The following is a 257,122-nucleotide window of genomic DNA, read 5'->3' on the forward strand; positions in this document are numbered from 1 at the left end:
ATAAGATGGCTCCCCTACAAAAACATTCAGGACAGACTGAATATTTGAAGAGAAATATTTTTTATGATTTTCTCGACCAACTAAAGCCCTCAACTATTGACAAGTACCAAGGAGAGAAATTTGTTCATGGTAAAACCCTAGGAGAAGGGTTGACTGATAAAGCATACCACTTGGCAGATGCTAGGGTACCAATGACTGGGATAGATATATTAAGAGCAGATGCTAGGGTACCAATCCCCATTCTCAATTGTCTAGCAATATCACTTGGGTAAATTAGTAGCGTCGAATGTGTTCATGGATATCGACCCGCTCAAGGTTCTTGAAAATAGATATGACCCTGTCTCGAGGGTTATAAGGGGAAATGAAGGAGAGATACTATTGATAATTAGGAGAGAGGAATTCCAGGAGATCTTTGACTTGTATGAACCATCTGCTAACCTGGTACAAGTAGATTTAAATGAATTGAAGGAAGAGTATTATATAATGAAAGGTTTCATTAGAACTCTCTTTCTTCCAATTCATTTGGCAAAAGCAAGACAAACAACGTACTACATTGGCCCTAGTTCAAATGAGCCTTTTCCCATCAATAGTTTTGCTCCTTATTTTCAGGCTACCTTTTTCTCTCTATGTCAAGTCTTGGGTTTCAATCCAATTATAGTTATGCCACCTGACTTCATGTATAAGGCTATGAAAATTCAACATCCAGATTATACAATGATTTTTTACTTCGCCCCATACCTTGAAGAGAAGATTCATGAGGGGTTGCAGGATGTTAAGAATGAAGTGTCTAGCACTCATTTCTACTGGTACTCCTTGCTCATGCACATGTTCTTGTATCGGAATGTAGATTACTTTGAAGACACTATGAACCTCAGAAGAACAATTGATGATAATGAAATTCCAGTGCAGCTTTGGAGCATGGATATGTCTTGGGACAAACAAGAGGCTAGCTTTGTAAGGTTTGATAACAACTTCGCTTCTAGGTTAAGGCAAAGATTGATAGTGAATCCACCAAGGATCCCCATGCAGTTGCATGATTTTTTAAGGCCTAAGAAGAGGTTGCCACTTCTAAAGATTGAGCATAATTGGGGGGATTTCATCCCTTATCTTGTTAGCACTGTTATTAGAATTTATGGTTTCTCTAGTGAACCACATGTATTGCCTTTTAATGTTCCTTTGAGAATGGGTTTTGTTGAAGTAATGTGGCAGATAGGGTGCATCCATGATAAGGAATTAAAGGGAAGAGGCAAAGGAATAATTTTCCCTGATTATATTGTCATTCCATATTTTGTGATTTAAAAGGAGGATATGAGCATTTCGACAAGTTCTTTGCACCATATCATTTAAGGGTTAGCACAACTAGACATAGTGACCCGGAGGGGTTTTATAACATATTCAAGGCAAGAATAAAAGGAGTCCTATTGCCTCATGAGCACAATTTCCTTGAGGATATAATAAGAAATGAGTTTGATGTCATGACTCAAGATTGGAGGCAAGAGAAATGGATAGATTTTAGGAAGCTATGGGCTATAGTTCAGAAAATGGATCCAAGCTATTATCCAACAAAATATTTCACTCCATTTTGTACTAAAGTTGATTTTTTTACGAATAATTTTGAAGAATTGATTCTTGCATCAAAGGAGAAGAGGGTCAAACTTGAAGAGATCCATGGCCGATGAGTTGAAAGAAGAAATGTACAACATCCAACGCCCATCACACTAGAGGAATCGATCTTGATTCATCAAATGTGGATGCAACAGCCAAGCCCATGACCTCCTCTACCTCAAAGAACATATGGCTTAGTAGAAGAGAGACCTGTTTATGAGCCCTCTCAAAAGAGGGTAAGAGAAGAAACAAGTGGTGAAGAAGAGAGTAGAAGTGATAGTGAAGAATTGGTGAGGAGAAAAGCTAAAAAGATAATGAAGCGAAAGCCTCCCCCAAAGGTACAAGTTAAGTATTTTAAAGGAGTCAAGATCATTGATCTTGAAGATTCAGATAGAAGTCCTTCAACACCACATGTGCCCTATTCACCTTCAAGGCAGTTTGAAGAACAAGTAGAGGAAGAAACTTTTATAGTAACGAGTGCAGAGATGCAAATTGGTATTCCTCTTGTGCCTCCTAGTTTGGATCTGGACCTCACCCCTTTGGATATTCAAGGTAGAGCTTTCAGGGATGCAAGGAAGGAGGCATGTGATAAATTTCTTGAGGATGATGCTTTTTTGAGAATCCTGGCTTTTCTACAATTAGTATGGAAAATGAAAATAGAAGAATTTAAGAAGAAAAGTGTTGAGAGAAAAGCTCAAAGGCTAGATAGGTCTAAACATGAAAATCAGGAAGAAGTTAAGAATGAGATGATGGAAGAGTTCAAGAAAACTACTGCAGATGAGGGCAGGATGATTGTAAATCAGGCTAGAGTCCTAATTTTACCAGAATGGGATATAGCAGATGCAGTGGCCTTTGATGCAATTAGGAAATCAAAGGACCAAAAATTAGGTTCAGAGGAAGAAGCAATGTTGGTATTAAAAGGATCAAACTTTGTAGATGATTATTGAACCTTGGCAATATGGGCATTAGAGGAAGGACCTATAAAGACTAACATTAGTGACATAAATCCTAACTTAAGGGGAGGCCTTATTATAAAAAGAGAATTGAACACATCAAGTGTGGAAGTTACAAAGTTGAATGTTGATGTCGCCAAATTGTCTCATGAGACTTCAAAGAGGGAAGCCTTGGAAAAAGCAGAGCTGATGAGAAAGTTTGACAAGATTTTCCATATTTATAATGCAATTCAATAGAGATGTGTAGAGTTGAAAACCAAAGTGAAACTTCTTGAGCAAGGACATGTAAGAGTATCCTCTTCTGCATTTACAGGGACATCAACGCCATCAACATCCAGATCTTCACCTGTTACCCATGAAGAAGAAGCAGTTCAAACTGGCAGCAATGTTGATATCCCCAATATATCATTGGTACCATATGATGATGATGAGCTTGAATCCACTAGATCTGCTGATCCAACTAAAGCCCGGCTCTTGGAGAAGATTATTGAATTAGAAAATAAGCTAAAGGAATCAGGAGATAAGTCAGTTTGGCAACAAAAGGAGATAGTTAGCTCAGTGCTAACTCATTTAAATGAAAAATTTGATAGTAGACTTAATAGTATTCATTCTTTATTATTTGATGTTGTTCAAAAATTTGATAAAGATAAGGAGATGGTGGTTCCCTTGTTCACAAAGTGGTTGCAAAGGGGAAATGAGCTTAGAATAATGTTTATGGCTTCCAAATATCATGTTGAGAGGCCACCTACAATCCAGCCAACTTATTTGTTGGTAAAATCAATGCAAGAGGCCCAAATTTTGCCAGAGAATATAGAAAGAAAGATAAGGGAGCTGATGAGAAATTTTAGTGAGCTGAGTGAAACACTTCTATCAGATTTTGAAGATGAAAATGGGGCAGTTAAGCCTTTACAATTTTGGAAAGAGGAGGTAGGGAGAGTCATCGGCACCCAATTAGAGTTAATTTGTGAAGGGTTGAACATTGACATGCTGGAGGATAGCATGGACAAAATAATTGTCATAGGGTCATTTTTTGAATCTTTTGAAAGAGAGACAAATCAAGTAGTCGTTAAATACACTCCATACAGAGCAAAATTTGATGAAGTCATGAGTTATGAATGGCCATCTGATGAAGAATACAACGGATGGAGTAAGACATATTTGAATGATGAATAAAGATTGTAAACAGTTTAATATAACTATTTTTGTCTTCTAGTGGTGGATAACTTTTTGAACCGGAACAACAACAAGGGTGGTAAAGTGCATCAAGAATATTAGATAAGCGGTTGCAAATTTTGATATTGATTATAACTTTCTTGAAATGGAATATTTTTGTAACAAACTTCAAGTATGTTTAATCATTTTGATGACATGTGTCTCTTGTCCTAAAGCTTGTTTGCTCCCTTGTTTTCTATAAAAGAGAAATCAGGGCCAAGAGAAAGGGTTCCAAAATCTCTGAATAGGGTCTCTTGTGTAGGTCTGGTCTGCAGGATTAGGTTCCAGTTTTGAGAAGTCGTGAGTAAATAGCATAGAATTGTAATGTCATTTTGTAAAGAAAAATAGAAGATAGTCACCAGTTTCAAATTTCAAATGGGTTATCCTCTAAATGAAATATATTCGGTTATTTGATAGAAGATAGCTTTTGAAATTAACACAGATATAATTTCAAATCCTTATTGTCTTGTGTATGATTTTATTTTCTTTTGGGTAAATGGAATCAAGGGTTTCATTTGTTTGTTGCATTATTATGATGTATGTAGCCTTTCATTTCATGTTTTAATCTAAGGGGTTAATTAAAATGCTTGAATGAGATCACAAAGGGATAAAGCTTGTACTGGGATTTGATAAGTAGTTTGGGTAAGAAATTGCAAATAAATGATATTGTAATGCAGTATCGTTTAACTTATAATCAGCTATTAGATAAATTTATGTCAAATCTCAGTGATATTTCAGAAACTCAAAGCCCAATAGAGTAAGGCACTGGTGTGTGCTAGCATTTGTCATTAGGTTATCATTTTCTTGTCTATTTCACTTATGGTTTGTCATAAATCATTAAAATCAAGGCATATTTCCAAGTTTTTAATGTATGTTTGAGGTGTCCTACTATCTCATGCTCCAAATAAGGTTAAAGATCACTGAATAATTCACCATTCTTGATAATTCTCCTTGTTGTTGAGCCCGTATATGAGATTATCTACTTTGTTTTTAGCATAATTTGTGAATGTGGCGCAAAGATCAAAAATTTGGTAAGGGATCACCCTCCCGGGTATTGCAAAGCCCAAAGTACAGAAGGATTTGCAAATCCTTGTCGCAGTTGGTCCAAGTCTGAAGGATATTGATAGTTGGAAGTGGCTTTCCATAGGTATTTTGAGGAATCAACTTGATTTCTGCATTGTAGCAGTGTAAACCCCATTTTTTGGAACCAACAAAATCATTGAGAGTTTGAATATGTTCCTTAGAGTTGCCAAGTACTTGATTGATTGCATCCAAAGGCTGAATGTTGAGAGCAACATTGAAACTTCAGTGTGAACATTTAAGTGTGTATCCCATCGGGTGTGCCAAAAACTGTTGTCACAAAAGTTGAACCCGCTTGATGAACAACCTTGATCATCAACCTTGTGCAAAGTGGAAACAACCTCCCAAGTGTGGGACTTGCAGAAGTGAGGTTAAGTCTCTAGAGAAGGTCGGCTTCCTTTCCAATTTGAGTGCAAGTGTTGCACTAACCCAACACTAAAATATCTATTCTATAGGTTTTGAGAGGGAAAAGGGAGAAAGAAGGGATTCTTGAAAGAGGGGAAATAAGGCTTGCACCTAGACAGAAACTTGATGCTCTCTGCATATGACTGCACAAGACATCAATAAAAATATATCAGGTATGCACAACTTTCTATCCAAATCAGCTTCCTAAGAATAATTGAAGGTTGGAATTTTGTAAGATGATAAGAGGAACTAAAATTAATTCACAGTCAACATCCACAAAGGGATCAACATGGTGAGATAAACTAAAGAAACAGAAAGAGATGCATTCAAATAAAGAGGTAGAACACATTACAAAGATTATCTAAACCAAAAAGAGGCAAGAAAGATAATTTTATTAATGCAAAGGAAAGACAACATTTACAGTTACCAAAAAACATGAAATTTTGTAAGAGAAATGAAAAAATGACCCTCAAGCAGGGCTACAAAATTGCCTTTAAAGCTCGAGCATAACTCAAATCGAGTTGGAGTTAAGAAACCCTAACCCTAGCTAGGGTTAGGTCACAAAAAAATTTAGAGAAGAGGAAGATCAGATCAAGGACAATCTGATGGCATGCTAAATTCAACTCTAAGAACGTCCTCTGCCTTTGGAAAAGAAAAATCCCTATAGAAAATAGGAAATCTCTGCAGTTGAATGCACTCGAATGGTGTCTGTAGGAACAAAAGTATTCATACTACATTGAATAGGCATTGGGAGACATCTAAAACTGGCTACATCCTAAAAATCAGGGGAAATCAACATTGGGATGGCTTCTAAAAGGGCCTTCAGACCCATCAGTGCTCTGTCTGCAATAAGGAGACATACATGGCGTCCAAAACCGGCCTTAGGGTCATATCTCGAGTAATGGTTGAGATCCCTGGTGGTTGGATGAAATCTAATCCAAAATTGAGTGCCGACTAGGTTGAAAAGGGTCCTCGACCATCGGGTCGACAACTACCCTGCACAGAGGTTTGAATTCCCAACGGCCCCTACAAGTTTAAAAATTGGTCATCAATTAGAGAGATTCACACAAAGATGGATGCGTGAGATCTCTCCACATAGCACCCCAAAGGGAAAAATTAAGCTTTGAAACATGGTTGTCTGATTGGGCCACTAAGTGAAAATCCATGGTTGCATGCATGCCCATGGGGGGTCGGGCTTGCTTTATGTATCATTGCTTGTATATTGGATGCGGGGTATTGGGGAGCATTTATCTCCTATGATTTTCTTACCCCACACGACCTCACTGCTTCCTCAAAATCCCTTTTGGGATGGCGAGGAAGCCTTTGTTTACTTTGCCTTTGTTACCCTGCATGACATTTTAGTGTGCTTGTAAACTACTACGGGATAGCAGGGAAGCCATCTACATTACTTGTTTCTTACCCCATGACACCCTTTGTCCAACCATGCTCACCTCACGATATAGCAGGGTGCATCACCCGCACTATGTGTCTCTTACCCCATGTGGCCTAATTGCTTCCTCAGAATCCCTTGTGAGATGGAAGGGAAGCCCTTTGCGTTACTAGCTTGCTTACCCATGCAAGGTGGCGGGGAACACTATATTCTCTTTTTTTCTTACCCCGCAAGGTCCCTGAGCATCCTCACTTTATCATGCAGGGAAGACCAAATTGCTTACTATCCTTACCTCGCATGGTCATCTTTGCCTCTATCCTTTGCATGCAGGGCAACCTAATCCCTGGACGGATCCATTATCCCGCTATCCCGCAACAATTATTGCTTATCTTTAAAACCTTGCGAGGTAAGAGGCATAACAAGACAAAAAACATCAAAACGTATCAAGTCCAACAACCCAAAAGATTTGTGAGAACTAGAGTAAAACTGAACATGATTTTATTTATGATAAATGAAGTGTTTGCAAAAATTGAACTCAATATTACAATCATTGCCCCTCAATGAGTCATTTATTTTTTAGGTTTTGAGACCCTTTTCACCCATATGATCATATCTTTGGTGCCATAACATTATCTTCTCTACAGGGAGTTTCATCTCCAAATCATTGACAACCTTGGGTACCTAGAAAGTATGATCAAAAGTATAGGCAAAATTCCTCTTAACAACTCAATTTGGTGGTGAGGATGAAGAAAATAGAGCCCTTTTATTGGACTTTGTAGAAGCACTATTTCACTATATAGTGCATGCATCCATCTTATACAAGGTGCATATCTGAACACCCTTAGTAAGCACCATTGAGCCTCTAGTTATCATGCATCCACCTTGCGAGAAAACAACCTACCCACCCACATCACTCAACTTACTTACAAAGGTGTCAAACTCGGGATTTTCATAACACCATTGATCCCCTTCACTCTACCATCATGGAATCTAATCTTGAATCTTCCAAGGCCAACAACCTTCAGATGAGAGTTATCACTAAGATACACCTTCCTACCATCATATTCTTCACACTTTGAAAACCAAACCCTATTTGAGGTCATGTGAAAAAATGCACCTAAATCAATAACCACACATCTTTCAATGCATGTGTTGCCAATGCTATGAAAAATGCAGGAAACTTAAGCCGAAAGGAATTGGTCAGTTAGATAAATGATATGAAGGAATACTTTTAATACGAAGAAATAGAATATTCAAAAAGAGTGAGATTTGAAAAAACTAAGTTGAAAGATCATGTTTCCTTATGGTGGAAATAAGTCTGTTTACATAGGAATAGGAGAGGAAAGGATAAAATCAAAAAATGGGATAGGATGGTGACAAAATTGATGAATCATTTCATACTTTTTGATTATGAGCTTGAATTGTTGAAGAGACAACAAAACTAGAGATAATGAGAGAAATTTGTGAAAGAGTACATTGAAGAACCAAATGGTTGTCAAACTTTCAAAAAGAGAGAAAATATCACCATAATCTATTCCCTCAACCTAGGAATACTCCTTCATGAACAACCATGCTTTATGCTTCTCAACACTGTCATTAAGACCCATTTTTTTCTTTAATGCCCATTTTCATCCCATGAGCTTATGTCCTTCAAGCAAAGGTACTAGATCCCAAGTATTGATCTTCCTAAAAGATCTCATATCATCATTCATGGATTCCATCCAAGAATCTACATCACTCATATCCATAGCCTCTCTAATAGTCCTATGATTATCAGTGTTAGCAATCAAAACATAAATATAACTAGAATCTAATCACCAATAACCAAACCTTTCTAGTGAATAACACTATATTTCATCTTTCTACCCATCACGAGCAAACCTCCTCAAAGTGTGAAGTTGAATCTCTTCATCTTCTTTTAAAATTTTATTACTACTAGAGCTCTCCTCATCATCAAGTCCACTAGGAGCCCACGGTAAATATTTCTCAAGGGTAGAAGGAATCTAAACTACCTCTTTATTTTGTTTCTCCTCTTTCTCTAGTCGTAGCTCAATAGTAAAAGGTTTCATCTCTTAAAAAATCACTTCTACTATAGAGAACCTTTTTTTTCACTAAATCCTAAAGCTTGTACCCTTTTACATTGACACCATAGCCAATAAAGACACACTCAACAACCTTTTTCTCTAACTTAGATCTTAGAACATGAGCATAAGCTTCACAACCAAATACCCTAAGATGTCTCATCAAGGGACCCTTTCTTGACCACACCTCCATCGATGTCTTATCAACAAGTGATGATGTAGGAGATCTATCTACCAGATAGCAAAAAATGGCTACAACTTTAACACGAATGTTTGTTTGAGGCCAACATGACTAAGCATACTCCTAGCCCTCTCCATCAACATCCTATTCATCCTCTCCACAACTCCATTCAGTTGCGGAGTGTATGGAGTTGTCTTGTTCCTCTAAATCCAAAGGTCCTCATAGAAATTCTCAAAGTTTGTTGAGAAAAAATCACCACCACTGTCAGTCCTCAAACACTCAATCCTTTTACTAGTTTGATTCTCAACAAGATCCTTAAACTCCTTAAACTGACTAAAGACTTCAATTTACTTTTGAGAAAACAAAAAAATTTACTTCTACCATAGTCATCAATAAATGATATTAAATACACAAAATTTAAAACCAAAGGAACATTAAGAAGACAAAAAACATCAAAATGTATCAAGTCCAACAACCCAGGATATTTGTGAGAATTGGAGTAAAACTAAACATGATTTTGTTTATGATAAATGCAATGTTTGTAGAATTTGAACTCAATATTACAATCATCAAGCCCCTCAATTAGGCATTTAAGGTTTTGAGACCCTTTTCACCAATATGACCAAGTCTATGGTGACATAACATTATCTTCTTTATAGGGAGTTTCATCTCCTAATCATTAGAACCCTTAGATATCAAGAAAACATGATGAAAAATAGAAGAAAAATTCCTCTTCACAACTCAATGTGATGGTGAGGATGAAGAATATAGAGCCCTATTCTTGGACTACACAAAAGCACTATGGCACTATACAGTGCATGTATCCAGCTTATACAAGGTGAATATTTGAACACCCTAAGTAAGCAACATAGAGCCCCTAGTTATTGTGAATCCACCTTGAAAGAAAACAACCTATGCACCCGCATCACTCAACTTACTTACAAAGGTGCCAAACTTGGGATTTGCATAGCACCATTGATCCCCTTCACTCTACCATCATGGAATCTAATGTTGAATCTTCCAAGGCTAACAACCGTCAAATGTGAGTTATCACTAAGATACACCTTCCTACCATCATATTCTGCATACTTTCAAAACCAACCCCTATGTGAGTGTTGGATATTGTTGAGAAGTTTGCTGGAACATTGTTTGGTCATTGATGTCAACATATTCCTCTATGTATTCCAGTGTTGCAGTCAAATTAAATGAGGTGGTTTGGCCAGTGTGTTTTAGTTGAGTTGTTGTGGTTCAAAGGGTTTTGAGATAAGTCTCTAGTTGATTCAGAAGAAGTTTTAGTGGTTCGCATGATGATTTGTTCGAGTTATGAGGTCCGGTATTGAGGCTTGTTATTCAGTTGTTTGTGTTGTTTAGTGGTCTGGTATGATGATGATGAAGATTCTATTAAGTGGTGATGTTGTGGATGTTGTTGTGGTAATTCATGATGCTTGTGGATGTTTCTAAACCGTTTTCTATTTATGTTGGTGGTTCACATTGATCGTTGTGTGTGTTAATGATGTTTTTATTGGTTCAATGGTGTTCTTCTTGTTACGTGACATTCATGTTGATTGTGGCGTGTTACAAATGTTCAAGGCATAATTATTGGAGGTGTTTCGTATTAGAGGAGTTGATCAGGGTCCATACTATGTCTTAGCTGACATTGTTTTGGTCCACATGTGTATTGGAGATCGAATTGAGCTGACTTGGTATTACACATTTTATTTGTGTGTTATGCATTTTTAGGCCAACATGTAGAAGATCTATTTTGATGTTGCGGATATATAAGAGTGATTGATATGGCCATTTATGGTATGGATGAGGATCGTGGTTGTGTGGAAAAGTATTATATGCAATTTCCTATGTGTGAGTGGAAGATTGGTGCTCTAGATTGTAGCAAAATAACATATCGAATCAGAGTGTGTTGTAGAGTATACTAATTGATATATGAGCTTAACCGAAACTATTCCCAGGAATTTGTAGATGTTATTTATTAGTTCAACCATCTTAGTTGTCTATTGTAGTAGATTTGTAAGGCAGTGAGCCTTCCTTAGGGTTGTAGGCCTTATTGTAATATGAGCAGTGAGCTCTAGGCATTGTCCCTGAATGCATGTGCATTCCCCATTGTAATATTTCCATACTTCTAATAGAGTAAATTAATATTGTGGGTCTCAATCCCATCGTGGTTTTTCCCTTAACCGGGTTTCCGCATAAAAATCTTGGTGTTGTGGTGTTATGAGTACTTGTTTTATGTTTATGCATCTAATCTTTCTTCATATGTGCTATGTGGTTAAGTGATTAGTTTAATAAAGTTAAAGATAGTCGAACACTAATTCACCCCCCCTCTCAGTGTTCCTTGATTCCAACAATTGGTATCAGAGCCTAGTTCCTCGGAAGGAGTCTAATAGCTTGAGGGAGGTCCAGGAAGGTATGCTAATGGAGTCCGGTAGTTTGAAACATCAGCTTATTGTTGTTCTTGATGATCTTGATCAGTCTAAAACTCAAGTTTGGGAATTGAAACAGAATCTGAGGGATGTTAAGAATTTTATTCAGTCTTTGAAGGATCAGTTGAACAAGTCTAGGGAAAAGAGAAATGAACTCTTTGATTAGCTAAACTAGAAAGAAAGTCAAAGCTTGGATGATGAAGCTTTGAAGGAGAAGACAAAAGAATGTGAGAAGCTTGTTGAAGACAATGTTGTCCTAAGGCATGAGATTAAATCTATAGTAATGAGATTGACAAAGGAGATTGAGGCTAGAAAGAAGAATGAAGAGAACCTTACTCAATCCTTGAATGATAAATCTGATGAATGCTACAAACTTAATTGTGAGAATGATTAGTTGAAGCTTGAATTGTTACAATCCAAGAACAATGAACAAGAGCTTGAAAGGCAAGATATTATTCTTAGGGATGAGCTTGCTACTGCGAATGAGTAGAAGGAGAAGTTCAAGATTAGCTCAGCTAAACTTGATGAGATGCTTGAAAGCTCGAAGGATGCAGATGACAAGCGAGGTCTTGGATTTGAGAAAGGTGAAAGCTTCGGATCTGGTAAAAGTAATCCTAAATCATCACAACAGAAGAATAATTCAATAAAACCATCGGTAAGGCAACCTAATGCTTATAAGTTTAATGGTAACTATTTTGTTTGCAATAAATTTGGTCATTCGGCTAGTCAATGCAGAAATAGAGTGAATCATAATGGTCCATCTGTCTTTGGTCAATGTTTCAAATGCAAAGTATGGTCATAAGGCAATTGAATGCAGAAGTGTGATGAACAATTTTTAGAATAGAATAAATGTCAGATGCTATGCATGTGGTAGAATTGGGCATGTTTCTAATTAGTGCGGATCAAGAGGAAATCAGATGAACTTCAGGCCTAAGCAAGTAAGTGTTGTTTGCTATGCTTGCAACAAATATGGTCATAGTGCTAAGTACTGCAAAAGCAAAAATATGAATAGGAGAGGTCTGGTAGACAAGAACAAGAATGTGAAGAAAGATGAGAAGGGAAAAGTGAAATTCGAAGAGATCAGAGAGAAAATGAAGAAGACATGGTTAAAGAAGAGTGATAATGATGCAGGGAGTGAATCCGCATCTTATTCTAGTGTTGGAACTACATTCGGTAACTAATCTAAGGCATTCGACCTTGGGGGAAGTTTTCATTAAAATCTTATAAACCCCCTGTTTGAGATCTATGTCTGATTCTGACAAGTTGCAGAAGTTGTATTTGATGATTGATAGTCTATTGGAAGGATTTTTGAAAGTGTATGAGTAGATTTGAGGGCCCGCAGAAGATTTTTGTGTGATGCATGGTTTCTGGAAGGTTTAGGGCAAAATGTATTTAATGATTCAGAAAGTTAAGTGTGTGGAAGATATAAAGGTACTTTTCTCAATTTGCTTTCTAAAGAGATACATCTAAGAAAGTCTTGCAAGAGATTTCAAAGCAATCAAGATTGTGAAGGCAATTCGGTGGAGGAACCCTAATCCAGCATATACAATATTTATCTGAAAAGGTTGCGAATTAGATATTTTTTAGTAAGATTTTTAGCTGAGCTAGAAATTTCTAGAGAGGTATGGAAGGAAGTAGAACACTATGCGCATAATATTGGATTTCTATTAAGGCGATCTGGGAGGCAAGGAAAAGAGATATACTAGCTGCAGAAGATGTCAAGGAAGGCAAATGAAAGATAGAGCATGTTGAGGTAGTAAATATTGAGGTGGCTCGTGTTGCTGAGGATGTGTTGGTTTCAGGTGGTTATGAGTCTGAGGCAGTGGATACTATTGAGGATACTTAGATCCTGTGGATTAGTCTAGAGATGGAATTCCTATGAGTCTAAGGTAGATGCGGAATAAGATGATGGAGCAGAGGAGATTGAAGCTATGGTACCTATTTCGTTAGCAAGTGGCACTGCAGAGACAGTGAGAGAGCTCTTGGAGAAGGTCCGGTCCGACAAGAATCTTTGAGTTGAAGAATCATCAGTTTGGTAAGTACTCTTGTTTATGGTGAAAATGGATACAATAATAACAATATTGAAAGGCTAAATGAATTCAACCACAAAACCCTAGCCTAACAATCAACAAAGATCCACCATAACATATGAAGATTACCTAAGACAATGCAAATCAAATGAAATCACAAAGATTATACCATCACATGTCCAATAGGGTTTTGATCTCCATTCTTCCTATCTCCATTGATCTTGCTTGATATATTTGCTCTCAGATTTTAATATGCACAAGAGCTCAACAAAGAACGGAATGTGGTTGCAAGTAGGATCGTAGTGTAGTCGAGTCCTCCAAATTGTCGATTAGGCTGAGTGATTAGGGTTTGATAATGAAGAAGGCATCTCCTTAAATAGAAGACACAATATGAAATGGAGGGATAAGATTGAGAGGTGTAAAAAGAAGGTCGGCTAGGATTAGAGGGTAGGTAAAAGAAATACCAAAATAATGAAAGGGGTAGGTAGTGTATGAATTAAGAGATGAATGGCATGTGTCATGGGTAGAAAAAGCTAATGAATTAATTAAATAAATAAAGATTTATTTAATAAATAGAAGAAGTAGGATAATTAAATAAATAAAAATATTTATTTAATTTAGGAAAAGGATAATTTAAATAAATAAATGTATTTATTTAAATGAGAAATAAGGCTAGAAGAGGATAAATGAATTAATTAAATAAATAAAGATTTATTTAATTAATAGAACAATTAGGCTTAGATAATTAAATAAATAAAATATTTATTTAATTAGACATGACAATTTTAGGTGTCTACATTTTGCCCCTCTTAGAGACAATGCGGCTTGTCGCGTTGTTTCAAAGAAGATAAGATGAACTGATACAGAGTTGCCCCAGAATGGGAATGATATGCCCCCTCGAGAGATTGGATGAAAATGTCTGAATAGATTGCAGACAATCTCTCGATAAGAAAGACAAGATAGAATGGATTGACCGGACAAAGTGACAAAGTCACAGGATAATGAAGACTGACTCAGGAAACGAGGGCTAGGGTAGTCTATAAGATAGACCACGAGGGAAATATATCCTCATTGTCATCTACACATCCACGAGAGCAGAGTGCAGAGCAAAAATAGAGCAGCAGCAGTCAGCAGCGATGGCTTTGGTTCATAGATTTGACCACGTTCGCCGATTCCAGAGGCCAGTAGAGGTAGGAGAGCCAGTGAGTACCACAAAACCTCCTCGTACTTTGATGCATTTATTGTTGTCATTAATGCATACTAGGTAATGTAATAAATGCACATTTATGTCAGGAAAGCACGTTTGCATTTGAAAAGTATGAATTTGCATCTTCTAGGTCAAATCGGCAGTTCTGTGATGAACATACGCTGTCGATTGGATAAGCTGCTGAGAGGATACACTCAAGCAGGTCCTCTAGGAAGACTAGGATAGATCAAGGCACTTTGTGATGAACAGTGAGTACCAAGATAAAGTACTTTGTGATGAACAGGGAGTACTAAAATATGAGCAGCACTTTGTGATGAACAGGGAGTGCAAATGTGAGTAACACTTTGTGATGAACAGGGAGTGTCACACACGTAGTACTTTGTGATGAACAGTGAGTACCACTAGGATAAATAGCAACACTTTGTGATGAACAGTGAGTGTCACTAGGGTAAATAGCCATATGCATTTAGATAGCGAGTAGCATTTTGTGATAAACAGTGAATGCCACTATAACTGACATGATTGAGTTGCTTGATTGCAGGAGTATTTGTCGATGCTAGAGTCAGGCGAGAGATTATCGTCGACACAGAGATTGCGACCTGAGTTGACACTTGAGGACCAAGTCGCGATTGAGGCTAAAGCCGCGATTGAGGCTATGGGATTGAGATACATTCTGTATGTGCCTGAGTTTCGGGCAAACATGGGATTGCTGACTGCACTAGCTAAGAGATGGCACTCAGAGACTTGTACGTTTCATCTGTCGATGGGTGAGATGACAATCACCCTGGAGGATGTATATAGGATTCTGCGGAAACTGATTGATGGGGAGCTGATTCTGTACGATCGAGACGGAGACAGGGATGCCCTTAGATGAGTGTTCTAGGATCCAAGATTGGAGATGAGGGTAGGACACGTGGCATGGGATACCATGACATGGATAGGATTAGCAGTACCAATAGTGTTGGTAGGAGTGATCAGTGAGTTCCTCTGTATCAATTTTGTACCATTTTGTATAATGATGTAGACACCTACGGGTGATTGTAGCCATATGATTTTGACATCATTGTATCATGACACTTTATATATATATATGAGACGATTCATCTTTGCGGAAGCTATATGCATGTGTACCTATGTGATGAGATGTTCTTATGTGATGCTTATGATATGGATGCAAATATGTATATGATGCAATGTAATATTTTATTTTATTTTGTTCATTTATGTTTTATATGTGTATGCATGATGCAAATGTGAATGTATGTAATGTAGATGAATATGATAATGCAGATGTAAATTGTGCTAACAGGTGTTGTGTGCAGGATGTGATGCATTTGTGATATCTATATGTATGTATGAGATGCTTATATGTGGTAATGTAGGTGCAGCTACATGAAATGCAAATATTTTTGGTGTGTCATTATACTCAGTCATGTGATAGTAGGCTACGCGGACTCGAGAAGGACGATGGAAGTCAATCAAGAAAGGGGGATGGAAGACAGAAGATATGAAAGTGAAAGAGCTTCTTGTGCATTATCATAATTGAGCTTTATTATGGCAAGTAGGTTATGACAATTGAGGCATATGTTTGACCCAGAAAGTCATTGTACCTGTTTGCATGGAGATAAGACAGTGACAAACAAGGAATGCCCCAGTTCACACTAGACGCACAGTGTCCTCATATCCTTGGACAAGTCATAGCATTACTAAGAGACAATCCATAGACAGCAAATACAAATAGGTGACAATACCCCATCCTCGCCTTTCTAGTCAAAGACATCCTGGAGATAGAATCTCTAGTCAAAGACATCCCAGAAAAGCTAAAAGACATGTCACCAAAAAAGATGAAATCAAAAGAAAACCAAGACTCGACACCAACATCCACTATAGTCCTCAAGTTTAGTGTCTCTTGTCACCTGTATAAGTCTTATTTGATTGTGGTCACAATGTTCACTTTCATAGAAAGGATAGATAGCACTGAACCATAATGTTGTCTGAGTCTGTTGAAATATTTGATTTGTTGAAGCCCATTGTTGCTGTTGTCTCATCTGAAACTAACTGAATCCACAAAATTGATACTTTATTGCAGAGAAGATGAAACTTTATTGCGGATCTGTGATGCAGATGTTGCTTTATTGCGGATTGTACGCGAATAGACTGAAGAAAGCTGGAAGAAACTTTACTCCTCAAAACATGTGATGTTCTCAGTTCCACACCCATCACTAGACGTTGGATTTGCCTTAGCCATAGATAGGATCTGATTTGTTATGGATGGAAAGGGATGTGAAAAGGGAGGTTTATTGTGAATGGCTAACCAATCTTAGGTAGATCAATAACAAGCCATGATGGGACTGGGTAAGTTTATTATGGATGAATAGATTGTGAGTGTGTGCAAAGTGAAAGGATGAAAGTGAATCCTGAAGGAGGGAGGAGCAATGTCTCTACGCATGGCGCTGGTGACCCAATTTTCACCATGGTACTTGCCCAGGGCGCCACCGAATTGGTTTTCACCGTTGGACGGAATTATTTCTCTTTACTTTTTTCAATTTTTCAATGTTTTCTGTGTCACAAGGCGCTTGTTCGCCAGGTTTTCACCAAGTAACGATTTTTTTTGTTTTATAATTTTTTTTATATTTTTGAATTTTTTTGATTTTTTTGTATTTTTGAATTAGGATACTCTGAAGAGCTATGTGTAGAACCTATGAAGGTGCATGTTGTTTATAGGATCCTCCAAAGGTTCACCTTCTGTAGTTGAGAGCTGATATGCCCCAGATCCATATGTTGTTGTAATGATGTAAGGACCAAGCCAATTTGGTTCGAACTTGCCCTTCTTCTCTCTGTCTTGCTGATTCTTGGGGTTTTCTCAGAGAACCAAGTCACCTACCTCAAATGTGCGAGGCTTGACTTTGTGATTGTAGTTGCATTGTTTCTTGACTGAATGATGTGTAGCTTGAGTGTCTGTCTTCCTTGATAAAGGAACTGAGATAGGATTACTAGTGTGTGGACTACACAGGCCCGTATGCGTGTCACCTGAAGAAGTTTGGGCATCCCTGATAGCAAAGTCCTTCGAGGAAGCTCCATTAAAGGTCCATGATGTATCGCTAGAAGGGGATGGATGTGTGGAACAAGTGGAAGAGTTATGAAGGCTTATGATTGTGAAAAGAAGTGAAAGTAGGATAGCATGATGGAGACTTAGGATCAACAAGTATGCTTTTTGACTTAAAATTGTAGAACTTTTGCCCCCAGTTATTTTGGTGTTAGGGGAGATCAACTCTTGCTCTTTTTGCTTCATATGAGTTTTATCCTTGACTTTGATTTTTGTAGAGTCCAATAGCTTTTGATTTTGATTTGGACTAAAGCACTTTTCTTTATTTTTGACTTTTAAATTTTTCTTTTCAAAGCTTGATTTTTGATCCCTAATGAGTAAGGGCTTTTGTGATTCTTGTTGATCCAAGTCTGGGAGTGGAGTGGAAATGGAATGAGTGGATGAAATGGTAAAGCTATGTGAGTTCTCAAGAGGGCTAGCGATACGCTCATTAGATTCTTCACTGAAACCACTCTTAGGACTATTGATATCAAGAGATGCTTGCACCACTAGAGGAGATTTGCATTCAAACTTAGTAGCCAGAACACTAGGTGGTTCACACCCAATTCCTTGCAAATTGTTTATAGATTGTTCCTGTAGACTGAATACCTTAGGAGATAGTGGGAGTTGGTCAACATGAAATATATACTCACCACATCCCAGGTCTTTAATCTTGAACTTTTCTTTTAGCTCTGCTTGTTTGGATGTAGAAGCTTTTAAGGATTCAGGATCCACGTATGTCGATGAAGGAACAGCTTCGCGATTGACTGGGATTGTTATTTCTGATTGAGGTTGCAGATTGTTGCAATATATGAATGGATTTGGATCTGCTTTGATGGTCACTTCAACTCCATTGTGTGGAAACTTGATACATCGATGATATGTAGATGGGACTGCACTCATCTCATGAATCCATGGACGTCCCAAGAGTATGTTGTATGTGAGATCTAGATCAAGGATTTGACAAACCACATCCTTTGTAACTGGCCCAACTCTGAGAGGTAAGGTGACTATGCCCTTGGATGAACGCTCTTCATCATCATATGCCTTGATGGTGATTTTGTTTGTAGAATTCACAGCTTTATCAGAATATCCCAATTGTTTAATAGTGTTCAATGTACAAATGTTTAGACCTGCTCCTCCATCTATCAGGACTCGTTTTATTTGATGTTTGTGTATGAAGGCTTCAATGTGTAATGGTGCATTATGTGGCTGACATACGGAGGCGTCATCGGCTTCTGTGAATGTAAGGGAATGTGGAATGGAAAGGTATCCCACCATGGCTTGAAACTGGTCCACGTTCAGATCAATAGGAACAGCAGTATCTCTCAAGATTTTATCAAGAATGGCTTTATGTGCGGGAGATATGCGTAATAGTTTAAGGATTGAAATGAGCGCGGGTGTCTTCCCTAACTGTTCTACAAGGTCATACTCAGGTTTGGTTGATGAAGAGACAGTGTTTTTAGCTGGAGAACCTTGCAAAGTGATTTTACCTCGACGAGTTGTGACATGACATTCAAAGGTAGGTTCGAAAGAAGATCCAACACCTTTTAGGACAATCCTGGGTCTCTGAGTAGAATTCTCAGATGCTTTGTCCTTGATGATAATAGTAGAGACGTAATTGTCCATCGAGATATTATTGATAGTTAAATCATAGTTGTAAGGTGCTCTAGTATAGTTGGCTTGGTCATATGTGGCTTTAGCTTTTCCCTTGTCATGTTTTGGGAATGGTTCCTTAAACATCTCATGTTCTTGATTAGACGAATGTCCCTCAATCTCAATGTCACCTCTATCAATGAGATCCTATATGATGTTCTTCAGTCGATGACAATTTCATGTCTTATGACCCTTGCTCTTATGAAATTCACAATACTCATCATCATTCCACCAATTCGGCTTAACCTTTGGTTCATATGGAGGAAAATCTGGAACTGTGATTACCTTGTTTGCCACAAGCTTCTTGAAGACTGATTCAAGTGGTTCTCCCAATGGGGTGTACTTTCTTCGTGGTCTAGAAGTTGTTTGAGTATTCACTTGATTGTTTGTAGAACTTGATCCTGAAAAGACAAATTTGGGTCGCACTGTATTGGCATCAACAACACCATCATTGACTGTGTTCTTGTTTTTATTCCAAAATCTTGGCTTGTCTTTCCCTTTAAAGTCATCTTTGTTTTCCTTGAATATCTTGATGACTCCTTGTTCAATTAGGACCTTTTCTATTGCTAAGCCTTTTTCAATAACATCCCTGAAGGTAGACAAACAAGCTTTCCTTAAGTCATAGCCAATGTCTTTGTTAACATTTTGTGTGAACATCTCTACCATTTGTTTTTGTGGAATTTCACAAGAGCATCTGCTGGCTAGATTTCTCCATCTTTGTAAGAATGACGCAAAAGATTCTCCTTCCTTTTGCTTAGTATTGCATAGAGTAGTGACTGAGATATCTGTTTCTATATTGTAGGAGAAATGCTGAATGAATGCCTCTGCTAGATCACCCCATGACTTAATACTGGGAGGTAATTGAGAAAACCATTCCATAGCTTGATCTCCTAAGCTCTGCGGGAACAACCTCATCAAATATGTTTCTTCTGCCGCTACCTCAATGCAAGCTGTGAAAAATTGTCTTATGTGTGCCTTGGGGTCTCCTTTTCCTCTATACTTGTCAAATTTTGGTGTCACAAAGTGTGCAGGAAATGGAGGCATTGGGATGCTCTTATCAAATGGATAAGGACATATATCTCTCATAGTGTATGTTGGTTTTGGTGTACTCATATCCTCCATTTTCTTTTGTAAATCTCTTATTTGTTGCTCCAAATTACTCTTGGGAGGAGATCTATTTCTTGTAACATACCCCGTGTTTGAAACACCTATTTGAGGAGGAGCTTGTTGCATGTATGGATGATACTGATCGTAGACATGTCCATATGGAGGTCTATATTGATGCGGCATATATGGAGCACTTGGTATAGCTTCATGTTGAGGAACCCCATATCTATTTTGTGTATGTATACCATATTCTATAGGCATGTCATGTTCTATTGCGTTGCCCCCAAATTTGACATGAGGTTTCCTTGTGTCCAAATTTTGAGTATGCCTTTGAATGTCCACTTGTTTTGATTGATCCATAGCTTGAGCATGTGATTGAGCATATCTATCTGCATAAGACTTCCATAATGGTCTTCGAAGGTAAGTATCATATGTTTGACCGTGTGTATGTGGGATTTCTGGTTTTTGAAGCAAAGCTGATGGTGATTCAGGTACCATATGTGGTCCTCTATTTCCTCCACTATTAGGCCTCCTTTGATCCATATTGGAGTGAGGTTGTTGCAAAGGTCTATGTTCCATTATTTGAGACATGTCAAAATCATGAGGTATCTTGGCTCCACTTTGTGCCATCATTTCTAAGAAGTATTGTCTATCCCTCCTCATTATTTCCTCAACCAATCGATTGAAATGGGGATTCATAATGGATTCTTCCACATCTGTTGAATGTACTGAAAAGTTGTCCAAATTGTCATTGTGTGTAACATTGTTGTTTGTAGTGCCCATGTTCTCCACATTTGGAATGTTTCTATAGACATCCATGTCCGGCAATGTAGTGTGATCAGTATTGAAAAATAAATCATTGTCATACTCATAAGAACTCATGTTTGCAGACTCTTGAACCTCTTTAGTTTCTCTCCTAGATTTTTGAAGACGGGTTTCAACCATGAACTAGGTATTGACCAAGATGTGAGAGACTAGATGAAAAATGGAAAGAGTATGGAAGACCAAGAGTTGGATGGAATGTAAATGAGTTTGAAGTGTACTTGCAATGTCCAAAGTGTAAGACCAAGTACGTATGTAGTAGAGTAGGTGTGACTTCCAAAGAGAGGATAGTTTCTCTTGATGAGGTAAGTTGACCTTGACTCTAAGTAAAACCAAATGAGACCCAAAGGTAAGAAACCTTGATGAGGGACCACTTAGCAAAGTGTTGTTGTATGTAGTGTGTTGACAAAGTATGATGAGGACAAGCAAGTGACCTTTTGACTCAAATTTAGACAAATGTGAATGTAATATAAGGTGTAAAGCAATGATGGATTTTGTGAGACCCAAAGACAAGTTGAATGCAAGATGAAAACCTGGAGAAACAACCTAGGAAGCTCAAGAATTCCGAAACTGATTGCTCTTGTTTGCTTGACTGTAAAATTTTTCCAATTTGTGAAGTTGTGACCAAATCTGAATGTTTGACTGTTTTTCGTGACAAGAGGACACAATGTTGATGAGGACTCAATGTTTGCAAGTGTTTAGACTCTCCAAGAAAAGTGTGTTGTTTGATGTAAAAATGTTTTGCATACACTTGAAAACACAAAAGACACAATGTTTTGCTGTTTGGTTTTGAATGTTTTGAATGTTTAAAATAAGTCAAGCACAATTCTTATGGCTGGCCAAGACAATAGTTGTTGATCCCACATGGGGTTTTACCCCCGAAGCTACGCTATTCAGAGCGGATACTTAGATGCTTGACCTCACTGGCTCCACCCTCGGCACTCACTTCTCGGGTCAGCCAAACATCAGTCCCCATGAAAACTCCCCATGGCGAACTTTGTATCTCTACTAAGAACCGTATGTGTGTGGGCCGCTACCAGAGGTTCGACCTCCTGCCCCAACAACTAGAAGGATTTGGGCTTCTAAAACAAAAAGGTGCTAGTAAGGGCATCCGCTCGTGTGGCCATACATGCGGCACTTTCAGCTCTGTAAATACAGAAGGCTCCCAGTCGGTAGAGGTTACGCCCTACAAATGATCAAATAAATTTGATCAAACAGGTTTATGGGGAGACATAGTGTCCGTATGAACTAATCAGCACACGTTATTCATAGTTTTCACCATGAATACATTTATTTATAGTGGTTTGGAAGAAGATGGCTTTTCTTTTGCTACCACTTGGGTCGTTCTCTTCTCACTAGTAGTCCTAATGACCACACGGGAAGACAGGCCCTCTAAAGAATTAAACAAAAAGAGCCTATTGCTCAAGACACAAAAGACAATGATTCAATTTTAGTGCACCAATGGAAGTGTTTGCTAGTCTATGACAATAAGGCACACAATAAAAATCCAAAAACCCTTGCCAAGGATCTGCAACAAAGATTTATTAGTAGTTTGGATTGTTTGAAATAATCACCCCTTCCTGCAAGCACACAAGTTAGGTAAATTTTAGATCCAAAAGACTTTGTGAAATAGGGGCCTTCAATAATGCGTTTTGTTGACCAATTCAAAGATCTGATTCATCATAAAAAAAGACCACCTGTAAAATTTCAAGAGATTTTTAGAAATTTAAGAAAATCCAAAAAATTTGCTAATTTGCTCCAAAAATTAATTTTTTATGAAAAATCATAAAAAATTCATATAAAATGCAAAATCGATCCAAAAAATCTGAAATTTTTACTGGAGAGTTTTGATGGTCTTCCAAACTTGCACAAAAAATTTTCTACAACAAATCCAAGCAGTTTGTGAGATATGAGTAAAATAATGCAAAACCCTAATTTTCAAAGATCTGATTTTTGAGGAATGATTTTGCATCAAATTTAAAATAAAAAAGAACAGATCCTGTGTATAATTCTGAGAGATTTCCAAAAATGTAAGAAAATCCGAAAAATTCGCTAATTTTCTCTCAAAATTAGTTTTTTATGAAAAATCATAAAAAATTCATACAAAATGCAAAATAGATCCAAAAAATCTGAAATTTTTACTAAATCTTTATGATATGTTTCCTGACCTGCACAAAAAATGTTATGTCAAAATTCAAAACGGTTTGTGAGATCTGATCAAAATAAGAAAAAACCCTAATTTTTAAAGATCCGATTTTTAGGGAAATATTTTGCATCAAAATTAAAATCACAAAGAACAGATCCTATGTATAATTATGAGAGATTTCCAAAAATATAAGAAAATCCAAAAAATTCTCTCATTTGCTCTCAAAATTAATTTTTTATGAAAAATCATAAAAAATTCATAGAAAATGAAAATGTGCTCCAAAAATTCTGAATTTTGGCTTGAGAGCTCCTGATACTTTCTTCAACCTGCAAAAAAAAATTGGTGCAAAATTTCCTAGCCGTTTGTGAGATATGATCGAATCTCTCCAAGATCTTGATTTTGTGTCCAAAACCCTAGCTGCACAAGGTTATTCTCCAAATTGTTTTACAAAATAGCAATATAGGATTAGAAAAATCTACAAAAAAAACATAAATCTAAGAAAAATCCATGTCCCATGGGGCGTGCCAAAATGTTCATGGTGAAAATGGATAACAATAATAACAATATTGAAAGGCTAAATGAATTCAACCACAAAATCCTAGCCTAACAATCAACAAAGATCCACCATAACATATGAAGATTACCTAAGACAATGTAAATCAAATGAAATCACAAAGATTATACCATCACATGTCCAATAGGGTTTTGATCTCCATTCTTCCTATCTCCATTGATCTTGCTTGATATATTTGCTCTCAGATTTTAATATGCACAAGAGCTCAACAAAGAACGGAATGTGGTTGCAAGTAGGATCGTAGTGTAGTCGAGTCCTCCAAATTGTCGATTAGGCTGAGTGATTAGAGTTTGATAATGAAGAAGGCATCTCCTTAAATAGAAGACACAATATGAAATGGAGGGATAAGATTGAGAGGTGTAAAAAGGAGGTCGGCTAGGATTAGAGGGTAGGTAAAAGAAATACCAAAATAATGAAAGGGGTAGGTAGTGTATGAATTAAGAGATGAATGACATGTGTCATGGGTAGAAAAAGCTAATGAATTAATTAAATAAATAAAGATTTATTTAATAAATAGAAGAAGTAGGATAATTAAATAAATAAAAATATTTATTTAATTTAGGAAAAGGATAATTTAAATAAATAAATGTATTTATTTAAATGAGAAATAAGGCTAGAAGAGGATAAATGAATTAATTAAATAAATAAAGATTTATTTAATTAATAGAAGAATTAGGCTTAGATAATTAAATAAATAAAATATTTATTTAATTAGACATGACAATTTTAGGTGTCTACAACTCTTTTTGAGTATTTTGTGAAGACTGTAGAGATTTAGATTAGGAATGTAATTAGTTGCAAATGGATTCAGTAAGTTGGTGAGTATGATTGCTAGTGACATAAATTTATGGGATACACTATCTGAAGGAGGAATTGTTTTCAAAGCATGTTTATCATCTGAGGATATAGAGAAGCTGGTTATGTAGTTTGGAAAGTAGTTAGCAGATCTATTTTGGAGTGTTTAAAGAATTTGGGAGAGCATTTTGAGTTCTTTTACAAATGTATTCAAGTTTGTGTAAGTTCGTGGAGTCAGTTTATTCATAGTCATTCTGTGTGATAGGAGGAATAGTCAGTGTTGTGGTTCAGATGTTCAGATTTTTTATTTTGTCAAAGGGAGATAGAGAGCTATGTTGAATATTGTTGAGCTCCATGCATTGTCTAAGGGTGAGAAAATCATGATTTGTATATGTGTTTTTTGCATTGATGTCAAAGGGGGAGAGAGCCATGTGAAAAACTACTATATCTTGTGTTGATCTAAGGGGGGATTGTTGAGAATTATGGGAGATTGTTGGTTGCTTTTAACATGCATATTTTGCCATCAATGCTAAAGGGGGAGATTGTTGGATATTGTTAAGTAGTTTACTGGAACATTGTTTTGTCATTAATGTCAACATATTCCTCTGTGTATTCCAGCATTGCAGTCAGGTTAAATGAGTTGGTTTGACCAGTGTATTTCAATTGAGTTGTCGCAGTTTAAAGGGATTTGAGATAAGTATCTCTAGTTGATTCAGTAGAAGTTTCAATGGTTCACATGATGATTTGTTTGAGTTATGAGGTTCGGTATTGAGGCTTGTTATTCAGTTGTTTGTGTTTTTTTATGGTCTGGTATAATGATGATGAAGATTCTATTAAGTGGTGATGTGGCAGATGTTTTTGCGATAATTTATGATGCTTGTGGATGTTTCTAGATCGTGTTCTATTTGTGTTGGTGGTCTGCATTGATCATTGTGTGTGTTAATGATGTTTTTCTTGGTCTGGTGGTGTTCTTCGTGTTACGCAATATTCATGTTGATTGTGGTGTGTAGCGGATGTTCGAGGCATAATTCTTAGAGGTGTTTCGTATTAGAGGAGTTAATTTGGGTCCAGACTATGTCTTAATTGACATTGTTTTGGTTTGCATGTGTATTGGAGATTGGATTGAGCCGACTTGGTATTACACCTTTCATTTGTGTGTTATGTGTTTTTGGGCCGACATGTAGAAGATCTAATTTGATTTTGTGGATATATAAGAGCAATTGATATGGTCATTTATGGATGGATGAGGATAGTGGTTGTGTGGAAAAGTATTACATGCAATTTCCTATGTGCGAGTAGAAGATTGGTACTTCGGATTGCAGCAGAACAACATATCAGAGAAGAGTGTGTTTCAGAGTGTGTAGTTTGATATATGAGCTTAACCGGAACTATTCCTAGGCATTTTTAGATGCTATTTAATAGTTCAACTATCTCAGTTATCTATTGTAGTAGATATGTAAGGAAGTGAACCTTCCTTAGGGTTTTAGCCCTTATTGTAATTTGAGCAGTGAGCTCTAGGTAGTGTGCTTGAATGCATGTACATTCCCCATTATAATATTTCTATACTTCTAATAGAGTATTAATATTGTGGGTCTCAATCCCACCATGGTTTTTCCCTTAATTGGGTTTCCACGTAAAAATCTTGGTGTTGTGGTGTTATGAGTACTTGCTTTATGTTTATGCATCTTTCCTTTCTTCGTATGTGCTATGTGGTTAAGTGATCAGTTTAATAAAGTCAAAGGTTGTGGAACACTTATTCACCCCCCCTCTCGGTGTTCCTTGATTCCAATAGTGAGGTCATGTAAAAAAATGCACGTAAATCTATAACAACACATCTTACAATGGATGTGTTGCCAAGGTTGTGACAAATGCAGGAAACTTAAACCTCGAGGAAATGGTCAGTTAGATAAATAATATGAAGGAATACTTTTAATATGAAGAAATAGAAGATTCAAAAAGAGTGAGATTTACAAAAACTAAGTTGAAAGGTCATGTTCAGTTATGGTGGAAATAAGTCTAGTTACATATGAATAGGAGAGGAAAGGAAAAAATCACAAAATGGGATAGGATGGTGACAAAATTGATGAATCATTTCATACATTCTGATTAGGATCTTGAATTGTTGAAGAGACTACAAAACTAGAGATAAAGGGAGAAATTTGTGAAAGAGTACAATGAAGAAAAATGGATGTCAGATTTTCAAAAAGAGAGAAAATATCACCATAATATATTCCCTCAACTTGGGAATTCTTAACACTTCCAATAGGACCCAACTTTTTCTTTAATTCCCATTTTCATCCCATGAGCTTATGTCCTTCAGACCAAGGTACTAGATTGCAAGTATTGATCTTCTTAAAAAATGTCATATCATCATTCATGGCTTCCATCCAATAATCTTCACCACTCATACCCATAGCCTCTCTAATAGTCTTATGCTTATCAGTGTTAGAAATCAAAACAAAAATACAACTAGAATCTAACAATGAATAACCAAACCATTTTAGTTAATAACCATATCTTTCAACTTTTTGCCTATCATGAGTAGACCACGCCAAAGTGTGAAGTTGATGCTCTTCATCTTCTTGTAAAATTTCATAGCTGATAGAGCTCTCCTCATCATTAGGTCCACTAGGATCCCACAGTTCTTCTTTCTCAATGGTAGAAGGAATATAAACTACCTCTTTATTTTTTTTCTACTCTTTCTTTGGTTGTAGGTCAATAATGGAAAGTTTCATCTCTCAAAAATTAATACTTCTACTATAGCGAACCTTTTTTGTCACTAGATCCTAAAGCTTGTACCCTTTTACATTGACACCATAGCTAATAAAGATACACTTAACAACATCGTTCTCCAACTTAGATCTCAGAATATGAGCATAAGCTTCACAACCAAATACCCTAAGATGTCTTACCAAGGGACTATTTCTTGACCACACCTCCATAGATATCTTATCAACAAGTGTTGATGTAGGAGCTCTATCTACTAGATAATAGAAAATGGCTACAACTTTCGCCCAAAATGTTTCTTTGAGGCTAACATGAGTAAGCATACTCTTGGCCCTCTCCATCAACATCCTATTTGTACTCTCCACAAATCCATTCAGTTGAGGGTTGTATGGAGTTTTCTTGTGTCTCACAATCCTAAGGTCCTTATACAACTTGTCAAATTTTGTTGAGAAAAACTCACCACCACTGTCAGTCCTCAAACACTTAATCTTTTTACTAGTTTGATCCTCAACAAGATACTTAAAATCCTTAAATTGACTAAAGACTTCATATTTACTTTTGAAAAAATACACAAATTTACTTCTACCATAGTCATCAATAAATGATACGAAATACACAAATTTTAAAATCAAAGGAACATTAACAACACAAAAACATCAAAATGTGTCAAGTCCAACAACCTAGAAGATTTGTGAGAACTAGAGTAAAAGTGAACACGGTTTTGTTTATAATAAATGTAATGTTTGCAAAAATTGAATTCACGATTACAATCATCAAGCCCCTCAATGAGGCATTTATTTTTTAGGTTTTGAGACCTTTTTCACCAATATGACCAAGTCTTTGGTGCCATAACATTGTCTTTTCTATAGGCATTAGCACCCTTGGGTACCTAGAAAGCATGATCAGAAGTAGAAGAAAAATTCCTCTTCACAACTTAATTAGATGGTGATGATGAAGAATTTAGAGCCCTCTCCTTGGAATCCACAAAAGCATTATTGCACTATACAGTGCATCCATATAGCTTATACAAGGTGCATATCCGAACACCCTTAGTAAGCACCATAGAGCCTATAGTTATCTTGCATCCACCTTGCGAGATAAAAACCTACACATGCAATCACTCAACTTACTCACAAAGGTGCTAAACTTGGGATTTGCATAACACCATTGATCCCCTTCACTATAACATCATGAAATCTAATCTTGAATCTTCCAAGGCCAACAACCTTTAAATGTGAGTTATCATTGAGATACACCTTCCTACCATCCTATTCTTCATACTTTGAAAATCAATTGCTATGTGAGTTCATGTATAAAAATACACCTGAATCTATAACCACACATCTTTCAATGCATGTGTTGGCAAGGCTATGAAAAATGCAAGAAACTTAAACCCCGAGGAATTGGCTTGTTAGATAAATGATATGAAGGAATACTTTTAATATGAAGAAATAGAAGATTAAAAAAGAGTGAGATTTGTAAAAACTAAGTTGAAAGGTCACGTTTCCTTATGGTAGAAAGAAATATAGTTACATTGGAATAGGACAGGAAAGGAGAAAATCACAAAATGGGATAGGATGGTGACAAAATTGATGAATCATTCCATACTTTTTGATCTTATGAGCTTGAATTGTTGAAAAGACTACAAAATTAGAGATAAAAGGAATTTTTTTTGAAAGAGTACATTGAAGAGCCAAATGGATGTCAAATTTTCAAAAAGAGAGAAAATATCACCATAATCTATTCCCTCGACTTGGGAAGACCCCTTCACAAACAATCGTGCTTTATGTTTCTCAACACTGTCATTAGGACCCAACTTTTTCTTTAATGCCCATTTTCATCCCATGATCTTATGTCCTTAAGGAAAAGGTACTAGATCTCAAGTATTGATCTTCTTAAAAGATTTCATATCATCATTCATGCCTTCCATCCAAGAATCTAAATCACTCATTCCCATATCCTCTCTAATAGTCTTATGCTTATCAATGTTAGCAATCAAAACAAAAATACAACTAGAATCTAACAATGAAAAACCAACCCTTTCTAGTGAATAACCATATCTTTTGGTTTTCTGCCTATCACAAGTAGACCTCTTGAAAGTGTGAAGTGGAAGTTCTTCATCTTCTTCTAAAGTTTCATAGATGCTAGAGCTCTCCTCATCATAAGGTCCACTAGGAGCCTGCAATTCCTCTTTCTCAAGGGTAGAAGGAATCTAAGCTATCTCTTTATTTTGTTTCTCCTCTTTCTCTAGTTGTAGCTCAATAGTGGAAGGTTTCATCTCTCTAAAAATAACACTCCTACTATAGAGAACCTTTTTTTGTCACTAGATCTTAAAGCTTGTACCCTTTTACATTAACACCATATCTAGTAAAGATACATTTAACAACCTTATTATCCAACTTAGATCTCAGAACATGATCATAAAATTCACAACCAAATATGCTGAAATGTCTTATCGAGGGCTTCCTTCTTGACCACACCTCCATAGATGTCCTATCAACAAGTGATGATGTCGGTGATCTATCTACCAGATAACAGGTAATGGCTACAACTTTAGCCCAAAATGTTTGTTTGAGTCCAACACAACTAAGCATACTCCTAGCCCTCTCCACCAATATCCTATCCATTCTCTCCACAACTCCATTCAGTTGAGGGGTGTACGTAGTTGTCTTGTGCCTCTCAATCCCAAGGTCCCTGTATAACTTGTCAAATTTTGTTGAGAAAAACTCTCCATCACTGTCAGACCTTGAACACTCAATCTTTTTACCAGTTTGATTCTCAACAAGATCCTTAAACTCCTTAAACTGACTAATGACTTCATATTTACTTTTAAGAAAATAAACAAATTTCCTTCTATCATAGTCATCAATAAATGATATGAAATACATAGATTTTAAAATCAAAGGAACATTAATAAGACTAAAAACATCAAAATGTATGAAGTCCAACAACCTAGAAGATTTGTGAGAACTTGAGTATAATTGAACATGATTTTGTTTATGATAAATGTAGTGTTTGCAAAAATTGAACTCAAGATTGTAATCATCAAGCCCCTAAATGAGGCATTTATTTTTTAGATTTTGAAACCGTTTTCACTAATATTACCAAGTCTTTTTTACCATAAAATTGTCTTCTCTACATGGAGTTTCATCTCCAAATCATTTGCACCCTTAGGTACCCAGAAAGCATGATAAAAAATAGAAGCAAAATTCCTCTTCACAACTCAATTTGATGGCGAGGATGAAGAATGTAGATCCCTTTTCTTGGACTCCACAAAAGAAACATATCTGAACACTCTTAGTAAACACCATAGAGCCTCTAGTTATCTTGCATCTACCTCGTGAGAAAACAACCCACACACCCACATCACTCAACTTACTTACAAAGGTACCAAAATTAGGATTTGCATAACACCATTGAACCCCTTCACTCTACTATCATGGAATCTAATCTTGAATCTTCCAAGGCCAATAACCTTCAAATGTGAGTTATCACTGAGATACACCTTCCTACCATCATATTCTTCATACTTTGAAAGTCAGCCCCTATGTGAGGTCATGTGAAAAATGCACCTGAATCTATAACCACACATCTTTTAATGCATGTGTTTCCCTTAGCTTTTTGATTTATTGTATCCCAAGATTATTTACTTATAGTCTAAGGTTTTGTTCTAGATTTTGCAATGCATAGATCTCGATCTACGAACATATCCTCCATCATCAACTTCCACAGTTCAAAGTTACTGTCATTAAACTTCTTGATAACAACTTTTGTGGATGTGCTTGTGTCTTCTTCTTGCAACAAGATTTTTTAAATACTGTGCAAAAGCTCCCACCAAATTAATGCTAGTATAAAAAATCCCTACACAACAACAAGATCAAAACTGGCTAGGCAATTATACCAACTAAAAGGAAGCTAAGGTTCGAAAAAAGCTTCCTAACACTAATCTAGTGGGGGAGATAGTCTAATTTTTTTGTACAATATTTAACTATTATAGAATAAGAAACACATGAACATGCATAAAGATATACAATAATGAACACAAGATATACCATGGGGAAAACACTTTCAGGAGGAAAACCTCACACTCCAAAAGCACAATAGTTTGTATTTGAGTAAATAAATGGTTATAATACAATATCAAGACTTAACATCTTCAACAAGAGCATGCAACTAACAACTCACAATCTAGATTAATTCTAGCAACATAATACTTCATCTGTAATACACAACATAACCAATACTCTTTAAGGCTTGTCACGACTCGATTTAGGCCCTAGTTAGATATGCCAGATACTGATATTGTTGACTTTTTGCACGTGATCAATTGATTAGCTTTTAACAATGTTGAATGGTATTTTGTTGTTAAATGACATTAATGGTGGTTAGTTATTTTATGATGATGTTTTAATGCTATTTATGATGTTGTACTATTATTATTAATATTGTTACTTAATAATGATGAATAATGTTTAATAATGTTAATGTTTTTTATTAGATTTTTATGTAACACAAATTTTATTATCGTGATCTCACAATTTTTTTTTTCGTTGAGTTGGAGTAAGTTGCAGTTTAACCGTTGAAGGCAGACATATGACCGAGGAGGATTTTTCTAGCCCGCCGATAGCAACCTAAGGATTGGAACCCTGTGCAAAATACCAAATTAGATAATAATTAGTAAATATAATTGAGAATTTAAAATAAATCTATTGAAGAATTTAATAATTAAAATGTAATAAGAGATTATTCAATAATTAAATAAATAAATTAAGAGAGATAAATTTAATAAATAAAAATAATCAATTATTTTGAAAGATAGAATGATAAAATTGATATGCACAAAATAGATAAAATAAAATGATTAATTGAATTTAAGATTTGCAAATTACATGCGAGAGTTATAAATTAAGAAAAGTAATTCTTGCATAGGTGAATAATAAAAATGAAGAAATTATACACATGCAAAGGGGATAGTAAAACAAATATTTCAAATTTGAATATATAATTAGAACATGAAAATAGATTAATCATGCGTAATAATAATTTTTTGAAAACTAAACCTTTAATATGTATGCAAATTAGTGAGTTTTCCTAATTATCCAAAAATTAAAATTTATAAACTCATGCAATCAAATTGTAATTTTTAGAACTCAATTTTTCTCAATTTTAAAATAAAAGAATATCATGCAATTTAAAATTATAATTTGTAATTTTTTTTATTTTAGAGCTCCATATTGAATTAGTCTTCATGCATCATCTTGGAACTTAGCCTTGATATCTCTAAATATAGGGCTTGATTTTCATATTGAACCACCAAAAAAATTCTTTAGAGCTTCTTCTTTCCCGTGATTTCTTTAGTTTGCAAGATAATTGTAGGGAATCATCTGTGTTGGAGAGGCTTGACCTTCTACCTTCTCTTTGCCTATCTTCATCAAGAAAGCGATTATCTAGTAACTATTTTGATTTCTGAAAGGAAATTTTTCTTTTCTTGTTTGTCCTTCTATAGATTTAAAAAAAAAAAAAAAAACCATTATAGTTATTGATTGGAAAAGTTTGTTAAAAAACCATTATAGTTATTGATTGGAAAAGTTTTTTATTTTCTCCTCTTACTAGATAGATAAGATGCTTGATCTCTGTTTTAGCCTGCCAGTCTACTTCTTCCCATCTACCCTACATGCCTTAGTTGCACTACAACAAAGAATGGCCAAATTTTGGGAGGGACGATATTGTTTTACCACACACCTTACTTCAATTTCTCTTCCCATGTCTTGTCTCTTTTTGGTTTGCATCTGCAGGATAGGCGTTGAATTGGCCAAGAAAGGGGTGATGTGTTGAGAGGGGAGGGGCAATGATGTTGTCTACCACGTCTCCTCTCCCAGCCAACTTCTTCACTCCCAAAGCCTCCCTTTTAAACCTGCAAACCATACCAAATTTGAAACAAGGAAGGGGCAAGATTTAAGAAATGGGGGGGGGGTCATTCTATTTTGCTTGGATACATACTAAAAATGGATGCTTTGTTTGTCATAGGTAGCCTTGTGTTGTTCCCAGTAGTATTAAGTTAATATTCTTGAATACAATTTTTAAATTTATCATTTGGTGTACTGGTAGAAGAATTTTTTTGGAATTTGTGGGTTGGGAGTTCAAATCCCACTATGTGCAAATTTAATTTGACCTTTTGAATTGTCATTTTTTGTTTTTTTTTCCTCAGTAATAATTATTTATTTTATCAAGAAACCGGGTTTTGACCTGGCCCAAACCAGGTGGGACTACAACCAGGGAGCCACCATCCCACAACCACAAAAACCCATTAACAAGTCATTGTGTGCAATGTTGATTAACTTCCTCCAGTTCCTTATCAGCCTAATACTATCATCCTTGGCTCTCCTATCCCATTTCCTTTTAACCTCAATCCACCCTTCATCTCTTGCATTTTCCAATAACTTCGAATTGGAGACTCCCACAACCTCTTTCCCTTTTTCCTCCAAGCTTTGTGAACTAATATTGTGCGCATCAACAACCATCTTTGAACCAGATTTATCCATCTGTCTTACTATATTACCACTATCAATCCCCACACCACCTAAACCCCCAAATTTAGCTTGCATTGTTGAACCTGAGTCACCCTTAGACTCTAACGTCCTATTCTCATCTCCAAATTTCGCATCGCTCAGAGCCTGAGAAACCTGAGAGGAGATCAGGTTTACCTCCTCCTTTTCCACCGTGTAGAAATTGGGGGTGACCTCTTTCCACCATGAAGCAAGTTTCTTTATTGTACGCCTATCACATGAATCAATAGAATGACCAGTCCTAAAACACCTTCTACATCTAAAAGGGATTCCTTCATAGTCCACAAGTTGTAACTAGCTACCTTATGAGGTTGAGATAGAAATCTTGAAGGGAGATCCTTGGAGGAGTCCACTTCAACCAGTGCGTATGCAAAAGTAGTATGCATCAAATTAAGGGAACCTTCATCAGTCATCAAAAACCTACCTAAAGAGTTCCCAATGGCTTCAAAAAAGGAGTCAAACCAATACTACAATGAGAGATTTGGGAGCCTAATCCAAATGGGGGTGCAGTCAAAAGTCTCTGAATCAGGATTGAAAGTCGGATGCCAAGGTTTCAACATCAATGGATGAATGTCCTCCCAACACCATTGACAACATCCCAAAACTTTGTTCCTATCTGCTTCATTTTGAAAAACAACCACAAAGAAACCTCGAGTATGAGGGTAAATCTGCACACAATCCTCCACAATGGGTTCCCAATGTTCAAAGATCCATTTATGGAGATTGCCAAGACTTGGCCAGTATCCTCTAAAATGACCAATAAGACCTAGACCAGCAAAACCCTCTCATTGTGCTCAACCTCCTTCTCAATATCGCTTGTCAAAGAGACCATAACTGGCTTGGTCGATGCCACCAAAGTCGAAGAAGAGGGTTCCAAACAATCCCCACCAAGTAGCCTTGAAACATCACTATGCGTTAAGAGTTGTTTATTTTGATCTAGAAAGCCCCCATGAATCACCCTCGCTCGCCCTTTATACTTTTCCTGAGGCCAAGAGCACTGTCGGGCCCCCAAAACACCTTGAGCAATGCCTTCAACAAAACTGACAAAGCCCCTCCGTCTTTTATCTGCCATTACACCATCCTTCCAGGAATGCTTCGACGCACCAATGCTATGAGAACAACCATTGCCCCCTTTCACTACAGCCGCCCAGTTGGCATACCTACGGCCAGAAGGAAGACCGGCATAGAAATGCCCTCGCTCAGGAACCCTAACACCATTACAGAAAGACCACAGTAATTTCTTGACTTTTTTTTTTTTTAAGAATTTAGGTTTAAGACTATTTTGTGAAATGATTTTTAAATGAGTATTGTGAATAATAAATTACTAATAAAAATAAATAAACATTTGATTAGGGGGAATATGTATTAGATAGAGATTAATTTTAATTTTAATGTAGTAACATTCTAATTTGAAGATTGATTAAGAAATTTGATTTTATATGGAAAGGAAGAGAACAAAATTAGTAAAATTATAATTTAAAGATTGATTAAAGGAAATGATTTTGGAAAGGGAATTAAGAAAATGTAAAATATATAATAAATATTATTTCTGATATTAATCCGTGGAGGGTTAATTATTTTTCCGTCTATGAGGGATGCTTTTATGGAATAGGGTGCTTGTTTATGAGCTAACCAGGGAAGGGTGATTTTTTTCAACTCCCCAATAGGGTAATGATGGCCATCATATTTATTTAGTTTTCTCCCCGTCATAGCACATGTAGTTAGTTAAACCAGGATGGGTTGTTAGTTCTACATGAATTGCACATATTCCTTTACTGCCAGTTGGTACCTACTTGCTAGGATACTCCGCCATGAGGGATGCGAGCTTATCAAGAGCACCGAGAAGCTTATGCTTTGTTTGGTTGGGTGGATAAAATGCTTGGGTCATATGTTTGTCATCCGGTTTGCAAGATAAATATTATGTAATTATTAAAGATGTATATTTTATCTTATTGTAAAAGACCAGAATGGTCATATGTAAAAGTTATGTAAAAAGACCTACAAGGTCACATGATGTAATGCGACAGGAATTCGCCATGTAATGTAACTAACAAAAGGAAGAAGAGAAAATCTACTAACATACTAACCCACTAACATGCACAATTTACTTTCCTTAGATTAGTTTTCTTTTCCGCATGCATACATGGTCATATTTAATTTTCAATTAATTGGTTTAATTATGTGTTTGCATGTTAATTTAACTCGTAATAATTTCATGCACAAGATTTACTTTTACACATGCATGCACTTAACTCGATATCGTAAATAATTGTGGGTTTTGCATGTTATTTAATCTTCATGCACACTTTACTTTTTTGCATGCATATCTAGTTTCGCATGTCAGTCATGGGATGCATGAATGTTTAGTTCACTTATCTATTAATTGCATGTCAGTTATCATAATTTTGCATGTGCACTAATGACTTATTTAATTTAATTATGAACATGAGTTAATACAGTGGTTTAACTAGGGTTAGGAAAAGCGAAGGCTACCTTATATAGAGAAATACAACCCAAGAGGTAGGTTCTAGATGAGGATAAAAGATGGGATCATGCAAAATATTTGGCACTATTTTTTAGCCATAATAAGCATGCGAATGACATGTGTACATCTCCAAATGACTCCCCATTCAAACCTCCTAAGTTGGGCACCCAAAATTTACTATCTTGATCTATGACAGGTGCTCTTATGCATCTTACAATTATCATAAAAAATTGTCAAAACTTATTGTCAGAAACTTGAGTTGTTGTGTTATGTTGTCATTGATATCAACCAATATTGTATTGTCATTAATGTCATTATGTGTTATAGATGGTCAGGAAGTGAGTGTTTTGGTATTGTTGAGTTGTCTGGCAAAGACATTGAGGTGCTTCTGCAATGATGGTATAGTGGAAGCTTCAATATGTAGGAAATAATATTTATGTGTTTTGGTATTGTTGAGTGGTCTAATGAAGATGTTAAGGTGTTTTCAAAAGGATGGTATAATGGAAGCTTCAATATGCAAGAAATAGTTTTATGCAGGAAATAATTTCTAATGTCACTATGGAAGAATGCCTTGCATTCCTCTGGTATGTGAAGATTATGTGTTACGGTTCTGGATATAATGTTTATGTTATGTGTATATTGCACTATTAGGTTTGTAGGTCCTCTATTGCTCAGATGGTAGAATTGGTTGTTGTTGTTTCTGATAATGAGGTTGTCTATCAAAATTGGTTTGAAAAATTCTTGGTGGCTTGTAGATATGTGGATTTTAATGTTGTGGTTTGGAGAACATGTTTATGTGGTTTGTGCAGTGTTCTAGTTCAGTTTTTGGGCGATGATTTGATTGGCAAGGGGAGTTATGATGATCTGAGTTTTGTGTTGTCAATTGGTCTGGTTTCCAATTGATTGCGGTGATATATCCTACTTGGATCATATTCTTTTGGTTTAGGTTTGTTTTAGGAAATGATTTTGATTAATGTTTTGGGTCTCCCCATGGCATGAGTAGACTCGTGTTATGTAACTTGCATTGGAGATTTGTTTTTGGGTTGAATCCTTAATGTGCTTTACTATTTATCTACACATTTTATTTGATGTCGACCTTGGAGGATGTGTTAGCATGTGCAGATCATTGAAATTATTTGGAAAGTATGTGTTGTGATGTTTTTGGGTCCTCTCGATCTCTTGGAGTAGACTGAAATGAATTTTTTAGGTCGAGTGAATGAATTTATGTAATATTGTTTATTCTATATGTGGTCAACCCAATTAAGGGTTTCAATGATTAATATTGCATATAAAGAAGTGCAAATGTGTGAATGATTGTATGGGAGGAGTGTGAATTGACAATAAATTGATGTCAATGGTTTGTAAGTAGATTTGATGTTAGAGTTGTGCAAAAATCTGTTGTGAAGAGTTTTGATGATGATATCCTCTATATGACAATGCTTTGAGATAGTATTTAAAGTCAAATGTGTCTGCCATGATATTGGTCACTTGACATAGTGGTTCAAGACAATTTCATGATCTGGAGATCTTGTTATTTTTAATTCGGCTATTCCTTTCTCTGTTGGAAGATAGTGAGCCTCTTGGCAGTTTTTTGTATCTTGCCTTGAGACAATGTGTTTCAATTTTGCATGTCATTTGTATCTTATCCTAAGGTTGTGCACCTTAGTTTTGCAAGTCTTCTTAGGACCAGTGGGTTATGGAGGAAACATTATAATAAATTATATTCATACTGTGTGAGTGTGATTCTCATTGTGGTTTTTCCCTGCTTGGGTTTTCCATGTAAATATAGCGTTCTTGTGTTTGTTGTGCTTTGTGCTTTCATGATTTATTATTGTTGTGATTATATGGTTGATGTTTAAAGTTTGAAGATCAAGAATTGAGTATTTTTTAGGTCTAGATTGATTCACATCTCTCTCAGTCTTATGGCATGTTCAACAATTGATATTAGAGGGAGGTTCCTCTTGAGAAGCTTAATTGCTTGAAGAAGATCCAAGATGGCAGAGAAATACACCTTCAAGGCTCAAAAATTTTATGGCACAAATTATGTTTGTTGGAGAGAGAGCATGAAATATCACTTAGCAACTATGCTGATTGAAATATGGGAAAGCATTAAGAAGGGTTATTCATCTCCTTAGAATGGTCCTACAACTCCAAATGAAATCAAAGCATATGAGAATGACACAAATGCTACAATTGCAATTGTCACTTATTTGAATAACGCAATATTTAGAAAAGTTATAGGCGCGAAGTCAACTAAAGAAATTTGGGAGAAGTTGAAGGGTGCATTTGAAGGTGATAAAAAGACAAAGCAAGCCAAGATTATAAATAAAGCACAAGTTTGAGAATGTAAGAAAGTTTGACAATAAAAACATTGAAGGCTATATTCATTTAGTGAATGAAATTATAAATTCTCTTAGAGGTATTGGTGGAATGCTAGAGGAAAGTGAAGTTGTAAGATATGGCAACATTGCTCAAAAGCTATAAACCTAAGAAGTATGTGATTGAGGAAAGTCATGACATGAATAAGTATATTGTGGATAAACTTTGATGGTTCACTCTCTGCCTTTGAGATTCTTGAATTGGATGACATCAAAAAGGAAAGGAAGGAAGAAACATTCAAATATACCAAGAAACTTGAAGAAGAACCAAAAGAAAATGAAGATATGTGTGAGATTGAAGCAAACTTTGTGAGAAGATTGAAGATAGGAATTGATAATTACAAAGGTAAGTTAGTGGAAGAATTTATCATTATGCTTATAGATGTGTGTATAAAGTGTTATCAAAGGAGTGGAAGTATTAGAAAAGTTAGAAATGTCAAAAGGAATGGAAATGGTCTGAAACAAGGTTTGACTTGTTACAACTGTAGTAAAATTGGACACATTGCTGAATTCTGCAAAAGAAGGAATGAGATGTATATTGGTCTGGTAAAGAAAATTGATGCTAACAAAGAAAAGGAGAAGATAAATATGACATGTGTGAAGAAATTAGAAGAAAAGGTGGAATAAAAGTGTGAGGATTGGTTCACACCCTTTGGTGGTGTTGATTTTTCTTCTAGTAACTAGATAATATGCACTGTCTAAGGGGGAGAGTGAAATGAAGATCTTAAGACCCTCCCTTGCGATTTGGATGTTGAGTTGTTTTCAGTATGGTAGAGGTTTTTTTGAGTGTTTTTAGATGGTGTAGTGTAAAAGATGTATATTACTAAAAAATAATAGAGATTGTTTGCAATTTCAATATAGATTCTAGAGTATACCTCATCATCAGCGAGGATCTACAAGTCTACAAAGGAGTGATCATGCAAATAGATGGAGAAGTTGTTGAAATTTTCAAAAGAAATGGTTTGGATATTGGAGCTCTTGGAAGCTATTGTGCTGGAGTAAGCCTAAAAAGCAGTATGACAGAGGGAGAAGTAGGATATTGAAGGAATTCAACAAAGAAAGAAGTTATAAAAGATAATATTGTAGGAATTCACTTTGTAAGATTCAAGAAGAAACATGAAATATGATATGACAAAAATGCAGAAAGAGTATAAGTAGTGGTGCATTTGTCTAGGGGGAGCTTTCAAGGCTCCGCTCTTGCTTCCTGGATTGATGTTGTTGCTTCTCTTAGGGGGGTAGATAAGGCTGAGGCTTTTTGAAAATAGTTATAGAAAAATGATATCCCTATTAGGGGGAGTATTGCAATCACTTGAAATATTTGTGGCTATAGTCTGTTGTGGTCTACTCATTGGGAGAAATATTTTCAATTGAAGAGCTATTCAAATTTGCATCCATTGTCTTTAGTGTCAAACAAGGAGAGATATACGAGTAGAGTTATGCTACCTTTGTTAATGGTGGTACATAAGTGTTGCCATTTATGACAAAGGGGGAGAATGTTCGAAACTTGAGTTGTTGTGCTATGTTGTCATTGATGTCACTATGTGCTATAGATAGTCAAGAAGCGAGTGTTCTGGTATTGTTGAGTTGTCTAGTGAAGACGTTGAGGTGGTTCTAGAAGGATGGTATAGTGAAAGATTCAATATGTAGAAAATAGTATTTATGTGTTTTGATATTGTTGAGTGGTTTGGTGAAGATGTTGAGATGTTTCTGAAAGGACGGTATAGTGGAAGCTTCAATATGCAGGAAACAATGTTTATGCAGGAAAGAGTTTTTAATCTCCTTGTGGAAGAATGCTTTGTATTCCTTTGGTATGTGAAGATTATGTGTTATGGTTCTAGATATAATGTCTATGTTATAGATGTATATTGAACTATTAGGTCTATAGGTCCTCTATTACTTAAATAGTAGAATTGGTTGTTGTTTCTAACTATGAGGTTGTTTATATGAATTGGTTTGAAAATTTCTTAGTGGCTTTTAGATATGTGGAATTTAGTGTTGTGGTTTGGAGGACATGTTTATGTGATTTGTGCAGTGTTGATGCCTAAAATTGCTTCCAGGCACATAGCCTTATGGGAAACTCAGTGTTGGGGGACCTATACGTTCACACTGAGTGACCTCTAGGATTTTAGAAGTCAGCTCTTCATTTACTATGAGGGGAAAAGGGGAAGAAAGAACATAAAACAAAACTATTCTAAGGCAATACACCATATTTAAACCTTTGTCAAACAAATTGTACAAAGAACCTCATACTCATGTGATTCTAAGGCCCATTCAACAATCTACATGCCTTATGAACAATCACGAATATATTAGAATACCTCAAAATGACATAGAGCTCATCATGCCTAAATTTACACTATAATGAAAGAGTATACAACATGATTGATACAACAAAGTTCAAGCATACATCACCAAAGTCAAGACTGCATCCAAGATCACACAAAAAACCATTAATGAACACTTAACAAAATAGCTTAAAAGGCCGGAGGCACAGTTCAATTATCTTGATTCAAAAAACAATAACAACATTCACGACAAGAAAATACGAAGTCTTTTCTATATCTTGCTAACCATCCAGAAGTCCTTCATATTACAAGCATTTTGAATTAAATAGAGGAGAGGCAAAATGCCCACTACTACGAAACAAAAAAAAGAAACACCCAACACCTTCGTGCCAACTTGCCAATCCCTAGTCTGCAAGGTCATCAAATCCTTTGAAAGCGATAACCGCTTTCGACTTGTAGCTCTCCATCCGTTATTAATATCAAAACCACCATCGCAACTGCCCTTAGAACCATCAGGAACATCGCCCTAAAAATGGTTAGCAAATCTTAGCATACTGGTCGCACTTTATAGGTGGCATTCCTCTTTCCGTTATATAGACACGTGGAGTCTCCCACTTCTACTTTGAAATGACATGCGACAATAGAATGAGGAGTCTTCTTCATGAACAAAACTGTAACCTCAAATGCCCTGTAGAGAAGACACGTGTTTTCCAAATGGCTTCCTTTTGAACTGCAGACAAATGTCGCAAGGAGCAAAGGGGAACACCACGTGGCATTCAGGCGGGGCTTTGCGGTGAAACAAAAAGAAGGCCATCCAAATTGCATGCCATGCCAACATGTGGCAAACACACATTAACTTGTGACTATGGCCCTTTTACTTATTAATAAAATATAGGGGCCATGGAGTTCAAAACAAAAGGGCCCTTTATGAACAAAGTGGGTTCTGAATTCACATGTAGTGTTCTAGTTCATTTTGTAGGTGATGCTTTGATTGGCAATTGGATTTATGATATTCTGAGTTTTGTGTTGTCAGCTAGTTTGGTTTTTGGTTAACTGTGGTGATGTATCCTACTTGGATTATACTATTTGGTCTAGGTTCATTTTGGAGAATGATTTTGATTAATGTTTTGGGTCTCACCATGATGTGTGTAGATCCGCATTGGATATTTATTTTTGGGTCAATAGGTTAATGTGATTTAATGTTTATCTATAGGTTTTTTTTATGTTGACCTTGGAGGAGGTGTTAGCATGTGTAGTTCATTGGAATCATTCAGAAAGGATGTGTTGTGATGTTTTTGGGTACTCTCTATCTTTTGGAGTGGATCAAAGTGGCTGAATTTATGTAATATTGTTAATTCTATTTGTGGTCAACCTAGTTAAGGGTTTTAACGATTAATCTTGTATATAAAGAAGTGTCGATGTGTGAATGATTGTATGTGAAGAGTGTGAATTGATAGGCAACATATGTTAATGGTTTGCAAGTAGATTTGATGTTGGAGTTGTGCAAAAATCAATTATGAAGAGCTTTGATGATGATATCCTCTGTATGACAATGTTTTAAGATAGTATTTGAAGTTAAATGTGTTTGCCATGATATTGGTCGCTTGACATAGTGGTTTAAGGACAATTTCATGATCATGAGATCTTATTCTTTTCAATTCAGCTATTCCTTTTTCCATCGAAAGATAATGAGCCTCTTGGTAGCTTTCTGTATCTTTCCTTGTTAACATGTTTTAGTTTGCGAGTTATTTGTATCTTGCCCTAAGGTTGTGCACCTTAGTTTGGCAAGTCTTCTAAGGACCAATGGGTTTTGGAGGCAACATTGTAATAAATTATATTCATATTGTGAGTGTGATTCTCACCATGGTTTTTTCCTTCTTGGGGTTTCCGCGAAAATCTAGTGTTCTTGTGTTTGTTGTGCTTTGTGCTTTCATGATTTATTTATGCTGCGATTTTATGGTTGAGGTTTAAAGTTTGAAGATCAAGAATTAAGTATTTTTGAGGTTTGGATTGATCAAACCCCCCTCCCCCCTCTCCCTCGCCTCCCCTCCCCCAACCTCAATCTTGTGGTGTGTCCAACAATAGTTATATTAGAATCCATCATAACTAACTAGTATTAGGTGATTATCTTACAACTTGTCATAACCCAACTCGAGCATCCAACTTCTCAATGCAAAGGTATCTTCTATCATTTGTTCATTTTATCATATAATTGGTCATAGGATATCATATGCGTGTCATAGAATTTTGTCATAAAAATCTCATAAAATGACACTTCTCAACATATCGTCAAAGTGGGATGCCTACCTCCACACGTGCAATAAATGTGTCATATAGTCATCACTAAGTAGGGTGCCTCAAAATCTGCGAGTCTTGCTATATGACTAGACATTTGTAGATAATTAATTAATAAATAAATTCAATAATCAATGTTCGGATTTTCCCAGGTCAAGACACTTAATCCCAACAAAAAATACATGCAACTCATTTATAGTTAGTTTATCCAAATATTTAGTTTCTTCCACAACAGATACCTTTGCATGAAATCTTGGGAGAATGGATCTAAGGACCTTTTTCATAGTCATGATCTCTTTCATTTCTTCACCAAGTCCTTTGATAGAGTTGACAACTTCATCAACTTGGAGTAGGAATGTAGCAATATTCTCCTTTTCTTTCATTTTAGACTCAAATTGACTTGGGTAGGTTTGAAGCTTTGCTTGTTTGACCTTGTCCTCTCCTTCATAGATGTTATGAAACTTAACCAACACTTCCTTCGCTATCCTAGAATGCATAATCTTCACAAACTTAGAATTAGATAAACACATAAAATAACATCCCTTGCCTTGGCATTATTCTCACAAGCCTTCTTTTTGCCTTGGTCTCATAGAGGACTATTAGGTATTTCATTACCATCCACAACTAATTGCCAAACATCAAACTTTAGGGCAATCAAATATATTTCCACCCCCACTCCAAAAGGCATGATTTATGAAATGCATAGAGGATATGATCAAATAATTTATAAATAAATATTACATAAAAATATTCACAAAATGTCAATATTTATCCTGGGAAAACCTTTCGAAGCAAAAACCTAGCCTCTAGATCTTAAACCAATTCCATTCTTAACAATTTATTAACAATACTGACATAACTAAAATAAAAAAGTAGGCTTAATGCTTCATAGGATAATGAGAAAAATAATTCTAAAATGATTTTGGTAGCATAACAATACTCACAAAATAACCCATACATACTAGATCCCAAGCATCTAATATATATGACAAGCAAACTACGAAACCATTGAATGGTAATTAGGAAGACTCAAATCCCAAGTCAAAATATAACACCCCATTCCAAGATGGGTCTCAAAGTTATTTTTTGGATATTCTCTTATATTTGTCATAATTATTTAGATAGTGTCATAACCCCCTCTCAACTTAGGCACTCTATTTTGGCTCTATTATCTCCATTCAAAGATGCCTTATAGCATGTCATTTTAGCATACCCTAAATTGGCCAATAAATCAAGTCAATAGTGTAAGCTCTCTCTTACATGCTATTACACGCGTCATATATTTTTTTACACATCTTACATAACAATAGTTTCTCTTGCACACATTATACCAATACTTACGCATGATATAATGGCCAAGTCATATTAACACAATCTTTTTAATGGGGACCTACAAATAAATTTAATGCATACATAATAAACAAACCATTGTAATTACATGTTGTATGACACACCTATTTCAACAATACTCACACTTTATATATTAGAATGGGTGATTAAAAATGTAGATCTAGATAGAAAATAGGCATTAGGCATAGAAGAAACCAAACAAAGGACAAAACGATTGAGAATGGAAAGTAAATGTGTAAAATAACCATTTGAGAGTTTACATGATATTTGTGTGAACTCAAATATGGCGAATTCACAATATTATAAAATGGTGGATGCAAATATTGAGTAATTAGGACTAAGGTCCAAAGCATGGGTAGCAATTTTCATGACAAATATGACCCCAACAATAGCATAGATTTTAAAGGTAATGCAAATGTGGCATATAAGTGAAACATTTATCATAAAATATAGGTGATCAACAATCATTCATGTGCAAATTATCATGGCAAAGACATCTATTATAAATGATTCATGTAAATAATGAGAGGGAATTTAAAATCACCAAATCAATGTTTGGTAAAATCACGATGAGTTGGCCCTTCTTACATTTGATAATATTTACCAAAGATCGAGGCATCAATTTGAATAACTGGCCACTAAAATAATCGCTAGTTAACAATTTCACTAACTGTTGTTAGTCGACCTCACATACTTTATATTGATTTGTGCACTTGGTTATTGTGTTCAAAGATGTTCTTTTATTCATTCAAAACCACTTAGAACATTGAGGATCATTTAGGATTTTATTTGCATGAAGACTTCAATTTACAAAAGGAATACAAAGAATTTAGTCTAGATGATTAGTGTAGCTAGAGCACATCATCCTAGGCCCACCACATGTTTTCTTATCTTCAAATCTTCTAAGTTCAAATCTGCAAAGTTGGCCCATCCAAGAGTTTAATTGAGGAGAATTTGATCCTTAAATCTAATTAATTTCCAAAGGTATTTGTAAACACAACTAACCATTACAAGCCTATATATATTAGAGATCGAGACAAAATAATTTACAAACAACAAGAATTAGTAAGGTCAAACTTGTGAACTGTAGGGTTATTTCCATGTAGAAAATCTCATGTGCATTTGTAGAGATTAGTTTTACAAATGTAGATGCAACAAACAATAAATTTTTGATTAAGAGATATTGATTTAGATTATATAAAAAAATACAAAATATTGACAAACCACCAATATTTCTTTATCATCAAAATCTAATTAAATATTATTTTCAATACAATTTAATTTTTACTAGTATCCACATTTATAACAATAATCAACTTGAAGCCTAAATGGGTGGTGTAGTTGGCTAGGAGCTTTGGGTTTTTCCATATAGGTCTTGAGGTCAATTTTCTTAGCCTACACGTGACTTCACTTTTATTTTCTCCTTCCTTTTTATTTGCCTTCAATTTTGCCTCCAAATCGTATTTTTGCCTTCAATTTTACCTCAAAATCTTATTTGCAAGAAATTAATGATTGGCTAGAATATTGGCTAATTAATTATTATATTCAATTATTTAACATAAATCTACAATATTATAGTTGCTACTACAACTTTAAAAAAATTCCCCGTGTATCATTTCAACTGTGTTTCGATAATTTGAAAACAATACTTTCGAAGTACATATATTTCCCAATGAAGTGCCCAAGTAAATTCGAACCGGGATTCTTTCTTTCATCTTTCAAAAAGATCTAAAATTCCCTCTCTGCTCTTTTATGGGAGCTCTGCTCTTTAGCTTTTGAGAGCAGGCCGTCGCTTCATTGGCGTATTGAACAGATTTAACCATTTATTGTATCCTCAATTTGGGATAAAATACAGGTGTTCCATACCTGCATATAGTAAGCTTGACATTCACTCAGTGTCAATGCTATAAAATATTCGATAAGGAGAAGCTGTTTTTAGGGGAAAAAATTGGTTAGTTTGGCTGGAACATTGGCTAACGAGTGTGATTAGGTTACAGGCATCGTTGAAGGCATAAGGGATGGCATCTGTTTTGCAAAATGCAGGGGATGAAACAACCTGCTTTCGAATTACTCATTCTAATCTTAAGCATCATTTTAACGAGATGCGCTTTTCCCTTCACGTGGGTATCGACAACTCTATGTTTTAATACTATGTGGTATTACCTGTTATTTGTTTGATTTCTGTGATACTTGTCTGGTTTAAACATAATGCAAACATATCTGTTAAGAGTCTGGCACAGGAGAAAGTGGGTTTGGGCAGGTATTTATTTGGTGGGCAATCAGTTAAGGGCAAAATACTCAATTTCATGGGATATCCACTTATATATGTGATATAACGTATTAGTCCAAAATGTTGATCATGGATGTAGAGCTAAAAGATCTTGAGATGTTGAAGTTTCTCTTTCAATTTCTTTTTAATAGCATTGTCATTAATTGCATTGAGAGATTCATTGTTCGTACCACATGGTTTCTGTTTATCAGCAGAATTACATTCCACGATAACTGTTCTCCTGCAAAGGGTGGAAATAAAACACCTCTAAGGAACCCCAGGTGGCATCTTGTTGTGGGGCCAACCGTAGAATACTAAAGCGTTTGTGGCCAACAGATTCAACTAACAGTTACCTTCACTCACATGGCTACTGAATAGTAACTCTAAAAAAACAAGCCTATGCATAGTATGTTATTGGCTTTTTTATTCTCCCCTGTTTGATCAGCGGGCAAGTTTCTGTCTGTCCATAGAGCAAAGGTTTAATTTTGAGTGCCTCAGGAAAATCCTCATCATTCAGGAAGAATTTTAGTATCAGCATTAGTGCTGGACATCATGCATTCAGCTGGATCCATAATGGGTACTGCATGTAGTAGGGATATGAGAACAGAGTCCTGTAGCGCAGATCACTGGAGAACAGGATACATTGCACCTATCATGCCTATTAGACTGGCTGCTAAATTGTATTTTAATTATATAGCTTTTTTTCAAAAAGTATAAACTTTTGATTATTGATGGCTTGGACAGTTTGACTCTATTCTTTTAAAAAAAATTATTCATTTTTTTTCAGTATTTTATTTTCGTGGGATTTTCACTAAGTGAATAATTTTAATACTAAAGTTCTACGTTTAGCAGTCTAGAACCAAGTTTTATGTTTTTTTCTTATGTACAGTCTAGCTTCCTATCCTTCGTGGCAAATGAGGTCTCTCTCCAACAATTCAGCACTACTTTTGACATCTACCTCAGCTTACGAAATTGGGATCTGATTAGTATGAAATATTAACTGCAAGAAAATACCTCCACAGCCTTCGGATCCTCCCACTTCTCTGACATTCTGATATTTTTTTTTCGCCTCTTGTTTTGTGGTGTTGAATCACTTGTTTGGCCCTTGAAATTGCTGTCTTCGTACATTGACATAAAACTTTTCTCATACTTTTTATCAATGATACCATGAATCAGGTCTAGCTTGGGTTCTTTAACAGCTAAGAGATATTTAGCATATGCGCACACATAGCAGAAATGGAAGTATATAGCCGACTAAGGAATATAATAGCCATGAGTTGCCAACATAAGATAAGAGGTATTTCAAAATTTATAGTAAGTATGCAATTGTCTAGCAGCATGATCTATTAAGTCTACTTGATGCTAATATCCATGTAAACTGAACAAATTACCGCTATGGTATCTCTTGCATCGTAGAAAAATGTTACTTCCTTACTTACGTCTAGATCTATTAATTACTGAAATTTGTAAATCAAGGTGGGTTCTAAACTAGAGTGACAGTCAAAATTTCATAACTATCTAGTTTAAAAACTCGTTCTCATTTTTGAAACTTATATGAAATTCTTCTACTTGAAGCAACCAAACTGCACAGCAAGCGAAAGTTCTCAAATATGACATGTGACCACTTTCGTTATGTTTGCAAATCTATTTGTGAAGATTGCTTCTTCATATTGTCCTTTTCTATGTTGTCTATTATATCATAAATCAAATCGTCAATTTAAGGTACGTGGATTTTTTTTTAAATTTAAACATTTAAAAGCTTAATGAGTGATCATATATTAGCTGTGTTTAAATATATTACAAACGTTGCTAGGTGGATAGGACCATAAAACTAAGGCTTGAGTCGGCTTTCACTGAGATTGTTAAAGTTCCACTTGTATTCTTATAGTTGAGAACAATTATTCAAAAGGCCCAACATTTGCAATTTAAGTTTCTCAATTTACAATGAATTTTGATATAGTTTAACATTTCATCATAGAAAGGTACGTTACTTGGCCATCCCAAAATTTATTGTGTGATTGGTTGGTTTTGTGCTTAAATTGGATTTACCAGAGGTATTCTTCATTCTAACCATAATTATGTGATGTAGGAACATCCTTGGCCAACAACAATTCTGTATCAACCAAATTTATTTGGTTATGTTCTTGGTTTTGTACTATTTTTTAGGTTTCTATATGTGCGTTTGGAGATAGAGTTTGTGCTCACTTCCGTGTCATTCTTTAGTTCCTGAGATGATATTGCATTAGTGCAAGGGGATTTGGCTTTGGCAATCTTGCCACACTTTTCACAAAAGGCTCTTGCAAGATCTCCCCATGGTAGATTGAGTTGTGCAATTGTGACATGAGATTGATTTCTCATCTGCTATTTTCGAGGACTTCTTTATACATGCTTTTATTGTTACACTATTTGTTCTCTCAAACATTGAGCTTCTATTAGAGAAAACGCTTATTCAAGATGAAGGCATCCTTGATGGCGCTTAGTTTTGTATGTAAATTCGAATCCTTAGCTTTAAACCAAGTCACTAGACCATTTCATAGCTCAAGATCTGGGCCTTAATAGGCACCATTGTCCCCAATGTGCCCCAAAGAATCCATGCCCATATTGTTCCATGTAGAGCTAGTAATTTATAATTTGAATGTTGTGCCAAATTGGGAGCAGATTGTCCCAATTCTGATGCATATAAATAAGCTTTTCCTCAACTTCGTTATGATTGTGTTTCATCGCTCCTAGAATTGTTCTATCTAATGACAAAATTATATCAAAACTTTATTATCAACTGTATTTGGCCATTGCACCTTGTATGGATTCTCTCTTTGAAATTCCACAAAAAATATATTGTTTGATTATGTGTTTGTGCTACTTGGTTTGACAATCCTTAATTGGGTTCTTAAAACTTGCCTTGCATTAGATGGTATTAGAGTGAGGTGTGTTTTATGTCATGTGAAGATTTTTTGAGGATCCATGGAAGCTTGATCTATGTGTGGCGTCACCTATAGTTGCACTCACAAAATTCTTGACTTGTAGATGACAATGCCACTATTGAAGAGTTGCATGTTGTGGCTGAGCTGGAATCATTAATGTGGCTGGAAAACTAGAAGAAATGACTAAATTGTTGAGAGTAATACAATGAATGTTTGATGCAATGGAAGCATATCATTGTAGAGGGTTTGTCTAGTAGGAGGACACTCATGATTTGGAGGATGAGGAAAGAGGTGAAGAAGAGAAACACGAGTGAGTGAAAGCATTGGATGTTGATGCAAGAGAGGAGAGACCATTGCAAGATATATCAAAGATCAGAAAGGTGCATATATTGAGGTACCGTGCTTTTTTGGATTGTTGAATTAGGAAGAACTAATTAATTAGATTGTTGAGATGGATGAGTTCTTCAAATTTGAAGACATCTTAGATCCACAAAGGGTGAGAATTGCCCAAACTATGTTGAAAGAGCATACCACATTGAGATGGAAGGAGTCATAGTTATAGAAAGCAAAGAGTGGCAAAGAAAATATTATCCATTGTGAGACGTCTTAAAAATCAGAAAGGCACATAGATGAAGGTGCCGTGCTTTTTTGGATTGTTGAATTAGGAAGAATTAATTTATTGGATCGCCAAGATGGATTTCTTTGAATTTGAAGACATATTAGATTCACAAAGGGTGAGAATTGCCCAAACTAATTTGAAACGTAGTTCCTACTAGGGGATTACCAATTGGACCTTCTTAAGAAGTTTCAAAATTTGCAGTAGTGTGAAGTAGCATGCTGAAGAATTTTACAAGTTAACCATGAAATTTGGACATAATGTTTGAACTAGGAAAAATGTGGTGCGATATGTAAATGGTCTCAAGTTTACCATTGAAGAGGAGATGCATATGTTGCGGCTTTGTCCACTCAAAGAAGCTTACCAATATGCTTTGAAGGTCGAGGAAAAACTCAAGTGGAAGGAGCAAAAGAATGGTAGAGGAAAAGGTGGAATTGGTAGATCTAGAGTTGAGAAATTTTAGCAAGGTTGAGGAGGAAAGGAAGGAAGTTCCCCAAGCGAATCATAAATAGGCATGATAGCACGGGCTCAAGGAAGAGACAAGGAGGAACTAAAAGTCATGGAAGGGGATTCCGTGGTACTTGTTTTCAATGTGGATGAGGAAATTGAGCTAGTGAATGATATCAAACAAAGTTTGTTGGCAGCAAGAGGAAGGAGATTGCTGCACATGTTGAAGCTAAGGAGTCTATGGATTGATAGAGTGGAAGAGCCTATGCACAAAGAGTGGTCATGATGAGGAGAGTAGGATATTAAAGCCAAGGTAGTTGAGGAGCTATTTTGCACAATTACAAGTTAAGAGGAAAATATTGCAATGTGATAGTTAATAGTGGTGACAATCTTGTGTTAGTTGAGATGGTGGAGAATTTGGGGCTAAAGAGAAAGGTTCACCCCTACACCTATAAGGAATCTTGATTGTAGGTAGGACACGCTTTATGGTCGGTGAGTTTTAACATTGGTACATATAGAGGTGTAAGTGTGCAACATCATGCCCATAGATTTTTGTCATGTCCCCTTTGGGAGGCCTTGGTGATTTAATAGAAAGGTAGTGCAAGACGGTTAGGGTGAACACTTATAGTCTTGTAAAAATGGCAAGCGATATATGTTGAATCCTTTGAAGAATCCAAAGAAAAAATTTGAGATAGAACCTTGATTGATGATGAGCCCAGAGCAATTTAGAGTGATAAGGAGAGTAGGGAAGTGGAGGTTGTAGTTGTTGAGTGTTTTGTAGGCAAAGATGCGGTACCTCAAAAGGTGTTGTGTCAAGTATATGTAGTCAAATTGGAAAAGACAATGCAAACAAAGTTTTCTTGGAAGTCAAGGAGACGTGTAGAAGGCTTTAGGAGTGATTGATTGATGGAGGTTAGTGCAAATGCAAGACTTGCAAAGGATGCCATCAAAAAGATAATGGTGCAAAAATTTAGGTGCTTGAAACTTGTCCAGCATAGGAACAAGGAAAGGAAAGGAGAAAAATTCTTAGTGCAATTAAGTAAGAAGGAAAAGTGTGAAAGGAAAAGGGCATCCCAAAAGGACCTTTGAGAATCAATGTGAACCTTCAGTATCCTTTTTTATTTTGATTAAATGTTTAATGTTATGATACAAGAACACGCTACTATGCCTTTAAAGCGGAAATAGACATAATCAATTTCCCATCTCATTAACCCTTAGAGATAATTCAGCTCACAGATCTATGTAATTTTCAGCAGCATAACGGCATATAAATTAATACTTTAAAGAATGAAGGAAAGAAGAATTAGACAGGAGAAGAAACACTAATATACATGGGAAAAACCTTTTCAGATAAAAAACCCCATCTTACAATACACTTGCAAGCTTATAGCCTTAGCACGGAGACTACATCTTGCTCTTCTCTGGAGGAAATCTGACAACATAACAGTGGGTTTGTAATAATCATCCTGCCCTTCTACAATAAATAATACAACAAATATTCAATAATAAATGAGCTAGGTGTGAAAGAAAGCAACTCCATCTTCAACAAAGCAAAAAAGCTGAATAAAGCACATCATCAATGCCTCTAACTTCATCCTGCATATCCAAACAAAGCTATCCTCTTTCTTAGGTGTAAATCTTCAAGGAAAGCATTTCAATCCTTAACTTAGCCTCCAAGAAAAGCTAAAAGCAAAAAAATGCTCTCTTTTCTTTTCCCATTCAGGAATAAAAATTGCACAAGTCTCTCTTCTAAACCTAGGAGATTGTCAAATTTGTTTTTTATCTTAACGTGAAATCTTTGACTTCAATCCCCTAAAAATAGGAACTCCAAAGTGGCCAAAATAATTAATTAAACTAATTATCAATGTTAGGACTCAAAGGTTGAGACACCTTAATCCCAACATTCTCCCACTTGTTGAAGGTCCGTCAAGAGTCTTATGCAAACCACAGAATACTGCCATATTTCCACTGTACTCACGAGCTTTATAGAAGTATCAATATAACTTCAAACTTGTTACCAAAACACAATTCTGAAGTCTAAAAATTCTCCAGGAACAAGATCAAACACAAATGTTCAAAAAACCCGTCAAAACAACATCCATAGCTGATTGCTCACATCCAACTGAAGAAACCCACATGAATGTAAAAAGCAGCCATAACAAATGCTAAACCATCCAATCACCCATACCTCTAAGGTATTAACAACATCAGTAAACCCATGCCAATGAAAAAATAATCCAACCCATAAACCACAAACAAGCTCCATGTGCAAACCTGTCAATGAAGAACATCCACATCTAGGAACTCACACTGCATGGGTAATTCAAATTTGAAAATAACCAAGGCATATCGAGTCTACCGATAGCATCACATAGAAGGTGTTAACCAATATCATGTAGTACCAAGAAACATCCACAATGATATGCTAAGCCTGCAAACAAAACTTCTGCAAAAACATCTCTCTCAACAAGTCCCCAAAGCTCTCCCAAGTTCTGCACACCCAACAATGGAAAGAGATAATAAGAACCTCCATGTAATCACCAAAAGAACAAGTGACAACACATGACCACAAATTAGTGATCACCATAGCTCCAACCAAACCTCAAGACCAATGTCGTGTGAATCCAAACATCCAGGAGGGTAACCAAGACAAAGAGAAAAACACTGCAATCAACCCCTGTAGAATGTCCTTCTAAATACACCTCTAAATAGAAATTGTGTCAAGTATGATCTTCACAACACCCCAAAAGAAAAAGCCATAACAACACCCAACCCGTTCAATCACCAAGATCAAACATAAATATGTATCATGTAACTAACATGGATGAAAGCCTCTCACACCAAGAAGATCAAACTCAAATTAACCATTTTCATATCAGGTGATCAGCCCAATACAACATCTCCTATGGTCCTCATAATCAACTCATAGTAACAAATATGCACAAGGAGATAACCATGTCATAACATCTCTCAAACTGTCAAGACCCATATCTATGAAAGATAAAGCACAAAAAGATAACTCATATGAAAGTAGAAATGGGCAATAACTCTCAAATGATAAACCGTTGAGGAGATCAAGAGTGGGGAATTAAAATGCTCCTCCAAGATAACCAAGTCACCATGACTCACTCAAAAAACAATCTCCTCTCGAGTCTAAACAAGGTGAAAGATCCTTAATCTTCCTATTCAAACCACCGATTGTCTCAACAAATGTCTCTTAGACAAGAGAACATCAGCCTCACCTAAGTCTCCAAGTATCCACGAGCATCTATAACTGATCAATCCATGCCAAACTCCAAAATGCAACATAGCATCATCGTGAGGCAATCAAGCAAGTGATCAAAGTACTCAATACTAAGAGAACTGTACTCAATACCAAGAGAACCACACTAAATCAACTGTCATTGTTCCAACTACACATCTGCAAAACAAAATTAGGAACATAACCATGACATCATGATCTAACCATCTCCTCCTAGGAGATCACATGCAATAAATGCAAACATCCCGTTCTCGAGAAAACTTGTATCATGTCAAAACTCAAATCTAGAATCAAGAGTGTACCATGATGCAATATCTCCAAGTATCCATGAGCATCTATAACTGATCAATCCATGCCAAACTCCAAAATGCAACATAGCATCATCGTGAGGCAATCAAGCAAGTGATCAAAGTACTCAATACTAAGAGAACCTTACTCAATACCAAGAGAACCACACTAAATTAACTTTCATTGTTCCAACTACACATCTGCAAAACAAAATTAGGAACATAACCATGACATCATGATCTAACCATCTCCTCCTAGGAGATCACATGCAATAAATGCAAACATCCCGGTCTCGAGAAAACTTGTATCATGTCAAAACTCAAATCTAGAATCAAGAGTGTACCATGATGCAATATCAATCACACTTCTAAACCAAGAAACACTTGTCAAAACCAACAAGTTAAAAAAACCTTGACACCTCAACCAAAAACTCCAAGAGTCCTCTATGGCTAACCAAAATGTCAACATCTCCAAACAATGCACTTGCAAATGTGAAAGAACCTGTCTGCAGCAACAGGATCTAAGAGCTCCTCAAAACATCTTCAAACACTAAAGAAGATCATCCATCACCAAGTAATGAATTCACAATCATTGCCAAAGCTCCCACTGAACTGTGATACCGAGCTCTCCAAGCATCATGATAAAACCTTCTAATTTGAAGATCATCCAGGTCTACACACATACAATCGAAATGTTAATAACACCAAAGTAAGACCAAGATCTCCAAGCCAAGAAGATAAACCATCATTGTCAATGTAATGCCCCCCTTTTGGGATTGCCCTAAATGCCCTTACTATTATCAATTCTATTGGCTTCCTCTCTTTATTATTTTGAAATCAGTTATGAAGTTCGATGCTCCCTCAAATGGATCGATTGATCTCCTTGGTTCATATTATATGCTTTATATGCTTTATGTCTCCTTCACTTTATATGCTTTATGGAGAAAAAGGGTCACACCCTTTGGTTATGAAAATATACATCTGTTTGGCAACAACTGCTGCCCTTTCACTTCTTATTCTCACTTCTCAAATTTGTCTTTACTGCTTTTCAAAATTGTATATATCCCATTTAAGATCTGCATATCTTCTTCTTGTAGATTCGCATATCATATTTTCTTCTTTCCTTCTCAAATCTTATTTCAGATCCCTCCATATACTTCTACTCTAAATCTGCTCTAGATCTCCTCTAATTCCCTTCCTTCCCTCCATGCCATTTGATCCTTCTTCCCCTTTATATCTTCCAATGTGAGGGAGAGGTCACACCTCTTCATCATGTTTGCCTTTTGACAAGAGTCACAAGCTCTCACAATTAGCACCCTTTGAAAGAGTACAACCGTTCATAATTTCTACCCTTTTGAAAGAGTCACTTCCCTATTTACTCCCCATTTTTCCCTTAATCTTTTCTTGATTCACATGCTGCATTCTTTCTTCCGTTCTCCATATCACCCCTTTCAAATGAAGTTTTCTTGATCTGATCTTCAGAAGCTAGTTCAGATTGGACAGGCTGTCCCATAGGCTATTCTTGGCTTCGTGGACGTTAAAATTTGTTCTTTCCTCTTTCTTTCTTCTCATGTTTGAGGGACACAACTTTTTATTTCATGCCTTTTGACCATTCATTAAACATAACCACATTTTAATTATTTTAATTTTATTCTTTAATATTTTAATTTTAATTTTATTTTAAGTTTGTTATATTTTAATTTTATTATTAGCATTTTCTATTAAATCCTATTTCAAAATGGGGACATTACAGTCCGCCCCACCCAAGATTGCTTGTCCTCAAGCAATGATCATGGAGTGTTCCAAATGATTCCCAATATGAAATGGATTTGGAAACACACATGGAATAAACTTGCTGAAAGCACATCAAGTATGAACCAAACATGGACCATACATATAAAAGCACAAAGCATACACATAAATATATGCAAACATAGAGCATACACATAAAACACAAAAAGTTAGATTCCTTCTCTTTGACTAGAATGCATCCATAGATTTACCCTAGTACTCCAACGCATTAGTATTTAGAGGAGGAAGCATGATAGGTCCGCCCGAAGCCATCCCAACACTAAGCCCAAGAACGGACAGTCACCTGCTCGGCCCTAGTGGTAGGCACATTGGACATCCACTCGGGGTGATCTACCTAGTGGGGTGCTTGTATCCACCTTCCCTATTCATGCATCATCCCTTTAACTCAATAGTCAATCATCATAGAGTTGGGAGAGGAGATTGCAATAGGGGGCCCAACCCCTCCTTATTGCTCCTATGAGCTTGGAAGGGGGCCTAACCTCGCCTTGTTGGTCATAAGCCACTTAGATCTAGAAAGAGGGCCTAATCCCATCTTGCTGCTCATAAGCCATTTAGATCCAGGATGTGGCCTAACCCCATCTTGCTGCTTGTAAGCCATCTAGAGCCAGAAAGTGGGTCTAGCCCCATCTTACCGCTCATAAGCCATCTAGAGCCAGAAAGTGGGCCTAACCCCATCTTGCCGCTCATACGCCATTTAGTGCCAGAAAGTGGGCTTAATCCCATCTTGCCACTCATATGCCTTTTAGAGCCAAAAAGTGGGCCTAACCCCATCTTGCCGCTCATGAGCCATTTAGAGCCAGAAAGTGGGCCTAACCCCATCTTGCCGCTATAAGCCATTTAGAGCCAGAATGTGGGCCTAATCCTATCTTGCGTCTCATAAGCCATCTAGAGCCAAAAAGTGGGCCTAACCCCATCTTGCTGCACATAAGCCATTTAGTCATTTAGAGCCAGAAAGTGGGCCTGACATCATCTTGCTGCTCATAAGCCAATTAGAGCCAAAAAGTGAGCATAACCCCACCTTTTTGCTCCCATGAAGGTCCTTAATTCGTTGACCATTTCTTTGCTCGTTGTGTTGTTGGTGGATGCAAGTCTCTTCCTTTCTCTTTCCAAGGCCCTTTGATCCCTTTGGCTAAGTTGCATCAACTATCCTCTGCCCCTCAGGCTGGCGGTAACGGTGCTCTGATACTGATTGTAATGTACCCCTTTTGGGATTGCCCTAAATCTTGCCCTTACTATTATCAAGTCTGCTGGCTTCCTTTCTTTATTATTTTGAAATCAGCTATGAAGTTCGATACTCCCTCAAAAGGATTGATTGATCTTATTCTTGGTTCCACCCTTCTTCGAATGATGTCTCCTTCACTTTATACCCTTCATGGAGAAAAAGTGTCACACCCTTTGGTTATGAAAAGATACATCTGTTTGGCAACAACTCCTGCTCTTTCACTTCTTATTCTCACTTCTCAAATTTGTCTTTATTTCTTTTCAAATCCACATATATCCCATTTAAGATCTGCATATCTTCTTCTTCTAGATCTGCATTTTTATTTTTTTCTTTCCTTCTGAAATCTTATTTCAGATCCCTACATATACATCTTCTTTGAATCTGCTCTAGATCTCCTCTAATTCCCTTCCTTTCCTCCATGCCATTTGATCCTTCCCCTTTATATTTTCCAATGTGAGGGAGAGGTCACAACTCTTCATCATGCCTGCTTTTTGGCAAGAGTCACAACCTTTCATAATTGAAGTTCACTTCTCCCTTTTATATCTCATGTTTGAGGGAGTCGCAACTTTTCATTTCAAGCCTTTTTACCATTCATTAAACTTAACTAAATTTTTTATTATTTTAATTTTATTCTTTTGAATTTTAATTTCAATTTTATTTTTATTTTGTTATATTTTATTTTTATTATTAAATCCTATTTCAAAATGGGGACATTACAGTCAAAAGCTCCCACTGAAAAGTATAACCAATGAAATGAAACCAAGCTAACATGACATTGTGATAAACATGCTCTAAGTCCCAAGAACTGACCATCCAAATACTCAAAACACCACCCATCCTCTAATCTCAAAGCAGCATACCAATGCATAATTGACCACAAACAAGGTCAACTGAAAAATCCGCATTAATATTGAATCAATCTTGTGGATATTGAGAGTCCACATCTGGGTTATCTCACTGCATCCAAATGGGTGATCAACCCACACAACTTCATAACTCGAAGATCAAAAACCAATGAAGCATGCAAACTCAACATCACATCAGTAACATGCAACATTGAAATATCAAAGAGGATAACACATAGATTTCAAGACTCAAACACTAGATCACCATCAGACCCGATCTGCCATACAAATCCACAGTTGAGCACGATAGTCAAAGAATAAAAAGTATTCCTTCAAATTTGAAATTGTCTCCATCCAAAAAATTCTAAGAATCGGAACATAACAATTTTCCACAGATCTACAAACCACAAATTTTTGTTAACATGCAAAACCATCTCTCTCAAAATTTGAATCCACCAAGAATACCCAAATCTACACAAACCCACAACTTTTAGTAGAACAGGAAAATTGCAAAATCTTCAAAGGAAAGTCCAGAAACCTTTTTAAAATATAAAGTACAAATCAACTTCACAACCCATATATAAACATCTCCTCATTGAGAAAGCATCAAACCTCCTCACAACATGCGAAAAATCATAAATGCAAACTTGCAACTATCTTGCATCTAGAAGTACTACAAAGGAAACATAATCTGAAAGATAGCTTACTTGCAGATCTGCAAAACCACGAGTTTTGATTAACCGTGTAAAACTTGTGCAACCACCATGTTCATGAACACTCATGCAAACCCATGTCCACTTATCATTTGGAAGACCCACAAGTCTGAAAAACACCAAAATAGTTAAACTAGAACAATGGAATAGCATAGGTAAGCATAACCATAGCTTTTGAACTGAAAATCTATAAAACCCTTAGATCCATCCAACATGAAGTTGATACATACAAGTATAACCAACCAAAAAAGGAAGAAGAGGTCCAGGATTTTCAAGCCCATTTATAGGCCAACTCCATAATTACCATCATGTATATGCATATGAATGAGCTAGACTATTCTAGAAGCTTTCAGATGATCTAATGATCAACTTCATAGCCTACATGCATTCTGTTGGAACCCTGTTGGTTCTAACTCTCCTGAAATGCTATTGCTGTTGTGTTTTTGGATTTTCAAGGTTTTTGAACAAATTTAAAGCATAAAATAACACATGTGCCAAGCAAGAATTGCACATAAAACCAAATAGAAACAAAATTGAGAGCAACTGCAACTATATTATGAATAAGATACCTGCTACAATAAATCCTATTGCTAATTGCATACCGGTGGGTCCTTAGCTTATTTTAAATGAAGAAATTTGGTGTTTGCCAGCCAAAACTGGGAAACTGACCAAAAAGGCCGTACAAGTCCAGGAAATGATTTCTCTGAGCCAAAAAGTAGGTAGAATAGCTTGAAAGGACTAGGCGTTGGGAATTGTGCATTCAAATTGCACTTTGGGTAGGCGTTCCAACCTTCCAGGCAAAACACCTCTTTTCAGGAGCCCCACGTGCCAACCAAATTGGTACGACCAGCAATGAATCCTATACGGCTGGTTATTGAACTGAAAGAATGCTGCTAATGAGGCTTCTAAACTGTATTGCCTCCTTCCTTATTCCAAATCTGCAAATAACTAACACAAATAACCTCTGATGAAGCACCTGAAAACTTCTGTGTGAAGCCTTCTCAGTTTGCAATTATTTAGTTGATCTTTCACAGCCTCAGAATCACAGATTCATGAAGAATGAACGTTCTTCAATAGCAAACCCTCTGAAACCCTCATCTCAGACAATCCACAGAAAAAATAACAAGCAATGTCAAATAATCAATAATAATGAGTTTGAATTGCTAATTCTCCTTATAACTCCAAAAAGCACGACTTCCCAAAAGCCATGCCCAAATCATAATTAAATACATTTAAATGTATTTAATTCATCTCCATAGTTATATTCACCTTGGGCGCACAATTCATTTAAGTGACTTTTTCAAAAGTTACTTTATAAAATTTAAGTGACTTGTAATTTAATAAAGTCACTTTATAATATTTAAGTAGCATTAAATTTAATAAAGTCACTTTATAATATTTAAGTAGCATTAAATTTAATACAGTCATTTTATAATATTTAAGTAGCATTAAATTTAATAAAGTCACTTTATGACTTTATAATATAAGCACATAAGTTAAATAAATAACTTAACCACTAAAATATTAATATCTCCTTCATTATTTAGTCTTTTGACGTGCCGTCTGAAGCTGGAGTCAATACTGAACAACCCCCATGTGTCCAGGTGCCTTGACTAAAAATAGCACAATTGCTAGATTGACTTTCTATAAATAGAAAGTCCCTCAACTGAGCCCATACACTGACTGCAAGGCCCTGGAACTGAAACCAAGACTGAACTGAAGAAGTGAAACTGCCACTGAGACTCTCTATTCCGAATGTTAGCCAACGAGAGTCCAAATAATAGGCTAATCCCTCGAATTTTGATGCTCACGAAAACGGGGACATTACAAACTCAGGGCTAATAAAACAATGCCTCCCAATTCCAGGAACTTAAACCAGGCACTTAACATAAGCACATCACACCATAGTCATGACAACCCAAGTTTCTACATGTTACCAAGGAGTCAAAAATAGACACCCAACATGAATACTTTGTTGCACATAGCCACCATGCATCAGGATTATTATATGCTGTCAAACAAGAGCTCCAAATCAATATCATATTAAATGAAAGCACATGATCAACTCCATGAAACTCCATCTTTTCCTTCCTTCAAATGCCTGTTGTAACTTGAAAACAAGATCAACTGGAAGAATTCCACTCAAACAAGGATTAATAATCAGCCAATTTATTAACAATAGATTCCCTCAAGCTTGCTTGGCTAAGAAATCTTGATTCTTAACATAAGAAATACCCAAAACCTTAAACACCATGAAAACTTCACGTGCAATATGTGCAAGAAAAAAGCAAGTACTTGCAAATCATGGAGCTGATTCTTTGATACCAATTGAAAGGAAAAGGGCATCCTAAAAAGACCTTTGAGAATCAGTATGAATCTTTAGTATCCTTTTTTCTTTTGATTAAATGTTTAATGTCATGATACAAGAACATACTACTATGCCTTTAAAGCAGAAATAGACATAGTTAATTTCCCATTTCATTAATGCTTAGAGGAAAGATAATTCAGCTCATAGATCTATGTAAATTTCAGCAGTATAACGACATATAAATTAATAATTTAAAGCATGAAAGAAAGAAGAAAGAGATAGAAGAGAATAAATACCAATATACGTGGGGAAAACCTTTTCAGGTAAAAACCCCACTCTCCAAAGCATCAAACCAATGCATTAATATGCAACAAATAAGTTACAATACACTTGCAAGCTCATAGCCTTAACATGGAGACTAATCTTACTTTTCACTGGAGAAAATCTGACAACATAACAGTAGCTCTGTAATAATCACCCTGTCCTTCCTCTACAGTAAATAATACAACAAATATTCAATAATATATAAGCTAGGTGCCAAAGAAAGCAACTCCATCTTCAACAATGCAAAAAAGCTAAATAAAGCACATCATCAATGGCTCTAACTTCATCCTGCATATCCAAACAAAGCTATCTTCTTTCTTGGGTGTAAATCTTCAAAGAATGCATTTCAATCGTTGACTTAGCCTCCAAGAAAAGATAAAAGCAAAAAATGCTTTCTATGCTTTTTTCATTTAGGAGTAAAAACTTCACAAGTCTCTCTTCTAAACATAGGAGATTGTCAAATTTGTTTTTATCTTTAACATGAAATCTTTGACTTCAATCCCCTAAAAATAGAAACTCCAAAGTGGCCATAATAATTAATTAAATTAATTATCAATGTTAGGACTCGAAGGTTGAGACACCTTAATCCTAACAAAGTGGACAACACAACAATAGTTGTTAGGTGCTGCTCAAAATAATAGCCAGCTAGCTTGACTAATAGTTTGAGCATTGCTAGGAAGATTATTTGGTGGAGAGCATGTTAAATGTTTATTTTTTAGCTTAATTATTTGGATTCTATTTTATTATGCAAGTATCCTATTGTTAAGATAGTATTATTTCCTACATATATCAATGGTGGGAGGTTTGGAAGAAGCACACCTTGAAAGGTCAAGGCACAAGTGAAGGAGTGGAGGTAGTCCAAGTTTGGTGATTGGTTAAGCAAAGATGCTGAAGAAGTTGTGACATCCACAAGTCTAGGGGATATTGTGAGGGAGAGGTTGCTTATTGGTTTAAGGTTTGAACTTGGAAACATAGTTGCCGACAAGAGGTTGATTGGTGGGAAGCAACAAGTGTCATTGAGGAAGGTGTATTGAAGGGGAAGCATGTGTGGTTTGCAATAGTAGCAACAGGTGATGTTCTTAAGTAGTTCCAATAGGGAATTCAATAGGAATAGATGATTAGAGGAGTAGCAATTATGAACGTAAGGATGAAGATCCATATAGCTATAGTCTATAGAGATGGTACGATGTTGTAGGTGGTTTGGAGGAAGGAGGTAGTGGTTGAGAGTAAAGGTAGTCGGTTTCCCTATTTGGAGGAATTATGCATTTGTTTCAAAGAAGGTTGAAGATGGTGTATTGAAGGGGAAGCATGTGTGGTTTGCAATAGCAGCAATAGGTACTGTTCTTAAGGAGTTCCAATAGGGAATTCAAGAGGAATAGATGATTAGAGAAGTAGCAATTATGAAGGTAAGGATGAAGATCCATGTAGCTATAGTGATGATACGGTGTTGTAGGTGGTTTGGAGGAAGGAGGTAGTGGTTGAGAGTAAAGGTAGTTGATTTTCCTATTTGGAGGAATTATGGATTTGTTTCAAAGAAGGAAGAAGATGGTGTTTACGGGATGACAAAACTTTAGGAGGTGGACAGGATCATGAATATCTCAGTTCACAAGAAATATGGATAGGTGCAAATTGGCTAAGACTTGGCAGAGAAGGATAGAATAAGCCCCAACTTGGTGCCTTATAGTTGGAAGAAGTAAAGGAGGGAGCATACTCATTTCCATAGAACTTGTACAAATGTTGAGGTTGAAGAATCAAGCGAAAGAGTGGTTCTACTTTTCAACCATTATTTGCAAGCATGGTGTTCGATGTAGGAGCATAATTGGCCAACAAAAATCCTATATCAACCAAAAATATTTAGTGTTATTTTCTTGGTTTTACTCTTTATATAGGTTTTTGTCTCTAAGTTTGGGGATAAAGTGTGCACTCTTTGTTTCCTCTCCTTTAAGTTCTATGACGATACTGGATTAGCGGAGAGGGATTTGGCTGTGAAAATCTTGTTGTACTTATCACAAAAGGTTCTTGCAAGTTCTCTTGATGATAGACCGAGTTGTGTGGTAGCAACATGAGTTTTCATTAGTGGTTTTTATGACTTCTCTATTCATGGTTGTAATGTAACAACTTAGTTCTCTCAATTGTCAAGCTCCTACTAGAATGAAGCATAATTCAGGAAGAGGACGTCCTCGATGGCATCCAGTTTTTTATGCAAATTTAAATCCTTAGCCTTAGGGACCATTTCACAGCTGCAGCCTGGGTCTTAGTTGGTGCCATCTATTCCTAGCGTGTCCCAAAGGAATCGAAGCCCATATTGATTTGTATAGAGGAGATAATTTAGAATTCAAAATATCTGCCAAATTGCAAGAGGGTCTTCCCAATCCTTGAAAATTGTAATGAGTTTGTTAGAACTTGTATGTGTATAAATATGCATCCCCTTAATCTCATGTCATCATCCCACATCTCTTCTAGAATTGTTATATCATTTAGCAAAATTATATCATAACACTATGATCAGTTGTATATGGCCTTTGTGCCTTGTTGTATGGTTTTTGTTTTTGAAATTCAACAAAACTCCGTGTTCCATTCTGTTTCTGTGCATTTATTTTTTTGTGTTGTGGATTTGTGCCGAGCTGCTTGGTTTGACAATCCTTAATTGGGTTCTTGGACTTTACCCTGCATTATTATGTTATGTAAGGCCTCATTTTTTCCTACCTTATTTAGGTTTCTGATGAATAAATTTGAGAAACATAGGAATTTGCTCAATAGTAAATCTCAAGTTTACCCATAAAGGAGTAATGCCTTAAAAAATGTTATAAGCCAATGTCTCACTCACAAAAATGCTTTAGTCACAAAGAAAAATAAATCCCACAAAACAATACGGAACTGTTAATGATAGTTATTGTATTTATAAGGTATGGTCACATCAATATGGGATTTGAATTATTAAGTCCTGTGTATCCTTCCCACCCCAGCTGAAGTGACAGGCAGGTTTATTGAAATGTTTGAAAGGCACAAGAGGCTACTGAAGCTCAGTTGCATTGGTCAGGCAAACAATTTAGACGAGACCTTTCTTTTGTGACAATTTGCTTTGGTTGTCTCCTGCATTTCTTCTTTGGATAAAGATTAAAATTTAAATTATAAGAGATTATTTGTCTTATTTCTGAGTAATATAGTGTAACATTGAATAAAGAAGATAATCCTTTCAAGCATTGATAAAGTATTGTGGAGAAGATTCATGGCTTTATTCTCTATCCTCTTCTAAAAATTTCTTCAAGTTGGATATTAAGCTGTGTATTTATCAAGGATGCAATCAGTCTTAGATTTGCTGAGTATTCAGAGACCTTTCTTGAGGCTTGTGGATACCTATCAATGGATTTGCCACACTGTTTATTGAAGAAAATTAAATGAGTGCTAGAAGCTCAGTTCCAAGGTTTTGATTTGATTATATAGGGTAATTCGGAAAGCATATGCAAAGTCCAAAAAATCTTGTAAATCATGGTAACCACTATATTAGCTTCTCTCTCGGGAAGTGGTTGGAAACTTGGAACACTAAGATGTTGCTGCATCAAGATGTATGCTTTGTGGCAGATTAGAGTTCACGATGCCATGCTTTTTGGTGCTGTCCCAAAAGTCAGGTTGCCTGGTAGTGGGCTTACGCGCTTTATGAGTCTTTTTCCTGATTTCCTTGTTAGCTGTATGGAATCTCACACGGGATTTTCACTTTTGGAATGCTGAATTTGCAACAAATTGCTTTACCTTTTTGCTTTACATATTTATTTATTCTCAGATATAATTCTATGACAGTGTCATCTCTCATGTAGCATGGATTCAGATTTTCGGTTTAGAATGTTGTGTTTAGATAGATACACTCTCTTACACAGAGACACTTGCATCATTGTTATTTATGTTCATAAATGTGTGTGTAATCCGTTTTGAAGTTGTATTCAAGTACATTTTTTTATGCAGTCTACAGTTGGGGCCACAAAAGAGAGGCTTTGGAAGAATTGTGGCACAGCAGTTGACTCTATGCTTCTTCAGCTCTTTGATGATAATGACAAGAAGATTGCTGACATGAGTGAAGACTCAAGACCTCTTGGGTTTTACTCTCCATATGATGGGTGAGTTTATTGGTCGCTTTTACTGATTCTCATTTCAAGCTTTGACCGCTCATCTCTTATGGCATGGAAAGTAATGCTTACTAGTCCGTTGATAGCTTGAAATATGCAAATATAGAATAAGGCTATAAGCTTGATAGTTCTAATATGCAAATATAGAATAATCCTGGGTAAATTATGACGTGCATTTACTTTTCATCCACTGAGAACTGTTTTGCATAATATTGTGGAATTAGTGTTAAAAACAAAGCAAAGGTTATCTATACTTGAGCTGTTAGGGGTGGTTTGAATATGATATAAGAGGAAATGGTAACGTAGACAATCTCAAAGTATTATTTGTATTCTTAAATTTTCTTTCACAAAATATAGCTGTTGATTGGATAACTGCAGTTCCACTTGCCTTAAAGGCCATGTCAAGCATGTCATAAATGTATATGCAATGTGACAATGGGTTCTTGTAATGTGTTTGTCTTCCAATAATGACCTCATATTTGGTTTTATCTCACCAAGAATTGACTCGTGATGTTTCATTTTTGTGGTATGTATAACTCATCTAGCAGTTTTGTGGATTACCTTTTGGATGCTTGTTTTTGCATATCTCAGGAGTAGCTTGTGAATCTGAATTGATGGGGCACAATGCTCACAGAGGGATGAGCCCCTGTGTGATCTGAAAAAGACCAAGTGAGCTTATAGGCAAGCACAATCACAAGTTGCATTACTATAGTTTTTAGTTTCATCTTTTATTTCTGCATTAACCTACTTATAATATACATTTTTGACAGTCATAGACTCTGACTCTTGACCCAAACTACTCAGCAGCTGGTGTGTCTTTAGATCCAGGATATTGAAAGGTTGAACCAATTATTTTAGGCCCTGGTCTAGCCAGCCACATGCCATATTTCTGCTCAGTGACCCCATTAAAGCTACAAGTACAAATAAACTTATTACCACTAGAACTTACTAGTTACTATTAAAACTTGGTCATTTTGTTTCCCTAAATTCAAACGTCACAAAAACTTTACTTTCACTATTATGGTGATGCGTGACATAGGATGCTATGCATGTTGTGGATAATTTATTCTTTTGATTATGATATGTAATTTATAAGGCATTCAAGTTTAGCCGTGATTGTGAATATTTTTGTTATTATGATATTTGTTGGATCCAAGTGAAGCCCACTTCAGTGATAAACGTGTGATATTTTATAGAAGCAGTTTGAATGCTTCTATAGATAGGTAACCTTGTATATTTCTGATTGGTTTTGTTTGTGCCATTGTTTCTTTCTTATACTCCGTAAATTAATGAGCAAAATTATAGTTTATTAGCTGTCGTGGAGTGGGACAAGATGCCCATGAAAATAAATTAGTGATCTTGAAAGATACCAGCAACTTACTTTGTTGCTAGACCAAACTCACTTTCAATCTTTATAATAAAAGAGAAGGCAATGAAACATGATTATAAATATATTCATGTTTTTGCTTCTCTCTTTGATTTTGAATCTGTTAACCTCTAGTTTTAGGTTTATGCAATAAACCTAATTATTAAATTCTTAATTTTTCTCTATGGTTTTATCCTTAGAATCTAGACATGTTACTTCCTCATCTATACATGACAATGGTGACCTAATGTATTGTAAATATCTCACATCTATACAATCTTCTTATATATCAATATCAATACCAATATCAATTTATATTTTTATATAAGCCTTCATTTTCCATGTTTAGATTTGATATTATGCCACCATTTGTGGGCCTAACTTTCAAAATAACACCATACCAAACATCTTGGAATCAATGCATTATTTTTATAACTTTTCCACCAAGATCTTGCATCTTTGACTTTAACTATTGAAAAATTTGGAATTGTAGAATTGTTATGAGAAATAATCGTTGTTTCTTTGGCTTGATTTGTTGATTTTGACAATATAGGTTACATCTTTTTGATTGTGATATTGAGTTTCTATTAAGGGCCTTTAACCCTTTAGCAGTAACCAGGTATATCAGCTATGAAAGATTACAAAGTCCTTTGCAAACCCATGGAAGGGTGACAGACCTGATCAAGAGGTACCAAAAAATGAGACAAACACCCTGCAAACTCTAACAACTAAGAACAAAAACATATTAAAAGAGCAGCATATGTAACAATGAACCCTGAAGAGGGTATCACAAACTGTATCAAATGCCATGAAAAGCAGCATATGAACAAAATATCAAACCACCATCAGATACCAGCAGCAGCAAGAAAGTGCTAGGTTACAATCACAGTATCCTTATAAACATTACCAATTTTCATAGTAATACTGGGGTGTTGGATTCCACTGAAAATCACGCATTACAAAAATCATAAAATATAATAATTAGACTTCAAAATGAAAACCTATCACCACTGATAGATAGAGAATGTGTCAAAACTTATGATTAGACTTGTTGCACATATATGTTTGCTTAGAGGAAAACTAAAGGATTTAAAACTCCTGTTTTTGTAATAGGTTATGCACAAAATGCAGCATGATTGCAAACTAGTGAAAAACAGTGGTGTTTGAACCAATGACTTCCACTTTCATGGACTTGCATCTACACCTTGGTACCAGGTGCTGCTCCTAACCATTTTTAGGCTCAAGCTACGCTTTGAAATCTCTTTGTAAAATTTGCTTACGAAAAACAAATCCCACTCTCCTACATAATTGAATTCACGATCTCCATTTTTATAACCTTAATGAATGGATTTTAACCACTCATGAAAATTTCAAAACTGAGTTGCTATGAATGGATCTGCAATTGAAAAATGAGGCGATTTCTAGGCACAACTTTAAATCAGTGGGAAAGGAAATTAAAAAGCATGTAACTACTGACATTAGTGCATTTCTCATGCCCGACGTTGATATGTGTATTGAACTTGTTTTTTAATCTATGATGTGTATTTAACTCTTTTTTTCATCTATATAGCTATATATTATCTAAATTTAGTAACATGCATGTATTTAAAAAACATTTTACAATTTTATGTCCTTTTTAATGTTTGGAAAGTTTGCTGAGTTTTGTTAAGTGTAGAGTCTGAGCCAAATTTTGGGTCTGTGGAGTCTGAGTTTTTGAACTAGGCTTGCAACTTTTTTAGATAAACATTCAAGCGCCTTCATTATTGCTAATCATTTTGCATGTTTTTTCTGATTCTGAGATCCATTGGTAAGATAAATAAAGGTTAGCAATTTGTCTTGATTACTCCATCCATCTTATTATTTTGGTGCATTGTGGCTTACAGCCTACCTCAATATCAGGGATGAAAAATGCTTTACTTAGTGAGGGGAACTCTTTTTTCGTCCTTGCTTTTTCTTCTTTCTTTCTTCTTTTATCCTCTAATAATCTAATTCTAAAATGAAAAGTTCAAAGTTTAAAAGTTTAAACTTAGGTTGAAGTCCGTGCTTTAATTACTGGTTTAAACTTAGGTTCTAAAAGTCTTTTTACTATTAAATATACTTAAACATATCTGAACCAAATAGTGAAAGGGGCATGTGTCTAAGCACACAACCTTATGGAGTGTGGTTAACAGTATTATAATTGGTGCAGCTTTACTTTTCTTTATTGAGTGTCTTCTAGTATTACTCTTACTGTAGATTTACTTGGCTTTCTCCTTGGTTGATCTTCTTTTCAGGTATCGCATACATATTCTAGATCTAGATCCATCCTCTGTGACAGCTGGAGGCTGGTTGGAAGACACTTCGCTTGTGGAAAAGTTCTCCATTTCTGAAGATGCTTATGATAAACTTGATGGTACGTAGTGTATTGTTACATATATTGTATGTATGCTTCTAACTTTGAAATAGCAGATGTTTTCTTCAAATGATTTAAGACTTATTACAGTCTCAATGTTTTCTGTGACTTGTGAACAAACGTAGCAAGATTCCTGTCTTCATGGAGAAGTCCTAAGATACATGGAAAAAATAAAAATATGATATTTATTGCTGTAAGAGTTATTGTAAACTTTTGACTGAAGGTAGATTCGTTATGAATACAACATTTTAATTGAGTGGCTACAAAAGGCCTAAAAAAGTCACATAAAGATAAACTGCTGGCAATAAAATTGAGAAGTTTTTTTATAAATAACTGTAAATTGGGGCTGTGTGAAGTTGCTTTTACAAGAGCTCGCTTTGGGCTTTCCCCTGTGATTAGATGTATCACCCAGAATAAAATTATATGCATTCTGTAAGCAAAAATGTCAGGGTTTTGTTGAGGAATAAGTAGTTTGTGAGTTATTACTTAGAAGGTCTGTCATAGTAGTAGGGTATTCTCTTCCTAGATTAGACCATAAGAAATTTATAGGCAGTACAAATGCATCCTTCATCTGAGCAAGTAGAACCACAAGGGAAGATTTTTATCCATTTCACCCAATGAGTTGGTTCCCTTTAATGGGCCAAGATTCTTTCTTAGAAGTGGCTGTCATGCTTTGTGCATCCTCTTTTCTTGTGGTTGCTATGACCATGGCATTTTTTACAATCTGTTGATTTACATGTGGTACATCTCTATGATGAGATTTCATCTCATGTCAATATCTCTTATCCCCCTAACATCTGCCTTTGGAAGATGATTTATTTTGTTGTGCATTGTCAAACCATTGGAGCTCCATATCTAACATTAGGTAAGGCTCTAGTTCACAACAAGTTCATCATTTGGTCCTAATAAATATTGAAAACCGGAAATCTTGTTTTTAAAAAATATTTGTCTCTTTTTTTTGCTTCCACAAAAGCCCTAAAGGCTCATATAGAAGATGTGTTTTATAAATAATATATTTTCTTTCGGATCATATTTCACATTCAAGGTTTCATATCAGTGTTGATCGATCCATTTTTTTTGCATTACTTGGCAGATACCGTTAGGAAGTTCAAGGAAAGATTGATTTCTCAAAATCCTTCTATGTCTCGACCCAAGGTATGTTGATCTCAAGATCTAATATAGGTACATTGATAGGGATGTTTGATCTTTATTTAAAATGACATTAAATATAAGAGATTGATTTTTACCATTCAGTACCAAAGGTGCCATCATATGTTTCTTCTTTTAGATTAAATATAAAAATAAAATTAGAGCATTACTTGGCATGGATTGAACAAAAGTAAAGGAAAATTATTAAGCTGTTTGATGTAAATAGTAAACCTTAGATCAACTTCGTATTTGTTTGATCTTTATCAACTTTTTTGTTTTGACATTAAATACAACTAGAGATCACTACAAGTAATTGTTGTGGCCTTGACTGTGGGCTCAAGAGTAATGAAAGTACAAGTGGCAATATTGATGAAGCCAAACGACATGTATCTTTTTATATTTAAATAACATTACAACATTTGTAAAGTGAATATATCAATTGCATGTCATTCTATATAGACAATAGTTTTTTGAAATGGTGCTTTAGTTGAAAAGCTTTTTTGATAGTTTAAATGAAGGGTTCCCATCTTTTTTAGAGGAATTAAAGAATACGTTGTTTTGCATAAGAGGACAAAACTTCATTCAATAGCATAAGTCATAGTTTGCAGAGTTGGACTCAAAGAGTACTCAGCAAGCCAAAAATTTTGTGACTTGGCAAAAAAGCTCAGCAAAATTCGGCAACTCAAAAATGTGTTTAAATTTCTTTAAAACACACTTTTTTGCAAATTTTAATTTGTAATGGCCCATTCCCAAATTGAGATTAGTTTCCATAACCAGTATTGCATTACTCGCTGAGATCATTCAAATTCGAGAAGTCTCCTATGGAGACGAATTCAAAAAATAAAATTCAAACTTGTAATAGCAACACTAAGGTGGTTGACCATAAAAGTGATTAAATACAAGGAGAATGAACAATCAGAGTTTCAAGAACCTATCTTTGACTACGGCAAACAAAAATTTAGAAGTCTCCGGAAAGCCTTGGCATGGCATCAATATTCTTAGAATCATTTACAAGTCAGATGCCAGCAGCAAATACGCTAGGTGAGTATATTGAGAGTAAAGCCAAAAATCACCGCCCACAAAAGGAATTAGCAAAGCATATCAATTTTATTTTATATTCAATTATGCCGAGCCAGAGATTATGTGTGAGCGATTATCACCAACGGTTCAATTGAGGACAAATTATAATGCCACTTGGTACAGCTAAATAATGAGGATATGGTTCGATATTTATATGCAGCCGTGATACATTACAAAGGTTGGGATTAAGTACTGCGTTATGGGAGAAGTTGGTTCATTCATCCATGGGTAGGAAATGGTACGACCAAGGAGGAAGACTTTGTTGATCATGGAGTATCACAGTGCGACCAACCAGATAAACATTAATGGTTGATAAGGAGCAACAATTATGACAATGATGGATAGATATGATATAATTACAAGAAGATTGATTAATGTTAATGATGATCGCAGGGACTTGGTTAAGCATATCTAATCGATAAATAGACTAATCCATGCTACACAGCATTAAGATTATCAAACCAGAACTAATCGATATCATTATGAAGAGACACGATTATCTTCAGCATGGGGATTAATCGATATTCATGGGATAATGAAAAGGATGCGATCAAGCATCAAATGTTCATTATGTGTAAACTGATTTGAATTGTGAATGTAGCAATTAGTAATATTCATGAAGTAGTGCGATTAGTACTATGCAAAAGAGTTGGTAATAAGACATGACTTCTGAAAGCAACTCATCATTCCATCTACAAGATATAAGAGGGCATTCAAAATCTTTCAAATAGGATCATCGATTTTGGAAACTTCTTGAAACTCATCCATTTATTAGATCTGCCCTTGCAATATTATTCTTATTCTCTATTACATAGTTTAATTGCAAAGATTAGATAGTGTAAGTGTGAGGAATTGAAGTAAACATTCTGATATTCTAAGGTATCGTTAAAGGGGATATTACATAATTACTAAATGTATCAAATGAGTCTAGAAAACCATAGGAAAGTGTTTTCTATTAGTTGTATTCTTGAATACAAATTAATTACAAAATCGCATCATTATTTGGAGCTAGATACAATAGCTAATAAATAACTATTATGAGTTAATGATTTGTCTTTGAAAATCATCATCATAAATTGCTGGGATATGTATTGTTAGTATTCACATAATGTGAAGCTATTTGTGATTATTTGTTGAGGTTTGTTTGTTTGTTGAGTTGTTAACACAACTCATCAAATTAGATAATTTGTTTTAGGAGTTCCTTCTTTAAAGGAGATGTAACTCTTATATATTTTTAATATCTCGAATGGTTTGGGGTGTGGAATAATATAACAAGTTTTATTATAATTGTTTTTCTCTTTGCACTCTACTATGGTATCAGTGTTAAATCGATTTTGTGCCTATTCCTTAGCGATATGAGTTGATCTTTTATCATTGGAGTGGCAAGCTTAGTGGAGCAATAGCCATGTTGTGTAGGCTTTGGTTTCTTTGAATGGATTGACACATGGTTTTTTCAGCTAGGAAGATCTAATTTAGGCATTGTTTTTGGCTTCTTGAGCATGCGACGTGGATTTGGTAGCACATAGCGATTGGGGTGCATCGTTGTGATCAATGTTTGAAGTTTTGTCAAATCATTTTGGCCTCCTTTCATGGGTTTTGGCCATTATTTCCAATTTGGTCAATGAACTTTTTGCAGATCAATGGTTCGTGAATGGTGAGTAGAATCTTCTTGCACGGATGATCCAAGACTTTATCGTTGGCTTCTTATCGTTGCAAATCTGTGGAGTTTCTGTGTTATTATTGGCAAAACCAATTCTTATTGGCAACAATGGCAACACAATTTTGCTTGCATGCTTTCGCCAGTGGCTCTTGAGCATTTATGTTTTCGTTGAGCATATAGTACATACATGCCAATCGCAAGAGAGCATCTCTCACCTTTGATCCAGTCCTGGATTATTTGGTTGTCGCCTCACTATATTCATCAGCTGAGGGCAGATTGGCTTTCATTTTTGTTTGATCTTTGTCTACACAATCTTGAGTGGCTGGTGATTCTCTTTATTACAATCTTTAGAGTGGGGGCAGATTTGTTAGAATGCTCCCTTTCGTCGCAGCTCTAAGCACCCATGCTCTATGATTTATGAGCAGAAAGTCTGACGAGGAGATGTACGTGTCATTGTCATGAGTATCGTAGATAGCCCAAAGTTTGTGTGTTTTCTTCTCAAGCAAGTGTTTTTCCAAATTGTTGTGTTATTGTAGGTATTTGATTTTGTCTTTAATGGAATTGAGTGTCAATGCTAGTTTTTTAGATTAAACTTAAGTTTGAGTAGTGGTACATTATTATTGTAGAAGTTTAGTATTTTGATCATTTTCACGTGTCATTAAAAGTCTTATTGTCAAGGTGCATTATCGGTAGAATCCGACACCTTTGATTTTCATTTAGTTAAAAGGGTAGCTATGGATAAATTAAGTTTCATTGAAAAATATGAAGGTAGAGACTTTCATACTTGGGATATATAGATGCAGTTACACTTGATAGAAAAAGATCTTTGGGATGTTGTCAAACCAAACTCAGTCATACCAACTAATGCAAATGAACTTGTGATTTGGAATATCAAAAATTAGAAAGCTTTGGGAACTACTGGTCTCAGCTTATCAAAAGTATATTTACACCATGTGGATTTTGCGAAGTCGGCAAAAGAAATATGGGTGTCATCAAACAAGCTCTTTGGATCTGAAGCAAAAAGTGCCAAGACAACATTGAAGCAAAGATTGTATGGATTGAAGATGGATAAAGGTGCAAAAATGGCAGATCATATAAGTAAGTTTCACTCTCTCCTAAATCAGCTAGCTAGGATTAATGAGAAAGTAAAAGATGATGATGCCAAAGCAATACTTCTGAATAGTTTGCCTAAAAATATGTTTGGAATGGTGTTCACATTAAGCAAGGTAACCATTAGTCTTGAAGGAGTAATATCTACTCTACTTGATCATAATGAAGACTCAGAAATTGAAGAGGTCTTATTTGTACATAAGAAAGCAAGAAAAGGAAAGTACAAATCTAAGAATATTCCTTCCAAAGGAAAAATCAAATGTTTCTATTGTAATAAAATAGGGCATGTAATGTTGAATTGCAAGAAGAGGGCACAAGATCTACTAGATGGTAAACTAGATCATTGTGCTTCCTTGGCTGAACCGGTGATGAAGAGTTGTCATGTCCTAGTGATGAGGACTATGTGCTTTAAATAATTCAATCTTGGAGGTAGGAGGCAACGGAGGAAGGAGGACACTTAGTGTCCTCTTGTCAGCCACCGACGATGGGGCCGCTTATCAACTCTGGTGGCATTTCAGTTTCTATTGTAATGTGTGGTTATGTTTCTAATAATTGGAAATTTCACATAATGGGGGGGAATATAACATCAATATTCCATCTCTAGTTGCAATGAAATGTAATGTCCCCTTTCTAGCACATGCTGTATGATGTTGTCATTAGCCTATTTCTCCATGGTCCCGTAGGCTAACCAAGACATTTAAGGGATCTTGATGGTATTTGGCCTAGGCAGTTTCAGTTGTAGGCGTTTCTGAGGTGTTTTGATGTGTTTTGAGTTGGGCCAAGGTTGGATCATCAGTGACAGTATCATGTCAATCGAAAATGTTCAATATCAATTGGAGAATTTATTATCATTAATATGATTTATTTATGCATTGATACAGTTAGATTATGAAGTTAAATATAAATATTTATCTTTATTAATGTGGGACTATAGTTAAGTGGGAAATATTTAAAAAAAAAGGTCCCCTTATTTAATAACCCATTGAAGACATTAAATGTAAATGGGGAGTTATGTTATTTATCCCACATTGGCGAGTTGAGTGAGTGAGCTCTTATGTGGGCATTATAAAAGACTTCCAAGAGCTCATTTTCAGATATGCTTGGGTTTATTATTTTTTCTCTTGGAGAATTTGAGAGCTTCATGCTTTTAGTTTCGTGCCCTAGGACGGAAACCCTTGGGTCTTGTTGGATTGGACGAAAATCTAGTTCATCATTAGAGTGGATTCATTTCAGAATTTACCATTGCTCGTAATTGTTCATTCAATATAAGTTTGGCTGGGGTTTAAAGTGGTGCTTGCATTCAGGTAACAAACATACCTCAAAGGATCATATTTCTGGTTTGATACTTTGAACTTCATAGCAGATTTGGGATTAGTTGTATGAAGGAACCTGAAGATATACTTGCTGTCATAGTCATACCCAGCCACCTAGCTCTTGCTGGCCCAGACACATCAGATTGAAGCTTAATATTATTCCTTAAATGATGGCCATGTATGGATGCTGCTGTTCACTATAGAGACCTGCAGATTGAAGGAGTTTTAAAGGTTCGAGTACATACTTACAGCCCAGACATTGTGGGGATGTTGAGGGTCTTCTTTTTAAGTGCTGCCACTCATTGCTAAGTTATTCATTCTGTATTACCAGAGACTTATAAGTTGCCATCTGAACATGTTTAGACTTTACAGGGCTGAGTAATACTGATTCGGAGGGCAACAAGGGGGTGTATCTGCTGTTCAAAGAGTTTTTTGGCCTGATTCGGAGGGCAACAAGGGGGTGTATCTGCTGTTCAAAGAGTTTTTTGGCCTAATTCTCCACAGACAGACCTGTACATGATGAGAATATCGATTGAAGCTGAATAGATTATACATGGACAGTGCCTGGTGAGCTTATAGCTGTTGTGCGTTATGCACACCCGCCCTGCTTCACAGGGAACCCCCGTCTTTTTTAAAGTCTGCCTGATAGAAAGAGAGAAGGCCTGTGAGGTCGCAGGGGCAAAAGAGACAAAATCTTCAGAGGCCTGAATTCACTCTGTAAACCAAGTGAAGCAAAAAAAGATAGAAATTGTGCGTTTTGCTTCAAGGGCCTGATTTTTGAAGGGCAAACGAAAAGAAAAACCTAGCTTGCGCAAAAGCATCCGAGATCCCAAGTTTCAGGTCGAGCAAAACAAAATCGCTCATCTTCCTATGAAATTCCGAAATTTACTGTGGCAAAGGTGTCCAAATAAGATTTGACATTTGCCTTGGATTTAAAGAAATGAAAAATCGCACCTTTCCAGTTGAATGCCCGAGTTTTGACGGGCATGAGAGAAGCCAAAAGCAAATCGTGCAAAACAACTAATCCGCCCGAATTTCACTCGCGGGAAAGGCAAACCGAAACCCAAGTTCGCACATTTGAACAGAGAGGGCCGAGTTTATCACAAAATAAAAGAAAAATCGCCCGAGTTTGTAAATAAAATGTCAAGAATGCATTTACCTCCTCATTTGCTTCTTTATATACCCTTTTCATTGCTTTTTCAAAAACTTTTTTTTTTTTCAAAAAAGTGCTTATTGTTTTATTTGTTAATTTTCCAAAAAATTGCTTTTTGTTTTTTTGCCACTTTTCCAAAAAACATTTTTGGCTTTTAGTTGCTTTTTTCAAAAAATCTTTTTTTTTTGCCTTCTTTTTTCCTCCAAGTGACTTTTATCAATTTAACTTTATATTTAAAACCCTGAAAAAATTTCTTTACAAAACAATCAGTTATTAAGTTGCTGAAGCTTAGACAACTTAATTTAATTATTTCCTGCACAACTGCCAAATTTACGGAAAATAATAAAATAGCTCAAAATGTGAATTCTGACCCACCATTAATATTCTGAGTGCATATGAAATCGATCTATGTGCAAGTTGATGTTCTTCCAAGATGACACACTTCTCCAAGAAGTGTGGATTGCTCCCAGAATGTTGAATCTGCACACAAATGGTACCATTGTATTCCTCTTGGCTCTTAGAACAGAACTCTTTGCTATTGTAAGAATACTTTCCCAATAATGTTGGTGTTCTCGATGAAAGTTGGGGGTTTCCAAAGATGTTGGAATGAACCAAAAGAGGTTCATTACAAGGTAAATATAGAAAAAAACATCAAATATTTACAGCAAAATAATACAATTTTCCAATTAGATCATATATCATCTTTTTCGACTCAACATTAAATACATTGTGAGGCACATAAAACTATAATTTAATCCATTACTAGCATAAATTCGTTTGACAAGCACACAACCAAATAAAAAAATGATTAAATGCAATTAATTGCAAGAGTGAACAATCTATGAAAAATGTGCAAACACATTATATAGGTTTCCTCATAACTCAGGAATGTAGAATCAACCAATTCAGATTTAGGCTCATAGGGTTACACAAGATGCATCGGATAGCTTGAATTGAGCAAGATGGGGATCAGAACACAACTCTTTTACCCAAATCAATTGTTTCCAAGTTATCACTGTTGGGGAAACTTGCACCCGGACACTCAAGCAAAACATTAGGTGTACCTATCCAACACATGATAGTTGAAGCACATTATATAGCAACCAATGAGATAATATCATAACATATGTCTAATTAGAAATCTTCTATCCACTAGCATGACTCAGATATAAAGATGCGCACTAAAATAATCATAGTGCTGAACTCAATGAACTTATGCGTAATGACATATCATAGTGGAAGTAGTGAAAGTTCAAACTGAAAACACTATAGAGTCCATATAAAAATCCATGTGTAAATCCAGATATAAAATCCATAGTTGAAAAACTCGGACTCGCCACGGACTCGGCAAACCAAAAATTTGGACTTAGACTCGGACTCGTGAAAGACTCGTGAAAGACTCGGCAAGGACTCGGCCAAAAAAAAACATAAAGAAATTAATGCATTTAGAGAACATAAGAGCCATAATTGAAACATTACACGTGTCACATACTCATAGTTTCAAACTTTCAACTCTAAAATGTATAATACCAAGATTTCTTCAATGCTAATTATGCTTTTATATGGAGCATAATCAGACTCAGAGGTTAAATTTTCCCTACTTCCATCGGCGCAATTTCCCCCTATATTTTTCGACGGGGGTTTGGGGGCGTCGGGTGTTATTTTTCTTTTATTTTTCACCCCCTCAATTATGCCAAATGAAGGCAAATTTTTTTTTTAAAAACTCAATTTTAAAGCTTGCATGACATTTTTTCTGAGTCGCGCGAGTCCATTTGAAAGACTCGCGAGTCTATGCAAAAGACTCGTGCGAGTCCTTGTAAAAGACTCGTGAGTCTTTTAGATGGACTCGCTAGGACTCGCCTCACGATTCCTTGGCGAGTCGACTCGTGGCTCCCATGGACTCACGAGTCTGTGGCGAGTCCATGAGTTATAAAACTATGATAAAATCCATACACTTCAATGGCAATCTTCATGAACATCACCAGAAAGTACGATAATTAGTAGCGAAACACAAAATGAGTCCAAGCATATGTATATCATACAGTTGAATCCAAAATACATGATCCGTACACCTCGATGGCAATACAAATATAATATTGTTGGCAAGTATGATATAGTATCAAATACAAAACACAATGAGCAACAAAATGAGGTGCAAAAGCTTGGGCCTTATAAAAGGAGGGATTCAAACAGAGCCAAAAGAAGAGGGTTGAGAGAATGGCTCTTGATATATACCGTTTGGATGATCAATGAACACTAACATTGATTATCCCATCCCAATTATGAGGTGCCTCTAGATTCATTCAGAATGAAATATCTGCTGTTCCACATTATAATTTGAAGTTCAATTACACTTTTTGCCTTGTCGTTCTTTTACATTTAAACTTTTCCTTGAGTGAAGTACATAGGCTCCAACAATAACCTCCTTGTGGCATGGTAATTCTTGTAAATTTTATCTAAGCTTCTCATCCGGGCATGGCCAATGCGAAGATAATTGACTCTCAACTGTAGATAATACCCCTAAGTTGACTCTTGCATTGACTAATACATCTGTGGGACTATTAGTCTGTTAGAAGAAATGATTGAAGGAGAGATGCTGATACTTTCCACAGAATATGGTTCTATGCCAGGGGCCCTGCCATTAATCTTTGTATTGATGATAATTTACAAATTCTCTTCTATAACCAACTTGTCTATCCCTTGGGGCAGGAGAAGCTCTAGGTCAATCCACAATTACCAAAGCTTCTGTCTCATTGTTACTTCCCCTATGAGGGAAAAAGCATAGGCAAGCCACCTTGAGATCAGAGAACAAAGCCCGTTCCATCCAGACCAGGATTGCCTTGGGAGGCCCAATCAAAATCGATCTGCAGCCTCCCTTAATTGAGTGCAGACTAGCTTACATGGGATTGGTCCTCACAAGGAATTCTTCTCCCACAAAAAGGAGAATTTTAAAGTTGTATTTAGCTATATGTAAATGAGGAAGTTAAATTAAATGCAATCTCTAATGTTTTGTGTTTGATAAATCTTCTTTTGTTGGTAAGGGTGACTCTGCAAATGAATTTTGTGATTGGGTAAAGCTGAAATTGCTTTTGATTCATGTTTTATAAATTTAAAAAAAGTTATGGCGACTTATATATTATCACTTTAATGAAAATCGTTTCTCTATGGTTGGTAACATTGTATTTGTAATTTTTTATGTTCATTATTAGTTTCTTCTATATTCTGTACTTGTGTATTTAATAATGTTTAACTCATGTTCTTTAGACGAATCACTGTTCTTATGATTGCAGATTACAGATGACTACATGGAAGATCTTGCTGTAAATATCAAAGTAAGTGATATTGGTTTTTGTTGGAAAAATTATTCTCTTTCTTATGTTTAATGGAGTACCTTTGGCTCTTTCTCATATTCTTAGATTGTATAATGTGCCTCTATCAGGCAGCCTCAAACTGTCAAAAATAGTGCCTTTGATATTGTAATGGGGGTAGGGATGAGCATCTTTTTTTATGAATTTTTACTTTTCCAACTGGTGTTAATTACAGGTTGTGGCAGGATTAGAATTTTCTTGCCTTTTTTTTGATTCTCTAGTTATGATGCTTGATGAAAATTTGAAACATATTTCTCTTTGAACGAACCATTTATGCACATAACTTTACTCATTCCAAATTTTAGAGATTCATGGGCAGCAAATCTTGGATGTCTAGTTGATAGTAAAGAACAAAAATACATGCTATAATGGACAAAAGATCTTCAAGATATTTAGAGCATTTAAGATCTGTCATGCATTGATTTTCACTCATAATGAGACACCTAGTATATGTTAAGGATTAATTATCATGACAGTTTGTGGGATATAAATTATTTGTAGGTAGTTTTGAAATAGGCTGTAGTGCTTTGATGCCTTGAGACAAGTACTTATAATTTCTATATTAGTACCAACACAATCTTTGTATTATAGTTAGCATTTTACATTAATTTCCATTCCCTTCATGTCATTTCCAAATTCTAACTCCTTAAGAGGTCCCTATTGAGTTATATGAGGCAAGAATTGACTAAGAGAGGGCCATTATTATAATGGGCACTTTTTTTTCATTGTGTACAGACACAATTAAAATTGGTTAATCCAGTCTTAGTTTTGTCTTTGTTTTTCCATTGAATAATTTTTATTTGAAATGCCTGCCATACTTTGCCTCTGCACACATCATGTGGAGTGAAAATGAGTTTGTAGTTAGATTTATGTGGTTTATTTTCCAAATGTTCACCAAGACAAATAAATAATAATCAATCCTGCTTGGAAATGATACATATATTCCAGAATGGGGATGATACATAAATTCAAGAATTGGTTGGGGTGATAATAAATTCAAGAATGTAACTGATGAGAGTAGCAAGATTGCTGACAAGATAAAATGTACATAGGGGGATCTTATAAAAATCATAATTGGCGTGCAATGGTTTACTTGGTACTTATGTCATTTGGCACTTGTGTTAGCTTCAAACTACTATAATTAGGTTTTCATTATAAAAAAGCCAAAAAAGAAGCCTCCAAACAAGGACTGGAAACATCCATGAGAAAGGATGGCCAAAAAAAGCAAAATTCTGTGAAGTCTCATTCATTCATTATTAGAGTGAGAAAATTGTTTTCGGATGTGGTTGAACATTGGACTTAGTGCATACGAAGACACACAACACATAATAGAAAAGTTTGGGTGCCAAGAGTAGATGCAATCATGCGAGTATATTTTTTTTAGTCTAGAGGTATTAGAAGCTCAGATCTGCATATATTTTTGGGTAGGGGTAATAGGGTGTCCCATATATAGGAAATGGGTCTTGACAATATTAGATATTACAAAACAGACATAAATAGTATTTTCAAATATTAATCACTTTAAGTGTTTTTTTGGTTGGTTAATTGTTTAAAACGGACCCTTGGCTTGAATTGGGCAATAATAGAGCTCAGCTGATGGGACCACAAATGAGGGTCACTATTCCCTATCTGAAGCAAATTAATAGTCCTAACCTCGTGCATGCAACAATCCAATAAGTGCATGAAGCTTATGATCACCATAGCCTAGTAGGGGTTTGAACTTTGGTGGCTCTTGAAACGATGCCACACCTTTGTCAACGATCTTGTCAATGATGCCACACCTTGGCAACAATCTTGTATCTTGGCTAAGCAAGAAACAAGCTTCAGTATCCCTATCTACTGCAGAGGCAGAGTATATTGCTGTAGCAGCATGTTGTACCCAAGTATTGTGGATGAAACAAACCTTACAAGATATTAAGGTTGAGTTTGATCATCCTATCTCCATTTATTGTGACAATACGAGCGCCATCAGCATATCAAAAAACCCAGTTATGCATTCCAGGACAAAGTACATTCCAATCAAAGTTCATTTTCTAAGAGAGCAGGTTCTTGAGCAACAAGTGAGGTTGGAATATGTCCCAACCAAGGAGCAGTTAGCAGATATTTTTACAAAGCCTCTTCCAAAAGAAACTTTTGAATACCTAAGAGGGAAATTGGGAGTAGTATCACTCTCATCTTCTCATTAAATGCTTCTTGTGAAACATACATTCAGGAGAAGCAGATCACAAAGAGCAAAAGACCCCTTGCCATTGATGTCAAAGGGGGAGAAATTGGAGTGAGGGGGAGCAACCTACATTGAAAAGTTGCCATCAATGACAAAGGGGGAGATTGATGGAAATGTTGTCATTGATGTCAAAAGAATTAGATGTCTTTGATGTCAAAGATGTAAGAAGACAATTAGTCTTGTCAAAGGTGATGATTAAGGAATTGGATAGCTGTGATTTATATGGATTGGATAGCTGTGATTTAGATGAAGAAGACATCTACATGAAACCATTAACGATCAGAATTGAAGGCATCTCCATGATCAGACTAGTGATCAGTATTGAAGATGAACTCCATATACAAGATGAGGGTATACAGTGATCAATGCAGCGATCTGTTTACAAAGACAATGAACCACTAAGCAACAAACTGATATATAATGTTGTGCATGCACAGCAAGATATGACTACAGCAATAAATGGCTACAGAATACATATATGTTTATATACAGCAGCATATAGATATATGACTAAAGTAAATACACATACAACATATGGATGACTATCTGAAATTCATCTGCAGCATACAGGTGTATACATGTACACAGATACACAGAGAGTATATTATGCAGGTGCAGAAATTGAAGGAGTTTGGACGTGTAGCAAGTAATATGTAGAGATCAAGGATTAGTAATTAACAAACTGTTTGATAATACGTATCAAAGTGAAATATATACCATACATGTTGGTCAATTTTCTCAGTAATACACAATAAAATTAATAAGACAAAAAGCTATAAAGGCCAATCACGTTGAAGACATAGAAATTGTGGACTTTACAAGCAACGATTATCATTTAAGGCATTTATTAATATGTTACAAAAAGCATCGATTTGTTTATAAGAAGCAATTATATGCTAAGATGGTGATTTGTTTAAAAAGAAGTAATTATCAAAAGACAGCGTTTCTTTAAGTGACAGACAAAGACAAAAAGTCAGAGAATAAGACAGAACAGAACAAGACAAAAGACACATAAGACAAAGATGCAAATAAGACAAATGTCTTGGAAAAGGATATGGTTCATTAAAGGAAATACGAGTATTTTTGTTAAAGAATGTTTTCCCAGAAAGATGCGATTAAGAAGACTCGCCAAATGGTAACCTACGATTATTATACATGAAAAGGTGCAAAGTCTATCACACGAAAGAAAGTGATTAATATTCTTAAAGACAACGGTCTTCACATGAGGGCAAATTGTTTTACTAAGACAAATTCTTTGTCTCATATGCAATGTTGTCTTATTCAAAAAGGTAAACCTTTTTGTCTTATTCAAGGTCAAAAGGCAGCGCTTGAGATAAGAAAGGTTTGTCAATTAATTAATATAATATGTCTTTTAAGACAAGTCAGCAAAAAGGTATGATTTATTTTGAAGAGTTATATTTACGAAAGGAGGCGTCTCAAAGGAGGTATGAAGATATAATTTGTAAGAAAAAGAATATATCTATTGTGAAGCATCGTCTCTCTTATATGAGTCATATTCTTTCAAAGAAGATTTAAATACAATAAGAATATGAGAGTGTAGAATGCTGGGTGTAAATATTGAAAAGATTTGAATAGAAGAGTTTGAGCAGATTATGCAGATTTAAAATTTGTAAGAATTCCTTGGCCAGTCATAGAGAGGAATGAATGCAGTTCTGACAGCTATCCAGAGGAAATTATTAGCAGATGTTGATACGGAGACATTAAAAGAATACGATCAGAAGAATCTGGTGTGTATAACTCTGATTGAAGATCATAAGAAGAAATACGATTGTAACTGAATATATAGAAAGCAGATTTATGTTGAGAAGAATATTAGAGTGATCTTTAGATAGATTCTATGTAAATTTGGAAGCGAAAGAAATACAGAGAATATGTTAGTTAAGAATAAAACAGTAGACTGAGTGTTTCATTTGTGAATAACTACTATTGAGAATTTTTGAATGTGTAAGAATAGTCTTTGTGAAAAGAAAATTTTATGTAACTTATATATTGCAGTTTGTTGAGGAAATTATGATTAAGATTTAATCAGTTTATTTTGGTGAGTGAATAGGGTAAAGGGTGAGCTTTATCCTTGTGAGTGGCAGTTCACTAAACTAGTGAAGGGGTTGGACCCTGTTGTAGGTTGAAGCCTATGAATTGGAGTTAGGGAGTTAGAGCTTCTTGTAGGTTGGAGCCTACGAAAAACAGTGAGAGGAGTTGGAGCTCCTTGTGGGAGGTTGCCCACAAAAAGAGGTTGTGTACCTCTAAACATTTTGTAAAAAGAAATAATTAAGTTATAATATACTTATTCACCCCCCCTCTCAGTATATTTGAGTACTCTTCACTCCCTGTCCAACGAATAATATAGGCTAGCTAGGTATCCCATTAGGTTCTGCACAAACTTTCATATCTCTTTTAGGTCTTGTAATGGATGAGAGGTGAAAATAAAGTGCTTCACTATTTCAACTTCTTATAGAGAGAAAAGAGGACATATCTTGCCACCTCATTTAATAGGTTTGTAAAAATTAGGGAAGTGTTTTCTATCTAATAAAAATACAAGAAGTATACAATATTGCATCATTATATGAATACAACAGCCAGCTGATAATTATGATATGCATTAAGAATTTTCGATGATATTGTTATGATAACTATAACAATACCACATCCTCCTCAGCTCCAATCTTGTTTGAAATCACTCAAGCAAACTTGCAAATGCTGTTTGAGGAAATTGTATGGGTGAATATGCATAAAAGGACCAAAAATCCTTGGATTTTCAGTATATTTTATGCTTTTTTGAATTTTTCCTTTCGTTTTTGGCTATGTATATTTGCAAAGCATGTTTGGTGAGTACTTGCTGAAATAAAAATCAGCGTGCTTTATTGAAAGAATAACAAGCCTTTTATAGACAATTATAAGGTGGTTGTCCAAATTGGGAGTAACCGTTCACAAAAGTCAAATTGACTCTAAAACAAACTCTAAAAATATAAACTCCTACTTACTTCCAATTCTATCACAAAGTGTCTAAAATTATAACAACTAAATGACCATTAATAAACACACAGCTAAAAATAACAATTAATAATTCTAATACCCTCCCTTAATGGTCGTTCTATCAACTACCTAATTGATGACAAAATTTGCATATCAAAAAGCATAGAAGGCTGACTCCTTCTCTCAGAACGCTCTGCAATATGAGCCTGCTATTGCTCCCGAGACCCTCCCTAGTTGGACTTTTGATCAACTGACCTCTTTCTGTTGAACTTCTGGATATGTCCAGGTCCACCACAATAGTAACATGTGATTTTCTTCTTGAACCCCTCCTCAAGTGTGCGTTGTCCTTCCTACTGAGTGGACTCGCCTTTACCTTTGTCCTTGGCAGTAAACGCATTTTCGAAACTAGCCATATCAATGTTGCTACCAAATTGTTGTTTCCACCCGACTTGTTGCAATAGCTTATTGCACAACTCATCAAACTTCAAGTCAACATTAGTGGAAGTAATGTTGAGCATCTCAATAAAGTGTTCGTAGGATTTGGGCAAGCTCTTCAGTGTGATCACGATCATATCCTCTTCCTCCATCTTGCGACCAATAGCCTCCAATTGGTCATAAACTTCCTTGATCTTCTTAAGATGTTCTTGTAGTGGCAACTTCCCATCCATCATAACTGAGAACATGTTCTTCAAAAAGAACGCTCGACTCTTTTCGAATGTCTCAAGAAGATTCTTCAAGTGATCCCAAATCTCATTAGCTTTCTTGCCTAGTGGCACTTCTGGAAGCATCTCATTGGTGACTGATAACTTCAGCAACATAACTGCTTCTCGGTTACGCTCATGAAACTTTGTGTGGTCGTTGCCCACCATTGCAGGACGAGATTCTTTACCTAGAACAATCTGGTCAAGCCACTGGTACTCAAATTTAGAAAGCATCCGCTGCTTCTAGGTATTGTAGTTCTTGCCGTTGAAGCGCTATTTACCTTCCAACAAGATGATAGTCAACGACGGCGCCCCTCTCGTTTTCTTATGCACAAAAAAGAGGTCAAACTCCAACTTCAAAAAAAATCTGATTTTTCTATCAAAAATCAGTCAAAAACCTTCAGCAAGTGGCTAGCAAAAACCTCGAGATGCTAAAAAATAGGTTCAAAACCCTGACACAAAACCTAATGTGCGGATTTCTAAAAACCCAATTTAAAAAAAAAAAAAACATAATTTTTGTTGAAACCCTAGTTTGTGATCTGCAGAAAATACTACACAAAATCATGATTTGGTGGAAAACCTAGGCGTCTTTAAAATAGTTTGTCGCCTACAAAAGGTTGCAAAAACAATAGAGACGTGGCTAAAAAAAAATCGCATGCAGAAAAAAATGAAAAACACTACCGGCCAGAAAATTGTGGGCTTAGAAACGTTGTCGCGCGCACATAGAGGCACGGGCCGAACATACAAGCATAGAGGCGGTGCGAAAAACGTCGTCCAAAGAACATGCGCGGGTAACAAAAAAATCACGACCGAAAACCCTTCAAAAACACCCGCGAAAAACAAAAGATTGTGCACATAGACCACTCAAAAACACAAAAACTTAGATGCACATGATTTGCCTGCAAAAAATCTAGAACTGTGATTTATAGAGGGAAAAAACCCTCGAAAAATTTTAGACAAAAAAACCTTCAAACTTTTCCACCAGAAAAAAAAAAATAAGAATTCTGGAAATAAATTCTAGGTAGCTAGGGCATGAAGATTTTTAAAGGCTCATCACCAGCTCTGATACCATGAAATAAAAATCAGCATACTTTATTGAAAGAATAACAAGCCTTTTATAGGCAATTACAAGGTGGTTGTCCAAATTGGGACTAATCGTTCACAAAAGTCAAATTGACTCTAAAACAAACTCTAAAAATAGAAACTTCCAGTTACTCCCTGTTCCATCACGAAGTCTCTAAAAATATAGTAACTAACTAAATGATAAAAACAGCTAAAAATAACAATTGAATATTCTAAAACTTGGTGTGAATCTACACTGTGGACTTGCCAAAACTCGTCTATGTTGAGTGGCACCTTTGAGCATGAGTAGATTGTTTATTTGAAACCCTCATGAGTATTAGCCAAGCCTGCATTTATTTCGACTTTTAAAACTATGGGTGGTTTGTCGTTGACTAGAAATTGCTTTTTAGGACCTCATGATAATAATATATTCTATACAAACATAGTGCTTACCCTCTTAAGTTTTGGGTGCCTGGGATCAGCTTTACAGGCCTTTATACAATCCTCAATGACAGTTTGAAAAATAAAAATTTGATGAATACATAGCTTTGGGAAAGATTTGCGATTTAAGAAAAAAAATCATCAATGTTTTGATCAATGATGAGGTCATCTCTATTGTACGCGACCTACAAGTTTAGCCTCTAAAACATTGGCCTTCCAATATTTCACAGACAACTTTATCACCCTCTGCCCATGGTACGAACCCCCACAAATAATTCCATTTTTAACCACCCTTCCCCCTTCTCCTACACCCTTCAACTCCATGATTTCAACCTCTAAGGGTAAATATGTTGGCTGAATTTTGTGCTACGTGTGTAGGCGTCTTTGGCCCACTGTAGTTGCAAAATAATTATATTAGTTATTTGTAGTAAGTTTAGTGAGTTCTCAGATGTAAACTGTTGGAAGTTTCCGATGATTGGTAGTTGTCAGCAACTGTCAGTCACTTTATATAATCCTAATGTAAACGAGAACAAGGGATTGCATGTATGTGATTTCCTTGAGCAAAATGTATGAATGAAATATATTGATAAATCATCATGTATTACTCTTACGCATTCTTAGAGTTTTTGACATCTATTATACTGCTTACTCTGTGATATTTAAGCAAGTAGAATTAGGCAGTACATTTTTGTCGTTGCCTATAAGAATCCTAGTAGAATATGAATTAAGGATGAGGATGATGGTAATATAACGGGGCAACCAATGGAAGAATCGGTAAAATAAAATGAAGGGAAGATGATATCATGCAAGATCTTGTAAACTTGTGGGAGATCTCCATCAAGGAGCATGTTCGGAGGGAAGCCGTGAGGAGATAGATTCCTCAGGATGTGATTTGGAACAACTTACAAGTAAATGACAAAGTAGACCATCTTTTGAACTAATTACCAAGACTCCTTGCATGACACTTTATCATTCTAGAAGACCTCTGTGTAGAGAAAGAACAAGGACACCATCACCAACAAATACTACAATGATATGAGTAAAGGAATCGAATGGAAGAAGAAGAACATTATACCGATCACACTTACAAGAATTTGTGCCCTTATGTTGATTAAGGATGTGAAAAGGTTTCAAAGTAGTCATGAATCACTAGAGGGAAAAGTTAGAAGATACCTAAGGATAAATGGACAAAGGAAACAATAGAGAAGGTTGAAGGGAATGGTTAAAAGAATTGAAGGGTTTTTGATTGAAAACCCAAGCAAACCAAGGAGTAAAAGCTGAAAAGTAAGATTAAGTGTAGTTGGGAAGAGAAAAAGACATTCATGACTGAAGAATATGCAAAGGCAGAGTGAGAGGAAATAGCAAGGCATCTATTGCTTCCCAACGAAATGTACATGGATCTCATTGACCAAGCCAAAATCCATCCATACCATTAACATCGAATTAAGAGGAGTGGGGAGGAGAGCTTGTAGACAAATTGACAGAAACATATGAGCGCAATATACGTTGTATTGAAGAACTATTATTTATAGAAGAGCCAAGAATTGGAGGACCCGAGCCTAAAACCCAAGGATGAAGGGAGCATAGAAAAGATCTTGAGGGAAACTTGAGTGTGAGGAATGCTAAAGAAGGATGAGTAGAGGATTCCTATGTGGCAAATAATGCAAAAGATGCACCAGAATATATATATCAAAATTCTTTAGCCAAGTTCTAGTCGCAAAGGGCACACTAAGGAGGAAGAATGGTGATTCCCCTAGTAAGTCCAAATGTTGAGAGGCAAAAACTTCCAAAGTTTATAGGAAATGGATTGGAGGATCTTGTATGACATTGCAAGATGTGTGAAGCAATATGGAGAGTTTATAGTTAGGATGATAGAGCCTATTGGCTAAGAGCATTTTGAACAACCCTAAGAGGTATAGCAATAGATTGGTAGACAGAGTTAGAAGCAACTTTCAAAGCCACAGGGAACTTATGAAAAAAACGTTGAAGAAGAATTTAAACTCTCATGGGACAACATTGAAATCGTAGTCGAAATTTACAATACGAAGCAGGGGAAGCACGAAAATGTAAGAGTTTAGAATTGTAGGGTGAAGGAACTTCTAGTAAAATTGGAAAATCAATTGGCCAATGGTCTAAAATGGAGGTGGTTTATTGAAGGGTTGCTTCACTAAGGAAGAAGATGAAAGTAGAACCATTCTCCTCTTATGCCGATGCCTATAATTGGGCTATGGATGCAAAAAGCGAGGATAAAACATCCTCTCAAGAGAAGCAGAAGAGAGAAGAAGATGACAATGGTAGTGATAATGAATCCAAAATTGTCTAGGCCCTTAGGAAGGATATGCTGAGGATGATGAAAGAGCTAAAAGTGGAAAAACAAGGTGCTAAAGAAAATAAGGAATTATGGTGCATTAAATGAAATCGAAAGCCATATTAAAACAAATTGCCTTAAGAAATTGTTAATAGACATCTGTCAAGTCTTGGGACATTCTATTAAGGAATTCCCATATAATCTAAAAACAAGAAGCACACAAGGATAAGAATCTACCCCACCAAATACATTGCCAAAGCAACATAACAACAATAATGCATCACTTGGTAAGTACAGCAATAGATGAGGGAACAATAATTGGTTTAAAAATAATAGTGGGGCAAGAAGTAGAATTTAGAATGGTGCCGAAGGAAGACCCATGATACATTGTTGCAAATGCAATGAATGGGGACATTTTGCTAGGGAATTCCAAAATGATTAGAACAAGCTTGGAACACTATGAAAGTGGTGTGGGCTAGGCCATCATGAAGACACAATTTGTTTAAAACAGAAAGGAAGCATTAATGTAGAAGGACAAGATGAGGCAGTACTAGCCATAACCTAAGCGCAAACAAAGAAGGCCACATATCCAAACCCTCACATAGGGAAGGAAAGGATTCAAGAAGTAAAAGCTGAAGTGGAGCAAGCCATGGCAAAGGAACAAAGAAGTTACATTGAAACAACTACCTCTACATGGTCAAAATCTGAAAAAAATATTAAGGTAGGTGTTACAAACTACTGTACCTATGAGAATGATAGATCTCCTCCAGAGTATGCCACATTAGTATAGGAGGGGATGACCAAAATCAGAAACAAGAATGTACAAGTATAAACATAATAGAACCAACACCACACAAAGAGAAAGTCATTGATTCAATGCTATTGGCAATAAACATGGGGAAAAAACTAGCCGTTGTACATATGTAGATCTTGGGGAAAACCTTGACAAATACAATTGTCATCGGAGGATCAAAAGTAAATGTATTGCTAAAAGAAAATGGAAATTCTTGGAGAAACCAATCCTCTAGCCATTGAACTTCCAATTAGTAGGAGCAGATCAACACAAAATTAAACCATTAGGACTACTAATGGCACAAAAGGTAATGTTCGGTTTTCAACAATTCTTGCTAAATTTTGTGGTACCTCAAGGTAAATTACTTAGACAAATTGTTTGTAAAGTAGGATTAAAGACTAACACAAATAAAATAAGGGTAAATGTATAGATGGAAGCACCAAAGAATGTTAGAGGAGTTAATTGATTCTTGGGCCTTGTTTGCTATTATCGACGATTTATAAGCTTTTCTCAAATAGCCTACTTGTTAGATATACTAACAAGGAAGGGCCAAATATTTACATGGATAGAGGATCAAGAGAATACTTTTGATGAACTAAAGGTACACCTAATCAATTCTCCCATCCTAACATACCTAGATTGGAGTAAGGAACAACATTAGCACAAGTGGGACCGCAAGGGTTAGATCGTTGGGTTTGTTTCGTCAATTGACTATTATCAAGTTTAGAATGTAACTATAGCACAATAGAAAGGGAAACGTTAGAAGTGGTTTACTCCATATAGAAGTTTCAACATTATCTCTTAGCCCTTCACATTCTCTGTGGATCATCGGGCACTAATGTACTTAGTTTATAAACCAATCATTCAAGAATGAATAAGAAGATGGTTACTATTACTACAAGAATTCACATTTACAATCATCATACGACCAGGGAAGAGTCATGTTATAGCAAACCAATTGTCAAGAATAAAGTTGGGTGAACCATTAGAAGGTGTAAATGAAGATTTCTCGGATGCTCACTTGTTTCAGTTAGAAACACTGCCTCCTTGGTATGAGCACATTGGACAATACTTGTCTACATCAACATTTTTGAAGGAGATGCTCCCTGGGGATTGGAGAAAGTTAGCCCTTAAAAGAAAAACATTTGAACTCATCAACAAATTGCTATACAAAATGGGATTTGATTATGTTATGAGATGATGTTGGTGGTAAGAAGAAATCAAAGGTGTACTAGAAGCACATGAAGGACTAGTAGGAGGCCAGATGGGATCATATGTCACAACTAGAAAAGTTCTTGTGGTTGGTCTATGGTGGCCGACACTACATAGACGCACGAGAATGGGTAGCTGGGATGTGACACTTGTTAGAGGGTAGGGAAATCATTGAAAATAGAGTATATGCCACTCTCGCCATCACAATCATAGGAGCTATTCGAGAGGTAGGGATTGGATTTTATTGCCCCCCATATGGTTACCTAATTGCATAGGTGTAGATACATTGTAGTGGTCACTAAGTACCTAATCAAATGGGCAGATGCTAGAGAACTACTAGATAGTACAACACTCAATAGTGTGAGACTCTTTTATGAACAAATTGTCACTAGGTATAGTATCCCCATCCAGATCAGTAGTGATAGAGGAGGCTACTTTGTGAATCATGTCATTTGATTGATGATGATTTGAGTTTCGGATATTGCACACCCTTTTGAGTCTGTACTATCCATGAAAAAATGGGAAAACTGAATCGACAAATAAGGTACTCATCTCTATTATCCACAAATCCTATGGTATTGTTAGGAACAAATTGGAAGGAGAAGCTACTGGCCATGCTACGGGCTTATAGAACAACATATAAAGTAATGATAGGACACACGTCGTTTCAATTGTTGTATGGCCAAGAGGTGATTGTGCTTGCTCAACACATGGTATTGTGTCTAAGAATTGTACTCGTGAATTGACTAGGTGATATTGAAAGCCTAAAAGAAAGACTTTCAATTTAATAATCTTGATGAAAGAAGAGTATTGGCACAATGGGTGACAAAGGTGATGCAAAGATGTGAAAAGGTTTGACATGAAAAACATCTTCAAAGAATGAATTTCTGATGACTCAGTTAGTTTTGGTTGTAACGAAATCAAGCTTGGTAGGGTCAAGTTAAGGTGGTTAGGACCCTTCAAAATAAAGGAAGTATCGAAAAATGGATCTATAATACTAGAACACTTAGATGGTACTATGATGATCGAAAGTATTAACGGGTTTAAACTAAAGCCATGTGTACAATCAATATGCTAGGTTGGACAACTGCTAATGAAGTAGTAATGGAGGAAACAACTTTCATCAAGTGGCTAGTTGGGGTTGCCATAGCCTAGACACATTCACATATGAAAAATTGTCTGTTTGGCCCACCAGCCAAATGGATAAAGTTGTATGGAAAATGGAGATTACATTCTCCACACCTTGGAGAAAGAACATGATATGTCAGTTATGAACTTATACAGACAACGCATGCCGAGATCACCACGTGGACAAGATAGAGACAAAGTGTTGTCACCCAGCGACAAAATACTTGGATCTAGAAGATGAACAAGGCTTGAGTCTATGACACCTAATGATGGTGGAATGCTATTCAATAGTAGAGCAATCATGATATGATGATGTTGTAAGAGAATATGCATGTAAGCACCAACTAATGCCACCACCAATAGTAAAACCATGAACAACTAGACTCTGGTAGACTATACTTTTCCTTGTAGCTAGCCCAGTTGTACAAGGGGATGAAATCAGATGCCACCAATGGAGGAAGATTTATCAATGTTTACCAAACATGAATGAAGGTATGGAAATAAGTGTTATGGTTGACAAGATTTTTGAGTTTGAAGACATTGGAAGTTGTTGTGTAAGTGAATGCTATAAATGATCATATGGTTCTTGTATGTTAAGGCATGAAATGGAAATAAAACCAAAAGTAGTAAATCTAAAAGGCGATAAAAGGACATCAGAGTATAAAGATAAATTAGAATGGAAGAAGCAAAAATGTTATACTAAAAAATTAAATCTAACAAGTGGAAATTATGAAGGGTTTGCTTATAAAGTACGACATCATTATTCCATCATATGACGTAATCATCCCATTGTACAAAATCTTCATTCCTTCGTATTACATCATCTTCCCATCCTACAACCTTTGAGGAGACTCTTCGTATGCATTGTACGATTGACAAAGACTTACTCTCACATTGTATGGAGCTTCCCTTTTGGTGGTTCACTTCTTTGCATTCTATGACAATTCCCTTCAGGCGATTCATTCCTACTTTGGATTGTATGACCATTCCTTGAGTGCACAATGCGGTGGATCATTTTAGGCGATTCATCCCTTCTTTGTATTATATACTTTCAATCATCTTGAAACATATGACCACTAGTGGGTTACAGTAGACAACTTTCACAATGTACAACACCTTTCTTTTTTGGCTTCATTGTAGGACATCTTTTTGGAGTAAAAGTAGCCCAATTATTTTTTGCATCGTATGATCTCTCTGTTGCCACTCCTCCATTGTATGGCTATATGATCAGCAAAACTTTAGATTATATGGCAAGAGTATGTGCATCAAACAATAAGGTATTACATTTTTTTTGTTATTGGGGCATGGCATTCTTCTGTGACTGGGGTATGACAGGTTATAACTACTTGTGTTGCATGGTAGGTGAAGGTTGCACAACTAAGTAAAGAGCATGTATGACCAATTTGTTACTATAACAATTTTGTGAAAATAAATTGGGCCATGTGGGTTAAAATGGGCATGGAAAAAATCCAACAAGCACCTATAGAAGAAATGGAAGGAAAGAAAGGGAAGAGAGGAATGGTTATAGGCCCATGATTTCGATAGGAAAGAATGGAAAAAGGGAAGAAGCAGCCATCAACAACAGAAGAAGAAAATATATTTGATTCTCTCTCTTGGGAAATCTTGACCGCCATTGAATGTCGAATGTGGTGACTTAATAATCCATGTGATCATCCATTAAAGCTTGTATTGTAGCAGGCTCAGGTAGATAAAGTTGTCCAAATTCCATTTTTCAGCTATCATGAATTTGAATTATATTTAAAACTCATGGCCATCAACTATAATTTTAAATTGGTGATAGAATATATGAATTGCTTCATAATCATTTCCTTTCAGCTGATAGACTTTTAGAAAGTTCTTGGCATACCATGTTCAATAGTAGCTGTATCAAAACTTGCTGTAAAAATAACACCGCAACAAAAGTAAGCATCCATTTGCAGGCTATGCAAAATCAATTTGATGCAGTAGTAGAATGATATTATTTGGCATTCAAGAAATAGAGGGCTGCGAAAGCATCTGTTGGTGAATGCTAAATGGCAATGCATAATGGATTTGATTAAATGCCGGTTGATAGGTGCTAGCCATGCGTTGGATTTTGGTCTAGATGGTTGACCATATGATTGGCCTTAGTGAAGGAAAAATGTATAACTGGGCGATGCTTTTGTTATAACATATACAAGAGTTTTTGTAACTTGAAGCATAAGGCTTTGTATATGACACAACATGGCTTTGCATTATGTTTTGATGCCATTTTCGCCCAAGTTCCTGCGCAAAAAATGGGCAAGTTTCAACTAGCTTCTGAGCATGACTCCCCCTGGTCTACCATCTTTAGACGGACTACATTTCATATATAGGGTTTGTTAGGGGAGGAAATCAAGCATGCATGTAAGAAATGAAAGCATATGGATACATTGGGTGAAGCAACAAATAGTAATGAGGAAGAGTATGAGCTGATTCCCTTGACAGCATCTACTTCTAGCACCACAGTCGGGAACACTCCTTCAGCCGAAGCTATTTCTATAGTCATTGGAGCCATAGTGGAGGCTCATTCTTTAGTTGCACAAGATATTTCCATTGTGGAGACCATATCTGTAGTTAGTGATGTTCTTGTTGCATCACTTCCAATTGACTTGCTAGTTTATTTGTCAGTCGAGGTCTCTGAGCAGTTAGATGGATGGCTGAAGTTACTAGAGATTCCTATTGATATGCAGGAATATCCTCCATTAAATCCTCAATGGGAAATAGAATAACCTATGGTGGTCCAACCCACTAGTGAGAATATTCTCACCTAGGAAACTATTTATAACAATGAGAATTTGCAGGAAGGTAATCCTTCATTGGTATAGCGCAATCTTCGAAGATATAGGAGAAACCCATAGAATTACTTGCAGATTTGCCTGCTTAGGATGACAATTCCAATAGTCTTGAGGAAATCACTATCCAAATTACAAAGCTTGATCTAAAGGCCCCCTTGGATACCATTCAGTGGTATGTCCAGGATTTGGAACCATGGGTTGTGGTTATGGAGGAGGTGGCTGATATTGCTAAATGATTAGATAACTCTCCTTCGTCTTTGGTCTTGCAAGAGGCCTGGCACATATTGAAGTTCATGGAGGAAGTGTTGGAATTTTTCATTGATGTCAAAGGTGAGTTGAACTTCTTGTCATTGATGTCTAAAGAGTGAACAAAGAATATGTTACGTTATCAAGATATATGAAGAAGGAAACAATTAAGGTAGTCTCATTCATATGCCAATCAAGAAGAATCTATGAATAATGAAGAATATGTATTTGCATGATGAGGCTTTGCGCAAGTCAACTAAAAAAATTCCTCAGTGTGAATATGATCAAAAATTAAGTCAGTGCTTTGTTTATTAAAGACAAACACAGATCTCTTGATAACATAAAGAATGAAAGGTGAGAGATTGTTAGTGATAGAAGTGTGAATAAAGCCAGTCAACCAAGGTAGCTGATCTCCATGCAAGAGAAGAGATTTGTTTTGTGACAACGATTATATTTGATCAGGCAGCCATGAACTTGAATCAAACAAGATTTGAAATCATTTGACTATTCTTGCAAAGCATTTAAACAAAGCTAGAGGTCTTATACAAAGGAGCATAAATAGGTGAACATCAAACTCGTAATAGCTGGTGTTTATGGTGTATATATTAATAAACAAGGAATGTGATACTACCATTGATATTGCTTTTTGGAAGTTTGAGACAACAAAATACTATTGTACTGTTTTTGATGTTTTTGATGTCTCCAAGCACAAAGATTTCATCAAAAACACAACAATGTCAAAAAAACATACCATGTTAGAGATATCCAAGACATGATGATGGGAAGGTGGCAAAAACATAACAACGTCAAAAGAACATACCATGTCAGAGATATCCAAGACATTGCAAGAGGAAGATTAGATGTCAAATACAAGTCAACAATACAAGAAGAATACAAGGGAGCAATATTAATGACTAGATGAGTCGACTTGCCATTATAAGAACACAAGTCAGCAATAATACATGATTCGATGAAGTCGACACTGCATCTCAATACAAAGCCAAAAGACCAATAGGAGAACAACATCAAGAAGTCGACTTGCCAAGGATGTTGTATATTGACTTGCCAAAGATGGTTACAGACTTAGATTTCATCATCACAACGATTAAAGAAATCAGTTGACAAGACCTTGCAAGAGAATGGTTGACACTAGAATAGTAATAAACATATTGTTAACTCCCTCACAAGCGGTTGTCACATATAGATGGCTTCCTCACAAGCGTTGACATTGGTGCCTCTAAAAGAGAGTTGACTTGTGAATATTAGTCAATGGTTAAGTTGTTTACTAAAGTCATGCCTACGTGTTAAATTTAATAAACTTTTTGTACAACGGTATGATTGTGAAAAGCTAATTAAACAAATAGAATGAAGAGGTGCAAATGGTATAGTAATTGAATCTCTTTGTGAAGGCATGTCTTTAAGATATATCTCTTGGGAGATATAAAATTATTTGTGATGTGAGAATTCAAAAGTGTGTTAAGGGTGAGTGAAATAAAATATATTTCAGAAGAATAGGAACTGTGTAGAATATGGAGTGAGAACAATGTGTGAGTAATGAAAAGAATAAATATTGAAAAAAAGTGAGTAGAGGTACTGAATGTAAGATGTATGGTGTCTATTTCAAAGCATAGTTGAACTACTCACCAAAACAAAAAACTCGCCAAGGCTCGAAAAAAAAGCTCGGAAAAAACTCGGTTAGTACTTGGCAATAAACTCGGGAACTTAAAAAATTGCTTAAATTTAATTAGAAATGCATTTTTTCTGCAAAATTCAATGAGAAGATGCATCCAATGAGTCAATAAATGAGAACACAAAAGAAACAAGCCGAGTCTAGATATATTTAAATGCAAAGTGGGTACAAAATTGCATCCTCATGAGGAATGCTGATGGCTAGAAGCAAAATAGTAAATAGTTTTTGTAAAACTAAAAGTAAATACATCATTAAAATTACATCTTCCTCTTCCCAGCCCTAGTATAAACTGCAGGAGAGGTAGAACTAGAGGGTTTAGTCCTAGAAGTCTGCTGTGGGCGTGGGGTGACTCGTGAGTGTGACTGTGCCTCCTCGCTCGGTATGTCTGGCTTAGGCTGTGGCTCGTCCTCCATCTTGGATGAAGCTATGTCTCTACCTACTCCTGGCACTGGCAATTACTCCTCATCCTCTTCATCCTCCTCATCCTCTTCATCCTCTTCATCCTCCTCATCCTCTTCATCCTCCTCATCCTGCTCAATGTCATCCAGTGTGAAACCAAATCCACCCCGCTCCTCCATAACTTGCCTCTCCAAATCAGTGATGTCATCCTTTGTAAACAATGGAGGCTGCTGCTGTGATGTCCAATCACTGTAAGGATCTATATCATCCAAGTCAAGTGGACCAGCTGGTGCTTCCTCTTAACTTATGCGCAATCAAAGATTATATTGCACAAAGACAAGGTCATTGAGGCGTTTTTGCGCTAACTTGCTCCTCTTCTTTGTGTGGATGGCTTCAAACAAGCTCCAATTGCACTCACAATTGGATGAACTACAAGGCTGACATAAGATTCAGAGGGCAAATTTTTTGAGATTTGGGGAATTTCCACCCCAACTTTGCCACCAAGCATCTGCAAAATAAAATATTGAAAAGTTAGAAAGCAAAGAAAAAAGCAAAAACATAATTTATCAATTCAAATGGCAAATTTTATATCTGGGGTTTGAGTGGTTCTTCCTCTTATGGCCAACTCTGAAGAGAATAGCTTACCCCTTGCTTCCTCATAATTTTGGAGTTCGGCCACAATGAGGTCTCTCACCTCAACCTCGGGTATCATCCTTTAAATGCATGTAGTGAGGCCCTCCATGACCTCTCCATTAGGATTTGAGTAAGAACCCCCGAACTTAAAACGAGGGTTGAGGAAGTACCCTGCTGCATGAATGGGTTGGTGGAGCTGATTGTTCCGCCTCTTATCAATAATTTTCCAAATGGGATCAAATTTGAGTCTATCCCCCTTGTAGTAATTTTTGATAGACTCCTTGGCCCTATCCATGGCCTCATAAATATACCCCATTGGGGTTTTATCCCCATCTACGAAGCGGAAAACTCTAACCAAGGGCTCTGACACCTACAATTGAAAAATACAAATTACAAAAAGATTAATTAATGAAGTTACAAATTAATAATGAGAGACTTGTGTAGACACCTAAAATTGTCCAGTCTAATTAAATAAATATATTTTATTTATTTAATTATTTTAGCCTAATTCTTCTATTAATTAAATAAATCTTTATTTATTTAATTAATTCATTTATCCTCTTCTAGCCTTATTTCTCATTTAAATAAATACTTTTATTTTTTTAAATTATCCTTTTCTTAAATTAAATAAATATCTTATTTATTTAATTAATCCCACTTCCTCTATTAATTAAATAAATCTTTATTTATTTAATTAATTCATTAGCCTTTTCTGCCCATGACACATGTCATTCATTTCTTAATTCCTACACTACCTACCCTTTCATTATTTTATTATTTTCTTTACCTACCTTCTAATCATAGCCGACCTCTTTTACACCTCTCAATCTTATCCCTCCATTTCTTATGGTGTCTTCTATATAAGGAGATGCTTCCTTCATTATCAGACCTTGACTAATCAATTTATGCAATTGACTACACTACGCTTTTCATATGAGATCCTACTTGCAACCACATTTCCGTTCTTTGTTGAGCACTTGTGCACATAAAATCTGAGAGCAAATATATCAAACAAGATCAATGGAGATAGGAAGAATGGAGATTCAAACCCTATTGGACATGTGATGGTATAATCTTTGTGATTTCATTTGATTTGCATTGTCTTAGGTAATCTTCATATGTTATGGTGGATCTTTGTTGTTGTTAGGCTAGGGTTTTGTGGTTGAATTCATTTAGTCTTTCAATATTGTTGTTATCTATTTTCACCATATACATTTTGGCACGCCCGGTGGGACTCTTGTCCCTTTTGCATTTAACATCCTTGTTGCAGATTTTGTGTTTTGAAGTTGCAGATCTAACATTTTCGACAGTATTTTGGTATTTTCGCGTCTGCGTACTTTCGGATCGCGTTTTTGGTTTTTAGCCGCGTCTGCGACATCTTGGATCGCGTCCACACCCTCAACAGTTTTATTTTTTTTGTAGATTCCGAAAATCGCGTCTGTGTTTGCTAGTCGCGTCTGTGGGGTTTTCAGGCGCATCTGCGTCTGGAAGCCACGTCTGCATTCCGGAGCCGCGTCTGCGTTCAGAAGCCGCGTTTGTGTTTATGATATCTGCGTCTGTGCGCATTGATTTTGTTTTTTGGGGTTTTCATTGATTCAGGTTTTAGTCATTCGGTTTTTTTATATCTGGTTTATTTTGAGCTAACATTTTCAGATCTAGCTAACGAAATTGGTGCAGCTTGTCTTGAAAGCAAAATCGTTTAGTCGAAGGCCCCTATTTTCACAAAGTCTTTTGGATCTAAAATTTACCTAACTTGTGTGCTTGCAGGAAGGGGTGATCATTTGAAACAATCCAAACTACTAACAGATCTTTATTGTGTGCCTTGTTTTCATAGACTAGCAAACACTTCAATTGGTGCACTAAAATTGAATCATTGTCTTTTGTGTCTTGAGCAATAGGCTCTTTTTGTTTAATCTTTAGAGGGTCTATCTCCCCATGTGGTCATTAGGACTACTAGTGAGGAGAGAACGACCTAAGTGGTAGCAAAAGAAAAACCATCTTCTTCCAAACCACTATAAATAATTGTATTTATGGTGAAAACTATGAATAACGTGTGCTGATTAGTTCATACCGACACTATGTCTCCCCATAAACCCGTTTGATCAAATTTATTTGATCATTTGTAGGGTGTAACCCCTACCGGCTGGGAGCCTTCTATATTTACAGAGCTGAAAGTGTCGCATGTATGGCCACACGAGCGGATGCCCTTACTAGCACCTTTTTGTTTTAGAAGCCAAAATCCTTTTAGTTGTTGAGGCAGGAGGTCGGACCTCTGGTAGCGGCCCACACACATACAGTTCTTAGTAGAGATACAAAGTTCGCCACAAGGAGTTTTTGTGGGGACTGATGTTTGGCTGCCCCGAGAAGTGAGTGCCGAGGGTGGAGCTAGTGGGGTCAAGCATCTAAGTATCTACTCTGAATAGCGTAGCCTCAGGGGAAACTCCATGTGGGATCAACAACTATTGTCTTGGCCAGCCATAAGAATTGTGCTTGACTTATTTTGAACAATCAAACATTCAAGACCAAACATCAAAACATTGTGTCTTTTGTGTCTTCAAGTGTATGCAAAACAATTTTACATCAGACATCACACTTTCTTTGAGTCATTTTTTTGAGTCTAAAACTTGCAAACATTGAGTCCTCATCAACACTGTGTCCTCTTGTCACGAAAAAAAACAGTCAAACATTCAGATTTGGTCACAACAAAGCAACTTCACAGATTGGGAAAAATTGCACAAATTTTACAGAAACGCGTCTGTGTCTGACATAATAGCGTTTGTGTCGTATAACCGCATCTGTGAAGGGCAGAAACGCGTCTGTGTCTGACATAATAGCGTTTGTGTCGTATAACCACGTCTGTGAAGGGCAGAAATGCGTCTGTGTTCTCAGAATCAACATTGCACTTACAAAATCTCAGACTCGCGTCTGTGTAAAACAGAACCACGCCCGTGTCAGGAAATCGCGTCTGTGCAGTATACAGGCACGTCTGTGTTCAGAATTGAAAAACTTTTACAGTCCAGCAAACAAACACAGTCAGTTTCAGAATTCTTGAGCTTCCTAGGTTATCTCTTTAGGTTTTCCTCTAGCATTCAACCTGTCTTTGGGTCTCACAAATTCCATCATTGCTTTACACCTTAAATTACATTCACATTTGTCTAAACTTGAGTCAAAAGGTCACTTGCTTGTCCTCATCTTACTTTGTCAACACACTACATACAACAACATTTTGCTAAGTGGTCCCTCATCAAGGTCTATCACCTTTGGGTCTCATTTGGTCTTACTTAGAGTCAAGGTCAACTTACCTCATCAAGAGAAACTATCCTCTCTTTGGAAGTCACACCTACTCTACTACATACATACTTGGTCTTACATTTTGGACATTGCAAGTAAACTTTAGATTCATTTACATTCCATCCAACTCTTGGTCTTCCATACTCTTTCCATTTTCATCAAGTCTCACAAATCTTGGTCAATACCTAGTTCATGGTTGAAACCCGTTCCCAAAAATCTAGGAGAGAAACTAAAGAGGCTCAAGAGTCCGCAAACATGAGTTCCTATGAGTATGACAATGATATCTTTTTCAATTCTGATCATACTACATTACCTGACATGGATGCCTATAGAAACATTCCAAATGTTGAGCACATGGACACTACAAACAACAATGATACACACAATGACAATATGGACAACTTTTCTGTACATTCAGTAGAAGTGGAAGACACCATTATGAATCCTCATTTTAATCGATTGGTTGAAGAAATAATGAGGAGGGATAGACAATACTTCCTACACGTGAAGGCACAAAGTGGAGCCAAGATACCTCATGATTTTGACATGTCTCAAATAATGGAAAATCGACCTTTGCAACAAACTCACTCCAACATGGATCAAAGGAGGCCTAATAGTGGAGGCAATAGAGGACCACATATGGTGCCTGAATCACCATCATCTTTGTTTCAAAAACCAGAGGTCCCATACACACATAGTCAAGCATATGATACTCACCTTTGCAGACTATTATGGAAGTCTTATGCAGAAAAATATGCTCAATCACATATCAATGCTAAGGATCAACCACCAAAGCAATTGGATATCCAAAGGCATGCTCAAAATTTGGACACAAGGAAACCCCGCGTCAAATTTGGGGGCAACACACTAGAACAAACTCATGACATTCCTATAGAGTATGGTATACATGGACAAAGCAGATATTCCATTCCTCACCATGACTCTATACCAGGTGGTCCATATACGCAACATCATTATAGACCTCCTCCATATGAACATGTGTATGATCAATATCATCCATATATGCAACATGCTCCTCCACCCGGTGGTTCAGGCATGGGATATGGTCTTAAGAAGTCGGTCTCCATCGAAGAATAATTTGGAACAACAAATCAAGGACTTACAAAAGAAAATGGAGGACATAAATACACCGAAGCCAACTTACACAATGAGAGACATATGTCCCTATCCATTTGACAAAAGCATTCCAATGCCTCCCTTTCCTACACACTTTGTGACACCTAAGTTTGATAAGTATAGAGGAAAAGGGGATCCTAAGGCACACATAAGACAGTTTTTCACAGCTTGCATTGAGGTAGCAGCAGAAGAGACATATTTGATTAGATTATTCCCACAAAGCTTAGGTGATCAAGCTATGGAATGGTTCTCCCAACTTCCACCTAGTGTTAAGTCATGGGGTGACTTAGCAGAGGCATTTATCCAACATTTCTCATACAACATAGAGATAGACATATCAGTCACCACTTTGTGCAACACCAAGCAAAAAGAGGGAGAGTCTTTTGCATCATTTTTACAAAGATGGAGGAATCTAGCCAGCAGATGCTCTTGTGAAATTCCACAAAAACAAATGGTAGAGATGTTCACCTAGAATGTTAACAAAGACATTGGCTATGATCTAAGGAAAGCTTGTTTGTCCACCTTCAAGGACGTTATTGAAAAAAGCTTAGCGACAGAAAAGGTCCTAATTGAACAAGGAGTCATTAAGATATTCAAGGAAAACAAAGATGACTTTAAAGGAAAAGATAAGCCAAGATTTTGGAATAAAAACAAGAACATAGTCAATGATGGTGTTGTTGATGCCAATACAGTGCGACCCAAAATAGTTTTTTCGGGATCAAGCTCTACAAACAATCAAGTGAATACTCAAACAACTTCTAGATCATGAAGGAAGTATACCCCATTGGGAGAACCACTTGAGTCAGTTTTCAAGAAGCTAGTGGCAAACAAAGTAATAACAATTCCAGATTTTCCTCCATATGAGCCAAAGGTTAAACCAAATTGGTGGAATGATGATGAGTATTGTGAATTCCATAAGAGCAAGGGTCATAAAACAGGAAATTGTCATCGACTGAAGAACATCATACAAGATCTCATTGATAGAGGTGACATTGAGATTGAAGGACACTCATCCAATTAAGAACATGAAATGTTTAAGGAACCATTCCCAAAGCATGACAAGGGAAAAGCTGTAGCCACAGATGACCAGACCAACTATACCAGAGCATCCTATAACTATGATTCAACTATCAATCACATCTCGATGGACAATTATGTCTCTACCATTATCATCAAGGACAAAACGCCTGAAAATTCTACCCAAAGACCCAAGATTGTCCTAAAAGGCATTGGATCTTCTTCCGAACGTACCTGTGAATGTAATGTTACAATTCGTCGAGGTAAATTCACTTTGCAAGGTGCTCCAGCTAAAAACACTGCTTCCTCATCAACCAAGCCTGAGTACGATCTTGTAGAAGAGTTAGTGAAGACACCCGCGCTTATCTCCATCCTTGAGCTCTTACGCATATCTCCCGCACATAAAGCCATTCTTGACAAAATCTTGAGAGACACTGCCGTTCCTACTGATTTGAACGTGGACCAGTTTCAAGCCATGGTGGGATACCTTTCCATTCCACACTCTCTTACATTCACAGAAGTCGATGACGCCTCCGTAAGTCAGCCACATAATGCACCATTACACATTGAAGCCTTCATACACAAACATAGAATCAAACGAGTCCTAATAGATGGAGGAGCATGTCTAAACATTTGTACATTGAGCACTATTAAACAATTGGGATATTCCGACAAAGCTGTGAATTCTACGAACAAAATTACCATCAAAGCATATGATGATGAAGAGTGTTCATCCAAGGGCACAATCACCTTACCTTTCAGAGTTGGGCTAGTTACAAAGGATGTGGTTTGTCAAGTACTAGATCTTGATCTCACATACAACATATTGCTAGGACGTCCTTGGATTCATGAAATGAGGGTAGTCCCATCTACATATCACCAATACATCAAGTTACCTCACAATGGAGTTGAAATAACAATTAATGGAGATCCTAATCCATTCATATATTGCAATAACTTGAGACCAAAAACTGAGACCATCATTCCCAGTAATCGCGAAGCTGTTCCTTCTTCTGCATACATTGATCCTGAGTCATTAAAACCTTCGACATCAAAACAAGGTGAACTTAAGGGCAAATTCCAGGACAAGGGCATGGGTGAATACACTTTGAATCAGACCATGTACTTACAACAAGTCATGAGTTCACCAAAAGAATATGGAAGACCACATCCTAATAAGCAGGTGTCTATCATTATACTCAAATGGGACCCTACTATCTTTCAAAAATGGGGTGAACTAGAAGAGGAAGACTTATACAAAATGCGTTACAAAGACCTTGAAAATGATACACAAGATCACATCAGTATACCATGCGAGAAGTATGGCAAAGGGTTCAAGATTCTACAAAAATTTGGGTATGATGGCAGAAGCCTATTGGGTTAAGAAAGGAAGGCATCATTGAACCTTTACAACTTGAATTGACATTCAAAAAGGAATGCTCGAAGGGACTTGGTTTTGTAACTTCCAAGGTCCACACTCAAAGGACAGAAGAAGCATTACAAATCAAAGTTGCCGAAATTCAAAAAGAGAATCGCTATTCCACAGACTCCAATGAATGGGAATGGGGTTCAGACAAATCCTCTAGTGACTATGAGCTCATCGAGACATTCAGAGAACCAAGTGAACCAACAAAAGAAGAGGAATTTAATAGGAAATTCAAAGTTGGTCAAGAAACAACCCCAGAGGATCCCATACAGTCTTTGCCCCTAGGTCTTGGGTTGAAATCACATAGAATGAGAACACCTGTCCCGGAATGCGCTACTAGTGATGATAATTTGGATTCATTCACGATTGAGACTGATGAGGAGAGTGCCAATGATGACCTCGATAACTACCTCGACATACCTGAATATAACTACATCTTCACTCTTAACCCCGCTAACTTTGAAGACATCAAAGGCCTTCCCCTTGTTCACCACCAACTTATTGACTCGGACCATGAAGGACCTGCACAGTTTGAAACATTCCAAAATGATGAAGCCCTTATTGACTATCTTGGCATATGAGAGGATATTCCCCCTGGGGACCATAAAGCGGGATACGCTATAGAACTCAACAGCGTGGCATATTTTGGTGAGGGTGTCGGACCTTCCAGTCGCAAAAATATAAAAATAAAAACAAACCAAGGGTCTTATGGCGAAAACCACACCGTGGCGCTGTTTGACCCCAAAAAAGTAAAAAGAAAGGACGTATCTGAGGGCGAAAACCTCTCTGAGGCACCCGAAGATGGAAGGCTCGACATTCTCCCAGCATCATATGAGGAAAAGTCATCCATGTTGGTAGAGGAGACTATCAAAACAAATATTGGCACCAAAGAAGTTCCACACAACATATTCCTAGCTCAATCTTTGACAGAATCAGAAAGGTCAAAATTCATAAGTTTCTTCACGGAACGACAAATCAACTTTGCATGGTCATACGCTGATATGCCTGGATTGGATCCGGATTTGGTAATGCACCATTTGACAGTTAAATCGGGGGCAAAACCAGTGAAACAGAAATTAAGAAAGATGCATCCACAAGTGGCATTACTCGTCAAAGCAAAACTTGAGAAATTATTGGATGTCGGATTCATATGCCCAATTGATTATCCTGAATGGATCTCCAACTTAGTGCCTGTCAGTAAACCAGATCGTAGCATCAGAATATGTACAGATTTCAGAGACATCAACAAAGCTTGTCCTAAGGATGATTTTCTGTTACGAAATATTGACTTGATTGTCGATCTCACAGCAGGTCATGCGATGTTATCCTTGATGGATGGATTCTCTGGTTACAATCAAATAAAAATTGCATCCGAAGACCAGTACAAAACAGGATTCACTTGTCCTTGGGGAACTTTCTGTTGGAATGTCATGCCCTTTGGGCTAAAAAATGCAGGCGCTACATATCAAAGAGCCATGACTAGTATCTTTCATGATCTCATGCATGTAACTGTGGAAGATTATGTTGACAACCTCTTGGGTAAATCAATAGACAGAGATACACATTTGGACATACTTTCAATCGTCTTTGATCGGTTGGAAAAATATAAGGTAAGATTAAACCCCAAGAAATGTGTCTTTGGAGTAACCTCCGGGAAGCTCCTGGGATTCATTGTATCAAAAAGAGGAATTGAAGCTGATCCAGCAAAAGTCAAGGCCATCCTAGAGATGCAACCACCACGAAACATCAGTCAACTTCAATCTTTGCAAGGGAGACTTCAATCCATACGAAGATTCATAGCACAACTTGCAGACAAATGTAATCCCTTTCAGCACTTGCTACATAAAAACATCAAATTCAAATGGGATGATAACTGTCAACAAGCTTTCCAGATACTCAAAGATTATCTTCTGAATCCGCCAGTTTTGATACCACCAGTTCCAGATCAGCCTTTATTACTATACATATCAGCTACTTCAACAGCACTGGGGGCACTCTTAGTAGCACAACAAGTTGCTGAGGGCAAAGAAAAGGCAGTATACTATATCACTCGCACATTGGTGGGATATGAGCTAAATTACACACCAATTGAGCGTGCATGTCTCGCCGTGGTCTTTGCTTCGCAGAAATTGCGACATTACATGCTAACTCATAAGACTAAGTTGGTTGCAAGGATCAATCCATTGAAATACCTTCTCAATAAAGCAACGCTTACTGGGCGACTAGCTAAATGGGTAATGATCCTGAGTGAATTTGACATCGAGTATGTGGACAGAATAGCAATGAAAGAACAAGCTATCGCAGATCAGTTAGCAGATGCCTCCATGATAGATGATGTTCCTTTAATTTCAGAATTTCCAGATGAATCCATTTTAACAGTGTCACATGGGAAGCCATGGCAACTATACTTTGACGGCTCATACACACAGCATGGGGCAGGAGCTGGCATCCTCTTCATAACTCCTCAAGGGGATTCTATACCAAAACCATATCGATTATCATTTCCTTGCACTAATAATATAGCAGAATATGAGGCATTAACAATTGGATTACGGATTGCAGTTCAGTGGAAGATCCAGGAATTTTGGGGACTCTCAACTTGTAATTCGTCAAGCAACTGATGATTACCAAACAAAGGATGAGAAATTAATGCCTTACAAAAGAATGGTGGATGACCTTAAACAACATTTCACAAAGATAGACTTTGAGCAGATACCAAGAGAGCACAATCGAGCCGCAGATGCCATGGCTACAATTGCTTCACTGATCGATCTACCTCCGAATGAGACCCGCTATGAGTTCTTGGTGGATAACCTTTTGGTTCCTTCATATGAAATCACTCCTACTGAGATAATATGTGTCATCGGTCTTGAGTCCTAGTTATATGGTTCCATTTTCACATACCTTTGTGATAATACCTTTCCTCCTGACCTATCCAATAACCAACGTCGCACTTTCATTCGCCAATCTTCTTGATACGTCATTTTAGCCGATGTCCTATACCGTTGAGGTCTAGATGGCACTCTTCTTAGATGTTTGGAAAGCGACGAAGCTCAGATTGCGTTACGTGAAGTACATGAAGGGATATGTGGTCCACATTCTAGTGGTCCTACCTTAGCCAAGAAACTTATCAGGACTGGATATTACTGGCCCAATATGGAAAAAGACTCATATCAGTTTGTCAGGAAATGTAAGCAATGTCAACTTCATGGAGACCTCATCCATGCGCTAGCACAAGAACTTCAACCAATTGCGACTCCTTGGCCCTTTTGTTAGTGGGGACTCGATCTCATAGGCAAGATTCACACTCCATCCTCTAACGGTCATAAATTCATTATCACTGCCATAGATTATTTCACAAAATGGATCGAAGCCGCGCCTCTCATGCAAGTCACTGGAAAACAAATTGCTACATTCATTCTCAACTATATCATTTGTCGATTCGGTATTCCTGTTTCCATTATCATTGATAATGGGCATCCCTTTAAAAATTAGGATGTTTGTGAACTCTGTGACCGTTTCCATATTTCCCATCGTTTCTCCACACCATATTACCCCCAAGGTAACGGTCAAGCTAAAGCATCTAATAAAACAATCCTTAAAATCTTAAAAAGACAGTCGACGATGCTGGCCGTAATTGGCACATCCAACTTAACCCCGCACTTTGGGTCTATCGCACAAGTGTCCGCACACCTACAGGAGCTACACCCTCTTCACTTGTTTACGGCACTGAAGCTATCTTGCCTATTGAGGTCGAGCTACCCTCTTTATGAGTCTCTTTGCAAAACATTATCAGTGATGAAGACTATAGGGTCTCTCGCTTACAAGAACTTGAACTATTGGATGAACGAAGACAAACTGCTTTTAATCATCTCAAGGTTTATCAACAACGAATGAGTCGCAGCTACAATCACAAAGTCAAGCCTCGCACATTTGAGGTAGGTGATTTGGTTCTCAGAGAAAACCCAAAAAATCAGCAAGATAGAGAGAGGAAGGGCAAGTTTGAACCAAACTGGCTTGGTCCTTACATCATTACAGCAGTATATGGATCTGGGGCATATCAGCTCTCAACCACAGAGGGTGAACATTTAGAGGATCCTATCAACAACATGCACCTTCGCAAGTTTTACACATAGCTCTTCGGAATATCCTAATTCAAAAATACAAAAAAATCATAAAACATAAAAAATCGTTACTTGGTGAAAACTTGGCAAACAGGTCCCTTGTGACACAAAAAAAAAAAAATCAAAAAAGTAAAGAAAAACATTTCGTCCAACGGTGAAAACCCCTTTGGTGGCGCCTTGGGCAAGTACCATGGTGAAAACCGGGTCACCGACGCCATGCGTAGAGACATTGCTCCTCCCTCCTTCAGGATTCCATTTCATCCTTTCACTTTGCACACACTCACAACCTATTCATCCACAATAAACTTTAACATTCCCATCATGGCTTGTTATTGATCTACCCAAGATTGGTTAGCCATCCATAATAACCTCCCTTTTCATCTTTCTCCATTCATGATAAATCAGGTCCTATCTGTGGCTAAGGCAAATCCTATGTTTAGTAATGGGTGTGGAACTGAGAACATTGCACGTTCTGAGGAGTACTATTTCTTTTACTTTTCTTCAGTCTATCCACGCACAATCCGCAATAAAGCAACATCTTGCATTGCCGATCCGCAATAAAGTTCCATCTTCTCCGCAATAAAGTATCAGTTTCATGGATTCAGTCAGTTTTAGATGAGACACAACAACAATAATGGGCTTCGACAAATCAAATCTCTCAACAGACTCAGACAACATATGGTTCAGTGCGATCTATCCTTTTTGTGAAAGTAAACATTGTGACCACAATCAAATAAGACTTATACAAGTGACAAGAGACACTAAACTTGAGGACTATAGTGGATGTTGGTGTCGAGTCTTGGTTTTCTTTTGATTTCATCTTTTGGTGACATGTCTTTTATCTTTTCCAAGATGTCTCTGACTAGAGATTCTATCTCCAAGCTGTCTTTGACTAGAAAGGCGAGGATGGGGTATTGTCACCTATTTTTCTTTGTTGTCTGTGGATTGTCTCTTAGTAATGCTATGACTTGTCCAAGGATATGAGGACACTGAGAGTCTAGTATGAACTGGGGCATTCCTTGTTTGTGATTGTCTTATCTCCATACAAACAGGTACAATGACTTTCTGGGTCGAACATATGCCTTGATTGTCATAACCTACTTGCCATAATAAAGCTCAATGATGATAACGCACAAGAAGCTCTTTCACTTTCATATCTTCTATCTTCCATCCCCCTTTCTGGATTGACCTCCATCGTCCTTCTTGAGTCCGTGTAGCCCATTATCACTTGACTGAGTATAATGACACACCAAAAACATTTGCATTTCATGTAGTTGCACCTACATTGCCACATATTAGGCATTTCAAACATACATATAGATATCACAATTGCATCACATCCTGCACACAACACATGCTAGCACACTTTATATTCTCATCATGTAAATAATCATTTGCATTATCATATTCATTAACATTTTATACATTCACATTTGCATATGCATAACATATTAAAAACATAAAAGAACAAAAATATTGCATTTCATCATGTATATATTTGCATCCATGTCGGAACCATCACATAAAAACATACATCATGAAACATCTCATCACATAGGTACGCATGCATATAGCTGTCGCAAAGATGAATCATCTCATATATATATATAAAGTGTCATGATACAATGATGTCAAAATCATATGGCTACAAAATCACTCGAAGGTGTCTACATCATAATACAAAATGGTACAACACACTGATACATAGGGAGCCCTCTACGGTTATGATGAACTCCCTCCCTCGGAGCCGCCTGGCCTCGACGGAGTCTGAGCCCTAGAAGGACCCGCCCTAGGATCATCCCTCTTGTCCCCTCTATCTGGTGGTGGTGGAGGACCCATAACCCCACCGCTGGACGCCTGTCTCCTTTGGCTCCCCCCCGTAGCTGTCGCTGTCCGCGATGGTCTGCGGAAGCTCCTCACCCACTGCTCTGGTGGCACTACCCTGTAATATAGGTCTCGCCAGTAACCTATCTCCTCCCCTGCCTGTAGAACATAGGCATATCCAGCCCCTGTATCCTCTGCCGCCTGCCTCCTAGCCCTCAGCGTTGTCTCAGCCTCAGTATAGCACTGGATGAGCCCAGCCATTTCCCTCTCCAGGTCCTGAATCTCATCTGCCTGTCCCTGGTAGATCTCCCTCAGCTCAAGGAGCTCATCCTCCTCCTCGGCTCCCTGTGCCTTTGCCTGTGGCTCCCCCTGTACTAGTGCCTGTGCCTGTACCTGTACTTGCCTCTGCCCCTGTCCTTGCACCTGTCTAGGACCCTGTGCTGCTGGCACCTGTAGTGGCAATCCATCGCGACCCCTCACCACCCGAGCCTGTCTCTTCTCCCCACCATCTCTCCGTGGAGCCACCCTCCTCTCTCCAACTGCACCCCGCCTCCTCCGTCGGCCTCTACCTCCACCATCTCCATCATCATCTCCATTCCCCCCACCATCTCCATCTATCACCTCCCCTAGGTCTATCAGTCGTGGAAAGGGATGCTCAACCCAATATGCCGTGTACTCTGCATCCATGCTTGCATCCTCAATCTCTGGCCACATATCCCATGGCATCAACACCATCTCTACTAGCTGCGTCACGGCCTGATCATACAACAATAATGGCCCAAAGTGTGCCTGATCTCTGACTGTCCGAGCATACATCTTGGAACCCCGTGGCATCCGCTGAATACTGCCAAACTGCCTGCATACCCTGTCAATCAGCTGTCTCTCCAATACATAGGGCCTCCGCCCAATCAGATATCTGCTTCGGAAAGAATAAGGTAGATCCACTACGTCCTCCCACTGCTCGCACCCAAGGTACAACCTCCATATCAGAGTGTCGATCTCATCCAGGACTCGACGCCAGTGCTCCAACCTACCAATCTGTGGCTGTGAGGTAATCATATCATACAGATGAACAAAACTGCGTCCATGACCCCTGCCCCTGAAGTGTATCGGTCGGGTATTGGCAGATGCTCATAGGCCCATACCTGCAACAATGTCACTCTGCAGCCCAATCCTACGGATCCATGATACACAAACTGATGTAGCTCATAATACAAGTGTGCCAGCACACATGGTCCCCAGGCATATCTGGTGTGCTGTGTAACCAGTGTCTCCAAGGTGCTCCCCCAACCCACAGCCAACCCTCGTGTCACCCTGTTTGGACACAAGAACCCACTGATCACTCCTCCTAGCACTGCTGGTAGTGCCAGTCCTGTCGTTGTCATCGTGTCCCATGCCACATGTCCAGCTCTCATCTCTAGTCCGGGATCCTGAAACACTCGTCTCAGGGCCTCCCTATCTCCCTCTCGATCATAAGGAATTAGCTCCCCATCGATCGGTACCCACAGAATCTTGTAAACATCCTCTAAGGTGACTGTCATCTCACCCATCGGCAAATGGAAAGTGCACGTCTCTGAGTGCCATCTCTCAGCTAGCGCAGTCAACAACCCCATGTTCGCCCGAAACTCAGGCACATACATAATATATCGCAAACCCATACCCTCAATGGCAATCCTGTCCTCAAATGTCAACTCTGGTCGCAACCTCTGAGTCGACGGGAATCTCTCTCGCGACTCCAACATAGGCAGATACTCCTGCAGTCAAGCAAATCAATCATGTCAGTCATAGTGGCATTCACTGTTCATCACAAAATGCTACTTTCTATCTAAGTGCATATGGTACTCTATCCTAGTAACACTCACTGTTCATCACAAAGTGTTGCTTCTATTCTAGTGACACTCCCTGTTCATCACAAAGTGTTATTGATTATCCTAGTGGTACTCCCTGTTCATCACAAAGTACTACGTGTTTTACACTCCCTGTTCATCACAAAGTGCTACTCACATTTGCACTCACTGTTCATCACAAAGTGCTGCTCATATTTTAGTACTCCCTGTTCATCACAAAGTATTATGTCTTGGTACTCACTGTTCATCACAAAGTGCCTTGATCTATCCTATCCTAGGACCTTTGCTTGAGTGAATCCTCTTGAGTAGTTTCCTAATTGGCAACGTATGTTCTATCACAAAATTGTCAATCCTAGCCCTATTTGCTATCCTAGTCTTCCCTAGAGGACCTGCTTGAGTGTATCCTCTCAGTAGCTTATCCAATCGAAAGCGTATGTTCATCATAGAACTGCCGATTTGACTTTGAAGACATAAATGCGCCTTCATGACATAAACGCGCTTAAAGACTGCATAAACGCGCCTTCATGACATAAATGCGCTTAAAGACTGCATAAACACGCCTAAAATACACAGACGTGCCTATGCTCTGCACAGACGCGCTTGTTCTGCACAAACGTGCCCACATTTCACAAACGTGCCTGAACAACGCAGACGCGCTCGCATCTGACACAGACGCTTTTCCCAGCATAGACGCGCCTGGCACAAACACAGACGCGCCTAGCTAGCATAGACGCGCCTGGCACCAGCACAGACTCACCTCGACGTTTTGACATTTTTTGGACATTATTCTAACATGCATTAAATGCGCTACCTAGCATGCATTAATGACAACATTTATTACAACAAAGTACAAGGAGGTTTTGTGGTATTTACCGACTCTCCTGCATCTGCTGGCCTTTGATATCGACGAACGCGATCGAATCTGTGAACCAATGCCATCGCTGCTGACTGCTGCTGCTCTATCTCGCTTTGCACTCTGATCTCTTGGATGTGTGGATGACAATGAGGATGTATTTCCCTCGTAGTCTATCTTATAGGCTGCCCTAGCCCTAGTCCTAGCCCTCGTCTCCCGAGTCAGTCTTTTTTATCCCGTGACTTTGTCACTCTATTCTATCCGGTCAGTCCACTCTAGCCTTTCTTTCTTATCGAGAGATTGTCTGCGACCTTTCTAGCCTTTCTAGACATTTTCATCCAATCTCTCGAGGGGGCATATCATTTCCATCTTGGGGCAACTTTGTATCAGTTCATATTTCTTCTTTGAAACAACGCGACAAGCTACATTGTCTCAAAGAGGGGCAAAATGTAGACACCTAAAATTGTCCAGTCTAATTAAATAAATATATTTTATTTATTTAACTATTTTAGCCTAATTCTTCTATTAATTAAATAAATCTTTATTTATTTAATTAATTCATTTATCCTCTTCTAGCCTTATTTCTCATTTAAATAAATACTTTTATTTATTTAAATTATCCTTTCCTAAATTAAATAAATATCTTATTTATTTAATTAATCCCACTTCCTCTATTAATTAAATAAATCTTTATTTATTTAATTAATTTATTAACCTTTTCTACCCATGACACATGTCATTCATCTCTTAATTCCTACACTACCTACCCTTTCATTATTTTATTATTTTCTTTACCTACCCTCTAATCATAGCCGACCTTTTTTACACCTCTCAATCTTATCCCTCCATTTCTTATGGTGTCTTCTATATAAGGAGATGCTTCCTTCATTATCAGACCCTGACTAATCAATTTATGCACTTGACTACACTACGCTTTTCATATGAGATCCTACTTGCAACCACATTTCCGTTCTTTGTTGAGCTCTTGTGCACATAAAATCTGAGAGCAAATATATCAAGCAAGATCAATGGAGATAGGAAGAATGGAGATTCAAACGCTATTGGACATGTGATGGTATAATCTTTGTGATTTCATTTGATTTGCATTGTCTTAGGTAATCTTCATATGTTATGGTGGATCTTTGTTGTTGTTAGGCTAGGGTTTTGTGGTTGAATTCATTTAGTCTTTCAATATTGTTGTTATCCATTTTCACCATATACAACTTGAATCAAGAATAATTTAAAAATTCAACTTTTGAAGTTACCTTCACAATCTCTGCAGCCTTTTGTGCAAAATGGTTGTCAAAGACTATGCATGCAACACCCTCTCTTTCAGCCTTCTTTGAATAAGGTGAGTCTAGCCGTGCTTGACTCACAAACATTTGTTTCAAAGGAGTCAATGCAGCAAGAATGCTTTGCAACGTCAAGATAATCGTTGCAAACCTTGTGACACCGACTCTCACCAAATCTCTGCTTTGGGTGTGCTCTCTCATCAAATGTAGAACCTATTGTGAGGTATTCACACATCGCCCCATTGCAAATGAGGACCCCCACTTTTGTCGTGCTTTCTAGGTAGTGTTGAGTCTTAGCTATTAGCCTTTGCATTAGAGAGGTATCAACGCTTAAATGGCTAGGAGTTAGGTGGATTGTTTTGCATAAGTGTGAAGTAAGTAGGTTTCCAAAGTCTAGATATGATGAGTTCAATCATGAGTGAGAAAGATTTGTTATTTAAGGGTCTCTTCAAATGCTACTCTTGGGGAGCAAGTTTCACTTCACGAACACTCCTTATGTAACTAAAATTCATGTCAAACTTCAACAGTTGCAACTTTGGAGCGAGCTTCATGTTGGAGAGATATGGGGCGAACTTCCTACTCAAGCCTTCATAAGTGGATTTGAAGAGGTGAAGTGATAACATTTACCTTCAAGGGAACAATCCGAAGTGGACTTCACAAGCTTAGTGAAGCAAGTCAACTTCATGACTTCATGTTTTGAAGCGAGCTTCATGAACTAACAAATCAGAGTGAACCTCATGCTTGAAGGATTTGGAGCGAACTTCTTCATGATAAAGATGGAAGAATTGAGAAATCTGTGAGCACTTACTTAATGTTGGAGAAATCAAGAATCAACTTCATGACTTTGTGTTTTGGAGCGAATCTCCTACTTCATGAGTTGCTGTTTTGGAGCGAACTTCAGGTTTGACAGATTTGGAGTGAATTTCATGACTCCATGGAGTTGCAAGGTGATTGAAACAAACTTCATGCTCGAGACTACATAGGTGAATATCAATTTCATGACTTTAAGTTTCCAAGCGAACTTCAAGTTTGAGGCTTTTGAAGCAAACTTCATGAGTTATTGTTTTGGAGCGAAATGTGAACTTCAGGTTTGAGGCTTTTGAAGTGAACTTCATGAGTTGGAGTCTTGGAGCGGACTTCATGACTTTGTAGTTTGAAGCGAACTTCATGAGTTGACCTTTGGGAGCAAAATTCCCTACTTCATGAGTTGCAAGCTTGAAGCGAAATTCCTACTTCATGCTAATAAGACATTAGAGCGAAATTCCTACTTCGGGAGTTGATGGTTAGGAGTGAAGTTCACAACTTCATGACTTTGCCTTTAGGAGCGAACTTCATGGCTTCATGTAGAGGAGAGAACTTGAACTTCATTTCATGACTTCATGTAGAGGAGCGAACTTGAACTTCATGATTTCATGTATTGGAGCGAAGTTGAACTTCATAAATTGAACTTTCGGAGCGAAATTCATGATTGGGCCAATTTACATCTTCAAGTCTTCATGAGTAAAGTTAGGAATAAAGGGATGAAGCAAATTAGACAACATGAACTTCATGAGTTGCAAATTGCAAGTATACTTCATGACTTGGCAAAGTGAAGCGAACTTCATGAATTGCTACCTTGGAGTGAGCTGGAACTTCATGGGTTGATGGTTAGGAGCGAAGCTCACAACTTCATGAGTTGCTGTTTTGGAGCGAACTTCAGGTTTGAGTGATTAGGAGCAAACTTCAGGTTCAAGAGAGTTGGAGCGAAATTCACACATGAAGCTACTTCATGACCTCAAGGTTGAGAGCGAACTTCATGAATCAAGAAGGAGGAGCGAATTACATGCAAGACTGAACTTTATGAGTTGATAATCACAAGCAAACTTCAGGTTGGAGACTTTTGGAGCGGATTTCATGTTTGAAACTACTTCATAATTTCACCCCTTGGAGCGAACTTGAACTTCATGAGTTGCTGTTTTGGAGCGATTTTATAACTTCATGAGTTCACCTTTTGAGGCGAACTTCAAGACCTTAAGATTTAAGGCGAATTTCTTGAGTGACATATTTGAAGTGAATTCCATGATTACATGAAGATGCTAGGTGATCAAAATGAATTTCATGCTTGAAGCCTATAAGAGAATGTCAACTTCATATTTGAGCAAATTGGAGCGAACCACTAAGAATGAACTTCATGAGTTCAAGAAGGAGAGCGATTTATAACTTCACGATCAAGCCTACAAGAGCAAAAATCATCTTCATGAAGTGAGGTAAAAGAGTGAACTTCATGAATCCATATAGGTGAGCGAATTTCATGAATTCACCTAGGACAGCGGATTTCAAGATTCATGATATAACAGCAAACTTTAAACTTCACCTTGAAGCATATAAGAGCGAATTTTATGTGCAAGAGATCAAGAGCGATTTTTGCTTCGAGCTGATTCAATGCTTGAGAAAAGTGATTTGGGAGTCAAAGTGATAATGAAAAGTGAGATTTGGACCAGCTTCATGCACAAGGAAATGAAAGGAATTTCATACAAGTAAACCTCATGAATTGAGAAAGACAAGCAAGGAAGGTGATTGAAACAAGATTCACATGCACACCATCTAGAGCAATCTTCATCTTCAAACCTACATGAGCAAACCTCAACTTCATGAATTAGCATGTATGAGCAAATTTCATATTGAACTTCACAAACTCAACATGCGATAGTGAGCTTCACGAATGGACAGAGGAGAGCGAACTTCATGTTCTGAGCTTCAAGGGCGAATTTCAAGTGTAAACGTTACGGAGTGAATTCTACTTCATGTGTTCCTAATTGAGGGTGGATTTGCAAGATTGACTACAGGACCACTACATTGAAAGAGATTTGATGATTGGAAAGAATCATTTTAAGTTGAAAGGATGAAAGATGAGAATTCAAAGATCACTTCATGAGAAGCAAGGCAAACTTAATGAGCCGAGGCTTGGGAGTAGACTTTAAGAGCTTCTCACCACGTGCGAAAAACAACTTCAAGTGTCGCTTCATGAGGGCGATTTCTCTTTATATGTTCTTATTAAATCTATATATCAAGTGTATTTGATACTCGCTTGTTTGTTTTGCAAGAAATGAGGAAACAAATAAGCAAATCACACAAGAAATGTTCAACGACATGAAGAGAGTCACAAGAGGAGTTTGGAGTTTCAAAGGAGAAAGACAATGGTGACATCAGAAGTACATCAATACCTCAAAACTAAGGTCTACACCTTGCACATCTATGATTGAAGCCTTCAAGAGCAGATAGTTTCAGAAGTGTTTAATCAAAGTTAAAAGATCATTGTCATCATCACTGAAGCTGGATAATGTTGAGTATCAAGAAATATCTTCATAATGATGATCTATCAAGCCTTCAAAGTGCAAGATAAAGGTGGAATCCTAGTCATCGTCCCAGTCACTATTCCTCCAGTCAGAAAGGTCCACCTCAGCATGTCTTGATTCAATGAACTTGACTCACCAGTGATGGCACAAACTCTGAGGCACCTACCCTTATCTATTGGTCCACGCTCATTGAACGTAATTTTCTCATTGGCTAAAGAGAGTTTGTTGTAACAAACCCTAATTAGGGTTTTCATTGTAAAATCTTAGCCGTTGATAGAGATTTGATCCTGGCTGTTAATTGTAAATGAACTCTCTATATAAAGCTCAAGCTCTTCATTTGTAAAGGTTAATAGCGAGTAGAATAGCTAATAGTTAGTAATAGGAGAGAATAGTATAGCAGTTAGAATAGAAATTAGATTAGGAGAAGGCAAAGATTGTTGCCAAACTTTGTTGTAGAGAACAATTGATTTCATTGAAGCTATAGTGAATTTGATTTGTTGCTTCAACAACTCACATGGTCTTTACTTCTCAATTTGCTTTCATGTTGATTAAATTGAGTGGAGGAATTTGTTGATTGTATTTGTGTGGAATCTGTTTTGTCCATACCACTAGCATCTTGCTGATTGTAAGTGTGCCTTGCGTGGTCAACTGTAGTGATATGAGCTTAACTTCGAATCGTTATACGTCCATTGCTTATGCATTAACTTGAATGGTGATCAATATTTGATGGTAATGATTTGAATATCTTTGAATTGTCATTAGAAGATTGCACTGAGCTTGTGTCAAATTGTTTAGTTTGATGGTGAGACCTCGCTTGGTCGGATTCCAGCTAATCATTCACTCATCTTCCTACATTCTTAGGATTAGAATAGATTCTCTCAACCCCTCATCCTTTGCTATTAAAAAAAAAAACTCGAGCTAGTTTAGGATCAAAAGCATCACCATATTGTAACATCGGATGATCTAAGTTCCAGCATATCAAGCATTCAGGCATTCGAATGTAAGTCCCCTTGTGATACCAGCAATCACATCAACCAACTGAGCTTATCCACACGTAGTGACCCTACATTCATGAACCTTGGAGTCGTCTCGAATGATCCTTAAGCTAATCTTCGGCATCTGAGAGATTTTGTTCAAGAGAGGATAAGATACTCTTGGATATTTTATTTTGTGTTCACATGTGCCTAAAAAACACATCAACAGAACCCAAGGGTGATTGTAAATATATTTCGTGATCCTCCGTGCATCTTGAACAACTTGAGTCACCCAATCAAGTTTTCCTATGTCCTCCAAAAGAAGGTCAAGGACATGTGTTGCACAAGGTGTCCAAAAAATATGTGGGGCGCCTATCTTGGAGGATTCTACCTGCAAAATAAGTTTTTCTTAAGAAAGATACAACCAAGAAAAACAAAGCCACAACAAATGAAAATATTGCTAAAGGTGATAATTCAAAAGGATTCTACTTGCTGCTACATATGTTGCTGCATTATCTGTGATGATTTGCACCACATTCTCTACTCCCACCTCCATGACAATGTGCTCCAACATTCTAGCCAATGTTTCTGCATTTTTCACCTTATTGGAAGCATCAACCAAAATTAATAATGGTGCGGTTTTTGCCATCTGTCCACCCATCAGAAAGAATGGTGCAGGAATATTTTCTCCATTCATTTCTTTGGGCTTCCACCACTTCTTTGCCTTGTCAACTGCATTTGTGAGCAACCTACAAGAACAAAGTGAAATTAGGTCTTAGTACACAATTTTGATTTAATAAACAAGAAAAACAATTAAAAATGAAATCAAGTGGACTATTTACTAACCTCCCATTGAAATCCTTTCTAGAAGGGGCTTTGTACCCTTTTCTCGAAACTGTCATTGCGGTCACCAAATTTAACGAATAAGGATTGTCTGCCACATTGAACGAGATGTTGTTGAAGTACCAAAAATCAGCAGCTGCAATGCTTGTTTTCTCATGTGCCTCCCTATTCCATCCAATGGCCTCTAATGATGGTTGTGCTCCAGGTGTGTTCCTGGGCACAAAATAACTACCTATAGACTGTGTCCCTGGTGGTGATGTAGCAGGTACTCTACTAGAGGAAGCGGAAGTGGTGGCCGAGGTGGTGTTGAGTTTGCGGATACGTGGGCCATGACGAGAGCCCACTATGCCCTGAAGTGCTTCTTCTTCGTCTTCAATGTCAATTGAAGCACCTTGAGATTTAGTTATGGCTGCTTTCATGGCTAGTTTTGCCCTCTCCCTTTGCAATTTCATCTCTTTCCTAGTTGAAAGTATGGCATTAATGTCTCTTTTTATTTCCTCGGTGGCCTCAGGACATACCCTAGCATCATGCTTCTCGATGCCTGCAAGGTGGTATTTGAGGCGGTTTATGCCTCTATGAAATACTTTTTCACATTTAATGCAAATCACCGACCCAAGGTCTAGTCCTTCATAGGCATACCACCTCCAAGCCCTATCTCTAACACTTTTAGGACGGGTGCCTATATATCCAGATGGACATGGTTCTAGTGGCCATTCATACCCTGAATTTGCTATACTGAATTAATGGTTAACTATTAACCTACACATACAAAGTGAAAAGACAAAGTTAATATTTTAGTTTAACAATTTAGCAATCTATCTAAATTAGTTTAAATAATTTTAGACATCATTCAAAGTTTAAAAAAAAACAAAACTATTAGGGTTTGATTTTTTGAAAAAACTAGAAATTCTTCAAAAAAATAGTGGAAAATTCAACAAAATTTGTCAAAATAGTGTTAAATCTTATTCCAATCACTCAAAATCAGTTTTGACTATTTAGGAATGATTTTTAATTCATCTAGATGCAACAAAAAATAAATAAAATATTTTAAAGAAACAGAGAAAAAAAATCAGAAAACCTACCTGGGAATCTGATTTTTCTTCAAAACCCACCTCAAATCCGCTTCAAATCCGCTTCAAATCTGCTTCAAATCGATGGAAATCAGTTTGTAAGTGTTTGAAAGAATATTATTCCCCCTCGCAGCAAAATACAAGTTAAAAAATGATGAAATGAATGTTGTTTTTGACGTTTTCGGCCTTTATTCCCAGGTGGCTGAGTTTTTTACACGGACTCGCCAAGTTTTTGGCAAAAACTAGCCAAGTTTTTAAAACTCGGCGAGTAATTTCTTCGAGTAAAAGTGGCAAAAACTCACCGGCTTTCAAAGGATACAAAGTATATGCACCAAAGATCATTAATATGAAGAGAAAGCAGATTTGATAAAGACAGTATGAGCAGATAAATTACACATTTGATAGGAGGGATATGAAAGAATTAATTGCAGATTTAAGCAGATTTATGAGGCAGATTCAAGTAAACTTAAGAAGCATATATGAGCAGATTTATATGTGGAATTCGAGACCATATTCATGACAGATTTATGATCGAGTTATAGAGGAAAATTATAACAGAATGAAGCAGATAGTTTGTGAAAAGAGAAATTACATGATAGTATGATAATGATTAGATTGGTGAAGAAAGTTTTGTTGCTTGAGTTGTGATCCGATTTGTGAAGAAAGAATAAGCTTGGAACAGATTTGTAAATGAAAGATATACATCAGTCAAGATTGGAAGATGTAATCAGATTTGTGAGGAAGAGAGAACAATATTGTCCATTGAAGAATTCGTAGGTTGGTGCCTATTAAATAAGAGATTGGTGTCTCTTGCTGAGTTGGTGCTCAATTGTGGGAGTTGGTGCCTACAAACATTGTAAAAGAAGAATAATATAAAATCATTGATTTGCCGTGGTTTTCTCCCATTTGGGTTTCCACGTAAAACATTGTGTTATTATGTTCTTATGTGCATGAGTGTTGAAAGTTAGTGAATAATGCTATTGTGATTACTAAAGTTAAATTGGTAAAATTTGTTGTTATATTGATTCACCCTCCCCTCTTAGTATAACCGTGTGCTCTTTAGGAAGGATGTCATAAGGAGTTCAAAAGAATTTTTTTCTTCAAAAGATTCCCAAAAAACTAGATTCTTGAAGTAAAAACATGGCAACTTGATAGGTTAACATCTTCATTTGGAGGGAGGGATGGCAAGGTGCTAACAACTCTTTATGGTATGGAGTCCATATTTTAGGAATCATTCTATTTACTGCAAGACCATTTGGTTTCCCATAGTCAACTTATTGAGTCTGTCGATGAATCAATATGGATTTCATATTAGTTATGTGCTCAAGCAGATGAACTCATCTAGAGATTTCAAGACCAATTAGCCTAGAAATCACATCTCATTGAAATTGAGAAGGCTAAAGTGGCAATGAAGGAAAAGGAACTAATTGAGAAGGAATACCGACTTGCAGGCAAGGATGAGAAGCTTGTCAAGTTATAGTTGGAAAATGAGAAGACCAAGCACCAGTTGGCCAAGGTCATTCAATTGGTGAAGACCACTCAGGAACAAGAATTCTTATGAGCCCATTACTTGAAGCTTTCAACAGAGGAAGTCTATAGGTTGCGCTAGAACATCTCTCAGCAGTCCACTTCGTCCTCAATTTATATGCCTCCAAGTGTTAATGTTATAGCAACACATAAATCTGAAACAAAATACATAGAATTTATCCTGGGAAAACCCTCCACTTGAGGGTGAAAAACCCAACCCACTCAAAAATGAACTTTATTATATCTCTAGAAATGAATGCAATTGTTGATAGTTTCAGATTACTATCAATCTCAATAAGATAAGTTTGATTCTCCACAAATCAATCTTGACGATGAAGTCAAATGATACATCTCTTATACATTCTATAAACCTTCACAAGTCTGAAAATTCAGAACACAGAAAACATATAATATATCTGATCTGACAGACTACATACACAATATTCTCAACTTGCTATAGACAAACGAGAGACGCCAGCAATATATATCTATCCATCTGTCCAAGAAGAAGAGCGGAATTGCAAGTGAAGACACACCAAAAAGGAAGAAGAAAAGACACCAACAGTTACATTTTCACCGATAGCCATAAGGACATGAAGAGTCACCAACAGCCACAACTACACCGTCAGCCACATAGACATGAAGAGTCACCGACAGAGAAGTGAAGAGACTCCATGGTGGAGAGGAAGAGTCACCGACAGGGAAGTGAAGAGACTCCACGGTGGAGAGGAGGAGTTAGATATTATCTTAGATCTCTATTGTAGTTATAAATCTTCAACGCCAAGGACGTCTTCTCAACCACCCTTTTAGTAAATGTTTAGTTCTTTCCCTCCAAGCTTCCAATTTTGTCTTTTTTTGTCATTTGGAAGACGACTATCTTTTTGGGATGGCTGATATAGTTAGTAAAATAATTATATTAGTGGTATTTGTAGTCAGTTTAGTGAGTTCTTAGATGTAAATGGTTGGAAGTTGCCGATGGTTGGTAGTTCTCAATTATTGTCGATCACTTTAAATACTCTTATTGTAAACGAGAATGGGGGACCACATGTAAAGGATTTCCTTGAGTAAAATGTATGAATGAAATATATTTAGAAATCATTGTTGAATTACTATTATGAATTCTTATGCTTTCCTATTTCTTTTGGATCTTTTAATGGATGAGAGATGTGAAAATAAAGTCCTTTATTTTAACATCTTAGAGAGAGCAAAGAGGACATATCTTATCACCTCATGGAATAGGTTAATAACAAAGTTAGATAGTCCATGTGAAGTTCATAGTTCAAAAACTTGGACTTGGCAGCTTGGCAACTTAAAAGACTATTAAAATTCTCTTAAAAACATAAAATTATTCAAAATATAGTTACAAAATGTATCAAATTTAAATACAAAAAGAGTACAATATTGCATCATCATGTGAATACAACTACCAGCTGATAATTATTATATGTATTAAGAATTTACTAAGTTACAAGGTTCACCCCCCTAGGCCCCTAGTACCGGTTTGCTTGTGGTCTGGACAGGGTCCATGATTCACAGGCTTGGTTCGGACCAAGTCGAACCCGGGTGGACCCAGGTCAAACCCGGGCATCCGGCGGCCCGAAAACCAAGTTTTTGCAAAATTTAATTTCTTTTTTCAAATCCACCACTTAAAAAATTAAAACGAAACCCTAAAAGAGAGTTTTAAAACATAAACTTGGTTCATTTCTCCTCATCAAATGACTCGGATAGCGAGCAAACTTATAGTGCAAGTGCAAGTGGCATTGGCAGTGGTTCATCTAATGTCAATGTCAATGATGAGGAGGATGAGGAGGCGGAGAATGAGGATGATGAATTAGAGAATCCATTTGATGATTAAACTTTAAATTGTTGAAAGTTGAAACAATGATACTTGAATATTTTGTCGTTTTGATATTAAACTTGATGTATATGATGCTATTATGGTATGATCATGATGCTATGAGTAGATAGTTTTTTTGAAACCCCCATGAGTAGATTGTTTTTTTGAAACCCTCTTGAGTATTAGGCAAGTCTACATTTACTCCAAGTTTTAAAACCATGGGTAGTCTGTTGTTGACTAATTACTGTTTTTTAGAACCTTACGATAGTAATATATTTTAGACAAACATAATGCTTATCCTCTTAAATGTTAGGTGCCTGGGATCAGATGTAAAGGCCTTTCTATGGTCCTCAATGATTGTTTGAAAAGTAAAAATTTGATGAATACATAGCTTCAAGAAATATTTGTGATTTAAGAATAAAAATCATTAATGTTTTGATCAATTTGGGGACATCTCTATTGTTCCTGACCTACAGTTTAGCCTCTTAAATTTTTGCCTTTAAATACTACACAGGTAAGTTTATCACCCTCTGTCCATGGTATGACCCCCACTAACCAATCCATTTTACTCCAACCTCCCCCCTTCCCCTCCACCCTTCGGCTCCATGATTTCGACCTGTAAGTTTAAGTACCTTGGCTGAGTTTTGTGCTACGTGTGTAGGCTTCTTTAGTCCACTGTAGTTAGCAAAATAATTATATTAGTTTTATTTGTAGTCAGTTTAGTGAGTTCTTGGATATAAACAGTTGGAAGTTGCTGACAATTGGTAGTTTTCAGCAACTGTTTGTCACTTTATATAATCCTATTGTAAACAAGAATGAGGGACTGCATGTATGCAATTTCCCTGAGCAAAACATATGAATGAAATATATTGATAAATCATTGTGTATTTACTGTTATGAATTTTTATAGTGTTTGGCATCTGGCCTTGAGCTGATACACGAAGGAGGTACCTTTATTTCCCCATTAAAATGGAAAAATACAGGTCATCATCAGCCTAGTTCAGTGGCTGAACAGGAGGAAGGTACCCGTCATAAAATCCATTTTCCCTAACCAACTCCTCTGGCCATTGAATGGAACTGCAGGGCAGACAAATAATTAGTTACACATTGAAGCAGTGGCACCAAAGAGTCTATATCATATTGCCTTGCATAAAGCAGCTTAATTTAACGCAGCTCTGTTTCATCATCCTTATAATCATAATTTTGGTTGAAAAGTTTCATATCTTAGGTGCAGTTTCTAAAGAACTGGCTTATTAAAACTTTTTCCACCCTCAGTAACTTAACATCTCTATCCTCAATTCCACTACATCGCATTTGCATCTCTTAACTTCCAAGTCCCACAATACTCTTATTATCATAATTTTCAAATTTCTAAATTTTTGTTACAAAGATAATGTATATATACTCCTAGCTGTATTTCTTTTGCTGAAGTTGTCATTTTTATGTATTAGCTGATCTGCGATATCAAGCAGTGTATTAATTGAACAGAAGATTATTTTTGGTTAAAATTTTTCCTATCTTAGGATGCAGTGGGTAAAGAAATGCTTATTAATTTTTTTCCACCTTTGGTAACTTCATTTCTCTGTCCTCCATGCCACTACTTTGAATCATTTAACTTCTAAGTCTTACAATATTCTCCTATGTTCCTCTTTCTAAATATTTGTAAAAAAGATATTGCAGACATACTCCTAGGTGTATTTCTTTTGCTGATGTTGTCTTTTTTTGTACTAGCTGATCTGTAATATTGAGCAATGCAGTATGGAAAGAGCTGAATTATCACACCCAAGCCAGTTCATGGTTGGAGGTTGATTTGTTTGTGTAACTATACTGTGTTTAACATATATTTTGAATTTTCCTTATTCAAAAAAACAACAACAACTATTGAGTGTTTCTCTTTTGAATCTCCATTTATTGCATTTCTTATGTATTCTGTCAATATTACAAATTTCATATGTTTGTCCTCAAATGAAGCATTTTAGAATCTTTTGTCCCAGCTATGACTCATGAGTATGTTCTGTTGATCTGAATGCTGTTATGAATACCGTGTACATAATTGTTATTGTTTAAATTATTTTGAGGATCAAGGATGTTACAATGAATGTTTGGAGTTTGGACTGCTTGCAAGGAAATATTCTTTTCATGTACATGGATATACCCTACATGCCTGTTATAAGTTGGAATTTTAATCATATCAAATGATTTGATAGTTTTTGAAGAGGATATGTAGGTTATTTGAATATATAAACTTTCTTTTATACATACTCTTTAGTATTAACTGAAATTGCAGTCTTTTTTTGCGCAGTTATGCAATCTCGAGTGTTACCATTGGCTAACTGTCTGGAATTTCTTCCTGTGATACTAGTTAACATCCCCTGATCACTTATTCCATCCCAACCATTAGATTTCATTTTCTATATAGATTGCACTACTCAAGTATGAATGTGATTTGGCCTAAAAAATATATATTTTTTTCTAGAGCATGTGTTATATAATTTATCCATTTTCGCTCTCCTGATAATATGTATTTTATAATCTAGATTTATTATCTTTTGCTCCTAATTTCCAATCAGATCATGCATTCTTATATCAATCCTATATGGAAGTTTGGAAATGAGCACATGCCTATATTTTAGTCTGGCCTCATCCTGTATATTCTATAGCACTGGAAACTAGACACCTTCCATGGCTTCATATTAGCAATAGGATCTCAGGAAACACTTATGGGACATATTTTGACATTTTATTCAAGGATAAAATTTGACGCAGCATGACATTTTTGAGGTTAGCAGCTCTTAGCCACTCAATTCAGATGAAGCTTGGAGTTTATGCTAGATGCTGTTTGTGATCTGTTGCAGTCTAGTTGGTTTATATGTAGAAATATTATCAGAAGATAAGGTTGTTTTTGTACATTTGAAAGTTTTTTGTGGTTAATAATACTTAGAATCATTAGGGAACCATGATAGATCATCTCTCTTTTTTCTCTTACATGCATGATGAATATCTTTAATGCTCAATGCTAGGTGCTTACACATTGTAAAAACGTAAAACCATTATGGGTTGCTGGAGGAGAGTCCATAACTTAATTATAATTGATGGATTAAAGAATTTGAAAGCTGATTATTTGAATAGGCTTTTTTCACCTCATGAATTGTATATTCTGTGATTTTGGAATTCAACGTCCAAATCCTCATTCAGTTCTAATCAGTTGGAAGCTCATTTATCCAAATCTGTTTCACATAAAAATTACATGAAACATATTGTGGTTATTTCAACATTTTAATTTCATGTTTATATTTTCAGGTAGGTGATAGATGTGAGGTTGATCCTGGTGGCAAGAGGGGAGTTGTTATGTTTGTTGGAAGAGCAGAAACTCTAGCACCTGGATTTTGGGTTGGAGTTCAGTATGATGAACCTATTGGCAAGCATGATGGAATGTAAGACACCGCATTCCTAAATTTTCTTAGAAGAATTTCTTCACAATGATGCATTATAATCACATTTTTAAAAATTGTTAGCTAGTGAGCACATTGTTTGATTGATAAACATTTCTGGCTCATTGGCATCTGCAGTTACGATTAACTGCCACTAAGTAAAGAAACTTAGCATATTATTTGATTTAAAGGGAGGAAACCATTCTTGCTATTATAAAATATTATTCAAACCAAAGTGACGAGAAGGATGCAAGAGTCTAGCTGTTAACTAATGAGAAAGATCATTATAGAAGGGATTCAACAAGAATATCAATGCAGCATTTCAATTTGTAAGCTTTACAATATATGTTTAAAATCGATGAAAGTCATAAGTGGTTGTTGGGATTGAGGCCTCATATTAGATTTGCAAAATTTTTGAACCTTGTGAAGACATGAATTACATAATCTATAATCATGAAGAGTATTTCCATGAATTAGATAAATCTCCTTCTTCTCAAAGAGTAAGAAGTCTTTTGACGTTTTTTTTAATAGAGTAACACAAATAAGTATAAGGACAAATGTATTGTTAAATTTTTTTATTTGCAAAAAGAAATCTGCATACCTCTGAAAGCAAAACTCAAGTTTGTTGAGAAGAGTGTGTCGGCGTATTCTATCAAAGATTGGCATTTCCTAAGGAGCTCATGGAAGATTATACTTAAACCTCAAAGGCTTGAAGTTAGGTTTAAAGAAAACTGAGCTTCTGTGATTAGAAGGCTAAGTGAATAGGCCAAAAGACAAGAGATGGCTCTTGTCTTCTGTACTTTGAGCTCTGCTAGGCTTGGCGGGGTCTGGTCCTATAATGATCTTATGAAGATTTGCAATAGTTAATGTGAAAACCATTCAAATGACTGAATGAACCATAAATGATCATAACAATTTTAATTAGTTCATCTAAAACTATTTGCCAGATTAGCATAAAATAAATTCATAAGATTAAAAGAATCAAGAATCAAACAATTTTGACGGATTCTTCTAAATTCGCCCAAACTAAACATTGTGTGTTTGTTATGTGGTTGAATTGTAGGCAGATCTCAGATTTGCGGAAATTAGGGCATTCCCAAGTAAATGAGCATAGGTGACTAAAAGTAAGGCATAACAAAAAAATCATTTGTACCCTTAAGAAAATTGTGAATGAATAAATAGAAATAAATGACACTTTATCAGATGTTTTTTGAATTGTTAAGTATGTGATTAGAAAATGCAGACTGGTGCCTTGTATCCTGTTGCAAAACCACTTAAAGCATTTGCATATGCAATCTACAGTTTTAGAAAGACATTATGTACTAGACATTGTCTTGCAAAGCATTTCTTCAAATGCTTTTTCACATACAGTAATGCAACTCATTCTCATTCATCCATTGTTCAGTTCAATTATCCTACATATTGTGTTAAAATGGTTTACATACAATCCTTGACTTTATACTAAATAAATTACAATACAAATAAAACAAATGTGTAATTAGAAATTAGAAAATTTCCTGAAATAACCAATAGATCAACGGAGACAAGTTGCATAATGGAAATGAAAACGAGTCTTGTATTGATTTGTTGAAGGCTGTACATATGCATGTACAGAGATTCACTGAGAAAATGGCTCAAGTTGCTGCTCACCTGGAGTGTCAAATGGATTCCTTGCATGAATTTGGCATATGAAGCTTCTAATCCCTTTTTACAAAGCTATTAACCTCTACATAGAGCTAAATGACTATGCTCACCTCAAAGGATGATTGATACTTATCACTTAGTTTTACAATCTTGAAATATGATTATTTGAAAGTACATCCTTTATTCCAGTTCAAAACTTGACTATGTCTCCTGGTCCCTGTTCCCATTATCAGTAATTGTCTTTTGTTTGTTAAAATTGTGTGTCGAAGTTGAAATAGTTGTTTCCAGTTGTGTGGCAGGTTGTTTGTGTCAAAATCGAAAGATTTCATGTAGTCAAACCTTGTATTTGTCCATTGTTTTTGGTTTTATTAATTAATAATTTATTCTTTGTTATGAATTAATATTTAAAAATAAATTTTTATTTTGAAATTTATTAATAACATTATTAAATTAATAATTAAAGATTGATATTATTAAATTAGAAAAATCTATATATAATTGACAATTTTCGTTGCTGAAATCAAATATAAATAATCACTCAGGATAGCAATGGAGGACCATCATCTACTCAAAGGGGACTCTCTACTGGAAAACCAAACTGACCCTTGGATTGAATTGGAGTGGGGAGACAACATAAATACTTGGACTTACTCTCAAAATTTGTTTATAATAGATGTACTTTTTGTGTTGTATTTGATCTTGAAATTTGACAGCATTAGGACTCTCTTTCCCTTGATGTAATAGCCCTTAAAGCATTATTTAAGCTCGTTGTTATAGCTATGATCATAGTTCACAAATTTACACTCAGAGAGCACTTGGCAAGCCCAAAATTTTCTGCTCGGCAAAAATTGTGCAAAACTCAACAACTTGAAAATAATACTTAAATCTCTTAAAAAACATTTTTGTTTTTGCAAAATGTATCAAATGAGTCTAAAAAGCCATGAGGAAGTGTTTTATATTAGATTTGATTCTTAAATATTTATGGATAACAAGTATTCAAATACTCAACATGAAATATACCTCTGGAAAATGATATAAGTGACTGTTGTAGGTCTAATGACGCTCTGTACTTGCTGGTAACTGACAAATAGAACTGCACCCCAGCTTGAAACATTCAAGAAACACAGTATAAGGACATATCAACACCACCCAGCTGAAATAGCAACTAATGGGCACCAGAAACTCCTCCAAAGTATCTCCCCACACCAAAACGAATTCTTACAAGCTTGAAAAAGATAGCAAACCAAATACAGGTCTGAAACTGCAGGTAAGTTTAGTGCAGCAAATGCAAATCATAAAAAATCCTCAAAACACTCTGGAAACTCAATAGTTCAACACCCATATGATAGGACTGAGGTCAAAACACCCACAAAACAGACATATGCAGTGCTTTATTTGAGGATTAGCAAGGCCCAATGTGCATATTACATCCTGGTAAATGGGTGGTACAGCTCACACTAACACTATCACTTTGTCCTTGAAATCACATGGTCTGCAAAATCCTGATATTCCAATCCAAACAGCAAAAAATCAATATTTTATCATTCTTAAATGCATTAACCTCTAAATGGTACAACCCAGGCATGGTAAATGACCAGCAAGGAGTTCTACTGAATTGCCCTTCAACACTTTAAATTTTTTTGAAAACACTAAGCAAACAATATCAAATTTTATTAAGGAAGCCTTGTCTAAACTTCTAAGCCCTTCATGCCTTCATATTAAGTGCCTTGTTGTAATGTCTCCTTTGTTAGATTTGCTGATTCATTCGTATGTTCATGTTGTGAATTGCTTCTCTTACTTGCTGACCAAAGCATATCCCTTTCACTGTAGTATACTTCCATTTAATCGTTTCACCTTAATACTCTTATTCGCTGCTCCTTAATGAGATTATCACCTTCTTAATCATGAATGGAGTCGACTGTTCATAAAGTCAACCCTGTCTGATATTGACTGTCTGCATATTGAGATTGATATTGCTGTGTTACGTAGACACTGCATGGTGAGAACGCTGGATTAACATACACTCGAGATAGATCTGTAGGATGTCATAATCGCAATCTTCTGATAACAGATTCTACTTTGTATGTTTCTAATGGAATCACCGTCGTCCAACATAGGATAATCAGTTCTCTGTCATCATTATTGACTTGGGTACTTAGGAAGTTGACCATAATCTTCTGCACACTTAAAATGTCCCCATGCATACTACTAAGAACAATGATGTTACTGCCTGTGACTTAATAACAATTCTGATCTGATCTGATCGATGGTGTTGTCTCTAGATGCTTTTGATTCCTTCCCTTTATATCTCTCAATGTGAGGGAGAGGTCACACCTCTTCATCATGTATGCCCTTTGGCAAGAGACACACCCTTTCACCATTAGCACCCTATGAAAGAGTGCAACTCTTTTTTATTTCTGCATATTGAAAAGGTCACAACCTTTCACAATCAGATCTGCACTTCTTATTTAAATCAGATCTGTACTTCTGATTCCTAAAATTATCCCCCTTCAAATGAGTTCTCTTTTCCCCTTTTATACCTCATATTTGGGGGAGTCACAACTTATCATCTCATGCCTTTTGATCATTCATTAACTCTTATCAAATTTTAATTATATTCTTTTATATTTTAATTTTTATTCTTTTTTATTTTAATTTTATTATTATTATTTATTAAATTATTGTTCAAAGTGGGGACGTGACATTGTTTTTCCTATTGTTGTATTTTACATACTATATCTACAACTATTGTGTAATGTCCCCTCTTTGAATAGGATTTATTTAAAATAATATTAAAATTAAAATCAAAAGAGTAAAATTAAAATATAATTAAATTTAATGAATGGTCAAAAGGCATGAAATGAAAAGTTGTGACTCCCTCAAACATGAGATATAAAAGGGAGAAGAGAACTTCATTTGAAAGGAGGATGGGGGGAGGAAGAAGAAAGAAGGGAGCATGTGAAATAAGGAGGGATTAATGGAAGTAGAAAGGAATGGGCAGAAATGATGAAGAGTTGTAACTCCTTTAAAGGGTGATAATTATTGAAGGCTGTGACCCTTGCAAAGGGCAGATATGATGAAGAGGTGTGACTCTCCCTCACATGGGAAGACGTAAAGGGGAGAAGATTTCAAATGAGGAATACATCCAAGGGAGATCAACTTAGGGAATAGAAAATAAGTATCGTAATGAATAATCAAAAGTGTAGATCTGATTTGAATAATAAGACAGCAATGGGGAGACATGACCCGTTTGAATGCACCTCTTTCCAAAGAGATGTGTCTCCTCAATAAGATATGAAGGTATAAAAAGAGTAAGCAATTGATGGAAGCAGCAATAAATAATAATTTTACAGCAGCAGCAATATCAAATCAGACAATAGCATCAGATAAAAGTAGAGCAAGGTTACAAAACAGCAGATTGGTAAAAAAACCTTGGAAGGAAGAGACTTCAGACTGAACTAGATTGCAACAGTCCTCTAACTCCATTAGATTATTGTTATCTCCCTATATTGTTGGGTATAAATAATGTTTATATATATTTAACGATTAATTACATATATATCTGCTATACATGTTGTTTTGTTTAATCAGTAATGTTTAAGTATATATTCCTATGAAAGAATATAGGATAGATATACTTGTCTGAAATCCTTCTTGTGGGAGAAGGCTTGAGGAGTAAGAGATGGGTGACAAGTGGGCTCGTAAGTAGGCTGTCCTAGGATGACCTTAGTGGCCCCTAGGACAAGAGGGTGTTTACAAAGTCAAGGAACTCCCTTACGACCTCCCCCCAATCCTTCAAGGGGGCATGTGTCTTTGGGAAGATGAGAATAGGTACACATACTATCTGAAATCCACCTTGCGAGAGAGGGCTTGAGGTGTAAGAGGAGGGTGGCAAGTGGGCTTGTAAGTAGGCCGTCCTAGAGGGACCATTGTGGCCTAGGGCAAAGAGGGCACGTACAGAGTCAAGTGACCCTCCTTACAACCTCCCCAACTCCACAAGATGACAACTATTTTTAGGGAGACGAGACATGGTTGGGGAAAGTAGGTACAAGCCACTAAGCAAGCAAGAGTGCTCTGACATACATCCACTATTGGGTTTAGTGTAGAAATGGCTTCAGGCGGATCCATCATGTCTCTTCCTCCAAACCCTAATATGCTTGTATAATATTATTGATAGTATACAAATATGATGTGGTTATCTAACCCTAATGATTGCATGATTCAAATATGGGATTGCATTATTAAAGAAATATTTACTCAATAAGATGTAACCCTAACTATAATTTGTGCAATTGTGATTTTAGGGCAAATTAGGAAGGGGGCATTACAATTGGTATCAGAGCATGATCTTGCCAATGAATCATGGAATCATTCTAGTCAATGAGAAGGAATCTAACAATACATGCATTCGCGTGTATGCTTTGTGTTTGTTTATATACATGTGTATGCTTTGTGCTCTTATGTGTATGCTCCATGTTTGGTTTAGACCTGATGTATTTCCAGCATGTCTATCATGTTAGCACAATTTGACATAACTGAGATAATGAAAGAAACATCACTTGGTGTAGAACCCCCAATTCCTAAATTATCTTAGTGTACAAAATAAGCTAATTACATCACAAGAAAGATTACAAATTAGTTGATTTGGGGGATCCTCATATTGGTAGATGACTCAGTTTGAGAAAATTAAAACTGATAGTGCTTGAGGACAAGCAATGTTGGGCGGGGCAGACTGTAATGTCCTCTCTTTGAATAGGATTTAATTATAAATAATAATAATAATAAAATTAAAATACAAAAGAATAAAAATAAGATTAAAATTAAAATATAATTAAGTTTAATGAATGGTCAAAAGGCATGAAATGAGAAGTTGTGACTCCCTCAAGCATGAGATATAAAAGGTAGAAGAGAACCTCATTTGAAAGGAGGATGGGGGGGGGGAAGAAGAAAGAAGGGAGCATATGAAACAAGGAGGGATTAATGGAAGTAGAAAGGAATGGGCAGAAATGATGAAGGGTTGTAACTCCTTTAAAGGGTGATAATTATTAAAGGTTGTACTTGTGACCCTTGCAGAGGGCAGATAAGATGAAGTAGTGTGACTCTCCCTCACATGGGAAGATAAAGGGGAGAAGATTTCATTTGAGGAATATATCCAAGGGAGATCAACTTGGGGAATAGAAAATAAGCATTGCAATGAATAATCAAAAGTGCAGATCTGATTTGAATGATAAGACTGTAATGCTCCCACTTTGAAATATAATTTAATAATAAATAATAATAATAAAATTAAAATACAAAAGAATAAAAAAATAAAATAAAATAAAATAATAATTAAATATTATTAAATTTGATTAAAGTTAATGAATGGTCAAAAGGCAGGAAATTTTAAGTTGTGACTCCCCCAAATATGAGGTATAAAAGGGAGAAGAGAACTCATTTGAAGGGGGTATAATTTTGAGAATCAGAAGTGCAGATCTGATTCAAATAAGAAGTGCAGATTTGATTGCGAAAGGTTGTGTCCTTTTCAAAGGGCAGAAATAATGAAGGGTTGCACTCTTTCAAAGGGTGCTAATGGTGAAAGGGTGTTGTTGACGTGTATTTTGTACACAATCATACACAGAATAAAATACCCAAAGGCATCTTATCCTCTCTTGAATAAAGTCGCTAATTGCTGAAGATTTCACAAGAAGGATCAGTTAGGATGACTCCAATGTTCTTTTTAGTAGGGTCTCTACGTGTGGATAAGCACCAGTGGTCGTTGTGATTGCTGTGTCATCAAGGGGCCTTACGTTGCCGAAGATTTTGCTAAACTAAACAAGCTTTTCAAAAAATATCAAAAGGATAGGGTTTGCTAGAGGTCTAATCTAGTCTAACCCTAAGAATGACTCAATGTGGACAAGACTTGGTGAGATTCTACCAACTTCAATATTGCCATAAATTAACAACTCAATTGAAATTGATGCGATCTTCTAAGGTAACAAATGATTTTTCAATACATCAAAGACCAAGGACACTACCACGAAGGTACATATCCAAGATACAACAATGATTGAAGGTTTAGATGATTCAAATATCTCCAGTCGACCACGCAAGGCGTTCCTACAATCAGCAAGAAGCTAGTGGTTTGGAAAACGAATCCTACCAAAGATCAAGTCCAACACTTTGTCCTTCGAATTAACACACTACTTCGATTGAGAATGATTCAAGGAAAATGAACAACCATGAAGATAACCAAAAGAATTGCAACAAAACACCATAACTTCAATATTTCATTGATCTCAAAGCCATCATGTACAACAATTGCTTGAATTCCTTTCTCAAAGCTCAATCTTGCTACAAAAGTAAATTGCTTCTAAACTCTAATCTCTCTAATACATCAATAATTTCTAACTCTCTCTAATTTCTAGTTTTTCCTTCTTACAAAATAAAAAGAAATGAGGGTATAAATAACATCCTCAATTACAATGAACGGTCCAGATCAAAAAGTAGATCAATGGCCAAGATTATGACACCTAAACCCTAATTAGGGTTTTATTACAAATTCCCCTTTTATTGCACAACATTAAATGCATAGCCAATTATTAAATTTGGCACGAAAATCTAGGAGACATAAACCAATGATAACTAAGGTGCCATGTCATCTATAATAACCTCTCATCTAGAATCTTATTCCCTTTCCAATGCTCCTTTTTAGCATATGCAATGAATCTAGACACGATTCCTTCGATTTCAGCAATTGGAATCTCGAGAAGATTCTTCATTCTTTCTTCCAAGTGGATGACCTGATCAAATGCCTTGAGAAGAGTAGCGTCCCATTCAGGTTCAAGTTCCTTAGTTTTCTCAATCAGGAGCATGGTAGCAAACATCTGGTCCTGTTGCTCATCTGTGATATTAGCGTCCTTGCAAAAGATAACCTTGATTCTATCCTCCAATTCCTGCAAATCCACATCTGTCTCAACTTCGATCCTCCTGCCAAGAATAGTACATAGTACCTCAAATATTCTGTCCTGGATCGGGTTGATAACCCCCTCAACATGGCTACATCTAGTACTGATGTCCTCGAAGAGAACTTCCTTCATCTGGAGTAAGGTTGTGTTGTGACCATTTCACACATCGCCCCATCGCAAATGGGGACCCCCTCTTTTTGCTTGTTTTTCGTTCGTTTTCGCTTTCGTTTTTAGGATTTTGTTAGTCAGTTAGTCGTTTGGATTTAGGGTCAAGCCTTAGGGTTTTAAATTTTGTCTTTTCAGGCCAGAATCCAGTCGTTTTTGAGAGCTTTTTTGAGCTTCCTTTTCTAGGATGCAAATTTTGAATGAAATAAATTCGCCAGAATGGTCTAATTTTCAATTGGAATGTTGATGCAGAGCTTTAATTTGTCTAAGTGTTGAAAGTGAAATGTGAATTTTTGTCCGATTGAGTATTTTTGACCAAATTTTGACCTTTTTGATTTTTGATCCTAGGCATTTCAAATGATTTGTTTTCGCCTTGTGAAGTGATAAAATGTGTAAAATCATGATATTTTGGCCTGTAGGAGCAAAATTGCTCCTGTCCCTCAGTGAAGGACGGGAGTTCGTTCTCAAATATCTTACTATTCCTGCAGGGTCAAGATGAATTACGAATTGGAAATGATATAGAGAGGCGAGATCTTTCCATTGAATATAAATTGAAGATTTTCATGAGCACAGAAATGCCTCCAGGAGAAAAATCGCTCCTGTCCCTCAATGAAGGACCGGAGCTATAAATTCAATTTTGCCTTGTCCTTGCGAGATTTCGATGACTTGATAATTTGAAAGGGTCCAAAGGAAGATGCTTTACCAAATGAATATAATTTGAGATGCAAAAATGAAGGAGAATGACCTAGAATGACCAAATCGCTCCTGTCCCTCTCCAAGGGACCAGGGCGAGGTACCTTGTAGCTCTCGTCCCTCTCCTAGGGACCAGAGCGATTTCCTTCATTAGGCAAGATCCGAGCTAAAATCAAGGCAAGTTTACGTACAAAGGCAAGGGAAAACATGAGATGAACGCGTTGAATACAAATTGAAGATTTTTTAGACGTCCACAAGAGTGCTAAGACCCAGTTCGCTCCTATCCCTCAGGAAGGGACCAGAGCGATTTTTGGTATAAATGATTTTCTGGCCAAGTTGCAGACAATGTCAAGGCATGGACGAATGGAGTAGAGCATGACGAGTCCGTTGAATATAAACTTGGAACCTGACAAAGTGAAATAAGAGCCACAAGAGGTAGTTCGCTCCTGTCCCTCTCCAAGGGACCAGGGCGATGCAATGGTTATATTGCCTTTTACTTAAGTTTAAGATCGATCCAAGTCAAGACAAGGTGGCGAAGGACATTTCAAGGCGTCTTCATCAAGCACAAGCGCTTAAAGGTTATCACAATGAGGAGATTTGCACACTAAGACCTAGATCGCTCCTGTCCCTCAGGAAGGGACCAGAGCGATGTCAAGTATATTGGTCATTTCATGCAAGATTTACGTAAGGACAAGATTTTGCTGGGTCTTAGAGGGTCCGTCGTGCCTTTTGAAGATGATACATAGAAATTTTGAACGTAAAATGATCATCGTTTTGAACATGGAGACCATATCGCTCCTGTCCCTCTCCAAGGGACCAGGGCGATTTGCTTTGGATTCTCAATTTTGCCCCAAGTTCGTGCTAAGTCAAGGCTTCATAAGGCTATATAAGGTCTAAGGCATCGTTTGAAGATAACATGCAAGAGTTTTGAACGTCCAAACGTTGCTAAGTCAAGCTAAAAGACTCACATCGCTCCTGTCCTTTGGACAAGGACCAGGGCGATCCTATCAAGAGCATTCATGTTCCTTCAAAACGAGGCAAGGCGAGGATAAGCAAGGCAAGGGACGGTGTTTGGAAAACATCACAATGAAAGATCGAAGGTCAAAGATGCATATTGAACGTGGAAATTTGAAGATCGCTCCTGTCCTTTGGATAAGGACCAGGGCGATGAACACCCAAGGGCACTTATGAACGCATGCAAGGCAATCAAATTTGAAGAACCTGATAAAATGATCGATTTTGGACGTGGAGATGAAGGAGTTGAACGTAGAAAATGCAAAAATCAAGACAAAATAATGAATCGCTCCTGTCCCTCTCCAAGGGACCAGAGCGATGAGGTACGTCCCCTTTGTTTTCATAGTTTTGGCGCCAAATAAACAATTCAAATTTCCTTAAATGCTAAGTTCGATAAAATTGAAAATCTAATTTAATTAGCATTTAATATGGCGTTGATCTTTTATTAATTATTTTTGCCTTTATTAAAATCGAAATTTGCAAATTAAAAAACGTAAGGCATTAATAATTAATTAATTAATTAATAAAAATCGAATTTGAAGCGCTACAAAGGGAGGTCGGCCTTGTCATTTTAATTTAAAAATCATTTTAAAAAGTGGTTTTATCTCCAAGTCGGCCTAAGGGATAAATGGATACAAGCGCTATATATGGAGGGTGAGAGATATCATTTTCACATAATCATTTTTGCCCTCTACATGCGAATTAAGGAAAAGCGAAGATAGTGCGAAGTGTTTCATGTGTGTGGTGCGAATTTAAACCAAAGGTGGCGCTAAGTCTATTAAAGGGTGATGCGATATTTTGAAGACTTCATTGGAGTGAATTTCCCAAGGATTGAAGACCACGACAAAGGCGCGAGACTTGGAAGATTTGTTTGTGTGAACTTGAGGATCCATTTGAGCGAACTTGCTAAGGACTTGGAGATCACGTTGAGATCCAAAGGTGGCTAAATTGATCTTTTGAGGAGATAATATTGAAGATCATTTATACTTCAATTTTGCCTAGGCGATCTTTTCCTTTTTGCATTCTAGAGTTAGCTCTCTATTGAGGTATGGCGATTTAATTTTTATTGTTTCATTCATTCATCGTCATATTTCAAATTTTGAAGTTTTGAATTTTGAATTTCCTAGTTCAATCGTTGTTTTTTAGGAAATGATAACTCTAGAGACTTATCATGACGTTTCCTAAAAACTTCTCTCTCTTATTTACGTTATTCATTGCAAAATCGAGTTCTTATAATGAAATGTTGTGTAGGTATGGCGATCCCGAAGGCGGGAGCATCCACCAGTCACTCAGCTCTCATGAAAGAAGATCAGAAGACCGAAGAAGTGGAGACCAAGATCGTGTCAAAGTGGAGCAACATTGGAGATACCAACTTGGGGAACTTTAGCACAAAGAAGTTTCGAGAGGTCCCTTACATCGGCAAGCCATCACCTGTCGCCCGGAGAATAATCGAGAGTGGCATCATCAAGGCGGCCGGTTTTCCTCCAGCTATTCAGTGCCACGAGTTGATGATCGAGTGTGCCCGTCACTACAATCCACAGTCCAGGACAATTGTGTCCAATGAGGGAAACACTTTGGCGTACCTTTCAGAGGAAGCCATAAGTGAAGCCTTCCATCTTCCAGAGCACAGGGACATGATATACAAGAGCATTGAAGGAGCCAGATCAGTGTACGATGATGATCCAGATGCTTGCCTAAGCATAATCAATAAGAACTGGCTACTTAAGAGTCGTCCCCGTCTAAGCAAGGTACCGAACACACCGCACAGGATTGATTTCCAGGAGGAGTACGGAGATTTGATTACCATGCTCAACAGAGTTACAGGAGCACCTCATGCCTTCTATTTTGAGAAGTGGATGTTCTACTTCATCCAGGTGATTGTTCAAGGAAAGGGTACAATACATTGGGCTAGGATAATTAGCCATTGCTTAGACGTACAGTTGAGGAGACTCAGGGCTACTAAGTCCTTCCACATGAGTTCATACGTCATCTATGCTTTGATCAGGAGTGTTGAGTACGCAGGACTACCTCACAGAGGAGTGATTGGAAGAGGACCCGGCGAGGTCAGAGCTTGTGAATCCTATACTTACTTGCATCATCCGCCAGGGAAGAACTACAAGTTAGTCAATGATACTTTCACGATGAACATCACAAGGATGTTGCAAGGTGGAATTCACAACAGATTATCTCAGGATGCCCAGGAGTTCATCAAGAGGTACAGTGCTTGGTTCATTCAGTTTCCCAAGTTCACTTACATTAGAGTGCATGGATGTCCTTTACCTCCATACATGTTGCCGAGGTACCCGACAGACAGAATTGTGTTACTTGAAGTAACAAGGCAGTTGGCAGCATATGTGAAGGCATTCAGACACAGACATCAGAATGGAGTCCAGGTACCTATTATTTTGGGTAATTCAGTTGAGGTATGTCCTAATGTCTTAGCCATGGATGACGCAGAGAAGGAGTTAGCCTTGTATTCTTTTTCATCTTTTGCTTGGAGAGAGAGCTTTGATCCACATGGACATTTAGAGGAGACGGTCGGTAGAAGATTTAGACATGAGCACCAAATTGAAGATTTTATGATGAACCTCCTAGATGATCTTGAAGTGAAACGAAAGATACATTCTAGATTGCCTTTGGATTTCATCAGGAAATGCAGGATTTACAGAGTGGCCGACCAAGCTCAGGACAATGGCAGGCACATCCAGTCTTCCTATGATAGAGAAAGCAAAACAATAAGTTTGAATTGGAATGAGCCTGAGCTCGTGGATTTAGATGCTTTGATGGCACCAGTCTTGTCTTGTACTCGCAGATGGGTAGACGTTCAGCATCAGAAGTTGAGAGAACAAGGCGTAGCTATGTCTTTTACTTTGGAAGAGAAACCAGCCGAAGGTGGAGCTAGCGTAAGTGAAGGCAATCCTAATCCTAGGAATTCAGGTGAAGGTAACCTTCGATGTGCCAGTGAGGGCAATCTCCATCCGAGAGGTTCGAAGAGAAAGGAAAGATCAGAAAAGAAAGAGCCTTCCAAGAAAAAGAAAGGGGCCAACAAAGATCAAGCACCAGGTACTTCTTCCAGACCAGAGAATAGAACAATTCGAGTGGAAGAGTCCATGGAGTCTATGGTACAGAATGACAGGCAGGAGGAAGGACGGGCACAACATGTTTCATCCGATGGATCTCTCCAAGACTATGATTTAGATGATGATAATGAAATGACATCTCCTCCCAGAGAAGAAGAAATAGTACATAAAGAGATTCAAGTTCAAGAAACAAGATCGAATATCCCAGATTGGTTGAAAGAAAGATTGACTAAGGTGATCGTCGTAGAGGACGAAGACAGTGCAATTGATTTAGAGAGCCTTGTTGGACGTTCACATGTGATAACAGAGAAGAAGAAGGCTACAAAGATGTCCAAGATGATTCGAGATGAGACTGGATCCAGAAAACTGCAGATAGCTACACCGGCAGCAGATAAATATGAGGGTGAGATCCTAGCAGAGGACTATCATATACAGACTATTGAGTTAGGACCGTCCACAGCAGAGCAGACAATGGATGATGCTACCGACACATTTGAAGCATTGAAAGACAAGCTTAGAGAAGAAGTGGAAAAGAATAGAAAGCTTGAGAGAGAGGTCGGTGCATGGAGGACATATTTCAGTCACATCAATGAACCTTTGGGACGTCAGGATCCAGTTAGATCACCAGTGCAAGCATTGCCCCTTCAATCAATCAATGAAGCAGAGAGATTCAGGAACCTGGTCCAGCGTACATGTAGTTGGATGGATAGATCTCATACAGTGGCCATAGAGTTTGTTACAAGAATGTCGAAGATCACTCATCAGGCTATCCAAGTTCTTGAGATAATCCACAGATTGATGGTAACAGTAGCTGCATTTGCCCATACCAAGGACGTTACCATCCCTGTCTTGAAAGTTATAAGACACACATCCAGAAGAATTTTAGCGCAGGAGAGGATCTTAGAAGGTGATTCTCACAGTTTGTTTCAGTGGTCAACCTTACTCCATATAAAGAGTGTTCTCTTCGAGGACATCAGTGTTAGATGTGGCCAAGTTGAGGAGGTAATCAATCCGATCCAGGACAGAGTATTTGAGGTACTTCGTACCATTCTTGGCAGAAGGATCGAGGTCGAGACAGATGTGGATATGCAAGAATTTGAGGATAGAATCAAGATCATCTTTCGCAAGGACGCAGATGTTACAGATGAGCAGTATGATCAGATGTATGCCACCATGCTCCTGATTGATAGAACGAAGGAACTTGAACCTACTTGGGACGCAGCTCTTCTAGATGCATTCGATCAGGTTATCCACTTAGAAGAGAGTATCAAGAATCTTCCCGAGATTCCAATCACAGAAATCGAAGGAATCGTGACAAAATTTATTGCATATGCTAAGAAAGAGAATTGGAAAGGGAATAAGATTCTAGATGAAAGGTTAGTTACAGATGACATGACATCTTATTTCTCATTGGTTGATACCTCCTAGGTTTTTGTGCCGAATTTAATATTTGGCTATGTATTTAATATTGTTCAGTAAAAAGGAGGTCATTTGTAACAAACCCTAATTAGGGTTTAGGTGTCATGATCTTGTCCATTGATTTGTTTTCAATCTGGACCTTTCATTGTAACTGGGGATGCTATTTATACCCCCATTTTTCATTTCATTTGGTAATAGTTAGATAATAGTCAATAGAGCAAGAGTCAATAGTTGATGTAAGAGAGATTAGAGTTAGAAGCAATTTTTATTTTGTAGCAAGATTGAGCATTGAAGAGAGAAATTCAAGCAATTGTTGTACATGATGACTTGGAAATCAATAAAATATTGAAGTTATGGTGTTTTGTTGCAAATTTCTTGAGTTATCTTCATGGTTGTTTGGCGTACTTGAATCATGCTCAATCGAAGTAGATTGTTAATTTGAAAGACTAAGTGTGAGATTTGACATTTGGTAGGATTCGCAATCCAAACCACTAGCTTCTTGCTGATTGTAGGAAAGCCTTGCGTGGTCGACTGGAGAACACTTTGAGTCCTTAATCTTCAATCATTACCGTGTCTTGGATATGTACCTTCGTAGTAGTATCCTTGGTCTTTGATGCATTGAATACCATCATATTACCTTAGAAGATCGCACTAATTTCGATTGAGTTGTTATCTTATGGCAAAATTGAAGTTGGTTGAGTCTTGCCAAATCTCGTCCATGCTAAGTCATTCATAGGGTTAGGCTAGATTAGACCTCTTAAAACCCTATCCTTTTGTTTTTTTTGTTTTTTTTGAAAGTTCCTTTTAGTTTAGTAAAATCTTCGAGCTTTGAATACGTAAGACCCCTTGGAGGAAACAGCAAATCACATCATACCACTAAAAAAGCTTGTCCACACGTGGAGACCCCACTAAAAGAACCTTGGAGTCCACCTAACTGATCCTTTTTGCAGATCTTCAGCAGTTAGAGACTATTTTCTCAAGAGAGGATAAGATGCCTATTGGTATTTTATTCTGTGTATGATTGTGTATAAAATACACGTCAACAGGTTGACCACTGAAGTAAACTGTGAGGTCCTTCATCCATGATCTTTTCCTGTGCTAAGACCTTCCTCGATGTTTGTCTGATTACTCGCAAGACAAGAATGATAACCTCTTTGGTATGAGCAAAAGCAGCTACTGTTATCATCAAGTTGTGGATAATCTCAAGAACCTGGATAGCCCTATGAATAGTCTTCATCATCTTTGTTGTAAATTCTACGGCAACTGTATGAGATTTGTCCATCCAAGTACTCATACGCTGGACCATACTCTTGAATCTCTCTGCCTCACCAATTGATTGAAGGGGAAGTGCCTGTATGGGTGATCTTGCTGGATCCTGACGTCCTAAAGGTTGATTGAGATGGCTGAAATATGTTCTCCATGCACCAACCTCTCTCTCAAGCTTCCTATTCTTCTCCATTTCTTCCCTAAGCTTGTCTTTCAAGGCCTCAAATGAATCGGTGGCATCATCTAGTGTCTGCTCGGCTGTGGATGGACCTAGCTCAAATGTCTCTATATCATATTCTTCTGCTAGGATCTCACCTTCATACTTGTCCACTGCCGGCGTAGCTATCTGCAACTTTCTGGATCCAGTCTCATCTCTAATCATCTTGGACATCTTGGTAGCCTTCCTCTTTTCTGTCACTTCCTGGGAATGTCCGACAAGGCTCTCCAAATCAATTACATTGTCTTCGTCCTCAATCACGATCACCCTAGTTAATCTTTCCTTCAACCAATCTGGGATGGCAGATCTTGTCTCTTTAACCTGTATTTCCTTGAGCAATTCTTCTTCTCTGGGAGGAGATGTTACTTCATTATCTTCCCCATCTTCATGCAACTCATTGTCTTGAAGAGATCCACCTGGTGCCTGTCCTTCTTTATCATTCTGTACCATTGACTCCATAGAATCTTCCAATTCAAGTGTCCTCTTCTCTTGTCGAGAAGATGTGCCGGATGAACGATCTCGGTTGGCCCCTTGCTTCTTCTTGGAAGATTCTTTCTTCTCAGGTCTCTCTTTTCTCTTCGAGCCTCTTGGATGGAGATCGCCTTCACTTGCACTTCGAAGGTTGCCTTCACTTGCATTTCTGGGATTAGGATTACCTTCGCTTACACTAGCTCCACCTTCGGTTGGTTTCTCTTCCAAAGTGAAAGTCATAGCTATGCCTTGCTCTCTCAACTTCTGATGCTGCACATCAACCCATCTGCGAGTACAAGACAAGACTGGAGCCATCAAAGCATCTAGATCCACGACCTCGGGCTCATTCCAATCTAACCTTACTGATTTGCTTTCTCGGTCATAGGATGACTGGAGATGTCTGCCACTGTCCTGAGCTTGGTCGGCCACTCTGTAAATCTTGCATTTCCTGATGAAATCCAAAGGCAATCTAGAATGCATCTTTCTTTTCACTTCAAGATCGTCTAGGAGATTCATCATAAAATCTTCTATCTGAAATTCATGCTTAAACTTCCTACCGACTGTCTCCTCTATATATCCATGTGGATCAAAGCTTTCTCTCAAAGCAAAGAATGAAAAAGAATACAAAGCTAACTCCTTCTCTGCGTCATCCATGGCTAAAGCATTAGGACATACCTCAACTGAATTGCCTAAGATGATAGGTACAGGAACTCCATTTCCATGTCTGTGTCTGAATGCCTTCGCATAAGCTGCCAACTGTCTTGTTACCTCAAGTAACACTATTCTGTCTGTCGGATATCTCGGCAACATGTATGGAGGTGAAGGACATCCATGAACTCTGATATAAGTAAACTTCGGAAATTGGATAAACCAAGCACCGTACCTCTTTACTAGTTCTTGTGCATCCTGTGATAGCCTATTGTGAATCCCACCTTGCAACGTCCTGGTGATGTTCATTGTGAAGGTATCATTAACTAACTTGTAGTTACTTCCTGGCGGATGATGCAAGTGGACATAGGAATCACAAACCCTGACCTTGCCGGGTCCTCTTCCAATCACTCCTCTGTGAGGTAGTCCTGCATACTCAAAGCTCCTGATTAAGGCATATATGACGTATGAACTCATGTGGAAGGATTTGGTAGCCTTGAGTCTCCTTAACTGTACATCCAAGCAATGGCTAATCATTCTAGCCCAATGAATTGTTCCTTTTCCCTGAACTATCACCTGGATAAAGTAGAACATCCACCTCTCAAAGTAGAAGGCTTGAGGAGCTCCCGTGACTCGGTTGAGCATTGTAATCAAATCTCTGTACTCCTCCTGGAAATTGATCCTATGTGGTGTGTTCGGGATCTTGCTCAGGCGAGGACGACTCTTGAGTAACCAGTTCTTGTTGATGATGCTTAGGCAAGCATCTGGATCATCTTCGTACATGGACCTGGCTCCTTCTATGCTCTTGTAGACCATATCTCTGTGCTCTGGAAGATGGAAAGCCTCACTTATAGCTTCCTCTGAAAGATACGCCAAAGTGTTTCCTTCCTTGGACACGATCGTTTTGGACTGAGGATCATAATGACGAGCACACTCGATCATCAACTCATGGCACTGTACTGCTGGAGGGAAGCCGGCCGCCTTAATGATGCCACTTTCAATTATCCTCCTGGCGACAGGTGATGGCTTGCCAATGTAAGGGACCTCTCGAAACTTCTTCGTACTGAAGTTACCCAAGTTGGTATCTCCAATGTTGCTCCACTTAGACACGATCTTGGTCTCCACTTCTTCGGTCTTTTGATCTTCCTTCATGAGAGCTGGACGACTGGTGGATGCTCCCGCCTTCGGGGTCGCCATACCTACACAACATTTCATAATAAGAAACTAGATTTTGCAATGTATAACATAGATTAGATATTAATTTTAGGAAACTTCATGATAAGTCCTTGAGTTATCATTTCCTAAAAAACGATTGAGCCACTGAAATTCAAAATTTCAAAATTCAAAATTTAAGGCAATGATGATCAAAATTCAAAACAAGAGAAGACTTCGCCATACCTCACTTGAGAGCTAACTCTAAAAAGCAAAACAAGGAAATTTGCCTAGGCAAAATCAAAATTTGAAGCTTTCCCACGTGATCTTCCTCAAGCGAATGTTCAAATGAACGTCCTCCTTAACAACTTCGACACCTTTGGGGGGGGGGGGGGGGGTCTTTGACGTGATGATAGCAAGTTCGCCTTACTCCTAACCAAGGTTCGCACTCCCCTTTTAATGATGCTCGCACCACTTTGCTAAATTCGCTCCTTGCTTGGAATGGAAATCCGCTCCACTTTGAACACAATTCACACCTCTCCAAATCGCATGTGAAGGATGTTTGAATAATGATTTGAAAATGAAATAAACACCCCCCTTTATAGGCGCTTACCTCATGCATTACCTTAGGCCGACTTGGTAATTAAAAGATAATTAAAAACAATTTTAATAAAAAAAACCAATGGCCGACTTTGTAAGAATTTAAATCCAAGCACTTAATTTGATTTTTTACTTGAATTAATAATTAATTAATTAATGCCTTCGTTTTTTATTAATTCGATTTTTTTTTAATAGGCAAAAAATTAATTAATAAATGTCATGCGTTATTTTTAAATGCTATTTAATTGAATTTTTTAAATTTATCGATTTTTAGCATTTAATAAAATCCAAAAAATGTTTTAGCGCCAAAATTTGAAGTTGAGAAATACGAACCATATCGCTCTGGTCCCTGGGAGAGGGACAGGAGCGAATTGTCATTTTAACCTGGATTCTCGCCTTCGACGTTCAAAATCACCATCTCCACGTTGAAACTGGCATTTTCGCTAGGAACCTCAAGCTTGATCGACTTGATTTTGTGGATGAGTGCCTCCTAAGGCTGATATCGCCCTGGTCCCTTGGTGAGGGACAGGAGCGAACCTTATGTTTTCTCCTTGACCTTAGCTCCTTCGATCACCAATTTTCATCATGAGGAACAACGTTAGTCTTTCACTCCACGCTTGCTTTACTTGGCTTTTACGAGGCATATTTGAAGTTTGAAGGATTTTCGCCCTGGTCCCTTGATGAGGGACAGGAGCGAACCTGGTGCTCTAGTCTAAATTTGCCGTCTTTCAACCTTTGCTTCATGTTCATTGCCTTCCAAATGACATTTTCAACCTTATATAATCTTGCTTTGACATGATTTTCGAAGGAAAATGATAGATTTAATGAAAATCGCCCTGGTCCTTGCCTGAAGGACAGGAGCGATTTAGCTTCTTGGCTCAATTTGATCACCTTTTGACGTTTAACTTCCTCGCATATCATCTTCTTAAGAACACTTTGACCCTGTGCAACCTTGTACGTCCTTGACTTAGCGTGATTTTTGAAAGAACTGGCCAATATGGTGAATATCGCCCTGGTCCTTCACTGAAGGACAGGAGCGAACTTTGGTGTCTTGGGCGCATCCTTGTTCTTATCAACTTGCAATTGCCTTCACAATATAAAACGATGTCCTTTGGTCCTTCTTGAATACTTGAAACGTGATCGATATTCAAAATTTAAGCCTTCATAGAAATTTCGCTCTGGTCCCTGACTGGGGGACAGGAGCGAACTTGAGCATATAGTGCAATTCCTTCATCATATTAACTTGCAGTTGTCTTCAAGGCTCAAAAATAATGCTCTTTACTCCCTTTCGAACACTTAAAATGTGAGTGGCAACTTAAATTTGGACACATTTGAATATTTCGCTCTGGTCCCTTGGTGAGGGACAGGAGCGAACTTGGGCATTTAGTGCAAATCCTTCATCCTTGGCGGTCTTTGCGACTTCGTTCTTCGTTGAGACACCTCAAAATGTCCTTGCCACCTTATACTTTGACTTGGAATGACTTGAATTTGGGTGGAAGGCAAGATAGCTACCATTTCGCCCTGGTCCCTGACTGAGGGACAGGAGCGAATTTTCACTTATAGGCTCCATCACACTTCGCTAACTTCCAAAATTATCTTCAATGGTCTTGTAGTACCCCCTTTCATTCATCTTTGCCTTGGAGTTCATTCTAACTTGGTGAGAAATTGACCTAAGGCAAAAATCGCTCTGGTCCCTTACTGAGGGACAGGAGCGCCTAGGCCAATATGGAGTTTACTTTGGTGTCTTGCACTCTTCAATTTGTCTTCAACAGGTTCGTTACGCCTTCTTTGTTTGCCTCAAACTTAAAACTTGCTTGATCTTTGCCCAAAACATGCCTCATGAGGAAATTCGCTCTGGTCCCTGGGAGAGGGACAGGAGCTACCACTGAATTTCGCCCTGGTCCCTGATTGAGGGACAGGAGCGATTTAGCTTCTAGATCAAGTTTTCCTCATGTTTGTGCTTTCAAATTATATTAAAGTGATGAAATATATCTCCTTTGATCTCCTCAAATCGTCAAATTGTTCGAATCCTGCAAGGACAAGGCAATGTTTGATTTTGAGCTCCGGTCCTCCACTGAGGGACAAGAGAGATTTTTTGCTCCTGGCACATTTCCATGCTTGTGAAATTCTTCAAATTATATTCAACGGAAAGATCATGCCTCCCTTTATCATTTCCAGTCAAAAATTTGTCTTGATCCTGCAGAGACAGTAAAATCTTGAGAAACAAGCTCCGGTCCTTCACTGAGGGACAGGAGTGATTTTGCTCCTACAGGCCAAAATATCAAGATTTTGGGAGTTTAATCACTTCACAAGGCAAAAACAAGTCATTTCCAATGCCCGGGATCAATTATCAAAATTTTCAAAATTTGGTCAAAATTACTCAATCGGACGAAAATCAAACACTCATCATCAACACTTAGACAAATTTTCAGAGTTGCACTCAAAATCCCAATTGAAACTAGACCAACTTACTTAGCCTCTGGCGAATTCACTTTATTTCCAAAATTGCATCCCTCGGGAGGAAGCTCTCAAATTCAAAATTGGACTGGACTCTGGCTTGAAAACACAGTAACAGAAACCCTAAGGCTTGACCCTGGTCCAGACAACTAACAAACTAAACCAAAACCCTAAAAAGCAAAGCGAAAGGCGAGCAAAAACGAGCAAAAAGAGGGGGTCCCCATTTAAATGGGGCGATGTGTGAAATGGTCACAACAGGTGTGTCTCTTGCCAAAGGGCATACGTGATGAAGAGGTGTGACCTCTCCCTCACATTGAGAGATGTAAAGGAAAGGAATCAAAGCATCTAGTGACAGCACCATCGATCATATCAGATCACAGGTAGTAACATCTTTGTTCTTGGTGGTATGCATGGGGATGCGTGAATATGTATGCTTAATATATGAAGCTTGATAATGTTCTTATGCAGAATTTAGTAGTAATATTAATATAGACTGCAATATGTATGACAGTCATACTTAATTTCATATATATTCATAATACATGAGAAGTTAGTATACTCATAGCCTAATCCTTGCTTTTTTGCTATTGACTACGCTAGGATTGGATGTGGAATTGTTAGGGAAAGGTGGTATTAATACCACACAAGGTAGATAAGACTTGCGGTGGAATGGACATGTGCTACACCACACAAAGGCAATGGATAAGGCCTGCGGTGGAATGGGCATGTGCTACATCATACAAAGCGAATGGATAAGGCCTATGGTGGAACGGGCATATGTTACATCATACAAAGGCACTACTTGTGGAGGATGGTTTTTTGGCACCCTAACAAAGATACTTCTCAATCTCTGCTAAGATTGATCATTAGGATTGATTAGGGATTAGACCTGGCTATGTTGATTATCCCTTGTATGATGTATGCTAATTGTTCCCTAGAGCTAACAAATGCATAATAAAATATAATAAGTATGATGAGATGTCTTTATTTATTGGAAATTAGGCTATCTCATAATAGGAGACATTACAAAGACAGCAATGGGGAGACATGACCCGTTTGAATGGATATCTCTTTCAAGAGAGATGTGTCTCTTTAATGAGATTTGAAGGTATAAAAAGGGTAAGCAATTAATGGGAGCATCAATACATAATAATTTCACAGCAGCAGCAATATCAAATCAAACAATAGCATCAAATAACACTAGAGCATGGTTGCAAAACAGCAGATTGGTAAAAAGCCCTTGGAAGGAAGACACTTCAGAGTGAACAAGATTGCAACAGTTCTCTAACTCCATCAGATTATCGTTATCTCCCTATATTCTTGGGTATAAACAATGTTTATATATTTTTGGCAATTAATTACATATATATCTGCTATACATGTTGCTTTGCTTAATCAGTAATTTTTAAGTATACATTCCTATGAAAGAATATAGGATAGATATATACTCATCTGAAACTCCTCTTGTGGGAGAAGCTTTGAGGAGTGAGAGATGGGTCACAAGTGGGCTCATAAGTAGGCCATCCTAGGATGACCTTAGTGGCCCCTTGGACAAGAGGGCGCTTACAGAGTCAAGGAACTCCCTTATGACCTCCCCCCAATCCTGCAAGAGGGCATGTGTCTTCGGGAAGATGAGAATAGGTACACATACTGTTTGAAATCTACCTTGCAAGAGAGGGCTTGAGGTGTAAGAGGAGGGTGGTGAGTGGGCTTGTAAGTAGGCCATCCTAGGGGGACCATTGTGGCCTAGGGCAAAGAGGGCCCGCACAAAGTCAAGTGACCCCCTTTACAACCTCCCCCCAACTCCACAAGATGGCAACTGTTTGTAGGGAGACGAGACATGGTTTTGGAAAGCAGGTACAATCTGCTAAGCAAGCAAGAGTGCTCTGACAGACATCCACTCTTGGGCTTGGTTTAGAAATGGCTTTGGGCGGACCCATCATGTCTCTTCCTTCAAACCCTAATATGCTTCTAAATGTTATTGGTAGTATATGAATATGATTTGGTTTGTCTAACCCTAATGATTGAACACACACACACATATGTTGCCTATGTTATGATTGCAAGATTCAAATTCAAATTTGCATTATTAAAGAAATATGTACTTCGTATGATGTAAGCCTAACCCTAATTTGTGGAATTGTGATTTTAGGACAAATTCTAGGGGAAATTAGGCAGGGGAATTACATATCGTTTCTAGTCCCTCAAATCTTGGTCATAAACATGGAGCATAATGAACTATATGGGTTTAGCCAAAGAAACAGGAATCGCCCAATATCGCCAAGTTTGGGCGATTTTTGAGTCGAGTCATGCTGGCCGAGTCTAGTGGGCTCGGACTCGGACTCGGTTGAGTCTGGGGTCCAAACTCGCCTGGACTCGGCCAAACTTAGACTAGGGTTCAAAATATTTAAAAATCTCTAAATTTCTTGAGTTTTTCACTTTGCCGAGTCCAGTCGAGGCTAGCCGAGTTTCGACTCCGAGTCTCGAGTTCCGAGACGAGTAGGCCTCGCCGAGTCGGGTCCGAGTCCCGAGTCCCGTTTCTTTGGTTTAGATCAATATGGTGGAACATTAAACACGAAGACAAACCACTTGCCTTGTTCAAGGGTTGTTCTTCAAAGAATTGGAATCTAAATGGTGTCTCTTGTTAATGTTAGAACCAAAAACATAAGACACAGAAATCTGAAACTTAGAAAATCTCACAAGAACAAGATACACATAATTCATCCTGGGAAAACCCTCCACCTGAGGCTGAAAAACCCAGCCACACAAAAAATATTTTATTGAATGCACAAATTGTGTACAAAACTTAAGAGATGAAATCCTCACACACAGATGATGTCTGCTGAACATAATAATTATATCAGAATACTGAAGATGATGTCATAGCAGCAAAGTCCTGAGCTTTTCATCGATAATCATCAAATACTTCAGAATATCGATCACGTTAAACTTCACATCCCTCGGCATATATATAACACATAACACGACCCAATATAGCTCATGAAGAAGAAAGACGGAAGGCCAAATACCAAAAGAAGATGTCAGTTACACAACTGACATACACAAAGAGCCAAAGAACCTCAACGGATGAAATCCACGATGGAATAAATGCTACCAGCACATACACAATACGGAGACGGAATACTTCCAGCTAATCGCCAAACAAGAAATAAGGAACAGCAAAATGGAAAGACAACCATCGGAGAAATAAATAAAATCTCCTGAAGTGTATGCAAACATTAACATCTCTGAGCTGAATGATTTCTTTGTGAACAATGTGCTTAAATCTTGGAATGCATTACAAACTGAATTTAACCTGACAATTACTAGCAAAAGAACTTACTAAGTCATCATGAATGCAATGGGAAAAGTGAAACAGCAAGCCAAAATAATAAATAATCCTGGGTGCTATAAGAACTTAATGTGGTCTGACGGTTCCCTTTTCCTAAAATCAAAGGCCTATTGTCTATAGAAAATCCTATCCCATAATTGTTGTGTCCTTGATTATGCTTATAAAATGTGGGAATTTAACCTTGATATTAAAGAGTGGTCTAAAGTGTTTGTCGTCTGTTGGTCTAACAAGATAGAGCCTAAAAAATGTTGTTTCAAATGGCAGTTAATCCTTAAAAAGTTTGTCATTAGTGCTAACCCTATCACTTGCTTGCCATGTGGTTGTAAAGAGGATAGTTTACATATATTTTTCAGTGTAAATATGCCTCTGATATTCGGTCTTTTTTCATTTGTAACATTGTGGCTTGGAATATAAATGATAGAGTGTCCTGGTTTGAAGTCCTTGCAAATTATGTTAAAGGTCTAAACAAGAAGTCTAATTTTTTCTAGTTGTCTTTGTCTACTGAGATTTTGTGGTTCATGTGGAATAAAAGGAAAAAATAGGTATAACAAGGCAAGGAGAGAATCCTTACTGGGACTAATTGTAAACTCACACTCCTATTGATTCTTGAACGGGTCACTCTTACCTTGAAGATTCTAGCTGATAGATTCTTTAAAGTCATTGAAGAAGGCTCATTATAACTATACAAAGATGATATCCAGGAAGCAGAATATTGGCCCCAGGATCTGAGGAAGGTGAACAAGAAATTTCAGGAAGAGTACATTGATTTTCAGAATGCTTATTGCAAGGAGCATCAGTATCAGCTGAGGAAGGATGCCACTGTTAGAGACCTGTAAATAACACATCAGAATTATGATTGCTCTAGTTGGGAAAGGATCTCCGCACCTATTAGTACCTTTCGTGGCATTGATTCATTCTAGCTCAGCAGGGTACCACCAAGCAGAAAGACAAAAGAAAAGGCAAAGAAAAGCTGAATGATGAAGGATAGAGCAAAGAGGAAGTGAATGAGGAAACACAGAAACAAGCTAGTGATAGTGAATGAACATGTTATGTTATCCATTTTGTCCCCATTTTTGTTAGTCTTTTATGGAGTCTTAGCCTTTTGGCTAAGTGGAGAAATAAGGAGAAATTAATTAAATTATTTTCTTATAAAGTCATTAAATAAATTAAAAATTAAAAAGTGATTCTATATTTAATTAATTTAATTAAATAGTGACTAAAGTATAAAATTAAAATAATTAAAGTCACTTAATAAATAATAAAGTGTACCTACCCTCTGCTAGAAGGAATCTCATGATGGGTAATGAAAAGGATAAATAGAAGAGGGTGATTGATCTTTAGGCAGATTGGAGATCGATTTGGTTATGATGACATGACTGATGCGTGGCATTGGTTGAATTTCTGAGGACACAAACCTTCAACAGATTGAGAAGGGCTGGACGAAACCCTAGCTTCTTCTTGAGGGTGGAAGATATTCAGTTTTCCACATTGTGCATAACGAATTGATGGTGGTTGGGAAAGACAAATCAGTCCTTTCACTTGAGCTTAAGGAAATTTAATATCAGATGGGAGAGCTTGCTTCAGACTGACATATTGCCTCGATTTTGCCCTTGGGTCATGATAGATGCAAGTTTACTTGTGATTGAGGGAAGTGATATTGCCTAATGAGGAAGGCGATGCCATATTAGAATATTAGAAGGTGAATCGAGTTAGATGCTGGCTTACTTCAGATTGGTGCAGACCTCTTGGTACCCTCGATTTGGTTCATTCAACCTTATTGCTGCATCGAATTTCATGTTGGAAGACAGCGATCTCATCAAGAGGGCAGGGCGATGCTTTTTGTGAGTGTTTTGAGGTGAATCGAATTGTGTTGCAGACATTTATCTTTCATCCATTCCATGAACTTGATCCCTTCATCATCATTGTGCATTGTATTCCACCTTGGAGGACAGCAATTTCTCATGGGCAGCAAGGCGATTTCCTTTGGGGTATTCTGAGGAAGTTTGGTGATAAAAATCAGTCATATATTAATGTGCATCAGAAATGGACCTGTGCATAAGAACCCCTTCGATTTTGGGTCATATCCTTTGTTTTGGCGTTGAGACTCATCTTTAACTAAAGCACTCTCCTCTTGGGTTAAGGGCGATCAGCTAGGAGGCGGTTTGGAGTCTTTTTCTGCAGTATACATTCACATCTCAGACTTCATACTTCACAGTAGCAAGGTCGGCTTCATGGAGTGATTCAGTTTGGCATCCAAGGAGTCTAAGTTGGTAGATATTGCATCTTTCTTCAAGGCTAATTGTAACCAGGTTCTACCATCTCTATTACATGTACCATTTCTTGGTTATGTGTTAATGGCTGTCATATATACTCAGATTTGTTGATATCAGATTTGCTGATAGTTAATATGATGTTACCAAGAGTCATGTCTATTGTTATTACATTGTAATAAGACCTTGATCTGAATGAGAAAGATAGAAGATTGCATCTGGTCTAAATTCCATTGTATGACTTTTCTGAGGACATATGCCAACTGTTTGACATAATTTCAGCAAACTTGACTTTCTGATACTGAGTCCAAATTGGGGTGAGAACTTCATAATTTGATTATATACGCATTCTTAACTATCATACTTTCACTTACAGACATTTGTAGTTGAATTTATATGAGAAATGTGTGAAAGGTGCACCTCCATATCAAACTGAAAACTACTGTGACAGCAATCAGCTTAACACACAGCAGTAGCAAGCAGCATAACATACAGATTTGATGGCAAATATTCCTTGTTTCAGTAATCAATTGGACAAGGGATATTACAGTGGTATCAGAGTGGTTTCCTGCCATCCTGTTGGGGAAGTACAAAGGGGAAGATGGCTTTCGACAAATCTACTATTGATTTGATAAGGAAGTTGCAAGATTTGTTGAATGATCCGGAAACAAAACAGGGATTTCTAGAAATCTTTGGGAAATCGAAGAAAAAGGAAATTTCTCAGCTTGCAAAGGATCATGGGAAAACATTCAGACATGAGTATAGTATAAGCAGGAATGAAATGAGAAGACAAGGTCTATGCTTCTCTTGTAAAGGTCCGTGGGAGCTGAATCACAAATGTATGGATAAAGAAAATGAAACAAGCAAGATAGAAAATGAAGTTCTTGTGTCTTCAACAGATGTGGAAATTGACCTTCTTCATAGTGGAGCAGCCACTAGTGTCTTGACTATACATGACGAAGGAGACACTTTGCAATGGCATGATATCATCACCGATTTGTTTGAAGACAGCAACATTATGTTCCATAATATTCATGAGATTACAGTCCTTACACCTGCAAGAGTTTGTGAAGAGGAGCCTACAAGTGTTGAGCATGAAGAAGAAGTGTTTGTGGAAGTTGAAGGCATGACACAAATGCATGACAGCAGTGCTGATTGTTATAACTCTTTATCCTCAGGGTAATGCTGTTCATAATCATGGAGAAGACAATGACATAGAGTTCCCTAATGTTGGCATTCAAGTTTGGGAAGGCAATCGTGAGATATGGGTTGCTGATGTAAATAGTAAGAGGTATGATTTTGTGCATCATAGCATAAAAGACGCAAAAAGGACTCAAAGCTTGTGTGAAGTGTGGTTAAGGAAAGCTAGGCAAGCTAAGTTGCTAGCTGCCCAAACAAAGCAACACTTACAAAAGGTCAAGGAACGCTGCAATCATATGGATCATGAGCATAGTGACCTTATGAGATCAGCCACACATGAACATTACAAATTTGAAGTGTGCACCTAATTTTTATGATATGGCAGCTATCTACTTGTTGATTGGTGACTTAATCTACCTTGATTCTACTTGGGTTAGTGGCCGTCCTTTTTTGTTTTCCAAAGCACTTTTAGATTTGGCATGGTCTACATCAGCTATTCAATGGCACGGAAGTGTGTGGGGACATACTTATTCGATGGGGAATGAGTATGAGATGGATTCCTTTGATTTACAATGGTATGTTGACATCTATGACATCATTCATGTTGCTGATCTGAATTATCTAAGCAATGTTGGGTGGCCGTTTGTGTTATTTCATTGTCATGTGGGAGTTCATTTCCACATTTCCTTGTTAGTCAGCCTTTCAAGATGGGAGATTCTTGGTGTTTGGTGGAATCATCTCATCTTTATATTATGTGGTAGGATTGATGGATTGGTTTGGGATCCGGGTATTGTCAGGGCTGAGGCTTATACTCTTGTGGCACGTGATGAGGTGTTCAAACTGATTCAGCAGATACAGTTGGTGTTACAAGAGCTTTTGCATGTTGACAGGGACATTACACAGTTTTTCACTTGGGATCAAGGAGGCATTATTCTTCAGGATGTTTTGGTTGAGTAGTGGAGATTGCTTGGGGTCAAGCAATTTTAGGAGGGGCCGATTGTAATGTCCCCATTTTTGTTAGTCTTTTTATGGAGTCTTAGCCTTTTGGCTAAGTGGAGAAATAAGGAGAAATTAATTAAATTAATTTCTTATAAAGTCATTAAATAAATTAAAAATTAAAAAGTGACTTCATATTTAATTAATTTAATTAAATGGTGACTAAAGTATAAAATTAAAATAATTAAAGTCACTTAATAAATAATAAAGTGTACCTACCCTCTTCTAGAAGGAATCTCATGATGGCTTATGAAAAGGATAAATAGAAGAGGGTGATTGATCATCAGGCAGATTGGAGATTGATTTGGTTACGATGACATGACTGATGCGTGGCTTTGGTTGAATCTTTGAGGACGCATGTAAATGATGTTCAATTTACATTCAATATGCAAGTTTATATTCTACTTTAATATTTATTTTATCTATCATTGAATTGTTATATAAATCTGATTGTCTTCTTTTATGTGGCAGGAGAGGAGGAGCATTTATAAATTTCAATGTCCATTCTCACACATTTCATTTGGTATATGTAGTGGGCTGGGTATGGTCAAGCGATGCCTTGACCGGCCATGTCTTTTGGACATGGCCGATCAAGACATCACTTGATTGTGCCCCCTCACGATAATGATGCATGGCATTTTATTTACCAACCGGTGCATATATTAAAACACCCGATAATTATCGGTGGTGCATGGTTATATTAACACCCGATATAATTATCGGTGGAGCATGGTTATATTAACACCCGATATAATTATCGGTGGTGCATGGTAATATTAACATTATCTTTTACACGCAATATAATTGGTGTATGCCAAACGGTGTATCCTTAACACCCGATATAATCGGTGTGAACATAGACTAATCTAAATATCAAACGATAGTTTAACCGATAATCGTTAAGTCTTATTTGAAAGAGTTAACTCGATTTGTCAATCGGTGAATATGAATAGATTATCAAATTTGGATACTATGATTAGTATAAAGGGAATGTTTATCAATTGAATGCTTGAGTTTATTCATTTTAATAATCGATATGATAAATGATTGAATGAGAGACTTCATTTATCTCTCATTCAATCATTTATCTTACCGAAGCTATCTATACATTAACAACGCAAACCTTCAGCAGATTGAGGAAGGGCTGGACGAAACCCTAGCTTCTTTTTGAGGGTGTAAGATATTCAGTTTTCCACATTGTGCATAACGAATTGATGGTGGTTGGGAAAGACAAATCAGTCCTTTCACTTGAGCTTAAGGAAATTTAATATCAGATTGGAGAGCTTGTTTCAGACTGACATATTGCCTCGATTTTGCCCTTGGGTCATGATAGATGCAAGTTTACTTGTGATTGAGGGAAGCGATTTTATCTAATGAGGTAGGCGATGCCATATTAGAATATTAGAAGGTGAATCGAGTTAAATGCTGGCTTACTTCAGATTGGTGCAGACCTCTTGGTACCCTCGATTTGGTTCATTCAACCTTAGTGCTGCATCGAATTTCATGTTGGAAGACAGCGATCTCATCAAGAGGGCAGGGCGATGCTTTTTGTGAGTGTTTTGAGGTGAATCGAATTGTGTTGCAGACATTTATCAGGTTGGTACAGATTTCATCCATTCCACAAACTTGATCCCTTCATCATCATTGTGCATTGTATTCCACCTTGGAGGACAGCAATTTCTCATGGGCAGCAAGGCGATTTCCTTTGGGGTATTCGGAGGAAGTGTGGTGATAAAAATCAGTCATATATTAATGTGCATCAGAAACGGACCTGTGCATAAGAACCCCTTCAATTTTGGGTCATATCCTTTGTATTGGCGTTGAGACTCATCTTTAATTAAAGCGCTCTCCTCTTGGGTTAAGAGCGATCAGCTAGGAGGCGGTTTGGAGTCTTTTTCTGCAGTACACATTCACATCTCAGACTTCATACTTCACAGTAGGAAGGTCGGCTTCATGGAGTGATTCAGTTCGGCATCCAAGGAGTCTAAGTTGGTAGATATTGCATCTTTCTTTAAGGCTAATTGTAACCAGGTTCTCCATCTCTATTACATGTACTATTTCTTGGTTATGTGTTAATGGCTGTCATATATACTCAGATTTGTTGATAGTTAATATGATGTTAACCAAGAGTCATGTCTATTGTTATTACATTGTAATAAGACCTTGATCTGAATGAGAAAGATAGATGATTGCATCTGGTCTAAACTCCATTGTATGACTTTTCTGAGGACATATGCCAACTGTTCGACATAATGTCAGCAAACTTGACTTTCTGATACTGAGTCCAAATTGGGGTGAGAACTTCATAATTTGATTATATATGCATTCTTAGCTATCATACTTTCATTTACAGAAAGGTGCACCTCCATATCAAACTGAAAACTACTGTGACAGCAATCAGCAAACACGCAGCAGTAGTAAACAGTATAACATACAGATTTGACAGCAAATATTCCTTGTTTCAGTCATCAATTGGACAAGGGATATTACAGTGGTATTAGAGCGGTTTCCTGCCATCCTGTTGGGGAAGTACAGAGGGGAAGATGGCTTTCGACAAATCTACTATTGATTTGATAAGGAACTTGCAAGATCTGTTGAATGATCCGGAAACAAAATAGGGATTTCTAGAAATGTTTGGGAAATCGAAGAAAAAGGAAATTTCTCAGCCTGCAAGTGATCATGGGAAAGCATTCAGACATGAGCATAGTATAAGAAGGAATGAAATGAGAAGACAAGGTCTATGAGAAGACTCGACTCTTGACTCGGCTATGACTCGGCAAAATAAAAAAACCCTTGAAATTTAGAGATTTTTAACGATTTAAAACTTGTTTCATGCACCTATTATTGAATAAAGCTTAAAGACACTATAACATCATCAAATAGAAGCTAATTTGATCACATACATAAACATACATCCATCACATGCATAGAAATGTAAATTGTAGCTGAAGGAAATAGAAAACGTAGATATATAGAGTTAGAAATGTTGTCAAATGTATATAAAATCCATGACATCAAATGTTCCCAAACATATATGTAACTGTAAACAAAAACAAGTCTATGACTCAGGCTCTAACTCATCCTCAGCCTCAGTCTCAGAGTAGTTTGTCTGCCTGCTACAAAGGCGTCTAAGGTAGGTTCCATATGACTGAGTAGCCATAGTCTCCGCCTGTGAGGTGCCACAATAATCAACATCAGTTGTGCCTGTGCCGGATCGTTCTCTATCCTCCTCCTTTGCCATTGCCACAACCTCAGCCTCTCTGTCTGCCATGTCTGACATGCCGCGACGCGAGTCTTGGAGTTCGGACTCGGTGAGTTTTACCATAACTCGCCTGACTCGCTTGAGTCAGGAGAGTTATGAGAAAAATTCGTTGAGTCCGAGTCACGAGGTGTCAAAACTCGCCGAGCTTGGCTCGACTCACCAACTCGGCAAACTTGCGTGATTCGTGCTGAGTTTGGGTACTCTGATATATATATATATATATATATATATATATACACTATGATCTACTGATCAATATTACTTTTTGTTTGTATCTGGTGTATAGCTTGGTTTGGGCTTAGATGATGTGACCACCTAGGTCACAGATTTGTAACCAGACTTATCTCTTTTGGTAATTGATTTTTAATCTAAAAAAAAAATCACTCAAATCTTCATTCTTAGGCTTGGCTAGCTTATAGTATTTTCCTCTGCCCAAAAAAAATAAAAAAGAGAGAATTTAAGGGATGAAGAAAAATGATTTGAACCCATAGTTTTATGTTTGCGAACTGAACTCTTACAAACGTTTAAAAATGGAGACCTTGGAAAAACTTGCATGATGCCTTTAGCATCATAATGATCTCTTGGTAAATCATTATTCTATATTATTCAATAACCAATGTATCAGTTACCGTAAAATTTATATGCATTGTTGGGAATTTGTTTTGTAATTGACACCAGATATGTAATGGGGATGTTTGGTGAAGCATGATGTGGTACAAACCTTTGTTGACTATAGTGGCAAGAAATGATTCTTTTGGACTAGAGATATTGTAGCACAATAATTCAAATGTCCTATAGGCAACATATGTAATAACTCATTCAAGACTCATTGGAATGTGAAATAACAATCAGCAAGTACTGATAAAGAATACAGCTGATATAAGTGATGGTACAGAACAACACTGAAGTAAAACACTTCCCAGGTTGCCCAAATTGCATAAACCCAATGCCCAACTGGAAACAAGAAATAAATATCTTAAAAGGTAGGCTGGATTGATTGCAGATCTAAATATGGATGAAAAATGTGCTGTTATAGGCAGCCACAGAACAACAAGGATAATCAGCCAGCAAGCTTCCAAGATCACAACCAACACACCCCATAAAGAACATGAGTTAGAGAGACATCGCAAATCTGCTCCAAACTCAATCAAGACTCATTTGAATGTGAAATAACAATCAGCAACCAACTTGAAGACTGAAACAGGTAGAACTAGGTGCCGGTATAGCAATTATGGTCCTTAAAATCACTTCCAAAACAGTATGAAACCAACAAACACTAACGCCGAACTGCTGGAAAGGTTTAACAAGGTCTAATTGCCCCCTATGAGCAAGAAATTGAACTCAAAACCAAGCACTTCGTCCTAGAATTCCAACACCAACCTCCAAACACTCCTAGGCAAGGGTACGACCAGCGAGGTTCATTCGTATGGCCTCCCAAAACTCATGATAAACATTCAAAGTTTAGTGCCATATCCTCAAAACAACATTACCATAGCAAGGCATCACTTCATAGGGTGAAAAATGCACCAAAAGATAGGTGATTGGGTTCCAAACTTCCCACACACTCCTGTAGACAATTGATACGACTTGGTTCAGGGTATGACGAGCAACACCTTCCTTAAGCACCTTACACAAACCAGGAAATCTTTGCGAAACTGAAACAAGTCTATGAATCTGCAACTAAATACGTCAAATACTTGTATGGCTGGAAACCCCCCAAAAATTGGAAACTTCAATTTGCACATTGGTGATTCTTGAATAGAACCGCTTCAGTCTGGCTAGAGATTATCTCTCAAATCCGAAAGTAGAAACCAAATGAGGGTTCCATCCTTAAAATATTATGGAAGAATCCATAGGTTCAATCCGACAACATGTATATCCGCAAATGAGAACCCTCAACCTCTTTTTATAGCTTTGGAGCGAAAAAAGCCAATTTGAAAATCTAAAATAATTCATTTTTCCCATCCAAAGGCTTTTTTGAATTTTAAAATGACTTTTCATGTGCAAGTCCCTCTCACATTTCCCTAGGCATCCACTTTTGAGGGCAACATAAGTAACTTTAATAAAATATAACACAATAAGCAAATATTTTAGCATTTAACATTAGAAATCTAAGTGTGTATTTGAAATACTTTACTTGAGTTACAAAAAGCATTGCCAAGGTGTCATAATATAATTTTGATCATGCCATGATGTAATTGAAGCAATGGGATGATGACTAGTGCCAATCCAGAGACTAAAAATAGATGTGCTTTCCAAGAAGTTTGGAGAATACACCAAGAGTCTGAAAATGCTTTTGAAAATGTCATTGTAATACATAATGCCAACTGAGCTCAATGCCATCACTGGAAACCAAGAAAGATTGATGAGGGCAGAACCTGAGACTTAGAAAAACACAACAAATGAGACAATAAAATATTATTTTATTATTATTTTAGAACAATTTTCAATACATTCACTTACAAAACAGGAGGAATCCTCATAGGCTGCAACACATTATAGCTTCAGAGTTTTCTGGAAACCTTTATAATGCAAGTTTTCCAACTCCCAACTCACATCCAAAAACACTCTCAAAAAACTAAACTCAGAAATGACCCATAGTTTCCTAAATAGTCCTTTTCGGTTTGGAGCCAAAATTACAATTTAGAAATTAAAATTTGGCGGTCTAGCTCCAAAACATACAATTTGAACTTCGAAATTCAGCCAAATTTGAAAACTGGAAACTTTCTAAAAAATGGTCCAACTTTTGGCAACCATAAATTTTGAACTGGTGATCGTATTGACGCGTTGTTTGAAGCATTGGAAATCTCTCTGAGTGAAGAATATGCTAGAATCCACTTTGCCGATTCCTGCCATTTTCGGGGCCGTTGAGTCCGTTTAGTGCCTCAAATCTGACTTGGAAGAATTTTTTTCGGTTTTTTCGAGAAACTGAAACTTGAATAAATTTGAAACTGTAATTGATTCTAACTTGATTCTTTTTCCAAAGTGCTTATTTTTCCATTCTCAAGCTTCCCACAAAATTCGGGCTCCATTCGCCTTTAAATAAAAACTTTCTATTTTGGACAGTTGGCTAGAAAAAGCATCTTGTCAATTCTAAAAGTTGTGATCTCTTATTCGTCCAAATGGGTTTCCAGAAATGCAAAAACATTAAATGAAAACTTAAACAAAAAGGAAATATTTTTGGGTGATGTAGGATTGCCCTTACACGACCGGATGCTCCTGCATCAGACACTCAGGGTAGTTTGAGAAGTGACCCTGTCACGTCTCAGCTGGTTGAGGAAAACCCAAATTGTCAACCTCTGCCTTGGACAGCTATGAAGAATCTTCAACAGGTCTTCCCCTCCATTTCACCAGATATTCCTCATATTGCCTATTCCTGGTACTCCTTCCCACACGGCTATCCAAAATTGCTTCAATCTCTTCCTCTGAAGTAGGTGCAGTAATTTTACACTGTTCTGTCACTGGTTATTCCTCTGTGCCACCTTCATGATATTCTGTTAAGTCTGCAATGTTGAACACAGGGGTAATATTAATTCCATCCTTCAACTCTACCTCATATGCATTTCTAGAATCATGCTTCTTCAAAATCTTGCAGGGACCAAACTTCTTCATCTTCAGCTTCTTGTATGTCTCCACTAGAAACCTTTCTTTTCTTAGATGGACCATCACTTCATCCCCAATATGAAACTCCTTATACCTCATTTTCTGATCTACCTTAGCCTTATACAACAGATTCATCTTGTTAATGTGCTTCTTCACCTCTCCATGTATATTCTTGATGTGTTCTGCAAAGTCTTCGGCTTCAACGCTTGTATGCTTCTCTTGGTCTATCTTCCTTAATTCTGCTGTGGTCCTTGGACTGCCTCCATATACAATTTGGAATGGTGATCTACCAGTGCTCTTGTTGACAAAATTCTTGTAAGCAAATTTTGCCTATGGTAAGATCAGATCCCATCCCTTGGGTTTATCTCCTACCAAGCATCTTAGTAGGTTACCCAAACTCCCATTCACTACTTCAGTCTGCTCATCGGTCTGCGGATGGTATGCAAAACTGAACTTCAACTCTGTCTTCAATTTCTTCCACAAGGTCCTCCAAAAGTATCCAACAAATTTGGTATCACGATTTGAAACAATACTCTTTGGCAAACCATGCAGTCTTACCACCTCTCTGAAGAACAAATCAGCAATGTGGATAATGTCACGGGTCTTTTGGCATGGGATGAAATGCACCATCTTTGAAAACCTGTCAACCACCACAAATACTTTAACATTTTCTCTCTGTGTCCTTGGTAAACCAAGAACAAAATCCATGCTTATATCTTTCCATTGCCTCTCAGGTATAGGTAATGGCTTATACTACCTTGTATTCTGGCTTACTCCTTTAGCCATCTGACACACCTTGCAACTCTGCACAAATTTCTTCACATCCTGTGATAATTGAGGCCAATAATAATACTCACTAATGATGGCAATGGTCTTATCTCGACCAAAGTGTCCTGCCATTCCTCCATTGTGCTTCTCTTTGATCAAATTCTCCCTCATGGAGCTCCTGGGAATGCACAACTGGTTTCCCTTGAACAACATATCATCCTGGATTATGAAATCTAGCCATCTCGTCTTGTCTAAGGTAACAGGCTCCTTGCAAGCTTCCAAGCCTCTGCAAAATCAGGATCCCTAGGATACAATGTCTTAAGTTCATTGAACCCAACCACTTCAAACTGCATCTCTATTAGCAAAATCTGCCTCCTAGTTAAGGCATCTGCAACTCTATTAGACCTCCCACTCTTGTGCTTCAAGACAAAAGTATAACTTTGCAAAAACTCCACCCATTTCAAATGTCTCTGATTCAATTTTCCTTGACTATTCAGGTACTGCAATGCTTGATGATCAGTATACAAAGCAAATTCCTTTGGCAACAGAGTGTCTCCATTTCTTCAATGCTTGAACTTTTGCATAAAATTCCTGATCATAAACAATATATTTCTTTTTTGCATCATTTAGCTTTTCACTGAAATATGCAATGGGCCTACCTTCTTGGCTCAAAAACAACTCCAATGGCATTACCGCTGGCATCACAATCCACCCGAAACACCTTGTTAAAGTCTGGAAGGGATAATACAGGTTGCCCTGTCACCTTCTTCTTCAACATGTTGAAACTTTGCTGCTCCAATGCTCCACTTAAACTCCTTCCTATCCCCTCTCATCGTTTTAGTCAGGGGTGCACAAATACTGCTGAAGTTTCTAATGAACTTTTTGTAAAAGTTGGCCAAACCATGAAAAGACCTCACCTCAGTAGCAGTCCTCGAGGTAGGCCATTCCAAAATAGCCTTCACTTTCTCTGGGTCCATTTTAAGACTTACTAGTGAGACAACAAACCCCAAGTACACCAACTCCTTCACAAAACTACACTTCTTCAAATTAATCAATAACTTCTCCTCTCTCAGCTTCTCAAAAACTCTAGGAATATGCATTAAATGCTCCTCCAATGTCTTACTGAAAATCAATATATCATTGAAGTACACAATAACAAACTTACCCAAAAATTCTTTCAATACCTTGTTCATGAGCTGCATGAATGTGCTTGGTGCATTGGTTAGCCCAACATGCATGACAAACCACTCATACAGGCCTTCCTTGGTTTTGAAGGCGGTCTTCCACTCGTCCCCCTCTTTAATCCGGATCTGGTGATATCCACTCTTCAGATCAATCTTTGTGAAGTACTCTGCTCCACCCAAGCAGTCCATAAGGTGATCCATCCTTTGTAGGGGAAATCTGTACTTGATTGTTATCTTGTTTATGGCCCTAGAGTCCGTACACATCCTCCATTCTCTATTCTTTTTTGGTGCTAGTACTGCAGGTACTGAACATGGACTCAGGGTCTCTCGAATCAATCCTTTTCTCAACAACTCTTGAACCTGTCGGTTCAAGTCTTCATTTTCTGTTGGAGTCATTCTGTGGGTTGTCTTATTTGGCAAACTGGCTCCAGGGATCAAGTCAAGTTGACAACTGATATTCCTCATAGGTGGTAAACCCTCAGGTACATTATTAGACACGATGTCCTGAAACTCATTCAACAAACTAGAAACTTCTATAGGCACCTCTTTGCTATCTTCTTTATCCACTCTAGGGATTAATGCAAAACACACAGGTTCGTGTTTCATGCCTTCCAAAATTTTTTCGTCCATCAACAAAACATATTTTGGCATTACTACATACCTTCTCTTCCACTTCCTTCAGGGGTTTCAGCTTATGGCGAACTCCATCCTTTGTTAGGGTATATGTGTTTGCACAACCATCATGTACAACACGCCTATCAAACTGCCATGGCCTCCCTAACATCATGTGACATGCATTCATGGGTATGATGTCACAGAGTACCTCATCACGGTAACTACCAATCTTGAATTTCACCAAACACTGCTCACTGACCGTAACTTTGTGGTCATTTTGCAACCAAGCTATCCAATATGGTTGTGGATGTCTTTCCCTCTTCAGCTTCAACTTTGTAACCATCTCTTCAGACACCAGATTATCAGTGCTCCCACCGTCAATAGTCACATCACAACACTTGTTTTCACATTTGCATTTGGTGCGGAACAAACTCTTCCTCTGATCTGGTTCTTTTTCCTCATTCATTAGGGTTCTCCTGATAACTGGGGCTTTTCCCCTTTCAGCATCATTAGAATGTTCAGACTAAACTTCTTCGTCTGCATTTGCAACTCGTGCATGGCCTTCATTCCTTCTGTCTCTCCTTCCTTGGTGTTGTGGGCATTCAAAGGCTCTATGCCCTTCTTCCCCACATTGGAAACAGGTTCCTCTAAAATCTCCTCTCCTAGACCCTTGTCAAGCCCTCCTCTTCCTCTTCCTCGCTGTTCACCATTGTTTTGTTCACGGGGGGCGATAAAAATTATCACCCTTTTGATTTCAGTTGGTATTCGCATCATCATTTTTCTTCTGATCTTCATTTTGGCTTCCAAAAGATCTTCCACCACCTTTGCCGCCTTGGGCTTTCCCTTTTTTCTTGCCTTCAAATCTTTTATTCAGTTTCTCCTCAACCTTTAATGCAAATTGATAGGCTTCTTCAATATTGCCCATTCTGACCAGGCTCAGCTCTTCCTGAGTACTTGGCCTCAACCTATTAAGGTAATGGGTGACTTTCTCCTTGTTGGCCTCTGCATGGCCTGTTTTGATGATTATTTTGTAAAATTCTTCTGTATACTCCTTCACAGACTTGCTACCTTGCTTTAATCCTTGTAATTTCTTTAGCAAATCCAACTCGTAGTCCATGGGAATGAGCTACTTTTTCAGTTTCTCAACCATTCGATCCCATCTGGTGATCTTTCCCTTTCCTCTCCTATTATTTTCAAGTTGGACCTCTTTCCACCAAATACTGGCATGACCCTTTAGCTTTGTCTTTGCAAACTTAACCCAATCTGGGTCCTCTCTTTCCTCATATTCAAAATACTCCTCCAGCTCATTTATCCAATCAATCAACACTTCTGGGTTCAGATTTCCAGAAAAAATAGAGACTTCAATTTTGGGTCTCTTCCCAATCTGAGAAATGACCCTCAACAATCGAGCCTGATTCTGATCTATTGCTTCTTGTGCTTCATCTAAGGATGTATCTTCAACCTCTTCTTCGTCATCACTTTCTCCTCTCCTCAGATTAAACCCTCTTCTTAGCTCTTATTGTAACACATCAATCTGTCTCTAGAGGGCTCTCCAACCCTCATTTGCCAAAGCATTTCTACCACCAACATTTTTGGCACCAACATTTCTGCCACTACGCATCACTCTTGGAGGCATCTTGACCACGAGCCCACAATCACAAGTCCTGGTGCGAATTGCCTCACATTCGGCTATCTGTCCACACACTCAGGAACAACCCGCTCTGATACCACTTGATGAGGGTAGAACCTTAGACTTAGAAAAGCATAGCAAATGAGACAATAAAAGATTATTTTATTATTATCTTGATGCAGAGTACTCAGCAAGAAATGTCCTAATGGGCCTACTTCTTGGTTTATACACCCAAAGATTGATTTTCTCACTCCTAAGTGGTCCAATGGCTTCCTTGATGGAAGGACTGATCTCCTAAGTGTGTTTCACACCCCTAGGGACCTTGCACAACTCCAACCAAGATTGGGTTTTAGGGACACTTTCCCTAAGTTTGACCAAAATATGGAAACTTGACCTCCGGTCTACAAATCCTCTATCTGATGATTGGGATAGATTACTTATGTCTACTATAAGGACAATCAACCACAAATGGGGTTCTAGGACTTTCACAAGGCTAAGAACCCTTATAGGGCTAGAGGATCCTAGTAGGTCTCTTTAGTCGGGTTATGGGTAACAACTTGCAAAACTTCCAAAGGGCTAGACAAACAAATCATTGTTTTGGATACCCTTTTGGACTTATAGGAGATCCCAAAGTTGCAAGAATTGAGCCTACTCCAACATACCCTAACCCTTGCTATGTTCACAGACCTAATAGGCCTAATTAGGCTTGGTTAACAAAGCAAGTATCAAGGAATGGGTGCATAGAACCAATGCAACACTTTGGTTAGGTCCTTCTACCTCCAAATGAATAGGATCCACTATCAAACCGGTCACCTTGCTTGTTTGGCTGACTGTCCACACAATGGTCTCATCGCTTAGGCTAAATACATAGAGATATTTAGCCTAGGACTTGGTGGTTGAGGCAACAGACAAACTCCTCCAGTCGTGAGCCTTTAGGGTCTTACTATACACTCCCCTAACTTGCATTTTCCAAGTGGCCGTGAGATTCCACTTCAGAAAAGACAAGTTAGGGCTCCATCTCTGCACTAACCCTGAAATTAAGGGTTTCTAGACCAGGCTGAACAGAATGAAGATAAAACCTCTACTTCGGTTACCAAGTGAACTCCAAACACAGGAAAATAAGAGGTGATTCAATTTACTAACATTCCATGCCCAGGGTTTTGGTCTGGCAATCCGTACTGGACCGTACTGTCTCAGAAAAGAAATTCAGTGCTTTTCATTCAAATTTCCACCAAAAGTATCATCCAATCGCTCCAACTGTAATGCCCCTACTAGTTAGAGATCACTGTCCTGCAAAATAGATTGTTAGAAAACAATAGATATATATATATATATAACTAATATACTTGCCATCTAACTTTAAACTACTTAATCAATATAATCACAGTTCTCATTTAATAAAAAGGATACGAATGCCATACGGCGATATGTCCTTAGGCGGCCATGAAGCTCGCCTTCTTGGAACCCATCGTGGTTCCAAGCCCTCCAGGAAGTCAAAGGTGAATTCGACTCCTGTCTTGAATGCAATTTCTTACATCCAAGCCCTCCAGGAAGTCGAAGGTTAATTCGATTCCTGTCTTGAATGTAATTTCTTACATCCAAGCCCTCCAGGAAATCGAAGGTTAGTTCGATTCCCGTCTTGGGTGTAACCTCTTACACCCAAGCCATCCAAGGAAGAGCCTATGTTCGTTCCTTGCCTTGGGTGATGCATCTCATCATCCAAGTCCTCAGAGGGGATCGGCCAGATCCGTCTCTTCTTAGTTGAACTTAGTCAACCAAGCCATATGTATGCATATAGATATTTAGTATATATACTGCCCTAGGGATTTGTAATGTCCCTACTATTTAGAGATCATTAACCTGCAAAACAGATTGTTAGAACACAACAAACATATATATACATATGTAATCTAATTTGCAATCTAACTTTAATACTTAATCAACATAATCATAATTTCCATCTAATAAAAATGATACAATGCCATACGTAAGTATGTCCTTAGGCGGCCGTGAGGCCCGCCTTCTTGGAACCCCTTGGTCCCAAGCCCTCTAGGAAATCGAAGATGAGTTCGAATCCTGTCTTGGGTGTAACCTCTTACACCCAAGCCATCCAAGGAAGACCCTTGTCTATTCCTTGCCTTGGGTGATGCCTTCATCATCCAAGTCCTCAGAGGGGATCGACCCGACCTTTGAGTCCTGTCTTGGGTATAACCTCTTATACCCAAGCCAGCCAAGGAAGACCCTTGCCTTTCCTTGTCTTGGGTGATGCCTCCATCATCCAAGTCCTCAAGGGAAATTGACCAAATCCTTCTCTTCTTGGTTGAGTTTTAGTCAACCAAGCCATACATTTGCATACTAGTTTTAATTCATAAACTATCCCTTGTGTTAACATGAATTCTTAATGTATTCTTAATTAATATATATATATATATATATATATATATGATTTTCCATCTTTTACATATGCATTACATTTCATTAAATACCTTTGTATTAAGTAATCCTTCCTAATGTGTAAACTTGCGTATACAACCATTAACATGATTATGCCTTTTACCTATATTTAATGACCAGTGAATACTACACATTAATTAATACATATATATTCCCTAGACTACAATTAATATCACCTATTAATTAACATTACACATTACCTATTAACTAGTATTAATAAGTATCTCACATTAACTAATAAATATGATGTTACATATTAACTGATGTGAACACATTAACTAATATTATATTATATAATACCAGGAACCCTCTGTTCCTTACCTCTCCACTGCCGTAGAAGACCTTTCTTCCCTTTTTCCCCTCTTTCCCTCCGCTCTCCTCCTTCCTTCCCCTTTAAACCCGGTGAAAGGATGTGCCCCTCCACGGGTCCCCTTCCGCATGAAGGGGTGCGAGGGTAACCGCAGCCCAGGCTGTGTTTACCATCGCATCCCTTTGTGCGGGGGTAATCGTGGGGGTGGGAGTTTTAATAAGAATTGATATATGTTAACATTAGTTTGTGCGGGGGGGAGGGGGTGAGGGGGTTACTTATTATATTTTGTGAATATACTAACTATTATATATTAAATATTGCCATTGTAAATGTATTAAATATAATATAATACTTTCTTAATATATATTAAATATATTTTCTTTTATATTGACATTTAATAATATTTTTCTTTATTATTTTATATTTTAAATCATCTATTTACAATATTTAACGATTTATTTCTTCTTTAGGATATTAATATTATTTAATAATTTGCATCAAGTGATATCATGGGGGTTATTACAGGATTATCATAATCCCTCCCTTAGACTAAGGGAGTTTCCTCCCTATAGCCTCCAACATGTGATTACATTTGTAATACATTTTTGCATTTCCTTACTATTTTCTTATTCCATAATCCACATTTACATATTCCTGATTTAACATGTATTCCCTAACATATATTCATAAAAATGTTCATTATCCAATATTCACATTTATTTCTTAACATATATTCCTACTATTCATTGATATGTATTTATTACTTATGTTTATACATATTCATTAACATCTAAGAACCTTTCATTAACATATGTATTAAAATATTCATTATTTATATTTATTAATACATATATTAAACTATTCATTATTCATATTCATTAATATATATATTAAAATATTCATTATTTATATTTATTAATACATATATTAAACTATTCATTATTCATATTCATTAATACATGTATTAAGGTATTCTTTATTTATATTCCTCAACATATGTAACATCATGTTTATTATATATATTTATTAACATGTATAATAAAATATCCATACAAAACTTACCTGTGCGTAACCTAATGGTGTAGCTTGCTGACTTTTCTTTCCTTCCACGTAGCAGTCTCCTATCCTCCTCCTATGTTCTCCTTTAAGGCTACCTTAAATTTGCCACAAATCAGACTACAATTTCTGCATGAGTCTATCATAAACTCCTTCACTAATTCCTCTTTATAATATGACATTCATAAAGTTCTTTACTAAATCTGCCGTCTATCTTCCTATTAATGTTTCCTTGTACATATGTTTATATTCCTGAAACCACGCATCCTCTCCCCTAACTATGATTAATATAATTAAGTGTATTCCTCAATGAATTGAGGTATTTGTACTTAATGTAAGGATCGCATACTATATCAAGTATAGCAATGTAAATACGCACTGAGATATAATGCGATATTGCTTTAGCCATATGGATTGCAGTCTCTACTATGATCTCTTAACCCATGCAATGTTGGCTCTGTAATGTGGATGTATAACCTTGCAGCACTAATCTGATGTTGTGTCTGATATATCTAATGGTGATATGTTACTGGCCCTGACCCGACAGAACAGATCTGAATAAATACAAGAACTACTAATGTACCAATCTGATTCTAAACTTGAAGTCCCTTGCTTAGTCTGAGCTATCCCTCCGTGATCTTTCTAAAGAGATACACACCCTCCATATATACGATGGTAAGGTTGCCTCACTAGAGATACGTCTATTCATTATGATGTTTCTCCTTAAGCGATCACATTCTTCCTTGACCATCGGTTAATTTGATAGAGTTGTCTTAACAACTCCTCACTTTCTTAATCACTGCTGTCTAATCATTTGATTAGTATTCTTTCCCATACGTCGATAGAAGATCGACTCATGTGATATTTGCTTTCCACGATATGTTGATGCTCTCTTAATCCACAAAGCGGTAGCAAGAGACAAAGTCATTTAGACTTTACGGGAATAAGATCCTTCCATAATGCTTATTAATCTATGCTAATTACTGTATATGGAACGGTTTGTCATATATGATCGAACAATATTATTATGATTATTAGTTGGATATTAATCCTATTACTGATTGTCCATTCATTGATAGTTTGTGATAACATTGAGGATATAAGTGCTGATTATTACAACTTAATGTTGTAATATCGATTAGTTGAAAGAGAGGAAAATCAGTAGTTAAACTATTTAATTTCTATTAGTTTTACATTACTGAATATCACTGTCTATTGTGAGGGAACAATCTCTGACAACAGCAGTTAATTTATATTTGATTTAATAATCAACTTTATTTATTGATTAGGATGAGTGCTATTCTATTGCTTTTTTTATTGAATAGTTGTTTCTCTGAATTTTATTTATTATTATATTTTTTTTCTAATTACTTTATTATGTTTTGTCAATAATATAGTATTGTAAAATTTATACTATTATTTGATAAATAAGAAATTAATATTAATATTTACATCATGTTCATAAATAATATTTAATTAATGAATTTTAAATAATCATTCATTGGTAATTCTTATATTAATTAATAATAATAATTTCTTCATTTAGGGTCTGTCTCTTTCTTTCCGTATATATATAACGATCCAGGAGGGGACATGACACCAACCTTCACATGCTTACATAGACCCTTTCCAACGAACATAACCACCTTTTTGAATGGTTATGACCGTTGGAACCAAAATGCAACTTCTCGGAGCAATATTGCAAAAAGTTGTTGACAAAATTTTGACAATTTTGCAACTTTTGGCAATTTGCATCCTCCAACATTCAAACATGTTTAGGATCTATCGTAAAGTCATTTATTTACTAAAATAACACCAAATCACTTATGACATCCTATTCTAAGGTCCTATTGGTCTAATGAGACCCAAGGTTGTCTTAAGGTACCTTTGGCACTCTTAGCCTTACAAATTGGACCAAAAACATTATTAGGTGGATCAACACCATGATTACATCATTTTAACCACTTACTACAACCTAGTGATCTTCAAGAGTTTGAGATATGCCTTGGGTTCCCTGCACCATATCTGAGAGCAATTTTCAATACATGCAATTACAAAACAGGAGAATAAATCCTCACAAGTTGCAACACGTTACAGCTTCAGAGTTTTCTGGAAACCCTTACAATGCAAATTTTCCAACTCCCAACTCACATCCAAAAACTCTCCAAAAACTAAACTCAGAAATGACCTACAGTTTCTTAAATAGTCCTTTTTGGTTTGGAGCCAAAATTACAATTTAGAAATTAAAATTTGGCAGTCTAGCCCCAAAACATACAATTTGAATTTCAAAATTGAGCCAAATTTCAAAACTGGAAACTTTCCGAATTATGGTCCAACTTCTGGCAACCATAGCTTTTGAACCGGTGATCGGATTGACACACTGTTTGAAGCATCGGAAAGCTCTCTAAGTGAAGAATATGTGAAGAATTTTCTTTGCCTATTTCCTTCGTTTTCAGAGCCATTTGAGGCTATTTAATGCATCAAATTTGACTCAGAAGAATTGTTTTCGGTTTTTCGGGAAACTGAAACTTGAATAACTTTCAAACCGTAATTGATTTCAACTTGATTCTTTCGCCAAAGTGCTTATTTTTACATTCTCAAGCTTCCCACAAAATTCGGGCTCCACCCGCCTTTAAATAGAAAACTTTCTATTTTGGGCAGTTGGCTAGAAAAAGCAGCTTGTCATTTCTAAATGTTGGAATCTCTTATTCGTCCAAATGGGTATCCAAAAATGCAAAAACATTAAAAGAAAACTTAAACAAAAAGGAAATATTTTTGGGTGATGCAAGATTGCCCTTACACCACTCGAGGCTCCTGCATCAAAGATTGAACCTGTGCTCTCCAGGATCTTTGCAATCCTCTCACCGTAATCAATTAGCTTACAGTTACTCAAGAAATAGGCTAACTGTTACCAAACTAACTAGGCCTAAGAAGGGGACATTACAACATCTAATTGATTTATTTTGTGAATGACAATGTTTGTTTTATTGGGATGTTTGGAGAAGCATGATGCAATACAAACCCTTTTCTTGACTAGTGCATGAAATGGTTCTTTTGGACTAGCAATTTTATAGCAGTAATATAAATGTCCTATAGGTAAGAAAAGAAGAGGCCATATTGAATAGATATAAGGCAATACTTTATATTTCATGCACTCCAAGATATAACTTAAGAGTACTCAATATAGCCAAGAATTGCCTAGGGCATTCCCTATTGAAGATTTGTCATTGATGTCATGATGTGTTGAAGACTATGAAGACTGACAATGTTCAGATTTTGTTTGGTAACTTAAGAGTACTCGATACAACGAAGAATTGCCTAGGGCATTCCTTGTTGAAGATTTGTCATTTGATGTCATGATGTGTTGAAGATTATGAAGACTGGCAATGTTCAGATTTTGTTTGGTAACTGAAGAGTACTCAATATAGCCAAGAATTGCCTAGGGCATTCCCTGTTGAAGACTTGTCATTGATGTCATGATGTGTTGACGATTATGAAGACTGACAATGATTACAGTGATTATGGGAGATGAAATTAAAGTATTAGATGGCCAACTTCCCTTGAAAAGATTAATCACCCAATTTAATGTGCATACGTGCACATGAAGAATCGGTGGAACAACAATATGCCCGATTCCTGTTGGGCGAGTTTCTTTTCCAAAATATGGTGACTTCATCATATATCTTAATGATCAAAATGGCTGACTTCATGAATAACAAACTCATAAGGAACTTTAATTAATGAGCAGCCGACTTCATTTTTTTGGAGTGATTACTATCTTTAAAGATAGTGATTCATTATATATAATGTGCAGAGAATTAGTCGTGTAGTTTAGGGGTGCAATTTGTTTAAATAAACATTAACAAAGAAGAAGTGACTATGGTTATTAATGCAAGTGATTGTATTACACGATGATTGTATTTGATTAGAAAGGTTTAATTAAGATATTGAAGGGTGCAACAATATATTGAAGATTAATATATTCAAAGTGCAGCAATAAACATAAGTCTGAAAGGGTGTGATTAGGGAAAAGATGTGATTTGTTATTATTTGAGAGATATGTTTATTAATGAAAAGAAATGATCCTAGGGAATCAACCCTCTTGGAAAAGATACAAAATGATTTTGAGAAGTTGTGAAGATGGCATGTGTTGAGGAGTGAAAGGCAAATAAATACATCAGATACACCAGCAAATGAAGCCAAAATTTTGAGAAGATTATTTGCAGATTATAGGAGATTGTGGGAAATTATTTGCATGTTAGTAAAGGGATAGTAATCAGATTTTGTGGTAGTTTTATGATCAGCTTATAGCAGATTGGAGAAGAGAATTATAGCAGATTGAGAAGAGATTTATAGCAGAATTTAGAGATGAAATTGAATGAGGACTTGGTGCCTCTAGTGGGTTGGTGCTCACAAATTGAATGAGGGTTTGGTGCCTACTTAATAAAAGCAATAATTTTGCCGTGGTTTTCTCTCCCAATGTTTTCCACGTAAAGTGTGTTGTTATTGTGTTGCTCACTTTTTGATTTATATGCACTGAATTTGATTAAATCTTAAAGTGATTGATTAAGTTTTAAAAGGAAAAAGAATATTGCTATACTGATTCATCCCCCTCTCAATATAATTGTGTGCTCATCATTCCCTAAGTTGTTGGGTTAGGAAACATCTAATTGACTACAAAGTTTAGTACAAGAGCCAAATTAATACAAGAATGTGTGAAGAATCGTCACATGCTCCATTAATCAATTCACATCTACATGGTCACTCCTCTTGGAAGAAAGATTGATGGTTTGCAAGGAGTTTAGAAAGTATAATGCTTCCCTATCTCTAGTATAGGATGTCATTTATGTTTATCGTACATGGCTCATTTTTTTTTGTAAGAAGTCAGATACAATGACAGAGAAGAATGTTTGAATAAAGGAATATCAATTTGTATCGGGAAAAGACTGTCTATCGATATGTTTGTGTACAGATTGATTTATAATTTTATTAGTATTGATTGGTTAGGTGGTTAGCGATATCAACCACTATGCCCATTGCCTTCATGGATTGTACTTGTGGTCCTCTCTTGGACATTGTTGGGGAGCTCTCATGTGCATTTTCCATGGACTTTTGCCTGTTGTTTGTTGTACTTTGCATACCCATAAATATAATGCATTATTTGAGTTGTATTGTTCTAATCTACATTTTCTGTTTATACTACAATCATTTCTGTTTATTATTGTTATTTATAGTCAGGCAGCTTACACCCAGTAGAGTTTTAATCTTCCTATGAACTGTCTTTTTACATGGGTCAATATCTAACTTGAATTTAGGTGTGTCTAATTCTCTCTTCCAACTAGATAAAATGCTCATCTTTTCACAAGAAAGCCATTAAGTAGATTAAGAAAGGAAAAAATAGCCTAATCAATAACAAAATATAAAAATTAATATGACTGTCTCATGTACAAGCATAGACTTCACTTACTAATAACAAGTCCAGAAGAGTACCTCAGAACATCAGACCTACACACACACACACACACATTTTTATCCCTATTTTCTCTCCTTTGACAAAGATGGTTGTAGTCTTTCTTCAGTTTCATATGGGACACTCTGCAGATCCTGCAAGCAAATCCTGTTTCTTTTCAAATAAATTCTAAATGCATGGTCTTGAGAATGAATATTTATAAATAATGCACACAACCAACTAAATACTAAGCATATATGTTAGAAATTAGGATCTTAGGATACTAATCATTATAAACAAGATCATAAAATAAATAAAATGAGAATCCTACAAGCATAAATGTACACGTTACACAAGATATACATGGGGAAAACCCTTTCGGGTAAAAAAGCCCATAAAGTATGATTTTATTAAACACTCACAAATATAGTTTATCATAAAATAGACATGAACCTAGGGATACTGCTCCAATACTTCCACATGACCAATAATACCTCCTGTGCATAGTGATGTAACTCACCACAAGGCTCCAAGTTCACATACCTCTCAAATGAGAGAGAACCTCCTTAAATATAGGAGGAAGGGTGGCTTAACTAGTCACACCTTTTCAATAACCCGCACTCATAAATAATTAATAATCTAATAATTATTAGATTATAATTTTTTCAAATGGGATATGCTTATAAAGCATATAATATATAAGGTTTTATAACCTTATATTAGAACATTATATATAAATGTTATAAGGATGTGATCCCTAAAAACATTATGTTCTAACACTCCCCCTTAATGTTTATAGGGGATCGCATGTCAATTTCCATAAAAGAAAAAAATGAAGTACACCAGTAGTGTTGGTCTTCTTTGACAGTGATAAACAGGGACACAAATATATGCCAATATGAAGATCATGCATTCCGGACTACATGAAAGTCATCTTGTCATAATTTATAATCCCAGTGTTTTAAAAATGATGCTATGAGGTCTTAAAAAATTATATTGGAGCTGCAGTCTCCTCAAATTAACCTCTTCCCAGGTTTATTACATAGTGCCCGTAGGTCTTAATACAATTCTTTTACAAGTGGAAGATTTACAAGGAGAAGAATTTACAATATGCCTGTAGGACTTAATACAATGTGCTCGTAGGACTTAAAACATTTGCCAAACTTACGATATTGTGCCCATAGGACTTAAAAACATCTGCGCGTAGGACTTACGATAATTTGTGCGTAGGACTTAAAACATCTGCCCATAGTTCTTACGTTAATGTGCCCATAGGACTTAAAAACATCTGCTTGTAGGACTTACGATAATGTGCCCGTAGGACTTAAAAAAATCTGCCCATAGGACTTACGATATTGTGCCCGTAGGACTTAAAAAAAATCTGCCCGTAAAAATTACGATAATGTGCCCGTAGGACTTACAATAATGTGCCCGTAGGACTTAAAAAACATTTGCCCGTAGGACTTACGATAATGTGCCCGTAGGACTTAAAAATAGGATATAGCCACTAGGTGGTGTCATTGACATACACACTCCCCCTCAATGGCATCACCTAAGGCCAAGCATTATTTGAATTTGGAGCATATAATGCCTAAAGGTCTCATGCCTATTAGGTCTTACATCTAGGATTTAGCCACAAGGTGGTGTCATGTACACTCCCCCTTAAGGGGTCACCTAGAACCAACCACTGCATAGACGATTTCAAAGTGATAGTTAAAATTCCAATATATAGCATGTGCCCATGATCTTCAGGATGTCTTTTTTTATGGAATGATTTCACTTGAGTGAGGTGCCCATGATCTTCAAGGTGCCTTTATTATGGAATAATTTCACTTGAGTGAGGTGCCCATGATCTTCAATGTTCATTTTGATATTTAGAAATGATATTCTCTAGAAAGAGTAAAGTAACTTCAAGTAAGATGGTACTTTTACATGTATCCAAATGGAACTCTTCCATAAATCTTCAAGTCCATATTGACTCTTTAGGAGCTACATTCATCTTTTGCCCATTTGACTCAATGACACATAGAAAATATTCTTCTTATTAAAGTATTGCACCATCCATGTAATAGCACTTGCACCATATGTTTTGAAGGCATAACCTCACCATACAAGAAACAATATAGTTAGTGACATAGTAATCAATTAAACTTGATTCTTGGTGCAAAGAAAAACATAATATTATGCATTTGTCATTTGCCAAAGATCATATAGTATTCCTCATAAAAGTAACAAGTAGATCAATATATATTTTCACAAGCATAAGCATGATAATTAGTTGTCATGTTTAAAACAAAAGTAGACATGCTACTACATGTAAGATAATGATCCATAAAAAATTGAAGCAACGGGTGAGCTATCCTTTCTAGTAAGGGTGATAGCCACCCATTATAAGATCAATATAAGGTGTTTCATTTTTCATAATATAATAATTAAAAAATAGGATCTCCAAAAATGCTAATGATAATTTTTTAAAATTTACTTATGCATATTTAATAGCCTTTATATTTCATAGGTGAATATTTTATTCTCTATCCATAGATGATCATTGTTATAATTTGATAGTAAATCATTTGTTCACAAACATAGTACAAGTAGGAATATCCTCAATGTTAATATAATGCATATCCTTCATCAAATGCTAATAAAAAATTAATTTGAGATAATTCATGATGTTCCTTCCCTTTTCTCCTACTAGTTCATATGTTACTTTTTAAATGAAACTTAAGCACTAATATAGATAATAATAAGTAATTTGGAAGGGCCACTTGAAGGGCATGCGACACATTGATTCAAATATCATTACATGGGTCTTAAATATATATGAAGACATCCTTTTCTTTATTTTATTTTTTAAATATTGAAAGTAGATGGGAAATGTCATAGGTAGACAAATTACACGATAATGACAATGGATACCAAAAATTACCCTATCAAAATGTAGTTTAAGATATTCCCATAATAATAACATGCCTCTTAAAATGAGAAAGAGACCTCAAGTATATGGCTTGCTTCTAGATACCATCATGCCAATTTATCATACTTAGAAGGGGTGTAGATTTTGATATATCATTATTTTGATAGACCCAATTCAATATCTTCTATAAAAAGCTCAAGAAATTTTGAAAGAGACCAGGGCATTATTGAACATGAGGTTGAAACTATCATTTAGAATTGTTATGAAATTAATCTCATATTAATAAAAATAATGTAGATTATACTCCATAATCTTAAAATCACTTCATCATCTTTATGAATTTAAAAGTGGTTATATGAGAACAATGATCCATCATAAACTCTAAAAAGCATTATTGGTCATTCTTTTTCAGACTAAAATCCTTTGATCAGACACTTAGATGTGATGTAGAAAAAAAAATAAAAAATTTCCTACGAATTTCACCTAGCATCACACTAAGTTGCATTATCTATTTCAAGGAGAAATGACTTGAATTTGGTTTCATATGTGAGATGTAACTGCAAGAAGGCTACTGAGCATGAAAGTAATTTTTCAAGTGGAAGTAATACATGCGGATTATTCATTTAAATACCTTAGCCATACATAAGCTCCCACTAAGGTTTAAGTCACTACTTAAATATAATGTATATAGGGAAACTGTCAAAAGAAAAGATGTCTCATTGCAAAGAGTTTAGAACCTGATCAAATTGGGAATGTGATGGAAAGAGGGAATGATTCATGCACTGTATAGACTCTATACATTCTCAAATTATATGAATAAAAATTCATAGTTAAAAAAATATTTGGTAAATGTTTTACTTCCATGCACTGTTTTGAATGGGGCACAAATGACTTCTTCAACACAAAATTCCTGCTTTAAGTGTAGTTGAAATGTTTGAAACACAATGCGTTATATGTGAAGGGTTGTGACTCATTTTGCCCTCCTCAACCTTTCGTACAAGGACAAGTCTTTTATTTTAAATGAGTACGGAGATTAAAACAATATGGCAATGAAAGGTAGAAGAATTTTCTTACGAGACTCATGTGTTTTAGACAAGTTTATGTATGATATTTAAAATAATGTATAATTTTAAATATCTATTTTATTAATTTCAAGATATTATAAAGAAAATTTTATAAGTAGATGATGTAATCTATTAAAAGGTTTTGGGAATTACCAACCAGCTACTTAAAATGAATTTGATTTGGAAAATTTAAAATCAATTTTGAGAATTATTGTTGATTAGTATGTGTTTATCAATATGAATAGAATATTAAAGTATATATTTATCAATATGGATAGAATATTAAAAGTTATTTGATTATAGTTTTTCACTAAAAAAGAACATTTTTAGCTGTCATTTGTTTCAAAGAAAAAACTATCTCAAATTTGTCCTTATCCAATGTAAAATAATTTAAATGGTTGCATATGTTTCCAAAATACTAATAGAAGAAAACACCTACTTTTCAAACTAGGTTCACAGATTATACTTACTTGAATGTGGAAACTTGATTTTATGAGTATTTTGAAATTACTTAATGATATAAGATACATGTTGATTGAGCATGAAGAAGTTTACCATCAAGTTTTATAGATCTTCTAGAATAATCTGTAAAAATGATTAGTAAAGCCTAATAGGCTCTGATACCATGTTAGAAATTAGGATCTTAGGATACTAATAATTATAAACAAGATCATAAAATAAATAAAATGAGAATCATACAAGCATAAATGTACACGTTACACAAGATATACATGGGGAAAACCCTTTCGGATAAAAAACCCCATAAAAGCATCATTTTATTAAACACTTACAAATATAGTCTATCATAAAATAGACATGAACTTGGGGATACTCCTCCAATACTTCCACATGACCAATAATACCTCCTGTGCATAGTGATGTAACTCACCACAAGGCTCCAAGTTCACATACCTCTCAAATGAGAGAGAACCTCCTTAAATATAGGAGGAAGGGTGGCTTCACTAGTCATGCCTTTTCAATAACCCCCACTCATAAATAATTAATAATCTCATAATTATTAGATTATAATTATTTCAAATGGGATATGCTTATAACCTTATATTAGAACATTATATATAAATGTTATAAGGATGTGATCCCTAATAATGTTATGTTCTAACAATATATCATGTCTAGAGTCTACCACTAGTCTTGGTATTAATTTTATCAGTATAAAACTGAATAATTATAAATTTAAATTGCTTATTCATCCTAAACTGAAATCTCACTTCTTGCTTCAAGAACCACTTTATGAAACTCTAGAGATTTACACTCCAAAGTCTTCTTAGCTATAACATTTGTTAAATTTGAAAATATGCTAGCCACAAAAAATTGAGAACATGAGGAAAATTGGTGGTTGAAACTTTAATTTTGGTGCCTTAAGTATATTCATCACATGCAGTATGCTTGAGACAGAAAATCAAGAATTCCTTCGAATAACACCTTAAAATTGTGTTTGGGTATTAGGTTAATCAGTATAAACCTGAATAATGATATATTTAAATTGCTTATTTATCGTAAAATGAAATATCACTTCTTTGTTTCAAGCACTACTTTATGAAACTCCAGAGATTTCTGCTTCAGAGTCATCTTAGCTATAACATTCATTAAGTTTTAAAATATACTATCAACAAAGAATTGAGACATGAGGAAAATTGGTGGTCGAAACTTATATTTAGGGTGCCTTGAGTATATTCATAACATGCAGTATGCTGAGACAGAAAATCAAGAATTCCTTAGAATAACACCTTAAAAGTGTGTTTTGGTCTTTAGGATCCCTGAAAGCTATATAAAATCTGCACAGAAACTAATAAATAAATATAACCTGACTAAAAAATGTGTGCCTTAAACTAACAAAATGCAAAGTTTTTTTTGAAAGAGACAATTATGCTAGGATTTGTTTGTATTAGTTTGTTTCTGGAATTGGAACTCTATCAAATATGATATAAGGAACTTTTCCCTATTAGTTGAAATAACAGACTTGCACTGGTACAGGAAGATCCACCCTTTTCAAAATGAGCTTGGTATTTCTTCATACTTCTTCCATACCTTTGGACACCAAAACTGTAACAAAAATGCTATATGCTTAGAAAGATGTGGACATTAAAGTTAAAATTCACATCAATGTTTTTGCTTGTATTGCATATTGTCAACCAATTCTTGGCCATGGTGATCAAGTATTATAGTCAGTTTGTGTCAGATATGTTGCAAGAATATATCATCATTTTGATCTATAGTATATAAATTAGTCTGATCAACGTCTTTAATGATTTTTTGATATGGGCCTGTGTTTTTATCACAAATTCCTTTATAGAACTCCAAAACTTTCCTAATAACTTGAAGGCATTACATGTTGGTAACAAACTTAATCGGCGAACAAATTAACTTTTATACGTATGTTTTGGTAATTTTCTTTCTAGGGTCTATATGCTGTTAATAAATCGTCTTTCCAAGTTGATTTTGCTCTTTATTTGTTTTGTACCAAGCTAAATGCTTAAGCTATAACATCAGGAGTAAGGACTACTTTTCTCATTTTCACCAAAACAGAATGTCAATGAAATAGATTTATTGTCTTCAAAATGATTCAAACAGTACAATGTTGGCCTTCTAAAATTTCCTCTATAAAGCAAATACACATGTATGGCATTTTGTCAAGGAATCTAAGATTTTCACCCTAGGCAATATCTGTATGCTGGATACTACAAGATATTTGTAGTACTTTGTCAATTGTAACTTTTTATCATTTTTTTAACCAAAATATTAAAGACAGATTTATTACCTTCATTTTTGTAGGGTGAAAGGAAAACATTATTTCAGCTGCCCACCACTTCAAGGAGTGATGCTTCGCCCAGATAGAGTGAAGGTTTGTTTGGATTATGAGTTCATTCATCGAAGATTGTCTCATTTTATTGTACTCTCAATACAGAAATAAGCTAATGAGTTACTAATTTTTTCCAGTATTTACTTTTTGTTAAGGTTGGAATGATTAGTTACATTTTGAGAATGAATGATGAGGTCTTCATTGACTATTTCTCTCTTCTCTTCTTGAAAGTATGACATAATGCCTCCAAGGCTCCAAGGACATGCTCATTGTCTTGGAAATATATTTCAAACTCAACAATATATATTTGAAGGTGGAACCACTACTTTTTAGGACTCAAACCCCATGTATGGTACAAAAGGATCTAGAGTAAAAGGTCAATTCCACTTAAACATGAGAGCACATTGACTGTGGACTTCATTTTGCAACTTCAAGTTCAAGTCAGAGCAGACAAGGTTTCTATGTTAATATAATTCACATCCACCTAAACTGTCCACTCAAGCTCAGATTTTGGATCCAGAGGACAGTTTGGACCTTTATATTGGAGGTTTTAGTGGGGGATGTGTTGGACCTTTATATTCTAACCTAAGCTAATCCTATGAACTCGAGAGACAAAAAATGCAGAAGTGGAATTAAAACCAATTCTCGCTTCACCAAATTCAACAATTACACAAGAACGGTGCTATCTTCTAAGATTTTCATATCACTCATATTCACCAACATTTTGAACAATGAGTAAAGCAATAGAAGTTAAGTTTTCATTTACTGGTTCAGGCTAACTTTGCAAAATAATTGAAAATCATCCAATTATAAAAAGTATGAACACATCATTCAACATTAAGCAACTTTATCAAATCCTTCATTCAATATAACAACTTGTAAATAAAGTCGATTCTAACAAGAGCCAAGAAACCATGCCAACTTGCAAAAGTGGACAAAGATTCACCAACAATTGAACAATGAATAATGTCTGGGACTTAAGAAGTATCACTACAACAATTTTTCCAAAATCTCTCATATCAGATACAAATGAAATGAGGAGGGTTTATATAGGCATTCTTATTACAAAGCAACAAACTATATTGATTTAAGATCAATGGCCAAGATTAAAACAACAAATCTAATTAGGGCAAGCTAACATAGTTATCCAAAATGGATCAATGAGAAATAAATAACTAATAAATCTAGCTTACTTCTAGAAGCAGGCATCCCTTATCCTTTTCCTTGGCAGAAAATTCGATGAACTTGGTGACTATGGGATTAATTTCTTCCATTGGGACACTTGGCAAAATGTCAATCTTGTATTCCCTTTAGGTCAATCTCATCTTGAAATGTGGCAAAAGTGGTTATCCAATCAATTTCCAATTTTCGAAAATCATCCTCCATGGACAAAAATGAGGATGCCTTGCTGAAATGTTGCTTCTGAATTGGATTTGCAGAAGTGAAGAAATTGTTTTGAACTTTGGCCTTTAGGTTCTCTACTTCCAAGTCTTTGTCTCGGACTATTTCCTGCTCAAGCACATCTGAAACTATGATGAAAAACTTGTCTTGGACTGTCTTGATTGTTTCTTCTATTTTGGCACCATCAATCTTCATTCTTTTCAAGACTTCTCCTCTAGCTACCAAGGCGTGATACCATGTGCTGAAGTCATATGATGTTCCAACATCAATTACATTCACATTGACCAAGTCATGTTTAGGAATTCCTTTCAGCACTTTGAAACATGGAATTGTCTTTCCTTGGACAGTTTGGAAATCTTCCCAAAATTCGGCTATGCTTTGGATTTTGTACATGAATGAGGAGATCTGAACATAGACTTGTGCCAATTCTTCCACGAATTTGATGGCTTTGTTTGCAACTTTTGCAATCCATTCTTTAGCCTCTTGAGCTGCCATCTTCATTCCTTCAAGATTCTCAACTGACTCTCGTGGAAGAATCAAAGGTGGAGTAATTGTTGCCTCTTCTATTCTAATAGAATTTACCAAATGCTAGATATAACCCTTTAATTGTTCATTCTCCTCCTTGAGCTTGTTTTTCTTTTCTTCCTCCTTAGCCTTTCCTTGATGGCGTTGACTGAATCATCTAACTCCTGGACTTCTTGTTCTTTTGTGGTAGGACCTATGTCCATGGTCATTAGTTCATATTCTTCAAGAGCAATGTCTTCTTTGGATTTGTCAAACTTTGGAATAACTACCTGTACTGAACGGGATCCTGTGCCACCCTTATGGATTAAGGAATATTTCTTTGCCTTCTTTTCCACAGGCCGGTTCAATCTGGCTAAGAATTCTATTGAATCGTCCATTGGTTGGACTTCTACAATAGCTTTCTTTTTCATTATTGCTAGTAACCAATCTGGTACTGTTGGCTGTTCAATGCCATCATCTTCTTTATTTTCCTAATTTCCCTCACTTCCTTCAATTCCCCTAAGTACGGAAATCATTCCCTCTTGAAAATCTCCTTCCAAGATATCAATTTCAATATTTTCTAATTCTTCACCCATCACTATTACTGGATTATCAAGGCCATTAGGAAGAATTTGCTGCTGAACTGGTTCTTCACAAATTCGAGGAGGAATTTCCATCTCAATTTGTAAATTGTCTGCAACCGGAGTTTTGTTCCTATCTGTGGATGAGCCAACTTCTTCAACCAAATAAGTGTTGGTAGAAGAAGATGCATTGTTTGCTCTCAGTTTCTTACATATAGTTTCCTTATTTGAAGTCTTCTCTCTTCTTGGCCTTAGTGAAATCTCTATTGCATCCTTCCTTTTCTTGGAACTTCCATTTTCTGGTCTCCCAACATCGTGAGTTACTTCATCATCATCAGAAGAACAAGAATCCATGTTTCCCATTAAATAATAGGTGAATGCAATATTCTTCTCCTTTAGTTTGTGATTTTGCTGATCCACCCACCACTTGATAAATTTCATGACTGGCCTCATCAATGTATCCAAATCTGAAAGCTCGGGTCCATAACAATTTGTTGCAGGGAAAGGTTTTTCCTTTTCTTCTTCATAGTGTGGCTGGGTGAAATTTCCATCATCTTCCAACTGACCTGGTATCAGAAAAATTTCAATTGTTCTAATCATGCTCACTGATATCTTGGACCACATTCTCCTTATTTCATATTCATCAGCTGCATTGGGCTAGAAATCTTCAAGATCAACTCTGTGCCTATACCTCCTTCTGTTTATCATTCCAATATGGTGATGGGGATCTATTGTGACCTTTTTCACACATCACCCCATCGAGAATGGGGACCCTCTCCTTTCCTTCTTTCTAGGGTTTTCGTTAGTGTCCCGTGACCTTCCGCTTCAGTTTTGCTCAATTTTTTCAAGTTTTGAACGGTTTGAGTCTTAAGGATTGAAAGTTAGTTTTTGCAAGCCAAGTGATAACAGAGTTTAGACACCGTCAAAGTGCCTAGAAAGGCCAAAGGACGAAGAACGCAATTGATTTGAACGAATTCAGACAACTTTCTATTTTTGGAAAGTTTGCTTTTTTTCCTTTTTGCTATTTTTTAAGAAGTTTCGTTTTTGGCGATTTTAGCTTGATCCCCGAGATGGCTATTTTTGGAAAGTTTTCCCTACTTTTTATGGATGTCTGCTTTTTGCTTTTTTGGACTAGGGACCTAGGGTTTGCACTGGTACCACTGACTTGCATCGATCACAATCGAAAATTTTCAAGTTTTGACCCAAAAAGCTAAGTTCCTACATTTTAGGGGTCATGGCGTTTCGGATGGGTTACCTGAGTATGGATTTCAAATATCATGTTAATCTGGCTAAAATTGAAGAAGTTATCAAATTTTGAAGTTTTCCAAGTATTTTTCTAAGTCTGGCTAATCATGTTTGGTGTCGAATGTTGTTCTAGGAACTCCAAAAAGTCTGCCCAAGCAAGGTATGGTGGTGCCAAGACTTGTTCCATGTGCTCAAGAAAGTCTGCCCAAGCAAGGTATGATGGTGCCTCAAGCTACCAGGTCTGCCCTACTCTTCATAGCCATGGTGCAAGGAAGTCCGCCCTCCTAAGATCATGACTCAAACAAGGTCCGCCTTGCAATGAAATGTTAAGGTTTCTAAACCTTCTCAAAGTCCGCCCTAGGGGTGAGTCTAAGGCAAAAGCGTAATCATGTTCCTCTTGAGGTCCACCTTGAGGTAATGAGTTATCAACCCCTCTAAAGTCCGCCTTCCTACTTGGGAAGAGAACAAGGAAAGTCCACCCTCCAAAGTGCACATGTTTGAGAAACTCCGCCCAAGGTGAAGTATAAGTGTCATGAACTCCAAAAGTCTGCCCAAGCAATGTGGCATGAAGTTGATGAAGTCCGCTCTCCAAGGTTTCTAAACCTTCTCAAAGTCCGCCTTGAGGGAGATTTGGTAAGTTAAAATACAAAGTGCGCATGTTTGATAAAGTCCGCCTTATGCTGCAAGGACAAAGTTCCTAAGTGCTGTCAAGTCCGCCCCATGCTGCAGATGAAAGGCTCCTAAGTGTGAAGAACTCTGCCCAAGGTGATTAATGATGGATCACAACCTAAGTAAAGTCCGCCCTAGGGAGAAGGAAGTAGCATGTGGATGGTGCTTGATCCCTCCAAAGTCCGCCCTGCTTGTGATTGAGGTCAAAACAAGTCAAAGAGTGCTGACTAAGTTTAAAAAAATGGAATATTCTTCAAGTGATGTCAGCAGATCTTCATGGAATTCGAACTAGCAATCAAAATAGAATGTTTTGAAAAGAGAATATATTGCAAATCAGTTCGAACTAGGGACTGAAAATCAAAATAGAAAATTGCAAGATGAAGATTTCAAACTAATTAAGAGATGACAGTTCAACTGAACACCAAAATAGAAACATTCTTTAAGGATTCAAAGGACTGAAATGATATTAGAAACAAATTTTCGAAGAGATCCTCTATGTTTCTAATTGAGAATTCAAACTTCACTACAAATGCATTTCATTCTTTCATTTTTCTCATATGAAGTTCGAACTTTGGAGAGCAAGTGTGTAATGTCCCCATTTTGCGAGCATCAGAGTTTGTAAGAATTAGCCTATCATTTGACCCTCGTAGGCTAATAATTATTGATAGAGGGCCTCGTGTGGCAGTTACTTGGTGATTTGAGACATTACTCTTCAACTGGATTCAGGTTTTGGCCTTTGCACAGGTTTTTTGACTCATATTGGCACACTTACTATTTATAGTAAGTTACTATTTTGGGAGAGTCAGGGTTCCTATTAATAGAAAGACACCTGAGCAGAGCTTATTGGCAGTGTCAACCTTGATTGGGCCTTTGCAGCTATTTCTAGACTCAGTTCCACATACTTACTATTTATAGTAAGTCACTATTCAGGGTTTCTATTTTTAGACAGGCATCCAATCACATGGAGAATAGGGAGAGTCGACTCCTGGCTCAGACGGCTTAGCAATTAGACAAGTACATCAAGAGATATTAAAGTTTAAGTGACTTAAGTGATTTATTTAATATTTTAATATTATTATAAAGTTCTAAAGTAACTTTATAATAATAAAGTCACTTTAATATAATAAAGTGCATTAAGTGAATAATTTAATGTGGGAATAAATCTTTTATCCCACATTGGCCAGGAAGGTGTTTGAGCTCTCTTAAGGAAAGAATAAAAGGAAAGGCAAGAGTTCATTCTCGGCATCCAGTTGATGAATAGTATTTTGATTGATTTTTATTGTGGAGCGTAGGGCTTTCGCAATTTTCTTCTTTGATCATAGGAAACGAAAACTTCCTATTGATAGCAATTTTGAAGGTGTGAAATAACACCTGAATTATTGTAGTTGTGGGAAAGAATACTTCAGTTCTTTCATTTGTGCAAATTGGTGAAGTTTTCTACAAGGGTTTGAAGTTTATTGTTGAAGAACATTTATAGTTGGTTGTGAATCATCCTTCTTTGGCACATGGAGTTATATCATTCTTGTTGGGAGAGATTATCAACAAATTATTCAAGGTTTTAAGAACAGATTGCAAGTTTGTTCTTGCTGCTACAGTGCGCATGAACAGTGCCGTGAACAGTGCGCTACAGTGCCATGAACAGTGCGCATGAACAGTGCCATGAATAGTGCGCTACAGTGCCGTGAACAATGCACATGAACAGTGCGCTACAGTAGTTGGAGTTCTATAGAAGGGGATTTAGAGAGGTTGAACAACTATATATATGTGACAAGGGATTTGCATATGAGGAGAATCAAACCAATATATCAAGGCAGCCATTGAAATACCAGGTTTTCTATCTATGGTCACTGTATTAGAAAATCATTACTTCATTGCATCATTTTCTATTATGATTATATCATGAAATATTTGGAGGTTGCATATGTTTAATGGAGATATAATTTGCATATTCCACATTCAACATTGATCAGCCATTTAGCTTTCATGCCAATTGTTTGATTAAATGCCTAATGGCTGTAGGTGTACTTTGGGATGCATGACAAGTGTTTGTCTTAATGTCAACTAGCTGTACTAGTTAATTTCAGTCATTACATATGTGTGGAAAGGTCTAAAACAGCTAGTATATCATTTCTATAACAACTTTGCATTGTTAGAAGCTTTCCATAACTTCATTTGCAGCCTACAAACCCAAAGAAGACAAAGAAAGAATTCACTACAGCGGCTTCAAACATTGTATGCCAAATGTTTGACAATATTCCTTGGTGTTCAAATAAGCAAAAACAGGGTCAGATTAGCCAAGGGATATTACAAAGTGGAGAAAGTTCTTGTTGTGACCTTTTCACACATCGCCCCATTGCTAATGGGGACCCCCTCTTTTCCTGCCTTCTACGTTGTTTAGGTTAGGGTTTTGACAACTTAGTGGGCAATTTTGTGTTTCCCGTGCTCGAGTCTCGGAGTTTTGATCATGCCTAGTGCCGTTTAGGGTTTTTGAAGTTATAGGATCAAGCACATGAAAATTGAGATTTTAATGATCCTAGTTTTGTCTAAGTGTTGACCCCTTTGGAGTGTTAACGTCCTCGTCAGTGATTTTAAGTGCTAAGGTGTTTTCAGACTTTTTGGAGTTGTTTTCTCGCTCCTAGGGAGTTATTCGAGTTGATTTCACACTTTATCCTGATAGATTTCCTTGTATTACGCTCCAATTTTTGATGAATTTGCCTAAGTCCAGTTTAGTTTTATTGAGTTTCAAAGTTTCTAAGTGATTATGAGTGGAAAAATCATCATTTGCCGGATGAAAATCCATATTCTAAGGGTTAAAAGGTCAAAATTCCATACTAGAGGTGCTTTTCCCCTCATATTCCTGACTACCCATGGTTTTCCCTGCTCAAAATCCAAACTGGACATGGATTTTCCTTGAAATCCATACTTGACCCATTTTTCCACCACTGTGAATCCATAATAGGGTCGTTTTTCCCCTGGAAGCATTAAATATTGACTAAGTGTCAGGATTTATCCTGACTACCCACGTTTTTCCACCAGGGAGTATGGATAGGATTGCGGATGACATTTGTCTTGATTCCACACCTGGGTCAATTTTCCACCAGGTCTTTTGTGACGAGTTTTGAGGATTTTTGTGCAGACTTTCAGTCAAGACTAAAGGCGATTTTCCATTGAGAGCATTTTTAATGATTTTTAAGTCTGGTATTCATCCAGACTAAAGTTAATTTTCCCCTGGCCCCACCTTGTGTGCATTTTGATGAATTTTATTGGGAAATTTTGTCCATACTTAGATCGATTTTCCCTTATAGGGAATATTTTGACGTTTTAAATGATTTTGATGGGATTTTTTAATCCCTACTTGGATCGATTATCCTAAGTGGCTCAAATTTTGATTTAAATTGCAATATTTTAATAAAGAGAGCCTTGTTTTAATTGTTTTTTAATAAAACAACGATTATTTAATAAATTTAAAAAATAATTAAATGATTTGCAATAAGCATTTAATGTTTTCGACCTTCTAGAAGCAAATCGGTTTCACCAAAGCAAGTATAAGAACAAGTGTTTTATCCCACATTGCTTGTGTGGTTAAAGTTGGTGATGAAAGCAAGTTTAACGAGAGAAGTCCAACATTATTTTATTATTAAGTTTGCTAGGTGTTTCCATGCAAGGGCGATTTTCTCTCTTATTGGCAATTTGTGATCAAGTGTTTTGGTGAAGAGGTTGATTGAAGACTTATCTTTTCCCTCCATTTGTCCAGCTTGGCGATTTCTTTGGTGGCTGCCATTGATGGGTTAATGCCATGATTTTGTGTGAAATCCACGATTTTTGGTGAGAAGCGATTTCTTGTGTTTGGGTTTTCCACCCTTCAACCTTGGTGATTTTCCCTTGGGGCTGCCATTTTTACTTGCTGTTATCAGACCTGATTCAGACTGATTGGAATGCATATTGAAGATCATTTGCCACGATTTTGATGAAGTCTGCCATTTTTTGGAGAAATCCACGATTTTGGCGAAGGGGCGATTTGTTGTGTTGGGGTTTTGACTCCAAACTTTGATGATTTTCCTTGATATCGCCTTGCTCACTTGCTGTTCTCAGACCATTGTTGGCAGATTGTATGCAGATTGAAGACATTTTCCAGATTTGAAGGTGACGCCATAGTTGGGAAAATACGATTTTTATTTGGCAAGTGTTTTGGGGCATATTTTGATGGATTCCATGCATGCGTGATACTCCCATTGCTCCTTACTTGCTGTCATTCCTCAGATCTGAACTTTGATGCCATTGTTGCAGCAGGGGGACCTCCATTGTTGGCTGTCCATCTATTTTCAGACTTAAACTTTCATTGCCAGCCAACTCTAAAACTTAACGATTTACCTTTGGGAGAATTTTCAAGTCATTTTCAGTCAATCACTTGACCATTTGAGGGCTGTTATAGTTGCAGGTTGTCTTCAAACTTTGTTGACCTCCATTGTTGACTTCGGAAGGTGTCCTCAGACATAATTTTGTGTGAAAACACCATCTTTCATGCCTTTCCTTAGTCACTCTTGATCCGGTATACTCCTTTGCACTATAATTTGCACAAAATTTCTAAGTATAAGGAGGTGTTGATTTCATGAGGGTTTCATACCTTAACCTTGTCACATTTCATATTTAAATTGTTAAAATCTACTTGGAGTGCAGTGAGTTTATCCTGGAGTGTGCACGATGTTATGATCCTCGATCGTGAATGATCAAGACTCCTAAGGGCATTGTCATTGCCTACCTTACTGAGGATGCGATTGCTGAAGTGTTTGGAATTCCACGTGGAGTAGACATGAAGGAGGTAACTGAGGATGAATATGAAGATCGATACACAAAGAAGATGGATGCGTGTAAAAATGTGGTGAATAAAGAGTGCATGATCGGGCCTAGGCTTCATCATTCGAAGGCTCCCAAGACACTCATGTGCACAAACTTCAAAGAGGAATATAGTGATTTAGTATTCCTACTTAACCAAGTGATGGGGATGCTGCAGGGTGCAATATATGATGGATGGATGTTCTATTTCATCCAAGATTGTCTAAGAGGAATGTTGATAAATTGGTCTAGAATCAAAAGTGACAATCTGGACTTTCAGCTGAGGAATGTAGAGCGGTCCAAGTCATTCTCCATGACTTCCTACTTGGTATACCTGCTTGCACGGTTTGTTACATACAAAGGATTGATATGCAGAGGTGAAGTCGGGAATGGGCAAGGACAATTCAGGAGTTATGAGTGCTATCCCCAGCTGAACATGTATAGAATTGAAGATTATAAGAGAGTGAATGATGTATTCACAATGTACATCATGCGGATGCTGCAAGGCGGAATCCAGAGAAGATTGTCCAAGGAGGCAACAAAGATGATAGAGAAATATGGATCGTGGTATATTTAGTTTCCCACTTTCACGTACCTTAGGATTCATGGGTTTCAATCCGAACCCTACAGGCTTCCTAGGTATCCTTTCGACAGAATGATCTTGTTGGAAGTGGTGAGACAACTTTAGAGTTTGATTCCATTCAGAAAGAGAAGCATAGGAGAGGCATGGCATTCCCTATTTCAGTTGGCAAGACGTTGGAGGTTTGCCAGTTTGCCTTAGCCACCAGCACTGCGAGTGAGGAGCTTGCATTCTATCGATTTGCAACCTTCAAGAAAAGAGAAAGATTTGATCCAGATAAGAAAGTTGGAAGGATCAGGGGAGAGAAGTTCATCCACAAGGTAGACAGAAGATTATTGGGCCAACGTGATGGACGAGCAAGCAATGAAGAGATGAATGTGGTCCAGGATGTCAGTGGATTTCATGAGGAAGTGTGGACTTTTCCTCATTCCTGATCAAGTGTTAGATGACAGGGATCATACGCATCCACATTATGAAAATGAAATGAAGAAGGCGATTTTATTGCCTAATTGGTCAGAATTAGAAGAGATAGATTTAAAGATATTGATGAGAGAGGTCTTGAGTTTCTCCCGTGCATGGGTGGATATTCAGGTGGATAAGTTAGTTGATATGGGTGATTCCTTCACTTATGAAAAGATGAAGTCGGAAGAATATACTTTCGAGGATGGTCAGAGGACTATTAGTGATGTCAGGATTAATGTAGATGAAGAGAGTCAAGCTCCCAAGAGAAGGAAAAACACGCCAGGAGGTATCAAGGCTAGAGGGAAGAAGATTGAGGAGGTCAAGAAGAAGAAGAAGCAAAAGACCATCATTCCTTCACCTATCATTCCTTCACCCCCTTTCAGTGTCTCATCAATTAAGGAAGTTGAAATAACAGAACAGAATAAGGAGACTCAACAATGTTCCAACACAATGATACTACCAGAGAATATTCGGGATTTACATGCCATAGCGACATCTGCTCCACCAAATGAGAATGATGATCAACTAGGATCCCCTACCGTCCTTTTGGAGGTTAGTTTGGGAAATGAGATATATGATTTGACCAGGAGTAATCTTGATATTGACGATGATGTTATCTCGGCATTGAGAGGACTTGATCGAGATATGTGTCTCGATGATGGTATGGAGATATCCGCTATTCCTGATTGGCTGATGAGAAGTATGGAAAAGAGTAAGAAGATGATAGAGGTACAACCTTTTGATAAACATTGATGACTACTTAGCTAGGAGCAATAAGGAGAAAGAACCCAAGAGAGCTTAGATTTTGTCACACATAGCTAGAGATGAGACAAGAATGTTAGTTGCACAGGTGGCTGTTCCTATTGGAGGTGTGATGACGGACATTGCTACTCCTATGGATTTCCAGATTACTTCAGTTGCCGTTGGCTGTACTACAAGAGAGCAGGACTTTCAGGAGGTTGGTGATAACCTTAGGGCGATCAGTGCAAGATTGGATAGAGAGATTGAAGAGAACCAAAAGTACAAAGAAGAGAATATCAAACTTAGAGAGTATATTGCGGTGATAAGGTGTGAGAGTCCCACCCTTATTTCCCCTATTGCGGTTGATCATGGACTACATTCACACTATGAGGCAGTGAGAGATACACTCTCGGAGGTGGAGAAGTGGATTGAGAGTGCAAGAAAACAGGCGGATGATTTCCTTACTCAGTTTGTCCAGGCATATGATAGGACAACGGGGCTCATGTTTAGAGTCCAATATTTGGAGGGAGTTTGGGAAGAATTCCGACCTATCCAGGAGAAGACTATTCCACGCCTCAGAGCTTTGAAAAAGATTCCCAAGTCCACGTTGATTAGCGAGAACATTGTGCACAATGGAGATAGATACGATTCCCATGGCTGGTATTGTTCATTGGCCGTGAAGAAATCAACTTATGAGAACGCCCAACTGAGTTGTACAGAGATGGAAGGGTCGATTCAGGACATTCAGATGAAGATCCTTGTCTCAATTGAGGAATTATTGGGTGTTGATGTTAGTGATGCTAGTGGTTTACACTTAGCCGAATTAAGAGACAAGATGAAACTTATGTATTTTTGTCAGTTAGACTCTTTGAAGAAGAGTCAGATGGATTATTTGGTCTCTTTGTTGATTCATGTTCATAGTTCGCAGAAGCTCATGCCAGATTGGGAGAACACTTTGGACGCTTTCTCAGATTCATTGGATGTGATTGATTTGCAGCAAGATACCTTACCTAGCATTTCCATGGAGGAGTTAGATTCCGTATTGGCTAGATTCTTGGAGTCTGCTAGGAGAGAGAGAGATGCAGGGAGGAATCTTCTAGAAGATTGCCTATTTGATGACTAGGTATCTTTTGATTGGGCCATATGTTGGTGGCACCATTTTTGATGTAAACCCTAATTAGGGCAATTCTAAGGTTTTCTTGGCATGATCTTGGCCCTTGATTTAGTTTTAATCTTGGCCATCCATTTTGTATGAGACTCTATATATACCTCATTGTCTCTCATTTGTAAGAGAGAGTTTTTTGGAATTGTTGGTATATGCTGTAGCTATTTGAATCTAAATCATTGTTCAATTGTTGGTGATTTTTCTCTTCAAATGTTGTGTTTGCATTCATGGTTCTCAATTCCTCCAAGTTAGATTAGAATTTGTTTTCATGTTTATTAGATTGAGTGAAAGATTTGTTGAATATATTTGTGTGGAATCCTTAATCCATACCACTAGCCTCTAGCCGTTGGTAAGTGCGCCTTGTGTGGTTGACTGGAAATTTGAGTAAGTTTAACTTCAAATATTACGCGTCCCTTGATAAGCATCAACTTGGATGGTGTCAACGTTTAATGTTAATAGTCTGAAAATCCTTAAGTATACCTTAGACGATTGCACTAAGCTTGTGTCAATACCTTTTTGTGAGACCCTGCCTAGTTTGATTCCACTAAACTTGTTCATCGTTTCCTACATTCTTAGGCCTACAATAGATTTCCTGAACCCTATTCCTTTTGCCCATTTTTTAGTAAGAATTAAGTCTGGAACTACATTGCTAAATCCTAAGTTGTCAGCATACCTATTCCGCATATTTCATGATCAAAGAAGATAATCTGAACATTTGTGTAAGTCCCCAAGTGAACACAACAATTCACATCGACCATTGAGTTACTCACTCGTCAAGACTTGACATGTAGAAACCTTGGAATCATTTTAGAGGATCTTACCCTTAGCATCCGAGGTGATTTTGTTCAAGAGAGGGTAAACTACTTTTGTATTTTATTCTGAAATGTTATGTGCATAAAACACACATCAACAGTTCCCAAGAGGTTTCTTGCAGGTTGAGCGTATTCTTGGTGAAGTTCTGAGTTTAACTACCATTTAAAACCTTAGCATTCTCAGATTCTGGGAGTTAAACCAACTAATAGAAGGCAGATTCATCGAGTTTTTTGAGTTCTCTTGAAATTTTTTCTGTCTTCTTGTCTTCTTCTCATTTAATCGAAGGTGAAGCTGGTTTTCTGAGTTCGTTGGGAATGATTTTAGCAGATTTATTCAAAATTTCAATAAGAGGGATCATATTAAGATTGAATATTCGTACCTTCTTTCCCGTCTTTCAAAGCAAGTTTGGATAAGATTGATTTGATCACAGACTTGGTTGTTGGATTAAAATCAGAATTTAGTTACCCTATAGTGTGGAGTTCTAATATCATTTTCGAAATTCCTACATGAGAAAACTCCATTTTCGTGACTAAGTATGAAAAATGAAGTAAAAACTTCAACCACTTAGTCATTCAAAACCTCAAATTTTAAGTTGAAATTCTGATTTCTAACTTAGGCTTCATGTGTTTTCATAGATTTCAGTCACGATGAAGTTCCAAGTAGACAAGGATGCTCTTGCTGAATCAAAGATGAACTCGAAATGGAAGAATGTCAGTGATACCAACCTCAGACATATCAATCAGAGGGAGTTTAAGAAGAGGATGTTCGGCTTGACCAACCTTGTGCCTACTGTGACTGCATGTAAGATGATGAGGAGTGGCATCGTGCATGCGGCTGGCTTTCTCCCTACTATGCAGTGCATAGAGTTGGTAGTTGAGTGTGCTAGGCACTATAACCCTGTTAGTAGAGATGTTATAGCACCAGATGGAAGAGTGTTGGTCAATATCGGTGATGTAGCCATAAGGGAAGCCTTTAGAATTCCGGAATACCACAATGCTGTGTATGTGACCAAAGATGAGGCCACTCAAATGTTTCAAGACCACATGGAGGAGTACGAAGCCATCATCAATCATTCATGGCTGGACAAACTGAGAAAGGGTGCCTCTAAGTTGTCAAAGAAGAACTTGGTGAGGGCATATTTTAAAGAGGATATTGGACACATGATTGTCCTATTGAACCGAATAATGGGTAATCCCCAAGGCGCTCCATTTGAGCCTTGGATGTATTACTTCATAAATGAGATAATGAATGGAGTCAAGATGATTGACTGGGCTGAGATGATAAGCAACAACTTGGACAACCAGTTGAGAAATTTGGAGGGGGATAGTATCTTCTACATGAGTTCATATTTGTTCTATTCCCTTGCTAGAACTTATAGATACAAAGGCCTCACCTGCAGAGGAGATGTGGGAAACAAGGAGAATCAGTTTGCTGTTTACGATTGTTATCCCCAATTGCATATGGAAGAAAAATTACATTTCAAGAGGGTGAATGATGCATTTTTTGTGCATATCACACAAACACTGCAAGGTGGATTACATCAGAAACTCTCTCAAGAGTCTAAGGACCTCATAAGCAAATTTGGGTATTGGTATATCCAATACCCAAGATTCACCTATATCAGAATTCAAGGATTTTCTAGATCTCCCTACAAACTCCCAATTTATCCCACCGACCGAGTTGTGCTGCTGGAAGTTGTGAGGCAACTGGAGCACTTCACGACGGTTCAAAGAGGGAAGCAAAAGAAGGTAGGAACATCTTCTCTCACTATTGGAAATGGATCAGAGACATGTCCATCATCACAAGCTGCTGCCACTGTTGAAAAAGAGCTGGCATGGTACCCCTTCTACCAATACAAGGCAAGAAGGAACTTTGATCCATTCTGTAAGATGAAGAAGGTAGAAGGAATTGTATTTGAACACAAAATTGATTTGGAGGATTATTGGGCTAATGCAGTCGATAGTTTCGAAATCAGAAGGAGATTTTGGTCGAGATTATGGTGAGAGCAACGAAAGTATTCAGGGTCGCTAATCAAATAGAAGACAGTCCTGAACTTGAACAACCGGGTTTCAAGAAGATAAGAAATGAGCCACTTGCCTTGATTGATTGGGCAGACGGGGAAAGGTCAGATTTGTCTGACCTCATGAGATCGGTAGTTGAATACTCTAGATGGTGGACATCTGAGAGAATAAAGGAGCTAAAGTCAAGAGGTGTTGCTCTTACTTATGATCTTATGGGAGCGGATGACTCTGTCTTCCAACCATGGTATTTCTTCAGGCAATGCTTGGAATCTAGAAAGTGTTGGTTCTCGGAAGAGAAAAGAACCTACTGGAAGTTTTGGAAAGGCCAAGGGAAAGAAAATTGTTGGGGATACAAGTAGGAGATGTGAATCAAATGAAGGTCATTCGACCTTGAGTGCCGCATCTGCTGTGCTTGATCATAATACAATTGAAGAACAAGAGATGGACATAGATATAGGGGATAATGAAGTAAGAGTGCCTTCTCCTTCGGTTGAAGAGATAATGAGAGAGGCTGTCAAAAATCCAGCCAAGGAACCAGTTTTTCCTAGAGCTATAGAGGTTGAAGAACTTGAGCCTCCAGAGGTTTTTCTTGATGGTACAGTTATTTGACCTGGAGAAATAGATGGTGGATTTGATAAAGATACTATGGAGCAATCAACGATTCCTGATTGGTTGAGAGAAAGGATAAGGGCTAAGGTTCCTGATGAGACCCACTTAGAAGAAAATACCGCAACATTTTTGGCAAAGGTGAAAGAACCAGTTGTGATTAAACCACCTAAGCCAGATAGAAAATTCTCTTTGATTCAGAGGGATAGTGCAGGGTTTAGAACGGTTCAGATAGCTGTGCCAAAGGAAGGAAAGACCTAGAGTGATGTTGCTCCTGAAGATTATGAAATTACTATTGTGAATATCGGAAAGAGCACCAAACTCCAAGAAATTCAGGAGTTTGATGTTGCTGGTAACACATTGAAGGAGCGACTAAACAAGGAAGTAGAAAGAAGAAAAAAAGTGGAAGAAGAAAATGAGCAATGGAGAAAATATGTTCTCCATCTAACTAAGCCACTTAATCATGAGATACCAATTACCCCTCCACAACCTCTTTTGCAGGAGTCGATGAAAGATTATGAGGACATGAAGGGCATATTTAGGCAAGTTAAGGAATGGACCTCAGATGCTTCGGCACGTGCTGACATACTTGTGGAAAATTTGGTATCAACACATGAGTCGGCTTCTTCATTGGTCAACAAAATTCAGGACTTGGCTGCAAATTGGGAGGATATTGAGGAAGACCAACACGAAATACTTCCACAATTGAGGATTATCCGAGGGCTGTCACAACAAGACTTGATAGATGCAGCTGTCATCCAGGCTAGGGATATGTATGATTTTAACACTTGGTATTGTGCTTTGGTCACCAGGATTGAGTTCTTGAAGAAATCTGAGACTAAGTGTTCTGAAATTGAGAAAAATGTTAGAGAAATTTTGATTAAAGTGTTTTGTGTGGCATCATAAATTCGGCAAAGGGAGGGTATGCGAGAAAAACACCTGCAAGTAGAGAACCTGAGAGCCAGAATTCAGTCAAGCTTTTTCAAAATCTCGGGAATGATTGATAAGGGAGATCTCTCAAGAATTGCAAGTTTTCTCCTCATTGACGAAAACTTTCTTGCGTAGTCAGTTGAGTGGGAATGCATCCTCGCCACATGTATTGATGATATGGACGTCATCGACTTCTAGATTAGTAACTTGCCAAGTATCGCTATGTAAGAGGCTCGACTCATTGTGTCCAGATACATTGAATTTGCAAAAAAAGAAACTGGACACTCACCTTAGTGATAATAGCAACTATGCCACGTGTCACTCTTTTACATGTTCTAACTGTTAGAGTTTTGAGAAACCCTAATTATTAGAGTTAATTATTAGAAGTTAATTCAGATTTGCTTTCAAAGTTGTTAGAGTTGAATGAAGGATTTGATAAGTATTAATTAACGGTGTATCTCTGCTCATACTTTTGGTGAATGGATGATTTCCATTTCACTGTGCAAAGTTAGTCTGAGCCTATCCCCTGTGCATGCCAAAACTTCGATCATAAGCACAACCCATTGAAGATTGTACCCGCTTTGTGTAGTTGTCCTTAGTGTGGCAAAGCAAAGTGTGGTTTCTCGAGAACAACTAGTTAATACTATCTCTAGAATTCATAGGTTTAGATCAGCTTTCTTAACCCTATCCCCATTTCTCCCTTTTGAAAGCCTAAATCTCGGAAAATCCTCCCCCCTCCCCCGAAAAAAAAGAGAGCCTGAAATTGACAAATTTATCTAAGTCCAGAAGCTTGAAAGACATTTGTAAACGTAAGCCCTCCTTGAGATTTTCAGCATACACTACCCAAGTAGCTATCCCACTAAAGTTGCTTGTTCGCACATATAGACCTTGGAATCACCATATGATAAGCGTTGATTTTTTAGGAGAGGATAGAATACCTTTGGATTTCTTATTCTAATGTTCTGTATATGATAAAACGTACCCCAACAGGATCAAAGTTGGATCTTGATCGATAGAAGGAGAATGGATACCATTGCATTTCCCCATCCGCCTTATTAGATGCTTGTGCTGATGGACCTGATTCTAACATCTTTCCAATGAAAAGAGGAAAAGAAATTCCAGCTTTCATCTTGCCTCTTTAAATCTTCTCATATGTGTCCAGCTATTTGATGACCTCTAGTAATACCATTTTATTTGTTGGATACCTTGGAAGTTTGTATGGGCATCTTGTGAATCCTTGAATTCTTAGGTATGTGAATTTGGGGAATTGGATGTACCATAATCCAAACCTGCTTATCAAATCTTTAGGTTCTTGTGTCAACCTTTGATGAGTGCCTCCTTGAAATTAACTGGTCATGTACATTAGGAATGCATCATTGACTTTTTTGAAATGGGATTTCTCATGTTCTTGCAATTGCGGATAGAAATCATATGATTTGAATTGACCATCCTTCTTTCCCACAACGCCTTTGCAAATCAATCCCTTATATCTGTAACATCTTGCCAACATGTACATGATGTAAGAACTCATGTAAAATGTCTTTGTGTGTTCCAAGTTTCTCAACTGGTCATCAATGTTATTATTGATTATCTTTGCCCAATTTATCATCTTGACACCAGTAGTGATTTCATTGATGAAGTGATCATCCAAGGCTTGAATGAGGAGGCTTGAGGACTTCCTGCAACTCAATTTAGCAATAGGATGAGGTCTCCATATTCTTCTATGAAATCTGTCCGGAAAAGGTTATTAGGCACTTTAGAATAATGAGGTCTTGACTTAAGCAACCATTGCTTGTTGATTACTTTAGTACAAGAGATAGGTTCTGCTTAAAAAATCTTCAAGGCTTCCTCCTTGGTCTTGTATATGGTAGAATGATAATATGGAATGCCAAATGCTTTTTTGATGGTCATTTCTCCAAGGTAGGCTGACACTCTACCATCAGGTGCCACAATTTGTCTCTCCTAGGTGTTGTAATGTTTGGCGCATTCTAATATCAGCTCATAGCATTGCATAGCTAGAGGAAATCCAGTTGCTTGAACAATTCCATCTCTCATCATCTTGCATGCTAACGTTGAAGGAAAGCGATCATCGAGTCCATACATTCTTTCTTGAAGTCTTTGGAGTCCACATGGCCAAGGTCGGTATTCCATTTCTCATCCTTTGTTCTTGAACTTCATTTGTGTTTTTCTGGAAATCCCTCCTTGAGCTAACATCTACCACCTGAAACACATGAAAAATTCTTAAGTTAGAACAAGGGGGTTTGCTGTTTGCTTGAGGAATTTTGAAGGATAATTCTGATTTTTCTCATGAAATTCTCGAAATCAGACTTAGTAAAATTTCGAAAATTGTGAAATCAAGTCTGATTATGAAATTAGGAATAAAAATCAGACTTAGTGAAATTCTGGAAAGTGAAATTAAGTCTGATTGCGAAACTTTCTGTGCTTGAAAACTGTAAAAAGGAAAAAAGCAACATGATTCCTAGATGAAATTTGAAGAATTTGAGATGAAGAGTTTGTGTGCAAACCTGGAAAATTAGGAATTCAAACTGAAAGAAGTCTTGAAATGCGAAAGAGACTAAAATTCTGAAAATATGCCTCCAAAACTTTGTAAACCTGAAAATTTTGATGAAATTCCTTGAATTGCCTTAAGGAATTGCTTCCAACTTCGTCTCCAAATATCTGAATTCTCTTAAGGAATTGGTATGCACTTGCAACTACTTCAAAATTCGCTTTGAAACCTGAAAGAAATTCCTTCTTGAACTCCAACTCATCAAATTTGATACGCAACTTGTGAGTTGAATGAATGAATGCCAACGCTCAAGTCTATAGAGAAGTTGGACCCTTGCTTTGATTTGTTTTTTGTTTTAATGTTTTATTGGAAACGAATCCAGTCACGTTACGAATACCAAATTGAACCTTCTCTTTCTTTCCTTTTGCTTTATATCCTCAATGGCAATCTTTTCTTGCTTTCTTTTAGAAGCTTCTCCTTTGGGCAAATTTCATCTTGGGTTTTTTTTTTTCCAAATCCAGCACCTAGCCAAAATTTTCAATTTCTTTCCTCTTCAACACTTAGGCGAATTTCTTTTTGATTTTATTTTTTTGCTTTAATCCTCTTTCGTTCAACACTAAGGCGATTTCTCTTGTTTTTCACACTTGCTTTAATGTTAGCTAAACTTCTCCTTTATCCACCAAGGGGGACTTGACATGGTCTTTTGGAAATTCCTTGCTACTTGGGTGGACTTCATGGTTGGTTGGAGAACTTTTCCAAATGCCTTGGAGCAGACTTCACTTCTAGCCAAGGAATTTCTTTCCTTTCCCTAAGCAGATTTCATGTTGGCACAAGGATTTTTCCCAATGCAAGGGTGGACTTTGTGTGCACCTAAGGATTTTACCATGCCATAGGTGAACTTTCTTCTTGATTGGAAATTTTCACCATGTCTTCATAGGGCAGACTTCATATGCTATCTAGGAGTGTCCACATGCTAGGTGGACTTCATGAGTGTTGAGGAATTTTTTCATGTTCCTAGGCAGACTTGACATGACTTTTTCCTTAATGCCTTGGTAGACTTGATGATAGCACAGGGAATTTATGCTTCCCTAGGGCGGAGTTCACCTTCACATAAGGAATTTCTCCCTTTATTAGGCAGACTTTCTCTTTGACTTAGGAATTTTCTTAGTTTGCCAAGGGCAGACTTCATCTTGGTTTGGAATATTTCCACATGCCTTAGAGCGGACTTCACTGTTGGACACAATGAATCACTGAAAGGGGGGTGAATCAATGATCTTAAATACTTTTTCTTCAACAGGGAGATATCGGTAATATATAAAACAAACTGAGTGCTAACAGGTAGCTCAAACAGTGCGAACTAGGTGTGAGAAAGAATTTGCGAAATCATTAACATAACACATGCACATGAATGCATCACACAACACCAGATATACGAGGAAAACCCAATGTGGGAAAAACCTCGGTGAGAATAGTTGCTGGAGATCTTCTGCTCCAATCCAGCCTCACAATGTAAAAGATCTGATTACAATTTTAGGGCACCAACCCAAGGAGCACCAACCCCTGATTTATGAGCACCAACTCAAAGGAGCACCAACCCCTGCACAATTTATAGGCTACAACCCAAAGGAGCTACAACCCCTGCACTAAGCTCCAACTTAGTGAAAAACAATATAAAGATTTAAATACAAAATGAGATCTTTGTTGCAAAAGAAGTTTTGCAACCTTACAATATTCCGTTCTGTCGGTTTCAACTTTACCGGTCTGTGTTATCTCCACACACACTGCAACTTATCTTTGCTGCTGATTCTGACTTTGCTAAGTCTCCTCTCACAATATCTTCACAATTCAACTCACACCGATCACTCTTTATCAGCTGTTACTTCCTTCAGATTTTCACCTCTGCATCCTATGCTAACTCTGCTGGTTTGTTCCTTACTTTGGTTTACCCGGCTTCTCCTTACCAGTACAATCTTCACTCATAAACACTTCAAGTGTTTATCTCTTCGGCTCTCAAACAACAATCTCACACTTGCCTTCATTCTGCAGCAGCAACAATCACAGTCTCAAGTCATCATATTTAAACTTGAGCTTTCCCGCCAAGAATCAATTCGAACTAAGTGCGGTTAGGGTTTCCTTCACTCGACCAAATCTGCATCAGATCCGATCCAATCTGCCTTGGATCGATCACCTGCACTGGAGGAATGCATCTGTATGCGTTTTCCATTATCCAATGCATATTTGCTAAAGATAGCAACCCTGACCATGATTTTCGGCCTTGAAATCAATCGACTTATTTATGACCCAGCTGTTTCCTTCTCGAGGTCCTCTTGTAGTCTGATTTCTTTGCTTCGATCCAGGCGCCAACAACTCTCTGATCTTTCTCTGTCACTCTTTCTTCCTCGAGCCGCATCAATGTGTTAGCATCCCGTGATTTGTGGCTATTTCATTAATGTCGCCTAGCTGTTTCAACAACCATGTTGATGGAAACTTCATCGACCTCTGCATGCTTGCCACCTCAGCTCCACATGGCATCACATCGGTCATACACTCAGCTCACCAACACAAGGTCGGTCTACACTTGAACATTCAATGAATTCATACCGGCACAAGCCCTTACCGGTGAGACCTTCTCCTCCTGATAATCGGTAGTGCACACTACATTGGTAGCACATCTTCACCTCCAATGATTTGTGATCATTTTAACATTCCGCCTCTTCATCATAAACAAGCAGCCAACCTCCAAACCGGTATATGCTCTACCGGTTATCACTCAACATGCTGACACACACATGCATCTCACCTCATACCGGTGAAGTCATTGATAGTCTCAAAAACTACTTGTCTTCCACCATACCAGTTGACAAGCCTTCATGTTAATCTTCCTTATGCCGGTTCAATCTTCTTACTTCATACCTGTAGCCTGCAATACCGGTTGACATCAATGACAACTCAATGCCAACATTCACTTCTAGCCAAGGAATTTCCTTCTTTTCCCTAGGCGGAGTTGGTATGCACTTAAAGAATTTTTCTCTATCCTAGGGCGGACTTCATGTGGTCTCGAGGAATTCTCCTCACTAGGAAAGTGGACTTGGTGCTATCCTGAGGAATTTTGCCAAAGCATAGGGCGGACTTTGCCAGGAGACAAGGAATTTCTTCCTCATGCCATGGGCAGACTCCATGTGATTCCAGTAATATCACAAGTATAAACGCAAGTCCCCTTGTGATTCCAGCAATATCACATCAAACCATTGAGCTTATCCACATGTCAAGACTTGACATTTGGAACCTTGGAGTCACGTCGTATGATCATGAAGTTCAGCATTTGTGGGGATTTTGTTCAAGAGAGGATAAGATACCTTGGTATTTAATTCTGTGTTTGAGATGCATAAAAAACACATCAATAGAATTGGCGCTAGAAGGAGGGCATGATCATCATGAATGCCTGAACAACTGAACCTCAAATTCTACAATTCATATTTGCGAAAATTATCTTACAACTTCTTTCTCCCTTCTCAACGCTCAACAAAATTACCACAAGAAGGAAGGTGAGAATGTCAAATCATCAATTGAATTTGCAAGAGGTGTTCACATTCAAATTGGTCGTGGCTAGAACCAATATGAGCATTCAAGTTGAATTCAAGATATGCTAAGATATCTTTTATGTCAAAAATTCCCAAAAAATTGAAAATTTTGAAAATACAAAAAAAAAAAAAAATCAAGAAAATTCAAAAAGGATTTCTCAATGGAGCAGCCATAGTTTCTTGATTTGCATGGCAAGGATGTTCAACAAATTGATATTCTTCGACTTTAGTGGGTGTTGAATTCACAACTACATCCATGGAGTTTGTTCGAATTTGCATCAAGGAATAATTGTAGAATTCATAACACTGGCGGACACAATGAGATGTATTGTTCAACTTTTTTGTCAAGGATGGAATTAGCATTGCAAGGGAAAATTTCCTTCTCAAAGGTACATGAGCCGGTTGTACTCTCAGAAGTAGAACCTGAGCCTCCAATTAGTGAAAGTGAGTTCTTCATGAAGTTCAAAGAGATGATCAAGAAAGGGTTGAGCATGGAGAATGACTTACATGTAGAGGACATCTTGCTCCCTTGTTGGTGTCGGATTCACAACACAACTCACTAGGAGTTCGCATGTTGATCATGTAGAGAGGCTATCTACCAACCTAGAGTGCATTTAAGTTTGGAAGAATCATCAAAGATGTACACTATAGAAAAGTCATGGAATGCTCACCTTCAACCAATCAACTTAGTATCAAAAGAAGAAGGTATTAGTACAATATCCAATAGTGACGATATCACAATTGAATATAACAATCAACAGAGTACAATTGAGAGTAAATTTGCATACCTTATGCCAAAGAAAGAAGCACCCATTAAAGTGAAGGTTGAGAAAGCAACGAAAGATGTTCAAGCCATTAAAGATCAATGTGTTGGATTAGCCCTCCACGAGGAAGATCCATTGCAGAAAGAAGCAGTCCTTGATGAATTTTCATTCCTGCTACAAAAGGAGATTCTTGAGAAGGAATTGCAAGAAGTTTCAAGCGTCATCTGAGACGAAGACAATCAAATGGACGTGTTAAATGAGGAATTACAAGCTATCACAAGCGAATCTAAGTATGAAGAGAATGGCTTCGAAAGACATTATCACCAAATGCTATTTGAAGGGTTGCTGAAAGATCTCATGGAGGAAATGCAAATGGAGTCACTGTTGACGTTATTCCAAGACAATCGAGTTGCGGCAAGTGGAATGATTCATCATCAACTTCGACCTCCTGAGATATTACTTGAGGATGAAATACCACTAGAGATTGTATTTGAGGATCAACTAGAGGAAATTTTTGAAGATCAACCTATCAAGGAGTCCCAAATTTTTGAAGATTTGCTTATGGAGTTTCATAAGGATGCGTGGTTAATGCAAAGAGATGAACAAGATGCTATTACAAAAGCAAAGAATGTTGAGCTATTCGAAGGGGCACTAGGTTTGTTTCAAGAAGAACAAGTGAGAGAATCAACAGGTCATAAATATCTTTAACAAAGGATTTGGTAAGGCATTTGGGGAACTAGAGAGTTTTCTTCCAATCTGCCATGTTGTCCATCTTTGAGTACCGGTAGTGCTAGTGATAGTAACAGTGGCAATGGCATTGTTAGCATTGGGCCTAGAGTTTGTGTATCTAGGTTAGATTTAGATTCATATATCTTGCCACACACTACTTTGACTTTCTAATTGTCACTTGAGAACATGGGTTGGAACAAAGATAAACATGATGTGGGTAAAAGTACAATTGGAGACTTCTAGTTCTACTGCACCATTTTGATTCATGCAGCGAGGTCATTCTTTTTTTTTTTTTTGTTTTAAGATATATAGCTTGATTCTTTGTCTCGTGAATTTTTATATTTAGAGGTATGTCGAATACAAATTTAAACTCCCCATTTTACGATACTTATTTAATTTAATTTATTTGTGTTAGGTCTCCTTGTTGGCAAAACATGCTTAATGCCATTACTATATGTGGGGTGGGGTTCAAAGCCCCTAATGGTGAGGAGACAAAGGGCCCCATTTTTTCACAAGAGGTGGCTAATGCGAAAGACACAATAGAGGAGGAACAAGAGATTTGGAGGAAGAAGGGTTGCACCATCATGACTAATGGTTGGACAGATAGAAGAAATCGAACATTGCTAAATTTTCTTGTTTCTTTCTTAGGGGATTGTATTTCCTAAAATGCATTGATTTAGTGATTAGGTTTTTTAATGATGATTTATTGAATCATTGATTTGTTTCTTCTTAGGTGGCACAATATTCATTAAATCTATTGATGCTTCAAGAAACACCAAAAGTGCTGAATTCCTTTGTGAAGCCTTGGAGGGAGTCTTGGCTGACGTGGATGAGGAGAATGTGGTGCAAGTGGTTTTACATAATGCAGCCCCAATGGGAGCCCCAAGTAAACTTGACCATCCATCAATCTACTCTAAAGCTTCTATTGATAGTTCGTAGGAGGTGGTGGTTGGTGTGATGTTATTTGCCATAGGATGGCCCCTTGGTGTAGTACTCGAAGTAGATACGGATAAGTCAACCAACTTGTTGCTCTCCTCATTGCTATCTCCCTCTTTAGATGATGCATCCACTGAAGGAACACAAATGGACCACCAAGAGGGGGGTGAATCAGTGGTAATTAAAAACTTGAACTTATTAAATAATTTGAGATTTAATGGCAGATACCAAGAAACAATGAGCAAAGATATTAAACTCACTCACACACACACACAAGGCAAACACATAACACCAGATATACGAAGAAAACCCACAATGGGAAAAATCTCTGTGAGAAATGCTGCTAGAATCTACTGCTCTAATCCAACCTCACAAGTAAAGTTTGGTTACACATTTATGGGCACCAACCCAAAGGAGTACCAACCCCTAAAGTTTATGGGCACCAACCCAAATGAGCACCAACCCCTAAAGTTTATGGGCACCAACCCAAATGAGCACCAACTCAGATGATTACAATGAGTAAATATCAATCAACAATTATGCACCTTGTTACAAATGAATTTTGTAACTCACAATTTCTTTTCTGCACTTTGAGATTGACTTGTCTCATTTTTGCTCTCGATCTCTGTCTTTTACTCTCTAATCTCTACTATCAATCTTTGCTCTTTGCCTTCTATCCTCTTCTTCGCATACATCTTTCTAATTTATGTTTTGTTCAGTTCTCTTTCCCTATCTTACACTGTGTAAAACTTTCTGGGTTCTCTACACCCTGGTCTTCTTCTCTTCACCCCTGTTTTCTTCTCTCTTTACTCTCAGGTCTTTGCACTGTGTTCTGATGTCTTCGTCCTCTATTCTCTCTTGATTTTTCTCAGAGTGGATTACTTCATGTGTTTACCACACACTTTGTGTTGCCTCTTGCGCTTACTATTTTCTTTCCTGCACACTCTATACATCATACACACCTCTGCTACTTCATTTGCATCATTCACACCCCTCTTTCTTTTCTGTGTTAGGAACCGGGAAGGACAACTGAGAGGGGGGGGGTGAATCAATTGTAAACCAGTTGTCAATAAATTATAACCCAAATGCAAATTATTCCAACTTAAACTTAGTGCCAGTAAACCAAACTTAAGTGCTGGTAAAACATATTAACAGTAATAGCAGTACCGGTTTATAAAACAGAAAGAGAAACAACACATGACACAGAGATTTTGACGTGGAAACCCGGTAAGGGGAAAAACCACGGTGGGAAACCTTACCCACAATCAAATGATACTACTGCAGATAGCAAGTGTATACAAATGGGGTCTGCACATGCAAAGGCCAATCGCCTAGAGCTCATTGCTCAATCACAAAATAGGAGTCACACTGACTACAATTGGATGGTTAAATCCAATAACAATGTACTGCTTCGGAATAGCATCTGCAATGCTAGATTCAGTACCGGTTTAAGCTTTGAACATGAGTGTCAAACACCTTCATAACCTTCCTTTAACCTTCAGATAATGTCTGCGTGATTCGCACAAGGATCTGCTTATTTTCGCTCTTCAATATTCGCTCACACTCATCATGATCATCTTCAATAAGATCGTACAATCATATATACAAAACCTAAGACCTATACATGAGGTCAGCTCACTAAAGATATTACAATAAATTCAATTAAAAAAAGTCTTGATGCAATACAATATGTCTGTTCAATATATTTACCACATTATCCAATCAATAAACCATTTCCAAAACATGTCGTGCTGATCTGGAATAGATATCATGTACCGGTCCATAACCTAGACCTATCTGCCGGTAAAGGCAAATCTGTCAACCCGATTAGACCAATAAGCAAAACACCAAATCCAAACATCCAATCCATGTCTTCGACATAACCAAATGATCTTCAAGTTATCATCGCTGCCAGTGAACCATATATCCTGCTGGTGAACATATACCGGTGACTGTGCATAAGCCAATATCCATGCTGGTGAACACAATATGCCGGTTCAACAATAAACCAATATAACTATAGTGCCAAATCAACAATGTAGACCTCCAAGAAGATAAGTGTTGACATCAATGACAAAACCAATGCAACATATGATGAAGTCATCTATAATACCAACAATCTCCCCCTTTGGCATTGATGGCAACACTAGATGGAAAAACATCTAAGTGCCAAGAACAGAATGCCAAAAACCAATAAACCAACAATCTCCCACAGATAGATCAATACAAAGTTTGATACAAAACCAAAACCAAAATACATCTCTCCAAAGAGTATATCTCTCTCCCAAGGTATAATGTTTTTCCATAGATATCTCTCCCCCTTTGACATCAAATGCTAAAGCAGTTAAGAATCAAAACATAACATTCAACTAACTACTCCCCCTGATCAGTAGCTCTCCTCCATCAAAGCCGGAAAAAGATTTTTCTAGTAGTCTCTGCCCGTTTGATGTCAATCTTCATCATTCAAGTCTCTGCCGGTGGGGAAATCACCCCAAGATGCTCTTTGAGATATTCAAATGTTTCCTCAGGCAAAGGCTTTGTAAAGACCATAGTTTTAAAACTCGGCGACTTGCCTCGGACTCGCCACGGACTCGCGAGTCGTTTGGCGCCGCGAGTCGACTCGCCTAGGACTGGCGAGGCGAGTCCCTGCGAAAGACTCGCGAGTCTTTCACAAAGACTCGCGCGAGTCTTTCGCTCGGACTTGCGAGTCTTTCACAAGGACTCGCGGGCCCAGAAAAACGCGCCCGTAAGGCTTAAAAACAAGTTTTTTTTTTAAATTTTGACTTCATTTTGGTTTTTTTTTGGTTGTAGCAGGTTAGAAGGGTTTGGAGGAGTAGAGGGAAGAAGGAAAAATCAGCAAGAGAGATCTAGGTAAGGATTTTTCTCTTTTTTTTTTTTTTTCATTTGAATCATTTCATTGTTTTGAAACTGAAAAAAATCTTGAAAAACAAGGGGATATGCTACCAAATTTTTTTCTATTTTCTTTCCTAAGTTATTTCCTCTTTTTTTTTTCTTGTTTTTGAATGCTATTTTTCCCAAATGATTCATTGTCATTTTTTTTGTTGATTTTCCATAAAACCCTGCTGATTTTTTTTTTTTCATGTTAAATCAGCAATGGCAAGTTCAACTCCAAGGGCAACCCCAAGGTCAGGAAGACAAAGAGATAAAGCTTGGAAATATGGGATTGTAGGAAGCAAAAAGGGGGAGGTCACTTGCACCGAATGCACAAAATGGATGACTGGTGGAATCAATAGATTAAAATACCACCTTGCACAAATACCTAGATATGGTGTGGAGGCATGCCCCAAATCAACTCCTGAAATTATTAGAGAGATGAAGGCCATTCTTGCTGAGAATGATATGCATAAGGAAGAAAGGCAAAAAACAAGAGAAGCCATGGCAGCATCAATGAATCCCACATTGTCCACTTCGGGTCCCATTGGTCACAGTCGGGGTCGTCAGTCACTTTCATCTTTTGGTGACAATGAGGGTGAGGCTAGTGGCACTCCTGTTCGATCAGACCCTAATTTTTTTGTACCACGCAATGTTCCAGGTGCACAACCTTCACTTGAAGGTACAGGATGGAATAGAGAGAAGCATGAACAAGCACGGATAGCGGCTTCAAACTTTTGGTTTTACAATGATCTATCTTTCAATGCAGCAAACAATGTGTATTGGGAAAGTTTTGTTAATGCATGTATAGTGGCGGGTAAGGGGTTTAAGGCCCCAACAGGTCATGACTTCAGTGGGCCATTGCTAGAGAAAGCTGTGAAAAATACAAAAGGTGTGGTTGATGATCAGAAAAGTTATTGGAAGAGAAAAGGATGCAGCATTTTATCTGATGGATGGACAGATGGACAGAATAGGACTCTTCTCAACTTCTTGGTGGCTTCAAATGGTGCAATGGTATTCATAAAGTTTGATGATGCCTCAAATGAAATAAAAAATGCGGAGACTTTGTGTAATCTGTTGGATGGTGTGGTTCGGGAAGTTGGAGTTGAGAATGTTGTCCAAATTATCACGGACAACGCAACTGCATATGTATCTGCAGGTAGAATGCTTATGCAGAGGCATCCTTCGATTACATGGAGTCCTTGTGCTGCACATTGCTTGGACTTGGTGCTAGAGGACATTGGGAAGATTGGATGGGTGAAGAAGGTGGTTGAAGATGCAAAAAGTGTCACCAAATTCATCTACAACCATACTTGGGTGCTTGCTTTGATGAGAAAACACACAAATGGCAAGGACCTTGTGCGACCTGGAGTGACACGATTTGCTAGCCACTTCATCACTTTGCAGAGCATTCTTAGTGCCATTCCTCATCTTAAGCAGATGTTTGTGTCAGATGCTTGGTTGGGGTCTGCATACTCCAAAAGACCTGAAGCAGAGAAGATTGTTTGCATTGTTTTTGATGAAGGGTTCACCAAAAGTGGAGAGGAGTTGACTGCGGTAAGTAACAAACACAAAAGTAAAGTTTATACAATCTTGTCTATTTGCTGATTTTATTTTTTAGGGGTTGATTTTGTACTAATTTAAAATTTGTTTTAATTTTTTTAGGTGACAGAACCTTTGGTAAGGGTTCTTCGTATGGTGGATGGAGAGGGCATGCCAGTGGGTTTCATTTATGAGGCCATGGATAGGGCCAAAGAGGCCATTTCACATTACTATCGTGGAAATACAAGAAAATGTGAAATCTTTTGGCGCATCATTGATCGTAGGTGGACAAACCAACTCCACCAACCGATACATGCCTTCGCCTACTTTTTGAACCCGAAATTCTACTTCTCTGATTCATTTAGGGCTGATGAGGAGGTCATGGCAGGTGTTATTACATGCATTGATAAGATGGCACCTGATCCTGAGTTGAGAGACAAGGTTCTTGATGAGTTGGAGGTGAGATTTGACATTTGCAATTGCTCTATCTTTATTTATGAATTCGGAAATGTTCATTATTGAATTTGAGTTTGACACTTTGACTATCTAGTATCTATTTCTGAATTTGGAAATGTTCATTGTTCAAGATCTACAAAAGTGCAGAGGGGAGACTCTTCTCATCACAACTAGCAATTGATAGGAGAGGAAAACAACAACTAGGTAAAAAATTTAGTAACTTAGTTCAATAGTGCAAGAAAAAACCTACAAACTTGATTGTTACATTTTTTTCTCAATTCTAATATTTCTAAATGTTTTTTGTAGATTTATGGTGGGAGAATTATGGTGCCGACACGCCTAATCTTCAAAAGATAGCTATCCGTGTTTTGTCTTAGCCATGCAGTGCTTCTGGGTGTGAACGAAATTGGAGTGTCTTTGAGAGCATTCACACAAAGAAGAGAAATAGATTGTCACAAAAGCGGCTCAATGATCTAGTATTTGTTCGGTACAACCTTCGCCTTCGAGTTAGACAGGTGGAGGGTGTTTCACATGAGGCCATTGACTTGGATGAAATTGATCCATATGGTGATTGGACCATGAATGAACAAAATGATGGTGATGATGTCTTCCTTACCGAAGAAGAAATTGCAGAAATAGAGAGAGGAGCAGCACAAGATGCAGAAGGAGCAAGATTGGATGAAATGGAGGATGAAGATGAGGACGAAGATGAGGATGATGATGAGGACTTTGACTTTGAATAAGAGTCATTTCACCATTTAGATACCACAACACCCACTGCTACTACTTCTAGCTCAAGGCTTGAAAAATTGAGCTATATTAGGAAAAATACAAAGAGGAAGATGTAGTCTTCTCTTTGGTTTGTTCATTCACATTGTTGTTTTTCACATTTGGAGTTGGAGTTGGACATATCATTATATGTAATTTTGTGAACATTTATACTTATGCTGCCATTATACATTTTAGAGTTGAAAGTTGAAACTTGAATATGCTGCCATGAATGATGAAATTTCAAATGTTGCGTGTTTGTAGATCATATGACATGTGTAATGTTTCAATTATGGCACTTATGTTCTCTAAATGCATTAATTTCTTTATGTTTTTTTTGTAAAACTACGGTTTTTTTTTTTGCCGAGTCTTTGCCGAGTCTTTCACGAGTTCGAGTCCGAGTCCAAAATTTTGGTTTGCCGAGTCCGAGGCGAGTCCGAGATTTTCAACTATGGTAAAGACATCTGCAATTTGCTCTTTAGTATTCACATAAACCAATCTCACTTCATTTGTTTCAACATTCGCTTTCAGAAAATTGTACTTAATAGAAACATGCTTTGTCTTAGAGTGAAATATCAGATTCTTTGATATATCAATTGCTACTGAATTATCACAATAAATGATTATCGGTTCTTTGCATTTTACCTTTATATCTTTCAACATTTGCTTGATCCATAATGTTGAGACATGGACCAGCTAGGACTCGAACCTAGGACCTTCCATACGCTGCTGGAGTGCTCTACCACTGAGCTACTGGCCCCTCTTGGACCAGTCCATCGTCGGTCCAGGTGTGGCTTATTTCCAACACCAACACATAATACCTTAGTACAATTAGTTGCTGCTGCAACATATTCAGATTCTGCTGTAGATAATGATGTACAAGTCTGCTTCTTGCTTATCCATGAAATCAATCTTCTGCCAAGAAAGAATGCACCACCAGTGGTACTCTTTCTGTCATCTACATCTCCTACCCAATTTGCATCTGTGTATGCACGTAAATCAAAATTTTCATCCTTAGGATACCATAAACCAAGATTTGATGTGTCTTGTAGGTACCAGAAAATCCTTTTTACTGCTGCTTCATGATTTTCTTTAAGATTGCTTTGAAATCTTGAAACAATACATACTGCATTCATTATATTAGGTTTGGTTTGTGTCAAATACAGTAATCCTCCAATCATAGATTTGTACCTTGTTGGATTAATAGGAGCTGAATCATCCTTCAATGTTAATTTATCAGTTGTAGTCATAGGAGTGCTTACCGGTTTGGAGTTTTCCATACCAAATTTCTTCAAAAGTTCCTTCAAGTACTTTGTTTGACATATGAATATACCTTTATCTGTTTGTGAAATCTGCAAACCTAGAAATTTTTTTATCTCTCCAATCATAGACATTTCAAATTCTTCCTGCATCTTGTTAGCAAAGTCTTTACATAATCCATCTTCACCTCCAAAAATGATATCATCCACAAATACTTCAATAACCAAAATGTCATCATTGGTAACTTTGTAATACAAATTGCTGTCAGCATTACCTTTTGTGTAACCAAGCTTTAAAATATATTTATCCAATCTAACATACCAAGCTCTGGGAGCTTGCTTCAATCCATATAAAGCTTTCCTTAACCCGCAAACCATATCCTTGTTATCTGTCAAAGAAAATTCATCAGGCTGTTCAATGTAAACTTCCTCTTCTAGATCTCCATTCAGAAATGCACATTTTACATCCATTTGATAAACTTTATAGTTCTTATGAGCTGCAAATGCAAGAAATAGTCTAACTGCCTCAATTCTGGCTACCGCTGGAAAGGTTTCATTATAATCAATTCCTTCTTTTTGTGAATAACCTTTACAAAATAATCTTGCTTTGTTCCTAATTACTTCACCATCTTCATTAAGCTTATTTCTATTTACCCACTTAGTTCCAATTACATTTTTGTCTTTAGGCCGGGGAACTAATGTCCAAGTATTATTCTTTTCAATTTGTTCTAATTCATCTTCCATTGCTTTTATCCAATGTTCATCCTAACATGCTTCAACAATTGATGCTGGTTCAACTTGAGAAATTAAACATACCTCTTCATTTGCCAATCTTCCTCTAGTCATAACGCCTTGATTCTTGTTTCCAATTATCTGATTCTCTGAATGATTCAATCTTACATACCTGGGTTTGTTCTGATTTAAATTCATAGGCTGCTGTTCTTCAGTCACAGTTGAGTTTTTTGATGATGCCGGTGTGACAGGATCTTCACTTTGTACCAGTGCAATCTGTGCCGGTTCTACAGAGCTTGAATCTTCTCAAAATTTTCATCTATCTTCACATTAGTACTCAATGATTTTCTGTAACCTTTTATTATAACATCTATATGCCTTGCTTCTAGATGAATAACCAAAAAATATTCCTTCATCACTTCTAGGATCAAATTTGCCAATATACTCATCTCTTCTAATATAACATTTGTTTCCAAATATTCTGAAGTATTTAAGAGTAGGAGTATGACCAAACCATAGTTCATAAGGGGTCTTACCGGTTTCACTTTTGATGTGAACTCTGTTGAAAGTATAAACCGCTGTATTCACTTCTTCTCTCCAGTACATATGAGGTAGATTTGCTTCCATCAACATGGTTCTTGCTGCATCCAGGATAGTTCTGTTCTTCCTTTCCACAACTCCATTCTGTTGGGGTGTCCGGGGTGCTGATAGTTGTCTTTTGATTCCATTCACTTCACAGAATGCATTAAATTCTCTAGATGTAAATTCTCCTCGATATGATCTCAAACATTTGATTTTCTTGCCGGTTTCATTCTCTACCGTTGCCTTGTATATCTTGAATCTTCCAAAAGCTTCTGATTTCTCCCCGAGAAAAGTAACCCAACACATTCTAGAATAATCATCAATTACTAGCATAAAGTATCTATCTTCCTGAAGACTTCTTGTTCTTGCTGGACCACATAAATCAGTATGAATTAAATCAAGAATATTATTAGATTTCTTAGTAATGCTCTTAAATGTAGTTTTAATTTGCTTTCCCATTTGACATTCCTTACATACCAGATTATGAGGTTTCACAATCTTAGGTAAATCCCTTACTGCCTTAGTTGAACTAATCTTTACAATGCAATCAAAATTCACACGACAAAGTCTTTTATGCCATAACCAACTTTCATCAATGTGTGCAATCAAACATGTCTTATCACTGGTATTCAAATGAAAGATATTACCTTTAGTCTGATTACCGGTTGCAATCTCCAATTGAGTTCTGTTTATGATTTTGCATTTTCCATTCATAAATTGTAACTGAAATCCTTTTTCCACTAACTGACCAACACTCAAAAGATTATGCTTTAAACCTTCTACATAATAAACATTGTCAGTATTATGCTTACCATCCAAAGATATAGTACCTCTTCCTTTGATTAAACAAGCTTGATCATCTCCAAACCTTACTAGACCTCCATGAATTTCCTGAAAAGATAAGAATTTGCTTTTATCACTAGTCATATGATGCGAGCATCCACTATCTATAATCCATTCATCATTTTCTTCAATTTTTGCTGCCAATGCCTGCTCTTCCGGTTTGACAATAGGTGCCGGTTGATCTGGAATAGATATCATGTACCGGTCCATAACCTAGACCTATCTGCCGGTAAAGGCAAATTTGTCAACCCGATTAGACCAATAAGCAAAACACCAAATCCAAACATCCAATCCATGTCTTCGACATAACCAAATGATCTCCAAGTTATCATCGTTGTCGGTGAACCATATATCCTGCTGGTGAACATATACCGGTGACTGTACATAAGCCAATATCCATGCCCGTGAACACAATATGCCGGTTCAACAATAAACCAATATAACCATAGTGCCAAATCAACAATGTAGACCTCCAAAAAGATAAGTGTTGACATCAATGACAAAACCAATGCAACACATGACGAAGTCATCCATAATACCAACATTCTGCACATTACTCCCCAACTCTTTCAGCTCTTTGCACAGCAGCACCTTCTCTTTTGTGTATTCACAGATTCACTACTCAACAACCTCTTGATAGAATTATTGTCATTGATGTCAAAGTAGTGAAGCTGTGCTATTGATGTAAAAGGTAAGAAGACAATGTTAGGTACAAGACTATCATCAATGTCAAAGGTGAGAAAACAAGCTATGACTATGAGCTACACTATAAGGCAGCAAATTAACCTAAGATGCATCCAAGACAATGAAAGTAAAGTTGAGGTCATCTTTAATGTCAAAAGAATATAAACATCATTATCATTGATGTCCCAATAGCAATATCATCATATGGAGGTCAAATATTGTCATCATCATTTTGTGGAATATCTAACGCAAATTGGATTGATCATTGAACAGAGGCTGATAGAGAAGATGATGTTCAACTTAAGGATTTAAACATTAACATGGTCAACTAAAAGACTACATGGGTGCAATCATATAAAAAGTTTAAATTAAAGATTTAAACTTTTTATTCTAGTCGATATATCATATATATGCAATGATAGTTATCAATTAATATGTGGCATACTGACTGATTCATTAAACATGAGAAGTGATTTTGTTCGAGCAGCAATACGAAAGATATGTTGAAGACTACTAAAAGGAAAGATTATTTCATTAAAAAGGGAAACTTTCATTATCATTAACAGCAGTGTTAAAGACAGATTGAAACACACATAATGCAGCGACTAAAGACAGTAACAGGAAAGTGATTACAGCGATTCTATGTTTGGTCAAAGGATTTGACCAGAATAGTATGAAGATCGAATAAATTGAGAAGCCACTTATACTGCGATTCATACAAAAATAAACAAGCCAGTGACTTATCATAGTAAAGACAAATAAAGGTAGCGATGAATCAACCCTGAAGAGAAGTGACTTCTTTAAGAATGCACAGCACCCATTATGGCAACGATGGCTAAAGAAATAATGTCACTTGGTTCTAAACAGTGATTAAAGGAAAATTGTATTCAGTGACTTACATAAGACAGAAATTTATCTGTCAGTAATAGCGGCAAGGAAGTCTTTTTATATAAAGAAAGCACACTACTTATATGCCAACTCCGTATATTTTTGACGTGGATTCTTCATTTGCTGACTTTCAAATTGTTTTGGGTTGATGGAGGTGAATCCCGATATTGAATTTATAGACGTCTCTTTGGGCAGTTGTAGTCTTTATTGCACAGAGGCTTCCATCAAATGCAAAATTATTAATAATCAACAATAGATAAGACACATGACAGTGGTTTCTAATAGTCGATTAGAAGAATGTTTTAAAGTGTGAAGATTATCCGAGATAGGAATACGATTTTCTTTCTTCATCATCAGTATGCTGATTGGCCAGAATGTGGAGGGCCTAAATCCACGAACTTGAAGATCTTATGTAAAACTGAAGCCATAATCCTGAGCAATCTGTAGAGAATATCAAACAAACATTATTTTGCTAAGAAGAATAGAGTTTATAAAAGCAGCGATATTATTAAAAATCAAACTAAGTAAAAAGACGACAGGTAAGCAAGAATAATTGCCACATCATTCATTGAAAAAGAAATGTCAACATTTTGCAAGGATACGATTAATAAGGATGTGATTATTAGAAGACAGTGATCATGATTAAAGCGGCAGAAAATAATGGACAATGAGAAGAAGCGATTTCATTATAAAATAAAATATGCAGCATTTTATGAAAATAAGAGTCATCGGATTATGATAAATAATATGCAGCTAGGATTACATAAAAAGAAACATGTCTTAGTCATGTTTGAAGAGTTATCAAGTGCTGCGGTTCATTAAGACATTTTAAAAGATTCGATTAATATTAGAAAGGAAAAGAGGCTTGTTAGAGAAATGATTTAATAAAAGATACAATAAGTGACAAATGGTGTATAAAACAAAATGAATATTATAGAAAGGAGCACTTATGAAAGACAACAACTAAATATTATACTAACCGATCCAATCGAAAAGGAAACAATAAACAAGAATGATTTGTTTTGAGATTGATTTATTAAACAAGTGACTTGTATTCAAGGGGCATGATCAAGGAAAAAGAAGTTATGGAAGGACATCACTCTTCAAAGAGATGTGCCTCTCCATTTGGTGGATATGGATATAAAATAGAAAGAGATTGTGAGTTGTGGGCGTTGTGTGATAAGGAAGAATATGAAGAAATAAAAGGATATATATATATATATATATGACAAATAATTATGAAGAGTGTTTCAGATTTGTATAGATGAATATATGCATTTCATATATGAGAAATAAGTGCAGAATTATATGCAGATTTAAAGATAGATTTGTAGAGTTTATGACAGAATTATAAGTCTAGGTTGGAGAACAGATTGGAAAGGATTCTATGAGGGAATTGTGATCCGTTTTGTGGCAGATTATTGTCACCATAATGGCAGTTTGAATAAGAGAGTATGTGGAAGAAAAGGATATCCATCATCTGTTGTAGAAGTGACATTGTCAAGGTGGAAAATCAGATTTATATGAAGTGTGTTGGTGCTCACAAAATTCAGATTTGGGAGTTGGTGCTCACAAAATCAGATTTGGGTGTTGGTGCTCACAAACGTAGGGGTTGGTGCTTCTAGTAGGTTGGTGCCTACGAAACATTGTAAAAGAAGAAATATATAAAAGCAATAATTTGTTGTGGTTTTCTCCCGTAAGGGTTTCCACGTATGTATTTTGTGTTCTACTTGTGTTCATATTAGTTAAATCACATATGAATGTTGGTATGCAATGAATATGTTAATGAGATAAGTTATTTACTTGTGATTGGTTGTTATACCGATTCACCCCCTTACTTGTGATTGGTTGTTAATTCACCCCCCCCCCCCCCCACACTCAATATAACCGTGTGCTCTTCACCTCTCATACTTGCTGGGACACTCCTACGATCTGCTTCTAACATCTTATAATCTTTAATGTGTTGTGGGGTTTCTGGATTTTGCCCTTGCTCACCATTGTGTTTTCCATATGTGCTGAAGCTGCTTTTCTGCGTCTTGTTTTTACAGTTTTGTATTCTCTTTCTTTTCCTCACCTTTGTTCTTCTTTGCATTCTTGCAACTCACTCTCTCTGCATCCCTCACTTTCTCAGTCAACTAACTCCACTTAGTGGTCATCTATGTAACCCTAGGATTTTCCCTCCAAAAAGAAATTCAAAAGTAATCTTTTTGAACCCCCAAGAAATCTGCCCTACAAGCTAATTTGATGCCATCATTAATTGCAACTTCTTCCTTAGATTACTATCTTTAGTAATCTTCACATGTCCATTGCCTTGATGTCTTGTCAATTGGAGGATTTTGATCTTCTTATAGTTGTGATATCTTGTTGACTGAAGATCATCTGAGCATCTTGAGCCACTCAACTAGTCATTTACGTGTTCTCCATGCATAAGCATTTAATGCAACCACCTTCCTTAACTCTTTCATACTTAGGCGATCTGATATGAACAAACTGACAACAACCATTCACAATCAGCACCATTTGATTTGTCTTGTATACTCCACGTCCTCAACATCTCCCTTTATGCCATCGGGGCAAACTTGGTCAAACGTCCACATGGGTCACTTCTGAGTCGACATTGGGTGAAATACTCATCACATTTTCAACATTGCAAAATATACCTGTGGGATGGCGGGGATGCGCACCTTCCATTTTATTATCCCGCGAGATCATCTTACATTAGTCTTCTTGGTTGCGGGTTGGCAGGGCATGGTGCAAAACACGCCATTTGATCTACTCTGCAAGCATTACCATTATCGCCAAGACATCTCATTTGTCATAGCAAAAAGACTCATGTCGCTAAAGCGCCAAGGGTCGGCAAGAAGTAAAATGAGCTTTGCCGAAAAGAAAAGTCTCATCGAAATGACATGTTGATGAGACACATCAAAATTTACATTGAAATAGGGATATCGGTATGATATTGGGAATCTACAAAGATCGAAAGAAGTCTCATTGAAAGGTAGAGTCACATCGAAATGCAAGGGTGTCAAAGAGACTTGTAGGACCTCTCACCAAAATGCTTGGTGATAAACATGGTGTGTTCTGCAATCATTGTTACACTTTTCCTGAGTCAAGCCAGTTCACTCAGTGCACACTCCATACTTGTCCAGTTTGCTAGCATTGTTCTCAGTGGTCTTTGCTCAACCTATGTCAACCAAAGACAACACCTATTTTGTCATTTTGACCTCCATCTGGAGCATTCATCATCATGCAACTCTGTCTAGTGCTTCACTTCAATTGTTGATAACACGGTGTGATTATTGTACAACAACACACAACACCTTGCCTTTGTCCTCTGCTTCCTTTAAGACACTCATCATCTCGCATCTACATCTCTGTCCCCTGCATTACTTCAATTTGTTGACATCAATGACAATCTAATGCCAACATCCACATGTTTTATTTTCCTACCTATAAGCTTGACTTCCTTGCTTGGCTAAACTTGTATGCCCGATTTGGTCCATCTAAAAATAGTGGGCGAAAAGGAACCGTACTCCAAATGGGGTTGAAACTTTCCAATTTCAACATAAGGGACTTGTGCAAAAAATAGCATCCAGAAATGGAGCTATGGCATGCAAGGTCATATTGAAAGATTTATTCTTTTGTGATAGAAGTTCTCTAATGTTGGTGTTCAACACTATCGTCCAATTATAAATTTTACCCTTGCTTAGTTCAATCATTTAATCCATCATCCAAATGGAAAATTTTTGATGCTCAGGTGGCTCCTATCAACCTACATTTTATTAAATCCATAATACACCATTATTTAGTGTTTGCCAAATGATTACTCTATAGACCCCTAGTTTTGGCACATCATATATTGGCCTTCTCTTGTTTAATGAGATCTACTCTACATAGTTGTTGAATAGATTCTTCCTTTTGACTGTGTTATTTTTGTTGGTTGGTACTATGTTCTTCTTCTAGTGGGTTCCTTTCCTTCTAGCACTGAATTATTTGTTGACGACATTATTCTTGTTCTTTTTCCCCATGAAGATCTCGTAAAATTATAATATGTTGTTCAAGGAGTCTTGGAAGACGATTTAGGAGGTGATCTACTTCTTTGTTTACTTGCTAGTTATTCCAAACTGTGTCGTGGTATTTGTCTCCTCACAGCTTCCTTCTATACATGCTCTTTGATGGATATGTTCCACAAATTTACGAGATCTGGTGTAAGGTCATCTTCTCTTTCTTCATTGTACACTGGTTCTTTTGTTGACTACCCCATTTATAAACTATATTTCTTATTCTAATACAATAATTTTTAACTTTTTCATTTTCTTTCATTTTAAATTCTCAAAATACATTCTTTGAGTTTGGAGCTTTGCAGTCCTTACCTGATCTACCCCTTGATATGATCTCTCTAGAGCTGTCCATGCTTCTTTTGATATCTTGCAATCCACAATTCTTCAATAAATACTTGGATCTATTGCACTCTAAATATAGATAAACACGGCAATTTCCTTTCTCTCCTCTTCTTTCTTCTCTAACTTTTTTTTGTATTCAATGCATTTCAATTCTTGAGGTTTAGCATGCCTACTTGCTACAATATTCTTTCCATATTAATAGTCGTTTCAATTTATCTCTCCAATAATTAAATTTTTCACCTTTAAACTGTGAAACTAGCACTGTACTATAGTTAGCTGCCATTATAGCAAACCAAACAAAACTTAGATTTTCTCTCGAAGTCTCAGGATCTTGAACTTTTGTGGAGGAGTTTCAGATCTTAACTTGTCCAATGTAATTCTCATCTGCACTAATAAACTTGGTTCTGATAAATCTTTCTTTGATACCACTATTAGAAATTTATTTATCAAACCACTTTTCCAACAACAAAAAACAATTTGGGGATGACCCCACAACGCAACGGTTAGCTACGAGCCTCCTACATGGGAGGTCTTGGGTTCGAGTCTACTCGACTGGTTCTTAGCTCTAGGGAAAAGCTAAAAATACCGCTTTGGCTGTGACTTACCCAAAAAAAAATAAAAAAATTACTTGTAGCATATAAACACTTGTAGAAGAATTAAAAAACATATATACGACCTGTATCTTTAGGCGATGGTGGAAAAACACGTCACTGAGCAGAAGTTAAATACAGCAAAATAATTCTGATTTGTCTGCTGCCTGAAAAAAAGTGTATCGGGGAACCATTTTTTAAAGAGTCTTCTGCCCCAAAAATACAATTAACACGCATGCTAGGTGCTGCATGAAACTGCAGATTGTACATTTTAATAATTCTATAACCTCCAAAAAATAGGTCAGCACTAAAATTAAGCACTAGTCTAAAGTAAATTTATATAAAAAAAACCAAAAAGAAACTTCTAAAAGTAGCCAACTTTATAAATAAGAAAACCTAAAATTAGTTTTAAAAATCAGCAAACCAAAATTGCATGAACTCTCCTATTTCAAACTTCTAAAAATAAAATTTGATCTGCTTCAAAACTAAGACAAAACTTCAAAAAAATAGTTCGACTGTGAGAAAGATAGCACTTAAAAATAGAAGAGCATCTGCTATTTTTAGTTTAGCCTAAAAATAGGTCCATTAAAAATAGCGAACTGTATGATCAACATTCTGCTGATTTGCCATCAAAATTTTCTATAAGATCATCGTCTCCCTTTCTTGTAGAACAACGCATTCATAAAGGAAATAGGAAATAAGGGATGGGAAACAACAATTATTGAGGAACTTAAAAGGCATGTTGGATTTGGGTCAACATGAAAAGTGGTGTTATGCCCTTTGCTTTGCATTGAGGAAAGATACAGAGTGTAGATGACAAATAAAGGGATTCACGAAAAGGAAAATGACAATAGTGGAAATAGAACATGCATGAGAACTAAATATTTGGGTCAACATAAAGATCAAACCATCTTGATGTTTCACATACTTGTCAAATACTTAGGAATGGAAGGGATTTATAGACAAGAAACATTGCCCCCTCACCATTTACTAGCATGTAGCCAAGGGTAACATGCATCATCCACTATTATGGGGGACAGTAATTGCAAGACATACACACAAAGCAAAAATAAATAACTAGGAAGGGAGAATTATGTCACCAAGTTAGTAGCCAATGACATTTGTGTAATGATCTTGAAGTAGGTCATCATCCTCAAAATCATTCAAGGAACTCAGCAAAACAATCCAAATCAGAGTCAACCATTGAAATAAGAGGCATAGTGGCCGAACAATGCTGGCAATAAAGATTAAAGACAAGGGTGGAATATTTGCTGTAGATTCAAACATGATATCCCCAAGAAGTGGAATATGGATTGTGGGAGGTGCTGGCATAGTTGTAATCGCCATTAAATCAATAGGAGGAATGGGGGGATTCTCAAAATGAAGAGAACTAGTATCAAGTGGAAGAAAATCCCTAGAAAGTGTAGTGGTAGAAGTGGGAGAATGTATGGAAGGATCTATAGTAAGAATGGTATTAGAGTAGATGCTGGAGGATCCACAAAAGACAATGAGGGCTCTACAACACAAAAGGTAAAGAAACAGCTGTTATAGGAGTAATAGGTGGGTTAGGAAAGAGAACTGCAAAGTCAGAAACAGTAGTCAACTTATGTTTGGGTTCTACAAGACTGGGTCTAGGGGCAAATTGGGGTTTATGCTTAAGTTTAGGAGTAGGGCGGTAATGGATGGGAAGGTTAAGGATGGGAGAAATGTTGGGAGTAGGGCAGAAGAGGCTGGAGGATGGAAGGAGGGGGGATAATATGGGTTTTGGATTGAGAAGTTGGAGGTGGTTTTAGTTTAGGTTGAGCTGGACAAGGTTGACGTTTAGGTTGAGTCGGAGGAAGAAGAGGATGACAGGATTGTTTGTTTTTCTTTTGATAATGGGGCTAAGGTTGTGGAGTGGGTCTAGAAGGACATGTGGAATGAGTAGAAGTAAGAGAGGAGGGAAGGAAGACGTCTAAGACCTCATTTGGTCGTAACCTTTTGGAATGTCAGGCATAGTAGGGTGAATAGACAACTCCTACTTGCTTGCATGATGATGGCCTTGTTCTTTATAACATTAAATAAATCAAAAAGTGTCATGATGGTTATGGTGGGATTAGTGATTTTTTATAAAGCAATCAATGGAAATGTTTCCCAACTTAGCAAGTGGCCAATACTCATGATGTTACATTGCAATCACCTCATCATTGTTTAGAAATTTTTAACCTCAATCAGTCCTCTATCTGGCTTATCTAGCCTCAACAATAGCACATAGGAAAGCTTAGAGTATGTGAACTCTAGTGGAGGTTTTCATGGTGGTGTGTGCAAAAAAAGCATGTAGAATACAAACTCAAGGAGTTATTCTATTTTATAGTGCCGTATGAGTGTGATGGAGGGAGAAGGGGTAATGGAGATTATAGACAATGGAAAAAGAGAAGCATAGGAATAGGGAAAAGATCTAAATTGCATGATGAAGGTAACAAGAATTGTTCGGAGCTAGGGCATCAAGAAGATAAATTATAAAGGGAAAACCCAAAGGGGGGAGATAAGAGAATATATAGAGAGAAGAATGGATTGAAAGAGGATTGAATGGAGATCTAAGTTTTTGGTGCAATGGAAGCTTCAAATTACTTGCTACCCTACGTAAAGATGGAGTTTCCTTAAATACTTGGAAGAGCTTGAAAGAGAAAAGTGAGAGCAAAAATATGAATGGAACAAGAATCAACCCTAACAAACATGGATAAAACTAGATTTTAGGGTTACAACAATTGTTGGAATCAAAATAAAAAAAAATTGAACATTGACACAAGTGTTTGAGGGCATGGTGTCTTGATAGACTCAGCTATTCAAACTTCCAGAGATTCCTGGGGACAAGTTCTAAAGGCTGTCTGTCTAGTTTTCATACCTCAATGATTGGTATATGCTATAGAGGCCAGAAATGGGCTGAATGATGCCTAATTATGACTAGGGGGATGAAAACCAAAATGAGTGCAAAAACATAAGGTGGAAGTTGCAAACCAGGCAATTTTCAACCTTACACTTACCAAGCAATTTGTGAAGGACTTGTAGTCTATCAAGGGCGTTCTTTGTTTATAAGTCATGATGTGATGGTGTCAACTAAGAACTATCATTAATATCTATGAAGGCAGCTTGTAGATCAATCTAGATAGTGATATTATTTAACTCATCAACCTTAGGCCCTACAAGAAGCCAAGAATCCATTACTTCCAATATAGGGAGCTTGGTGATGAGTGGAATCAAAGCTAAAAGTCCATGGCACAAACACTAGGTAGAATGTTTTGTCTAGTAAATTAATAATCGGTGGATTTTCTTTAATTGGCAAGATCACAAATAACATTAAACATTGCATATCTTCCCTACCCTTTAAACTTGTGCTTGGTGCTAGCATGTATTCTCGTACTTATGCCATGATTGTTGAGTGAGCGTTGGGTGAAAATATTGTACACCTGGGGGATGTGCAAAATTGTGGTTCTAGCCACAATGTGTGAGTATGATACTCTCCTAATATAGGGAAGGCTACCCTTATCTACAAACTAAACTAATCTAATATGGGTGAGACAACAGTCTTTCTTCTTCTTTCAAGAAAAACTATACTCTTTTCTCTTCACAGAAAAGTAATAGCAATTGAAAATAAATAACAGCAAATACAGAAATGAGACTTTTTTGTAGGACTTTTAGAACATAAAGGGAAGCAAATTTTCCATGAAAGCACAAAGACCTCTGTCACTTCCCCAGGACGGGAAAATAGAAATGAAAGCACAAAGTCTTCAGCACTTCTACTGTCCTATCAACCTTTGTAGATGATTTTTTGGTAACTAAGCATAGTATGTAGCAGCTCAAGTCTAACTACATGATGCACCTCTTATGCACAAACATAGAAAATAAAAGCAGCACTAAGTCTGCAGTATCAAATTTTAAAACCAATCTAAAACTCCAAACACAATAAGCAGCTCAAAGTCTACAAGATTGATCTTGAATCCCTCTTGTATAACACCTCAAAACTCACAATCAATCTCTAGAAAATGTCGTCACATAACACCTTGAATCAGCACAAAGTTTGAAAGCAATTTGCCTCTTTTAATTGACTACAATCTGATTTACAACTAAGCTCAAAGTCTTAGAGTGTACATACAAACTGACAGAGTCTTGTTGCATTGCCAAAAAATAAAAATTACAATAGATCCCCTCAAGTATTTATAGGAGAGGACTCTTGAGAAAAAGGTGGGAGGATCCTAACTAACTTGAGAAATTCTCTCAACCACCATGACTTATTCCAACTACAGTCCTAATCTAACTCAACTTGTAGTTGCCTTACATATAATTACATTTTACAAAAGTGCAAGTGAAAGTGACACTTGCAATTACAAAACTTGTTTTTACATGTAACTTGTCAAAACAAAATTACAAATGCATAATGGAAACTATTCAATGTGTCCGAAGACACGACTCTAACTACATCATCCTTTGTTTGTGATAATCTTCATGCTGCTTCAAGATGCTAGAACTTGAAGTATTCAGGATTGATGAAGACATCTCGAAACGGAACGGGAATTTGCATCCTTAATGATCTTTGTGTTCTTGGCCAACGAACTTCAATCTTATCTTCTTGCTTGGGTTAGTACTGGCTTTGCAGGAGGGAAGTTCTTTGCAAGGCTGAAGTAAGAAGCCTATCTCTATCTTAAAAGCATTCTATGCTCTCAATCATTCATATCACTTATCCATCTCCTTGTGTGGCTCCGTCATGTTATTGTTCTCTCTTTGTATCATCCTCAATCTTGGAATCTGCTTGCAAAATAAGGCCCATGCCTTAATTTACTGATTTGGTAGGTCGTGTGTGCAAATAGGACTGACATGGGTGAGACAAAGGGACTGCAAAAATGGACTCACAAGTGAATTTCAGGTTCTAAGGACTGCATTACATGTGTGGAAAAACAAGAGCATTGACTTGCAATTGTGGAGAACAAACGTGCAACTTCATATGTGTAATGGGTAACTAACTACAAGTTTGCACTTGTAATTGGACCTTTAAGACTCATTTTCAAGTGTTTTTGAGTGCATTTTGGACCGATTTCGGATTCTGGAAGGCTGATTGCAAGTGCAATGAAGGGAAAAACTTTTGTGAAGACGTAACTGCGATCGGGTTTTAAAATTTCGATTGCAAGTAGACCTAGAATGGGAAAAATGAATGAAGGTGTGACGAACGAATGCAATGTTGGGAAGAGGGATTTTGACATGTGGGAAATAATGATACCAACTGGTAATGGCAAACTTTATGTGACAAGGAAAGACACATTTTCAGCTTGACAACTTTGGAAAATGGGAAAAACTTAACTTGCAATCAGATTTGTAAAACCCGATTTTAAAGCAAGTGAACTTCATGACAACTCTCAACATTGTAATTTTTGTAAAAAGAAGGATAACTCTTTTTACCAAAGGGAAGATCAACATAACCAATGTTACTTGTAGTTGGGTTTTAAAAACCGGAATACAAGTAAATAGGGAAAAATGAAAAGGGGAAAATCATACACATTCACAACTTGCATTCAAACAATCTATCAATTTGGAAAGAGCACTATGAAATCTGAATTCAAGCAAGAGCAAGATATTTACAATACATGAGCAAACTAAGAAAACAAAATAAAACCGAAAATCACATACCTTGCTTGAAGAATGCCCTAGACCAAAACAAATGAGCTTGGGAGAAACCGTAATGCTTTATAAATAGAGTATGGAAGCCACCACGTTGATATTCCTTGCAGTAAGTAAATTGGTTTTGCATTTAACTCATTTCACAAAAAACGGCTTGCAAGAAGATACACATTTGGCACCAAACACTCTTCATTGAATGCAAGATGCAAAACGTTTTGCAATAATGGCGAAATTCGTGGTCAACTAAGCCAAAAACGCGGAACTAACACAACAGAAATCGGAAGCAAAACACCTCTCATTAATATGCAAAACGTGGCAAAGATCATTGAACTCCAAAATCGTGGCCAAGATGTTAAATGGATTTAACCAAGAATGCATACACTTGGGTCAGATTCAACCAAGAATGCCACAAATTGATGCCCTTGGGAAAAACGTGGTCGGGTTTTAGAGATTCAATAGCAAGCAATGGCATAATAACTTGGAAGAAAAAGATGCAATTGGGTTTTTAAAACCCTCTTACAAGTTTTGAATAAAACTTACTTTTCCTTCATCCTTGCAAAATCGGGTTTTAGAATAGCAATAACACCTGAAACTCAAAAATCACTTTAACACTTGTAATCGGGTTTTAAAATCCCTATTACAAGTTCACAATAAAGAAAATAGGAACTTTTAAGGGAACTTACAAGTTTTCATAAACTTGTAATTTATCTAAAATGTTCCTACAAAACAACTCAAAAGATCAAAAAGGGAAAATGGAAAAGAAAAAACAAATTACAAGTTACAACTTTTAAACTTTCACTTGTAATTGCTTGAAAAAACCCCAAGGATCTCTTTACTTGCAAAAGAAGGAAAATTTCCCACTTGTAGTCAAGAGGGAAAAAACCGAAATTGAAGGAAAGACCAAGCAAACGAACTCGGAATGCGATGAAATTTGAAACGTGGATCAAGGATGAACCAAAGATTAGTCCAGTTCAGAAAGGAGCAAAAATTTTGCCTCAAAAAGCGTGTCTTAGAGTAAAATTTTCAACTTGCAGTGACTGCTTTGAAACCCGAAATTGCACAGAAAGCTAGGAAAATGAAGGCTAAAACTCACCAAAACTTGGACAATGATAGCAAAGACAACCCTTGATGATTTGACACTCACAAATGTGAGTTTTGCACCTTGTAAAACGTGCCTTAGAGAAAAAAATGACACATTTTAAGAAAAAATTTGTAGGGGTTGTCACATTTTTTAAAATCCAAAAATGAGGACAATAGTGAGAACACCCGTGTTGTTGCATGCAGCTAGCAGTTTATTGTCTTGCAAAATGTATGATATATGATGGATTTACTATTTTATGGCTGTGAAAGGGTGAAAGATCCGTGCTTTCCATGAGTGCGTCTATGTTCTTGTGTGAAAGGAGGGACCAATTACCTTAGAGCCTTGAGTTTTTATCTCATGAGAAAGGTGTGTGAGGATTGTTTGAGTTTTACACTTACAAGTGATATTGTTGTTCAATTATTGCAATGCAACGCTGTAAGAGTCTAAGTTAGGCTTCAATAAGCCATAAATCTGGACAAAGGCCTGAATGCAAAAGTTCATCATTGACCAAGTGAAAGCATTTATACTCTTCAAATTTTAGTCAATGATTTCTTCTCCCCTATATACTTATTCTTATCTCCTCAATACTCTAATAATGTATTGCTTGTAAAAGTTGCCTTCTCCGCATTTTCTCGTTATATTTTTCACTTTCCTCTTATTCCCCTTCTTTCATTTGAGGCACTTAAATCCTATGTTCTGAGCAGGGAGTAAGCACTTGACGTGCCTTCAAATTATTTGTTTGATCCTAGATTCCTATATAATCTTCTCATCATAGATACTTGAAAAAATATTTCCCTCCCCGTTGGAAAATATTGTGCATAGATTGGCTTGACTTATGCTCTCTTATTAATCACCTTTTCTATTTTTTCCAGAATATTTCTGATCTTTCAAGATATGTTTTCATTTGCATTTCAACGTTACCAATAAATCAAATATAGATATGCATAAGGTTATAATGACTTTGATTTACGTGTAGTTTAATACGTGTGAAAATATAATGTAGAAGAGAGAATTGTGTATTAGTTTTAACCTTTTTTCCTGCGTAAGAAGAGCTGCTTTAGTATGGCTGTACATATTTCAGTTTTGAAATAGTGCAATTTGTTGACCTTGTTCTGCTTTCTTTAAAATTCAGAATTTCCTTGTACACACAGGTGGGCGATTTTCCTGAACGAGATCCCTTTGAGGAAGAAGAAATATGATTTTTAGATTATTCATTGTGTGCCATTCAGAGCTTTGAGTTGATATTTTTAAATGCAACCCCTTATAAAGTTAATCAACTTCTGCGATGGAAAGATGACTGAAATCGGAGTCTTACAAGGATAATTCATATTCATGTTCCTAACAAGAGCAGCATAAGATATTTGAATGTCCACTTTTCATTCTTATGATGCTAAACTGTATATGTTTATGACTAATATAGTATCTTGTCTTGGATTAAGTTCATAATTGTTTTTTCCTTAAAATTTACTTTGCTCGGTAGTTGATGCAGGGAGAATTTTAACTCTGTACAACGTCTCTTTCTGCTCATTGTGCATATTTATCAAAGCCGCTCTAGTCTGAACATTTCAATTGATTTTTTAGTTGGTTTTAATTGTAAATTTTTTGTAGCAGACTCCACTTCAATTCTAAAGATCAGGTTTGTCAAAATATTGTCATTGGAAATGGAAATAATTAATAAGATTTTGCATGATTTAAAATCACGATCGATATCTGTATCCATATTATGAAACATTTGTCAATACTTTAAGCTAAAATATAACGTATTATAAGACTCAGTTATCTTGTAATGTAGGTTTAATTTGTAATCCAAGTATATCGTAATCATGCAATGCTATAATACATTTGAAATAATGAAACTTATGCATCCTACTGCAAAATCAATCATCATTATTCAGGGCTAAGTGCTTTTTCTGTCACCTGCTACTACTATAGAAAAATTTAACTGAATACATGATAACATTTGCTAAGTTTGAATTCCAGCTTTCATTATCAATTAGCAGGGTCAGATTTTCTGCTTATTTAAGCTGGTGGCTACATCTGCTTGTTCTGCTGCTTAACGCCTGCTACAGTTGATTTTCTGGTGCCTTAATTTTTGTTTTCTTGGCATCACTTGATAAGGATTAAGTTTTATTGATCAATCTATAACTGTCAAATACTGTTATAACAATGAAGATCAGGCTCATGTTCTTAAATTATTCAGTTTTATATTTTAGTTTTATTTTAATATTTTACTATAATTTTACATTGTAACTTTATTTTAACATTTGTTTTATTCTTTTGTGTGTTTCTTGTCCTTTGTTTATTTTATATCTATGCAGATTGTTTTTAATGAAAAAATGAGTATATATATTTATTCTAGTTCATTCATCCAAATGCATAAATCACAAATAAATTAATAATAAATAATTTCATGTGGGTATTGCTAAGATGTGTGAGTGTGTTTGAGAGTGCAGTGTTTTAGATTTTTTATTATGAATTGATAAGGAATTTTGTGATTTGAATCTTTTGAAATAAAAAACTTTATCTTTGTTTCATGAACATTTGCCTTGACAAGGCAGACTCGCAATTTATCATGTAGGACACGACACTTCTAGCTAGAAATCATGACCTATGCCAAGCTTACTAACAAAATTCCATATAACTTTCCTAGTGGCTCATTCGTTGCATTCAATAAAGGTGCAAGTGTTACGAGGATAGGAGAGACTTGTGGCTTATGGTTATTGACATGCGACTTCCAACTAGAGGCTGTGATTACTGAGCTTTCTACCAAAATTCCATAATCTTTCCTAATGACTCATCAATTTCAACTCATAAAGGTGCAAGTACTAGTATGTAAACAAAAGGTTAGTTTAAAAGGATTTTGGAACATGTTGATCTCATCCCACTATTTGGAATTTCTTTCTTGTATCATCTATACTGTATTTACTTAAATATGGGTGTTAAGTACAAGTTGAGAACTACAACCTTCTCCAAGAAAAAACTAGAGGTACATCAATTGGAAATATTAAAAAATGATAAACCTATATTTGGAATAAAATAAAATGGAGGTTGAATGGCATTGCAAATATACTTAATGCATTTGAATAACCAGATTGAAAGAATTTTCATGACATTTTGATTTGAAATGAAGCTAGATACAAACAAACTTCTTATTTACTCTTGAGAGGAGAGATATTAAATAGGCCTAGAGTTGGTGATTTAAAAAAGAAATAAACAAATATGTAGCACATGCAACACAACAAAATTATATTAGGGTAGATATACTATGGATTCTTTTATAGAAAAAGCCCTACTGATAGAGGAGTGCTCAACGTATTTCATTATCATTAGATTACAATATAGTAACAAAGTATTTACTCCAATAACAATCATTGTCTCAAAAAATGTTGATAGCATGACCTCTGGCAAAATATAAGTGCATCTCTTCTTCATCCCAAACATCTATTAAATAGATGCAACCACAAATGGTTTTTCTAGATCATGGGCAAAAATGAGTCCAAATGCTAAGGTATAAATTCCAGCACTTGTGTCATAATGAATTGACAATCCTACCAAGGAATGTAACTCTCATGTCGTAACTTTACTTTCCAAAAGGGGTGCTCTAGTTTGGACTTTATTATTCTTTTAGAAAGATGCTCTTAGGCATAATAAGTTGGTCAAAAAAATCACATGACTTTTGTAGTTTGCTCTATAATTCTCTTTTACATGTTAGTATGCGTCACAAAATCTTTTCTGCATCTTATAATGGCATAAATGCTCTTACACATTTTACACGATATCATATTGTATTTTAGAAATGGTGTAAAGTGCCACTCCAAGTGGGATGCTTGTTTTTCTACGCAGACCCAATACATAACAAATAAATTAATAAACACAAACATTATGAATGCAAGGTGTACAACACCTAATCCTAGCATGTTCCACTTCTTGTATATCTTGCAAAATCAAAAGGGAAAGTGCCAAAGTGAAGTAATTGTTAAGTCCCAAAATACCCAGAGTCTTGTTGCACTATTTGACATTTTTGTGTTTATAGGCTTTGTCAAAGGATCAACACCATTCTTCAAAAACATCTACTTTTTGAGGATAACTTTCCTATCCTCCACCATATCATGGACAAAATAACACTACACATCAATTTGTTTTTCTCACACATGAAATGTAGGCTCAATGGCACTTTGATTGTAGTTAATTTGCATTGCTACTTGTCTCAACTCAACATCAAAATACAACCTCTAGAGCTAGCTTGCCTTTTCATAGGTATGAATGGTTATCATATGACCAATCTTTGTAGTTGAAGTTACAACATAGCTTGTTGCTTACTCATTCAACTAAATGCAACACCAAACAAACAAAATAGTCATTAATAGATGACCTATTGTCCACATGTCCCTTCAAGTTTGAATCTACAAATCTATGTATATCCATTTATTCTTCCATGTTTGCCTTAGCATTGTTATAGGTGTGTTTTGTGTGACTTGAAGTTTTATAGGGGTCACTAACACTCTTAAGGACTTGTTATAGGGACACAAGACATTATTGCATGTGTCATCAACATTGCTAATGTGTGCTTTAAATGGCCTAAAGTGTTGTGGGTGTCAACAACACTTCTCAAGGTGCAATATAGGTGACCTAAGGAATTGTTGCAATATATCCAACATGTTACATGAATATTGTAGGTGTCTTGAAATACTTCCCTGGTAGAAAATAAAACACTAAAATGCTAAAAATGTTTGACGATCATTTTCTCTAGCACCTAATGCTTATTGCCAAAAAAAATCATAAACCTACTTAAGACTATCATTGCTTAGGTGATGTATTATTTGGTGCAAACCATAGCATATATGGTGCTCCCAATAGCACTAGCATAGGAGACATGACTCATCCTCCATCTAACAAAATGTAGGGCACTATTCAACTAAAAGCTTTGTTTCATCAAGAATACGAACATTAATTGGTTTGCAATTTTGCACTCTAGAATGTTGCAAATGGAAATCAAATTACTTCCTTTTACTTGACCATTTTATTATATTAGCTTTGTCTTCCGATGTCCACTCATAAGATAAACTCAACAACCTATAAATATTTCATATGAAATTGTAATGAAGTTGATATATCAAATCCATAGTCATATTTTTACGGTTATCAATCAACAAAATCCTCAAATCATAATTCTCCTAAGATAAACTCAACAACCTATAAACATTTCATATGAAATTGTAATGAAATTGATATATCAAATCCATAGTCATATTTTTACGGTTACCAATCAACAAAATCCCCAAATCATATTCTTACAATTACCACTTAACATCATTTCCAAATCTATAACAAACACATTGATTTGATTTAGATCTAACAAATCTTAATTTACAATATATGAATCAAATAGTAACACATCTTAGGAGACTAAGACCATAGAGACAATTTTTTTAACTTGCAAACTCATTTCTTCTTACCCTTTACCATGTAATGCTTTGGTTGTGTCACACATATCTCTTTTTCTATATCTTCATACATGAAAGTTAAATATATTTCCTCAACCATAAGGTCAAATGTATAAAAGAAATAAAATAGACGTAATCTTTGCAACTCGAAATAATATCTATGTAATGCCCCGCCAGGAAACCCCGAAGGGATTAAGCTAAAACACAAGAATAGAGTGCAATTAAAAAAAAATAAAAAATTAAACACATCATAAAGATACAATGAGTTATCATAAGCTCAGATAACACAACGGAAGACTAAATAACACCTAAAGAGTTTCCCAACGTGATTACTTAATTTAACACTTAACTCAACTCACGCTAATTAATCCAATTGAGTTGATTAACTTAATGACATGTTAATACTTTAAACAAGGATAAATTCTTTCGGTAGGTTAAAATTATAGATAACATGAGAAGGTCATCCATTATAATTTAACCATACATTACGCTCAAACTTTCATTAAAACATAAGTCATGCATCTAATTACATTACATACTTTAATTTCATTATAAACTAACAAATACTTTCCATGCATACTTAATTGCATTATCATCAATTGAATACATTCCATTATTCAAATCCACATTCTTTCATGATCCAAATTTCTGCATTTAATAAGATGACTACATACATGCATTTAAGATTAACTTCATCTAATCCACATTATACATTTTAACCATAATACCATCCAAACATGCTAAATTAAAAAAAAGAGGAAACATAAGAACATAAACACCACATAACATCGAAATGATATCAGAGTTCACCCCTAGTGGGCTACATCTCCGGTCTGCTCAACTACAAGACCCCTATGATAAAATAATAGGGTGAAGAATACATGAGGTTCACATCATTTACATCTTGCCATCAAGGTACATAAACCAATAATACATACGACCACATCGGTCCAATAGATACATGAATGATCCCTAAATAGGAAAGGATCCAACTGAACATTATAAGAAGCAAATACAAATCTCAACTGGAGCATCCACGAAACTTAGTCTTCGCAACCCATCATAAGCAACCCATGGTCTAACATGAAAATAAGGTTCTCACAAGGGCATAAACAACAAGGCATGACTCCACAACAGTGCTCCTATCAAAGACAACACAAACAACACACTAGCAAACATAAGGGCCAAGTGTCATCACATAACTTGGTATGGCTACCATGGCAAGTCTCCATAGGTTCCAGCCCCATCTCCTGGGTTACCCTAGCAACTTATCCCAAACCTCCAGCCCATCCAAGTCCCATGTGGACCCAACACATCCTTTTGTGAAGACAAGGTTGATGGTTTGCCATTTCGGGCCTTCTCACTACATGTCGAGTCTGTACTAGCCCTCATCCCATGCGTGAGGCACAATTATCTTCTTAGTGTTTCAATACTAAACTCTCTAATATGCTATTAGGTTACCACTTATTTAGACACACTTTTAATGGGTTATCCAGCAACCACTTTGGGCATGGCCCCCAATTGAAAGCCACTTTCCCATATGACACTAGACCATAAACATATGAAGCTCGTAAACCAAGGCATACACCAAGACAAGATTACAGAGTTCAATACGATAGGAATACCCACTTGGTCAAACAAGACTTCATATGAGGTGCACTGACTGATGGTACTCTAACTAGAGACCTGACCAGCTATGGTCAATCACATAACACACCCAACACCCGCATACATGACATGACTAGATACAAAACCATCGCAAGAAAACAGTCAACGCTCGAGATCAAGGACATAAGCAGATACCCAAATCAACATACGACAACATCCAACAATCACAATCAAGGACTTGCCATTTCTTAAGCAAATGCGAATATAGAAATTTAAACATGCATAGGCATAAACCGGAAAGGACAACCTTTTTCCATATTGTTTAAACATTAAAATCGATCCAGTTTCCTAATAGATCTAATTAGATTGCAATTTTGTCTACCTTGTCCAAGTACATGTCGTTCATGGTTTACTAACTCACTAAAGCTCGATTGCATCATACAATAATTTAAATACTTCATCATCGAGCTGAATTTCAAAATCCATTTCTATCTAACAATTTTTTTCCCCTTAGCCAATTGAACCAAGTCTCATCCATTCTTCTTATGTGCTACTAATCTTCTCATCCACAACCATCTACTAAGTCTCACTGTCATTTATCTTTATTGTCTGCACAATTCTCGGCTCATCAACATTATCACACAAAGCAAATATACAATGAAAATCATGTGGGCTATATCTTTGTGGTTGCTTTGTTAATTGAGTGGACCTCACAAATGAAGGTTCTTCTAAACTCTTAGAACTCTTTGAGTCATCCTTCTCATAAGGTCTAACATGAACCTTTGGTTTAGCATCAAGTGCAAGCTTATTGATCTTTAGTTGTAGTTGCGCCATTTTCTTATCATTACCATTTTGTTACTCAATTTTAGGAATATACTTAATTTCCTTGACTAAATCTTGATTGTTTACCATCTTTTATATCACAGGATTTCAATCCCTTTATCCTTTTAATTCATCATTGTTATTAATTGAAGTCTAGTTTTGACATATTCTCCTCAGACATATGTCTCAATTAATTTAATTCATCATTATTATTAATTGAAGTATTCTTTAATCCCGTCATTGTTACTAATTGAAGTCTAGTTTTGACATATTCTCCTCAGGCATATGTCTCAACAAAAAAACTCTAATATAATGAATGGGATTTTTACCCTTGCAAATCTCTTTTATGGTTTTGGGAATAAGAGTTGATGTAGGAAATCTATTTTCTAGATAATGATTTGAACTAACTGCTTTTGTGTTGATTTTTTTATGCAGCTCCATTAAGCATACTCTTAGCCATCTCCGTCATCATGTTCATTCTCTCTATAACTCCATTTTACAAAAGCATGTATTTTTATACAAATTGATACCATTGTTCTTATAGAAATTATTAAACTCAATTGAACAAATTTCTCTACCATTGTCTATTCTCAACACCTTGATCTTTTTGTGGTCTAGTTATTCAAATTTGAAAAAGACCTCTAAATTGTGCCTAAGTGAATATTTGTGCCTTCTGATAGAAATCAGTAATGGAATAAGAATAATGCAATGATTATGCAAGTGAAGGTATACACCAAAATCAAATACATTATTGTGAATCAAGTAAAAATCCCTATAAATATAAGAGAGCTCGTATAACTAAACATAAATTTGCTTTCCATATATACTCATTTATACTAAAATATAGAAGAAAGCATTAAACAAAGCTCTTATTTCACACCAAGTTACACCTCTTATTGAGATAAGAAATGCAAACTAATGGTGAAAAGGGAATGAGATTTTCACCAACACAAACCTTGATGACCATATGATGTGCTCAAGATGGTTGATTGTTGTTGAGGGTTGATGTAATTGGACAGTGACTAACATGACCTTACTTGCATCCAATTCCAACTCTTGAACACAACTTGATGAATGGTTGTGTTATGACTAAAGCTTGTAGCCTAGCTAAGTTCAACATTTGATCACTTTCAGCTTGTGGGTGACTTATAACGAAAGTGAACCTCTAGAGAAGGCTAGTTCCTTTATTTGTAACCTAAATTCTATTCTAAACTGCTATTTTTCAATGGAAAAGGTGAATAAATTCTTGAAAATAAGACCTATAGCTATGATGGCAATGCACCAAAATGGATGTTTGTACCTAGACTACTGTTGTCCTTACCAAAATTGCTCAATCAACCAGCACTATTTGCACAACTCAATGTTTTACTCACTAATTCACAAGTATTTTACAAGAAGGTTTAGTTTGCTACAGGTTTTAGAAGGAAAACATGTTATTCACAAATAAAGTCTATTTGAATGAGACACAAGATTAACAAGACATATAATAAAGATTTTATGTTTAAAATTCAATAAAATAAAGCAATCATCCATCCACATACAATGAGATAATATATATTGAAAGAAAAATTTATTGTTGCAAATGTGTGTTTAAAAAAGTGTATGATCTAAAAATAATTGAATATTGCCTAGGAAATGAAAGATTGCATACAATATTTAGTCCCAATATAGTACTTCTTATTGGAAGAACTTTCTCAATTACAACATAAGCATAGAATTGCAAGAACTACTTGAAACTGAGTCCTAAGAGTTCCTATATAATCCACCATGACCTCCTAAACTTTTGAAATATTTACAATAAGGAGGAAGACATATGTCTTGCCTTGTGATGGGCTTATATTTTGTGTATTTTTCATGCCTTCGATTAGACTTTAGTTAAGTGCTTATGTCATATATCTTGCAAACTTCAACTATAGCTTGACTCCTTATGCTACTAAGACTTCATATGAGCACATTAGTATATTTATTTATACATAATTATGTGTAGTGATGTGATGAGGTTGGAAAACTATTATGATTTGCGATGTTATGCATGCTAACTTGTTATGCAACATTTTGTTCAAACTGGATGAATTTGTTCCTACAATCAATATTGTGTAACTTCTTGTAGTTGAAGGCAAAGCTAACTTTGAACTAGTCAAAGGTGGCGCCCAAGTACTCCACTCTATTGAAAGGTGTCACTCGATCATTGACTTCTTTATTGACACAAACAACTACTTGTAGGAGCGTTATTCAATGATTTGTTATGTTGTTGGTAGTGGACATTTATATATTGACGTGGTTATGATTTTTAGTCCTATTAGGACTCTTGGATACTTTATAGTTTCAATGTTTAATTAAGCTCTTCCTATAGCGAAGGCACAAGAACTTGTTAGTTGTAGATTGAGTCATCGAATTGGAGGCTATATATGATTCCAATTAGAACCCGCAAAGGTTGATGTTGTTAATGTTTTTATTAAGTAAAAGCAGGTATTTGAAAGGTACCTAAACCTTGTACAAGCCAGGAGAACAAAGCAACGAGAAAGAAAAGTGCCTGGTCACTTCAAAAAGACAAAAAGATCCCACCGGAAGGGATCATCTTACATAACATAACCTAAAAAACCAGTAACAGACAGCGAAAGGAAAGCACAGAGACAACAAACAGACAGGACCAAGGAACCTTGTAGAAATAGAGACAGAGATCTAAATGCTTTTCATGATTTCCTCAGCATGAACAACCATTTGTTTCATGTTGTTTGTCGAGGTCTTTAATTCCTCCAGCTCACGACCTTTGATGTCGCCCTTGTTCTTTGTGTTAGCTCTGGTCCTCATTTCATGACCCTTCTTGTCTGTCTACTCTTTATCACCATCCTTCTCAGCATTGCTCTCAAACCTATTGATTAGGATGTTCATGTTATCCACCGAAGCTTTGAGGATCTGAAAATTTTGGTCTGCAATCTTCTCAACATTGAGTTCCAGCCTATCGATTCTGCTGCCCAAGTTGTTCATTTTATTTTCCATTTCCTTGGTATCTCCCATCTTATTGACCTTGTTTTCCATTGCTATGATTTTACCCACCATACATTCAATAGCTTCCGCATTGTGCAGAACAACAACCAGTTCTTTAACATGTTCCGCCAGGGGCTTATCACCAATAGTAACTCTTGCTATAGCTTTCGTATCATTCTTCAAACTGTTGATATCCTTCACCATGGTAGCAATGGTCTCACAGAAAGCTTTTATGGTATCATTGTCACCAATATCACTTTTATCCCCTTTATCCTCCTTCTGCAGACTTATGGTATTCAAAACCTCAATGTTGCCCATCACTGAGTTAACCTCCCCTTCTTTATCCTTACCCTCATCCTTCTTATTTTCTTCAACATCCTCTTCAGAATCAACCAGAATATGGCTGATGTCTTTGTTGTTACCCTTTTTAGTGTTCTTCTTCTGAGTCTGCTTTCCAGTAGCTTTCCCTTTCTTTGTTTTAACAATTTTTTTCTCAAAGGATTCAGTTTCAAACTCGACATGTCTGAATCCACCACAATCCTTTTCATCTTAGCCTTATTCCTCCCTTTTTTGCTAGTCTCTTCTGATTCTCCCTCAATCTCCAATTCAAAGTTGAATCCGCTAGCTTCACTCTCCGTAGTCTCATATCTTGCATTTTTACCTTTGATAGGCTTTTCAATGCACTTCCCCTTAAGCATTTTATAAACTAGGACCATAAGCCCCTGATGGAGGGCATGGTCACCTTTAGGATCCTTTTGAACCTCCTTGATAGTGTGATCCATAGAGAATGCAAGGTAATAAGGCAAGCTCACCTTTTCCCCATGGCGGAAATGGTTGAGCAAAACAAAGTGATGTCCGTAGGCTCTGGTAAACCTACCATCTAAAGTAATGTAGGCAATAGAAGCAAATAAAACAAACCTCCATGGCCTGCAAATCCTCTTTGGAGCATGGTAGGAGTTGTCAATTTTAATCATCTTTCTCCTCTCTTCGTCTATGACTGGAAACTTATCCATTGCTTTATTTGATATGTTGCGATCCTTGTAAATTTTCATTTCCTCAGTAGTCATCTCTGTGGCTTCAGCAATGACCTCTTCATCAACATTCATCATCTGGGACCCGACCAAGATTTTACCATTTTTCCAATTCTTGATGAGATAGCTGGTAATTGTGGGATCTTTCCCACTTAGCCGCTCCATGAAAACATTCAAACCCCCCTGCTGAAGGATATCCCAGACTTCGTTGTTCTTTTTCCAGTCAGAGCAAGAGGTGGGTTCGAATCTTTTCTTGTTACCTCCCATTTTTTCAGCACTATCCTTGAAATTCCTTCTCTCAGCTTGATATCCTCTCCTCTGGTTTCTGTTGATGCCTTGTAAGAATGCCCAAAATCTGTGCCAGATAATTATGATAAGGCACCTATATAAATGCTCATTATCTTCGAAATAACCCTGCATCGAAAAAGGCAGAAGAGGCATTAGAAATAATGATTAAAAGTACCACATTGCCTAGCTTGGCTCCAGTCTAGATTAAGCAAGGATTTCATTTCACTTGCAATCTCACTTTCACCATGATTAGTAATGATGTCTTCCAATTGGCAAGCCAGGTTGGCAGCCCAATCAGCATGGGAATTGGCCTCCTTATACACGTGTAAAAACACACATTTCAAATTCTTCATTTATTTTCCTAGTTGCTTTAATAGCATTACTAATTGACCATGAAGGTAGGAATTTCATATTTAAATAATTGATTATGTTCATTGAGTCTCGTTCACACCAAACTTTAGTGCATTTAGCTTCCTTAGCAAGGATCATCCCATGGTAAGCCGTCATTGCTTCAGCAACATGATTTGTTTGATTTCCTATGGGAATACTTTTTATGATTTTGCAAATTCCCCATTCGTCCCTAAGTACCACTCCACATCCTGCAACACCTGGATTACCCTTTGAGGCACCATCAAAATTAATTTTCATCCATCCTTTGGGCAGACTGATCCATATCACACCCTCTCTAGAGCTGATCTGAGAGTGTTCTCGACCCTTTAATCTCCACTTTTTGTAAATAACTTGATCATCCTTATCTTGGGGATTATCAATGCCTCCTATGATATTCATATTTTCCACTATATTTCTTTTTATCTTCTCAAACACAATTTTTGCTTTAGAAACCTTTTCTCTGAAAATTTTGTCATTTCTCTCTTTCCATATACCCCAACACATATGAGGTAGGGCAATTTTCCATAATAAAGTTGTGGTTTTATTCTTTGAAGGATGATGCCAAGAGTTGAAAACCTCCTGAATCGACTCAGGGAAACCCCAATTGATTTTGAAGTGGTCCAGACAGCTTCCCCAGACATTAGCAGAGAAAGGGCAATGAAAGAGCATATGATTAATGGTCTCCTCCTTCTGCTTACATAGAATACAAACACTAGGCATACTAATACCTCTTTTTCTGATATTCTCAATTGTTAGAATTTTATTAGGGCAGTCCAGAAGAAAATGTTAATCTTAGGGGTGCGGCCTTTCACCCATGCCTTAGCCCAGCATGGGCTTTCCATGTTGGAGAACTGTTGATAATACAAAGAGGCCATAGTGAAAGTACCACTAGCTGTGAGTTTCCAAATTAATTGGTCTTCCTCTTCAACCCTTACCATAGAGTTCATAACTTTTTTCAATCTGCTCAAGGACTGATCCACCTAAGATAAATCCTTCCACTGTCCATCTTCCCAGTAATCATCCACCTTAGATCCAAATCTTTCCTTGCATTGGTTCTGAAATCTGCTCCGCTCAGGGTCTTCATTCAAAGGGGAATCCAGTAGCCAAGAATCATCCCAGAATTGGATAAGATTCTCTTTCCCCAATTTCCATTTTGCACCTTTGACAATTAAGTTTCTAGTTCTAGAAACATTTTTCCAGATATTGGACCCAATTGGGATATTTTCCACTTTAAGGAAGCTTTGAAGGGTCGGACATTGACTTATATTCTTTGTCCCATATCAGTTTCCACTCTCCTTGATTTTTATACCCTCTCCAAATCTGCTTGGCCATAAGGAACTCATTTATGTCTCTTATTCTTCTAAGACCCAGTCCTTCCTTTCTTATAGGCTTGCAAACCTTCTCCCATGCAATCAAATTCATTCTCTTCTTCTCCTCAACCCCAGTCCATAAAAAGTTCTTTGAATCTTTTCAATGACCTCCACATACTTGGCAAGGATTATAAAGAGACTAATGGCATAGAGAGGGATACTTTGTAGAGTAGATTTCAGCAGTTGAACCTTACTAGCTTGGCTAAGAAGAGTACCCTTCCTGCCAGCTAGCCAGCTTCTTGTGGAATTTGTCCACCAAGGCTCCCCAAAAAGTATCAGGTGGATCATGGCATAAGGGTAGCCCCAAGTAAGAAGCAAGAAGACTTCCAACTTGACAACCCAAGATATTACTAATTTTAATCCTCCTTCTCTCCAGGGTACTGATAAAATAAACAAAGCTTTTAGACCAATTAATAAGTTGTTTAGTAGAAGCTCCATAGCTATCCATAGCCTTCTTTAAACTTCTAGAATCCTTCACTGTAGCTTTTCTCATTATTATAGAATCATTAACAAACTGCTGATGGGAACATATTTGATCTGCAGAAGAAGGATTCAAACCACAGAACTCCCTTTTCTCAACCAGCTTCCCAATACATCTCCCCAGACATTCTGCCATAATAATAAAGATAACCGTGGATAGAGGATCCCCCTGCCTAAGGCCTCTAGAAGCTTTAAAGAAAGGAGAAGGAGATCCATTCATTAAAACTGAGAAAGAGGCCAAAGAGACTAATTGCCTAATAAGACTAATACTTCTAGAGATGAAGCCAAAAGCAGAGAGAACATCCATCATAAAATCCCAATCCACTCTGTTGTAGGCTTTAGAGAGGTCTAGCTTTAGAAAAAAAACATTCTTTTTTAGAGAAAGATAAAGAGTGGATATTTTCATGGACAGAGATGATCGAATCCAAGATTTGTCTACCCGAGACAAAACCACTTTGCTGAGGCAATATGATAGAGGGAAGCAACTTTAGGATTCTAGAAGTCAAAACCTTGGAAATTATCTTGTAAAGAGAGTTGCATAGACTTATAGGTCTAAAGAGATCCATGGTATCAACCCCCATCTTTTTGGGGATATGAGCAATAAAGGTACCATTAACTTCTTTCAAAAAAATTCTAAAACCAAAAAACTCTTTCACAACTCTGGACACATCATCTCCAATAATATGTCAATACTTTTGAAAGAAAAACATGGGAAAACCATCCGGGCCTGGGGCCTTGTTGCCTTTAAAGGAGTTGATAGCTATCAAAATTTCATCATGGGAAGGGATAGCTGTCAGGTGAGCATTCTGGTCATCCCCTAAAATGGTAGGTATACTGTCCAGGAGATTCCTTTGGGCTTGCATATACAAATTATGATCCTTAGCAAGTAAGTTGGAAAAAAAGTCCATAGCAGCCCTGCTCATGGGTTCATCTTCTTCAACACATCTGCCATTCACTTTAATCTAAGCTATCCTATTAATGGCCTTATGTCTTAGGGTGGACATATGGAAGTATTTAGTATTCCTATCCCCTTCCTTCAACCAGACATTTCTTGATCTTTGTTTCCAGTAGGTTTCCTCTTTAGCTATAATATCATGGTATCTCATAAGAATAACATCCTCAGCATCTCTAGACGTATTAGTATGACCATTATTTTGTATCTCATCCTGGATATCCTTAAGCTCTAAGAGAATAGTGGCTTTCGAGGCAAAGATATTCCCAAAGCATTCCTTATTCCACTTCTTAACATTATCTTTAATAATCTTCAGCTTTTTAACCACTCTGTACATGGCATTTCCTTCAATACTGACCTGCCACCAATCCTTAATCTTACTCTCCAGATCCGGGTGCCTAGTCCACATTCTTTCAAATATGAAAGGGAAATGCATCCTTCTATTCTTTGCTTCAGTCGTGAAGGTTATTGGATAATGGTCAGATCCTACCCTTATATGAGAAGATAAAGAGAAATCATGAAGGTTATACCAACTAAGGATAGAAGAGCTCTATCAAGTCTAACTTGAATCAAGTCCTCACCACTTCTTCTATTAGTCCAAGTGAATTTAACTCCTTTCAGCTCCAGGTCATGGAAGGCAGTATTGTTAATAAAGTCCATCAAGTCCAATCTACTATCCAGATTAGCTTGTCTCCCTCCCTTTTTCTCATTTTCCTTCAAGGTGGTGTTGAAGTCTCCCATAATAATCTAGTTGTCCTCAACAAACCTGCTTCTTAACCCAGTAAGATATCTCCACAACTCACTTCTACCAGTCTTAGTGTTAGGAGCATATAAATTAGTTAAAACCCAAGTAGTGCAATTTTTAAGATGCTTAAATCTAATACAAGCCAAATTATTGTCCTGAATCAGTACCTCACCTTCTACATTATTTTTGTTCCAGAAGGTAACAATTCCTCCCGAACTCCCTCCACTGGCTCCTCCATTTTTGAACATCTTCAATCTTTCTACTTTATCTTTTGCCATCTTAGTTTCTTGAATCAAAAAAATATCAGGGTTTTTATCTCTAATCATATTTTTAACTAAATCATGTTTGTGAGGGCTATTCATTCCTCGAATATTCCAAGAGATGATCTTCATGGATTTTTAGAAATACCTGCCTCAAAGATGGTTCTTTGAGTTCCATCTGCAATATTCCTGCTTGTTTCCATTGATCTTTTTTTTGCATTCGAATGTCTTCCTAGAGAAGTATGTTGTGCCCTCACATCCCCAAGCCTTCTTCTGGTATTTCTAGTCAGTTTACTATTGATAATGTTATTGTTATTCTTTTTTTTGTTCTTGCTCTTTCTTTTGTCCTCTGCTACTTCTTCTTCCTCCTTCTTTGTTTCACTCTTCCCAAGTGCCTTTTTGATGTCTTCCTCATCTCCCCATTTTGGTACTTTTTCCTCCAGAAAGGTCAACTTTACTTTTGTTGGGGAAGCTAATGAGATTTCCAACAACCCTTGATCCAGAATGTTATCAGGTTGTGCCTCCTGGAACCAATCTGTTTCTTTGTCCAAATCCTGAGAATTTGATACAAGGTTGAAACTATCTCCTTCCTCTTTGTTATCTGTGGGTGTTGATGTTGTTAATGTTGTTAATGCCTCTTTTTTGAATATCAGTTTGTAAGAAATGACATGTGTGCCTATTAAATATGATGACAATGCATTTGTGAAATAGTTATTTAATTTTGTTGATCCTTTGAAGAGTGCTTTACCAAAGGGGGCCCACTTGAGGTAATGCAACTCAAAGTTTTATTTATGTAATTTAATTAGATCTTTTTCAAATTACTTTTAGATTTCATACAACTGTAGTGTAGTGTCCTAGTTATTACTTATATCCTATAGGAGTCATTGTTCTTTTCATTAAGATAGTGTTAGTTTAGATGTTCTTGTTATAATTAATTTTGTTGTCATGTTTTGGTTTCAATGTACTTGCTCTTTTTGTAATATTTCATTAGTAGTTATAATAATCCTTAGCAATTGCTCTACACTACCTTTTACTACAATATTTTCTTTTAACATAGGATAAAAATCTAGGCGAATTCATAATGCACATACAATGCAGTCCCATTTCAATTTTTATGACCCATGGGTTGATAAGTTAAATGTAGCTTTTGGTCCATGAAGATTTTCTCATATTGGATAATTATCCTTGAGTTGTGAAAGCTTTTAGGCTAGAACCAAATTACTAGTGGAGTTAGAAGGCTTGACACCTTGTTGGTTGTTGCCTAATATTTGTTCTCCACACTTCCTAATATCTCAATTATCTCCCAAGATAGTAATACATGTGACTTTTCATGCTTTTGTTGAGTTGATGTTGCCTTGGGTCAAATGAAATTAAAAAATGGTCATTGAAAACCTTCCCAACTAACTACTTCAAACTAGTCATATAGGTTCAAAATTGCTCCTCACATGTGCTCCTATTCTTGATATGTATTTATGCAAGTAAAAGTGACACCTAAGAGTCATCATAACTCATTTTTGGGTGATATTCTTTCTCTCTTAAGTTGTTATCTTTTTGTTTGCCTGTATTGGAATGTCATTCTCCCTTCATTTAGTCCTTGGCTTCCATGCCTTTGGGTGTATGATCATGCATTTGGATTAATTCTCTTAGTCCTATTAGTTGTCCTAGGATTGTCATTGTCATATTTATCCTTGCTATACTTCACCATCATTAGCATAGGTACGTTTCTCAAATCCTTTTTAGGACCATCTATTCCCATTTTCATGATGTTCTTTGAATGAATGTCGCAATCCCATAGTAGTTGATTGTCCTTATAACCTGAGATGTGTTTTTCATATCTCTCATAGGTTTCTTGTATATATGCCAATCTTAATTTACCATCACAATAATTTGTATAATCATATGTAGAGTTTTCCATATTTCCTACCAATACTATGACTATTTGGATTGTTGTCTCATCATACCTCTAGCACAATGACTTTGATCTCTTGTCAACCAAATTATCATATATCTTTTCACTACCATAAAACAAAGACTCGTAACCATGTACCTTTCACATGTTTGGCATTTTATGTTTAGTATAATTTCCTTGTAGCTCTTGTGAGTGCTTGTGACTATCATGTATTTGTCGCTTGGTCTTTATGCTTACAAACTCCTTCATAGGAATATTTATATGATACCTTTATGTTTCTATCACTTGTCTTCATCTATACCTTGACAATATATGGATAAACTTCATCAGTGTCATTATGTCACTATAATCATTTGGTGTTCTTGGCCTTTGATTGTCACCTATGTTTGTCTTGCTCTCATGGACTATTTGAAGCTAAAATTGTGTTAATATGACCATGTCAACACTCTACTTATCATATCTTTAACACTTGTAGATGAGAAGGGTTTTATAGGAGGTTCCGAGACAACTCCCGACCTTTTTATGTTACTATGGGATTCTTTATTCCCCATGTCTTTGCACTTTCCTTTGGACTATCAAAAGCTTGTCATTTCATGCTTTTATTTCTCTTCATCTACAAGAGCATTAAGGAATTTATGCCCCTCTTTCATGAGATGATGTCCTTAATACCATTTTCATGGTGCTTTGTCTCTACATCCTAGTCTACATCTCTATGTTCAACCTTGGCATGTTGTTTACTAAAGCTATGACTTGTTGTCCTTTGCTACTTACTTGGAATAAGATGATTTGTTTTCATAGTTTACCATGATTTCATGACAATTATGGATATTAGTATTACTTCCCTCCAAAATTACTTCATGAAGCCATATTTACACTCATTATGCATGTAAGTTGTTGCTCACTATTGTTTACTTATGGGTTTTGCCACCATGCTTACCTAATCATTTTAACATGATTGAAGCTTTGTACACTACCAACTATTACCTTCACTATCACTTTATCCTTTCTCATGGACTATTACCAACCTGGTCTTTTGAACGTTTTCTTTAACATTTCTTTAAATTTTCATCAAGAATACTAACCCTAGTTATATATACAACCTTAACAATAAAAATTTCATGCTAAAATGTAGAACTATTGAGACATTCTAAGCCTAATATTATGAGATAATATTCATGCATTTCAAAACAAAAATAAGAATCCTTCATTACTAATGAAGATCTATTTCACAAAAGGCAGAGTTCCATTATCATAAATGTTAGTCGATACTAGATCTCAATTGAGCTTTCAAAACTTCTTCTCAACTAATAAATGAGTTAAAACCCCTTCATACACTCTACATGATAACTATAAGTGATACTTCATAATGAGAAAAGAGTTTCATAAAAGAATACTTTAGACTTGTCACTTTTTTTAAAATTTCCATGTGGATGGTGATTAATAGATTTTAAACATGCTTCTCATAACTCCAACTACCCTCCCTCGGATTTGAAGCCTCAAAGTTATTCAACTGACCATTCTTAGCTAAGCCACCATTATAGATTCCTTGTTGTTGGGAGTGGTGAACAAGATGAAACCCTAGGTTGACTAAGTCAAAACGTTTTTCCTTTTCTCTTACAAATTGAAGTGAGGAGGCAAGAGTCAAGTGTGAGTTTAACCAAACAAACCTAAACCATTAATAATTACTTATTAACACAGCTTTAAAAGATTTCCTTTTAACATACTAGAGCGAAGACCCCTAGGCAATTTATTAAGGGAGATCAAAATAAGATAAAGAATAGACCCAAATTAGCATAAGATACAAAATAAGGTAACATTCTTAATGAATTTTTCTCAAGTTTTACCTATTAAAACTCTCAAGACCAACTATATTTAGTCATTGATTGGGATATAAAGTTACAAAGACCTAGAAACAACTCAAACATAGACTTGAAAATTGTTGTTAGGACCTTTGAATAGTAAGAAACCAAACTGAAACTACTACTACACTTGACTCTAAAGACTAAAAACTATTTGTCTTAGTACTTGGAGAAAGTCCAAACTAAACAAAAATCATGTGCTATAACACTCATTAGACCTAAAAAACTATCCTAATATGTACAAATGATTGAAACATACCTCAAAAGAAATGTTTGAGGTGAATCCCATTGACTGTGATTGGCTCGATTTCTCCATCTAGCTTGGACAATTAGGAAGCACTGTAATGTTTGCACACAAAAATCATGTACAAACCACTCCAAAATGAATCAAACTTGTAGTGATTTCTTGGTCTACTCTTCAAATTATCCCATTTGAGGACTATGTTACCTTCATTTAAGGTTTTAGGGGTTTCCCTCTTGTTAAAGGACCTCATAACTTGTGCTTGATGCAACTTCATTGTCTTTATGGATTCATTTCTTGTTTCTTCTAACTCAACTAGTTGTGTCAATCTTAATGCCATTGGTTCTTCTTCAATCATTTTTGGTTGTTTAAGCACATTAAAATTTGGAAGCTCAAGGGAGATAGGCAATCTTGGCTCTCTACCATATACTAGAATTTATGGTGAATTCCTTGTTGATCTCTTGAGAGTTATCCTTGATGGGATAAAAGTTTGTCTAGTTTTTCCACTAATCCTAGCCTACCTTTTAGCCTTTTTCCTACTAAATTGCCATAATATTTTATAGAATTAAAAGTTAATTGATATGGATTAAAGGATACAATATACCTTAGAACGTAACCAATTATCTAATATTAATTTTGGTGGTTATTTGTGAAAACAGGGTTCTTGTAGCTATGAGAAGGAATGATGGAGACTTCTTGGGAAGATTGTTGTGATTCTTTTTGTTTCAAAGTATAAATCGATATTGTTGGTATCTTTCTGTCATGCCCAAATTTTAGGGCAAGAACGGGGATAATTTTTTTTATAAAAAATATAGCTTTTAAAAGCATTAAATCGACAAATATAAATTGCTACAACATGTTTTGTCTTAACTATGTTTAGATTAACTTTATCTACTAGCTCAAATATTCGAAATTAAATAAAATTAAAGGCGGAATTCTAAGTGAATGATTTTATTGTCTACTTGAATTTAATAAGTCAACTAATTCAGATAATTAATTGGCGTGGACAAAATTATTCACGGATAGCTATTAATTGATTTTAGAAAGCTAATTAAAAAAATTCTTCTAGCATCCATTTTAATCCCCAATTAAAATGTGCTTAAATTAATCCATTTTAATCCATACTTAAAAAGTGCTCAAATTAAATTAACTAAGGCGCAATTAAGTATCTACAACTTATAAAGATATGCTTTATTCTTTAATTTCCCCAACTTTCTATTTATTTTTCATATATGTGTATATAAATATTTATATTTATATATAAATACATATATATATATATATATATATATATATATATATATATATATATATATATATATATATATATATATATATATATATATATATATATATATATTACTTTAATTATTTCCCAACTTTATAACCCGGTCGACACCGCACCACTGTGTGACCACACAGTGGCGGTGCCAAGGGTGTCGCCCACTGTGTGACCACACAATGGCGGTGCCTTGGGCGCCGCCCACTGTGTGAAAACACAGTGGGTTAGGGCCCGGCCCGCCCCCTTTTCCTATTACTTAATTTCTTTTTTCTTATATATATATATTTTTTTGTTTAATTTAATTTTATATATATATATATATACATGAAATTTGCATGTATATAACTATATATTTATATATAAGTATATTTTAAATAACAGAGATTATATAATGAATAAACCATAGTATTTTGTTTTCAGGTATGAATAAGTCTCCTAAATGCAAAAATCAAATAGTCACTTACAGCAAGGGTAGAGAAATTAAACTGTTTGTTGTAGATGTTATTTACTGCATATAATTTATGCCAGTATTTAATAAATCCTAACTTCAACTATAAAAATGTCTAAATTTAATAAATTTACCAGCAACTAAATAAATCTAGATTTTATTTAATTAAAACTACAATAGATATGATTCTCCTTTTCTACAATAAATTAATTGACAAACTTTGCAAATTTTACAGCAACTATTTAAATGACAAACTTTAATAGTTTTAACAGCAACTAAATATAGCTATAATTTATTAATCTAGAAACCTTAGAGATGGCTATAAAATCTTTGTTCTAATTTCTGCAATTAAAAAAAATACAATCACAGATAAAATAAAATTCACAGAATCAAATAAAATGACTTTTACATTTTTCCTGGATTGATCTAAAAGCTCTTATCTTCAACCTCCTACATACATGCAAATCAAATTTCATTGTTTTCCTAATATTGGAGTATAAATGCATAAAAGGAAATAAATAAATCTTTTTCTTATCAAAATATCATAAAACACAACATTGTAAATTTCCAAAAATGTAGAAAACTAAACCAAAGGTACTTCTTTCTTTTCTGTAGTAATGCATGAATAATTATTACAAAACTTTAAATTTAGTCACAAGACTTTATAGTCAATTTACAAATAGGTCTCTCCTTTCAATCAAGTGAGGAATTTCAAAGCACATAAATTACATTTACATCATTTTTCTGCAACAACTAAATCCAGCCACATCTACTTACTTGCTATTTTCTTCTAACAACCTGCAATTAAATCAAAAGCTATGACCATGGAGAGCTCACCTCCCAGCCTAGGCTAACTGGTAGCCACCCCCGAGCTCAGAGAACCAAGCCCTAGACAGGTAACACACATGCAAACACAAAAGGCAAGGGAATACACAAACTCAAACACAATCCCAACCCGGGCTACACTGCACCACACATTGGTGATGTCCTTTCAAGGGTGGTAGTGGACCAAGTACCCTGAGGAGACTGCAAGTATGGAAAAACATATAGCCACCTCATGGCAAACCAAATACATCAAGTACCACAACCCCATATTCCTTATGCCCTCCAAGGCATTCATGCCTTATTTCCCTCCTTATGACCCCCATTGCATAAACAAGCCATGCAGCAAGGGTCACATAAAATCCCTTGTGATCACTCTCATAATGAGAGCCTCTCACTCGAGGGCTGTCACTTCTACCACCCACAAGACCCTCCTCTCTCCCAAAAGTAGGAGGTCTTGATTACTCCCAAAACACACACATTGCATAAGCATAAAACACCAAATAAATTTCCAAGAAATACATGCACGAAAAACAAGTCTTTTACACAAGCATTTCTTTCAAAACAACATGCAACAAGAAAATATTATAAGAAAAATAAAAACCAACCTTAAACTGCCCAAAGGTATGCTAGTTTTGTTGAGGATGAGCAACCCAATTCCACAGCTCTTCTCTTTCTACCCTTAGCCAAAATTCTCAACCCAAAAATCTATCTTTTTCTTTACAAAATTCTTTTGTCTCCAAAAATGGAGAGTGGGTGATTACCCACTAATTTTCTAATTCTTGCTTAAGAATCCCCTTGTGAGAGTTCTCACAAGTTTCTAAAAACTAAAAGGGAAGGTAAGGTAGAATGGGAAAGGGAACTCTCATTCAAAAAGGAAGGTTTACAACTTAGTTCAAGTCTTCTAATTTCAATTTTCGCACAACTTAGAAAAGTCACTTTTTAGGGTATCTAAAAGGTCACATGGGAGTAGAAACTTGCCTAAAATTACCCCTAACCCTTAGGTATATCTTA

At 36.7% G+C, this 257,122-nt stretch overlaps 2 protein-coding genes across 2 annotated transcripts; both read left to right on the plus strand.

Annotated features, from left to right (window-relative positions):
- Positions 1-46,473: 46,473 nt before the first annotated feature.
- LOC131032438 (tubulin-folding cofactor B) lies at positions 46,474-234,767 on the plus strand. The gene is made up of 8 exons (XM_057963410.2): positions 46,474-46,973; positions 65,840-65,991; positions 69,640-69,758; positions 70,852-70,913; positions 80,514-80,555; positions 128,936-129,069; positions 185,703-185,772; positions 234,321-234,767. Exons 1-8 carry the CDS (start codon positions 46,872-46,874, stop codon positions 234,366-234,368), a joined length of 729 nt encoding a protein of 242 aa, XP_057819393.1. The 5' UTR covers positions 46,474-46,871; the 3' UTR covers positions 234,369-234,767.
- On the plus strand, positions 215,149-216,590 carry LOC131032440 (uncharacterized). The gene is made up of 3 exons (XM_057963411.2): positions 215,149-215,693; positions 215,822-215,894; positions 215,997-216,590. The coding sequence occupies exons 1-3, from the start codon at positions 215,388-215,390 to the stop codon at positions 216,065-216,067; spliced, it is 450 nt and encodes a 149-aa protein (XP_057819394.2). The 5' UTR covers positions 215,149-215,387; the 3' UTR covers positions 216,068-216,590.
- Positions 234,768-257,122: the final 22,355 nt, after the last annotated feature.

The sequence above is a fragment of the Cryptomeria japonica genome, chromosome 11 (assembly GCF_030272615.1).
Source record: "Cryptomeria japonica chromosome 11, Sugi_1.0, whole genome shotgun sequence".
In the NCBI taxonomy this organism is placed as follows: Eukaryota; Viridiplantae; Streptophyta; class Pinopsida; order Cupressales; family Cupressaceae; genus Cryptomeria; species Cryptomeria japonica.

Coding starts and splice junctions, on each gene's coding strand:
- LOC131032438 (XM_057963410.2), top strand. CDS start 46,872: ATGGCATCTGTTTTGCAAAATGCAGGGGATGAAACAACCTGCTTTCGA. Junction 46,974..65,839: donor AGATGCGCTTTTCCCTTCAC/GTGGGTATCGAC, acceptor TTTTTTATGCAG/TCTACAGTTGGGGCCACAAA. Junction 80,556..128,935: donor ATCTTGCTGTAAATATCAAA/GTAAGTGATATT, acceptor TTATATTTTCAG/GTAGGTGATAGATGTGAGGT.
- LOC131032440 (XM_057963411.2), top strand. CDS start 215,388: ATGGTGGATGGAGAGGGCATGCCAGTGGGTTTCATTTATGAGGCCATG. Junction 215,694..215,821: donor AGGTTCTTGATGAGTTGGAG/GTGAGATTTGAC, acceptor TCATTGTTCAAG/ATCTACAAAAGTGCAGAGGG. Junction 215,895..215,996: donor GAGAGGAAAACAACAACTAG/GTAAAAAATTTA, acceptor TGTTTTTTGTAG/ATTTATGGTGGGAGAATTAT.